The 288358-nt window shown below is 40.0% G+C and overlaps 1 pseudogene; it reads right to left on the bottom strand.

The window, feature by feature from the left end:
• Positions 1-120308: 120308 nt before the first annotated feature.
• LOC100345315 (centriolar and ciliogenesis-associated protein HYLS1-like) lies at positions 120309-261562 on the bottom strand (annotated as a pseudogene).
• Between the last annotated feature and the right edge of the window lie 26796 nt (positions 261563-288358).

Here is a 288358-nt window from a genome sequence, read left to right as displayed (position 1 = left end):
TGGCTCAGACTCTTGGGAATGCCTGACCAAACTATTAAAGTAGCCTCAGTCCGGTGTTTCTATAGTTAGTTTCTTCCTTCTATAATCCAGCCTCCTGGATTAAAGAATCAAATATATATCATAAACAGGATACATTAATGCTTCAAAATCTTTTAGACTCCCTATCATCCTCAAGTTAACTATTGAGTCAAGCAAAGACCTTCATAATCTCCCCATGACTGGCTTTTCATCGGTCACTTTTTGCCACATCCCTTAGGCAATTTGCACCCTTTAGCAGCAAAAAAAATTGTACATGTGCTATTCTTTCATGCTTGGAGACGTTTGTGCTGTGCCCTTGACCACGAATGTGCTTCCTTTCCATTTCTGTCTAGTGAGAGTGCCCTGACCTTGTATGGCTTGGTTCAAATGTCATCTATTTTCTAGGGCAGCATAAATTAAATTAATCACTTATAGAATATACTCCTTTGTCTTAGAACCTAACATGTTGCATGGTAGTCATAGGCACTGTAATTATTTGTCTATCACTAGGCTGTGGGTTCCTGGGAGCAGGGACTGTGTCTTTTTCCACTTGATATCTTTTGTTTTAGGACCTCACATATAGTGGGAATCCCTCAAATTTAAATTAATATATAAAATACCACTCTTCACTCCTTACAGAAAGATTTAAAGCAAAAGTAAATGTGGAATACCTGATGCTGTTAACTAGTTGAATTAACCAGTTGAATTAATTAGCTTAAAAGAATAGGCAGTGAACTTGCAACAAAATAAAAAAGTTCAAGTCCAGTTGTGTCGTTCTAGCCATCTACAAGATGAAGCCAAGGTATTTTCTTCTGGGACACCTGGTACGTTTTGCTCTCACCACTAGGCAGAGTGAGTATGGAAGTCTTTCAGAGCATTGTATTGGATATAGAGCACCCTGCATTTAATACAGTATTTCACTAGAAAAGGAGCCTGTGTTTTCCTTCTGTGCCCTTATTCTAACTTTTCATGAGAAACAGCCTAAGTGATCCTAAGTTCCGGAAGTGGAATGTGTGGGTGTGAATGCTGTGCTGTCACTTAGAAGCTGTGTAACTGCTGGAAACAGTTTTCTCAAGACCTGCCGTCTCATCTGTGAGATGGGCGCCATAACAGCATTTGGTGCAGAAAGCGATTCTGAGGCTCTAAGAGGTTAATACATCTGGTACTTAGACGGGTGCCCGGCTTGTAATGCGTACTTTACAACTGTGCCTCCTTATTCAGCTGTTGTTTATTAGACAAGTTCTTGGCCTCTTGGTGAACAGGTGAGGGAATCTCCTCATCAGTGGAAAGGAAGGGGGCTTGAGAACTTGTGAGAACTGGCCCATTCACCCGTGCAGGATACCTCGTGGTATCCCTCCAAAGCATAGGCAAGGAAGCACTTCCTGTTGTCAGTTTACATGCGAAGCAGCACCTGGTAGGAAAACCTTGTTTCCACTACACGCTTAGGAAGGTTCCAGAACTGTCTGAGCTTCAGTGCCAGCTCCATTACATGTTGGCTGTGTGACCTTGGGCAAGTGTTTTCGTTTCTGTAAGTCTAAGTTTTGTCATCTGACAAATGAGGAAAAATGGAACAATTTTTGCCTTCTACCTGTTGTGAAAATCAAATGGAAAAAAATTTCCAGGACATTCTTATTATAATGTCTGCCACATACTAAGGGCCCAGTATATGTTGACTACTGACATCATGTTGAAGCTATTATTAAGATATTTTTATTATATGATGTGCTTTCTTCACATACTTTATTGTGACATCCTATAGAAGAGTAGAAGAACATTTATTCAGATTTTCAAAAGCAAAGAGAACACCCACCTGTTCCCATCCCAGGGTGGAAAGGAAATGTTGCTTAGCAGTCCCTATATACTTTTTTTTTTTTTAAGGGAAAGGTTGGTGGGGGAAACCTGACAGACCAGAGGGAAGGGGCCAAGAGGGAAAAAGAGAGAGAAGGAGAGCATAAGAGAGAGCAAGAGAGACACGTGTTCAGGAACAGGTCCTATTAAATTGTGTGTGGGGGGTGGGCAGGAAGGGAAGTAGGCGCAGCGAATCCCATTAGGGTGGGCTTGGAGCTGACACCTGTGGTTGCCTATATGCTTTCCTGAGCACAATATTTCCACTCCCCTTAGAAGACTTCTGTCTCTCCTTTGGGTCAGCACAGACTTTTACTTCGTAGTTTTAGTTCTTCTAAATGTACCACTAAACAATATGCTATTTGATTTCATCTTTCATGAATACTGTGTTAATGGGAGTTGTTGCAAGTATATGTGTGTAGATAGACATTTATTCTGTGCCTTGCTGTCTGCTCTCAACAGATACAACCAGAGGGATGTGGGTATTCCAGTTCAGTCAGTGTCTCCTGTATAGCATTTTATGATATCAACACCACAAAACTTGTTTTATTATTTTGTTCCTATTGATGGGCACCTGGAGTGTTATTTACTTTTCTAATTTATTGCTTGCTGTAATGCATTCTGCTTCCTAGAACATTCTTTTTTTTTTAAAGTTTATTTATTTATTTGAAAGAGTTACACAGAGAGGAGAGGCAGAGAGAGAGAGGTCTTCCATCAGATGGTTCACTCTCCAAATGGCTGCAACGGCCAGAGCTGGGAGCCGGGAGCCAGTAACCAGGAGCTTCCTCTGGGTCTCCCACATGGGTGTGGGGGCCCAAGGACTTGGGCCATCTTCTACTGCTTTCCCAGGCCACAGCAGAGAGCTGGATCGGAAGTGGAGCATCCAGGTCTCGAACCGGTGCCCATATGGGATGCAGGCACTTCAGGCCAGGGTGTCAACCTGCTGCACCACGGCACTGCTCCCCTAGAACATTCTTGTACATGTGCCCTGGTATACATAGGAAAAGACTGAGAGTCTTTCCTTAGGCAGTTAGGCCTGGGCGTGGCATTGCTCTGTAGGATATGTGAGTTTTCAAGTTTATTAGGTAACAGCAAACTCTTCTCTGAGTAGCAGCACATAAAGGCGTTTTGACAGGTCATTACATATGTATTTTGGGTCCTCATAAAAATTTCTATATGTGGTAGTCAGTCTTCAAGACCTTAGAGTTTCAATGTAAGATCCACACAATCCCCTCCTCCTGGTATTGACACTCTTGTGTAGTCGCCTAGCAACCTGTATCCCAGCTTGTCTGTGTGACAAATAGGATATGGTGAAAGTTCTGGCATGGTTAAGTTCCAAAGGACTGTGGCTTCTGTTCTGGGCATTCCTCTGCTTCTGTCTCCTTTGCGTCACTCATACTGAGGGGAGGAGCTGCCATGGTGTGCAGTTCTGCAGAGAGGCCCACACAGTAGGCGACAATGGCCTTCGTTCCATAGGCATGGGGGAACTGTGCCTGTCCACAGCCAGGTGACTGAGCTCAGAAGCTAGTTGTCTGGCCCCTGGGGTCTTGAGATATCTGCTGGTAGGGAGCTTTCCTACAGCCTCATGAGGGGCCCCTCCCCAGAACTGGCATGGCTGTGCCTGGACTCCTCACCTACTGAAACAGTATGAGATTATTGAGGTAAGTTTTGGGGTAACTGGTTATGCAGCAAAGACACTAATACAAATTTTATTAAGCAGGGGTAAACATTTCCAAGTCCCCTTAAAGAATTTGCACAATAAAGCAGGATATTGAGATGAATAGATTTGAAAATAAATAATATGAAATGCTGATGTACCAATAAATCGAGGTGTTAGTAAGTTAGTTGGCCATGTAAAAAAGGCACCATGCAAATGAGAAAGCAAGAATAATTTGTGATTCATAACCTGTAGAATCATGTCAAGTGTCTTCCAACTTTTTAGTTGATTAGGATTTACAATTATTAGACTCCTTTTGAAATCTTTGTTATTCTCAATGTAAAATTATAATAGCAAAAGATTGAGACTAAATATGTAGAAATAAGAGAACCATTAAATAAATCACATATCCACTCAGTAGAGTTCATAAAGCCATGAAAACTTTTTTTCCAAAAACAAAATGACGTGTTCCCAACATGTTCAGTGAAAAGAGCAGGATATAATGTGCAAACAGTGGAAAGCTAACCTCGCAATGCTGAGCAGGTGAAAATGGGATGTGGGATGATGTGGGAATTTGTTTCCCTCATTAAGCTTTTCCTGGGCTTGTAAATTCTAATAAACATGTGTTGTTACTTTTATTATCAAGAGAAAATATTTAACATTTGAAGAAATTGTTTTTGATTTATTTTTAGTTCTACAAAGAAATGAGGACCACAAACTCCTTTCTTTTTTTAAAGATGTTTTAATTTATTTGAAAGGCAGTAAATGAGAAAGAGAGAGAGAAGGAGGAGAGGTTGAGAGAAATAGAGATTGAGAAAAAGATATATCTTCCATGTGCTGGTTTGGGCAAATGTTGACAGTCGCCGGGGCTGGGCAGAACTGAAGCCAGGAGTCAGGAACTCCATTCGGGTCTCCCACTTGGGTGGCAGGGGCCCAAGCAATTGGACCATCTTCTATTGCTGCATTAGCAGGGAGCTGGATTGGAAGTGGAGCAGCCAGTATGCTAACTGGTGCCCACATGGAAGGCCAGTTGTCGTAGGCAGAGGCTTAACTCACTATGCCACAACATCATCCCCCAAATTCTCTTTATAAAAATACTTCTGCCCATGAGATTAAACTTGAAAAAGACCTTGAAATGGGGTGTTCGATTTGGAAGAATTACCCAAAGCCCCACCACTGGAGGAGAGCTGCTTCAGTATGTTGGGGTATTTCCTCTGATAAGTGCTTTGTGCAATTGCATTGCATCTTGTGGTTTCTCTCTCTTATTGTCACTATAGCTGTCCTCCGAGCCTGTCAATTCTGGGAGAACAGCATCTGTATCTTTCTGGCTTACCATCCTTTTCTCAGCCCTCTTAGAGCATAGTATGTGTTTAATAAACACATTTTGAGCAACTAAATTGTTAGGCAATACAAGGAAAAGGGAAATCCCAAGAGCAGAAAGTTAAGGCAAAGCTCTATGCCAACTGAGGCTACTGGCAATCTGGAGGGTCAGTGTTCTGCTGCACTGGGTACCAGGCGCCCAAGAAGACAGGTGGCACCAAGGGTGGGCACCAGGTGCCATCCAAGTGCCCTGGGGTCTGTGCTGGGTGGAAGTGTGGAAGCTTTCTCAGTCAGTGCCAAGCAAAGAGACTGGGGTTGGTTTTCTGAACTCCCAAAAAGCAAACAAGAAGAGGGAGCTCATCATCGATGCTTTGGGGTAAGCAGGAAAACACCAGGGCTTCTAGATGCATTTGAACCATCTAATTCTGAATCATATTTGGTTCTCAAAAGGAGGAACTAGTTGGCTTATCATGTATAAAATATCGTGGTCACAAATATTTCTGGCAATAGGAAAAATATATTACTAGCTATGGCAAATACTGGAATTTATAATTTGGAGACTTTGAAAAGATCTAATCATCCCAACATCACATCTCCAAGCTTTATTTCATTAAGCACTGCATTGATAGGGAGCCTCATAGCCAGAATTTATTGTTTGTTTAGATTTTTCCAATGCCCTCGTCACTGAGGTCTCTGATTGCATGTGTAGAAGATTAAGAGATATAATAAACTCAGAAGAATAGACCAAGCAACACACTCTAGACCCAGGCCAAATTAAATAAATACGTCTATTTCGAAGTCCTGGAGTTCAACAAGAACAGAAACAAATTCTTACAGACAAAATAAGTGAAATGCTTTTAAGAAAGAAACTTCAGCCTTAATCTGAGTCTTGATCTGAGTTTCCCTAAGTTAAGCGTTCATTTATATGAAAGCCAGTATTCATATTATGTTTTCCAGTCATATTTTTGAAAATATTATGCACCTTAAATAAATACAACCAAGCAAAAGTGAAATCCCTCAAGGTGTGAATTACAGACAAAATATGTATTTCCAACTCAATAAATGATTGAAATCCTAATTGAATCTGCTATGCATAAAATTGACAAGAAGAAAATACAGCTTAAGTGCCTTTCTTCCTAGTGTCTGGTTAAAAGCCAAATTCTCCAGTTTCAATATTGTGTTGTATCATGGTACACAAATTACTTACCTATTTGTGTCTCAGTTTTCTTACCTGTGAAATGGAGAGAATAATCTATCTCACAGGCTTGCCTGGAGAATTCCATGAGTTAATGTAAGTTAAGTTCTAAGAAAAATGACTGACACACAACAAATGATTTATCAATAGCTGTAATTGTTAGGAAACAAGGGAACAAACACTTGCCTATGACATATCATCTCATCTTTTTCTTTTTTCTTGACAAGGGAACACATTGGTCTGACTTACAGCTGTAGTCTTTCACATTATTGTTTTTTATCATCATTATTATTATTACTTGAAAAGTAGAGAGAGAGAGAGCTCTCCCATCTGATGATTCATTCCTCAAATGTTCTCAGCAGTCAGGGCTGGGCCATCAGGCTGTAGCCAGGAGCCAGGAGCTGAACCTGGTTCTCCCTGTGGATGGCAGGAACCGAGTATTGGAGCCATCCCCAGCTGCCTCTCTTGGTGTGTTTATTGACAGGAATGCTGGAATCAGAAGCAAGGTGGAACTCGAATCCAGACCTTCCAGTATGCACTGCAGGCATCTTAACTGCTGTGCCAAATGCCCACTCATTCTTATCCAGTTTCCTTCTTTCCTCCTTTTGTGCAAGAAGCTTTCTTGGTTCTCCTGTTGTCAAGTCTAATCTCTTCTGATTTACCACTTATAAAGTAGGATACTGTGATGTGCTGGAGCAGGAAATGGACCAAAGGTGGTTCCTTGGCAGATGAGTGTTTGTATTTCCTGACATTCCAGAATCATCTATTGTACTAGGCAAGACCTGACACAACTTAGAAATCTGCAAGAACGTAAGAGCATGCTCTTAAAATGCATCTGCTCTAAAACAAACCCCTGGAAAAATGTTTGTCCTGGGGTGAAGGTGATTGAGCACCTCATTTTGCTATTTAAAAATGGAGAATAAAAGAGCAGATTTCCATGTGAGGGTCATTGTTGACATGTATGTGCAAAAGACACTGAATATGAATTTTCTTTCCTTGCAGATTTGAAAGGAGAAACCAGTTGTCTGTTTCATTGGCTTGTTACTTTGCAGTCTCTTCCAGAATGAACCAGGAAGTGATCAGAGGGCTTGGGCATAGAAGGAATGTGTGCCCTGAAGTTCTATCCACAATTTCAGTCCATCTCAGGCAGCAGTGACTTGGCTAAACACTTAGTGGTCCATATCTTCACATTTCATATCCTGGGATTCAACTAACTTTGGGGCACAAACAGTTAAAAGAACTGTCTGTACTGAACAGGTACAGATTTCTTTCTTGTTGTTATTTCCTGAACAATACAATGTAATGACTATTTACATAGATTGTACTCAATATTATAGGTAATTTAGAGATGATTTAAAGTATACAGGAAGATGAGTGTACCCCACAGGCAAATATCCTACCAAGTTCAACACTTCCTCTTATTTGCTATCTTTGTTCTTTCCCATGCCTTGCCTTTGGGAAGATTGTTTTTCTTGTGATGTTAAGATACTTCTTAGCTTTCTTTCCTTCGATGAAATTTTCTCTTCCTACATATTAAATCCAAGTTGTCTTGCCCTTTGGGAAATTTACCCTGAACTAAACTGGTCCACTCATGGTTTCCCATTGCAGTGTTAGCCGTGCTGTGTTGTACCTGCCTTTTCAACATGATCCCAGGTTGTGCTAGAAGCTGCCTAAAATTGTATTATGTTCATGTTGTCCAGTGGTCTACAAGCTTCTGAGGACAGTGGTTGACTCATCCATTTCAACAACTCCTGCACCTGGTGCCTAATATATCATAACAAAGTCAACAAATGCTGATGGAATAAATACATGAATGAAGCCTGATTTGACAAGATCTCAAGGACATCATTAACCTAGAGGGCCTTGTAATTTGAAGTAGATACAAAATTTGGTTAGTGAAAATCTTTTCTGAAAGAACTGAGAGGAGGCAGATCTAAATCAGACCATAAGTGTCTGATGATTTATGAGAACCAGAAGGGGTGTGAGGAAAGAATCGGGCTACAGAACCTAGGAAGGAGTTTTCAACAGGTATCACACCTGAACGATTCCGTTTAGAAACTGATGAGATGTATGATTCTGCCTGTAGGGCTCCAAAGCTCGTGAAATGAACACAAGCTGTGGGAAGAGGACTTGTCAGAAAGTGACTAAAAATAAGCTGAGACTGTAATAGGTGCCTAAAGTTGCATCGGTGTTATTATTAACTGTTTATCGAACACCTAGCATCCGTTGGGCATTTTCATTACATGCTCTATGTTCATAACCTCATGTAATTAAACTCTTACAACATCTCTGTGAAGTGAGCAGTAGTAGCCCTCTTTTGTGATCAACTAGGCTGGGGAGGAAGGGAGATTAAGCAACATACCCAAGGTCCCACAGCTTGGATGAGATGGCACTGAATGTATGACTCAATGGTTAGGGAAGGAAGGAGAGGTAACCTTGATCCTGCACTGTCATTCATGTGTGAAAGATTATTTGCATTTTGAGCGCCCATTTTAGGATGACCCTAGACAAACTAGAGTAACTTCTGTGGAGAGAAGCTGGTGAGGATTCACAGATTCTTATCGCTTCCTCAGATTTCTGAATCAATTGAGAAATACATAAAGAAATTGCACAGATGGAAATGCACATGTGAACTTTTACAAAGGAAATTTGTGGCTAAACACATGTGCTAATCCTGTACCCCCATCCCCAGCAGTCAAATGTAGCCCTTGGGACCACAAGTCTATCTGGAAGGGGCAGATCTCCCGGGGAGGTCCTGCAGGCGTGGGAAGTCAGAGTCCACAGACGGTTCTGAAGCATGGACTTGGCTGCCCTTGCTCAGTGACATTTCCCATACTCAATAATTAGGTAAGTCATAACCCCTTGTGGGCAGTGATGAGTCAGGGAGAGGCCAGAAGGGTGACTTTCCATCTCCTCGGAGGTGCATCTGGCCAGGGAATGAAGTCCTTATCACTAGCCATGGCTGGAATCTGCTCATTGACATGTCACTGGGGACAAGGGGTGGAAGGATGGATGCAATGGCTAAACTTAGGTGTCCAGCTGACCAGGCTGTGATGCCCAAATGTTTAGTCAAGCACCAAATGAGGTGTTGCTGGGAATGTTTTTCAGATTTCATTATAACTTGATCAGTAGACTAAGTGGAGCAGATTAACCTCCACATCTGGATGGCGCACTCCCAATCCATTGACGGCCTTAGGAGAAACGACTGAGGTTTCCTGGAGAAGAAATACATCTTAAGATGCAGCATCCGCTCTCACATAGATTTCTAGGCTGCTTGCCTGCCCCCTAGATTTCAGACTAGTTCCTAAAACAGTGTGAGCCAATTCCTTAAAATCAATCTCTCTCTCTTTCTTTCTCTACACATGCATACACATACACACACATATAAACATAAATGCACATAGAAGGGTGCTTAAAAAATCCCTGGAAAAATAGATTTAAAAGATGTTTCTTTTGGTGCAAGACCAATCAAAACCAATGTTTTTTTCATAATGTATATTTCATGAACTTTTTGAAGACTTGTCAGAAGCACGGCTTTCACAGAATTTTGTGTACCAAAATAATCTTTTAATGCCATTTTTCCAGGAATCTGTTGAAATCCCTTTGTCTGTATCCTTCCCATTGGTTTGTTTCTCTGGAGAACCCTGAACAATGTGGCTGAAAATGTTAAATCTGCAGCTGAGGAGTCAAGGTAGCAGTCATGGGAGCTGTGTCCGTATTTCTGATGGGTTCATATAGGACAAGCTATTGGGCTTGTTCCCCAAGGTGGACTATCTTGCAATACTTTTAGCATCTGAAATGGCTTATATGGAGTTCAACTCCCCTGTCATTGGTTTAGAAGAACTGTTCATATTAAAAGAAGGCTGACTCAGATTGCTATCAGTAACACTATCTTATGCTTCTGCTCAATAATTATAATGCCATTTTTCACATTTTAATATTTGTGAAGTTCTTTCATGTCTGTTAGTTTACTGGTTTTCCCATAGTGCCCAGTACACAACTGGCAATTATGGAATTGAATTGCGAGTGCAATAATGGCAAATTAGGAACCGAATTTCAGCTTGAAATGGACATGTATGTCTCCTTATTCATATTCCTTTGTCCCTATATACTCTACTTTTAAAGTATTCATTTTTTATGACCAGCATGTTAGTAATGTTCTATTATTACTTGGTTATTTAATTATAAATTAAAATACATAGCTCACAGGATTTTTGACCAGAACTAAGCAAGAAATTAAAATACAAACAAGAAAATAACCTAATTTGTAAATAACATTTCTCTGAAATCAATTATCTTATTTTCATAGGAAACACAATTAGAAGGAGAAATCTGTCTGCTAAATTCATCCAAAAGAATAAAAGAGTTAGTGGAATCTATAAAAAACTACTGCCTCTTTAAATGCTAATGAACACCAGCTTTATCATTTCTAAAGAAGAGGATTTTGCTCTTATTTTTGCTCTTCTACCGAAAAATTTTTCTGCCTCCTATTTGGCAAAGGGACGTGGGCTTGAGCCTGAGCTTTGAGACCAGAAAAAGAGCTGATGAGAACGTTTCAAGCCAGTTCCTTCCTCTTTCCATCCAGCACGGTTACACACCCTCCCCCTTTCTCCTTGAATTCTCCTGTCAACAGTCTTGGTCTTGCCAGTGCGGGGACAGCCATCATGTCAAGCCCAGATGCTTACCTTTGCACCTTACAAGGGAGAGGGGGATCTTTTTGGAGCCCCGACACCATTCACCTGTTCAGATCATCTTTCAGGGCAGAGAACAAGAACCGAGGCAGGAGGAGTCCCAGGAAAGCAGAGGCTGGGGGTATGAACAAGCCTTGTTCTTAGCACTTCGTATGGGAGACAAGTCAGGCAAACTCTGGCATAGCACTGAGATGACAAACACCATCTCTGTAGTGGCAGCAAAGCCCAAGGTTCTGTCAGATGGGCTTTTTTTTATGCCATAAGCTGTCAACGTGTGGTTCTGGGATGGGCAGTATCAGCACCCCTGGGGGCCATGTCAGAAACACAGCTTCTCAGGCTCCACCCCACATCTGCTAAATCCTAATCTGGAGGCAGGGCCCTGCAGTCCAGTCTCCAGGGTATTCTGATGTGCATCCAAATCTGAGAATTGCTGATTTATAGCACAGCTCCTCACAAAACCAGATGTGTGGACATTTGGGGTCCTCAAATACGATGGAAATCACATTTGCATCAATAAAGAAGGTTCTGTGTACACTGAAACTGTGTGTGTGTGTGTGTGTGTGTGTGTTTGGGGTAGATAGGAGGATCAGGAGTTTCCAAGAACTGTCCCCGTCAACCTGTGGATCTGTATTCTTGGACAGTCTTCACTCTGCATCCCCTGGGCTTTGCAGAGCAAAAATGGCCTCCCCTGCGCCTAGCCCCAGTGGAGCCTCAGGGTGCCCAAGACCAAGGGCTTTGCTGAGATGAGGTGCACTGATATACTCGTGGCTCCTGCCTGTCAGACAGTACTGGACTGCGTCTAGTGGCCTCAGTGCAAACCTGGCCTAGACTGTGGGACCAGATGTTTGTGGTGAGTCAACCATCAGAGCAGACATCCTGGGGAGGTGGGGAGTGATGGTGCTGAATACCCAGGCCTCCCTCATGCCTTGTATCTCCTGTTGTACAACGAGTTCAGTAGAAGATATATGAGGATACTTCAGCAAGTTCAGAAAAATCAAATGCAGGCAATGATGTACATTTTCTACAAACTTTTTAAGTACCCTTCCATGAAGAATCTCTAATACTGGAAAGAAAACCATTGTAAAGCAAGTGTTCCTTTCTAGGTTCATTTCTAGCCCCAAAGCTCAACAGGCAGGCCTTGGCTGGGTGTCCTATCTTGGCAGCCCTGCGCTGATGGCTTTATCCAGGCTTTCAAAGAGCTGGGGCCCCTCTCTGATTTGTTTTCTGGTGGTGGGCTTAGCAACTCTATTTTTTTTTCTTAATCTATTTTCTTGTACAAAGAACAAATGCCCCCAAGTACAATTGCACCCAGATTACTAGAGTCTCAACTTAAACATTACCAAAAGCTATAATTTTGAATTTCTTTTATCTATCCCAAGCTAATAGCAGTTTTGCATGTATTCATATTGTTTTCATCTGGTTCCTTAGCCCCCCTTTCCTTTGGTTATTGTCTCTGGAATATGTGCGGGCTTGTTTAATTTTACTGCTGAATTTGGGATATGGAAAAGATTACTCTTAATTCTTTTACTTATTTATTGAAACCTAATACATTTAAATGGGCCTTCTGTGCTACAGAAGCAGTGTGCTCTTCTGTGGAGATGTCACCGGGACGTTGCTGGGGACCTGAATGAAACAGGATCTGCGTCTGAAGCTATCCAGGAATGAGCCACCCTGCAGCACCTTCAGGCCAGCCTCTCAAATGCTTCCTTCCACGTGAAACATGCGTGCTGGCCCTGCAGCCAACCAGTTCAGTGCTGGTGCGCTACACTTCCATCAACCTGCTAGCTAGGCCCCTTGTGGAATGCTCACCCCAGCAGGACCTGGGTCTCAGATTTCCGTCCTAGAGAAATTAACACAAAATGAATTGGGATGAGTTGATGAATCTTGATTTATCTCTTTGGCAGGGTGACTACAACCCTGAGACTTAAACTATATCAGGTCAAACTACAGCCCAAATGACTTTTCCAAAATGATATAATGCAAGTAAAGAATAAAAAATAATCTTTAGTCAAGTCATTGCCAAGTAGAAAAAAAATCCAATCTCATTGAATTTATCACTTTGTCAATAAAAGTAGGAACCTCAACTTCCTGCATATTTCTTTGTGCCTGTTGGTAAGACAGGAGCACTGCAGTGTCGGATGTTGCCGTAGGACCCTGACCCCATATGCTGCTCTGCATGAGGGCAGGACCAGCCACATGATTTTTGGGTCCAATGCCAAATGAAAATGGGAGGCTCCATACTCAAAAAATTATTTAGGATTTCAGGATGGTGGTGGCAGAGCATTGAAACAAGCACTGCGCTCTTCTGAACTGGGTGCCTGGACAGTCGCACAAGTCACATGCTCATGAAAGCCTGCCCTGGCTCAAGGAGAGACCTGGGTAGGAGGGGCAGTGCTCATTTCCTTCTCTCCTGTTCTTGAGCCCAAGGCTTTTAGGTTTCTCTGTGAAGTCTGCATGCAATTCTTCCAGCTCAATTAACTGCCTCCCTGCTTACCACATTCGCCCCACTATTGAGACTATCTCCAAGGGTCATGTCCACTGTAGTGCCAAGTAAGCCATGTTGCCATGAGTCCTCAAAGGGCTGATGAAGGCCGTGGGGAGGGGCGGGGGCTGCTCTGCCCAACCTGAGTTAGTAGCTTTGCACATCTCAGACATGTCCCCAGCTGTGCAGCTTCCTCTCCCTTCGAGTCCGACAGAATCCTGTATCATTCTCTTTCAGTGTTCCAGGGCTTTATTTGCCTTTTCAAATAATTGTTACCAATGCCTGTAGAATGCCTTGGATCTTCCCCTCCTTGTCTTTACTGTAAAGCCATTCCTTTTTTTTTTTTTTAAAGATTTATTTATTTGTCTATTTGAGAGGTAGAGTTTACAGATAGAGAGAGGGAGAGACAGAAAGAGAGGTCTTCCCCAGATGGCCTCAACAACCAGAGCTGCACAGATCCAAAATCAGGAGCCAGGAGCTTCCTCTGGGTCTCTTATGTGGGTGCAGGGGCCCAAGCACTTGGGCCATCTTCTACTGCTTTCCCAGGCCATAGCATGGAGCTGGATCAGAAGAGGAGTAGCAGGACTTGAACTGTCGCCCACATGGGATGCCAGCACCGCAGGCAGAGGATTAACCTACTGTGCCACCTCATCAGCAAGGTCATGGCTGTGCACAGGAGCAAGAACTCTACAGAGATCTGGTTTTCTTTGTCCCTGTGTTTATTTAATTGTTCTAATAAGATTTTTTTTTTGTCCCCCCCTGAAGGAATCCCACTGTCTTTTCACAGTCCCTTCTATAAAAGTCTGCAAATGGAGGGAGGGATTTAGTATTGTGTTTGAGAAATTGCTTAGGATTCCTGCATCCCAGGTCAAAGTGCCTGGGTTCAAGTCTTTGTTGAGCTCTGATTCCAATGCTCTGCTAATGTGTACCCTGGGAAGTGGCAGGCCTTTGAGCCCCTGCCATCCATATGGGAAACCTACATTGGCTCCTGGCTGTTGTAAACATCTGGGGAGTAAATCATCAGATGAAACATCTCTGTCCATCTTCTATGTCTCTCTGCCTTTCAAATAAATAAATAAAAATAAAATTCTCCCTACTATTCCCCTTCTAATTATTTTACTGATTTCTGATCACATAAAAAACTAAGTCTGTGTTGTTCTAAATTGGAACCCACAGTTGACTCAGGGATAACTTTGCCAACAATGGGAGTATTTGGAAATTGTTGCTTCAAAACCAAAGTCCTGGAGGCCCCCCATGGAGAACATTGAGGGGGTCTTTTAGAGAATATTCTTGCTGATGGTGATTGCCATTGGGCAATAAAGTTCTTAGACATTAGCAAATGAGTAGCTTAATTTAAAAAGCTCATTAATCAACTTTGGGACTTCTGAATTACCCCACCACAAAAAAAGTTGACAGAAGCATTGAAAATGAGACTATAATGCTAGGGCCGTACCGGCCTCATCTCCATCTTTTGCTCAGTGCTACTCCTTGTCTGTGGGGTGCACTTAAAATTTGCCATCTCTCTCTTGGCTGAGTATGGCAGTGGCTGCAATCCCAGGCAGAGAAACTAGAAGATGTAGGGGCGACTTGTCTGCACGTTCTTTGCTTGTTAAATCTTATATGACTTTAGCCAGACCACTGGATCCTGTGATTTCCACATTGAAAAATGATAAATGATCTGTAATTATGGACTGTTGCTTTTCTTTGCAGGGAGGTGAGTGGTGTGGATGGAGGAAGTACCTGTGAGAGCAGTTAGAGATTCTGGAAAGAAAGTGGTCTTCCTTCAACGGGATTTTTTCTTTTGTACCTTCTCATGGGAGTCCTCCACCTCCCACACACTCATTTCTTTGGTATTTTGAAGGACTAGATAGAAGGATTCAGCACTCTGAATATTTTCTTTGTGTTGGGGTAAGTTTGGATGCAGATGTTAGATCCATGGCTTCTAGACCTGCTGAGGCCCAGGTCTCAGTCCTTTAGGCCTCCCTTCCCTTCAGTGCTGTAGAGCTTGCACCAGATGTCTAGCTAGCACCCTGATTTACTTTTCTAGTTGAGTGTGGTTCTTTTCTTTCTTGAGGCATTCTAAGAGGGAAGGTATGCATACCTAATTAAAAAGTAAACAGCTGGAATCAAGTCCATTGGGTTCCTCTGTAGATTATTTCCTCATCCCTAATAATTGTTATGTGCTTTCTTTTCTTTTAAAAACATTTAAAATTAATTAATTAATTTGAGAGGGAGGGGGAAAGAGAGAGAGAGCGAGAGAGCATTCCCATTCTCTGGTTCACTCTCCAAATGCCAACACAGTCAGGACTGGGCCAAGCCAAAGCTAGGATTTGGAAAATCAATCCAGATCTCCCATGTGGAGTGGCAGGAGTCCAATTACTTGAGTCATCACTGATTCCTAGTTTCTGCATCGACACACTCATGACAAAAGAGGGGTTAATTGCTTACACGTTTTGTTGATGGAAGCCATTTTGTTGCAGGAGTCAGGAGCTGAAGCCAGACACTGATGTGGGTCGTGGGCTGCTGAAGCAGCATCTTAGCTGCTGGGTCCAACGTCCTCCTTGACACTTCTTTGCTGAGAACAACCTTGCTATTTTTCCTCTTAATGAAATGATATCAGAAGGGAAAATAAAATCCCTTCTGCATTGCTGTGTCAGGCATCCCGTACACTGTGCTCACTTGGCGTTTCCAGGACTTTGGGGCTCCTCAGAATCCTGGGAAGCAGATTTCATTCTGTCCGACTCTTTCCTTCATTCCATGATGCCAGGAATATTTTTTGCTAATGTGGAACAGTTTCAGTTGTTGCACCAGAAAATAAATGTTTTAAGGCTTCGTAACTTTTTGTCCTTCCGTGGTACTCTAAACACATGAGCAGTGGGTTTCCATTGGCTCACCAAATAATTTCCTACAGACTCTTTCCACTTTGTTTGTCTTCCGTGACATGTCTTTCTCATGCTGTTTTCCAACTTATCAACATCCCCTGTCCAGGGAGGAAGAGTTAGGAAAAGAGCATGCATGTCCCTCAGAGTTTTTAGATTCTGGCATTACCTATTTTGGCATCTTATTAATTGTGAAAATTTTAGTAGTCTCTGAGTCTCAATTCCCTGCTTTGCAAATGGGGATAATAAATGGTTCTTCCTTGCAGAGGTACTGTGAGGATTACTTGAGATAGAACATGTCAAAAGCTATTTTTGGATGTTTAAAAATGTGTGTTTATTATTATTTCAGTAGACTGATTTTTTTCTAATTGTCATTTTGAGTTTTCCAATTCACGCAAGTAAGTCTGTTTGTAGATTAAATTTAATTATTGATTCACAAAACATGGATTTACTTTTTTCTGATGTTAAACTTGGTGTCAAGCCAGGTTTTGAACCCTTTGTTTTACCCAACAAATTTAAAGTTAGAAATAAATGCCAAAATTATGAGGAAGAAACTTAAGTACAGTTCAAGTCATAAAGCATGCTAATTAACACATTTGTTTGCCTTTGGAACATCTGGAAAAGCAACTACATACTAATTCTCTTAAAAATGATTTATTTAAGCTTTTGTGGTAGATTCAGGTATGTGATTTTAATTACACAATTAATTAATTATTGGTGAAGTTCTTTTATTTCTTCCTAGTAATCAACATAGTAAAACATTATGGTGTAAATTATGATAGAAAAGAAAATTAATAAATATAATTATAGTTTTCATTTTCATTCTGAAATTATTTTCAATTTATTTTTGATGTTAAGTAGATTTTATCCTACCTCCCACCCTCCCTCCTATCCTCGCTTCCTCCCTCCCTCCTTCCTTCCTTCCATCCTTCCTTCCTTCCTTCCTTCTGCTGATATAAGCAACACACAATGATGAGAACTATCCTTATGGAAGGAGTTGACCTAAAAGTATTTAAGCTGTGAAAAGATGAAAACAAGAATAAAGAGCAATGGCTAACCTGAGTTTTCTCTATGAATTAATCATATTAACAGGAGGAAAAGGTTGCTGACATTGTATGTATGTGATATACACACATGTTTGTATGTAAACAATTTGGCACATTCACAGCCAAAGAAGAGTTAATTGCTTCTGACATTTTGTTGATAGAAATGCGATTCTCTGACTAATTATTTCTTATCTCTTTAGATTAGCTATTTTCTTCCTGATTTGTACCAGACTTTAGATGAATTTACCAATTTCCAGTGGTTGGCAGATGGCCATGCACACTTCCCAGATCCACGTGTGCCCCTACCCTGTTCCAGGAGGCCTCTGCAGAGTGGGAATCTCCTCTCCCAGAAGCTCCCTGTGTCTTGGTCTATGTGCCCATCCCTGACCCAAAAGCTAAGAACGGGGAAGGGATTATAGTGATGGATTCAGAACTTAGTCGTAAGTTCCAAACAGATGTCAGCTTCTCCCAGAACTAGAGGCCGCAAAAGAGAATGTGGATATTCAAGAAAAGAGGCACGGGTGATGAGAAGGCCACCCTGAAGCCAATGATAGCAAATCTAATGACTGTAGTAGGTTGTTATTCCCGCTGAGGACTAATTCTGGGAGAAGTAGGGGGCCTGAGAGGTCACCCAGACGTTGAGAGGCTGCCTCCCATCTTGTATCTCAGATCTTGAGGCTGGTATGCTTACACCAGAATCCAGGTGTCCTGATGCTGCACTGGATCTCTTTCCATCACACAGCATAGCTCTGCCTCTTGAGATCTTCCTGCACTTTTGAATTTTACATCTGGAAAAGTAGAGGGTGAGAGTTTAAAGGATTCCCTCCCTGTTATGTAGCCTGTGAGTGAGTGAAGGTCCTGGGCCTGTAACTACTCCCTCTGCCCAGTACATCATTCCAGGTACCAGTGGACAGCCAAGCTGTTAGGAATTTTGTAAGTAAATGAATAGCTGTTGTCATGTACATGGATATCCATGTCAGCATTGTTGACAATGACAGATTCCTCAAAGCTATTTAAATACCTGGCAGTGAATAAAATGTAACATATATTAAACTTACATCTGCAAAATTAGACATAAGAATGTAGCTCTATATGTGGTGGGGATCTTTATAAAGTGCCCATCAAGTTACAGGTTCTACGAAGAAAGCTACACTTAGAAGAACATGCATGGTATTATGGCTCCTGTTTCCTGTGTGGTGTGTGTGCTTGTATATACACTTAAATTTCCTTAGGAACACTAAAGAAGCTGTAGCTTCTATTTACCTTGGGCAAGGAAATTGGAGTTTGATTGAGACAAGGATATTTCTAATGATTAATTTTTTAAATTATTTCTACAACTATTATTTATATTACACTTTCACTTAAGAGTACTACTTTGAAAAAGGATCTAGCCCTCTTGAGTGTCAGTCCAGGGTCTATAATGTCATGATTTTAGACAAGACATATCATTTCTTGGAGTCTCAGTTTTATCCTTTGTAAAGTGAAGATGATAATGGTTATCATACAAGAGTCTAATGTGGATTCGCTGAAAAAGTCCTGCGAATATGCTTTCAGTTACTCATGGCTATACTTGATGGTATTTTTCTTGAAGACTACCCCACATCTTCCCCATCCCATGATGTCAAAGAAGCAGCTGTGGAAATTAAGGGAAAAATCATCTCCTTAGAGGGAGGCTGAGGGGTTCAGGGAAGGTCCAAGTTGGAGTCTATGAGCCTTCTTCCACACGTTGATGGACTCAGTGTTCCTAATGCCTGAATCCTGACACAGTTGTGGAATTGGGCTTCAAAAACCCTCAATGCATTCTTACATGCCCCGAAAAGATGGAAATGTCTAATTGCACTTCAGTTTTTATTTGTTCAATCAGTACTTACTGTATACCAACTGTATGCGAGGCACTGACTGCTAAGAGCAATTCAGCAACCCTGGAGCTTACAGTAGAGCAGACTCAGAAAATATTCATTAACTATTGTGCAGGGTAACCAGCATTCATTTTAAATAAAGGATGTTGGTGGGCAGAATGCATACCCACTAACTCTTAAGAGTGCAGTTACAACACTATGAGGACACTTCAAAAAGATCATGGAAAAATGGAATTTAAAGTTAAACTTATTTTGGTGCAAAATAATTTTGAAATCCATGCATATGCATAGTTTTTTCATAATATGCATTTTCCTTGGACTTTCTGAATATACCTTGAGTGCCAGTTTGTAGTTCTCCATTGTTTATATAAAAGCAAAGTGCCTGGGGTGGGCATTTGGACTAGTGGTTAAGACTTCCACATCCCCTGTTAGAGTACTTGGGTTTGAGTCCAAGCACTTCTCCTAATTCCAGTTTCTAGATGCTGCACTCCCTGGGAGGCAGTAGGTGATAGCTCAAGTAACTGGGTCCTTGCTACCCATGTGGATTGACATCTTTGTTCCTGGCTTTGGTCTGGCTCAGCCCTAACTGTTGCAGGCAATGAGGAATGGACCAGCAGGTGGGAAATTTCTCTGTTTGCCTGTCTGTCTCTTTCCTTGTCTTTGCCTCTCTGTCTCTCTACCTCTCAAAGTTTAAAAGAAAAATTAAAAAATAAAAACAAGATGCCTGTCTGCCTGCTCAGAGTTTGTATACATCCTGTACATATTTTCCAAAATGCAACCATTGACGGTCAAGGGGCCAGTAGGAGCCAGACATGATTTTCCAAGGGTTTCATCAAGCCGTCAATTCTGGGTCTATGAATTTGATCCTTGGCTGTACCAGGCATCTGCTGAGAGCTATGGAAGCTAATGGAAGAAACAGAGTAAATAGAAATCCCTGTAGACAAGAAGGACATCGTCTTAGGACTCAGCATAATGGATGAGAACTTGGGAGGAGCGATAGATCACAATCCAGCTTTGGAGCTTCTTTGACAAGGAGGCTCTGATTCACCTAGGTGGCAGCTTTCTTCCCTTACCCGCCCTCCACTCACACACTTCTGAAAACTTTCCTGCTTGCAATGGAACATCCCCATGAGGAAGCTTGAATCCAAATAATTCAGGTCTGGAAAAGAAACCTCTTGTTAGAACACAGACATCATTGACAATTAGCCAGGATTCCAGGGAGAAAAAAGGGAGGCGCCGGCAAGGTAAGCACACTTGTGTTTATATAGCATGTGATGTGTTTTGAAGTCCCCCAAGAAGAAAGGGCCTCTCTCCTACTTCAAAAGCCATTTTCATGTTTTTGAAATTACTGGAAATTATGGGCTAAACCCCCTTCACACGTAATTTATTTCACCCAGTATCTCATACTTTGTGATAACATGCAAATACCATATGTTGTACTTTCTCTTTATGGATGAAGGAGGGAAGGGAGGAGAACTGGCAGAATTATCACTAGGCACTGCAAAACCTTCCATTGAAATCCACATTTACCATGGTGACATTTACTAGTTGTGGCAGAGCTGATCAACTGCAGATTTTCCTGCTGCTGAGGCTAAATTGCAAGCTGCTCATAACGCCATCAGATGCTGCTGGGCTTCCAGCCAATGAGAACTTTGGAAATGCTCCCCCCCTTCCCTAGTGCAGTAGAGACCCCATGCCACCATGCGTGCAAAGTCGGCACATACTCTACCCTTGTTTGAACTCGATTGACCTTATGCAGCATTTTCCAGGAATTAAAGGCATCTCCCAATCTCTTGTGGGTTCCGAATACTCAAATAAGAGATCCCAGTGTATTCCCAGAGCCTTCATTTTTGTTTTCCCTAGGAGGTATTTATTTTTCTAGGTGAAATAGTCAATATCTAGGAGTATATATTATTCATAAGATGGAAAGTCAGAAAAAAAGAAACATGTCTTGTATTCTGCTATTCTATTTCATCCCAGGCAAATGTTTTATGCCAAGCCAAGTGAGTAAAAAACACAAAGCTATTATTCAACCCATAGCTGCTTCAATCATTTCTCTACCAACAATGGTGAAAAGATGTGATTTTACAAGCAAACAGGAAGAAAAGGCTTGGACACGCCCTGAGAAGGTGTTTAAGAAGTTGATTTATGTTTCATGCTGAGTCTTACACCTGCAGTTCAAGCAAAACCCAACTTGGCTGCCCCACAGAGTCTGGTTTATTAGGTATCAAGGAGTCGCAAGAAGCCATGTAATTAAAACTGTAATTAACTGGAAAAGGAAAGTGCCACCTGAGTTTTGAGAGGCTGTCAATTTTATTTCCATTACAGCCCTCCTCCTGGCTTTCCTCTTGGACTTTTTATTTTCCTTTGCCTGATTAAAAAAAAACCCTACATATATATATATATATATATATATGTGCACTACATGCATATATGCTTTTTAATGTATTAAAACATGTATGAATGGGCCCTTCTTTAATGCTGGAGGTCACCAGAGTTGTTGTGTGCCTCAGGTTTTCTAGATCAGTTTGTCCATGGGAGAAATATTCTAGAAGTGCATTTTCCAATGCAGCAGTCACCAGTCACATGTGACTATTGAGCACCAGAACTGTGACTAGTCTGCATTAACATATGCTGTGAGTGGAAAATCCACGCAAGCTTTGAAAGCTATATTACAAAACAAAGAGTATAAAATATCTCAGTGATGCTTTTTGTATGATTGTTGAGTGATATTATTTTGGATATATTGGGTTGTGTAAAAGCACATTACATTTAATTTTACCTGTTTTTAGAGCGCCTTCCAGAAAATTTTGAATTGCATAAGTGAATCACATCAGATTTCTACTGGGCAGTGTTGGCAGAGTGGGAGGCATAGTGTGTTTTCCTACTGAATTGTGAAATGATGCACTCAACGTATCTATTTCTGTTCTTTCTGCCATCTGGAGAGCCATGAGGGCTGGCCAGCATGGAGAAATAGGAGCACTTGGTGGCAGTGGGGAAGGGTGCTGGAACGAGTTATTAAGGCACATGTTTGCGATTGCTGGATTGTTCAACTCAATTTCTCAATAAAAGGGCTCAAAGGAGATGTCTGGGCAGCACAGTTGGAGCTTCAAGGGTCCTTTCTTCTCTAACTGCCCCTTGGCCAACAGAGGTTCAAACGGATCATGAAATATGTTAGCACCAGAATGAGGAGTGCTAGAAACTTCAGATGAAGGTACTGAAAGAGAGTTCAAAACCAACACGTGTGCCTTAATTTGTGAATTAAAGTGCTGATAAAACAAGCTTTTGAAAAGGTCAATCCATTTACTTTTGATTCTGTAAACATCCATCTCACATTATTATGCCGCCATCTTTCTGAACCACATCCTTTGAGGGTTATCAAGAGGATTTGTAACGAAGACACAATTATAGAATAGCTTTGAAGGTGGTTAGGAACGAAGGCTTTCCGGCACTATAGACTTGAAACAAGCAAAAATTCAAAAACAGCTTTGTTGTTCTCTTTTCCTTTTTTAAGGATTTTGGTGGGGTGGGGGAGGCAGCAGAGATAGATCTTTTGGACACAAATAGATACATAAAATCTTGTTTTCCTATTACCACTACAACAGTGACAGATTCAACAGTTAATACTACCCAAAGGAAGGGACTGAGGGCACCTTTTTGGGAGGCAGAGGAGAAAAAAAAATCATGTGTTTTCCTAGCCTACATTTTTTCCCACCTCTGTGCACTTGTGCATTTTAAAGCTGCCTACATTAAAAAGTAAGGGTCTCTGGAATCTTCCAGTTCACAACAGAATTATGTCGGTGTGTAATTTTGGGAAGTGAGCCTGAGGTACCCAGAGCAGATGACACACAGGGCTTAGGTCCTGATTCAGCTACAAGTCAGCGGGGCACCCCAAGACCATCTGCGTTCTATAAATTACAGTAACGCTGGCACATGCAGCTTGTAAATCACCGATGAACAGGCTTCACCTTGTGACACACGACATGAACTCTGTTGTATATTCCAATAAACTCCCATAAACCATCTGATATAAACTCTGGATTATGTTTCTTTAGGGGTTGGAATTCAGATTTTCTTTGCTACACATGTGAAATAAATGCACACGATATATTCCCTTCCTTTTCCCGTACACTGAGAATTTTGCTATTTTCAAGTGCAGAGTTTTACGTTGTGGCTGACATGTGCAATTTGGTGAACTTTAAAGGACTGATCTTTTATTCCTTTGCCTTCTTTAATAAACTTGTTTCTTTCAACACTACTGTGAATGTCAAAGTCTTGTGGTTACTACACATGGAAAATACAATTTATAAACAGCAAATTAATGGCGAAATTGTCAGTAACCTACTCCACTGAATATAAATAAACGCCTATCATAAAAGGTCCTATCATTAACATGGTTTTGCTGGCTTTCTGGCAACCCACACAGCTGCCTTCTACATTTTTTTTTTTTTTTAGTGTACAGGAGTATGAGGAGGAAAAATAGCTGGAGAGGAGATAGCGTTCAATTCCATTTATGAAGCACCCATAAATCGTTCCAAGCAACTGTTTTTTGTTGGGACACAGTGTTACCCTATTCTTGGAGACTGATCCTTCCTCCATCTTTAGGGAATTTTCTTCTGAAGAATTCCTTCTTAAGGAGTAACACAGCTGACTTACTGGTTCATATGCCAGAGAAAATGGAAATAACCCCCAAAACAACAACAACAACAACAACAAAACCCAAATTTGAGTCCTTTGTAAAATCGAAGCTTTATTTCTCGTAGAAAGATGGTAGGCTTTTCCCCTAACCTCTTCTTCTAATTTTTAAAAGTAGTAATGTCAAAAATACCATTTGTGCTTTTCTTTTCTTCATGATTAAATACTTCATAGTTTTAGAAAGTTCTTCTTGGCCGGCACCGCGGCTCACTAGGCTAATCCTCCGCCTAGCGGCGCCGGCACACCGGGTTCTAGTCCCGGTCGGGGTGCCGGATTCTGTCTCGGTTGCTCCTCTTCCAGGCCAGCTCTCTGCTGTGGCCCAGGAAGGCAGTGGAGGATGGCCCAAGTGCTTGGGCCCTGCACCCCATGGGAGACCAGGAGAAGCACCTGGCTCCTGCCATCGGATCAGCGCGGTGCACAGGCCGCAGCGCGCTGGCCGTGGCGGCCACTGGAGGGTGAACCAATGGCAAAAGGAAGACCTTTCTCTCTGTCTCTCTCTCTCACTATCCACTCTGCCTGTCAAAAAAAAAAAAAAAAAAAAAAGTAAAAAAAAAAAAAAAAAGAAAGTTCTTCTTGTCAGTTTGGATGAGTACTTCAAAAAGGTTCATGGAAAATGAAATTAAGTGATATCTTTATTTTGGTGAAAAGAGTTTTGAAATCCATAAGTTTTAATGCAATTTGCATTTTCCATAAACTTTTTGAAGACTCCTTGTATCTTGATGTAACATTGAATTACTCTATGTCACTTTTATGTACCCAAAGACGAGATCATTATTGCTTTGTGTAGAATTTAAAATGAACATAACATCATTCTGAGACAAAATTCAAAGCTAAAGTGAGATAATTCCAAATTTAGTTTTATTTGGCTGACTTAGCCTACTCATATTTAGCTGAAAGTTGTGTTGAATTTCCACATGCATTGTCTGAAAAACACATTGACGATTATTTTCCCTAGTAGCTATGAAAAACACAATACTATTTTTATTATTGATTCAAGATTTGTAAAGGGTGATTACTTAATAAAAATCAGATAATTTTTTCCGAAGTCGTGGTACTTCTCGAGATATAAACATTCCGAGTGTATATAAAGTGTAAATTTCCAGGCTGTACTGAGAAATTAGCTGGATGGAATCATTTTAGTGGAAAAGAGGTACAAACTGAATTTTGCTCAGACACAGCAGCACTTCTATGAATTCAAAAATACAACTTTCAGAAACACCTAAATATATAGTATCATTCTTTAATTGATACAATTTATCCTGTAATTTTAGGGATTTATTAATACTGGCAGAACAAATAATGTAGAAAATTTCATGACATATTATATATCTCAAAGGATTTCATTCAGTTTTTTTTCTTTTCAACTGCAATCAATAATTTCTTTCAAAATATGCTGAGGTAGAGTACAGTTAAGAGATTGTTGGAAATTCTCAAAAGAGGGATTTAAGAAAACAAATATGAACAAAGATGAACTTTATAACATTATGTTATTTCCTTTCATTCACATAATTTTTGAACAAGTTCTGTCTCTGTTTTCTATTACACCTAAATAGTTCTCATTTTTATTCAACTTCAAGAGATATTAATGTGGGTGCATCAAATCAGAGTTTGAGTTCTTTGAACCTATCAAACTATTTTTTTCCAAATATTTGGGGTTTGATAAAACCCAAAATGCATGCTAGAAGCACTTTTTCCATTAATTATTAAACCCATGTGCATTTTGAGGAAAATTTGATCCATATGGGTTCTGGTTCATTTATGCTTTACTCATCAAAATACTTTTTTCTTAAAGCCCATGTCCAAAAAATCTTTTGAGTCCTGTTAGGTTTTTTGAGTTCTGCCAAGAATAAACAAAGTTGAACACCAAAAGATTCAAGTTAGTTTGTAACTCTATACCTACAGAGCATTAGTGGGTTCTAAACTTGGATTAAACACATGTCCTCATCCCTTCATAGGTAGTGGGATGTACCTCCAGAGGGAAGTTTGAGTCTTAGAATCTAAACGAAAAGTCAGATATATGACAACAAAGATACCAGAAAAATTCTAGAGTGTTATCACTAGTCATTGAAATTTACTTTGATAAGATTCTATTTTGAGTACATATGCACGGAGATAGATAGAAGCATCCCAGGTAAGTAACCAAAAAAAAAAAAAAAAAAAAAAAAAAAAAAAGAAAAGAAAAGAAAAGAAAGAAAGAAAAATATTAGTATCTAAAATGTGAAATCCCAAACTTTTGTGAATAATTCCTAAATTTGGGACTTGATTAAAAATGAATAACTATGGGAAATATTCAATTCCTTTTTGAGAAAAATGGGAATACTGTCTCTGATGCTGTTTCTTTCATCTTTCTAAGAGTTTTTTGCTTTGTTTTCTGCTTTTCTTATTTTCCCATTTGTTTTTGTGTCTTTTGCCTTTTTCTCCCGTAGAAACAACAGCCCAAGTCAAACAAAAATTATAAGTAAATGCATATTGGATTTTAAGGTGCTGGTCTTTGATTAGATTGGATTCTTAGAAACTTCAGGAGGAGAAGATAATAAAAAATTTGTTATGAATAAAATAACACATTATTTCTAGAGGCTAGAGAAAATAAAATCTTCTAAGGCCGCTACAATTGAGATGTGCTAAAAATCGTGTTTATCTTTTTAGACATCCCTACTAAAATGCATGTAGAAGAAATGGCAGATCTGTGGGATCTATTTCTGAACACAATAGGAGTTAAGGATATGAGCAGAGGATGCGATCGCAAGGTAAGAGTCACTGCTGTTCCTATAGGCATTGAACACCTCTTATGACCACCACTCGTGTTTTGGACCACTCCAGCCAATAGTGTAGAGATGGCTGGAGCAGCGCCTGACTGCAGCTGTGCTCTGGAGACTTCTGTAGGAGCCTCACAGGTCATTTATGTAACTTCTGAACATAGACAGTCCCGGCACAAACCTTTGTCTCAGGGTAAGGCTATTTATATTTGGAATTTTTCATAATAAAATATTTTTCTTTTCTTAAAATTTATTTGAAAGAGCTACAGAGAGAGGTAGAGACACAGAGAGAGGTCTTCCATCCGCTGGTTCACTTCCCAGATGGCCGCAACGGCCAGAGCTGAGCCGATCCAAAGCCAGGAGCCAGGAGCTTCTTCCGGGTCTCCTATGCGGGTGCAGGGGCCCAAGCACTTGGGCCATCCTCTACTGCTTTCCCAGGCCACTGCAGAGAGCTGGATCAGAGGAGGAATATCTGGGACTAGAACTGGCACCCATATGGGATGCCAGTGCTTCAGGCCAGGGCTTTAACCCCTCTGAGCCACAGCGCCGGCTCTAATAAAATGTTTTTCTAGGAGTGAGTGCTAAAGGCACATGAGAGAGCCTGGGTTTTAGTTCTGGCTCTGCTCCTGACTTCCGGTTCCTGCTGATGCAGAGCATGGAGGTAGCAGTGATGGCTCAAGTGATTGGGTTCCTGCCACCCATAAGGAGGACCTGAATTTTATTCCGGCTCCTGGCTTCAGCCTGGTTCTTATAGGCATCTGAGGAGTGAACCAGTGAATGGGAGCTCTATGTCCCTTTTGTTCTTTCTCTCTGCCTCTCAAATAACTAAAAAAATAATTTAAAAGCATTCATGTTTTAATATACTTGTATGTGTATATGTATAAAATATACATTTTATTTAAAAATACATGAACGAGATTTTCCCTAGCAGTTGGGCAGTTGGAATTCTATATTGTCACTGTTCTCTTTGAACTCATATTTATATTTTATTTCCTCTACAGGATTTTTCTAATCTAATACATTGTATGATTTAAAGTCTTTCATTGGTGATTCAATCACAATTCTCTGTCAAAAACATGCATCCAACTTTAAGTTTTTGAATTTTTTAAATTTCCTGTAACCATAAGCTTTGATGCATTAAAATAGTTATTCTGAATTGAATTAATGTTACAAATATCTGTTGCACTCAATTGACTGAAACAACAAAAATATATTTCAAAGTTTAAAAAATTATTATTAAACAAAGAGTAGAATTTATAGCAAAACATATCTCTTAATGAAATGGATAGATCTTTTTAAAACATATTTATTTATTTGGAGGGAGGGAGGGAGAGAGAGAGAGATGAATCTCTCATCCTCTGGTTCACCCCCCAAAAACCACAACAACAAGGCTGGATCAGGCTGAAGCCAGGAACTCCACCTTAATCTCCCACACGGGTAGCAACAGCCCAAGTACTTGAACTGTCATCTGTTTTGTTCCCATGTGCATTAGCAGGAAGCTGCGTTGGCAGTGGAGTGGACAGGACTTGAACTGGCACTTCAATATAGGATGCTGGCATCACAAGCAGCAGTTTAATCTGCTGCAACACCAGCTCTGACTTTTTTTAAATTAGTTACTAGAATAAAGATTTCAGAAACAATTTTATACCCACTTTTCTTGTTGTAAATGTAAATTTTGACAAAGTTTCTTTATATAAATAAGTAGGTGAGACTAGAAGAAATTTTATAATGCACTATACCTCAGTTAATATGAAATGATTTTGAATTATTCTAAATATTACATTGTGATTTATGATCAGAATTATTTTAATTGATGTGACATATGACAACTTGATTAATTTGTCCTACAATTTCAATTTTTTTTTAAAGTTTATTTAATTACTTGAAAGGCAGAGTTACAGAGAGGCAGAGGCAGAGGCAGAAAGAGAGAGAAAGAGAGAGAGAGAGAGAGAGAGAGGTCTTTCATGCACTGGTTCACTCTCCAGATGGCTGCAATGGCCAGAACTGTGCCAATCTGAAGGCAGGAGCCTGGAGCTTCTTCTAGGTCTCCCATGTAGGTTCAGGGGCCCAAGGACTTGGGCCATCTTCTATTCTTTCCCAGGCTATAACAGAGAGCTGGATGGGAACTGGAGCAGCTGGGACTTGAACCGATATCCATATGGGATGCCAGCTTTACTCCCTGTGCCACAGTGCTGGCCCCAATTTCAATGTTAGTTAAAAGTTGGACACCATCTTCTTTATCAAAGATTGTGTTCAGACCACTTCACTTTTCAAGCCATCATTCCTCTGTTTGGTAGTACATCCAGGAAACACATCATAAAAGAGTAGGACAGATGAGAGAGATATCACTCTTTTATAAAACAGGAAAGGAACATTTGTGAAGAGGAGTTTTTTTAAACACTATTTTTTATAAATTGAAATTTAATTCACATACCATAAAAATCACACGCTAAAAGTGTACAGTTTGGTGAGTTTTAGTGGTTTCACAAAGTTGTTCAACCTTTTTCACTATATAATTCTGGGGTATTTTTATCACCCAAAAAGAAACTCTGTAGTCATTAGTAGTCACATACATCTGTTCTCTACCAAGTCCATGGAAACCACTAATCCACTTAATGTTTATATGAGTTGCTTATTGTAGGCATTTCCTATAAGCAGAGTCATACAATGTGATCTTTTGTGTCTTGTTTTGGTTCTTTCACTAGCTCAATGATTTCAAGATTTATATCCATTGTGGCATGTATCAGTATTTTATTCATGTTTATGGCTGAATTATATTCCACTGTATCTTTATCATCAGTTGTTGAGTGTTTAGGTTGTTTCCAATTTGGCTGTTATGAATAATTGCTATTGTGAGCATTCATAAACAAAGTAGACACACTTTCAATTCTCTTTTTGCATCATTTGTTGAAAAGACTATTTGGCTTCATTGAATTGACTTGGCACCCTTGTCAAGACTCAGTTAACTGTGAATGTTTTGCATTATTTTTGTATGCCTAATTTTATTTCATTCTTCTATATGTTTAAACTTATTCTATTTTTAAAAAAATTATTTATTTGAAAGTCAGAGTTACACACAGAGAGAAGGAAAGATAGAGAGAGAGAGAGGTCTTCCATCTGCTGGTTCACTCCCAAAATGATTGTGACAGTCAGAGCTGGGCCAAACTGAAGCCAGGATCCAGGATCCAGGAGCTTCTTCTGGGTCTCCCATGCAGGTACAGGGGCCCAAGCACTTGGGCCATCTTCCACTGCTTTCCCAGGCCATCAACAGTGAGCTGGAATGGAAATGGAGCAGCTGGGCTTTGAACTGGCACTCATACAGGATGCCAGTGTCGCAGGCAGAGTCTTAACCCCTACACTGCAGCACCATCCCTTAAACTTATTATAGTACTGTATAACCTTGGTTGCTTGAGTTTATTTTTCTTTCTTTTTTTTTTTTTAAATAGGATTTACTTATCTGAAAGTCAGAATTACAGGGCAGGGGGAGGGGAGATGTAGATCTTCTATCCCCTAGCCTACTCCCAAAATGGTAACATTCGCCAGGGCTGGGCAAGAGAGGCCAAAGCCAGGAGGCAGGAGCTCCATACCAGTTTCCCATGTCGGGGCAGGGGCCCAAGCACTTGGATCATCTTCTGCTGCTTTTCCAAGCACATCAACAGGGAGCTGAATTGTAAGTGGAGCAGGTGGGACATGAACTGGCATCCCTGTGGGATATTGGCACTGCAGACATTGGCTTAACCTGCTGAGCCACAGCATTGGCCACTATTACTTGAGTGTTATGGTAAGTTTTGAAGTCTGAGTCTTTCCACTTTGTTCTTCATCAAGATTGCCTTGGCTATTCTGAGTTTCTTGCATTTTTGCATGAATTTTTGGTTCAGTTTGTTAATTTCTATGAAAATGGCAGAGGAGATCCAGGATGGCTGAATAGGGTACAGCCACACTAACTTAAGCTACTCTGGGATATGAAAAGAACAATGGAAGGACTATGTTTCCCGGAGTCTGACTGACAAAAATTTTCAGTGAAGAAGTGAAAAAAAATGCTTGGAAATTAATCAATGTGCTACTGAATGATCAATTGGCCACTGAAGAAATGAAAAGGAAATCAAAACATTTTGTGAAATAAATGAAAATGAAAACACAACATAGCAAAACATGAGGAATACAGCAGAAGTATTAATAGAGAAGTTTACAGTATTAAGTGCTTATATTAAAATCAGAGAAATGTCTCAAATTAAACATCTAATCATACATCTTGAAGACTTAGAAAAACAATAATAAAACAAACCCCAAATCAGCAGAAGGCAAGAAATAGTAAAGATTAGAGCAGAAATAAATGAAATTGAAACTAAAAAAAACTATGAAAGATCAACAAAACAAAAAGCTTGCTTTTTAAGAAGATAAACAAAATAGATAAACCTCTAGCCAGTCTAACAAAAAAGAGAAAAAATTCACATAAAATTAGAGATGAAAAAAAAGACATTACAACTGATACCACTGAAATACAATGGATCATAAGAAACTACTATGGATGGCTGGCACCGCGGCTCAATAGGCTAATCCTCCGCCTGCGGTGCTGGCACACCGGGTTCTAGTCCTGGTCGGAGCACCAGATTCTGTCCCGGTTGCCCCTCTTCCAGGCCAGCTCTCTGCTGTGACCCAGGAGTGCAGTGGAGGATGGCCCAAGTCCTTGGGCCCTGCACCCCATGGAAGACCAGGAGAAGTACCTAGCTACTGGCTTCGGATCAGCGCAGTGCGCTGGCCGCAGCACACCGGCCGCTGCGGCCATTGTGGGGTGAACCAACGGTGAAGGAAAACCTTTTTCTCTGTCTCTCTCTCTCACTGTCCACTCTGCCTATCAGAAAAAAAAAGAAAGAAAGAAAAGAAAAAACAAAGAAACTACTATGGAGAACTATTTGCTAATAAGGTGGAAAACCTCAAAGAAATGGAAAAATTCCTGGATACATATATCCTACCAAGATTAAAGCAAAAAGATACAGACAGTCTAAATAGACCCACAATAAGCAATGAGATTGAACCAATAATCAATAGTCTTCCCTCAAGGAAAAGTCCAGGACCTGATGGCTTTACTGCTGAATTCTACAAGACATTCTAAGAGGAAGTAACTCCAGTACTCTTCAAACTTTTCCAACATATTGAATAGGATTGAACTCTGCCCAACTCTTTTTATGAGGCCATAATTACTTTGATACAAAAAGCAAACAAAGACACAACACCAAAAGAAAACTATAGACCTATATCCTTAATGAACACAGATGCAAAGATTCCCAACAAAATACTAACAAACCAAATCTAGAACCACATTAAAAAGATCATATATCATGATCAAGTGGGATTTATTCCAGGAATACAAGGGTGGTTCAGCATTCACAAATCAAGAAAAGTCATAAATCACATCAATAGAATGAAGAGCAAAAATTGTATGGTCATCTCAATAGATGCAAAGAAAGCATTTGATAAGATTCAATGCCCTTCATAATAAAAAACCCTCCACAAATTAGGAATAGAAGGAACACGTCTCAAAATTATAAAGGTTATACATCACAATCCCACAGCCAATATCATACTGCATGGGGAAAAGCAGAAAGCATTTCCCTTCAGATCTGGAACATCACAGGATGTCCACTTTCACCACTCTTATTCAATATAGTACTGGAAGTTTTAGCAAGAGCAATTAGGCAGGAGAAAGAAAAAAAGGGCATTAAAAGTGGAAAAGAGGAAGTCAAATTTTCCACGTTTGCAGATGACATGATGTTCTACATGGAAAAACCTAAACACTTCACCAAAAAGCTGTTAGAATTGATAAACCAATTCAGTAAAGTTGCAGGTTACAAAATAAACATACAAGAAACAGTAGCCTTTTTGTATGCTAATGATGAACTCACAGAAAGAGAAATCAAGAAAGAAATCACATTCACAACAACCATAAAAAAATAAAATATTTAGGAATAATTTTAGCCAAAGAAGTGAAAGATCTCTACAATGAAAATTATCCAACATTGAGGAAAGAAATCATCAAGGACACAAAAAATGGAGAGATATTCCTTGCTCATGGATTGGAATAATCGATGCCATCAGAATTTCTGTCTACCTAAAGGAATGAACAGATTCAATGCAACCCCTATCAAAATACCGATGGCATTCTTTACAGAGTTAGAGAAAACAATCCTAAAATTCATATGGAATCACAAAAGACCATGAATGGTCAAAGAGATCCTGAGCAAAACCAAGCTGTAGGCTTCACAATACCTTATTTCAAAACATACTGAAAAACTGTACTAATTAAAACAGTTTGGAGGCAGGCGCTGTGGTGTGGGTAAAGCCGCTGCCTGCAGTGCCAGCATCCCATGTGGGTGCTGGTTCATGTCCCGGCTGCTCCACTCCCAATCCAGCTCTCTGCTATGGGCTGGGAAAGCAGTAGAAGAAGGCCCAAGTCCTTGGGCCCCTGCACCCATGTAGGATACCCAGAAGAAGCTCTTGGCTCCTGGCTTCAGACCAGTGCAGCTCCAGCAATTGCAGTCAATTAGGGAGTGAACCAGTGGATGGAAGATCTCTCTCTCTCTCTCTCTGCCTCTCCTCTCTGTATAACTCTGACTTTCAAATCAAATAAATAAATCTTTAAAAAATTTGCTTGGTGTTTGCATAAAAACTTATACATAAATCAACGGAACATAATAGAGAGCCCCAAAATTAATCCATGTACATACAGAAAACTGATTTTTGACAAAAATGCTCAGACCATTCAGTGGAGTAAGGATAATCTCTTCAACAAGCGGGGTTGACAAAACTGGAGGTATATATGTAGAAGAATGAAATTATATCCATATCTCTTACCATATACAAACATCAACTCTCAAAGACCCGATTTAAGACCTTAGACTATGCAGTTGCTGCAAGAAAACGTAGGGCAAACACTCTAAGACATTGGTGTAGAGGACAATTTCTTGGACAAGGCCACCAAGGCACAGTTTAGTCCAAGTCCCTGGGCCCCTGCACCCGCGTGGGAGACTCAGAAGAAGCTCCTGGCTTCTGGCTTCGGATCAATGCAGCTCCAGCTGTTGTGACCAATTAGGGAGTGAACCAGCAGGTGGAAGAACTTTCTCTCTGTGCCTCTCCTCTCTTTGTGTAACTCTAACTGTCAAATAAATGAATCATAAAAAAAAGAGAAATGACCAAAGTTGGTGGAAAACTATCATTCCTGTTCTTTTTTCTACTCTTGGGCCTGTCCCAAGAAAAACCTAAATGACTTTGGGGAGAACAAATAAAAAACTACAGTGAAGAACAAATAGAAAACTACATGTGAAATACTGTAAAGTTACTGGGCTAACAGTTTCAAGTTCGATTTCTTTGCCAATTTTCCATCAAATTGCAGAAATTAGTTGGTTAAAAAAAAAGGCTTGGTAAGCCCTGAGCAACACCATATCCCACTTTTGTCATAGGCACCCTGCTTTCTCCACTCAGCCTCACAGCACCTGTCAGAAGTTATTTTCTGGGTGCTAAGCATTACGTTGCCTGGGCATGCTGTGGAGGCTGGTCTGCTCACGGAGCCCAGCAATGAAGCCCAGCTGTGCACTGGAGCAGCGAGGTGTCCACACCCACACAGACCTGGAAGCCAGCCCAGGGTCATTAGTGTCAGTGAGAACCAACAGCATGGTCTCAAAGAAAGGACAGGGCTGCATATGGGCTCAGACACTTGGCCCCACAGAGGGGCCTTGTGTCCATGGAGAGGACACGAGAGAGAAGAGACAGAGTGGGAACCTCTAAAGCCTGGGTCCGGGGACAGAGTCTGTGCTGCCCTGGGTTAAGAGAGGTTTTCTGATCCCCAACCTCCTGAACACGTATTCTCTAGGAAGTCCCATAGACTTCACAGATAGAAGTGAAGAACTTCTCTCTCTCCCTCTCCCTCTCCCTCTCCCTCTCCCTCTCCCTCTCCCTCTCCCTCTCCCTCTCCCTCTCCCTCTCCCTCTCCCTCTCCCTCTCCCTCTCCCTCTCCCTCTCCCTCTCTCCTTTCTTCAGGATAAATAACACTGTACAATGTTAGAAAATGCTCCACAGTGTAAGTAGGAATATTCTTACCACACCTCGCTTGTAGTTCCCTTGAGTGTAGAAACAATGTCCTATACCTTTTGGCATTTGTAATATTATCTAGTAGAGTCCCAAATATACAAAATAAGAATGGGAATAGAAGAGGAAGGAGGAAGAAGGGTGGGAGTGTATGTGGGAGGGAGAGTAGGGAGGGAAGAATAACAAAGTTCCTAAATTTGTATATATGAAATGCATGAAGTTTGTATACCTTAAATAAAAGGTCTCTAGGTTAAACAAAAGAAAAACATGTTAATAGAGGTTGATCTCAGAAATCTGTTCCAAAATCATCTAACATATTTTTGCCTCTGAGGTGTAAAAAATGTGTCATAGACATGGATACATAGAAGACCATAGCCTAGAGTGAATATTTTTCATCCCAATGGCACTGGTCTGGTTTATATGCATACTCTTGTTTCCCTTGAATCAACTCCTGCTGGAGCCATGCCCAACACACTGTGCAGTTCTGGTTCCCTATTTCTCCTCATCAAGATTCACAGACTTATCTAGCACTATAAGAGCATTTGCAATTGGGTGATTTCAGGTTTGCAACAGTCTCAAATACACAAGTTTATGAACCAATAAGATGGCTTACAATTTCTATATTTTCTGGTTTCACAGCATAGGACATTGGCTTCAGTGAATAATTTTTGGATTTTACCAAATTGATCTTTTACTTAAACCTCCTTTATATATATAAAACTCCAGAGAACTGTTCGTGGGAACAGAAATGTACCCAAAAATGCAACTGCATAAATGAAAGAAAAAAAGGCCATCATGCTGATAGGAAAAGCACATATTTCTAGACTGAATATCTGACTAGAAAGCAGAAATAACATAAAATTCTTCAAGGTAAATCTCTGCACCGTGGACACCAGTGAGCCAATTCCCCATCGCCAATGTTTTATGCTTTTCCCCCAATAGGTACAGAATCTCAAAGCACTGAGGCAATTTTCCTTTTACGAAGTAGAATTAGCTATCTATCCTCCCCTCCTCCTCCCATTAACCATCTCCCCAGCGGCTACACACAAGAACCATTTATATTTACATTAAAAATGATTTGGCCTATGTACACTGCATTGTTTGACAGGAAAGATGGATGTTCGCTTATAATTAAGTTTCAGCATAAATGACATCATTCAGGAGGATAAGCGTTCCCTTATTCCCTCTCTGCTGGTTTTCTCATATGGTCCTATGGGTTACATGCAGACTCCGAGGATTTTTTTTCTAGACCTTCTCATCAATGGACAGCTCTGCAACAAATCAGTTACCTCTGAAAATCTGAAGGGAATTTTTCCTGTCCAACTCATCAGCTATCTCTGTTCTTTGCTTCCAGATAAGGGGGAGGGGTCAGAAAGCTTCATCATTCAAAATAAAGTCTGTGGACTGGCAGCATGGGCTTTGTCGGGAGGTTTATTGAAAACACAGGACCTGTGAGATCAAAACCTGCATTAAGAGGGTCCCATGGTGATTACTCTGCAGATGACAGTCTGAGAGACACTGGTGTAAGAGTCATGATCTGTACAATGGTCAGCAGTGTAGATAAGAAGCGTTTTTCCTGCCTTATATACCAGGCTCTGAGGGTTGTGTTTTCCACATTTCTTTTTTTTTTTCTGATAGGCAGAGTGGACAGTGAGAGAGAGAGAGAGAGAGAGAGAGAGAGAGAGGAAGGTCTTCCTTTACTGTTGGTTCACCCCCCAATGGCCACTGAGGCCAACGCACTGCAGCCAGCGCACTGCGCTGATCCGAAGCCAGGAGCCAGGTGCTTCCTCCTGGTCTCCCATGCAGGTGCAGGGCCCAAGGACTTGGGCCATCCTACACTGCACTCCCGGGCCACAGCAGAGAGCTGGACTGGAAGAGGGCAACCGGGACAGAATCCGGTGCCCCGACCGGGACTAGAACCTGGGGTGCTGGCGCCGCAGGTGGAGGATTAGCCTATTGAGCCGTGGCGCCTGCCTCCACATTTTTATATGCCTTTTCCCTACATTCCCCTCTGTAGCAGAAGAGCAAAAACATTTTTTCATCTCATATAATTCTCTCATGCTCCCAGCAAGCAATCTAACCTTCCCAGCCAAGTTATAGGGCAGCAACCATATCAAAATAAACTATTTCTCCTTTATCATATGTTGAATACATTAATACATTTCAAACATGATATCAAATATTAGGGATATATTGTTAGAGGTATGTATAGGTATTATTCCTGACAAAAATAAGTGCTTGTTCTTGTCTTGTCATCATGAGACTGTAAACTTCTACAGAATATGTTGGTCACTGTTGGACCTGTAGCTCTTAGCACAGTGCTAGGACAAAGTAGACACTCAATAAATATTTTAATGTCATTAAAGATATCTAAAGGTGGGGCATATGTAGTTAGTGTCAGCACCCATATTGCTGCCACTTGCCTCCACTTCTACAAAACTGATCTGCCCAAGAAAGAATGGAATCCTTCATAGACTCTTCCAGAAAATTACTGTTTATTTGACAGGAATAGTGACAGAGAGGGAGTGAGAGCAAGAGCAAGAGTGAGCAAGAGAGAAATCTTCCATCTACTGGTTCACTCCCCAAATGGCCACAATGGTGGGGACTGGGCCAGGCCAAAGCCAAGAGCCAGGAACTATATCCAGATCTCCCACATGGGTTACAGGGAACCAAGCATTTGGGCCACCTTCCAACTGCTTTCCTAGGTGCATTAGCAAAGAGCTACATCAGAAATAGAGCAGCCAGGACTTGAATCCACACTCCCATATGGGATATCAGAATGGCAATCAGTGAATGGCAAGCAGTGGCTTAACACACTGTATCACAACACTGGCTCCAGAAACAATTCTTATTTCATTCCATGAGGTCAGTATCATCCTGATGCCCAAACCAGACAAAACATAACCAAAAAAGGGCATACCAGTAGACCTGATGAAAATAGACACAAAAACCCTCAGCACAATTTGAGCACACCAAATCTAGTAACATGGAAAATAGGTGATGGAGTGTGATCAAATGGAAAAATCAATCAATCTAGAATGACATATAGCAAAATCAGGAACACAAATAATAGATTATCTCAATAATGCAGAAAAACATCTGATAAACCCCAACCAACAATACTCTTTAGTAATAAACACACACAAAAATAGCAACAATAGGGGCCAACGTTGTGGCTTAGCAGGTAAAGCTACCGCCTGGGATGCCAGCATCCCATATGTGCACTGGTTCAAGTCCAGACTTCTCTTCTTCCAATCTAGCTCCCTGCTAATTCTCCTGGGAAAGCAGTGGAAGATGGAACAAGTGCTTGGGCCCTTGTACCCATGTGGGAGAACCTAAGGAAGCTCTGACTCCTAACTTCAGTCTGGCCCAGCCCTGGCCATTGCAGCCATTGAGGGAGTGAACCAGCATATGAATGATCTCTCTCTCCCTCTCGCTTTCTTTCACTCTCTCTCGCCTCTAACTCTGAATTTTTTTAAACAAATAGCAATAATAACAATATCAAATGGAAGAGAACTTGCTTGCCTTGATGAAGGGCATCTACATAAAACCTCCAGCTAACATCATAATTGTAAAGGAAGACCAAAAATAAAAGATGTCTCTGCTTACTAGTTTTATGTATCAGTTGAATCTAGAGATTCAATCCAAGGCAAGGAGGCAAGAAGGCAAGAAAAATAAATAAAAGGTATCCACATTGGAAAAGAAGAAATAAAATTATTTGTATTTACAAAGACAAAATCTTGTATATTTAAAAGACTAAAGAATTTACAAAACCACTATTGGAACTAATGAACAAGTTCAGCAAGTCATCAGGTTTCAGATCAATGTACATAAATCAGTTGTGTACCTATACAGTAGCCATAAACAATCTGAAAATTAAAAAGTCATTACAGGCTGGTGCCGCGGCTAAATAGGCTAATCCTCCACTTAGTGGTGCCAGCACACCGGGTTCTAGTCCCACTCGGGGTGCCAGATTCTTTCCCAGTTGCCCCTCTTCCAGGCCAGCTCTCTACTGTGGCCCGGGAAGGCAGTGGAGGATGGCCCAAGTGCTTGGGCCCTGCACCCCATGAGAGACCAGGAGAAGCACCTGGCTTCTGCCTTCAGATCAGCACGGTGTACTGGCCGCAGCGTGCCAGCCGCAGCGTACCAGCTGTGGCGGCCTTTGGAGGGTGAACCAACGGCAAAAAGGAAGACCTTTCTCTCTGTCTCTCTCTCTCACTATCCACTCTGCCTGTCAAAAAATAAAATAAAATAAATAAATAAATAAATGAAAAGTAAAAAATAAAAAAAAAAGTCATTACAATCACATAGCATCAAAAAATAATAGATTTAGGAAAAAAAATTAGCAGCAAAAGGTCCAAGACTTAATGAAAACTACAAACATGTTGAAGGAAGTTAAACAAGACCTAATCCATTGTGGGGAGCAACTTGGACTAGACTGTTACTGGAATTAAGACTTATTCTATGCATCTGCTCTCCCACAATATGGCACTGGGAGAGGAGGAAACAGCTTCTACACAGCTGCCTCCAGTTCAACCAATAAGCAGCAGGACCTGCTCCTGATTGGAGGAGAGCAGCGTACTCGGCATGTGGGTAGCAGAGTTGGGATTGGTGGAAGAGGACTATAAAGGAGGAGAGAGACAACATGCACCAGGAACATCTATCTGAAGGAACACCTAAGCAGCCCCCGAGAGAGCCGGCCGGCGGTGTGCCGCTCCCCTGCGGAAGTGGGGAAAGTGGCCAGGGGGAACTGCCCTTCCACGGAGGTGGAAGGGACGGTAGCCAACCCGGGAAGAACCAGCAGCAAACCCGGGGAGGGCCGAGCAGACGAAAGAACAACGCAGGGTCCTGTGTCGTTCCTCCGCGAAGAGGGGGAGCGACATAATGGTGCCGTGACTCGGATAGGAAGCCTAGGCAGGGTTTAGTGTCATTCCTCCATGAAGAGGGGGAGCGACAATCCATGGAAAAAGACATCCTGCACTCACACAATGGAATATTTAATATTGTTAAGATGGTAGTAGTCGCCAATAGATATATAGATTCAATACAATCCCTATTAAATTCCAGCTATCATTTTTAAATTTTTTTATTTTTAGTTTTTTTTTTTTAGTTTTTAACAGATTCAATGTGATTTGTGATACAATTCTAAGATCATAATTATATTAACTTCCTCCCTTCCCTTCCTTCCCCTCCACCCTCTTCTGCTTCTCCTTTTCTTTTTTCTTCCTTTTTTTTTTTTTTTTAGTTTTTGAGATAACATGTTTTAAAATTACATTACAGCATGTTTTGGAGTGAAATAGACATTTTGAGATTCTAGAATTATTTACAGCCTTTGTCTTTTCCCCTGAGGAACGGTGTTTTTTTTTTTTTTTTTCCTCTTCATATTATTTGTTGAACTCTTCTACTTAGTGTAGGGTTAACTATATGATCATTAAGTAAACTGAAAATAGATCTTTGTAAAAATTAAGAGTGGGAATGTTAGAGGGAGGAGGAGAAAGGGTTGGAGCATGGGCAGGAAGGAGAGTAGGGGGGAAGTGTCACTATGTTCCTAAATCTGTATATATAAAATACATGAAACTTGTGTAACTTAAATAAATTTTTTTTAAAAATTGCATTACAATAAAAGGGCTTACTACTTCACTGAATAAAAAATTTAATGACTAAAGAGCAAAAAAAAAAAAGGCCCTAGTTTTGTGGAAATATAGACAATGATTGCAACCAATAATTGAACAGAAAAATGACCATTTAACCCATATACAGTGTTTTAAAGTAATAACAGATAAATAAAACTATAGTAGTATAACATTCTTAACCATTGGCTTAACAAAGTTATAAAACAAAGTTTACAAAACTATATTTGTAGCAATATTGATACACACAGACATTTCTTTCTTTTTCCCTTTTTTCTTTTTTTTTTTTTTTTAATTTTACCTACCACATATAAGAAAGAACATGCAGTATTTGTCTTTCTGTGTCTGGCTTATTTCATTCAATATGATGTCTTCCAGTTTCATCTATTTTGCTGCAAATGATAGAATTTTATTCTTTTTATCGCTGAATAATATTCCATTGTGGATACATATCACATTTTCTTTATCCATTCATCTAATGATGGGCACATTAGTTGGTTCCAAATTTTGGCTATTGTGAACAGCGTTGCCTTAAACATGTTAGTGCAGGTATCCCTTTGATATGTTGTATTCAAGTCTTTTAGATATCCAGTAGTGGGATTGCTGATCATATGGCAAGTCTATTTCTAGTTTCTTTTTAAAGATTTATTTATTTATTTGAAAGCCAGAGTTACAGAGAAAGAAGGAAAGGCAGAGAGAGCGAGAGGTCTTCCATCCCCTGGTTCACTCCCCAATTGGCTGCAACAGGCGGAGCTGTGCCGATCAGAAGCCAGGAGCCAGGAGTTTCTTCCAGGTCTCCCACGCAGGTGCAGGGGCCCAAGGACTTGGGCCATCTTCTACTGCTTTTCCAGCTCATAGCAGAGAGCAGGATGGGAAGTGGAGCAGCCTGGACTGAACTGGCACCCATATGGGATGCCGGCATTGCAGATGGCGACTTTACTCGCTTTGCCATAGTGCCGGCCCCCTGGTCATTTCTTTCTGAAACCATCAACACCATTTTTTCTTTCTTCCCTTGAGTTTGGAGAAAATCAGACAGGGAAGAAGTGAGATAAGGAAGAAGAAAGATGGAAAAGAAGAAGGGAGACAGAGGGACAAAGAGAAAAGATTGCTCTGGTGCTCCCTGTGTTCTGGAGACATTTGCCAAGAAGTAGAATTTGAACTGCTGATGAGGGAGAGGAACGGAGGGAGATGGGGAAGGGAGGGGGGAACGGGTGAGATACCATCAACGCTGTTTCTTCCAACTACCAGAGCTGACCTGGAATTAAGACAATCTTTATCCAGTGCCTGGAGCTGAAATTGGTGGCAATAGTCCGCACTTCAGGCAAGGGAGGTGTTGTCTGATTTGTTTTTGTGGTTTGGGGAAAACTTCTTCAATAACTTTCAGGTTGTGACTTTCTGAAAGAAAAGCTTCAATTGTTTCCATGGGGCCCTGTTCCTGGCATCACGGCCTGCACATTGCCAGCAGCTAATGAGCTTGTTGAGTAGGTGTGGAGGTGGTGGGGGCTGGCTTTCATCGCGCTCTGTTTGTTCATTTTGACAACTAGGCTGTGCGTCAGAAGCTACTGTTTTGGTTTTACAACACTATTTTTGTATCTGTTGAGCCCCTATTTGAAAATGTCTCTTTATTTCACTATAAATCCTGAAAACTTGAACTTCATATCCTCACTATAAGGAAGTGTTTTCTCCAACACCATCAAGAGGACAGGAGAATTGTTTTGGACCAAATGACCAAGGCATTGTTAAAATGCTGTTTAGCTGAGAAGTCTTAGAACCCACAGTGAATCTAAAACAAGGAAGACAGTATCCGCCCACAATTTCAATGCACATTTTATTTTTTTTAAAGATTTATTTATTTATTTGAAAGGCAGAGTTACAGAGAGGCAAAGGCAGAGAGAGAGAGCTTCCATCTGCTGGTTCACTCCCCAGATGGCCGCAACAGCCAGAGCTATGCCAATCTGAAGCCAGGAGCCAGGAGTTTCCTCCCGGTTTCCCACACAGGTGCAGGGGCTCAAGTATCACAGTACCCACCTTAATTGTCACAATTTTTTAAAAATTTCTGTTTTTCCTTGTGTTCTGTCATTTAATTTCTGGGTTTTCGTTTTGGCTTAAGTTTGTCTTTGATGTCTTGTATCATTTCTTTAAATCTTTTAGCTCTTATTGGAATAGTGTACATTAAATTTGATTTATTATCCAAACATGCTCTTTCAGGGAGCAATTTTATTTTTTGCAGAAATAGCATTTGGCTCCTTTTTGGTTTCCTGTGTTAACTTTATATGGAAATTAACAGAAGTACTTTTCTGCAGATCATTTTATTGTGAAATTAGTTTTCTTGGACATCCAGAAGGAGACTTAATTCAGATAGCTTTCCTAACTTCACAGACTCTTTTGATGTAGTAATGGGTTGTTTTTGGAGATTTTTAGTGCTGTTTCTGTCCTCCACTCTAATCTGTACCTACCTTTCTGCACCTGTCACCAATGACATGTTTAAATTTGATTCAACTTCTATTTTTTTTTCAGGGGGAGGGACATTGTTTGGGAGGGAATCCCTGCTGGGTTAGTTTTGAGACTTCATAGCGGACAGCCCATAACCCCCTGGTATTCATCTGCTATTTCAGTGAGCAAGAGCTGCCCCAGGTTTGAGTGGTGTTTTCACATTGGTCTTCTGAGTTTTCCTGTGAATACTTATTAACTATTTTGGATCACTCCTCACTTCATTGATTCATTGTGCATTTATCTGCACAGGTGTGAAAGCATGCCAATTTTGAGGTTATTGGTTGTTTATATCTACCTGTTTCTATTGAGAGATGCATGGTAATATTTTGTTATCTAGTTTTGTTCCAAATGTTGTCCATGAATTTTGCTGTCTCTTTGCTGTCAATTTTTACATGAGGATCCTGGAAAACTGAACAGCTATGCTGTTACTATTACTGCAGTGTTTCTTGGAATACCTTTTCAAATGGCATCAGTATTAAAATTTTATAGAGCAGTGATTTGCAGAGCTCTAGTTTGAGAAATGCTATCCTGATCTATTAGGAGCATTAATACCAGCTTAGGCATATTCTCCCTGGTGCTTGAAAGAAAATCATTAGCTTCTAGTTTGGTTAAATACTGTAATGTCAATCATCATAGTAATTATGAGCTCTTAAATTGTGAACGACTTTTCCATTTATGAACACACATGAGCACTATCTTAGATAATTGTATGGTCATTTCTGTATAATGGGTAGGGCACGTAATATTCATTTTAGAGAGGAGGATTTGGAAACTCTGAAAGCCTGAGTAGCTCTCAAACTTGTATATCAGGCAGTAAGTCAGGGACCCCTCCCTACCCTTTCAGAGTCAAAGCCATGCTGCCAGTGAGGAGTAGCCAGGGGTGGGATGGTAAAGATGATAAATGCGCCCCCATGAGAGATAGACATCTTCCCCAGTCACACTGGAAGTCTCTTAACCTCATCCCCACCTACTCTCCAGTTATTGCTTGGTTCTGGGTCCCAGTAGTGTTATTGATTTGGATCCACATCATAGTTTCTCCTCTGTGGAACTGGGATTTAATAGGGGAGACAAATAAGGAGTTGGGGATGAATTCAATGGAAGGAAGCTTAAGCTTCACCTTGGCCAATTATCAATAGTCAGATTAACTGGAAAATATTTCAGCTTATGGAAGGAGCACCCCCTCTCTCCGAAATCCTGGCTTCCTTCTCCATAGAAATCCTCCCTCCAGGCTCCACATCAGCCTGCCAGTCTTTGGTCTTTCCTGTGCTCTAAATTCTAAGCATTGTGGATTAACTTGTTAACTCTGAACCTCTGTTTGTCCATTGTCTACTTTTACTGATGATTATACTCATATTCCTGTCAAAGAAATGTCAAGTGACTTCTTTGCATGATCCTTCCATAGAAATTCTTAGCTGCTTGAGGCTGATGCTAATAGCTTCTTTCTCTTTGCTTGTTCTTGGGATCTACTATGAAGCATTCCACACATTACCAGCTATTAAGTGATGATGACTGGTAAGATTTACAGGTAAATATGTATCCATTTATGGACAAAGAAAAAAAAACACTTTTCTTCCATGAAATTTTACCTGCAGGACACAATAAGAAAGGAGAGGAGCTGGCATTGTGATGCAGCTAATTAAGACACCATTTGCTATGCCTACATCCTATATGGGTGCTGGTTCGAGTGTTGGTGGCTCCACGTCTGACCCAGCTCCATGCTAACGTGCCTGGGAAAGCAGTGGAAGATGGCCATGTGTTTAGGCCCCTGCCACTCATGTGGGAGACCCAGATGGAGTTCCAGGCTCCTGGATTCAGCTTGGCTTAGCCCCTGCTGTTGCCATTTAAGTGAACCAGCAGAGGGAATATTCTCTCTCTGTCTCTCCCTCTCTCTATAACTCTGCCTTTCAAATAAATAATAGATCTTTAAAAAAGAAAAAACAGGAAAAGAGAGAAATATTCTGGGAAAATAAGGTACATGTTTAATTAAAAAAAAAAAAAAACCAAAGGAGTATCATGAAATAAAAGAACATGAGAGAGGTAGACATTGTAGCACAGTGGCTTAAATGACTAGGATGCCTGCATTCCAAATCACAGTACTTCCTCAAGTCCTGACTACTCTGCTTCCAATGGTCCAGCTTCCTGCTATGTGTCTGGGAAGGCAGCAAATGATAGCCCAAGGCTTTGTGTACCTGCTGCCCATGGAGAGGATTCCAATGGAGTTCCAGCCCTGGCTCTTGTAGGCATTTGGGGGAGTAAAGCAGCAGATGGACAATTTCTCTCCCTCTCTCTCTCTATTTCTCTCTCTATAAATCTGTTTCTTCCTCTCTCTATATATCATTCTTTCAAATAAACAAATCTTAAAAAAACGAGAAGCCAGGAAGAGGGATGGCCACACCTAAGATTCAAGCAATAGGTTGTGATTCTTAGAGTGAGAATCAGCAAACTATAGCTCGTAGACCATATATGGCCTAGCTCCAGTCTTCATAAATAAATAAAGTTTCATTGAAACACGACCATGTCTATTTGTTTAAATCAAATTCATTGTGTCTTTCATGTTACAGTGGTAGAACCAACCAGTTGCAAGAGACCTCTTGGCATGCAAAGCCAAAATGTAACCACCAGGCTCTTTTCAGAAAAAGCTTTCTGGTCCTTTCCCTAGAGCAAGGGACATTTGCATAGCACTGGGGACTGGAGGGAGTTCTCACTGGAGTAAGAGACCTTCCCTCTCCCTACTTTCTGCTTTCAGTCCCAAGGGAAGGTTATAATGACACTGTAATGGTCCCAGTGTTCTCACTTCTCGGAGAAGAGAAAGAAGGAGGAAAGGGCGAAGTTCATGAGTCAGCCACCAACAATGAGAGCTCACATAGGCTACTGGCCTTGTTTCCCTGCAGAGTGGAATATGAAGGTGAGATAGAAAAATGTGTTAAATACATCTTCCTTTTCTGGGGAAATAGCTTTTTAGGTATATCACTGCTCATACCCCTGTACATATATCTCATTAAAGCTTATATTGCTCTGAAATGAGCTTCTGGTTGAGATAATAGTATTGGATCAAGATTTAGTTTATATTGAAGTGCTTTGATTGGAGTATCATGGTATATGGAAGCAAGGAAAAGGCCAAATGTGCTTACATTAGATGTAATTTAGTAAAAATGGAAAGTTCAGGCATTTCTGGGATATAGAGAACATTTATAGAATTTTGGCTTTTCACATTCATCTTTTAAAGTTCCCAGTTACAACATTTTCTTTTCTTGGCTCCTTAAAAATAATGAATAATCTTTCTCTGTACTCATAGACTGAGATATTTTGGTATATGTTAATTCAGAAGATAAAATTTCTTTTGAAAATGCTCACTTCAGTCTGCATACAAGAAATGAAGTCTACTAGCTAGAATTCAAACACTACCAGTGTCATGAGTTCACATCATTAAACTATTTTGAGAACTTACTAAGGATCTGGAAGTAGTAACCATCCATGTAGAATATCAACTCCAGAGTTAGGTTCTGATTTAATGACTCCATCTGCTCCATACGTTTTTGTCAATATTAAGCATATGCTTTAGCAAGCATTAAAAGTCAACCTGTTTGGAAAGCCATGTCCACCTCCATCTTAGAAAGAAGGATTACATCTTTGGAAATCTTGTGACAGTCTATTTTGGTGTCTATTGTCCACCAATGTTTGTCTTTTTCTACTTCTAGGTATTTAATAGGACATTTCATTGCTTCCTTCATGTGAAGGATGGTCATTGCTCTGACCAGTGACCTGTCAGGAAGTTTTGAGCATCATTTCTGGTTGTCAGAGCTCAAGCTTGTATCCCCACAATCATTCCCCCTTTTTCCATCCTTAACAATCAGAGATATTTTATATAAATCTGGATTCCACAGTACGGTAGGTAATGTGGAGGAGAGCCCCCAGCCAACCTCCATAAGATATATAGTGAGAGTAAGGGAAGCATCTTTGCATATTAAGCCACTGGGACATGTGGTTTCTTTTGTTACTGCAGCATAACCTGGCCATCCCTCACTGATTCAGTGTCTCTGGGATTTCTTAATTTTTTAAAATGCTAATTCTCTATAGTGAAAGGAGGCTCTATGAAGGGATGGGCAATTTTTTTTTTTTTTTCCAAAGGGAATCATGTGAATCTGTGGCTTGGCATTTTAGTCAATGATTTTATATTGCTAAGCCTCTGGGATATAATGCATGCTCTGAACTGTCTGCTCACTTTATGTTGCTGTTGTTTCCTATTTATTTTATTCCCAAGAAAGAAGGCATTTGAGAGGATACTTTGGAAATTGAATGTGTTAAAGGCAGTCCGGCTCTCAATCAGCATTCCTTGGAGAAAGCAACCCTAAGAAGGAATTGAGTGGTATTAGGCCTGGGGGAAATGCAGCCAGAGAGTAACAAGCTATTAGCAAATTGGGTTGCTTTCAGCATAACATAACATAACAGGATAATATAAATACGGATTAGTGCTACAGTCCAAGTTTTTACTGCAAGAGGTACAGCTGATGTGAGTGGAAGAGTAGCTGAGACAAAGATTTAGCCAGAAAAACACATTTTTGTGTTTGTCAGACCACTTAATCCATCCCTAGACTCATTTTTAAGCCTGGGCATTATAATTGTTAACAGTTTGTCACCTTTTTAAACTTGGAGAGACTCGGGCTCTTCCCACACTCTTGAAAATCATGTACTTGGAACAGTTTTCATTGCAGTAGCCTTAGACAAAGGGCTAAATTAGTTAGGCTTGCTAGTGTTCTGATCTTTCCTTTCTTTTCTGTTGAGAGAGGACAGGGATCTCTTGCAAAGATTTTCTGTTAGGACTAGGAACTTGCAGATCTTTCAGGAGACAGATACTGAAGGAAAGAAGCTATTTAAACTGGCCAGTGTAGGTTTGTGCTTGCACAGAAAAAAGCCATGTTCTGTGCCTATTGTTCCAATCATAGCCACATGCACATATTAGCAGCAATAATAAAATATTGCTGCATTATCCCCAAAGCATAAGTCTCTGATAAGATAAAAGCTTTTTTCCCAGAGGGCTTTGTTAGTGTATGGGGGTAGGAGATTGGAGAGGAAGGAAATACATTAACCCCATGTTTCTGCTAGAGGTGGCCTCTTCCGTTAGGAAGAAAATGCACGTGTTAAATGTGTGAACAGAAAAATTGTAACATCTTGGTTATCTTCTCGTTTTACTTATCTTAGTTTATAGGACTAATAACTTATTAGAATGCTGTGATTTGCTCCAACAGTAAGTGATTCATGGAAAACACACACTGAATTCCATACAACAACAACAACAACAACAACAACAACAAAAGAATCAGAGAGGTTATTGGGTTATTGGGTGAGGGGAAACTCAAAATGCACTCAAATATCTGCCGTGTCTGCCACGTTCCCTATGAGGTCTGTATGACAACCTCTCCTTCTCATGGCTTGGGATGAAGCTGGTTTCTTTTTCTCATGACATCTCTGCAATGTGAGGATAAATGTAGCATACATGTAAGCAATGAAGCAGAACAATAAAGCGAACTGCTGTGAATTCAACACCCAATTTTAGAAACACAAACATCATTTCATTTGCTTCTATAATTCTCCTATAACCCTTGTTCCTGGATCCTCCCACAATGCTGATGAACTTTGGCTTTACAATTGCTTTACTAAGAATTATTTAAACGCACACATACACGCACACACACACACAACTCTCCACATGGTGTGCTTTCAGGTTTTGCCTTTATCTTTTGAATAAAAAAAAATCATATATACCTTGTGTCACCTCTAAGGATTTTAGATTTTTACTGAATATTCAAATTTTTAAGATTCACCATATTGTTTGTGAAGTTCTAATGTATTTATTTTTCCTGCACTATAATTTTTCCTTATGTGACCATATTACAATTTGTTCATCTATTCTCCTGTGATTGGCAGTTTAGCTGTTTCCTGGTTTTTACTGCCACAAATGAAGCCACTGTGAATATTCTTATTTGTGCCTTCAGGAGTACATGAGCAAAAGTTTCTCTGGAGTATTACCTTTGGTGGTAGTATGCATGAATATTCAACTTTCCACCACATTTTTTCCCCAAAGTAATTGCCTTTTTTTTGTAATTGCTTTTCTACCACTTGTATACAGGACTTAAATTCCCAAAGATTCACATCTTTCAGTCATTGATACTACAGAATGATTTTTTTGCCTTATAAGATGTAATCATTTTTGCCAGTCTAGTGTAAAATGATTATTGTAGTTCTAATTTGCATCACCATGATTTCTAATGAGTTTGAGCATCTTGGCAAATATTATTAGCAATTTGTGTCATCTGCCTTTTTGTTTGGAAACTTGTGAACTTTCAATGTTAAACTATTTATCTTTCATTAGAAGAGAAAGAGAAGTCAGTCAATTAAAGTCCTTTGTAATTACATTCGCAACTGGTAGGCAATAGATGACCCAAAACTTAGATGAGTGCCATAGGTTCTCCTTGTGAAGTAGAACAGCCAAGTACCCTTGGGGATTCTGTAAAATCCTCTACTGTTATGATAGTGCTAGCTAATAAGGAACAACGAGTTCTATCTGTAAATAAGGACACCTTATAAGTGGGGATTTTCTATATTCCCATCTAGATGAGTCAGTATTTTGTGGTTGTAAGCAAAAGAAACCTGCTTTGGCTGACTTAAGCCCCAAAAGATCACAGATAGCAAGTCTGCTCACAAAAGCAAAAAACTAGAAAGATAAAAATATCCATTAACAGGAGAATGGGTGAGTCAAGTTTTGGAGGGCAGGGCATCTGGAAAGATGGTTCCACCACACTGCACATGGTCTCAAGAAAGGTGGATGAGCAAACTGGGTAGGAAAACAGCAGAGCTAAACACTTGGACTCACAAAGTTCTTTCTTAGGGAGAAAGACTGAAAGAGTCACCAATTTCTTAGGAAGACAGACAGGAGCTTAAATGAAAAATTTGTTAACATAATCCATTATGAGAGAATAATGTTGGATTATTATTTTTTAATTATACCAGCATTCCTGTTGGCAGGGGGTTTTCTAGGCCAAGCTAACAGTCAGTGAATATGTTAATTCATGCTAGGATGTGAGAATGGTAATGACTTGGTTCAGGGAATGAGTATGCTCCAACTCCAGGGACAGATTTGACCCCTGAGCACATTCATGCATTCATTCTAGGTAATTGTGAATCATTAAGAGAGAAACTAGATCTCCATTCATAAGAAGTTTGGGGCCTGCTCTTATAACCTAAGGGAATGGCTTTTTTTTTTTTTTTTTTTTTTTTTTTTTTTTTTTTTTTTTTACAGGCAGAGTGGACAGTGAGAGAGAGAGACAGAGAGAGAAAGGTCTTCCTTTGCCGCTGGTTCACCCTCCAATGGCCGCCGCTGCAGCCGGCGCACCGCGCTGATCCTGGCAGGAGCCAGGAGCCAGGTGCTTTTCCTGGTCTCCCATGGGGTGCAGGGCCCAAGCACCTGGGCCGTCCTCCACTGCACTCCCTGGCCATAGCAGAGAGCTGGCCTGGAAGAGGGGCAACCGGGACAGAATCCGGCGCCCCAACCGGGACTAGAACCCGGTGTGCCGGCGCCGCAAGGTGGAGGATTAGCCTATTGAGCCACGGCGCCGGCTCAGCTTTTGTTAAGATTTCTTTGGTCTCTCTGGCTGGCAGGAGTCATCTTTAAATCTTATCTTTCCAACAGTTTGAAATTGGTATTACGTGTAAGTAGACAGTAAAGACAGTGCCTGGGTTCTAACAAGGCACCCCAAAACCCTAGAGGTAGAATGGGCAGAGACTGTGAAGGTTAGTTACTTTCACATAGCAGTGGAGATAGGGCAACATCACCTTAAAACCCTACAAAGGTTTGACTCACAACAAGGCACTATCTAGTTAGGGTCATTTTACTCTGATTTTTATGTTTAGGCATAGACATTAAAACATAGGGTAAAAATAACTAAGTTATAGAAGCAATACAGAATTTTAAAGATGAGCTGTGTCTATGATAATAATGACAATAGCTCCCATTTGTTGATTTTTTTCCTTGTGTGTTTTGTGTTGGATTTTTGACCCTCGCAAGAAATCTTTCCATAGGTTTCTTATTCCTATTTATAATCAAAAAAGCTGAAGATCACCTTGTTTCAATAAGTTATATAAGGTAGCAAGTGATATTGCTGGGATTTTGTCACATTTGGATTTAGAATTGTGCACAAAATGAATTTTTGTACATTTTACTTTTTCCATACACAGGATTTGATAACTGTGCCTTGGATTTATGTGCAGGGTTATATCAGTATAGTCAGGTGGGAATAGTTCATGAAACAATTAAGAGTGGAACAGTTTCTTTTTAATTGGTGAAGGAACATGGTGGCATACTGGATGCCTCTCTATGGTAAACACCTCTTGACATTTAGCATCCTACTTTTGAAGTGGTTCTAACAAACTTTCTTTTTCTTCCTCCTTAAATGATGTGGAGAAGTAGAAGGCTGCTCAGATATGCCCAATGGCTGGGAAATGTCAACTTGTTTGGTGGAAGAGAGTTCCATGTTTGGATCTGTTGAATTGTTAAAGTCTTGGGGGATTTGAAAATTTGGCCCATTTGGATTGTAGCATCATAATAGCACTGTATTACAATTCTGGTTTTTGCTTCAGCCAATTACCTAGATTTAATAACAATCTAATTCTTTAATGTAAGTCTTATGATGCTGATCAGCACTGTGGTTCTTTCCCTCTCCTTAATTTATTGCTTGCTGGACAACAATGCTCCCATCTGAGCCACCAGGCGGGGTATGCTCCCCTGGCTCCTGCAAGATGGACTGGAGCTCAGCGTTTTGTGTAGTTGTTATCTTTCAGCTCGCACTCTAATCAGCAGTCTTGCACAGCTTGATCTCCCCTTTAATTTAGGATTTGTCTTTTTTCTTGGCTGCTGGCTGCCTTCAGAAAGGAATGAGCATTCTCAGTGAGTAAATGTAACTAACTCCCCAACCCTCACTCTTCCCACCCCAGCAATCATTAGTCAGAACATCTGTTCACCCTGTGTTTAGAACTTGATAGCGTTCACACTGGGATTTTTGGTTGGGATCTTTTCAACATCAATTATTTACTAGGCTGAAAGCTCCTAAAAAGAGGGAACTGTGTCTTATAGTCAACTGTGATTCTGAGTCTGAGCATAAAGCCTAATTATGTTAGGGCCAAAGAAATATTTGTTTAATTGCATTGGATATTTACATTTGAGACATTAACTCAAGATGGTCAGTAGACGAGGGAAACCAAAAGAGCCACTTTTTGTCAGAGAGATTTATGATATAACTTATCCTTCCCTGGAAAAAAAGCATGATAATGACTTTATTCTTACAGTTTAATTCTTTTTATACATTTGCCTTTTTAACTCTGTGAGGCAGTAGTGAGATTTCAGCTCTTGAGGCAGACGTATGTGGGACAGATCCCAGTTTTGTTGTCTCCTAATTTGGTATCCTTGAGCAAGTAACTTAAATATTCCAAGACTTAGTGTTCTCAGCTCTAAAATGAGCACGGACAATTGCAACTATCTTAGTTTAGCACAGTAGTATGCTATATATATATATATATACATATATATATAGTTTAGCATAGTAGTATGCTATATATAGTGTGTATATATATATTATATATATATATAATATAGTATAGGGTTTTGAGATAGTACCAGTAAATTATAAACAGTAAGTGTTCAGTGATTGAAAGCAATAATGATTCTTATTTTACAACAAAAAATGTAGATGTGTTACTATACTAAACATGTAGCCAGCTTTTCTATTCAGTTTCAAAGATTTGTACCATCTAAGATAGTGATTCATATATAAATTGATTTACTTTCATGTACCCCTAATAGACATACAATGATGGCTGAAACAGCATGATTCTTTAAAAAGATTTATTTATTTATCTCTTTGAAACTCAGAGTTACAGAGAGGGAAAGAGAGGACAAGACAGAGAGTGACATGTTCCGTTTGCTGTTTCACACCCAAGATGGCCGCAATCCAGGGCGGGACCAGGTCAAAGCCAGGAACCAGGAGCTTCATCATTTGGGACTCTCACATGGGTGGCAGGGGCCCAGGCACTTGGGCCATCTTCTGCTTTTTTTCCGCAGACCATTGGCAGGGAGCAGGATTGGAAGTGGAATAGCTGGGACTCAAACTGGATATGTTAAGTCAACAACAGGAGTCACTGTGCACTTACTCCTCATGTAGGATCTTTGTCCTTAGTGTGCTGTACATTGAGATTTAATGCTATAACTAGTACTCAAACTGGAACCTATTTGGTATGCTGGCATTGCAGCTGGCAGCTTTACTTGCTACACCACAACACCAGCCCCAGCATGATTATTTTGTAACATAAAATGAATCCTTCACCCTAGAAACTCACTTAAAATTTTTTTAATTTCTTAAAATTTATTTTTTTAAAATTAAAATTTTGAGATAACATTTTAAATTTACATAATAGTCAAAGGTTTAATGCTCCATTGAATAAAGAGTTCAACAAATAAAAAAACCATAGTTCAGCAGAAATATAGGCAATAATGCACACAGATCAGATAAACAATAATCAAATAAGAAGTAGATCTTCAAATCAGCTTTTCTCTATGGGTTTTTGTGTATTCAGTATGAAGTCTTGCCATGTGTATCAGTTTGCTATTGCTGTATAACAAACCATTCCAAGCACATAATAGCTTCAAATAACAGGCACTTATTCTCACTCACACAACTTTAGGATGTGTGGGTAGACTGGGCTTGGCTGGGTGGTTCTACTTCAAGTTGCATGTCTGGTTAAGCAAATGTACTAACTGCATATTGAGTTCATGTCTGCTTTATAAATGCTCATTCATCCTGTGCCAGAGTTCTCATACTGATTCCAGAGGTACAAGAGGGTAAGCACATCTGTACAAGTTTACCTATGCCTTTGTTTGCATCTTTTCTGCTAATATCCCATTGGCAAAGCAAGTCACACGGCTTAGTTCAGAGTCAGGAAAGTGTGTTTATCCTGTGGAGATGAGTGGTCAGGAGTAAATATGAGTTTTTTTGACCAATAATCAATCTTTCCCTAAGTATAGCAACTCATGAAATTCTAAATCGAGACCAGTGGATTTCTAAATGTTTTATTTCCCACAGACTCACATAACAATTGTGACTGATAAAAGAATGAATTTTTCTAGGGATACATATTCAGCCAACCTTGTACCACTACCTGGTCAGTTCAGTATTACTGAGGAGGTATATAACAGACCTTAAAATATGCAGCACTTCAAACTGTTGAAATATTTACTTAATATATGCTAAATTGATCTTCTGTATATAAAGATAATTGAAAATTTATCTTGATGTGAATGGAAGGGGAGAGGGAGCGGGAAAGGGGAGGGTTGCGGGTGGGAGGGAAGTTATGGGGGGGGGAAGCTATTGTAATCCATAAGCTGTACTTTGGAAATTTATGTTCATTAAATAAAATAAAATATAAATATAAAAAAATATGCAGCACTTGAGAAAGGAGATTGAGGTGATACCTGGGCAGGCAGGGGGGATATTGCTAAGGAGATTACTATCACTTATAGCAATCAGTTTATGCTTCCTGCCAGAATACAGTTTTGGATGTCTTTGTTTTAGAGAGAAAAACTAAACTGTGCTTGGGTTAGTTTTGATAATTTGGCTTCTGAAATACAACATTAAACTTCGTATATTTGGCTTTATAGAAACTTTTATTTTGTCGGACTTTTTCAGTGGAAAAATAACATCAATACATTCCACATTCTAGATTTCCAGATGGGTGTGTTCGTTTGGAGGCACTGGGGGCAGGCAATGCTCGTGCTCACACTCCTGTTTGCTTTCAGGGAAGACTTATAAGGAATAACTGTCTTGAGGTTCACTGTTTGCCTAGCATGGAGACCTTTATTCAACCGAACGTGGTGACTGAACATAGGCTGGCTAGATATTTACCACCTTTGTAGGGAAGAAATGTATTTGAACTAGGAATTTTTTAGTTGTTCAGAATGCAATTGCATTAAACTAAGCACTTTCGGAGCAATTTCCTCTTTCCTCTTCGTTCTCACTGTCATCCTCCAGGTTAGCAAACTGAAGGCTGCCGAGCTTCTGTATTTGGGTCCTGAGTCAGAGAATTTGATTTGACTGGTCCCCTGAGTATCAGATTATTGAATGCTACCCTGACTAATTAATTTTGTAGCTAGAATTGTGGACCTCTAATCAAAGCTCTTGCTGTCTTCGTCTTTGTCATCACAGAAATTCACCGCCTCTAGATTCATCCACATTCAGTGCTACGCAGAATGAGAGGGTGGACACAATGGGCTGTCTTCAGTGTTCCTGGAGCTTGTCATTGCATAATTTAGTCTTTGCCAGAATTTTGTGAGGTGGGTATTGTCTTTATTCTTTTGAGGAACAACCAGCGCCTCAGAGAAGGAGCTAGCTTGCCCTCAAACACAGAACAGTTAATCACAAAGTTAGGATTCCAATCCTGGCTATCAAGCCCTTTCTTACTCTGAAATGAAACTGAGGAGGCACTCTATTTGCTACCCTCTATCATCCCTTCTCAGATGGAGAGAAGGTTTTCACAGATGAGTGTGTTGAGAGACTCATAAGCAGAAGAATGTATATTAAGTAAAGACAGCAACAGGCAGCTGTAGCTGGACTCAGATGAAACATTGAAGGTAAGTGTGGTAAATAAAGGACAGGGAAGAGTTTATGGAAAGTTGGATTGTAGGGGTAGGCTTTAGCTTGTATCTTATACATGTAGTGGCTTCTGAAGTCTTCCTAATGTAGAAAGGTGGATGGGAAAAATGGGAACTTCTAAAAATGCTTAAAAATTGGGAGACAGGCTTTAGAAATTCTGATGTTGAGAAGCAAATATTGGCAATTCCAGAGGAACTATGGTGCTAGAGAAAGCTTGGAGATGGATGAGGGGTGAAGAGAAGAGGAATCAAGAAGGTTCTTGAGATCAAGAAAAGTTGGGTGTTGGATTGCAGAAGTCAAGGGCAGGAGAGCAAGCAGGGCTTGCAGACAGGACAAACGTCCTGCACCTCCAAGGTAGGAGGAGAAGTGCATCATGGCTGCTCTTAGGGTCAGAGCCCCTCGCAGCTGCTCTGCCTATTACAGAAGCCCTCTCTCTGGGTCCTGGGTGACAGTTTGATGGTGTTGATGTGGGGGCAAGTCCTCTGGGGATTGCCTGGACATTTAACAGAAGATGTTCTGTTCAGAAGGACAGCTGGGGATGATCCAGGTCTGTTTCAATGCTTCTTTGTTTCAAGATCTTAACATGATATAGAAGCAAAAAGAGTAAGTGCATGTGTATGGAACAGAGAGACAACACAGATAGAACTCATAGGTGAAGAGAGGTAATCATGAGATGTGCTTTTCTCTAAAGTTTTGTTAGATCCTGGCAATATGAACTTTTGAAGCTGTAGGATTTATCTGGATGTTTTGGTATAAATGTGGGCAGATCCCTCCAAGAGAAAGTACTTTCAGACTCTGAGCTTTACGGTGTTTTGCTTCCTGTTCATGTTTCAGCTGGGTCTCGAGTCACATGCTCATCAGTCAGGGAACATGAAAATTCCTCTTCTGACCTCTCACAGCTGCAGACAGACTTCTAATTTCACCTCATGAATTAATGAATCAGAAAGCTTCATTTATATTCTCGATTCACTAATAATAAAGCCTGGTAGTTGCATATTAAAACATGTTCTTTATTGATTACACAACATTTCTTTATGTGTGCTCCCCTTTGATTCTTACAAAACCTATCTGACATAGTCACCATTGGTATGGGTTGTGTGATTTGATGTGGGTCCTGATTCGTAAGTTACTGATCCGATGTATTAATTGAGTTCTGTGAAGGAAACCACAGTATGTTTTCTGTGCAGTGCCTTATGCTCTGCTGAGTGTGTTGGCCTAGAGACACACTTGGCCTCCCAGGAACCCTGGTAAGATGAGGCAGATATTGCCACTTGTTTTATGGATGAGGAAGCTGAGATCTTGAGTGAAGAGGTCATTTTCTCAAGTTGTACAAATTTGCTTTCATATTTGGATCTCCGTCTCTCAAGGTAATTAAACAATACAAGCTTGAAAACACTGCCTGAGAGACAAGAAATAAAGCAGAGGAACGAGACCTGATGCCCTGGGGGCTAAGGTTTTCCTGTTTATTCTTCCCTGATTCTAATAGAATGGGTAGAATGTGTTGACTCTTTTAAAATAACATTCCCATGTCCAATTAAATGGTGGGTTATTTTAATTATGATGAAGTTAAACTTAGAATCTGCATTTAACCGCAAACTCTTTAATTTTGTTCCAGACCAGACATTCAAGTTCAGTCATCTTGCTTTCCCTCACCCCTCGCCCTGTCTCATGGAGTCAGATTCCTCTCACTCACAGTTATACGAGCAGTGTTCTTCAGAAAAGTGGAGGATAAGAAGATGCACTGCCGATGAGGGAGTTCAGTATTGTCATTTTTATTTATTTCATTTTTATTCTAGTTTTTCTGTTGGCTTTACATGACATAAAAGGTTAGTCTGTTACATATATGCAACACACTTGTAGCTCACAGAAGTGCGATAGACATATCAAAGTGTGTACACAAGGTATTTTAATTACTGGGTATCTATGGGGTATATCTGTTCCTGTTCCTTAGAGTTTGGGGACACCTAATGCTATGTCCTCCCAAAGAAGAAATGTTAAAGTGCTAGCCCCCAGTACCTCAGGATGTGATGTTATTTTGGTAATAATGTCACTGCAAATGTCATTAGTTAATATGAGGCCACACTGTAGTAGGGTGGCACCCTAAAACTAGTATCCTCACAAGATGATAGCCATGCAATGACATAGAGACACAGGGAAAAGAAAACATCATGTGGAGATGGAGGAAGAGGTTGGAATTATGCGTGTACAAGCCAAGGAATGTGGAGATTGCCAGCCTCCCCAAAGGCAGAAAAGAGGCCTGGAATGGATTAACTTTGAGAGCCTCAGAAGGAACCAACCCTGCTGCCATCTTGGTCTCAGACTTCTAGTCTCCAGGACTTGGAGACAATGAGTTTCCCTTGTTTTAAGCCACAAGTTTGTGGTGCTTTGTTAAGGCAGCACTCAATAATAATGACCTAGTCTTTCATGACAAAAAATTACCTGGACTATTTTAAGAAAATGTCACAAGTTGAATTATTTTTCAAGTAGTGCAATCTATTAATATGATCCTTTTGTTACGAAACCTAAGCAGACAGATTTGAAGTCTGAGGCAGGCACAGGGACTCAGGGAGAGAAAACACATCAAGTGCTGTAGGAAGCCATCTCGTTACTGGGGGAAAACCAGGAGTGTCTCTGCGGAGGAAATGAATCAAAAAAAGTGCCTGGGAGACTGGGAAATGCCACTGGGCTTTCAGAGCAAAACTTGAATGGCTGAAGAAAGACATTGGAAGCTAAGAAAAGAAACCAGAGAGGCCTGGGGCTAATTTTGGCTGGTTTATTTTTTTCCCATTTGTTTATTCACTACAAGTCAGATTTTGGAGCAATTAGCAAAATATCATGCAAATATTCCCAGTGTGACTACACATGAATAACTTTAATTCTGCTGAACATTTGTCTTGTTGCTACAAAATACATCTGCTATTTGCATTAACTTAATCTGTTAAGATATTGTGAACTAAACTGCAGACTTCCAGAGACATTTAGGAAGCAGCTTCCCATTTTTGTTGGACACTTTTGACTAGCAAAATCTGCTTTGTGATCACATGACCCCACCCCAGGAGCGCCTCTTTTCCCAGTGCCATTTCAGGCAATATAAGAAGAAGCACAGGGGAGCATCATATAGGGAAAATGTTGATAAAGCAGGAGGGGTGATGACTGGTAACAGAGGCAAGCAGTGGAATAAATAATTAAAAGATGGTAACCCGTGGATATTCATTCTGCAGATTTCAGAGAGGAGAAGAAAGTAATTGAACTCTTGACATGTGCAACTGAAAGTACGTTGTATGCACTTCACATACCTCATATCCAGTCCACCTTGTGACCACTTTATAGGATGGATTTAGAGAGTCAAATCATTTGCCTGTGTTATACACAGAATAGGAACAGTATGAGTTTTCCTCTCATTTATTCAACAGACTTTCTTTTTTCTTTTTTTAAAGATTTATTTTATTTATTTAAAAGTCAGATAGATAGATAGATAGATGATATAGATAGATAGATTTTCCATCTGCTAGTTCACTCCTTGAATATCTGTAATAGCCAGGCTGAGCCAGTCTGAAGCCAAGAACTGGGAACTCAGTGTGAGTCTCCCACTTGTGTTGCAGGGACTCAAGGACTTGGGCCATCACTTGCCACTTCCCAGGGTGCACATTAGCAGGAAGCTGGAATAGGAAGCAGAATTTGTGCTTAAAATCAGGCACATCCAACATCTCAAGAGCTGTCTTGACCCCGTGATAAAAGTCTACCCCAGAAAACCACTATTCTTTTTTTTAAATATTTATTTATTTTATTAATTTGAAAGGCAGAGTCACAGAGAGGCAGAGGCAGAGAGAGAGAGACAGAGAGGGAGAGAGAGAGAGAGAGAGAGAGAGAGAGAGAGAGAGAGAGAGGTCCTCCATTTGCTGGTTCACTCCCCCGATGGCTGCAATGGCTGGAGCTGAGCTGTTCTGAAGCAAGGAGCCAGGAGCTTCTTCTGGGTCTCCCACATGCATGCAGGGGCCCAAGGACCTGGGCCATCATCCACAGCTTTCCCAGGCCATAGCAAAGAGCTAGATAGGAAGTGGAGCAACTAGGACTCGAACTGTCACCCATATAGGATGCCGGCACTGCAGGGTGGGGCTTTACCCGCTATGCCACAGCTCCGGCCCGGAAACCACTATTCTTAGAGAATTTAGTTATAGATGGAAGATCTGGAAATATAAAAATAAGCAAAGAAGAAACTTCCAGGAAGAGATGGAAGTCATCAATGACCCTGTGAAATGCGATGCGTTGGCAAATGCCTGACAGGTAGACTTCTTTAGTCAAGATGGTCATGGAAAGCACCTCAAAGGAGGTGATCATAACTGACAAGGAGGAACATTCCGGGGAGTGAGAAGACCAAATGCCACTGGTCAGGATTAACAAGAGGAAGAGAAGCCATTGGTGAGTTTCCACCAGCAGAGATGTGACTTACTGCAATTCTTAGGTATTGCTTTGATTGCTATGTCAGGAATGGCTTGCCAGGGTAAGAAGTAGGATAGTGATTTGGAGGTGGTTGATGGTGTCCAGGGAGAGCAGGTAAGGTGTCAGGTCAGGGTAGAGGCAATGGTAGTGCACATGAGTGGGCAGATTGAGACTATATCTTGGAGGGAGGACTGACAGGGTTTGTTGGTAGTTAAGTAGGAGAGTGATGATATCAGTAAAAGAATGAATGAATCTAATGTTTGCTTGTTTCATCAATTGGTAAGTTGTACTATTTACTGAGATGGTATAGGCCAGGCAGGAGTGAATTTAAGGTGATGAGGGATAAACTGAAAATTCCCTTTTGAGAATATTGAGTTTGAGGTGTGTGTGAGGTAGCCCAGTGGGAGTACAATGTGATGTTGGAGATTTCTGGCTCTAGAGGGAGGTTGCTGGGGAATAAGTCCAGCCCTCATTTGCCACCTGAGTGGCTGTGGCCAGTCACTTAAACTCTCTATAGAATACAGATAATTATTAACAGTGGGTGATGCTGTGGCACAGTGGATTAGGCTGCTCTGCCTGGGACCCCCACATCCCATGATGGGTTGCTGATTCCAGCCCTGGCTACTCTGCTTCCAGCCAGCTTCTTGCTGATGCATCCTGTGTTATCAGATGATGGTTTAAGTACTTGAATCCCTTCCACTCATGTAGGAGACGCAGATGGAGCCTCAGGCTCGTTGATTTGGCCCAGTCCAACCCTGGTTGTTGCGAATGCAAGTGAACAAGTGGGTTGCAAATCTCTTTCTCACTCTCTCATTCTCTGTATCTCTCTCTGTCACTTTGCTTTTCAAATAAAGAGGACCACTTTCATAGTGTTGTGGAGATCTGAGGATAATACATATAACAATAGTGTATAGCTTTTATCAAATTCTGTATCTCTTATCTCTATTGTCATCTTGATCTTTCTGTATCATCTTATCTCTATATAATTTTAAGAATATTGATGTCCAGGGGCTGGCGTTATGATGCACTAGGTTAATCCTCTGCCTGCGGGCCCCGACATCCCATATGGGCGCTGGTTCTAGAACTGGTTGCTCCTCTTCCAGTCCAGCTCTCTGCTGTGGCCCAGGAGTGCAGCGGAGGATGTCCCAAGTGCTTGGGAGACCAGGAGGAAGCACCTGGCTCCTGGCTTCAAAATAGCGTAGCTCTGGCCATTGTGGCCATTTGGGGAGTGAACCAATGGAAGGAAGACCTCTCTCTCTGTCTCTCTCTCTCGCTGTCTGTAACTCTACTTGTCAAATAAATAAATAAAATCTTAAAAAAAAATTATGTCCAGTATTTTAACCTAGAACTGAGTAACATCAAGCCTATGCTCATTATGTGAAACTCAAGAAAAAGGTAAAACCAATTACATTTTAGCACTCAGGACACTTTAACTGAACCTTATCAGTAAGCTCTGCTGTTTTTCTTCTTCCCAATTGTTCAGTGTCTAAGGTCCATCTAAATTCACAAGACCCTGAAAAGCATGCCATTTCCTGAGCCTAGTGTCTACATAGTTTCCCCATTGCTCACAACATGAATGACTTGTTTTATAGTTTGAATATGTCTCCCAAAGTTTGTGTGTTGGAAATGTAATTCTCTAATGCAACAATGTTGAGAAGTGGAACTTTTAAGAGCCAATTAAGTCAGGAGAGCTTGGCCCTTAGGAATGAATGACTACTGTTAGCATATGAGTGGGTTAGTTATGGTGGGTGTGTGTTCCTGATGAAAGCAACTTTGGTTCTCTCTCTCTCTCTCTCTCTCTCTCTCTCTATATATATATATATATATATATACACACACACACCGTGGGCGGTGAAGCATGAAGGCCCTCACCAAATGATAGCACCATACTCTTAGGCTTCTGTGTATCCAGAACCATGACCAAATACATTTCCGTTCATTAGAAATTGCTCTATCTCAGATATTCTGTTCCAAAAGCATAAAATTAACTAAGACAACCTCATGATCTAACTCTAGATGCTATGATTGTTTGCACAAATTAGTCTTTTTCTTTATAACGTGAATGTAGGTTTCGCCTGTGACATTCACATAGTTGTTTATTAATAAATTTATTTTATAGATGCCCGTTATATGCTAGTACAATGGTAGGAGCAATTCAATAAGATTAATCCATATATTGGTCTGCCTCTGAGATATTCTTGATCAAATGGCAAAGACATAAAGTACACTTTACAATATAGCACCTTGCAACAGAATGCCTATGTTCGCAGAAGGAGAGGGGGCCGGCACTGTGACATAGTGGGTAAAGCCACATCCTGCAGTGCCGGCATCCCATATGGGCACCAGTTTGAGTCTCGGCTGCTTCACTTCTGATCCAGCTCTCTGCTGTGGCCTGGGAAATCACTAGAAGATGTTCCAAGTCCTTGGGCCCTTGCACCAAGGTGGGAGGCTTGGAAGAAGCTCCTGGTTCCTGACTCCTGGCTTTGGATTGGTACAGCTCCAGCCATTGTGGCCAACTGGGGAGTGAACCAGCAGATGGAAGACCTGCCCCTCCCCCCAGCCTCTGCCTCTCCTTTTCTCTCTGTGTAACTCTTTCAAGTAAATAAATAAATCTTAAAAAAAAAGAAGAAAGGGAATATCCATAGCAGAGAGTTTCATTGGCTTAAGGGCAGTGGGTTGCCCACTTGCAAGGTGAAGGTGGAAGTTTTAGAGAAGGCAAAGAGGCAGGGCTTTCCAGTGGAGGAATCAGCCTGCACTGTCAACTGCATAATGGTTACTGTGTACTTGAGGACTTATGGATTCACTCTCTCCTGTTCATTCCAACCTTTCATCTACTCTGTGACTACTCCAGTCCCACTGTGATCCAAGCTCTCAAAAATTGAGTGTGTTGTGAGTGAAAGCTTGGATTTTGGAGTTGGACTAAAATGTACGTTGGTCTTGGCTGCACCAATGAATATCACCTAATCTTGGGTGAGCTTAATACCTCCTTGAGTCTTGGTTTCCTCATCTGTATAACAGGGATAGTGAAAGAACATACAGTATAATGGTGGGGGGAGAATTAAATGCAGGAAGGCATACATGCCTCTTAGCATACTATCTTTGATATGGACAAGGAACTTATTAAATTCTAAACCAGGCTCTTGTTTCCCACAAAGTTGGAAATACAAAGTTGGAAATACTAAGTGGATACCAGTAGGGTGTGCAAATAGGAACAGAGTTTATTTGGCGGGGGGGGGGGGGGGCGGGAATAAACATACATTTAGGGGAGAATGTAGACCACCCTACACAGGGAAAGCAAGTTGAACAGGACAAGCTGTCCACAAACCAGGGAGGAAAGAGAAAAACTAAAAACAGTACCTCAGTGGGAGAAGTCCATTCTAGGCCCATATGCAACAGAAAGGAGCCCAGACTAGAGCCATAAGTCCAAGTGCTTTCTACAGTGGAAAGACTAAAAATGAGAATGCTACTTCTAAGCTGGGTCCATGGAGGAAAAAGAAACTCTTGAAAAGCTCCCTTGGAGTTTGGACACAGTACCTCTAACGGAGGACTAAAGCTGAAAAGAGAGTGCTCTCCCACTTTCCATCCCCTTTTATCTCCCATGTGCTCAGGTCCCTGGTGTAGCAGGTGCTTTATGGGAAGTCAGATGCCTTGACTAACTAGTAGGAGGGTACATGGTTGGGGGAGGGCGGTTTGTGACTCTGAGTCCCACAGACCTAACTAGATATCTACTATTTATCCCACCTCATCTTTTTTGTGTAACTGGTCCTTTGTATATTTGTATTTCTCACTCTACAAATGCAATCCATGACCTAGATACTAGAAACAGCATGTACCCATTGCTCACTGAATTCATACATGGGTATATATGTCTGGCATTCTAAGTTTCCTGACTCCTCTCCTCCATCTATGGTTAAGGTTTTAATTCTGTTTTAGTATGTGACAAATTATAGAGATATGTTTTCCTCCTGGATCAAGTCTTTTTAAACATTTTTAATTTAATTCATTTGTATTATTTTTAAACATCTAAATTATTACTCGTGGGGAATGTCCACTTTGAAGTTCACTTCTTTCCCCAGAAGAGAGCAATTTATCAGCTTTCAGATGGTTATGATTCAGCAGGGAGCCTGCTCAAGTCCATTTTGAGACACGAGTTCCTCAGAGGCTTCAACACAAGGAAGCACATTCAGGCCTTGTTAACAGAAGTATTAATATTCATCACGCAGCCCTCCATCTCTTTGGTGTCTTAGACTCATCCTTCTTCTAGAACTCTGTGATCTGTATCACTTTACCAGCTGTAACTCAAGCAATTTTGCTGATAATTCACAAAACAAATAAATCTGCTCCTTAGCCTCTCTTCCCCCATGGGCCTCCCAATCTCTACTGGATCACTTTCTTCTTTTCCTTCAATTCCGATTCCCCAATACAATGGGATGTGCCTGGTATCATCCACAGAGAATGCCACCTGGGAAGCTTCAGGCAGGCCCTGCAAGGGGCAGCCCAGACGTGGACACCTCTCTGCTGGCTTCCTCGACACTAGGAAGTGTCTTGGTAAAGTATCAATTATTAAAATAAGCATTTGGGTTTATTTCTTATGACACAGCATGTCAGGGTCAGTAGATTGTACTGAGCTGAAGTGGTTGGGATTTAATGGCAACAAATACCAAATAAGTGTATACAATGCACAAAGGTACAACAGAGATGTTGGCTGTATTTCATACCTAGAAATACAAACTGACAATTTAGAAACAATGTTTAATTTTACTACTTGCTGTATTTTCTGGTTGCTTTTTGTTTGGAGGTGGGGGTGGGACAGAGAGGGGTCAAATAAAACGAGTTTATAGTTATGTGAATATATACAACACATACACATGTACATACACATTAACTTGGCTCTGTGTGCACTTTCTTTATGATTGGCTTTTGCCTTCAAATTATTTATTTGTGAGTATTGATATAGCCTTTATTTATTTCTTAATCAAGCCAATTGTAAGTGCAGGACTTTGGAGTTGACACACTCAGTGGGTACTGCAGATGCCCACTTTGCATTCCTTGGTCACTCTCCAAGTACTAGAGAAATATTGAGCCATCTCAACCAGATCAGTCTCTCACAATCTGAGTTCCAGCCCATTCGCATACAATTTTTGGCTTCCACTTCAAAATCCCTTTTAATCTCCCTCCCCAGGAATTTTTGTTTAGACTCCGTATCTGAGGTGAGTAATGAGAGAAGACACAATGCAGCATTGACTTTCAAATCTGGAGATTGTCTGCTTGAGCAGCCAAATAATTCCACATGGAGTTTTAGGAACTGTACTGCCTGTAGGAACTGTACTGCCTCCTTACTGGAAGACCCAAGACGAGTGTTTACATATGTGTGTGTCTCTCTCTGTGTGTGTCTGTGTATGTTTGTGTCTCTGTGTGTATATGTCTGTGTGTGTGTATGTGTGTATCTCTGTGTGTGTCTCTGTGTGTGTATCTGTGTCTGTGTGTCTCTGTGTGTGTGTCTCTCTGCCTCTCTGTAGCTCTGCCTTTTTAAAAAAAGAACATAGTACTGGAATGAGAAACACTTATGGGACAGAATTCTAAAAGCAATTCCAATTCATGCCTACCTCTCCCTTTAACCTGTGCAAAAACAAAAGTTTTTCCCTACTACTGGCTAAACACTCAGAATCTTGCAGCTTTTTTTTTCTTACTTTCAGGTGACAATAGTCCAATGGCCATTTTAAGGAAAAGAAGCAAAACACAGTCTCCATTTGGATGTGAGGAGACCCAGTCCTTCTGGTCCAAGGATGTATCACTTTTAACCAGTCTTTGAAGAGACGCTGGGTCTGCTTACCAGCTACCCCAGCTTCCTCAGGTGTGGGCTTTGCTCAGGCTACCATGTTTCTAGCTGTAGAAGTTCATATTGACAGTTCTAGACTTTTCTCTGACGTCCGTTCGTAAGTTTGGGGTTAATAACAACATCCTTCCCTCATCTCCAGGATGGGAGATTTGAGGTTGCTGAGCAGTGAATACCAAAACACTCTTCCACAGTTACAGTTCCCTCACATTTTCTGTGTTCTCCTTGTGGGAAAGAAATGTTTTGACTCAGGAAGCTCCATTCTCATTTATTTCTCTTGAAAATGTGCATCTGGCATGTTGGAGTTTCATAGGCACAGACTTTTGGGTACATGGCTTTTAACTTTTACAAGTCTTGATCATTCTGTTAGACGTGTCGTAGAGATAGTTGAGGCCATAATAGTTTATTTCCTGTTATATGTGTGTTACATGGTGCCTGGGACTATAAAAGTAGAGAAACCTTGAGGGTTCTGAGCATTCTCTGCCTGCGGATGGCAGTTCTAGGGGAGGCCTTAGTGAGGAAGGGACTCTTTAAGGGCTAAAGGATGAAAAAAAAAAACTATAGACTATCACTCTTACAAAATTCAGAAAGACTTTGAGGCTTTATCAATAAAGCCTCAAGAGGAGCTGGAGCTGGTGTATGGACATGAGAAAGCAAGGTAGCTTCCTATAGCAGGCAGGCTTCCAGTATGACCCACAGAGATGTTCAGCCTTGTATAATTCTCCCATGAGTGTGGTCAGACCTGTGGTATGATGGGGCATCACTCCTGTGATTAGCTTATGTTATATACAAAGGTGAAGGGAGTTCTGCAGGTCTAATTAGGTCTGTAATCAGCTGACTTGAAGTTAATCAAAAGGCAAGTTGTTCTAGGTGGGTCTGACAGAAATAGCTGACTTTAGAAGAGAGACTCTTCTACCAGCTTGAAAGGAATTTCACAATCATTTTGTGAACTGCCTAGGGAGAAGAGTGGGCTTTAGTAACTGACAGCTCCATTCTTATAGCCACATACAAAAACCTCCCTGAATTCTATCCACATGGAAGGAGTGTGAAAGTGGACTCAGTTCTCAGATAAATCCACAGTCTTGGCTGACATCCTAATTGAAGACTTTGGAGTCCTTGAGCTCAGGACTCAGCTAGGGCATGCCTGGACTTCTGACCCATGGAGAGTAAGATGATACATGGTGATGTTGTAAGCTGCTAAATTCACGGTAGTTTTTTATACAGCAATAGAAAATGAGTATACTTCTGTTCGTTGGACTGCTTCATGTTGGAGCATGTTGGGAGACGAGGATACAAAAACTATAAAAGGGATTCAGGGTGGGAGATCTTATAGCAGTGTACTATTCAGTAGAGAGCTTATATGTGATATTAAACAATAGTAATAATAATTTTGTTCATGTTCCCTATTCTTTACAGATTTGCTGAAGGTATAATGGTGCCCAGTCTCACCCCAGGACCCACGCTGATAACGACTGTCTGTAATGCTACCAATGGCTGTGATAGAAGACAAATAGGAGAATATAATGAATTGTGTAGAACCAATTATATCTTTTGTCCAGAAGTGTCACATTTTAATTTTACTCACATTCCGTGGGCCAAAGGATGTCACATGGATATACCTCACAGCCTAACATCAAAGGTGAAGAGAATGAACCAAACACATTTGTTGAACTTTGTCAGTGTGACATAGTTATTTAAGATTCATGAACAAGATGGTGATGTGATGACGGTTCACCTTCCTAGTTTATACCCAAGCTCCTTCTTCCTTATCTCAAACCCTAGGAGGTATGCAAAGGTACATTGCAAACATACAACTTGTTTGATAGTGGATATTTGACCCTAGAGTGAATAGTGAGCCAACACTAGGGAATGAGTGTCTTTTCTTATGTTAATGTTTCCTACTATAGTATTTCTGTTGCATATAAAAATGCATTTTAAGCCATATGTATGTTAAGAATGTCAATTTTCCTGACTCTTCAATGCCTTTATATGCTCCTCCTCTTCTCTTCTGACCGTCAATTTATGAGCAAATTCAGTACCAGGCATGGAAGTTTCAATGAGAGAGGACTGGGAAAATTTAGAAAGGTATTCTAATAAAAATGGTTGCATTAGGCCTTAAAGGAGAATTTAAAGAAAAAGATGAATAAAACCTTATCCAGGGTTAAAAACCAGTTGTACACATGCCAGTTTGTAATAATATTATAACAACCTACAAATTCTCAGGGCACTTTCTTCTCTCTGCTGGCTGGCATAGAGAAGAACAATGGTTACTATCTGACTTGTGACAAATGAAAAGCTGAGAGATAGAGAACATATGACTTGCTTCTCTTCCATATCTTCTCCCATAAAAATATTCCCTTAGGAAAGAATTTTCTGGCATTTTAGTTCTTCAAGGATTATCTGCATTCTAAAATCTAAAATGAAGGGGACGGTGCTGTGGCATAGTAGGTTAGGCTTCCACCTATGGCACCAGCATCCCATGTGGATGCAGGTTCGAGTCCTGGTCTGATCCACTTTTGGTTCAGCTCTCTGCTATGGCCTGGGAAAGCAATAGAAGATGACCCAAGTGCTTGTGCCCCTGAAACCACATGGGAGACCTGGAAGAAGCTCCTGACTCCTGGCTTTGGATCAGCTCAGCTCTGGCTATTGCAGTCATCTGGGGAGTGAACCAATGGATGGAAGACCTTTCTCTGTGTCTCTCCCTCTGTCTGCAACTCCACCTCTCAAAGAAATAAATAAAAACATTTAAAAAACTAAAATGAAATGAAACCTATGTTCTTTGTGAAAATTATTTGAGGCATAAACAAAGATATGATAGAGATTGAAGTGGGAAGGTAACGTTATAGAGAGGGAATCACTATCGTATTGACAGGGTGGGAGCCAGGTATGGAGGAGGGAGCCACAAAGGACACTCAGAGTAAGCAGATGAATGAGCATGTAAAGCATGAAAACCCTATGAGTGTCCTGGGTGGAACAAAAGATGGAAGAAAGGAACTGAGGAGGTGCCTAGAGAGATACTTACAGAAGGAGGAGTTGGGAAGAAGGCTTTAAAGAATCCAAAGATGGGAGCCTTTCCAAAAGAAGGGAAGGGTAAAGTGTCAGATCTTAGGAGGCAGGTGAGAAGTGGCAGTGAAGAATTTTGTGGATGTAGTAAGACAAGGTAATTACTGACCCGGGGCAAAATCCTGCTGGTAGAGAGGGAATGGAAATGAGACTAGTGAGGGATATAGATTTATTTACGGGAAGCTATGAAAAGAATTGATGGGTAGGGTGATAGATATGGTAAGAAACACAACCTCAAGGGTATGGTTTGAAGTTGTCACTGGAGGAGAGATGTGTTTGTTTCTATGACACAGGGGACAGTGTTCATAGAGAGGAAAAGATTCATCATGCAAGTGAGAGATGGTGCTGTTGCTCAAGACTGGTGCCTGCTGAGGTGGAACTTCAGTTGGAAACATTAGTCTCTTACGGGGGAGTGTTCCTCTGTGAAGCCCAGGGGAAGGAGGGAAAAATGGTCTCCCATGAAAGTGAGGTGGGATGGGGCTGGAAGGTGAGGCCATTCTTGTTGGAAAGCTCGGTTTTCTTTAAAGTCATATAGGAAGCTCATCTGCACGACAAGGAGGCTGAAGAAGACCCAAGCCGCTAGAGTTTTGCAAAATGAGCCATTGAATCCGTTTTCAGGAAGTTGGGTAGCAGGGGAGAGCTTCACAGAGCATGCTTCTACTTTTGGATGGGGCAGGAGAGAACATGATGGTTCCTCTGAGCCAGCTCTCTCTTCACATTCCTTATCACAGCCTTACCAGTCCAGACATACATGATGGAGTAGTGGACAGGGTGGAAGGTGAATACCTTTAGTCAGGCCTGAATGAAGCATAGCTTTGAATAGCAACCTGTACCTGCGAATTTAGTGAGTGTTTTTGGAAAATGAATGCATAACTTGTGATTAATAATTGATCTTGTAACATCTAAGTCACAAGGAAGATGACTTTGACACCTCTTTTTTAATAATATATTTTTATTAATGTAACAAGAACAGAATTCATGTAGTTCATAGGTATAATTCTAAGAATGTAATGATACTGCCTTCCCTCCTAACTCCTATTCTTTCTTTTTTAGCTTTTGTGATAATATACTTTTCATTTACTTTATAGTCACAGGTTTAATGCTCCACTGAGTAGAGTTCAACAAGTAACAAGTAGAAAGAGCGCTGTTCAACGGGAACACAGACAAGGGCTATATACACAAATCAAGTCCCAGGATGACTTTGATATCTCCTTATATTTGCATCTGTAAGAAAGACACTTTGCCTCAGTGAATCAAAGAGTTATCTTCTTTTTCCAATCTTGTGAGGATTTTATGGGCCAAGTGCAGTCCCTCTTCTTTCTGAGAAATGGGTTTTAGGTTTGGGGTGAGCTTGTCGTCTGTTCTGTCAAAGAGCATCTCATGAAAGACACTGAGAGCAGCTGTTATCTGTAGAACTGGAGGAGGGGTTTTCATCCCCGTGGGTTAGGTTGATGTACCAATCTCTTTCTTCTCTGGGGTTTTTATAAGGAATCTTCCATGATTGGCTGAGCATGAGGAATCTCCCTGTGACAGCTCTATAAAGAAAGAAAGACAATAAAGACAATCTAATAGGCAGTCAGTCGATGAACATTTTGTCTGGAATAAATTTAGCGCGTCTCATAAAGTTTTTATAGATGCTACCTTTCAAATGCTTAGAATATTATTATCTAGCCCAACATTTCTCTGTTCCTGATTTTTCTTATCTTGCCTGAAAAAAAAAAAAAAAGAAAAACCCATGCTTTTAGGGTGTTCTGCATCTATTTTAAGCCCTTAGCAGACTTGTTTAAGTGACTGATTTCTCTTTTCCACTACTCAATGTTCTTTTCCTATGGGATTTAATTAGAGCCTTCCAGAAAAATCTGACAATTAGTGGGTGTTGCAATGGAGTTTGTGATTTGTATTTTTACTTGGGTTCAATGTGTAAGCCTCAACAGGTCCTCCATAAACATAAGGTTTTGGAAGCTTCCATTTTGGACCAAAATGGATGACAAATGAAGTTATAAAAGAGAGAAAATGTTGGATCATTCCCAACTACCAGAACAGAAAGTGACCATGAATCTAGCTTGAAGTAACTAGCATGAAGTTACTTAAAAACTCACCCTACATATGAAAACAAAACAAAGCAAACAAACAAAAATAGTTAGGAGCTATATTATTCAGAATCCTATTCCCTCTTTGCAGGGCTCCTTGAGTCTCCTTTTCTCTGGCGATCAGTAAAACCTTCTCCTACCCTAATCCTGTTCCTCTTCCTCCTGTTGTCTTGTTTTTGGAAGGAATTGAGTGAGAGTCCATACAGAAACAAGGACTCCGAGGCAGCTACAGGGGAAAGATGTGTGTGCCAGGTAAAAATATATTCCCATCTTTCCACATGGATGGTGCTCAGTGAGCTCAGCTTCATGTCCCCTGGGTCTGAGGAGTTGTGAGGCTCCACAGCATATTTTATCATTTAATGGGAAAGAGAGTGTGTCCTTGCAGTGGGGCCCCTAGGATGTCCACAACCCTGCCACATAGATACTCCTTTTATGAAAATATTTTTTCCTTCGTTTCCTGAAAAAAAATATTGAGAGGGGGGAGAGGAATTTGAATCAAGAATTATTTCTTGAAAATCTTCCTCTTCCCTAAATCTTTGTAAGTTGAATGCTCTGATTTCTGCTGGCAAAGCTCCCCTTTTATGGTAAGGAAAGAGCAGTGAAAAGATAATGTGCTTTAATGTTTTCCCTTCTAGGGAGAAAAGCATATTGAGGTCATGAAATCATACTCTTTTTATGGTGTTTCCATCACTCTGTACCTCCACAAAGAGAAAGCAGGCACTCAAAGAGTTGGATTTAGAATCTGGTTTTTTTTTTTTTTTTCAGAAAATATTCAAGGAGGAAATACAAATCTTAAGCCTATGGCTTTGAGTCCTTCGTGTCCCAGCTCAGGGGATGGAGAGGCGGCACTGTAGAGAGAGGCAAGATCAGTGCAGAGCCAGGAACAGAAGTCCCCGAGGCAGTGGTTGTGTGGTGCTGGGCATCCACGCAGGGCCCAGGTGGGGAGGACTCACCTCAGACACTCAGGGTGCTCCCTGATCTGCAGATGTGTGGGGAACACCATGGGACCTCTGGACTTTTATTCTAGGAGTTGAGAGAGCTAACAGAGAAAAGAAAAGCATTGTTTTGGGAGTCAGAAATTGTGGGCTTTTCCAACAGCAGCACTGTTTGCTCATGGCATTATCTTGGGCAAGTGAAGTCACTTAATCTGGCTGCCTCTATGTGGTGGCTTTGGCATAGACTGAAAAGCACTTTGTCAGCTGGAGAAACCTTGCTCTGAGCACTTTGTGCTTGGACTTGTGCTAGGCTCTCTGGTGGAAGGCCCAAGACTTTCAGACTACAGTTCTGGGTCTTAGAAGCAGTCTGAAAATTTTCAAAGCAGAAAGAAGCAGTGATGGCCTTACGTCTTTCAACAGGGTTGTTCAGATAAGCAGTGGGCAGGTGCATGATTTACCATAGTAGTCCCCAAACTCTCTCACGGGTACATGGACCATGTGGATGGCAATGAAGGATCAGAAGTTGTTGTACTTTGTTTCTGAACACTCCCCTCACCCCTGACATTAAAATATGTTTATACATTTTTATCTTATTTGAAAGGTGGAGAGAAAGACCTTTCATCTGCTGATTTGCTCCCCAAATGCCTGATACAGCCAGGGCTGAGCCAGGCTAAATCCAGGAACCAGGAAATCAATCTGGGCCTCCCACATGGCTAACAAGGACCCAAGTCTCACAACACATTCTAGCATTTTTTTTTTTTATTTGACAGGTAGAGTTATAGACAGTGAAAGAGAGAGAGAGAGAGAGACAGAAAGATCTTCCTTCCGTTGGTTCACCCCCAAAATGGCCACTACTGCTGGCGCTGTGCCCATCCGAAGCCAGGAGCCAGGTGCTTCTTCCTGGTCTCCCATGCGGGTGCAGGAGCCCAAGCACTTGGGCCATCCTCCACTACCCTCCCAGGCCACAGCAGAGAGCTGGACTGGAAGAGGAGCAACCAGGACTAGAACCCGGTGCCCATATGGGATGCTGGCGCCGCAGGTGGAAGATTAACCAAGTGAGCCACGGTGCTGGCCCTCTAGCATTTCTTAAACCAGATCAGATGTCTCTTACAATTAATGACTGACTATAGTTTAAATAGAATTTTTTTGGGTTAGTGGTACACAAGCAATGCATCTTACAATCTATGAAGTCTTAGATCCAATAAAATATCATAGAAAAAGAAAAATGCTGTGTCTACTAAGTACAGTATTGGAAGAAGAACTTTACGCAAGTGCTACTAGAGTCTCCCAACATCAAGATCACTTTATCTGTCATCCAAATAGTTTTACAAAATAGGAAAGAGCAGATATTTCACATGGATGTCTCCATCCAAACTATTTGATTTTGACTTTTAGAGCATCCAAATGCTATCTATAAATTAAAAAAAAAAATTAGAACCATGATCTTATGTGGCAAGAAAAACTGAGACAGGAAATTTAGACACTAAGGAAACCATTGGGTCTGTAACCTTGAACTTTTATCTTGAACATTGCTTTCAATTCTCAGCAGTGGATTCTTTTTTTTTAAATTTTTATTTAATGAATATAAATTTCCAAAGTACAGCTTATGGATTACAGTGGCTTTTTCCCCCATAACTTCCCTCCCATCCACAACCCTCCTCTCTCCTGCTTCCTCTCCCCCTTCCATCCACATCAGTTCATTTTCAATTATCTTTATATATAAAAGATCAACTTAGTATATATTAAGTAAAGCTTTCAATAGTTTGCACCCACACAGAAACACAAAGTGTAAAATACTGTTTGAGTACTAGTTATAGCATTAATTCACATTGGACAACACATTAAGGACAGAGATCCTACATGAGGAGTAAGTGCACAGTGACTCCTGTTGTTGACTTAACAAATTGACACTCTTGTTTATGGTGTCAGTAATCACCCTAGACTCTTGTCATGAGTTGCCAAGGCTATGGAGGCCTTTTGAGTTCACTGACTCCAATCATATTTAGACAAGGTCATAATCAAAGTGGAAGTTCTCTCCTCCCTTCAGAGAAATGTACCTCCTTCTTTGATGGCTGTGGGGAGCAACTCGGACTAGACTGTTACTGGAATTAAGACTTATTCTATGCATCTGCTCTCCCACAATATGGCGCTGAGAAGGGAGTAACAACTTCTACGCAGCTGCCTCCAGTTCAACCAGTAACCTGCAGGAGCTGATCCCGCTCCTGATTGGAGGAGAGCAGCGTACTCGGCGTGTGGGTAGCAGAGTTGGGATTGGTGGAAGAGGACTATAAAGGAGGAGAGAGACAGCATGCACCAGGAACATCTATCTGAAGGAACACCTGAGCAGCCCCGAGAGAGCCGGCCGGCGGTGTGCCACTCCCCCACGGAAGTGGGGAAAGTGGCAGGGGGAACCGCCCTTCCACGGAGGTGGAAGGGTTGATAGCCAACCCGGGAAGAACCAGCAGCTAACCCGGGAAGGGCCGAGCAGACAAAAGAACAGTGCAGGGTCCTGTGTCGTTCCTCCACGAAGAGGGGGAGCGACATAATGGTGCCGTGACTCGGATAGGAAACCTAGGCAGGGTTATTGTCATTCCTCCACGAAGAGGGGGAGCGACAGATGGCCCCGTTCTTTCCACTGGGATCTCACTCGCAGAGATCTTTCATTTAGGTCTTCTTTTTTTTTTTTTTTTTTTTTTTCCCAGAGTGTCTTGGCCTTCCATGCCTAAATACTCTGATGGGCTCTTCAGCCATACCCGAATGCCTTAAGGGCTGATTCTGAGGCCAGAGTGCTATTTAGGACATCTGCCATTGTATGAGTCTGCTGTGTATCCCGCTTCCCATGATGGATGGACACTATGAGAAACAGCGACTTGATCAGCTCTTGTCCTGACTGTTGATGTACAATGTAATACTTTATCCATTTCAGTATTTTTTTTTTGTTCTAGTACTATTGGTTGAACTCTGTAATTAACACACAATTATTCTTAGGTGTTTAAATTTTAACTGAAAAGTGATCCCTGTTAAATATAAGAGTGGGAATAAGAGAGGGAGGAGATGTACAATTTGGGACATGCTCAATCGGACTTGCCCCAAATGGTGGAGTTAGAAACGTGCCAGGGGATTCCAATACAATCCCATCAAAGTGGCATGTACCAATACCATCTCACTAGTCCAAGTGATCAATTTCAGTTCACAGTTGATCACACTGATAGGTCTAAGAGTCAAAGGGATCACATAAACAAGACTAGTGTCTGCTAATACTAACTGATAGAATCAAAATGGGGGTGTCATGTCTTTATCACCATCATTTGTTCACATTTGTACTTTCGTTGAAGGTAAAAATTCTCCTTTGATTTTCACTTGGGCTGTTTCCCTAAAGCCTTGAAATACAGTAGTCTCCTCACTATACCTCAGTGCCTGATCTGAATCCCATTGATTTCTGGCTCTGAGTTCCCAGGTTTCCCTGCTATATTTCTTGTGCCCTAAACTTTTAGTTTGTATCATTAAGCAACTTGACTTCCTCACTCCGCCTGCTTATTACAGCAGGTGGTTGAAGGCCCTCAGTTCCATCAGCTCCTAACTTCTACTATTCCTTAACATTTTCCTCAGGAGATAAATTTCTTCTGCATTTTGGAGGTTAAGAATCAGAGAGGTTCTGGGTTCAAATTTGGTCTTTGCCAGTTAACTTCTCTAACTATCGTATTAGTTGTGCTGTTGATCTTAGAAGATAAGGGGAGCCAGTACTGTGGCACACTAGGTTAACCCTCTGCCTGCGGGCCCCCGCATCCCATATGGGCACTGGTTCTAGAACCGGTTGCTCCTCTTCCAGTCCATCTCTCTGCTGTGGCCTGGGAGGGTAGTGGAGGATGGCTCAGGTGCTTGGGGGAGACCGGGAAGAAACACGTGGTTCCTGGCTTTGGATCGGTGCAGCTCCGTTTGTTGCGGCCATTTGGGGAGTGAACCAAAGGAAGGAAGACCTTTCTCTCTGTCTCTCTCTCACTGTCTGTAACTCTACCTGTCAAATAAATAAATAACATCTTAAAAAAAAAAGAAATTAGAAGATAGATTTTGGGGCCAGTGCTGTGGCGCAGCAGGTTAATGCCCTGCCTAAAGCACCGGCATCCCATATAGGTGCTGGTTTGAGTCCCAGCTACTCTTTTTCTGATCCAGCTCACTGCCCCCCCCCCCCCCCGGCCTCTCCTCTGTGTAACTCTGACTTTGAAATAAATAAATAAATAAATAAATAAATATATTTTTTTTACAAGATAGGTGTTAAGTGCTCAGCACAGTGACTGGCACATAGTGAGCACCAGGCACATTTGAAACTATCTTTGTCTCCTTCTCCCTAGTAGTGCTAGTCATACTAGTAATATTTGGGGACAAAGAGGGCCTTGCAACATTTCTCAAATGGGTTTATAAAGACATGTTTATGCTCTTTGAAACACCCAGCAACCCTCCTCAAGATTAAGTCCTAGAACTTTAAACTACACATTTCATGTAATGAATTAACTTATTCTGTCTGTATCTAGAACAGAAAGCACCTTCCATGGGAGAATTGAGAAAACAGTCATTCAAATCATTTTCTATGAGGCTTAATTCTCTCAAGGAACCTTGGTTGGGAAAAGCTGATGAAGAATAGATTTCCATAATTCACGAAGTTGATTTTGTGTTTGAAAGCTATTTGATTTAGAAGAATGAGTGTGACTCAAAGGGGAACAAAGCTAATACATGAATTCCAAATATAGAGTACTTGTAAGGTATTCTGAAGACTCCATCTCCAAAAGGAATGTTTCTGTTGTTTATGGTTATCCTCTATGGGCCTGGTCCTGAAACCTATTTCCTAACTAATAATTTCCATTTTTACATTATTGAGCCTGAGTGCTGACCACAGGCTTTTCTTGCAGGTGGTGCTAAATAAGAATGTTGATGCATTTATTTTGAAAGCCGTTGGGGAATGTTGTCCAGCCACACTTCTGCTACACTCCTCTTATTAAAAAATGAAAATACCTTTTTGGTTGACACTTAAAAAAGAAGACAAGGAAAGGGCATATGTCTGCAATAAAACAATAATACTGCAACATAAAGTCTTCCTTCTCATTTACCTCTCCATGACAAGCAAAGTACTGGTTGGAGATGTAGAGGAATTTCCCAAATTCATTAGAATTGTGAAGACGCAAACTCTGATGTATTATAGGTATTTCTGGTGTTTGAATCAGAATTACTGCTCAGACTGGGGAAACAAGGTGGCTGGGACACTCTCTCTTTGACCACATCCGGACTATAAACAAACCAAATGATGGAATCAAGAAAAAGGTGAATTGATCAATTTTCTCCAAACAGATCAGGTGGTTAGGGGAGGAAGAGAACTGACTAGAACTCTGAAGGGGCTTCTTTGCTAGAGGACATTTGTGTTTGGAAATAAAAAGTTGTTCCCAGGCATCTTCCAGGTTTTTGAAATATCCTGTGATTGTTTTATCATGGACATGCTTTGATTCAAGGCAGGTATAAGAAGGGTACAAGAAGAGTCAACATTAAGGGGATCTGACAGTAGGAAAATACAGCATGAACACATCTTCAGTAAGCCCCATGTTCTGACCACATCCCCATCACAAGGTAGACTAATTTAACATCGTGACTCTGACATACTGAAATTTTAACAACAACCAAAAATTGGCAGTCATTCCCCTTGCTGCAATCTTGCATTTAGTCTTTTCCGATGAGCATTAGTATTTAAGCTATTTAGTTAAATGAAAAAATTATTGTCTATGAAAGGTTAAGCAATTTATACACTTGTATTAAAGGGATATTTTCCTTTTCCTGTAGAGATTTACATTTACTTTAAAGATTAAACGTAAAATAAGCCATGAGAAGAAAAAGAAAAAGTGGAATCATAGATCAGAAGAATTCCACTTGCAACACATCTTCTTCTAATGAGCCTGCAATTAGACAGAGATTGTCAACATTGCCTTTGCCAAAGCCCAGACAATTGTTTTTACCAGATTTGGCGGAGTTAAGAGATAGAAAGGGAGGAAATTCTATGTTAGGAACCTAACTGTTTCTGCATGTTGATGAGCAAACTCAAGAAGATTTGTAGTCCACTGAGCATCCAGGTGAGCTCATCTGTGGAGAATCCCAGGCTGTCCTCTTGCTGTGTATTCAAATAGCTCAACTCATTGAAACAGGGTTGATGAGGCAATTTTTAACACTCCTGGTAAATTTGTGAAACAGGCTGTAAAAGAAAGCATCTTCTAACTCCTTTCAATTGTTTATTGCTTTGTATCATATATCCAACTGCTTCTCCACCTGCCTCCACTCCCATCTACATAACAGCAACTTCATAGGCTGGGAAAAACAACAACAAATAACATGCAGATATTATGGGATACTTTGTGATCCATCAGCATGAAAACAGCTTTTTGACAATATCTGGAAATGGGGAACTCAGTGCCTACAATAAATAAAGTTGTTCTCCTGTTACCTAAGGGCAGAGTTAAGAAGGGAAGGGTAGTGTACCACCACAGGATGCAAAAACTCAGAGAACAACAATACTGATGGTTTCGATCAAAGTCAGTAGTGCTGGACTTGGGGCTTAAACATCACTTGACCTTGCCTTGCACAGGCGGCATGAGCTGTTTTGTGCATCCCAACCTGAGTTCATGATCAAAGGGATGCCCTGGTGGTTGCTTAGGTTTAAAAATACTTGAGTAGTTACTTCCTCTTAGATTATATACATCCTAGTTAAAACTGATCAACTATCAGCCTCATCCTGAGGATATGGCTAGAAATTGAACCTCACAGTGATTCCTGAAAACTGCACTGGTAGCTTTTTAGGGCTACTAATGAGAATCATAGAATAACACTAAAGAAAGATCTGAACATGCCAGTGACTGCCTTTGTTCGCATGGAATTGGATTTAAGACTTATGAACTGAGTTCAAAGCTGCCTTAGCATGTGGCTTTGCCTAAAATTTGACTGTGGTGTCTACTTAAATAAAAGTGGTTTTAAGAGTGTGATGAAATTGTTTTGTTATCGAAATACTAATTTAGATGTGACAATTGCCTAAGAGGTGACCCCGCCAGGGAGACACATCTTGCACATTTGAACACATGCCCAACAAAAGCCCCTTTCTTGTGTGTGTGTGTGTGTGTGTGCGTGCATGCGTGCACATACATGTCATGATTTGACAAGCCCTTCTGTGTCAATATTGGAATGTTTCCACCCAGGGGATTGCCTGTGGTCGCATTAGAACACATTTTAAATTATTATTGGTTGGGCACACAAGTTCTCCTTTTCAAATATCATCGAATGCTTGACAAGATTTGGAAGCTTCCAGAAAAATATCCAAGGCTTAGTGACTCTGATAATGAGCTAGTAAGTAATTTTCTTGAACAGAGCATCCAAGCACCCACACAAGGCAAAGGGAAGAATGTGGAGCGTGGTCCACTCCTGACCAGTCTAGAGAAGCAGCCTTTTATGTAGACCATTGAAATGAACCCCCTCAAGTGAAATGGCTTCTTCCTGTCCCTCCAGTTAGCCTTAGCTCTGGGGAACCAAGCAGTCCTGAGGCACTGTTGTCACTGTGGATAAACACACCGATGCTATCTGAACCACAGGGCCTCCCTGCAGCCATGCAAATCGAAAAGTTAATGCATTTTGGGCCAAAACAAAGCCGTAGGTTTTGAAAGCTCAGCATGGCGATAAAATGTACAGCAAATCTGCCATTTGTGGGGGGCATCTGAGGCAGAATGCATTAGGGCTTGAACTTGCTTGTACAGGAGGTAAGCATGAAGAACTGTCAATATAACACTAATTGTGGGGGATATTTGTTCTGTTCAAGTAGCTTTTTCAATTAGCACAATCCCTAAAATGCATGGTTAAGACTGCAGTATTTACCTGTTCCTTCTCCTCATTGTAAGTGTGGAGGCTCTGAAATGTAATATGTGGGAGGGAAAAAGGATGCAGAGAGAGATGGAAAAAACCCAAGACAGAGATGAAAAGTACCATGTTGGAGCTCGCAACCTCTGGCTCAGCAAGGCTTTCCAGGTCATTCATCTTACCTTTGATTTGTCTGCCTTTTCACTTCAAATAGGTTTACAGGTTTTTAGCTGAAACCAATTAAAGAGAGCCAATTGGCAGGGTTAGCACTTGTGGTGTTTATGGTGCGCATTGTATTGATTTACGCTGCTTGGTAGCTACAGTGAAAGGCAAACTCTATGAAGAGGAAGGGAAACCTCATACTGGGGCAGGCATTACAGTGCATACAATTATTTTGAGGACAGTAATGAACAACTTTATAAAGAAAACTGATGACTCCACAAGATCAGGCAATAAGGAAGCTTTTTTTTTTTTGAAGGATGAACCAACAGCTATGGTTTAATGACAAGTAATTACACAAGATGCTGAGTATCAGTTGACAATGCAGAGTCCCTTGACTTGAAGTTACAGAAAAGGATGCAGAAAAAGGAAAAGGGAATATGTTTTCTGGTTATATGGCAGCTCCTTTAGGGTTAGCCTGCTGGGCAAAGAACTAATTTGGCTGGCCCGAGGAAATGAGTTCCAGGAGAATGTTCTATGATGTTATTGATTGGTGAGACAGAGGTAACTTCTTTTTTCCTTTTTAGGTAGTGCAATATTGAAAATAGTTGACTGATTAGCAGATAATGGTTCAAATAATTGGGTCCCTGCCACACCCATGTGGGAGACCTGTATGGAGTTCCTGTTTGCTGGCTTTGGCTTGTCCCAGCCCTGCCTGTTGCAGGCATTTGGAGAGTCAACCGGTGGATGTAAGATTTCTCTGGCTCACTCGCTCTTGCTATCTCTTTGCTTTTTCAGATACATAAAACTTTTTTTAAAGATTGATTTATTTATTTGAGTTACAGAGAGAAAAGGACAGGCAGAGAGAGAGAGAGAGAGAGAGAGGTCTTCTATCTGCTGGTTCACTCCCCATTTGGCTGCAACAGCCAGAGCTGTGCTCATCCAAAGCCAGGAGCCAGGAGTTTCTTCAGGTCTCCCATGCCGCTGCAGGGGCCCAAGGACTTGGGTCATCTTCTACTGCTTTTCCAGGCCGTAGCAGAGACCGGGATTGGAAGTGGAGCAGCTGGGACATGAACTGGGGCCCATATGGGATGCTGGCACTGCAGGCAGTGGCTTTACCCACTACGCCACAGTGCTGGCCCCTCAAATACATAAACTTTTATAAAAACATTGAGTGAGATATTCTGGAAAATGATAAGTCTTGGGGGAAACACCCACAAGATGAGGGTAGTGAACACAACCATTGACTAACTTCTATGATTTTTTTTCTCCTGCCTTCAAGCTGTACAGGGCACAGAATGCTTGCTATGGTACCCTCAGTCTTAAGGAGTTATTGAGGCTTTATATGTTTTTTTTTTAACTTTTATTTAATGAATGTAAATTTCCAAAGTACAGAATATGGATTACAATGGCTTCCCCCCCATAACGTCCCTCCCACCCGCAACCCTCCCCTTTCCCACTCCCTCTCCCCTTCCATTCACATCAAGATTCATTTTCGTTTCTCTTTATATACAGAAGATCAGGTTAGCATACATTAAGTAAAGATTTCAACAGTTTGCTCCCACACAGAAACATAAAGTGTAAAATACTGTTTGAGTACTAGTTATAGCATTAAATCTCAATGTACAGCACACTAAGGACAAAGATCCTACATGAGGAGTAAGTGCACAGTGACTCCTGTTGTTGACTTAACAAATTGACACTCTTGTTTATGGCCTCAGTAATCACCCTAGGCTCTTGTCAGAGCCGCCAAGGCTATGGAAGCCCCCTGAGTTCACTGACTCTGATCATTTTTAGACAAGGCCATGGTCAAAGTGGAAGTTCTCTCCTCCCTTCAGAGAAAGGTACCTCCTTCTTTGATGACCCATTCTTTCCACTGGGATCTCACTCGTGGAGATCTTTCATTTAGGTTTTTTTTTTTTTTTTTCCCCAGAGTGTCTTGGCTTTCCATGCCTGAAATACTCTCATGGGCATTTCAGCCAGATCCGAATGCCTTAAGGGCTGATTATGAGGCCAGAGTGCTGTTAGGACATTTGCCATTCTATGGGTCTGCTGTGTATCTCACTTCCCATGTTGGATCATTCTCTCCCTTTTTTATTCTATCAGCTAGTATTTGCAGACACTATTCTTGTTTATATGATCCCTTTGGTTCTTAGTCCTATCATTATGATCAATTGTGAACAGAAATTGATCACTGGGACTAGTGAGATGGCATTGGTACATGCCACTTCGATGGGATTGAATTCGAATCCCCTGGTATGTTTCTAACTCTACTGTTTGAGGTAAGTCAGCTTGAGCATGTCCCAAATTGCACATCTCTTCCCTCTCTTATTCCCACTCTTATATTTAACAGCGATCATTTTTCAGTTAAGTTTCAGCACTTAAGAAGAATTGTGTATTGATTACAGTATTCAACCAAAAGTATTAAGTAGAACAAACATATATATGTTTAATCACACGAAGTCATGCAAACAGGCAGAGTAATGTACTCAGGTTTGTGAACGTAAGTATACTTGGCTGGATCTTGAGGTGTGAGGGTGGGGAATGCCCAAAGCCTTTTTGTTTGTAGCCCCCTAAGGCACAGGCTTATAAAATGCAGGAGGAGTAACAAAAAACAAAACAAACAAACAAAAAACCCTCTTTTGATAAATCTCATAGATTCATGGAGGCAAAAAGCTTTGATTGTTGAAGACAAAATTACAAAAGCAAGTAAATGGTCAGTTAGGTTTGGAAATTACTCATGCTTTATTGTCATGCAAGACTTTTTAGAAATTTTTATTTATGCTATACAAGTTTCATATATTTCATATGTACAGATTTAGCAACATAGTGACACTTTCCCCCACCCTCCCTCCCACCCACATTCCAACCCTTCCTCCCCCTCCCTCTTGCATTCCCACCTTTAATTTTTATGAAGATCTATTTTCAGCATACTTAATGATCATATAGTTAACCCTACTTTAAGTAAAAGAGCTCAACAAATAGTATGAAGAGAGAGAGAGAAAAAAAAAAACACCATTCTTCAATGGAAGAGACAAGAATCTCAAGATGTCTATTGTGCTCCAATACATCTGTGCAAAGTTTTTATGACTTGATGTTAAACTTCATAAAGACAGGTGAGTCAGGTGCAGCTTTGAATATTTGCAGCAATAATAATAATTATTATGATGGTGTTAATAGCATTGCCTTGCTTTTGTTTAAGAACAAGTTTTTTTAATTTTTTTTTAATTTTTTAAATGCCATAACATGCACTGACTCTTTGGTTATCAAGGCAGTCCTGTGAGGTTGTAAGGTTAGGCAACATTAACCTCATCTGAAAGATGAAGGAATAACCTCAGGAAGATTAAGTGATTTGTTGTGGAAACTGATCAGGGGAAGTGGAAAGGAATTAATTATTGGAGACTTATGGTTCACAAGACCCTGGACTTCTATGTGTTGGGGTTCAAAACTCAGGTATCAATATTCACTTTTGACAGATGAGGAAACTGAGCACAAACAAATAAAATAGATTTCTCCTAGGTCAGTAACAAGTGGGAGAGGGCCTGGGGTTTGAACTCAGGTATCAAGGATACCTGTATCTGGATACTCAGACTTTCCCATTCCCTCAACCATCTTGGCTACTGTGTTAAAGAGGAAGTTCCTTTGTCTACCATGTAAGGATCTTAGACGTCATCACTCCATTTTTTTTTTAATGATTTAGTACTTGAACATAAGCAATGCAATCTTTCCATATATCATGTATCTTTTTAAAAAAGATTTATTTATTTATTTATTTATTTGAACGTCAAAGTTACACACAGAGAAAAGGAGAGGCAGAGAGAGGGAGAGAGAGAGACATCTTCCATCCACTGGTTCACTCACCAGTTGGCTGCAATAGCTGAAGCTGCACTGATCCAAAGCCAGGAGCCAGTAGCTTCCTCCAGGTCTCTTCTACACAGGTGCAGGGGCCCAAGGACCTGGGCCATCTTCTACTGCTTTCTTAGGCCATAGCAGAGAGCTGGATTGGAAATGGAGCAGCTGGGACTCGAACCAGCACCCATATGGGAGGCTGGCACTGCAGGCGGAGGCTGTACCCGCTATGCCACAGCGCTGTACCCATCATCACTCCATATTACCGCTAAGCAAATAGTTAAACAAATGAAAAATCAACAACTCTTCTAAGATCCATCGAAGTGAGATCATAGGGAAACCTCCTTCCATAACTGGAGAGGAAGATGAACATGGAGACACATAACTCACAAGAACAGAAATCTCTGTGGAAACAAGTCCTGTGTAGTAAATCCTGCACCGCAACTGAGGAATTGCTGAGGCTGCAGTGTGGGCTAGTCTGAGAAACGAAATTCCAGGGGATCCAGTCGTGGGGAGTGCTCTCACACTTCCGTGAATGTTATCCCCAGGATATCTGCCAGGCTCTCAAGTGAAGACCACAGAGAAAAGATCCCCTTGGGGTTCCTGGAGGAGGAGGGAAAGTAGCAATATTAAAATACTCAGTGTACCACTCTCTCCTGACAAGAGCTGCCCTTCAGAGAAAATATTTCAGTAGATCCTAACCTAACTGGGGAAAGTCCATTTTAGCCTTCCACATGGATGAACAGGCAGAACACAGAGGATTTGTAACGCAGCTTCATAATACTAAATGCTGGATACACGTCCTTTTTCATTCATCCAACCCACAGAATGCAAACACAAGAATGGACCCTGATGTAAACCATGGTCTTTGGATGATTAGAATGACCCCATGTAGGGTCATCAGTTGTAGCAAAGGTACCACTCTCCTGGGGGATGTTGATAGCAGAAGACGTTGTGCATATGTAGGGGAAGAGGGTGTATGAGAACTCCCTGTACTTCCTGCTACATTTTTCTGTGAGCTTAAAACTGCTTTAAAAATGAAGTTTATTTGAATTTTAAAAAGGATATGTCACAAAGGCCTCAGGATTCACTCAGGTCAAGCTGAATGAAGACCTCTGATCAGTTTATGTTTTTTAAAAAATATTTATTTATTTTTGTTTGAAAGTCAGGGAGAGAGAGAGAGAGAGAGAGAGAGAGAGAGAGAGACTCTTCCATCAGTTGGTTCACTCCCCAGATGGCTGCAATGGCCAGGGCTGGTCAGGCTGAAGCCAGGAGCTAGGAGCTTCATCTGGGTCTCCCACGTGGGTAGTAGGGGCCCAAAAACTTGGCCATCTTCCTTTGATTTTCACAGGCCATTAGCAGGTAGCTGGATTGGAAATGGAACAACCAGGAATCCATCCACTGCCCATGTGGGATGCTGGTGTTGAAGGCATTGGCTTTACCTAGTATGTCACAATGCAGGCCCCACAGTGGTGAGTTTATAGTTCTGTTTTTAGCTCCCTTTCAGTTCACATGTGCTGTTTTCTGATACCCATTCTTTATCTTACTTAACATATGGAGGTCATAGACTTCTTGGCCCCCAAGAAATATGGAAATTTTCTTTGTTATGGAACATGGAAATAAGAGGCCATCTAATTTATTGTTCATGTAAGAGAAGTTTTAATGCAAAGGAAGACATTATGAATCATTATATCAGGAAAACAGGCATAAGCTAGGACTATGCAGTGCAAAACAGGAAGAGTGGTCACTCTACTTATGGCATCAAGGGGTTTAAGGAAAACTGAGCCTGTGTGTGTGTGTGTGTGTGTGTAGTGGATTAAATCCAGGCAACTCTAAATACTCTCCCATGAAGCCATGAGTTCCTCAGGGGTAATGTTTGCTTTGTTCTTCTGTGTATCTGAGTTACATTTGCTGGCCTGCCAGGACTTAGCTATTTAGCCAGTATTCAATGAATGAATGAATAGGCTGAGAGAGAGGCACAGATGTAAATTCATAGAGCTATGTCATACTTGAACTTTTTTATTTTGCTAAAATCTTTGCTTCTTGATATTGTTCACAGCTACTTTTCTCTTTGTTTCTTCCATATCAACTCCTTTGTATTTGGATTTCCAATTCTGTCTATGAGCTCCCTCTTCAGCGTCCAGAACTCCCTCCCAGTGATATCATTCCTTTTGGACATGAAGGAGTCTAGCTATTTATCTCTTATGTTCTTATTTTTTCAGGTGTTTTTCTTTGTAAGGCCACACTAACTTAGTAATTGTAGCAAATTTGTGTCTTGGGATCTGGAGGTTGAGTTAATGATAATAGCTTGGTGAAGTTTAGCAGAGAAAAACTTGCAAAATGGTATATTCTGAGGCAAAGACAAAAGCAGCCCTACCCAGCAAGCAAGAATGGCAGAGGAGGAAGCCTGTCACAATTTAGAGATTACTGCGGTCATCATATCTTCTATGCATATCACAAGGAAAAAATAAGAGATTGAGTTGATTTAGGAACCTACTACAAAGTTGATAGAAGAAAAAACATGACAATATCTTAATAACACAATTTTTTAACTAACCAATCAAACGAATGACATAGAGCAGATTTTTATTATAAGGGCTTGATAGAGATCATTTTAAGCCTGGATAAGGCTAAATATTGGCACGATGTGATATGAGTAATGGAGAATTTGAATTATAAGCTAGCAAACCTAAGTTCTATCCTGATTTGGAGGAGTGCCTGTGTCATTGAACCTCCATGGGTCTAATTTTCTTCATCTGAGATGTCAGCGAATTAGGACCCCATACTCTTAATCTTCTTAGATGATTTTTTGAAGGCACTTAGGCTAGAGCACCCTGGAAGCAGAAGATGCCTGAGTCCTAGGAAATACTGCTTCTCCAGGCATGTGCAACTCTATTCTCACAGAATAGCAGCCCAGGACCTTCTGTGTCCTGTTCGGTTAGTTACTGAAGGGACTAGTTAGTAACCTTTAGACACCAGGCTCAGAATTCCCCAGTGTGGAGAAATTTAGGCCAACCCCATAATTCCACAAGAGAGAAGCCAATGCTCATGGAAAGGCATATCTAAATTCACAGAGCCATGTTATACCAGAATTTTTACTAATATATCTCCTAATATTGCTTAGGTCTTGTAACATTTAATTCATTTATTCATGCATTCAATATTCTCTGAGTATCTACTATCAAGTGAATACCCTTTTTTACCTGTTAGGACTCAAAAGGATATAGAAGTTATGACTTCTGTTTAGCAAAAAGGTCTTTATATCTTGATAAAATCTCATTGTTGGCATTGGTTTTGTGTTTTTTCTTTCAATAGCTGCCTGCCTTCGCATCATCACTGAAAAATGTTTTATACTGCCTCTGTGGGCTGAAACAATCAGATGACCACATATGTATGAAAGGTAGATGAAGAAGTGCAGTTAGCTCAGTGCTCAGACAGAAGATAAATTTCTGTGAAATTCCTGCAGTATTTGCCACACTGCTTTGTGTTCCACTACTTGAAGTGCATTCCCAAAACTCACTTTTTATTAAACCATTCTGTACATTCCTACTTAGATCAAGTTTATTTAGTTTGGTTCATTGGTATTTGGAGTTAGAGCAAGTATAATGTTAAATGTCTGTGTTCACCTGACTTGAAAGTCAATTTACTTGCTCTTTTCCAGATGCCTTTAATATTCTGTAAATAGGGGCCAGCATGGTGGCGTGGTGGGTTCAAGTCCCAGCTGCTCTACTTCCAGTCCAGCTTCCTGCTAATGTGCATGGGAAAGCAATGAAGAAGGCCTGAGTGCTTGGGCCCCTGTACCTACATGGGAGACCTGGAATAAGCTCCTGGCTCTTGGCTTTGTCCTGGCTCTGGGCATTGTGGCCCTCTGGGGAGTGAACCAGCAGATGCAAGACCTCTCTCTCTGTCTCTCCTCCTCTTTTCTCTGTAACTCTGCCTTTCAAGTAAATAAAAATAAAAATTTTTAAAAATAATGCAAATAAAAAATTAATATTGCTGTTTAATAATAGAAAACAGATTTGAACTGTGAAGTTCTGTTTCTACATCTCATTTGATTTGGTTTTCAATACATCTATAAAATATCTTAAGATATTTGCATATACTCTTTATTAAAGCAAGCAAACACAGAAATAATAGAAACAACAATAAAATAGACATCCATTGCCTTAGAGAAAGTTCTGAGGGGTTAAAGGAAGAGAGAGTTAGTAAAGCATATTTTTAAAATTTGAGTAAGAGATAACAGTGGAAATAACTTCTATTTCATGTGAGAAATACATTTGTAAAATTATGAAAATATTTTTTTACCTATCATTAACAAGTCAATAGTAGAAAATCCTTCAACCTACCAATAATCTTTTATATCAACTTATGATTAGCCATTACGTTGAAAATGCAAAAATTTGATAATGACATAGGGTTGAGCACTAGATGAGATTACTAAACCTCTTCAAAGAGACACAAAGGAAATCCTGAAGGGGATCACTCAAAGATAATTTTTATTAATTAATTGATTTAAGAATATTTATTTATTTGAAAGGCAAAGTGACACACACACACATACACAGAGACAAAGGGAGGGAGGAAGTGAGCGAAAGAGACCTTTCTTCACTGGTTCACTCCCCAGATGGCCAAAACAATCAAGACGGGGCCAAGTTGAAGGCAGGAGCCAGGAATTCCATCTGGTTCTCTCATGTGGGTGGCAGGAACTCAAGTATTTGAGCCATCATCTGCTCCAACTGGCACTTCGATATGGGATGTGTGTGCCCCAAGTAGTGGCTTAACCTGCTGTGCCACAATGCTCTACCTGATAATTGTAATCTAAAAATCCCCATCCAACAGTAAGTACTATTTCTCTGGATTTCCACATGGCTAACTCTTGTACTTTATTTCTGTTCAATATCTCTTTTTCAGCAAGGCCTTCTCTAGCTACCCTATCAAATATACCTTCTCCTTTCCTAGCTTTATTTTTATAGCTTGTTTGACTATTTCACATAATATTAAATCATATTATATTATTACTATTTGTTTATTGGCATCTCTACACACCAACAGAATATAAGCTCAAGGAAGGCAGAAACTTGATCTGCCTTGTTCAACATTGCATTCCTAATACCTTGAACAAAAAGCACCTGAATTATTCTGAGTGCTCAATACATTTTGTCTGAATAAATGACTTGCTTGTTTCAATAGAAACCAGGTTGCTCAATGGTCACATGACTAGAGTGTGGGTCATTGGCTATGACCCACAAGTGCCATTTTGGGTGATTGCATCCTTCAAGTCATCATCGGCCTGTGCCAGTTAGCTTCAACTGATGAAATAACTGTCCACAATTTAGTGGCTTAGAACAACAATTATTTATTTAGCTTATGATTTTGTGGGTCTGCAGTTTGGGCTGGGTTTTCAGCTGGGTGGTTCTTTTGGTCTTGGCTGGGCTCACTCAAGCATCTGTGGTCAGGTTTGAGTCAGCCAGGAGGCTCTGCCATGGGGATTGGCTGCCTGTCACCTGTGTTCATGGGGGTGACTGAGCCATGTGTCTCTCATCATCTAGCAGGCCAGACCAGACTATTTACATGGCAGATTCCCAGGGTTTCAAGAGTAAGAGCAAAAGGTGGAAAGCCTTCTGAGCCACATGTTCAAAAGCTATGTTGCAATCTATTGGTGAATGTATGTTACAATGGCAGCCCAGATTCAAGGGAAGTACAGATAAACTTCACCTCCAAAAAGACGGCATGGCCAAGACTGACTTCAAGAACATGGATCTAGACAAGGGAAGAGTTTGTGGCCAGCTTTGGAATCTATCACAAAACCTTTATTGCTTAGTATAGAGGACCTCCTGATCCTGGACAAGCACCTTTTCCTAAACACCATCAAATCAAGACAACCAGCTACAGAAAGTTCAAATGCATATCTAGCAGCAACATCCTTATCTGCATAAAAAGCTTCTCCTGTGAGGGAGGACTGATTGTCCCCACCCAACAGCCATCACCTTTTCTTTCTCCCCCACAATATTAATTACGGTCTACTCTGCATGCATCTCTGCTCAGTCTACCTTACCTCTCAATAAAAAGAGATGCTGTTTCAAAATAAATAGTCTGAGGCACTGTAAAGAAGCTGCAGATACTTAGAAACAATATTTTCTAAATATTTATAAGCTATATTTCAAAATCTGCTACATTCAGTGAATTATGTAAATAAATATCAGACCTGCAAGTCGGCATCCCACGGCTCCAGTGCAGCAGGACCAATTACTCATCTGTAAACAGACAAGTCATCATTTAAAACTCTGTCCTCTGTCTTACAGCTCTGTCTTTGGATTTTATCCAGCTAAACAAACCTAAAGTGTGAAACTTGTTTTTTTCCTACTGGAAGAAAAAAGAAGAGTGTCTTTATTATGCAGGGGAATGACAGTGTTTGTTTTATTTATTTTTTAATTGCTAGAAGACAGTGGGGAAATCAACCAGTGACACTGATCCAAGACTCAATTGGAACAGAGTAGAAGGACATGGCAAGGGAATAGGAGATGGGAAAAGGAGAGAAGAACCAGAGAGCCTTTTTGCAGAGAGTCTGAACTTCACTTCCTTGAAAAGCTCCAGGCGTGCGGAGTTGCAGTCTAAAAGGACAGGTCAGCCAGATGGGAGGGTTTAGGTCACACTTTTGGAACAATGTTCTGCAGGATGTGAGGATGAGAGGGAAGCGGGAAGCGGGAAGGCCCCTCCTCCCAAGCTATTCATATAGTGAAGCCTCATAGAACATCCACATGCTTTGTTCTCTCTTTGGCTGACCACGTTCATCTCCCTAGAGACTGGATCCAGATCTAGACAGAAAGATGAGAAGTCTGCCCTGAAGGTCTGAGTGTACTGAACTTCATAGATGGAGTTTAACCACCAGGCTACAAAGGTTTTGCAGGAGGGATTTCTTCACTGTAATGTGGATTTGGAGATCTTTAATGGACTCTTTAAGGATAGATAACAGCAATCTAGAAAAAGTACCTCTGGTAAGATGAGTGCAGTTGAAAAGCTAGAAATGGGGTCTGTGGCATAGTAGTTAAAGCCACAGTCTGAGGAGCCAGCATCCCATATAGGCACTGGTTCGAGTCCCAGCTGTTCCAGTTCCCATTTAGCTCCCTGCTAATGGCCTCGGAAAGCAGGGGAGATGGCCCAGGTCCTTGAGTCCCTGCACCCACACAGAAGACCTAGATGAAGCTCCTGCTTCCTGGGTTTAGATTGGCTCAGTTCTGACCATTGTGGCTATTTACAGAGTGAACCAGTGGATGGAAGACCCCTCTCTCACCCTTTCTCTATAACTCTGCTTTTCAAATAAATAAATAAATATTTAAAAAAAGAAAACTTAGAAATGTATGTAGGGTATTTGGAGACCTTGATGGGGTGGTACTGAGTGCAGAGAAAAAGATGGTTTGAATGCAGAAGGATTTATCTTGGGCAGAGGTGAGGTGTGGGAAGGTAGGGAAAGGGTCGAGATCTTGGGATTAATTCTAGTGGTAATGGGAAACCACTGAGGATTTTAAACTCATATTTAAAGAAGAATGTGTGAGAGATGTGGACAGTTGTATGGCATCTCCTTGAAAAATTTTGAGTCCAGGTACCAGGCTCCCTTTTCTTAGTGATGAATTTTAGCAAAGGAAGATGGAACAAAACCTGACCTACTGCAACCAACAGAGTGATGGGGAGTTTCTGTGCCAATGGTCAATGCCAACTGACAAAGGAAGGGGACTGAGTTATAGTAATCACAGCTACTTCTGCAAATTAGATTTATCTGTGATTTTATCTTTCACTTTCTTGTGATTTAAATTGTTTTTCTGTGACAAACAATTGTGATTCTTATAATATGGAGAGTTATTGAAAAGTTGGTTATAACTTTCAAATTTCTGAAACAAATTCAAGGGAGCTTTTAAATATATTTGCTGAAAAGAAAATATTACCTTTCATTTAGAAATGGTGTCTGCATTGGAAACAGTGGAAATACTTAAGTTGAATTACTAATAGCAAAAAGTACAGAAAAAAAAATCAGCAGGGTTTGTACCAGGCAGCAATCTGTTTCAGAAAACTTGGGAAAAGGAAAACTAGTACAAATATTCAGAAAAGCATTCATCTAAAGAAACAGAATACATATGAGAGAAGAGACAGTATTTCATTAGTTCAGAAAGCTTGTTTGTTCATTTATGTATTTGTTTGAAGAACTTGTCTGTAGAGAATTACAGTGCAATACCTGTGGCAATTGCCAAGGGAAGTGAAAAGATTAGAAAGATTATTTCAAATTTCCAAGCACTCTGAGCTTCCACAAAGATCATTCTCTGCAGTAATGGACAAAAATCTTTACAATTAACACTTACTCATACTGAACACAGTCTATATGAATAATCTGATTGTGTGTGTGTGTGTGAGAGAGACAGAGAATGAGAGAGCAGTATGGTGTTAATTTTTTGAAGTATTTTGAGGTCACTTTTGATGAAGATGGGAGAAAATATATGATATTGATGCTTTTTTATATAGAGCTATCATGAGTAACTTAAAATATCGATATTTTCTTGGTTTATTAAATCTTTGCAAAACTTAAAATTTCTTTACCAAAGTTAGTAATAAGTTATTATAGAAAAGATCAAGGATAAGTATTACTACTGGTAATTATTGAGGAGCCAGCTACTGGTAAGGATTAGGGGTCTTTTAATAAGTCTTAGCATTTTGAATCACTGTGTCCCCCCACAGAGATCTGAGGTTTTACATTCGCCACATAAATATTTTTAAGGATCCAAATTAGTTCTTCAAGGTGTGAATGACAGAGCTAGTTTCCTTTACTTAAAAAAAGATTTGCATGATTTAGAAGCAGCCAGATGCCCTAGCCTTAAAGACACGGTTTATCCAAAGTCTGTCATCAATGCAGCATATAATCTTGCTGATAGCAGTCTCTTTTGCTAGAACAGAGGAGTTATTAAAAGCACTGATCCAGAAAACAAAACTACTTAAAATGCCTTAAATGTATGTCTTATTTCACTAAACATTTATTCTAATAAAAGAGACCACTTTCGAAATTAATACAAAGCGAAAAAAGCTGGCAGCTGTAATTATTCTACACTCCCCCAAAAAGTAGAGCAAAATATCAACATGGGGGTGGGACATCTTTTTTGTCTGAACTTAGTTCTGATTCAGTAAAAGTTTTTTTCTGCCCAAAACTCACAACAATGTAACTTAAAAAAGTTTCTGGAAATATTTATTGTATACAGCCTAGAAGATGAAAAGAATGTAACTATTATTCTTGGTTTGTTTTGAGGTTATTTACTTAGGGCTAAGCACCTCATTTTTCTTGTGTACAAAAAGTAATTATGCAGTCAAAAGAAATATAGCTCGTATACTTCAAAACATATGAAAAATGTAAAACTTTATTACACACATTAATTTCTAACAAAGGACATCTCTAGCATCAGTGTAACTGGGACAAGCCAGATAACTGATGTATATATACGGATGTTTCTCCCAAATGGGTTTTATAAAGGCAAACAAACAAATAAACAATTTCTCCTTTTATGTCTGCCTCTCTTTTATAAATTTCCACTCCTCAATATGGGCAATAGTTTTGAGGATTTTTGCATTTGTGTGTACATTGATATATTCTGTTCAAGTAAGTCTTGCTAGCCCTTCATTTCTCATTTTATTGATTCAAGCTACTCAAGTTGAATCTATTTCTACATGTAGCAAAGCAAAGATATGAAAACCTACAAATTATGAACTAAATACATTCGTGGATTTTTCATCTCAGATCTTGCCCATTCTGCCTTCTGGAAATGTCAGTACACTGGAAAACCATGTTCAGTGTGGCCAGGTCTGCTCCATGTGCCCTCATTCTTTCATTCCCTGAGCAGCTCCTGGGTAACGAGGTCTGGACTCTTGCCACTCCAGCAGGGAGATTTGTGGCTTGACTTTGGTTGTCTTCAGGGCCATGGCTGATTCACTGTGGGCATCATGCTGCACACTGTAGCATGGGGCTAATGTGAAGGACTAGGTGTTCTTTTGTACACACACACACACATACTAATAAATATGCACATATCCATATACACACATATGCACATGTAAACACACACACATACATACCCACCTCTGCACACAAACACACACACATATATATATTTGTTACTACAGAAACCATCTTATCAATGAAAGAGAAATAAATAGACTAAAAGCCAAATAACAAATCTATTCTCAGATGAAGTAATAGAACTTAACATTTTAAACTTTCAAGCTATAAACTGTCAATAGGTGACCTAAGTTGCTGTGTCAAATGCCTGCCCTGATGAAATATACTTTTATGGAAAATATCTGAGTGTCTATGTGTATATTTTTGTGTGTGAGTATGTATGTTTTACTGTATAATTGTTTCTGGAACATATATCCCTCAAGGTTAGCACTTGTCTAAGTCCCCCAGCACAGTACTATGCACATATTGGACAGTGAATGCTCAACAAAATAAGCATTTTGAATTAACCCTGAAGTATTTGGTAATGAACAACAAGAAGATTATTAAGAATGGAGAGCTACAATTTCTGAAATTCAATGTGAAACAATATACAATCAAGACCACATTTACCAAAAAGTAAAAGGATTGACGTAACAAATTAAGAGTAGGAATAGGAGAGGGAGGAAGAATTGTTGGAGCGTGAAGGAGAGGGAAGCTAGGGTGGGCAGTATCACTGTGTTCCTAAATCTGTGTATGTAAAATACATGTAACTTGCATAACTTAAATAAAATTTTTAAAAAGGATTTACATATATATTTTAGCAGCATATGTATTATGTAAAACAAGGCACAATATCACCAAGCTCAAACATGCTAATAATTAAATTCCATGACATTCCTTGAAAGTTCTTAAGGAAATCGGTGGCAGAAAATATGGATTATCAAGCTAGAAAATGATGGAGATTGCATTTCCCCTGATCTGAGAGACTTCACAAGTAGGCCCATGTCGTTATTGTCCTGATGTAACATATGGGAAATTTCTTCAGCGGTAGACAAACTCCTTAATTTACTCTCGCAGCCATCAGGACTGAAAGCAGAATAGATTCGAGGAGAAGAAAACATGAAATTATTTTTAGACTGGTTTGACTACATCACTTTAGGAAACGAGCTAAGAAAATGATGCCTTCTCCCATGTTGGAGGTCATCATTTATTTGAATTAAATGGAACATGAAACTACAGGATTGCTGGTTTTAGGAGGGCTGGGAAGCAAGATGGATGCAATTCTCTTCTATCTTGGAGCCATCCTGGAAGTTCTTTGCAGTGTGATTCTGGCAGCTTGTTGCCAGATACGATAGGAAGATTGTTACCTTCTTAAAAAGTTAAAGCTCAACTTGTTGTTTTTTTATTTTATTATTTTTTTTTTTTATTTTAAAATGAGTTTGGGGGCAGCCAGCACTGTGGTCCAGCGAGTTAGGCTGCTGCTTGCAATGGTGACATCCCTTGTTGGACTGCCAGCTCAAGTTCCAACTGCTCTGGTTCCAATCCAGCTCCCTGCACTCACGTGCGAGACCTGGATGGAATTATAGTCTCCTGGGTTCAGCCCAGCCCCAGCCTTTACAGCATCTGGGGAGTGAATCAGCAGATACAATCTCGTTCTTTCTCTCCCTCTCCCTCTCTCTCTGTAACTCTGCTTTTCAAATAAATCAAATCACCTTCAAAAAAAAGTTGGAGAACTTAACAGGGGGCAAAATAGAGATCAAAAGTGACAAAAGATTTTTATCTCTGAATGACAAATTCCTGCACGGCCTTTAGCTGAGAGACTTTGTGATCCCATCCTCTCTCTCTTTTTTAAACTTTTATTTAATGAATATAAATTTCCAAAGTACAGCTTATGGATTACAATGGCTGCCCCCCCAAAACTTCCCTCCCACCTGCACCCCTCCCATCTCCCGCTCCCTCTCCTATTCCATTCACATCAAGATTCATTTTCAATTATCTTTATATACAGAAGATCAATTTAGTATATACTAAGTAAAGATTTCATCAGTTTGCACCCACACAGAACATAAAGTGTAAAATACTGAGTACTAGTTAGAGCATTAATTCACATTGGACAACACATTAAGGACAGAGATTCCACATGAGGAGTAAGTACACAGTGACTCCTGTTGTTGACTTAACAATTTGACACTCTTGTTTATGGCATCAGTAATCTCCCTAGGCTCTAGTCATGAGTTGCCAAGGCTATGGAAGCCTTTTGAGCTTGCTGACTTCGATCTTATTTAGACAAGGTCATAGTCAAAGTGGAAGTTCGCTCCTCCCTTCAGAGAAAGGTACCTCCTTCTTTGATGGCCCGTTCTTTCCACTTGGATCTCACTTGCAGAGATCTTTCATATAGGGTTTTTTTTTTTTTTTTCCAGAGTGTCTTGGCTTTCCATGCCTAAAATACTCTCATGGGCTCTTCAGCCATACCCGAATGCCTTAAGGGCTGACTCCGAAGCCAGAGTGCTGTTTAGGACACCTGCCATTCTATGAGTCTGCTGTGTATCCCACTTCCCATGTTGGATCGTTCTCTCCCTTTTTGATTCTATCAGTTAGTATTAGCAGACACTAGTCTTGTTTGTGTGATCCCTTTGACTCTTAGACCTATCAGTGTGATCAACTGTGAACTGAAATTGATCACTTGGACTAGTGAGATGTCATTGGAACATGCAACCTTGATGGGATTGTATTGGAATCCCCTGGCACATTTCTAACTCCACCATCTGAGTCAAGTCCGATTGAGCATGTCCCAAATTGTATATCTCCTGCCTCTCTTATTCCCACTCTTATATTTAACAGGGATCATTTTTCAGTTAAATTTCAACACCTAAGAATAAATGTGTGTTGATTACAGAGTTCAACCAATAGTATTAACTAGAACAAAAAAATACTAAAAGGGATAAAGCATTAAATTGTACATTAACAGTCAGGACAAGGGCTGATCAAGTCACTGTTCCTCATAGTGTCCCTTTCACTTCAACAGGTTTCCTTTTTGGTGCTCGGTTATTTGTCACCAATCAGGGAAAACATATTATATTTGTACCTTTGGGACTGGCTTAATTCACTCAACATGATGTTTTCCAGATTCCTCCATTTTGTTGTAAATGACCGAACTTCATTGTTTTTGACTGCTGTATAGTATTCTATAGAGTGCATGTCACATAATTTCTTTATCCAGTCTACTGTTGATGGGCATTTGGGTTGATTCCAGGTTTTAGCTATTGTAAATTGAACTGCAATAAACATTAATGTGCAGACAGCTTTTTTGTTTGCCAATTTAATTTCCTTTGGGTAAGTTCCAAGGAGTGGGATGGCTAGGTTGTATGGTAAGGTTATATTCAGGTTTCTGAGACCCCGGAAGCACAGGCAGTCAAAGACAAAATTAACATTTGGGATTGCATCAAATTGAGAAGTTTCTGTACTTCAAAAGAAACAGTCAGGAAAGTGAGGAGGTAACCGACAGAACGGGAAAAAGTATTTGCAAACTATGCAACAGATAAAGGGTTAATAACCACAATCTACAAAGAGATCAAGAAACTCCACAACAACAAAACAAACAATCCACTTGAGAGATGGGCCAAGGACCTCAACAGACATTTTTCAAAAGAGGAAATCCAAATGGCCAACAGACACATGAAAAAATGTTCAAGATCACTAGCAATCAGGGAAATGCAAATCAAAACCACAATGAGGTTTCACCTCACCCTGGTTAGAATGGCTCACATACAGAAATCTACCAACAATAGATGCTGGCGAGGATGTGGGGGAAAAGGGACACTAACCCACTGTTGGTGGAAATGCAAACTGGTTAAGCCACTATGGAAGTCAGTCTGGAGATTCCTCAGAAACCTGAATATAACCCTACCATCCTCTCTTAAAGACAGGAACTATGGCAGAGAAAGGGTTTCAGACCTCAGCAACAAAAACAAGTTCTAATGCCTTTGGTTCATGTTGCAAGAGAAACTGCTGCTTTTTCACAGTAGGGGAGAGACAGAGAGAGAGAGAGAGAGAGAGAAATATGTACAGATGTACAGAGAGAGGTCCCTGATGTCTGCATATCTCCCCACTCCAAATGAAGAAAAAAATCAACTCCCTCAAACACCTCACTCCAAGAATAAGACTTCAAATCAGAACAGCTTTGGAATCCTAATGATTTCCCCAACTGACTTCAGAGCAGAGCTCTGCTTTGCTCCCTGCCATTTTGATTTCCTAGCAGAAAGCACATCCTTAAAAATTATTTTTATCCAGTCGGCACCGTAGCTCAACAGGCTAATCCTCCACCTTGCGGCGCCGGCACACCAGGTTCTAGTCCTGGTCTGGGCGCCGGATTCTGTCCCGGTTGCCCCTCTTCCAGGCCAGCTCTCTGCTGTGGCCAGGGAGTGCAGTGGAGGATGGCCCAAGTGCTTGGGCCCTGCACCCCATGGGAGACCAGGAGAAGCACCTGGCTCCTGCCATCGGATCAGCGCGGTGCGCCGGCCGCAGCACAATGGTGAAAATTTAAGTTCATATTGTCCCAAGAAGTGGATTAAAAACCACTGGACAGTGGAAAAGGATGGCTTTTTTTGTAGACATATCACATGTTTTCTCACTGATTATCAGTGTTCAACCTCATGGGTTAAGCATCTTAGTGTTATTGAACTCAATACAATCATACAAGCAAACAAAGATTGTGTGCCTTGAAATCTGTTAAGTAGAGCAGATTTCAACTATTTCACATACTGCTTTTTTCACAGAAATAAATTCAGACATCAGAAAGCTATACTTTGACCCTGCATAAACTCTCTTCTGAACTTTTTATGAATTGGAATTGTGTTTGAGGGGCTTGTTTTCAAGAAATTTGTAACCTTGTTTTTATTCATTTATATTAAAACTTGTTTGAAAGGCAGAGAGAGAAAGAGAAAGACACACACACACACACACACACACACGGAGAGAGAAAAAGAGAGAGAGAGCGCAGCAGCTCCCATGCACTGATTAAATCCTCTCCTCAAATGCCTGCAATGCCTGGGGCTGGACCAGCCAAAGATGAGAGCTGTGAACTCAACGCAGGTCTTCCCTGTGAGTGGCAGAGATCTAGGTACTTGTGCTCCCACCTGTTGCCTCCCACAGTACACCTCAGCAGGAAGCTGGAATCAGGAGTGGAGGTGGGACTTGAACTCAGGCTCTTTGACATGGGACATGAGTGTCCCTAGCAGCATCTGAATTGGCAGGCCAAACATCTATTCCTTGCAATCTGTTTTTTCACTTTTAATGGTTACGTACGGTATGTAACAACTTCCAGTCAAGTTACATGCAAAGAGCTAAGAAAGTCTTGAGCAGGCTAGGAGGCATAGGCACTGTTGCCAAGGAGAACAGCAGAAATGATCTACAAAGCTGTATAGAATGGCAGGATGCCAGAATATGCCATTTGCATTTATACCAGTGAGCCCAAGAGATGAGAAGAGCCCAAGGCTGGTATGACTAAAGGCAGACACACACAGGAAGGTGACATTCCCAGGCATTTTGGAGTTCAGGAAAGACCCCATGGAACCTCTTCCCCAGAAACATTCTTGTTAGCAAAGGGGAAAGATGAATGTTCAGTTTCTGGCATAGAGTCTAGAGCTTCATTCCTTGCATTTACACTCCCAGTTCTCCCTTTTGGCCAATCTTCAAACACGACTAAAGATGAAGGGGTTGAGGTCTTTCTTAAATGCAGCCTTGCAGAAGTTGATTTTTATGTTTGTTTTTCTTATAGAACTTTGGACACTAGTGGAACATCCAAAAACTTGTGTTTTCAAATGCCAGCTAATCAGTGCTCTCTACTAATTCTGACTTAGGATCTTCTTGACTTTCTTGGGTTTATACTGGTTTGTTTTGAAGACTGAGAAAAATACTTGCTTGATGACTGGGCAGAGGAGAGTTTTTCTTTCCTTTTGTTTAATAAAGTCTTTGGATTTAGAACAGTGAGATGGGTAAAAAGAAGGACCATGATTAACACACAGTTGTTAAGTCACAAAATCAATGAAAAGGGAGTTTGAGATAAAAAAAAAAAAAACACCTCTCCCTGTGCGTCACTACATACGCAGGAGGCAGGTCTTACACCTGCAGGTGTTGCGGGGATTGGTTCACCATCAGGAACTTGTACTGCTTGCTAATTTTATAACACATCCCAGCCAATGCTGTGAACCCAAGTATGCCACTCCCTTAGAAGTCCCGTTCAGTTTTGCTGTTACCTCGACAAGCGGGAATTTCTTGTTTTCTACTCCTGATACTTTGTGGACCGAATGTTGCGCACATGCAAAGTTCATTTGACGACATTCCATCCAGTTTTCAGAGTCATCTTTGTCCTCTCATTCCTGAATTTAGAGCGAGGCTGAGCAAGGTCAGATGTTGATCCAGTCTAGGACCTTCAACATTTGTAAAATGCCTTCAAATGAAACAGGAGCATACTGGCTAACATGTTACACCCTGTCTATAATTTGCAGCCTTACAAGGAGACAAAGACCCTCAGGCATCCCTTAATATAGTTGCAATCAGGATAGGATGATGGCCCTCAAAGAGAACATAAAATAATTGTATGTAGAGGCTTATGCAAAAAAGCTTTGTTTCTAAATACTAGAAAGGCAGTCACCCCGAAACAATGGGGCAAATTAGCATGCATCCAGCCCAGGCTCTCAGTTGCACACACACACACACACACACACACACTCGAGCTCACAGTGACGGATGCCTGGTGCTTGCTGGGAGGGCAACACTAAGAATCTTTCTTGGGAAGGCAGCATGTCAGGTTTCAGACACTTTCCCTACAAATGGGCTTTCCCTGCTCAAAGGGAGGGCTTTCTGATCCAGATAATACAGTCCATTTACATGAAAAGATGCCGCCTTCAATGACATGATTAATTTCGGAAATACCTGGCATCTGAATGAAGCTGAGACTTCAAGAAATGACTGATGATGAGAAAAGATAATTAGGCAAATGTCAAGAGTCGGGGTTTTGCTTGGTGACTGGGGGGCTGGCCTGTCTAGGTTATCGTATCCTCCTTCCAAATGAGAGTGAAAGGCCTTTGTGGGAAGTTGGAGATGATCAACCTATGGTTACATAGAAACTCTCTTTAGCTCATGTTGCTCTGGGTTTTACCCCGTCAGGACCAGCAGGCACCCAGGGCTTACCTTCAATGACTTCTCAGCGAATCCCACACAAAGCTGGCCTTGTTTTTCATGAGGCCTGAAAAATGGAAATTTATCTTGCCTTCCATGTCGTTTGTTCAAAAGTGACCTCTCTGTCCTAAGGCCTTTCAAAAATCTCATTGACTTCTCCTCCCCTCCAAAAAAGAAAAACAAAAAAGGAAAAAAAGCCAAACACATTTAATACTCTGCAGAAAGGACTCGAAGACAAAGGCTGAGGCGGGAGGTGGTGCAAATCCACTTCCCCACATTGGTGTTGAGACCTTTCTTTTTTTAAAAATGTTTTTCTGTAAATGATGATTTTCTCATTGGGGAATGTGAGAATGTCAATGACCATAGAAATTAGTGATCGCCACAGGAGAGAACTGATAGAGGACAGGGGCACTCCCACTGGACTAAGAGAGTAGTTCTTTACCCAAAAGAACGTTTTAGAAAAAAAGAGATCATAACAGCGTCAAAAAAGAAGGGGTTCTTTCTTTACTTTTCTGTCTGTCATTACTCCTTAATTCACCCAAATAGTTATTCATTAAAGCCTGTGTGTTCATAGATAAGCAGTGGCCCATGAACGAATCTTAGCAATCTTAACTTTTCCGCTTTATTCCCTTGGTGTCCAAAAGAGAAAGGTGACTCTATGAGGCCATCTCCAGCCATGGGCCACCTTCAGGGAGAGAAGAGGTGATTCACAGAATGGTTTTCCTAGCAATACGGCATGTGCATGCCAAGTTCGGGTTACATCTGGTAATTGTTGCTATGGGGTGAATTATGTCCCCCCAAAAAGATCTGCTGATATCATAACCCCCAGTTCCCCAGAATGTGACATTAGGAAATAGGGTCATTGCAGTTGCAATTAGTTAAGATGAGGTCATCCCGAGGTAGGACTGGCTTTTTAGTCCATGTGCCCATTTTCCTCATGAGATGACAATGTGGAGGCATGCAGAGAACAGCCTGCAACTACAGAAGCAGGGACTGAGTGATGTGGCTGCAGGCCAAGGAATGTCAGCCATTGACAGCCACCAGCAGAAGCTAGGAAGAGGCAAGGGTGACTTTTGCCCTGCACTTTTCAGAGGAAACAAACCCCCACGCACACCCTGATTTGGGCCATCTGTCTTCTGGAGCTGTGATACAACAGACGTCTGTGTTAAGCCCCCCAGTTTGTGATGCTTTGTAAGGCAGTGGTCATGACACCCACATAGCAGGCTTATGAACTGGACGTGTTGTCTTTGTCCTTGACTTGAACCCTTATGGTAGAACCCCAATTTCTTCCTAGCAGAAAAATATATCTTTTTTTTTTTTTGGACAGGCAGAGTTAGACAGTGAGAGAGAGAGAGAGAGAGAGAAAGGTATTCCTTCCATTGGTTCACCCCCCCAAAATGGCCACCATGGAGGGAACTACGCTGATCCAAAGCCAGGAGCCAGGTGCTTCCTCCTGGTCTCTCATGTGGGTGCAGGGGCCCAAGCACTTGGGCCATCCTCCACTGCCCTCCTGGGCCACAGCAGAGAGCTGGACTAGAAAAGGAGCCACTGGAACTAGAACCAGTGCCCATATGGGATGCTGGTGCTGCAGGTGGAGGATTAACCAAGTGAGCCACAGCGTCAGCCCCGACAAATATCTCTTACTAAGAGACAGTGTTACCTGTTAAAAACGGTGGCAGGAAATTCCAAATTCCCTGGAAACCGAGAATCTACCTCTATAGGACTTGACGAGTGTAGACATATGCCCAGTCTAGATAAAAGGGCTAATCAAGAGCCGTGGCAGGCCTCGGAATGAATGAGTGAAATGCTCTATGTATTGAATGAGATGCTATATTATATGCACACAAAGTGCAGTGTGATACTTATTAGTCTGTAACATAAAACGCCTTTGAAAGCAAGAATGAGAGGAGAAACAAGCCCAAGCGCAACCTATTTTATTCCTTTGGAGAAATACATTAAAATATATTCACAGTGCATATGTGAGGTCCTTCATTGAATCTGTTTCTAATAGCGAAGCAAAGCTGGAAAGAATTGAAATTACCTATTGTGTAAAAATTTCTGCTTAAAAGGGGACAATTTCATCCTTCCAGTGTAATTTTTAAAAGCTATGATCCCAAATAGTAAAGTACGAGTGGTACTACATCAGAAAATAACGTGAATAACTTGCCATGAGTTAATTCCCTTCAAGTTTTCAGAACTTGCTTAGGAAATTACATTGCTAAGTGGCAGGTTGTGCAAATGATAAAGTGCTAACAGTAAAAACAAAAAGGATTGCCCTACTGTTTATAATTCATTTATATGACATTGTGTAAACGTATTTACTGAAATATTTCATTTCTGTTCAAACCATTATCAGCACACTAAACAATTTTAAAATAAAAAGATATTTTTCGGTTTGCAGTCTAGAAAACTTCATGGATGGGAAAGGCTCCCACAATCCAAATACAACACAATTGTGTTTTCCTATTTGCTTTTAATCATTTGTAACTCCTGAGATACTTAACATTTTATGGTTAAATATTATCTCCAAATGAAGCTTTTCCTCTGCTCATGCATAATTTCATCTAGAAATTAATATCTCCCACTTACAATGCATCAAAAACTAGAAACATTTTCCTTCCTTAATGGTGTAGGAATTAGTGTAATTTTAAAGCACTCAAGGATATAATTATTTACACGTACTAGAAATATTAAGTAGAACTATTTGATAAAGGTATGTGGAAAGTTGGAGAAAAGGAAAACATTCCCTGAAGTTATAAATAGCAAACTATGTTAAATGTTTCTTAAAAAGAAATAATTAGGTTATGTGGACATTCCAGCTTATAGAAGAATGTGTGCCTGGAATCCTTTGAACATTAAATATGTTTCTGTAGTTTCAGAATTGCAAAGTACTTGATCTTTTACTTTATTTTCTGTTAAAGCTAATATATATGTATATATGATTTTGGTATTGTTGGAAGTGATAGAAATAAATGAAGTGTTAATTTAATAAATGTGTTGCCAGTTGTGCTAAAATTGAATGCTAGGCACATATGTCAATTCGATGTATATACAGTTGTAATATTTTTATCGTTATTATGAAATGTGCTTAGTTTTATAAATGCATCTGCTCATTGTGATGATTCCCATGTTCAGCTTAAATGAGATTTATCATTTTTCTTCTTTTGTTTATGGAGGTACCGTTTATATTTCTTCTGTGATTGATTATATTCCTGGAAGGTCTTGTGATTAACAATATAGTACAATTTTTTTATTGAGTTATTTTACACACAAATGGTAGGGCCCAAAGGGTATTCTGAGTTTACTGGATTTTTCTCATACATGTGTTCCTTTCTGTATTGAAGCTGCTAATTAGTGCTTTTAAACAGCTCAACATTGAATTGTTGGAAGGCACCATATTAGGGCTAATATAAAACTGTTTATGTGGAAGGATATATAAAATATATAGTAGCAGGGGGCTACTACCAGTGCTAATTTTATGTTTGCTTTGTCTCATTTAAAGTTAAGATGTCTGTGTGAGAACTGTGATGTGGAACATGCTGTACCTACAGATGGACTGAAGTGTGTCCATGTATGAGCTGCATTTGTTTGCAAAGAAGTCGATGGCTAGCTTTATCAGAGAATAGCTGGAAGGACATATGAAGACTTGCATACGTGTGCATGCACACACACACACATTACATGAGGCAGCATTTGTCAGGTTTTTACATTTACTCACTAATGCTTCTCCTTCTTTATAGAATTCTTTGGAAATCGCCATGGACAGTGCATACTGAAAGAGTGGAAATTGATACTCGCTTTTGCTGAGGACTGGTTTCTAAATAAACTATTTTTAACTCTTCTGCATGAGAGATTTGTCTCTTCTTCCAGTTCATATATCCAATCATTTATTGGTATCAGCATAGACTTATGGATATTTATTTTACATTTAAGAACTACTCTATGTTATTTCGTTGCTCAAATTACCCTGGCTTTGAGTGTTGGAAACTCTATCACTTGGCTCCCATGTTCCTTTGACATACTCTCATACTTTTCAGCCACTTCCTTTCTTTCTTATGCTTAAAGATATTCTGAGCTCCTATTGTACAAGGATGCTTCCAAAAGTTTGTGGGAAAATGGAATTAAAAGATAAATTTATTTTAGGAAAAAATTTGAAGTCTATGTACAGTTTTTTCACTATACACATTTCCATGAATTTTTGGAAAAGCCCTTATATTACTTGTTCCAGTCTTAGAATTAGGCATTTCTCCAGGATCTCTGGTTTCTTTCACTGCATTTTTGTATGCTACTATCCATTAAAAATAACATTTCAATTGAGTAAAAAAGTTCCAAATGTTTAGAGAAATTATACCAAAAAGAGGTTCAAGATTTCTGCACCGAAAACTTCACATTATTGGGAGGAAATAAAGAGACCAAAATAAATAATCATAAATGAAAAATTCAATATAGTAAAGATGTTAATTTCCCACAAATTGATTTACAGATACAACTCAATTCCAAACAAAATATCAGGGTAAATGTGAAAATTCATAAGCTAATCCTAACGATTACAGAAAGCCCCAGGGTCAAAAGTAGTCAAGATAACCTAGAAGAAGAAAAACTCAATATGTAGCTAGAACACCTAAAGAAGTGTGATATTGGGTAAAGGCAGACAAATAAAGGAATAAAGAAATGTCCTAGCAGAACAAATAGTCTCGAAGACTATATGGTCACTTGGATCCCCAACATTTGAATATGAAACACTTCAACCATAAAGCAAACTTTGAAATACACTTCCTTTCCATGCTACCTGGCAAGAGGTCCATATGAGGTTGTTCTTAATTCCCATCATTGGGAGCCCATGCCGTCCTGCAAATGAAGGAGGAGGATGTCTTCAAATTCCTTACAGCAAGAATCCACCTAAGTGGTACCCACCTTGACTTCCAAATGGAATGGTACATCTACAAGAGGTAAAGTGATGGCATCTGCATCTCAAACCTGAAGAGGACCCAGGAGGGCCTTCTGTTGATAGCTCACACCTTTTGTGTCCATTGAAAACCCTGCTGATGTCACCGTGATATCCTCCAGAAAAACTGGCCAGAGGGGTGTGCTGAGGTTTACTGCTGCCACTGGAGCTCCTCCTATTGCTGGCTGCTTCACGCCTGGAACCTTCACTGACTAGATCCAGACAGCCTTCAGGGAGCCACGGCTTCTGGTGGTTACTGATCTCAGGGCTGCCCACCATCCTCTTACAGAGGTATCTTAAGTGAACCTGTCTACTATTGCTCTGTGTAACACAGACTCCCCTCTGCACCTGTGGATACTGCCATCCCATGCAACAACAAGGGAGTCTACTCAGTGGGTCCATGTGGTGGATGCTGGCCCAGGAGGTTCTGCACGTGTGTGGTACCAACTCCCAAGCACACCCATGGGAGGTCATGCCTGCTCTCTACTTCCGCAGAGATCCTGAAGCGATGGAAAAAGAAGAGCAGGCCACCACTTAAAGGGCAAGGACCGAGGAGGAGTTTCAGAGTGAATGGGCTGCCTCAGCTCCTGAGTTCACTGTTAGTCAACCTGAGGTTGCAGACAGGTCTGAAGCTATGCAGGCGCCTTCTGTGCCTACTCAGCAGTTCCCCACTGAAGACTGCAGTGCTCAGCCCCCATAGAATGGCCCACGGCTCCCACTGCTCAGGCCACTGAAGGGGTGAAGAATAACCACGGAGTAGTCTTAAGCTGCTCTTCACGTTCTCTGAAGCAAAAATGGAAATGAGTTTGGTGGAAATAAACACAGGTTTTTAAAAAAGAAAGAAAGAAAGAAAGACTCTTGCAGGGTCTACCTATATGTTCATCACCTACATTCTCCCATTATCATTTTCATAGGGCTTGCAAACTGTATATTTCCTTATTCATTCATCTACCATATTTTTTGGATGTCAAAAAATTACAGGCATTACTATACTTTTCCCAAATATTTCGGTATGAATAATATTAAGTGTAATTCAATATTTCTTTATTTCTGGTATAAAAGGTGCATTCAATGAAATGAATAATTAAAGCTATAATTATTGAAATTTAAGAAATATTTACACTTGTAAACACAATCTCCTATCAAATTATAGAATATTTCTATCATACCAGAAAGAGTCATTGTTTTCATTTCTAGTCAATGCCTGTTCCATTTCTTTGAGACAATAATAATTCTGTTTTTTTTTCAATTTAGAGTGTTTTGTGTTTTCTATAATTTTATATGCATGGAATCATTCACTGTATTCTATTTTTGTGTGCCACTTCTTGTATTCGGTATATCTTAAATATTTTTACATGTTGTTACATGCATTGAAAAGCTATACATTTTTATTGAATGATATTCCTGTGTATGAACATACCAGTTTGTTTATCACTCCTTCTATTGATGGACAGACAGACAGTTTCAAGTTTTTGTTTATCATGAATAAAACTGCCATGAACATTATTTTATAAGTTCTTTGTGGACAAAATATATAATTTCTGTTGCATAAATACATCAAAGTGAAACTGATGTGTCATAGGGTGGGCATCTGTAAAGTTTGAGTTTTGCAAAATCTCTATTCCGCATTATTGCCATCTCAAGTATTCAGTCCAGGAAATAAAGCAAGCAAAAAGACATTGCTTCCTGTTCTTGAGTCCTGAGTTCTCTAGCTAGCTTGCCTTTGTTTCTCTACCTTTCAGAATTTTCTTACAGTTATTTTACTTCTAATATCTAAGGATTTTAGCTCTACTTTGTCATCTTGTTTGAAATCGTATTTGTATTTTTTTTATCTTTTTGAATATGCCGATAGTAGATACGGGCAGGATCTTTGAGGCAGCATCTTTGATGGTCTCGACTTTCTGCGGGTGGAAGTGGGACAGAGCTTGCCATGTGCCTGGAAATAGGAGACAGAGTGGCTAGAGTTTAAGAGGAAAGAGACAGGAGTCAGTTTATTACCAAGCAGCATTTCTGATTTCTGTTTCATGGGAAGCTCTTTGAAAGAACAAAGCTCGGATCACTCTTGAGGGATGTCAGATGAAGGGAAGAGGCATATGCTTGGGTGGAAGTGTAAGAAGCTCAGAGCAACAGCAGAGGAAATAAGCTGAATGGGTATCTGCAAGTAGTTCCTGAAGTCTTTGAGGCATAGCTAAGTGGTGTTTTCCAAAAACCGCGAGAAGGATTAGGCAAGAAAACAAGGGCAATAACAAAATATTTGCCTTTAGTTGTAGAGAAGTGATGTAGGAAAGCTAGAGGAGAACCCCTCGGTCCCCAACTCCACTGGGCTTCTTTTGTCTTCAGTAGTCACAACTGTAGCTGGAGGGAAGTCAGACAGATGTAATCTGGGAAAGAGTGTTGCTTGAAGAGAAATCCGACATGAGCTTAAGTTAGCTTTGAGCAAAGCAGTGAAGAGTTGGGAGGAAGCATAAAGTACAAAGGAGCAAAAAGCAATCTACCTTTGCAATTAATAACCAGACAACTTTTACAATGGGGTGGTTCTAGAGAAGCTGATTTTGTTGTTGCTTGTGAGAGAATAGCAAGATGAGAATGCCAAGGAAATAAGAGACAAATAGTAATAAAAATTACCAGGATTACAGTGCAGGAAAACAAAATCGTCAGTATAGAAAATGCCCTCTTTTAACCATTTTTTAGTTAGTTCACGTCTATTTACTCACAGATTACCTGCCATTTTACTTCTCATGTAGCACATTATGTGAAGTTACATTGATGTTCCTATTCTGACACTTTATGCCCTGGTTTCAGGGCAATGCATACCCAATAAGACAGTCACTTATAGGGGGCTGGCACTATGGTGCAGCGGGTTAATGCCCTGGCCTGAAGCGCCGGCATCCCATATGGGCACCGGTTCCAGATGCAGCCAACTGGGGAGTGAACCACTGGATGGAAGACCTCTCTTTCTCTCTCTGCCTCTCCTCTCTCTGTGTAACTCTGACTTTCAAATAAATAAATAAATAAAAATAGAACTGCAACTCTTAAAAAAAAGAAAGTCACTTATAAATTTGCCAAAATACATACATAACCTACTGAATAAATATGAGTATATATGTGTGTGTATGTGTGTATCTATATATATATACACACATACACACACATATATAATGCATTCCTTAGCCAAGGAAGATTTTTTGACACCAGGAGATTTTTTGACACAAGGAAGATTTTTTTCACTCACACATGCACACACACACACACACGTGTGAATCTTTTTGTGTTCTGGTGTCAAAAAAATCTTTCTTGCCTAAGGAATGCATTACAAATATATCTGAAATAATGTATGCTTCAAGCAGTGAGTGTCTTTTTTGAGTTACTTTTATTTCTGTCTCACTTTGAAAGCCAAATATCTTCATAAGATACTGCACAGAAATTTGTTTGCTGATTAAGAAATTTACTGATGACTCCCTAAGGCATCTTGGCGACATGGTTGATCATGACATCAGACAGCTGTTGCCACGTATGGTACATTCCTTTGCTTCTGAGGTTGACCCAAGTGCCTCTGGAGATTAGGGGTATGCTCAGTGGGCAGGGCTGGGTGCCATGTAATGCTACAGGATAAGCATGGAGATGTGCCTGAATGCATTAATCTTATTTGAGGATTTGAGAGAAAATTTGGGGGGAAAAGTAGTTTTGTATACACAGCAAGATGAAAAGAATAATATTTTCCATGCCAGACAATTTTAAATTCTTCACAAAAACAAAGAAAGCAGATGAAGGAGTAACTGCAAAACGTAGAACTGTGGCGTTGTCCCCTAATTGTGATTAGTGCTGCAAACTCATCAAAGAGAAGTGAAGGTGCCTGTGGGGATATAGGGTACTAATGACATAGCCCAGTGGCTTGTTCTTTCTCCTGCAATAACCAGCTGGAAGATAGGATTTCTTGGTGAGTCTCAGGAGATTTACATGGCTAGAATTTTGGAAAAATGAATTTATCCCCTGAGATCTGGGGTTTTTAACATTTGACAGTATACACACAAAAATGTTTCCCACAACTACTCTTTCTGCTCTAATTATACTCAAATGTTCTGTTTACAAACATACTCCTATTCTTAGTTCTATTTTCCTTCCCTGTGAAATCCTTGGTAATACAAAAGCACTGACAATTCTAGAATTTGACATTTATGTGTTAATCTTCATTTGCTTTTCCAATGTTAGATAATATAAATGTATGAACTTCCCCATGACAGCTGAATACAGTTCCTCAACAAACAGAACAGTGAGAAGAGTTCAAGACTGCTGGAAACCACTGAGACTGTGGCAGGTGGGACATTCCTGCTGGATGATCCCACTAATAAACTTGAAGAGCTTGATAAGAGCTTAGTGCATAACAACTTGAGAAACCGTAGTCAAGCTAAACAGCAGTAAACCTAACAAGTATGGAATGTACTTAGATGCTTTTCCAGATTTTTACTGTTGTAAAGAGGTGGATGTCTCCATGTTTTGATATTGCCTGGGGAACCCGTGAGCAAAATCTACAAAGTGTTGTTGCTCTACATCAATTTTGGGAGAACTGATGCCTTAACACTATCGAATCTTCCAATCCACTAATGTATCTTTAAATTTTTTAGGTCTTCTTTCATTTATTTTCATCAGTGCTTTTTTAAATTTCAGGATACATATTCTGAATGTATTTTGTTAGGATTACACTAAGAATTTAGTTTTTTGGTTCTGTTGTAGTAGGTACTGTCATAGTTAATTTTATGGTATCAACTTGATTGGATTAAGGACTACATAGAAACCAAGGAAAGTGTTATTGTGTATCTGTGAGGGTGTTTCCAAATGGGACTAGCAGGTGGATCTGAGTGGGCCAGGTGGGAAGGTTCTGCCTCACTGTGGGTGGGCATCACGCACTGGCTGGAGGACTAGAAGAACAAATGCAGGTGAATCAGTCTTTTGCTTGGAGAGCTTGGATGAACTTGATTTCTCCTTGGACATCAGGTGCTGGTTGTTGGACCCCAGGACTTCGACAAGTGGTCCCCTTACAGGAACTCAGGCTTTTGACTTTGAACTGAGAGTTGCACCCAGCTTCTCTGTTCCTGAAGCTCTTAGAATTTAGGCCGAGCCATGTTACAGGCATCCCAGGGCCTCCAGTCTGCAGATGACTTGTCATGGGACTTCTCAGCTTTCATCATCAAGTGATCAAATTATCCTAATAAACCCACTTCAGATATCAACATACATGTCCTATTGATTCTATCCCTCTAGAGAGCTCAGACTAATACAGGTACTTTTTCTGAAATTTATAGTCCAATTGTTCATTTCTAGGACATAGAGATAGTTTTTGGTGCACAATGGCCTAGTGTTTTACAGCTTTACAGAACTCATTTGGTATTATGAGGAGACTTTTTTTCAAAAGAAGCCTTTTATTTAATGAGTACAAATTTCATAATTACAACTTTAGGAATATAGTGGTTCTTCCCCCCATACTTGCCCTCCCATCCCCTCCCATCCCACCTCCTCCTCCCTCTCCCATCCCATTCTCCACTAAGATTTTTTTTTTTTTTGACAGGCAGAGTGGACAGTGAGAGAGAGAGAGAGACAGAGAGAAAGGTCTTCCTTTTGCTGTTGGTTCACCCTCCAATGGCCGCTGTGGCCGGCACACCACGCTGATCCGAAGCCAGGAGCCAGGTGCTTCTTCCTGGTCTCCCATGCGGGTGCAGGGCCCAAGGACTTGGGCCATCCTCCACTGTACTCCCAGGCCATAGCAGAGAGCTGGCCTGGAAGAGGGGCAACTGGGACAGAATCCGGCACTCCGACCGAGACTAGAACCCAGTGTGCCGGCGCCACAGGCAGAGGATTAGCCTATTGAGCCATGGCGCCGGCCAAGATTTGTTTTTAATTAACTTTCTACACAGAAGACCAACCCTCTACTAAGTAAAGATTTTAACAATTTGGACACACACACACACACAAAATATAAAAAACTTTTTGATAACAAGTTAATTTTCATAGTAGAACTCATCAAGGACAGAGGTCCTGCATGGGGAGTAAGTGCACAGTGACTCCTGTTATTGATTTAACAATTGACAGTCTTATTTATGACATCAGTGATCACCCAAGGCTCTTGACATGAGCTGCCAAGGCTATGGAAGCCTTCTGAGTCCTCAATATCAGGAGATTTTTAGTAGACACTGTGGGATTTTCCACAGATATTTTTATTCCTTTATTTCTAATCTAAGTTTTAAATTCATTTTCTTGTCTTAGGACATGGGCTAGAACTTCCAGGATCATGTTGAACCTGGTGTTAAGAGGATATCCTTTTCTCTTCCTTAATCCCAAATGGAAACATTCAGTCTTTCACTATTCCAAGATTCCAATTCTATGTGTGTTAGACTGTATTATATTGCCCCATAGCTCTTGGATATTTTACTCTTAAAATTCATTTCTTTTCTTTCTTTCTTTTTTTTTTTAAGATTTATTTATTTACCTAAAGGGCAGAGCTACAGAGAGGCAGAGGCAGATGCAGAGAGAGAGAGAGAGAGAGAGAGAGAGAGAGAGATCTCCCATCCACTGACTCACTCCCCAAATGGCCGCAAAGCTGGAGCTGGGCTGATCCTCTGGGAGCCTCCTCTGGATCTTTCAGAGGGTAAAGGGGCCCAAGGGCTTGGGCCATCCTCCACTGCTCTCCCAGGCCATAGCAGAGAGCTGGATTAGAAGTGGAGCAGCTGGAACTCAAATTGGCACCCACAAGAGATCCCAGCACTGCAGGCAGAGGCCTCATCTGCCACGCCACAGCGCTGGCCTTTAATTCATTTCTTATCTTTTTTTTATATATTTTATTTTTTTACAGGCAGAGTTAGACAGTGAGAGAGAGAGACGCAGAGAAAGGTCTTCCTTCTGTTGGTTCACCCACCAAATGGCCACTACGGCGGCATGCTGTGCTGATCCGAAGCCAGGAGCCAAGTGCCCCTCCTGGTCTCCCATGCGGGTGCAGGGCCCAATCACTTGGGCCATCCTCCACTGCACACCCGGGCCACAGCAAAGAGCTGGACTGGAAGAGGAGCATCTGGGACAGAATCCGGTGCCCCAGCCGGGACTAGAACCTGGGGTGCCAGCGCTGCAGGCAGAGGATTAGCCAAGTGAGCCACAGCACCGGCCTATCTTTGTGTTTTAGTTTGGGCAACTTCTATTGACCTAACTTCAATGTCACTGATTCTTTCTTTAGCCATATCAAACCTACTTGAAGACTTTGCTGAAGGCATTTGTATCACTGTGTTCTTATTTATAACATTTCCATTATGTTATTTTTTATGCTTTAATTCTCTTCAAATTACCCATCTGATCTTTCAAGTTGCTCATATTTTTATTGGAGCCTTTTATTTTAATAGATTTAAGACATATAAAATTATGTGGATTTATAGGGTATATGGTATTTCATTATGTGTATCTACTGTGTAATGTTCAAAGTAAGTATATATTTTTTTAACTTTTATTTAGTAAATATAAATTTCCAAAGTACAGCTTATGGATTACAATGGCTTCCCCCCCCAATAACTTCCCTCCCACCCGCACCCCTCCCATCTCCTGCTCCCTCTCCCCTTCCATTCACATCAAGATTCATTTTCAATTATCTTTATATACAGAAGATCAATTTAGTATATATTAAGTAAAGATTTCAACAGTTTGCACCCACACAGAACATAAAGTGTAAAATACTGTTTGAGTACTAATTATAGCATTAATTCACATTGAACAACACATTAAGGACAGAGATCCTAATGTTTGCAAACATTTAACATTTCTTCATAATCTTTAATATAGTAATTATGGTTATTTAAATATTATTTTTAAAATTTGAGATAGGGAGATAGAGTCAGACACACAGAGACAGAGCTCCCATTCTTTGGTTCACCCCCTAAATATCTAAGATAGCTGGGGCAGGGCCAGGGTTAAGCCAGGAGCCAGGAACTCAATCTGAGTCTCCCACTCTGGTGACAGGGACCCAACTGCTTGAGCCATCATCCTTGTCTCCCAGAGTGCTCATTAGAAGGAAGCTGTAACCAGGAGCCAGAGCTGGGTGTTGAACACTGGCACTCCCGTATAGGATAGAGGTATCCTAAATGGTAGCTTCAATACTAGACAAAATGCCCTCCCCTCTTTTAAAATTTATTTTGGACATTTCCAACATCCTTTCCATATCCAAGTACCATTCTATTGATTGCACTGTCTATTGTCAGTTGGTTGTTTTTTGTTTTTTTCTTCCAAGTTTCATTTCTTGGTTATTATTGCTGTTGTAAGCTGGACATCATGTGTACAACACTGGAGGCTGAAGGAAACAGTTTTTGTGGCTTGAAATGGGCATACTTATGCTGCTACTAGACCCCAAATGGCTCTACACTCTCTGGGCAACCTACACACATTCTCCACAAATTTGTCACTAATTCCAGCTGACTCTTTCCTACTCACGTCTGGCGGTGTTCGACCAAGCAAAGTAGTTGCTTACATTTTCACTCCCTCCAGCTACTTGTTTCTCCACATATTTCAGGCTACTCATGACTGTGACCGTAGCTCTATGATGACTTCAAGAAAAGTTGTGAACTTGCAGTTTGTCTGGATTTTTGTTTGTGGTTGTAATAGTAGAACTGGTGCTCTTTTGAGGTCTCTGAACCCCTAGCAGTTTAAAATAGCAAAATTAAATGAATAAGAAATATGTCCTACTACTACCAGATTTGAACAATCAGGAAGTATTTAAAATTGCAAACTCACTTTCATTTACTCTTCTGTCCTATTCTGCTTCCGTTTTTTTCTTCTAGCTTAAAAAATTTAAATAAATGTATCAGAAAAATATGTGGAGGCACTAAATATCTCTCTCCCTTTCTTACACCAAAATTGTTGCCTCTTGCCTTTTTCTCTGAAGATCTTTCTTAGTAGATTCATAGAGACGTTCTTTTTTTCCCACAGCTGTGTACTATGCCTTAGTTTATTTGATAGTTCCCTATGTTAGCCATTTAGGTTGTTTCTAATATTTTGCTATTATAAATAATATAATGGACAATTTTGGAGATATGTTAAGTTCTTACATATGCAGACTTATCTTTAATAGAAAATCTGAGAGTTGGGATTGCTAGAATTCATTCATAAGTTTACATGTTTGGCTGATTCCCCACATTTTATTTTCAACAATTTTTTTTCATTATTCTAGTGGAGTTTCTAGTGAGAACTAAGTTAGACATTAGTGATTAGTCTACTGTCTTTGCCCAGTTCCTCGCATTTATTCTTCAATCCTCGTTTCTCTTCCCACTACTCCATCTAAGCTGCTCTTTTAGCTCCTTATAGCTAAATCCAATGGGCATCTTTTTTATAAATCACCTTGTGTGACCTCTCAGTTGTAGTGGGCAATTATATCTCTTCTTGGATCTCATGACTCCACTTGATTTTGGTGTGGTTTCTACTTTTTTACTGTTCCTTTTCATTTGCGTTTGCCAGCTGCTCCTAGTCAATCCAATCTCTTAGCTTTAGGAGTTCTCATTTCTACCTACTCACTTGCTAATTTCAGATGGTATATGCAGAGGGGAAAGACACGTGAAATAAATGCCTTTCACCTTTGTAGACTCCAAGATCAGGAGAGACATGCCTGCCACTTCCCAAGCAGTGACAAACTCCCCACAGACCCCTATTCCCACACAGCACAGAAGCAAAAGAGATAGAGTGAGGTTCTGATCAAGTACCTGAAACCAACTCCCAGAGTCCTCACATGTTCAGTACTGTGCGAGAAGCAGTCCAGTGTTTTTCATGCTGCCAGGAGGGGTTCAGATAACTGAGATCAAAACAAAACAAAAAACAAAACCCCAAACACTACATAAATAAATAATTTGCCAAAATGAAGGATGTGGGGTTGTTTTCAGATGTAAAGGAATACAAACATCAGAGAGGTTGTATTCGATGTGGGCAATGTTCTCATGATTCTTGCAAAAATTTTACTTCTTTCACTTTAATATACCATCATCTCCAGTGGAAGAGTAGAGTTTGTGACCATCTCCCGAAGTGAAATTTTGTAGAAGTCTGTTTAAACTAAAACATATGTGTGGAATTTTAATTCTACATCATGCATGATTCATGTTATTTTTGTATTAAATCATGCTTCTGTTTTTAAGGAATATGTAGTCTAAATTGCATGACACTGGATTAAGTATGCTTTTCTATTTGTAATAGTTATGTGTTTTTTCCCCTTCTAATATTTGCTTATTCAAGTAATTTACTCATATTTTTATACACAATTTTCTGTGACCATTTTTCCCATTTTTTAAAAAAGATTAATTTATTTATGTGAAGTTAAAGTTACACAGAGAGAAGGAGAGGCAGAGGTAGAGAGGTCTTCCATCCTGTGGTTCACTCCCCAGATGGTTTAATGGCCGGAGCTGGGCTGATCCGAAGCCAAGAGCCAGAAGCTTCTTTCCGGTCTCCGGAAGAAGGGGCCCAAGGATGTGGGCCATCTTGTACTGCTTTTCCAGGCCACAGCAGAGAGCTGGATCGGAAGTAGAGCAGCCGGGACTCAAACTGGCACCCACATGGGATGACGGCTCTGCAGGCCACAGGGGTGGCCCCCTCCTATTGTTTGGTAAGAGCTTTTCTCTTCGTGTTGAGGACAAATCTCATTTACAAACATGATTTCTCAAGTTCACATACACTCTGAACTTAATTTGTATTATAATCTTTATTTCTGTGGGTACTGGAAACTAAATCTTAAACAACTCATGGTTTTCCATCATTTTCTCCCCAGACAGGGAAAATAAGCTTTATTGAACACTAGAGATCATAAGATTTGACTAACTAAACTGCAGTTAATTGACTTCTACACTTTAAAAACCACTGGGTCCAATATTTAAAGACGAACAGATTTCACAGCAGGAGAAATTCAGATCTGTAGTTGCTGTAGAGGTGTCAGAATTACCTGTCTACACTGGGCTTACGGTTTTGCATGGAAGCAGCTACCTGGAGCTCTGGAGCAGCTGCTCTTTTCGAAGGGTACCTGTGTGTTCTCCAGTTTAATAGAGCCCCACCGTATTTGTTTTAAAAAATATGGGACACATTGGTATGTGCATGTGGGTATGCATTTAATGACCATATGTTTACATAGAAACCTACCTGCAAATATGTAAGCACACATTTTGAAGTGCTTGTAGAAAATAATTCTGTTTGGATTTAAGTCATAGCAAACTACTGCTACTATCTACTGCTCCCTGTTGTGCATCTGCATTCTCTGCTCGTTTATGTTAACTGTGTGGTCCCTGTAATCATTTGAGTTTTCAATACTTCTTCTAGACATTATGAAAACTATGCTAATGATAAACAACTTCATTAAAAATTGATACTTATACACTTGATCAGCTGGGAATTGTTAATATAAAGTAATCTTCATATTTTATGTAAACTATATCATCAGGCATTTTTTTCCTGTTTCTTGAGATAGTTTCTAATCTGCTGTTTTATTTTGTACCTCTCAGTAGCTGAATTTTATACTAGGAGCTTTGTGCTATCCCATCTGATAAACTTGTGAAATGATGTAATATATAGGATATATTTTAATCCATATTTATGTTTTATTATCTATATTAACTTGCTATTTGATAGATGAAAATGATCTGAAGCTCAGTGTTTTCCTTTGGCATACATGTAATATTTATTCCCTAGAAATCTCTTTTGTTACATAAGTAGAGAAATCACAAAGAGAAAGTGGCACCGGACAGGATGATAGGTGTTGTATGATCAGATACTGGGCCGGAGGGGAAAAATAACCATAAATAAATTATATACATATATTAAGTTATGAAGAATGGTAGTGGTTTAGAAGGCACAATAAGTTACTCCTCTATACCTATGGGTTCTGACCTATTAAGGAATAAAGAGTTGGTGTGCAAATAGGATAATAATTATGAAAAACCAAATCAAAATTGAATAGAAAACCTATTAATTCTTATGGCCAGAAGACCAAATTACTAAAGCAGAGGTTGATACAGGATTTTGACCAATTTTAATTCACATTTAAGTAATAGTATTATAATTACTATGAAGATCTGTTTCTGTGGATCCAACGCTAGATAAACAAATCCTTACTATATATAGGCAGTACCTCTCTTTTTCCTTCCCCTGATTTGTAGTTATTACTTGAAATAGTATATAATATTATTATGAATGATAGCATGGGACAATATGTATTTAACATTCTTGGATTGCTCTGATTTATTCTTGTGATTTTGAGTTTGCACTGTTTCTTATCTTGGTATGTACATATGGTGTGGCATACAGAGAATGTTTTCTTAGGAAAGGAAAAGTTAACCCACCTCTGGTTTATAAAGAGTCTGCAACCATATATGTTTACAAATTGCCAACTTTGAGATGGACAGGTGAAAGGCACTATATAAGTGCCAAGTATTTTTATCTATCTACATCTTGCTGAGTGAACAAATCTTTTTAATGCCCATTGTAATGACACAGTTGCTCCATATGGTGGACTTCAGATGCATAAAAAAAGCCAGAGTTAGTACATTCCCTGGAGAGAACCAGATTGTCCAGGTGTGCCATATTTTAAACTCAGGGTACAACTATGAGACACAGCTTTTCAAAATTCAGCCTCAAACAGCAACTCAGATGAAGTAAGTTTTTCGGTTTACAACCCTCTCTTTGATTAGTGAAACAAAACAAACCATGCCAGCACCTACTAAACAGGAGATCCCAATAATTTTATGGTATTTTCTTCATATATGGTTATGACTCTTTATAAGCCAGAGGTAAGCTTACTTTTGCTAAGAGGAAGTTCCTGGGAGCTAAGTTACTGAGATTATGTTATTTGCATATTTTTTCTGGAATTTGATAAAGACTCAGACTGGGCTTGTTTCTGGTGATTCCAAGAAGGTGGTGTTCCTCAGAGATCTCTGGTGGCACCTTTTAAGACTTTATGGATTATGTTCAGAGTTCCTCATGCCATTGGCAGACAGAACAACTAGACACATTCAACAAAGCGGTACATTTAGAAATCTGATGTTAGGGGGCCAATGAGTGGCACAGTGAGTTCAGCCACTGCCCGCGATGCTGGTATCCCATATGAGCACTGATCTGAGTTGATTCCTGGCTGCTCCACTTCCAATCCAGGTCCCTGCTAATGCACCTGGGAAATCAGAGAAAGATCACTCAAATACTTGGACCCTCCACTTAGGAGACTGGATGAAACTCCTGGCTCCTGGCTTCTGCCTGGTACAACCCTGTCTTGTGACCATTTAGGGAGTGAACTAGTGGATGGAATATTCTCTCTCTCTCTCTCTCTCTGTGTGTGTCCTCTCTCCTCTCTCTCTCTCTCTCTCCCTCCCTCCCTCAATCCCTCCCTCTGTAATTCTGCCTTTCAAATAAATACAATGAATCTTAAAAAATTTAAAAAAAGGAAAATAACTTGATGTCAGGGCAGGTGTTTGGCATAGTGGTTAGAAACCACCAGGGATACACACATCCCATATTGGAGTGCCTGGGTTCAAGTCTTGGCTCCACTCCTGATTTCAACTAATGTTCTCCCTGGGAAACAGAGGTGATGACTCAAGTAGCTTGTCCCTGCCACCCAGGAAGATGGGGATTGGGTTCTCAGCAACTGGCATTTTCCTGGCCCAGCCCTAGAGATTGTAAGTATTTTGTGGAATGAAACAGTTAATGGAAGATCTCTGTCTGCATCTCTCTTCGTCTCTAGGATAAATAAATAAAAGTTTTATAAAAATAGATTTTGTTGGAAAACTAGATTCTTACTGAGTCAGATTCCTTTTCTCATTTTACTGAGTATTTCCTGTTGAAGTAGATCTTCTTTCTCCTAAATGATCAAGTATTTCTCTTGTAAAATAACTCATGCATGTGGCATCTTCAAGAAGTCTGCTAGTTGTGGTACGTAGGACTGGAAGACAGAAGTCTCAGCAAGAGGGTGAAACAAAAATGCTTGCTTCCTGGTGTGCTGGTGGAAGTGTCTGCCTGGCCTGGTGAGTTTTCTCACCAAGTCTGCTCCACTAGATAAGGTAGTCATAACGAGGCCCTCGTGGATCCTACTGACCCCAGAGCACATGCAGTCAATATTCTCTACCTAGACTTCCGTCCGCGTCTTCCATGCAGAAAAGACCTGTGGAAAGAGGTCAGGCTTTGAAATATCATTCAGTGCACCTAATTTCTTATCCTGGTTCTCAGCTGGAAGAAAAAAAAGATCAATAAGTTCCTTTTTAAAAAATTTCCAGAATTCTTTAAGAGATAAACTTAATGCCCAGCAACTTTAAAAACATTTAAACTCAGGTAGCACACATTGGCCAAAGGTAAAAAGGCTTTAGAATAGAAATGATGCTTATTAATTTTATAAAATAGAAAGGCCAGACCTATTTTTCTTTCTCTAGCCTGATTTCTCTTGCAATTTCTGTATTTAAGAGCAGTGATTTGGAAGTTAAGTTTTATCTGTTACCAATGTGATATATAGCTTGGAAGGACGAGTGATGGGTGAAGTCTTTACTCTAGGTAATGTTCCGTGGGTTTTTCAAGTCACTTGTTTTTATTTAAGAGGAGAGATATGAAAGTTATTGCAAACTGTGAAGGGAGAGACAGTCAAAAACAGGTTAAGACAAAGGGAAGGGAAGCTTCCTGGCAATACACCATTTGCAAAGTCACAATGAACACCCCAACAAAGGTATAGTGCAGCCAGACTTTCTTCTCAGTGGGCACAGGTAATTGTTCGGAACACACATGTGCTGAGGCTTGGATTGTGGTTCTGCTTGACATATCATCTGCTCTTGGACACCCCAGCATAATTTCTTCCTATGATCTTTACCAGTTCGCTGTGTGAGTTCCAGTATCACTTCTTCTCAAAATACTGGGCTACCTGCTTTATCTTGCATCAGTTTCAGCTTCATTGGTCCACCTTTGGGAGAATAAAGCACTGGGTCTACTGGCAACAATCAGGTCTTGTTCATATGCCTGAGGTCCCATCTCTTCTCTTTGTAGATAGCAAGTGAGCTGACCTTGAGAAATTCCTTGGTATTTAGGTGGTAGATTAAATTCTTGTGAAAGATCAACTGGAGGTTCCCTCTCCTCCTAAAACTGCAGGTTCATCAGCCTTTGTCTTAATTTTCAGAGACTCAGATCACTTTCTGTACTGGGCTCTGAGTCACTGATAATTGATTCATCTGTCACTAACACCTCCCCGTCCGGCGCTCTATGCAGCACTTTCCATTACCGGATTCTGTAGTCCTTGGGAGGCCTCTGAGACCGTTTCTGAAGTGCCATTGCCTTCTCCATGTGGGTACTGCCACTTCACAGGAAGAGCGTGTTGCTTCCTTGGGGTTACTGACACTTCTCAACAGGGATCATATTTGATAGATCAGGCTTCTCTCCTGACGTCTCTCTCACTCTGCCCTGCCTGTGGCAGCTGCTAACATTTGTTTTCTGGATCCACATTGGCTTCTTTTTCGGGTCCCATGTGTTTCTTCGTGGCTTCACCTATACTATAGAACCATCTTTTTTTCTGCCAGCAAAATTGATTCTAGTGAGAAAATCTTTGTCTCCAGGTTCTATTTCCAATGTGAAATGTAATCATTGATACTTTTCATCAATTAGGCTAACTTCTATTGGATCATCTTATTGCAATGTATTTTGATTGGTATTAGTATTAGAGTTAAAATGAGAAAACAGGTCCCACTTCTCCATGTCCTGTGGCCCAGCCAGCAAAGATTTTCCAGTTTCCTGAGTTCCTTTATTTAGGTACTTAACTGTGTACAATTTATAGGTATTTTTTTTTAATTTTTTGACAGGCAGAGTGGACAGTGAGAGAGAGAGAGACAGAGAGAAAGGTCTTCCTTTGCTGTTGGTTCACCCTTCAATGGCCGCCGCGGCCTGCGCACCGCACTGATCCGAAGCCAGGAGCCAGGTGCTTCTCCTGGTCTCCCATGGGGTGCAGGGCCCAAGGACTTGGGCCATCCTCCACTGCAATTTTATAGGTATCTTATACTTCATCTAAAGCTTCATTCAGATCGCATGTTGTGAGTCTTAAGAGGTATGAAATGTTTTAACACAAATTCAGGAACTGTGAGGGTTAAGTGAATGAATACAACTGCTGACAGCCAAGAGAAAGAGCAGAGTAAATTTAATGATCGTGGGTCCCTACCCTGAGCCTCAGCTTTGGAATTGCAGCCCAGGGAATAGGCTGATGAACTCTGGGAGTCTGTGACTGGGACCATGGAGCCAACACTGACAAGTGTTCCAATTTAAGAAGAGAAGCCAGAAGTCTGAATCTATATGCAAAATATCATGATTTTTAAATTGTGGAAACTAATTGCCTCTCCATATCTCTACTCCCCACTTACTGCTTCCTTCACATTAGAAACAGGTGAAAGTCTCATACAATTCTAGAAACTGTAATCTCTCTGGAACTACCATGAAATAATTCTTGTATCCCAGGTTCTGATGACGCTTTCCCTGTCAGAGTTTCTATTCTAAATTATTCTTTATGTGTTTACTACCTGGATATATTAAAAGTCTCAGATATTTAGTCTTGGACATTTATAATGAATGTACAAATGTGGTAACTTTTCCACAGTCATCCTTTTTTTCAAAAAAATTTTAATTTTATTTAATTTATATGTTTCATATCTTTCATATATACAGATTTAGGAACATAGTGACACTGCCCACCCTACCCTACCTTACCTCCTGTCCATGCTCCAACACTTCCTCTCCCTCCCTCTCGCATTCCCATTATTAATTTTTGCAAAGATCTATTTTCAGTATACTTAATGATCAGATAGTTAACCCTACTCTAAGTAAAAGAGCTAAACAAATAGTATGAAGAGCAAAATAACAACAACAACAACGACAACAACAACAAAAAACCACCATTCTTCAATGGAAGAGACAAGGGTTATAAACAATCATTGAATCCCCAAGTGTCTATTTAACCTCAATATATTACATTTTAGATACTCTATTAGCTGTCTTGTATCAGAGAAAACATGATAGCTGTCATTTTGGGACTGGCTTATTTCACTAAACATAATCGTTTCCAGTTATGTCCATCTTGTTTCAAAAGACAGGATTTCATTTTTTTTTTTTACAGCTGAGTAGTACTCCATAGTGTATATACACACCATAATTTCTTTATCTAGTCAACAGTTGATGGACATCTGGGTTGATTCCATATCTTAGCTATTGTGAATTGTGCTGCAATGGACATGGAGGTACAGATAACTCTTTCATATACTGATTTCTTTTGGTTTGAGTAAATTCCTAGGAATGGGTAGCTGGGTCATGTGGTATGTCTGTATTTGGATTTCTGAGGTATCTCCACACTGTCTTTCACAGTGGCTACACCAGCTTTCATTCCCACCGACAGTAAAATCCCAATTTCTTACCCACTAAAAAATTAACGTTTTGTTTTCAGTGGCTACCAAGTCTGTCGTCACTGCCAAAACCCATCACTGCTCTTCCCTGATATGCAGAATGTGTATTATTGCTCTTCATTGTGATGTTTCATCCCTCTCATCTGTAGTCTGCTGTCCAGGATTGGCCCTGGATTCTACCTTTACCTACATGAGTATTAGCTTCTCTCGCCTTTCTGTGCCTCACTTCTAAATGGATATGCTCCCATAAAGTTTCATTCCTGAGTTTTTAACTTCTTCTTAGACATCCCCATTTAGACAGGTCAGCAGCACCATAGAGTCACTACAAAAATATATCTAGATTTGAACTAATCCCTTCCCTGCCCTTTTGCCTCTAGGGTACAGTTAGCAAAAGAGAATCACATTAATTTTATTAAAAAAGATAACTTAAGCTAAGCCGGTGCCGCGGCTCACTAGGCTAATCCTCTGCCTTGCAGCGCCGGCACACCGGGTTCTAGTCCTGGTCGGAGCGCCGGATTCTGTCCTGGTCGCCCCTCTTCCAGGCCAGCTCACTGCTGTGGCCAGGGAGTGCAGTGGAGGATGGCCCAAGTGTTTGGGCCCTGCACCCCATGGGAGACCAGGAGAAGCACCTGGCTCCTGCCTTTGGATCAGCGCAGTGCGCCGGCCGCAGCGGCCATTGGAGGGTGAACCAACAGTAAAGGAAGACCTTTTCTCTCTGTCTCTCTCTCTCTCACTGTCCACTCTGCCTTGTCAAAAAAAAAAAAAAAAAAAAAAAAGATATCTTAAGCTAAAAAAACCAGGTATTAGGGGCATTGAAAATGGGCTGGAAGGACACTGAGGTAACAAAGAGACATAACCACAGGAAGCAGCTGCCCTGGGGCTGAGACGCAAGAGGAAGAGGTTGTGATTGTTAGAACCTAGAGACTCAGAGACAAGCCTTTCCAAAGCCAGGTTATGGAGCCTTGGGAAGACCTCCCTCTGGCATCTTGAAGGACATGCTATCTGAGACTGGTTTTAGGAGTGTGGGTAATATCTAGAATCTGGAAATACCTGCTACTTCCAACGTGAAGGGTTCTTGCTGAGGGTATACGGCAAGTGAACAGTAGGAAGCATCACCATTCTGCCTCTTCAGGTTTTCCATCTCTCTCTCTTTTTTTAAGATTTATTTATTTTATTTGTAAGTCAGAGTTACACAGAGGGAGGAGAGGCAGAGAGAGAGAGAGAGGTCTTCCATCTGATGGTTCACTCCCCAGCTGGCCACAACAGCCGGAGCTGCACCAATCTGAAGCCAGGATCCAGGAGCTTCTTCCGGGTCTCCCACGTGGGCACAGGGGCCCAAGCACTTGGGCCATCTTCCATTGGTTTCCCAGGCCGTAGCAGAGAGCTGGATCAGAAGAGGAGCAGCTGGGTCTCAAACTGGCCCCCATATGGGATGCTGATGCTTCAGGCCAGGGTATTAATCCACTGTGCCACAGTGCCGGCCCCTCCATCTCTTTCTATCACTACCACTAGGAGAACACGGCACGAAGCGGTCAGCAAAGAGGGGATGTTTATATAGTCTGGTCTCTATCACGCCCACAATGAATATAGAAAAGTGGATTTGGAGCTGAAAGCTATGTTTCATCTTCCTTACCTTTGTTGAAGGCTCCACCATCATCCACACCTTGGTGACTTCTGCATTCACCTCTAAGAGATGCCTTTCTCTTTCAGTGACACTATCCTTGTTTTGACATTTATTGCTCTTATTTAATCTATTTCTGAAAGTTACTAATGATTTCCTCTCTCCTCCTGTCTTATTTCTTGTCAATCTAGATTAATCTCTACAACCACCACCCTTTTTGCGACTCTGCTGATACTAAGATTAAGTCAAAATTTCTTGGCATGGCTTTCAAGGCTTTTACATTCTCATGCATCTTTTCAGACTCACCTAGAAGATGTGAGATGATGGACATGTTAATTTACTTGGCTATCCTAACCACTGTGTACAAATGTATATAGTTTCTATATATCAAAACATCATGTTTTACACCTTAAAAAATAGATTACCTAAAAGTGCCTTGTTTCTATAATCTTTGTATACCTGGTTCTACCCATGATTTCCAACTCACCAAAGGCATCTGGAACTTTCTTGTCTCTGTGCTTCTGGTCATCTAGCCTCTAACCTGAATGCTTTTCTTGTGTTCACTTGATGCCTCCAAACCTACCTTCAACACCCTCCGCCTCTGTAAAGAAACATTTGGACATGTCATAGGCTGAGTACAGTTCATCGAAACACTGCCTGGAACCCAGTAAGCACCTTGCTAGTCTGCAAGTTGCCAGTATATTTTCTGCAGTGCAGAAATTTTAAATTATAACAAAATTTTTAAATTAAATGAGTCTTTGGAAGCAAAAAGAAAATGTAATTTTACTTTTTCACATTTCTTCAGGAAAAGAAAAAGATAAAGGTGGAAAATATAAAACATATCACTAAAAGGATCATTGTCATCAATTTTTCTCTGGCAGGAAATCAGTGAATGCACACACACATGCAGTGTGTATATATATATATATATATATATTTAATGTATATTAATATATATTTAAATGTAAAGAGAGCACCTAACTTAGAAAAAGGGGAAATTTACAGAAATCTGAGCCACAGACTTTATAGCTTGAAGTGAGAATATATTTAAAGGAAATATTGCTGGGAGGAAGAGTAGATGCAGAAGAATGGACATATTAAACAGAAGTTAAATAATACAGACATAAACATGATTATTTAAAAAGAGGTAGTGATGGGTATTTGGCATAGTGGTTAAGAACCTGTTTGGGATACCCACACCCCATGTTGGAGTGCTTGGTTTTGAGTCTCAGCTCTGATTCTAATTCCAGTCTCCTGCTAATGAACACCCTGGGAAAAACAGGTGATAGCTAAAGTAACTGCATCCCTGCCCTTCGCCCCCCAATGTGGGAGACCTGGGTTGAGTTCCTGGTTTATGGCTTTGGCCTTGTTCAGCACCAAGGCATTTAGGGAGTGAATCAGCAGATGGGAGATCTCTCTCTCTCTCTTTCTGCCTTTAAAATAAAATAAAATGAATGAATGAACAATTTTTAAAAGTGCTAAAGCATTGTGAGAAGAAAAAAATCATTGGGCATGAAATAGCTTTTACAATACAGCTTGTAAAAAGATAATCCAAAAATATACTGGAAGGAAGAGAAAGAGATTGAACATATTTTGAATGGCAAGACTGAGCAAGGGAAAATAAGTTTAAAAACCTCACAAATAGCCATGTTTTACCCAAGATGTCTTCAAAATCATAGAATTCAGGAAATAAAATAGAACATGTCTTAAAATGGCTTGTGAGATTGGAGTTAGGGGTTTTATATGCAAAGTCTACCTCTTAGAAGAGTGATAATGAAGATGATGAAAATGCTAAATTTTATTGCACACTTAGTATGTGCAAAGCATTCAATTGATTAAACTACTCTTTTGTGAACTCATTTGATTTATAAACCTCTTCCCCATGAAAGCTGCACTTCACTATTCCCCTTTTACCTCCGAGGAACCTGAGGACAGAAAGTTTTAGTCATATTGCCCAGCTGATGTGTGTTGGGTCTAGAATTTAAATCACTTAATCTGAATCCAGCATCCATGCTATTGGGCCCCAAACAGGATCGTATAATGGAGATTCAAAGAGAGGACTGATCCTAAAATCAGTGAATTTATTCACAGAGGAAGTAAGCCTTTTCTAGAGGTTTCTAACATAACTTTGAAATAGAATAAGGGTCATGGGGCAGGGGGAATAGATGAAGGTGATGACATAAGCCCTATTAACTGGTTTGTTACAGAAAGGGGAGGAGAAGACTCGCTGGTCCTGAGAGTTCCACCTGAACAATGCTGCCTTCAGTTCAAATCATTGCTGAATGAAGGGGAGGGGTCCTGTGATCAAAGACTCTTCAGAGAGAGACATAGAGTGGCAGCCACAGGCTCTTCCCTGCCCCCTGAAGTTCACTGCACTGCGTTTAATAATTGCCTCCCATTATTGCCTGACTGTCCTTTCCAAATGCATCCACCTGATTGGGATGGATTTGGTCTGGGAATATCTGTTCCACCCTATTAGCCAGCACCTTTCCTGAGATTTCTCTGTCTACATTTATTAAGAAGATTGGGTGATAATTCAGACCTGGTTCTGGTTCTCCTCTCAGTTTAAGAATTACAATGATTAGTGCTGATCTTAGGCCCCGAAGTCAGTGTTTCATTTTGAGTTCATCCTTGCCTCTTAGTAGCAGAGGCAAGGCTACCTAGTTTTGGGGTGTGAAACCACATTGTCAAACACCAGGGGTCTTGGTGCAGGTCAGAGAGTGGGGAATTCTAGGGGCATATTTTCTTCTTTTCATTTTGATCTTGTCCTCTGAAAGAATGTATTGCAGGCTAAGCTTGAAGCCTCTGTCACTCCTAAGCAGGCCTTTAGAGTCAAGCCCATAGAGCCTGAAGACAGGGTATCAATGACTTTTCTGGACACAACTTGTTGTTTTAGGAGAGCCTTTCTCCTTCATTAAATTAATGATAAAACAAAAGATCAGAGGGGCTCGGCAGTTGATGCCAGTTGAAAGACCCACATCACTTATTACAGTACCTGGCTAGAATTATCCCAGCTCCACTTTCAATCCATCTTTTTGCTAATGTGCATTGTAGGAAGCAGCAGGTGATGGCCTAAATACTTGGTCCCTATCTCCTACATGGGAGACCTGGGAGGAACTTCAGGCTTTTGTCTGGCCTGGGCCAGCTCCGACTGTTTCAGGCATAAGGGGAGTAAGTCAGTGCCTTTCAAGTAAAAATACAAATAAACAAATTAAATTTTTTTAAGTGGACAGGGATTTGGAAGCTTCCATTGTGCCATTCTCTGCCTCACTGTGGGAGCAGAGGAATATAGAAAAAGTCCTCTATCATTCTAGGAAAGGAATCTTCACAGCGCTTGGTGCTCTCCTAGTTGTAGACATGTTTCAGAGTCTACCTAAGTCCTGAACTCACCACCAATGCATGATCCAACCCCTTAAAGAGGAGTGCTTTTTTCACTCTCTCCTTTGTATTGATAGTATTGTTATTAAGCTCTTCATAAAGACCAGACACTCTTCTTAGCACTTTATCTGCAACAATCATTTAGTAGTCACAACAACTCAGTAAGTCACTTTTATTTTTGGTCATCCTCTTAGGTAGGGGTAGAAAACAAACTGGAAGATTAAGAATGTATAGCCATGCAGCTGGTGAGCAGGGTTCCAAAGACAGATCTGTTGGACTCCAGTATTAGTACTCTAATAACTCTCCTCTTCCACCATTTAGTCCTGAGTGGTTTTTGGATAGCTTAGTTGTCAGTAAAGTGCCACCAGCACAGAAGACACAGCTAGCAGAAAACAGCAACAAGGTGAGCCCAGGGAGGACTTCTGAGATGCAGAAAATGATTCACCACCTAAGCCATGTGATAATGACTGAAGAACAGAAGTAGTAAATCATGACATCTTCAGAGGCAGCAGCAAAGGCATCCAGCTCTGAGGGTCACAGTTAAAGACTGGACTGTCTCTGCCCCTATTGCTTAGTCCTTACAAGCCCTCTGCCCTCACCACGTCCTTTTAACAGATGGAGAAACTGGGCTGAAAAAGTTATTTGCTAGAGACAACAACATTAGGAAGTGTCAAGACAATTATATTGGCCCAGTTCCACATGGGAGAGCCAGAAGGAAAAAAGGAGAGTTTGACCAGCCCATTCATCCAGATCATATTTTGGGAAACTTTTCTCTATGAATGGAGATAATACAAAGAATCAGCATAGGATCTTTTTCTTTCATTTACACTTTCTCTATTTCTGACTCTACCCATTCCCTTCCCTCTTCCCTAACCATACACACACACACACACACACACACACATACACACACCACGAACATGCAAAGCCATCCTTACGAGCAGTTCAGAAGAAAAATGCTCACACAATGGGACTTCTTTAAGAAGGAATGTAGAGCAGTGTTACTGTATTACTCTCCAACTTGTGTAATTCCTGAGAGACTTACTAGAAAAGTAAGCCTGGTGAGAGAAGTTGGTGTGCTTGATCTAGAAATACCTTTGGCAGTTTAATTGTAACTTTGATAGTAGGATTCTACTTCTTGATTTCTTAAATATGTTAGAATTATCAGTGGGATGTATGTAATCCTACATAATGTAAAAGTCATATTTAATTAAATTAATGTAACTGAAATAGTTCAGTTGGCTTAACGTGTTCATTTTCTCTAACTGAATATCAGCTTACACTAAAAATTTTATTAATCACAGTAATGAGAATTTTTATATTAAATATATATATTACATTTAGTTTAAACGTTAATAGTCTACATTATTTTAATAAATTGCGCTAAGGGAGTATATATGGAATAAGTCTCTCATGCAGATTTTATTGGTTGCTGCATAGTTAATAGACACTAATGTGATCAGAGCCTGGATGTGATCATAAGATCAGTACTTAAAATGATTGAAATATAAATTAGGAGCTGGAATAATTGTTTGTTAGAAGCTCAGATAATAACTGTTTGGTAATGCACTGAGGGTCGAAGATATAAAACATTCAAATGTGCACCAGTAGCAGGCAAAAGAAACACTTTGAGGCAGACAAAGGCAATGGATATTTTCTACGGAATGCTCTCGCTCTTTCTCTCCACTGAGACTCAACATGCACCTCTGCCTCCCTTCACTTGCTCCCTCTGGGTTTCTCAGTGAGCCTTCTACCCACCAGCTAGACCTAGTTCTTTCTCCTTAGCTTCTTTTTTTAAAGATTTATTTTTTATTTATTTGAAAGGCAGAGTTCCAGAGAGAGGGATGGATAGAGAGAAAGGAGAGAGAAAGAGAGAGAGAGAGAGAGAGAGAGAGAGATCTTCCATCTAGTGCTTCACTCCCCCAAAAGGCTGCAACAACCAGGGCTGGGCCAAGCCAAAGCCAGGAGCCCAGAACTTCATCTGGGTCCCTTACATGGGCTCAGAGACCCAAGCACTTGGGCCATCTTCCACTGCTTTCTCAGGTGCATTAGCAGGGAGGTGGATCAGAAGTAGAGCAGCTTATTCTCAAACTGGCGCCCATGTGGGATGTTGGTGCTGCAGCAGCAGCTTGTTCCACTATGCCACAATGAAAGATCCTCTGCTTTGCTTCTTTACTCATAATCTGTAAATTTTTCCTGTTGATGACAAGCACTGTGCCACTATCTTTCCATTAGCATATTTGATTCTTTGAAGACTCATAGCAAAGTTATCCTTGCTTCCTGTGGGATAATTGTTCCTTCTTCTATGCCAAGGGTTGCCAACTGCTTTGGTAAAATGGTATAATCAGTGCTAAGTATTTTAAGATAAGTGAACAATGCAAACCTCATTTAAATAACTCAACTCTGCCCTTATAGGCACAACAAGCAAATATAACACAATAATAGTTCACTACTGGGTATGGCTGTGTTCCACTAAAACTTTACAAAAACAAACATCAAGCCACATCTGCTTTACTTGCCAGTTTGCCACTTCCTGTGTCAAATGTCTTTCTGACCTAAAGATGTGTTTAGCCTTTTCTCTTAAAGGAAATTCTCCATTGAAATGTCTTTCTCAGCAATGGGGCTGAAATGGATTTCTTAAACCTGTTTGCTTCTGTGCTGCCTGACAAAGTAAAATTGGTGATTGCTAATAAAATAGAAGCAATCTAGACTCCATTTCCCAATAGACCAGGAGGCTAATTAAAAAAGAATGCATTGTGTTTAAGAGATGTAATAAATTTTTCTGTCTTATGCAGCTATTAAGACTTCTTCGAGATAGGATTTGATGATGATCAAATTTAGTTCTTCAGAAAAAATTTTTGGATAATCTCTATAGAGAATTTTTTTTATTTTGACTTTTGATTTTCCTCAAAATTCTTGGTAGAACAATTGGAAATCCATTTACTTTTGTTTGGAGCCCTTGCTGGCTTTCTAACCTTTCCACTCCAATTAATTCACCTGCCTCCTTCCTCTTTTAGGATGTTTTCTTTAGTTATTTATCTTGGTGATTTGACTGGGAGAGTTCAAGCATGTTTTCCAAGGAGGGTTTCTGGTGCATATGAGCAATGTTTCCTCTCAATCTCTTTAATAAATTCCTTAAGGAAGTTGAAGATTTCTGACAGCGATTTTTGAATAAAGGCCTCTGATTCCCTTTTCATCCATTGCTCTGGAAACCATATAATTTTAACATTGTTTCCTCTTCCTCTCTTAACCAGGTCAACTATTTCAACTTTTGACTTCAATTATTCATTTTTAATGCATGGATATGTTAAATTTATTAATTTCTACTAAATTCCCTTAATTTACTCACTATTGGCTAAACACTTGTCAAAGATAATGTGATGGAGATAAAGATTTAAAATAGCCTTTGCCCTCAAGTTGCTAATCATTGCCCTAAAATACAAGTTTGCATGTGATATACACCTAAAAAACAGCACAAAAGAAGTTAATAAAGGAGGCAAAGGCCTTTGTTCTCTGGGGTTAGTGTGTAATATTGCACATTGGTTGATTTTGCTGTACAGCAGCAGCACTATTTTGTGTAATGATAGTACCCTATAGAGCTATAACCTGTTTTACCATACTTCTTCACCTTCAGTCCATGTACCGACTATCATACTACTGACTTTATTCCCAAACCGGTCAAATGTTCCAAGTCTACCCACCCAACCAGCAAGCATAAAATCCTAACTTGGGTCCCATATGTTCTTTTATGTGCCATCCCAAAGGCAGTTTCTCACTTCTGGTGACTGAGTATTTGTAACAAAGTGAGGTTAAAACTGTTATGCACCACCTCGCAGATGCTCAAATGTAGCAAACCGGAAGGAGAAAGTTAGATTCCACTGACCTCATTTGAGGTCTATATCAATGTGAAACTGAGGTTCAGCTAGATTTTTAAGCTACCTGAACTATAGATTTCTTTTTAGCTTAAGATAGTTTAAGAAGGTATTTTTGTCAATTGCAACATATGGTAGGGGGGCTTGGAAAATATGATAGTATTTTTATAGGTAAAGATGAGGTTGTAGTTTCCAAACATTTTCCATTTACATATTTCTGCATTTGACAGTGTTGAACATAGTTTGCAAGTTGGGATAAAACACTGATTCATCTCCCTCTGCCCCTCCTTCTCTGTGTAACCCTGACTTTCTAATAAACAAATAAATCTCTAAAAGGGGGGGGGGCTGGCATAGTGGGTAAAGCCTCCACCTGCAGTGCTGGTATCCCATATGGGTGCCGGTTTGAGTCCCAGCTGCTCCACTTCTGATCCAGCTGTGCTATGGCCTTGGAGAGCAGAAGATGGCCCAAGTCCTTGGGCCCCTACATCTGCATGGGAGACACAGAGGAAACTCCTGGCTCCCGGCTTCAGATCGGCTCAACTCCGGCTGGTGTGGCCAACTGGGGAGTGAACCATCGGATGGAAGACCTCTCTCTCTGTCTCTACTTCTCCTTTCTCTCTGTGTAACTCTGACTTTCAAATAAATAAATAAATCTTAAAAAAAAAAAACACTGAATCAAAGGATGAGCTGTTGAAGTACTCACTGTGATCATCTAATCTACCACATTGCCCACATGTGCTGGAATCATTCTAGGAATCTCAAATGACTAAAACTAAAGGGCACCTCTGAGCACTTTACCACATTTCCCTGTGTAGCTTACTTTCCCTGGTGACATCGCCACGGGCAAACTACATTGTACCCCAAGGTCTCTATAGATAGTTTACTTTTCCACCAGGCATTTCTATGCTTCCAGAAAATCACTATTTTCACCCCCCCACCATAAATGTATGGGAGGTGGGAAGGAGTTTAACATTTTGGAAATGGACTGTCTGTCTTGATTTATAAATTAATTAATTTGATTTTGCTGTAAAGCTAGAAGGAAATTACCATTATTTTCTTTTTTTAAAAAAAGATCTATTTATTTTTTACTTGAGAGTCAGAGGTACACAGAGAGAGGAGAAGCAGAGAGAGAGAGAGAGAGAGAGAGGTCTTCCATCCGATGGTTTACTCCCCAATTGGCCGCAAAGGTTGGAACTGCGTTGATCCGAAGCCAGGAGCCAGGAGCTTCTTCCAGGTCTCCCATGTGAGTGCAGGGGACCAAGGATTTGGGTCATCTTCTACTGCTTTCCCAGGCCACAGCAGAGAGCTGGATTGGAAGTGGAGCAGCCAGGACTGAAACCAGTACCCATATGGGATGCCGGCGCTTCAGGCCAGGGTGTTAACTGGCTGCGCAACAGTGCCGGCCCCGACCATTATTTTCTTAAGGAAAAAAAATGGGGGAGGACTAGTGGATATCTCCAGCATTTTTACCTCTTCAAGCACTTCCTGGGCTCCACAGAGCTGGATCCCAGATTCTGCCAACATTCCTCAGAGTGCAGTTCACAGCTGGATTCTTGGTCAGCTCTGACACCATACAGGTTTTTCTACTAACAGCACTTTCAAAGAACATATTCAAAGTCAGCACTTCTATTCTCCCCTCATTGATGTATTGAAGCATTGTCCTTTAATGGGACAACTCAAGGGACCTGGTGCATCTGCCCAGTAAAACCCAAATAGAGGTACCCAGACAAGCCATCAGGTGCCCCTCATTCTTCCAACTTCGTAATCATATACACCAAACTCCTAAATCAGTTCTCAATGTCTTGTGATTTGCCAGGAGAGTCACATAAAGTGAACTTGGGTGGTTAACAGCTTGGACTTGGAATAGGAAGGAACTGGATTTGAACCCAGGTTCTGACATTTAACAACTATTATTACTAGAAATTTCTGAAGCCTAATATCCTCATGCACAAAAGAGGGACAAGTAATATTCTATGGATTTTTTGATGACCAAGTGAAAAATAGAAATAAAGGACCTTATCATGTAGCATGTTCTTGGCATATAGTGACTATTGTTTCTGTGTGTCCTTGCTTCTGCTATTATCTTTCTGTATCCCATTGAGGTTTGCTTCAGTTAATGAAAATATGAATTATCTTTTTTTAAAAAGATTTTATTTATTTATTTGAGGCAGAGTTGCAGACAGAGACAGAGGTCTTCTATCAGCTAGTTCACACCCCCAATTGACTGCAATGGCCAGAACTGGGCCAATCTGAAGCCAGGAGCCAGGAGCTTCTTCTGGGTCTCCCATGTGGGTGCAGGGGCCAAAGCACCTGGGCCACTGTCCACTCTTTCCCATGCCATAAGCAGAGAGCTGGATGGGAACAGGAGCAGCTGGGACATGAACCATGCTGCTGGTGGAGGCTTAGCAAAGTATGCCACAGCACAGGCCCCGATTCAAATGATCTTATGATTTCTGCGATGGATTTCAATATTTTTTATCCCAGTTTTTCAGAGGTGTATAGGGGAATGTGCAGCACCTAACATGTATCCTGAAGATATTCCTGAATTCAGTTGTTGGAATCAAGCAACTACATCTCAAACAACTCAACTCTGTGTTGTTATATTGCTGTAAGCTCCTGGACGGGATGGTGCACAACACCTTGTGCAGTAGAACCTACAAAGATGGATGGATTTCATGGCCAATGCTAGTGCGGTGAAATGTCTGTGGGACCCCAAGGATGAGGATACACAGGGGTTTTTGTCCCAACAGTGACTCTTTCCTGAAAATGGCAGCATACTGTTGCGGCTTGTGCTCTGAGAGTTGAGAGGGACACAAGGTGAGTTATTTCTCGAAGCAAAGCTACCATGAGTACTCCAAGTAGTTTCCCTTGCTGGACTCTAAGCTGTGACGGCTGTGGATCCCTCCTGCAGCTAAAATTGCCAGCATAAGGTGTCCACGCAGATGGACTCTGCTGAAGCTCTCCTCTATACCTTTTCCCCCGCAGCGGAGATTGCTTCTGGCCATAGGACTGGATTAGCAGTTGCTGATTGGATTTATTCCTCTCTCTATGCAGCCATTCCAGGTCTTCATGTCCTCCAGGGTTCCTAAATCTCCTTTGCTGGGTTCTGGTATTTCCTCTGGGGTGCTCATCTTGAAATGAAACTATTCATTTGGTTGTTTTTGCTATTGTTTGTAGAGGAGAAATCAAACATGAGATTTCTCTATTTGATCATCTTGAAAAAATCCAGCCAATTATTAAGACTTTTTGCTATTGTTCCACAATGGCCACAAGCCATCAAAGGGACATCAAGACCATTTTCTTAAGCCTCATCTGTTCTATAGGCAGAGAGTTGCTTTTTTTTTTTTTTTTTTTGACAGGCAGAGTTAGACAATGAGAGAGAGACACAGAGAAAGGTCTTCCTTCTGTTGGTTCACTCCCCAAATGGCTGCTACGGCTGGCGCGCTGCACCTATCCGAAGCCAGGAGCCAGGTGCTTCCTCCCAGTCTCCCACGTGGGTGCAGGGGCCCAAGCACTTGGACCATCCTCCACTGCCTTCCCGGGCCACAGCAGAGAGCTGGACTGGAAGAGGAGCAACCGGGACAGAATCTGGCGCCCCAACTGGGACTAGAACCTGGGGTGCCGGTGCCGCAGGTGGAGGATTAGCCAAGTGAGTCATGGTGCCGGCCGAGAGTTGCTTTTAGAATCATACATTTAAAATAGCTGGCTCTATAATCTTGACTTTTCTGAAAGATTTTCTGCTGTGCAAGATTGCTCAAACCAGAACTAAGGCAGTCATGTCATCTATACTTCTCAATAAGGAGGACCACTAATTCAGCACTCTCAGCTCTGATAGCAATAGGGTAGGGATGGGTATGTCTAGAGGGAATGAGCTGTCCGGGTTCCCTGGAACCTTAGAGCTCTTATCAGCCTGCCTTTCTTGGTCTTGGTTTTAAACTTGCTCTGAGCTGACTGGGAACCATCATTCACCAAAAGAACTCTGCTAGAATCAAACCCCTGCTGGAAGGCAGGCAGCATCTCTGCTCACTTTATCTCACTATCATGTTATCTTTGGCAGTCAAATGGCAGCCTCAAAAGCATGATGTGTTTCTGCAGATCCTTCTGGTGGTTTCCAGTTGAGCAACAGTTGAACTGTGGGGGTGATCACACCTTCAAGAAGTGGATTTGAGGCACAGAAAGAGCACATAGATGGGTCCTCTGCTGAGAATGTGCTGAAGAGGTTGAACGAAAGGGAGGGTCGCTTAATAAGTCCAACTCTGTGGTAGATATTGTAGGACTGGAGGGAAATATTAAGCTCCATTTCTGTCCTTAAGGAACTTGTGTTTGTGTTGGCAAGGGAAGACTAAGGCACATGAAACAACAGGCTAGCTGAGGGAGTATGTGATTAAGTGACAAACGAATAGTCGAGACAGAAAGTGCTCTGGGGGCCTGGCCCTGGGAGAGATGGTGGAGACGGCCAAGTGTTGACAGGTTTGCAGTGATCTGATGCTTTTGTGAGATGCTTGCCCAGGGTTAGACACACAGTTGTGACTGTGAACATGGAAATTCCAAAAATCTCAATGATCATTTCATTTTCTCAAGTCCCAGGATGTTGTTAATTGAGGAAATCCCATTGGAAACTTTTCAGGGTCACAGAATAGCATTTTTTTCTTTCTAAGAAACCATTTAGTAAGAGTTTCAACAGCTCCCAAGCTCTAGTAGACTTGTAAATTTCTAAATGTATGAGATCAGGGTTTGCCTTTCTGCAACTTACTGACCACCTGACCTTGGGCTTATGAAACCTGCTACATTTCACTTTCTCTGCCAAATGACAGTAATGGTACTATCCTTACAAGGTTATTATGAGGATCACAGGAAAGTAACATATCCAAAGTGGTTGGTTCACAGAAGGGGAGTTGGTACAAGACAGTTTTCCCATGATCACTGGTGGATTGGGAAGAAACATTTTTGAAATGAATATAAAACCACAGAATGTGGGACCTACAAGGGATCAGTGTGGTCACTTGACCCAACTCCTTATTTTAGGTGGGTCTGGAAATAGAGGCTGAGATAAACAATTATTTGCTTGACAGCACACAGATAGCCAGCAATGGAGGTGGGCAAACATCTGTTTCTTAACTTCATTCCAAAGCATTTCTGTGGGATATGGCTTCCTAGATTGGATTGACATAAGATGTTGAGTTCAGCAGTTCTTTCTTTCTGCCTCTTTCTTCTGCTATCTTCCTCCGACATTTTCAATACCTACTCTGTGTTAGGTACTTTGTCAGACTGAAAAAATAAGCAGGATGGAGTCCTTGCTGTCAAAGAACTGGTGTCACAGATGACCAATACCCATTATGGTTCTCAGATTCACCTGTGGTGAATGAGGAGGTGGTCAGAAATGGGGGTGGAGGGTCATCAGGTAGGTACAAAGACGGAAGCAAGCCAGTGCAGTGATTCAAGTTGGGGTAGGAAGATTGAGTTTGGAACTTTGGCTTAACCTTGAGTAAGTTACCGGAACTATTTATCCATAAATGGGGATGATAATAATATTTCCTTTCTATTGTTGTGCAGATGAATGAGAATTTAGTACATTAGCTGTATTTATCCAGGAAAGACAACAGTGGTTTTATGTATAGGGGAGAAGAAAATAGCAAAAATAGAATCACAAAATCATAAAACAAAAATCTGATGCTAATTAGTGATTCCATTGCAGTCCTTGGAGGACAGTCATGCACAACAGTGATTTCTTTGCTTCTCAGGAACGAATCCCAAGACATCGAATTACTCAGAAGATTCAAAGTTACTAAAGCTTTGTCTAAAGAATGAACTTGTTCCCTCACTCCTCTTAGCTTTGTACCCCAGAAGGTGATATAGCTCAACAAATGTGAGGACATTTGGATTTTTGTGGGGAAATAAAAAGTGGTGAATCTGGACTCTTTTTTTTAAATTAAAAAAAGCTTTTTAATTTTTGCCACACTGTTATTTTTCAAGCCAGTTTCTGATTAGCAGCTTCAACTGAGTATATGAGGTCCCTTGTTCCTTATAGTTCTATTTCAGATCCGTTTTTCACCAGCTCTGTTATTGCACATTCTTTTCAGACTTGCTCTCAATGTAATAATAATACCTACCATTTCCTTTACAGTGATTTATGACTTTATTAAGACTTTTAGATTTCTGTTCAGATTTCTAATCTGTTGACTTGGGTCACTTTGTAAGATTTAATTATCGGCAGAGTTTTGCTAAAGGTAGGACACCTGAATTTAATTAATGCACTGTTTGCATATTTCACATCATAAATAATGATGCTCAATAAATTACATCTTATACTAATCCCATAGTACCCCTTATAGGAATGCCCTGCATTTAAATATGTACCATTGATCAAATCCTCATCATCAACACTTATCTAAATTTTCTCCCAGGACCTTTCTGAACACTATACTACTTCTTTTCTTTTCCCCACTTAGAAAATAGGTATATCCAGAGCTTTTGAATGATTGAGAGCAATGCAAGTTGATTTTCTTCTGTGAGATTTCTTTCCCTGGTCATACAAATGTTAAGAATCCAGGGGCTTAGTGGCAAGGTCATATTTGTCTAGTTTCTTAATTGCAGATCTCCACAAAGATCACTGTGGATTATAGTGAAGTTGATAGGCAACTGTCCAGAATACGGTTCCTTCAGACACCACAAGTCAATGTCACCACTTTAGAAGAGTATTTCAATTTTACTTTCATCAAAGAGTTAAAAAGCCAGAGCCTTTTAGCATCTCATTTCACCTACACACATAGCCCATTATAACCGCATAAACAAGGATGACAAGTTGAGATTAATGAGAGTCCCCAAGTGACAGAACAATTTAATTGTCAGAAATCATAGGAACTGAACTTTACCAGTGTATTTATACAAGACAGCCACAGTCTAAAAAGTTCGCTAATTGATTAAGACCAATAAGTAAGAACTTGGAAAGCAGTTTTCCAGTATACAAATAACAAATATCTCATAATAGTTAATTGAGGTATTAAGATGCATAAGGGAAGAATATTAGATTGACTAGATATTTGATTCATAATACAAGGCAAATAATTGGCAAGTTCATATTCCTAAGTAGAATATAGCTCAAAGCAACACTGAAAGTACATCAAATAAAGGGAATTGTGTTTGCTAAATGAACTCCCAGCTAATCCAGTATTACAGCTATGTTGCCTCCAGGCTCCATTGGATCTTTGCTTTCAGGCAAAGTAGCTCTCTTACAGGTCCATCAAAGCCAGAATTCTCATCATGGATCCTGCAGTCCTTGTAACTTCAGGGTGTGAGGTCGGAGTGTGATGGTGGTAGGCCAACCAACCAGACATGCCAAAAGTGAGCTTCATGGCTGGTACTGTGGTGTAGCGGATAAAGCCACCACCTGGAATGCTGGCATCCCATATGGGTACCAGTTCAAGTCCTGGCTGCTCCACTTCTGATCCAGCTCTCTACTATGGCCTGGGAAAGCAGTAGAAGATGGCCCAAGTGCTTGGGCTGCTACACCTGCGTGGGAGACCAGCAAGAAGCTCCTGGTTCCTGGCTTCATACTGGCTCAGCTCCGGCCATTGAGGTCACTTGGGGAGTGAACAAGTGGATGGAAGGCCTTTCTCCCTGTGTCTCTCCCTTTCATTGTCTGTAACTCTGCCTCTCAAATAAATAAATAAATCTCTAAAAAATAAGTAAGCTTCATTATGGCTGAACCAATAATATAATGCCTGATCCTGCATTTGAAAGCTAGGTCTCTGGCAGGCCATGAGGCCAGCTTTGAGGGTCCAGGGTAACTGGTGTAATGCAACCTCTACGCTCTGGCTGACCTTACTAGAAGATTAAAGGAGTCCTTTTTATGTGTTACATGGCTGGGAATCCTCTATACATACATATCTCTGCTTCAATCTGTACTAGATTGTTCTCTATTTATTTTTTAAGATTAATTTACTTATTTGAAAGAGACACAGAGAGAGAATGTCTTCCATCCTCTGGTTCACTCCCCAAATGGTTACAATGGCCAGGGCTGAGACAAGCTGAAACCAGGAACCAGGAGCCAGGAGCTTCATCTGGGTCTCTCAGGTAGGTGCCAGGGTCCCAAGCACTTGGAACATCTGCTGCTGCTTTTCCCAGCCATTAGCAGGGAACTAGATGGGAAGTGGAGCAACCTGGATTTGAACTGGTGCCCATATGGGATGCTGACATTACAGGCAGTGGCTTTACTTACTACTCTGAATTGCCAGCCCTGTTCTCCATTTCAAACTGAACCTGTTTAATTCCTCAGCTCCTGAGAGTATCATAGATAGGCATCACTAACAGGTTGCAAAGATGAGAGAAAGTCTATACTGATAGTAGGTATAGGAAAGAAGCTTGGTGGGGATGCATGGGGAGCCAGGTAAGAAAGCGAGATAGCCAGAGGGAAAAATCTCAGTTTAAATTTTGCTGGTTTTTACCTCAGGCCATAGTTTCTAGTCCTTAAATTTCCATGTCTTTAATATCTATTTCATGATTTTACTCAATTACAAAGGAAGAGGAGGAGGGAAATAAAAGAGGAAAAAGAACAAAGTGGGGGGAGGAGAGGTGGGATAGAGAGGGAGAAGAAAGGAAAAAGTGAGGAAGGAGAGAAGTCATTAAGTGATTTATTGAATAAATTAGTAATTGAGAGAATAAGTTCTAGAACTACCACGGCTCTGGGATTGTCAGCAAATCACTTTATCTTTCAGTGCCTCAGCTTGTTCATCCATAAAGTGGGGAGGTAGTAGATTCTTCCTATTAGGAATGTTGGAGAGTAAAGGAACTCATACAAATTACAGTTTGTAGAGGAGCTCCTGGCACAAAGCAGTCAGTAAGCAGTCGGTATTATCACTCGTAAGCATTTCTCAAAACGTGTTGGGCACTGTTGTTTAACCTTCAGCTGCTTAAATAACTTGATCAAAGTTATAGCGAAACAAAGTAGCTGAACCCAACTTTTCTAATATCACATTGTATTTTCTGCCTAATATAGTAGAGAATTTTTTCTCATAGATTATTAAAATAGTTGTAAAAGAGCAGAGCTCTTTTTATGCCATTGTCTGTTTTGTCCTTCTTTGCCATATGTGGATTTTAGTGAGTGTGTACAGTATGTACATGTTAACAGGTGCACTAGGATTTCTTGTGGGGAATCTCACCCGAAACCCTGCACTCTCAGTGCACTTTGGTTGGCTTCAAGGTGTGGCTGTGCAGAGGTTCCAAATTCTAAAGAAATTTTTAAATTCTTTCTGCACAGCTTTTAAAATCTTATCCACATATATTACAAGAATGGGGCTTAATTTATTCATTAGCAAGCTGGGTATACCTCCTTGGCCTCATCTTCATTCAATTTTGAAATAGTAACTTCTCTCGTTCACTTGGATAACAGATAAAAAGTAATTTCTAAGTGACTAAAACATGCATGCCTAAAACTATTCTTGGTATATGATGCATTACTCAATTAATCCCCACGCAAACTTTGAGAAATAGAAAATATTCTTTTTTTTTTTGCTTCCCAAGCGAGAAGCTTGGAGTTGGTCAGAGTTAAATGACCAAACTGTGGGTTTCATACCCTTCACTCACTCCCATTATTCCTTCATTCCCAGATGTGCCAAACACATTTTCTGGCACAGAATTAGGTACTTAATAAATTCCAATAGAATTTAATTCTGCAAATGTTTCAGCGTGGCATTTGGGTTAAAAGCTGAAACATATTTAGAACAACATACAGCAATATAGAGCAACACTTTTCCATTCTCCAAATTCGAAATCCCACACTCAGTCTCTGATGGTGGTTTGGTACCAATAATAATAATGAGTTCATGCTTACAAACATATTTATCATAACTGTCCAAGGAAACCTTAGTTGATTTTAGTATTCTTTCCGAATTGACAAACATAGGTCATACTTTCCTCTGGGCAAATTCTTGGAATGATTTCTCATGCTTTTTGGAGCAGGGTGTCACAGTTCTTACAGTTATCTGCTGTTCCTTTAACACCAGGCCTGCTTTTCCCAGATACCTGCATAGCTCATTCCATTATTCCAAGAAGTCTTTGCTCAAATGTCATCTTCTTAAAGAAGTTTACTCTGGCGACTGGCACTGTGCTTTAGCTGGTAAAGCCCGGGCCTGCAGTGCCAGCATCCCATATTGGTGCCGGTTCGAGTCCTGGCTGCTCCACTTCCAATCCAGCTCTCCGCTGTGGCCTGGGAAAGCAGTAGAAGATTGACCAAGTCTTTGGGCCCTGCACACACATGGGAGATCCAGGAGAACCTCCAGGCTCCTGGCTTCAGATCAGCACAGCTCTAGTCACTGCAGCCATTTGGGAAGTGGACCAGCAGATGGAAAATTCTCTCTCTGCCTCTGCCTCTCTGTAACTCTGCCTTTCAAATAAATAAGTAAATCTATAAAGAAAAAAAAGTCTACTGTGGGTACTTTGTTCAAGAGAGCAACTCACCATGTGCCCCAGCTCTGGCTTCCAAATCCCTGAATCCACAGCCTATTACGTTTTAACTTAGAGAATTTTCTTATTTATTGAATTTATTGTTGAGTACTTCCTCCATGAGAATGTAAGCTCCAGGACTTGAATCCACCTTTTTTATTCACTGATGCATTCCAAGTACTTAGAAGTGTGTCTGTTCAAAAAAGCTGAAAGAATTAATCTGTAACAGTAAGAATTCATTGAATGACTAAATGATAGTCTTTTTTTCCTTTGGATAATTCAATATCTGTAAAGAGTTTTGAAACACTTTTGATTAAACTGGTTTCATTATTTTAGAATTAGTAGCAATTAAGGGCCAATGCTGTAGTGTAGAGTGTTAAGCTGCTGCCTTTAGCACTGGCATCCCACGGGGCACTGGTTGGAGTCCCAGCTGTTCCACATCTGATTCAGTGCCCTGCTAATATGCCTGGTAGGGAAGTGGAGGAAGGTCCAGTTCCCTGGGCTCCTGTACCCATGTGGGAGACTTAGAATAAACTCTTAGCTCCTGGCTTTGGATTGGCCCAGCTCTGGCCATTATAGCCATTTGGTGCTGCGCGCTCTCTCTCTCTCTCTCTCTCTCTTTTTTACTCTCTCTCCCTCTCTCTCTCTCTGCCTTTCAAAAAAACCAATAAATCTTTTTTAAACTTTTATTTAATGAATATAAATTTCCAAAGTACAGCTTATGGATTACAATGGTTTCCCCCCCATAACTTCCCTCCCACCTGCAACCCTCCCCTTTCCTGCTCCCTCTCCCCTTCCATTCACATCAAGATTCATTTTCAATTCTCTTTATATACAGAAGATCAGTTTAGCATATATTAAGTAAAGATTTCAACAGTTTGCACCCACATAGAAACACAAAGTGAAAAATACTGTTTGAGTACTATTTATAGCATTAAATCACAATGTACAGCACATTAAGGACAGAGATCCTACATGAGGAGTAAATGCACAGTGACTCCTGTTGTTGACTTAACAAATTGACACTCTTGTTTATGGCATCAGTAATCACCCTAGGCTCTTGTCATGAGCTGCCAAGGCTATGGAAGCCCCCTGAGTTCACTGACTCTGATCATATTTAGACAAGGTCATGGTCCAAGTGGAAGTTCTCTCCTCCCTTCAGAGAAAGGTACCTCCTTCTTTGATGACCTGTTCTCTCCACTGGCACTGGGATCTCACTTGTGGAGATCTTTCATTTAGTTTTTTTTTTTTTTTTTTTTTTTTTTTCCCCAGAGTGTCTTGGCCTTCCATGCCTGAAATACTCTCATGGGCTTTTCAGCCGGATCCACATGCCTTAAGGGCTGATTCTGAGGCCAGAGTGCTGTTTAGGACATCTGCCATTCTATGAGTCTGCTGTGTATCTTGCTTCCCATGTTGGATTGTTCTCTCCCTTTTATTAGTAAATCTTTTTTAAAAAAAGAATTAATAGCAATTAGTCTTTGATCACATTTTAAATTCTCCTCATTTCACTATGAGTTGCACCTTTCAAATTTTCACCCAAAGGTGTAAAACTAAGTATACTATTTGCTTAATTTGTGAGTATAAAGAAATAAATATAAAATGTTGACTTCTAATTTTTAGGAGCTGTCAGATCCAAAGAGATCTGTTGCCATCTTGGTCTCTCCAACTCATTTTTTGGCCAAGGCAATCAACACACTAAGTGGTGTTTCCAAGGCCGCTCTGCTGGTGGGTGGTTGGGATTTGGAGGAGACCCTGAGTGCTGGAGGCTGGCCTCTCAGCACATTCTTGCTGGGCTCTATCACACTCCCTACCAACCTGGTTTGTGCGTTAGGCATGCCATTCTCCTGGTGACCACAGAGAAGTTTGTCCTTTGAATCTCATGAATGTCTTTCCCTCCTCCTTTCTTCTTACATCATCTCCAAAACAAACGCTGCAGTTCAAGCGCTCACACAGTTGTGAGACCTCATGCTGTGGCTGTCCAGCTCTCGCCTGCCACTCTGCTTCATAAGTCCAGAGCAGTTCTTTTTGATTGCCTCTTCTAGGCATGCTTGAAAAATAACTCAGCTAGCATTCTCCTGGCCTCCATCTATGATCTCATTGGGAAAGTATGCATAAGATACTTTGGAAATAAATATACACAAGAAATTACAACTCTGTTTGAATGACCCTCTACCTTGGAATGTCTAGAACTGTGAGAATTATAAGGCCAAGAAATACGTCCAGGCCTGCTGGCTTGAAAAGCTCCTATTCCTTATATGGAATCTGTACAGACAGGAAAGCTGAAGTTGGATAAACTAAATGGAGATGTTTTTTTCCCAGCCACTTATGTGCCTCATCCTTGACCTATTTCATTTATAGGTTTCTTTAAGATAGTATGCCTTCAAAGTTTGTTGCCTTCTTGTCGGTTTACTAACAATGATTTTCAGTGTAGCCAGTGCTTGACGTGGGGTTTGTATTGGAAAGATGGAAGAATAGGCCCAGAAAGACTGCAAGTGAAGTGGTGTAATTATATCAATGGAGTATTAGTCCTATTCATGATGTGGGAATCTGATTGGGGCACAACAGGTATAGTTTATTCATTATGATTAAAAAATTTCAAAATGTAGACATTCCAAAATATTTAGTCTGGTTTTCAGTAAGGAAAATGGGGCAGTGGGTTCAGGCAAGAACCTGAACACAGCAGAGTGAATGCTTCCTTTACTTTCCTTGATAATGGAGAAAATGGAACAAAAGCTGAGAACCTAAAGCTAAAAAGAGTAACTACTTTCACTTTCACAATGTAGAGGGGGGAAGCTTTTAGCAATCTTGATTTACACAGAATATTTTAAGAAATTTTAAGAAATTCACAACACTGACAGGATATTTGAAAGGGCTTTGCTTATACTAATCCTTGCCAGAAATTTTCAAGTCTTTCTGGGTTCAAATCTTAGCTATATCATTAATCAGGGTAAGTTTAAAATCCTCACTAAACTTCAGTTTTCCCATCTAAAAACAGGATTCTAAATAGCACCTACAGTATATAATATTTGTAAGAATTTAACTAGTTAAAGCAATATAAGCACAAATCTAATAAGTATATTGTTTGGGGAAAAGAAAACAATTATTTCTCTTTCTAGCCATACTTACTAGTTGAATAGACCTTTAGAAAGTGGAAGGTAAATCATAAAAAGGTTTTGTACATAACTGGAATGCGGTCCCCAGAGTCTGAATTCATAGCCTCGTTATTCACGATTCCTTCTCTTTTCCTAGACGAAGTACTACATTTTCATTACCAGTGGGGAAAGAGTGACAGTAACCTAAACAATCCGAAGGCAGTGCTGATTTTGGCCTTTGTTACTGGAATTCTTCAGATGAAAGCTGTGTTTCCTAAATGCATAAATTAAGGTACAATCTTACACTGGAACTTCACTAGGTTGCATTGGTATGTAGATGGATCTGCGGATTGACCTGGAGACAAAAAAAAAAATGGCAAATGAATTATTTCTGTTTCTTCTTAAAGTTTAGATGCTGATATAACCTTATTGCTTGATTTCAAAGCAGTTTCTTTCATAGTACCCAATGACCCAACAGCCGGCTTTGCCTAACTCCTGGTTCAAATGAGGAAAATTCACCTTTGGACAAAATGTATTCAAATTTTGAGGTGAGCTAATCTAGAAAGAAGACACTTTAATTGTAACATACAGACCAGTTTTGTGCCTAAGGCTAGCTTTTGTATTTTAAAGGCGTGGTAGGGGAGGTAGTGTCCTAAGCTTTTCTATGCTTAGCGCCTCTACAGGTCTGATCTAGCCCTGTAGAGCTGGATGACTGGGTCACGTAAATTACTGGAATGCTTTTATAGCCATTTGTTTTTCTCACCAAAAGAAATACATATTTTGCATATAGAGAAGGCCAAAGGAGGGAACCTCAGATTGGTTTACTTGTTCCCTGATGGAAATACAATGAGTACTAAATATTTCCATTTTGCTTAAAAACATTCATTGTAGAGGCTTTAATATAATACAAGCTCTGGGTGATTTTGAATTTAGTGAACGTGATTTTCTAGTTTTTGTTTAATCTCTATTCACTAAGCGCCTGGTTTTTGCTCTTTAAAGACTCTAATACTCTCAGGATACTTAATATTTTCCATTTTCAGCAAAGCCAGCTTTAAATATTTCCTCATGCTAATGCGTGATTTGTCTAAGCATTTTAGCTAAATCTAATCTTTCATTACTGCTGATGCTCATCTCTATTTTCAGATAGTTAATTTGCTGACTTTCTGCACAGTTCAGGTTTTGTTACATGTCTGATCAAGCTCCACAATAATTTCCTATATTATATTAGCCAAAGTAATGTTTGTTTATGAGCTTAGAGTCATATTTATTAACATCCATGATTAACTGAAAATTGCCCCATGTGGTATTTCAATCCACAAATGTGTTTTGATTAGAGGAGGGACAATTATTCCATTTGCATTTGATTCTAACACAAATGGTATAATTTTCAGCTCTCTTAGTCAAACAGATAGTAAGGGAGAAAAGAAGAAAGAAGGCCTTGGGAAGACTGCCCAGGTAGTTGATGCCTTCTGGTCATTTAGACCCTAATGTGATTTCTTTTATTTTGTGGTACATTTCTATAAAATAGTTTCTGTATGGATAATTACCTTAATTGTTCATATACTCTCTAAAGTATTGCTAGGGCATTATCTATTACACTGCATGACATTGATCATTGTGTACTTTCTAACATATTTCATTCCCTTTAGGACTGGATGTCTATTTAGATTTAATGCGTGACATGTGTTATGCATGTAAAAATCCAATAAGTAAGAAAAAAAGTGTTTTGAAAAGATGAGTTATGTTCTCTTTAATTCTGACTATTTTCTCTGAAGCTTTCCTGATCTGATATAAATCTCTGAGTTGAAGTGGAGTTTGCTGCAGCAGCTTAAGTTACTGTTTGGGATATCTGCATCCCATATGGTAATGTGTGGTTTGAGTCCCAGCTCCTCCACTTCTGATCCAGCTTCCTGCTAGTGTTCATCCTCTGGGAGGCTGCAGATGCTGATTAAAATGCTTGGGTCCCTGCCACCAACATGGAAGACCTGAATGGAGTTCTGGGCTCCTGACTTCATCCTGACCTAGCCCTGGCTGTGTAGCGTATGTGGGGAGTGAGCCAGTAATTAGAAAATCTCTCTGTGACACTCTCATTCCCTCCTTGTTTCTCTGACTTTCAAATATAATGAAAATAAATAAAAACATATTTAAAACTCTCTCCTATTCCACTTTTTTATCCAGTGGAACAGAATTTTGCTTTTCACAGATGCTTGCACACATGATGAGAGATTGTATCTTAGTGTCTGGTGCCCCTGGAATCTGGTTTTCTGAAGCCCTGCCTGAACAGGTAGGGGTTTGGGGTAGTCTTTGGAAGCATGGCAACTCCAGCATAGGATCCAAAGAGCTCCCAAAGTCCATGAACGTCTCCAGGACTGCCGATACAGGAGTCACCTCCTAGGAGCTCCTTGTAGACTTCTCACTTTCACTGGAGGTAACAATGACTCTTTAGAGTCTCAAGTCTTGGCCTTTACTGTCAAACTGTGAGATCATGCCTTTATTTCCAATTCACAGTAAAAATTGATATAACATGACCTGACTTTTGGTTTTGTGTTCCCTGAATTGAAAGCAGATACTTAAGTTTTGGTTCTATAATCTTCCAAGGCTGTTCCAAACAGAATGACAGAAAGGCACTGGAATCTAGCACAATTCCCAACATGCTTTATCATGTAGGTCAAAGAAATGAATGAGCCATGAGAACTCTCGTGTGACCCTAGACCTAGAGCTCCCTTTAAGGCTTCTGTACTTCTCTCGTCTCCATGTCCCGTTGGCTCAACTGTATCCCAAAGTTTGTTCTAACTCCTGAAACTCTTCCTATGAACCAGGAACACCTCTTAACTTTTTCTTTTGATCAGTTTTAATCTGCATAGAACCCCCTTTTCATGCCGGAATGCTAGCTTTAATAAATCAGCCAGCTCAAATTGAATAAATCTATTTAAATACTTATAAAATATTAAGGATGCATTTGGGAAAAGCCTCTAAGGTTATTGTGGCACCCATGTACCTCACAGTAACTAATTTATTAAGCAGTTTGCAAACCTGGGAAGAAAGGAAAAAGAAAAATGGTTTCATAAACCAAGAGCAGAAGCCAATTTTTCAGCTCAGATGATGAAAGGAAGCATGCATTTCTAATCAAAAAGACAGATAAGCCTTCTCTCTCCCACCATTCCCTCTCCGGCAAAGTGCCTTTTCATCATCAACAACACTCCATTCCTAATGGCTGGCTGGGCCTTTCTGCACCTTCTCCATACACTGGTAATGTACACACTGCATCCCTTTGAAACAAGAGCCCATTAGCTGTGGCAGACTACCTTTTCACATGACGTTCTTCTGTTGCAAGTCATCAGTGCAGTGTTAAATCATTCCTACTGGGCATGCTCAGAACCCTGTCAGAGGGATAAACTGATATTTAGAGCCATGGCATGAAAATTGCTTTTCAGCCCCCTTGAAGGACAGTTAAAAAAAAAAAAAGGAAAAGGAAAGGGAAAAGGTCATAAACCAGACAGGTAACACCAAGCTCATTCTTTTACCTTAGAGCTTTGGATTTCTTTGGCTGATCATTTGCGGCCCTCATTCTGACGCATCTTGTGGCTGTCCCTTTGTGCGAACAGCAGGCTCAGGATCCTCATATTGCTGTTGCCCAGCCTGCCCCTCCCACACTAGTGCAACTATCTGCCCTAGCATTTCCGAAGTGATTGCATTAATGACAGCTATTATTTTACATGGGTTTGGCCTGCTTTGTAAGGTTCAGAAATATTACCTTTCTACTGTTCTCCATGCTCTTATGCACGGTGGTACACAAATTAGCAGTTGTGTGGGGCTGCAGTGAACCCCACTGCGTAGGTCCTTGGTCTTAATGCCTTAATGGTGCCATCATTCCCCACACACCACCCTCAGAGAAAGCCGACTTACTCCTCCTGCCTCTCTCCACGTGGATTATGGAGCATGTATTGAAATATATTATGTGTACAACAACATCTGTAAAGCATATGCGAATGGTTGGGGACAGGGATGATAGAGCTCATAGGAATCACTTTGTTATTTACTTCTTAAGGCCTGATACCAACAAACTTCACTCAAAACTTAGCTATGGTTTATATTAGAATCACTGACACAGGGTATGCCGAGAGTAGTAAACCTGGTGCCCAAAGAGGTCTCATGGTTCAGTGAGGATTTTCAAGGGCTCACTAAGGGTCATCTATACTTCCTTTCACCAAGGGCAAAGGGGAGCAGAGGACCAGCTTTCTGACAACCCACACATTCCAAATGATTTGGAGTCAAATCATTTGTTATTTTAGGCCTGGATTCCGAAGCGCATTTTCTGAAGGTGCTCACATGCAGTATCTGAGCCGTTTCTTTCTCCAGGAAGCTGGTTGGGACATGCTCAGAAATGGGGCTTGGGTGAGTAGCTCTCCTGACAGTGAGTGCGGTGGAGGGAACCAGCGACTGTCATCTTAGCAGCAGGAGGGCAGAGTGCCATTTCCCAATAGATCTGAGTCATGCAATGGACGGGAAGACTGAGTTGAGGACTGCCATTTCAGGGCATAATTCATTTCCTTACCACCTTCAGTGCCCTCTGACCTTTCTTACCACATGTGGGACTCTGTGGGGACAGAGCCCTGTGGGGCTACAGATGCTCTGATCTGGCCCGGTTAAGTGAGCATGTGACATCTGCATGTGGGAGTTTCTGGAGAGCTGTGATTTTGCTTTTGCAGGGGTTGGTCCCATTACTGGGTGACCACCTGAATCATAGTTGGCTGAAGTACTCAGCCTACTTAAGGGCAGAGCATAACAATCCAAGGATGCACAGGGACTTTCACCACCCTGTGCAGCAAATACCTGCCAGGGAGGTGGCAGGAGAAGGCTCAGCAGTTCCCTGGGTGCCTCTGATGATAAGATTCTCCTGGGCTCTCTGGGTTTTACCCTCTGCTGGAGAAGTCCGGATTCAGTGAGTCTCTTGGCGGCCTGTGAATCTGTTTCTAATAGGAGCCCCAAGTGATTCCCATCAATAGGAAAGGTTCTTTGTAATGATTTCGGGGAAAGTTCTTATTGCTAAATACATACCGAAAATTCCTGCCTTGACAGCAAGCTGATGAGCTTTTTGGCACGTTGAATAAATTCTTTTATTCTGAGTCCAACAACAGAGTCCACTAGCTAAAATGGTCCCAAGGAACAAGCTCACGTATCAGGAAAGGGTATAACAGAACGTGCCTGGATAAAAAAAAAAACATATATTAAAACTCTGGAAAACTCTGGAAAGCTCAAAGCAGTGGCAGGGGTGCAGAGGTAGGATTGGGGGGAGGACTCTAGCCCCAGGATAGTCATTTCTGCCTTCGCAAGGGCTGGTTTTAATCACTTTCTTGTACCTTTTGCTGGCATCATTTGTCAAACCTTCGCATAAAAGTTGCAAAGTGAGGTTATTCAGCGGGTACCTTCATCCATCTCCAATTATTGACCGGAGGCGGGGTGGGGAGGATTGGGGGAGGTTGGGGGTGGCTTGCCATTCTCCTGTTTCCAGTCTGCTGCCTGCTTTTGTTCGGTCCTACATGACAGCCCTGAGCTGGGAGAGTGCACAATGCCCCCAAGGCCTTTCAAACAAAGTCCTATGCAGCCTGTTTGCCTGCATCTTCTGGGTGTGGTCGCCTACAGTCTGCTTTAGAAACTTCCGCTTCTGGGGGTTTACCAATCTGAAACAAATCCCTTGGCTTTGGCCCTGAATCCAGTCATTTTAAACTGTGCCATGATCAGAGAGGTTCATCAGCTCAAAGCACTGGGTAGCAGGGGCAGCTTTCCTTTTGCTGCTGTGCCCTCTGCCTGCTTGCTGCTAAGTTCCTGGCCCTGCTGTCTGCTCTCTGCCACCGTGCCTCTGTCAGCCGTGGAGCCCGTCAGTGGTGGAATGAAAGGAAGCACACAGCGTGGGTCGAACGGGAACAGGAATGTCTTCATGCATATGACTTGGCTCCTTTTTCAATCCACAGACAACTGAAATTGCTGGTGGCTAGAGTGTATGAAGCCCTGAGCACATTCCAGGCAGGATCTCAAGGGTTGTACATAGCCCTAGTATTAATGCTCACAACTCTATGGGGTGGGTGACAGCATCAAGCCCACTTTGCAGATTCATGAGAACACTGGCAAGAGGTGAAGAAATAGGGTTACATCTACGCAGTCCAACAGCGTGGGGCCTAGTGAGCTTGACCTTGGAGAGGAAGAAGGAATTTGATGGAAGTTGGTATCTCCAGACAAGGGAGGAGGCACCAGGGAACTTGTGGGTTGGACAAGCAGCAGGAAAGCATTCTGGATGCTCAAGAGGCATTCTGGATGACAAGTCTGCATGAGGTTTGGAAAATCCAAGTGGGGCTTTCATGAAAGGCCAGTGACAGGACCTGCAAGATGACTGGCCGTTATCCTTTGCCTGGACTAGCTGGAATGCACGGAGACAAGGTGTGGATAGTGAGGAAGGCTAGAGGAAAGACTGAGAAGGAGAAAATGATGGCATGTGGAAGCCTGCACAACAGCAGGTCCATCTGCAGCTAAAGTCTGGGACCAATAAGCACGACTTGATGCCAGCGAAGAGCATAATTGGGCTAATATGTGAATTTGAATATAAATGCTTTGAAACCCCATTTTGTACACATTCGCCCCTTTATCAACTTTATAGATAATTTAATTTTCAAAAATACTTCTCTGATTTTACTTGTACTGATTTTCACTTTGATAACAGAAGGTGACAGTACTGGTTCACTTGCTACCAGTATCTTTTTTCTGGCCCACAACTATCATTTTCCTTCTCAGCCTTTCTTAGAAGCTAGGCAAGGGGAGACAGTGTCATGTAGCACAGCCCCATTGAACAGAATTTAATGCAAACCACATATGCATTTTTGAACTTTCTAGTAGCCATGTTAAAATGAAAATAGGTAAAGTTAATTTGAAACAGATAGTCTATTTAATCCGATATACCCCAAATATTATTTTAATACATACACAACCTAAAATATTGTTAATGAAGATTTTTATGTTTTTTTTTTTTTTTTTCCTGAACAGTCTGGAAACCTGGAGTGTATTTTATACTTACAGAACAACTCAGTTCAGACTCATCACAGTCCAAGTACTCAAGGCTACCTGTGGCTCACGGCTGTCCTACTGGGCACTGAAGTTCCATCAGCTGACTCAACCAACTGGTTGTATCCTGGCTGCCTCGCTTTTTAGTTAAACATCTTTAGCAGAGTTAGTTAACCTCTGTAAGCCTCACTTTTCTCACCATAAAATAGTGATAATAATAAGGACCAAATGAGTTCATTCATACAACTGTGTTAAACCTGGGCACAGGGCTGGGCACCCAGGAAGCAAGCAATAAATTCCCACAATACCAGGACTATTACAGCAATGCTCCCGGCCTGACTTCCTTCATTCGGAACTTGCTCAGAATTAATTTAATGCTCAGCTTTTAAGAAATGTGATTCCTTAATGCTCTCTGTAATTTTTATTATACATACACACACACATGCATGCATACATATATATATATATATATATCATATATCTTTATTTTAATCTAGTAATTCTCAATCAGGGGCAATTTTGTGTTGCTTCCCTCGCTCCTGCCTCAGGAACATTTGACAATGTCTGGAGACATTTTGATCGTTATAACCGGGATAGGAGATTCCCAGGCATCTAGCAGGTAGAAGCCACGGGTGTTGCTAAACATCTTAAAATGCACAGCCCTCCTCCTGTGACAGAGCTATGTGGCTCCAAATTTTCAGTAGTGCTGAGACTGAGAAACCATGTTTTAAGCAGACTCACCTGAATATGTGTGTACATGCCTTTATTATTCTTTGGTTTTTTTTGAATTAATAGAATATGAATAATGAATAATAGGTAAATAATAATGGAAAGACATCAGTTCATAATCGTTGGGATGTTTCTCACACAGAGGGAATTTGCTTGAGAAATTCCATCTACAAGTTTCCTCAGGTTTCCTGGCGGAGAGGCCATACGACTCGGGGAGTCAGACGTGGGAGACAGACAAGTCCCACACTCCTGTGACCCGCCACCAGTCAGCGGAGGTTTCACCATTGTGGGGCTGATGGGATCATGACAAGGGTTTGGCTGCCGCAGGACTTGCTCCCTTGCCAGGAGCGAGTGCCATGTGAAAGCTGACAGCTGCCTTCCTGGCCCCTGCTGTCTGCTGGGTCCACAGGAGCCAAGGAAAGGAGTAGGCACCCCACAGTGCCAGCTCTGCAGCAGGTGACCCCACGAAGGGGCCCCTTCTCACCCCATTCTCCCATTTGTAAGGGAGTGATTTACTCAGTTCACTCCAGGCTCTTGGAGAGGACTTGAGGGAAATGGTTCCACCAGCCCCCTCAAGGGTCTTTTTAGAGTGCTCAGTTCATTGGCAGGGGACCCCGGGATTGGTCAGCTCCAGGCTGCACTGCATTTTCTCTTTGGTGCTCTCTTGGGACATCCTTCCCAGGGATTCTTTTGGTTTTAATTAATCTCCACATTGGTGTGTTTTATTTTTCTCTTATCATTGTGCTGTTTTCCAGTTAAAGACTTTTGGGTTTCTCAGGTTCGTCTTTATTAAATAGCACTGTACACTAAGCAGTCCCTGGAGTGCATTTGGTGAAAACCTCAGATAGGCAGAGGGTGTCTGTCTCCTTTGCTCTGGACAGTGCTGGAGCCTCACTTGTGGATCTTCTTGTCAAATAAGCTGCCTTGAGGCATTCTTGGTTTCTGCCTTCCAAGGAACCAAGCAGCAGCTCTTCGGTTCGTTTTTGTCTTTGTTTATGATTTCCTGGGTAGCTGTTGATGACATCTGTCCTTTCCAGGGACCGGAAAGAATCCTCGGCCTGTCAAGATGGATGCATGGCTGAGGAGCAATGCAGCACGGTACTGCAACTTCAGCTTCTCCTGCTGCACCTGGAAGCTGGGCTGTTGCAGCAGAGATACTCTGACTGCAAGCTCCAGTGGCCACTGGTTTGGTGGTCTAGTTAACTCCTCAGACCAGAAGATTGTTCTCAGCAAAAGACGATGAGCTGGGAGTGGGGTCCCTTTGTTGTTCATTAAAATTCAAAGTAAGTATGAAGCCCCAAAAGGAAACATTTTGGCTTTAAGACCATGTCTGGTGAACAGATGGATGACAGCCAAGTGGCTGGCTACTCGCTCTTGCCAATGCTAGGGAGCTGTTCCTCTCCCACATGGCTTCTACTCTCATGGAATAATCAGGTTCCTTCTGGCCACCTGGAAAATGCAGAGTCAAACACCTGTTTAAGTGGATGTGGTGAGCTCTGGGCCTGCCACCACCAATCCATCTACAGCACATGACATAACATTCACCAGCTGCTTTACTTAGCATGAGGTGGGAGTGTGATGCTTTGATGAAAGCATCAACAACACACTTAAACCACCGCGGAGCCCAATGATTTCCACATCAGTGGGGAGGTGCAGGCCCCACCTGGGGCCTGCCAAGATCTTCCCAGGCTGGGGGGAGGGAAGGAGGCTGCAAAAGCACAACACAAGCCGCACCGCACTGAGTGTGGAACCGCTGCTGGGCTCCTGAGCACTAGGGCTGAGGATCCTTTTCTGGGAGCAGACAGTGGCTTGGCTAAGCCAGCACTCTGATTCTAGAAAAATGAGTGCATTCTGTTGGAAGCAGTCATGGAAACCATCACTTTAGTTTTTTCCTTTGTCTGGTAAAATGTAGCTTACGTCTGAGGGAGGAGAAAAGAGGGAAAGTTTTTGCCTTTGCATTTGGGTGTATCTGTGTGCATGTGTGTGTGTGCCTGTGTGTATGTGATTTGCACTTTTCTGTTTGGCTAAATGATATTGAGTTTGCTCTATTAACTTCATCTTCACCACTCTTGTAAAAAAAGTGATCATTAAACACAATCCATCATGGGGAGCAAGGTGCGTAGCATAATCTATCTTAATGCACAGGCCCCTATTCTGAGAAGTGGGTGCAATTCTAGAGTATCTCAGGTTATTCCAGAGGGTGGGTCCATAGGAAATACCAGCACCTGGTTTTTCAGTGCTATTTATGAATAATTTAAAATAAAGAAGAAATCATCGGCATATTTGTGTCTGGTCTTCCATCAGGGCAGAATCACAAATGGAACTGAACATTTTACTGTGCACTTAATACATGCCAGGCACGGTTCTAAGTATTTTATACTAATTTAATCCTCACAATCCTAAAAGGGAGATATGACTGTTTTACTGCTAAAGAATCTGATGTGCAGAGAGGTGAAGCAACTTTCCAGAGGTCGCATGGCTAGCAGGCTGGAGGCAGGAAATGAATCGGACTGGGTCAAGAGCCGGCAAACCAGGCTGCATCTGAGGCTGCTGCAATCTCACAGTTGTGGCTTGAAATCAGTTACGAATTATATCCATCTTCTTCTTAGACTTTTAGAAACAAATTCATTTCTGAATACTTCATGACAAGGCAATTGTAAAATGCATGTATTTAGCATTTAAAAATTCCTGTTTCAGGCCACTCTCAGGTGGCCTATGTACTTTCTCCCAAAAGTCTTATTCAGGCCTGGAGGAGAAGAGGTGAGGGGCTCTAGCTTCGGTAGAGTCCTCCTAGACAGTCTACCCTGGCGCTTGGACAGTTGCCAGTCCTATCTACTTGGAGCTGCTCAGAATTCTGTGATCAAAATCAGTTGATGATTTATGACGTGAAGGAAGTATGGGCATGGCACAGAATGGAAAAGCAAGGGCACATGCACAGCCCCCTGCATCAGCTGTGCTCCCCTCCCATCTGCCAACTCCTCCACTCCACCCCCTGAAGCTGGCTGTTCTCCTGATGCATCCCAGGTACCTATTTGTCCCACTAGCATCAGGGAGCAATTGTCTTCAGCTTGTGAAGTTTGAGGGTTTGACCCAGGACTCAAATCAAAGTCTTTAGTCACCACACTTGACAAAGGAATTTATCACCAATGAAAAGACCACTCAATCCACTGAGCCTTAACTTTGGATTTCTCCGGGAGTCATACCAAGGCTCGGAAGGTCACTCTACAGCATTAAAAGACCAAGGTCTTCCAAGACCAGTGCTATCCATTAAAACCTCCCCATTGCCAAGAAATATCCCTTATGGACTAATAACATGAGAGGTGGAAGAATGAGGGTGATGAGGGAAGCAGTCTCTGCAGGGCATTAATCTTTCCCACGTGTTGGCTGACTCTCAGGCCAGCTGACTGGAGGCTAGGATGGGCAGAGCCCTGGTAGGGCTACCCGTGTGCTCCATGTGTGCTAGAAAAAGCTCTGATTTGCACTAGATGATAAAGATAGGCTATTTCCCGTATTTTATTTAATTCAATTCCAATGGGAGAAAGGAGGGAAAAGCAGAGACAATGCAGAGTCTAACCTCAGCTCTTCACTGATTAATTTGTGGGATCTTGAAAAAGTCATTTAAGGGGCTCTCAGCTCAGTTTCCTTGCTCACCACACAAGGAGACTGAGCCAGATAATCCATTGTCTCTTGCTCAGAAACAATAGTAATAATTATAATTTCAACATGTGTGAATGAGGTTGTTTCCATTTTACTTTGGGATTGATTCGAAGGAAAGTTAAAGACTCCTTAAACCATGAAAAATTTAATGGACAAGCAAGTTTATTATTTTCACTGTTATCTGTTTATATCTATCAATCAAACACAGAGAGAGTGCAGCAACAGCTAGAACATAGTATGTTTTTTTTGAGTAATTTCAAAACACATGCCATGTGCTGAATGGAGATTTTTAGGACTTCTACAATTGCTAACTTCAACACTCACCTCTAATATATTCCGACTTAAAGTGTGCAACCTTGTTTAAAATGCACTGCTAAAGCATATATTTTCGTGTATTGCTATGTCTGAATGCATGATAACCAGGTTGAAAATCAAATTATCTGTGTTAGGGTGAATATTATAGTGTGAATACTGCCTGCTGTGCTGTGAATGAATCTTGTAAACACAATCAAATGCATCTTTCCCTTTCTCACGCATTCAGCCCCCGCCCTGCCCGGAGAGGCAATTCTTCACCTTCCGCTTCCCATTGTCACAGCAGTTCATGTTTATCGTGGGTGACATCTTCAGCTACAACGCGGTGTGAGCTCGGCCATGTTGGAACTGAGCATTCGCCTTCCGATTGAAGCCGTTTCATGAATAATGAAAACAGATAAACAAATAGCATCCTGATTTCAGAGGTTTGCGAAATGCTTTGTTTAACTACAAGTGTCTGCTGAGCAATTTCACGTCTCTGAGACTGTTTTACCGAGGGCGTAGAGCTGACGTTTAAAAGGAGCTGCATTTGTTTCATTGCTGGTGAACCGAATCATCGGAACAGGAGGGGCGGGGATGCTGTGTGACATTCAGAGGGCCAGCTTCAGGAACTGGGAAGACAAGAGCTTTCAGGCAAGAGAGTGTGTGGCTTTGGGTCAGTACTGCTGCTTCAATGCTTTGGGGAGCAGCTTTGATAGGCATTTATGGAGTGCATGGCTGAGATACTGAACAGGCGTCAAGGGAGGACTTCATCAGATGCGAGGAGCTCCACCGTTCCAATTCCATACAAGGCAAGGTTGCTGTGCAATCCGCACAAATGATGGCCCATGCAGGGTTGTCCTAGAGCTTTCCTCCTGCTGGCAGCATTCTCACCTAGCCCTGCCAAATCCCCAAAGTTCACAGTTGCAACTTTCAGAAAGAGAAAATAAACTCCATGAATTATGGGGTTACCATGACCAGTTCTTTATGTTACAAGACAGTTCATTGCTCCCTTCCCAAAACAGTGAAGATGATGGTATTAAAGATGAACTTTTCCTTCCCAGGGCCTCGGCTTTCTTCTTTCCATACCTTCCCTTCCTGGCCCCCGGCATCCACTGCGCCATGAAGGACTCATAGTGCTCCAGCAGCACTCCGTGATGTGCATCCGCTGTGAAGCCACACGTTTGGGCAGCACTCCATGCTTTCCTGTGCCCCTTCACCTGGCTCTCACCTGTCTCCCTGCCTGTGGATTTCTGATATGTAAATTATAAGGTGTGAATACCCATTGGGGGTTCATGACTTTCCAGTCTCAGGCAGGGTTCTCATCTTGTCTGAGATCTTCAATTTCATGATCCAAAGAGGAATTTGGAAAACATTATGTTGAGTGAAATAGGCCAATCCCAAAGGGACAAATACCACTTGTTCTCCTTAATAGGTGACAACTAACTGAGCAGCAAAAAGGAAATCTGTTAAAGTGAAATGAACACTATGAGAAACGGTGACTTGATCAGCCCTCACCCTGACTGTTGATGAGCAGCTTAATATGTTATCCCTCTTAGTATTTTTTTTGTTTGTTCTACTTAATACTTTTGGTTGAATACTGTAATCAATACACAATTCTCCTTAAGTGCTGAAACTTAACTGAAAAGTGATCGCTGTTAAATATAAGAGTGGGAATAAGAGAGGGAAGAGATGTGCAATTCGGGACATGCTCAAGCTGACTTGCCCCAAACAGTAGAGTTAGAAACATACCAGGGGATTCGAATTCAATCCCATCGAGGTGGCATGTACCATTGCCATCTCACTAGTCCCAGTGATCAATTTCTGTTCACAATTGATCATAATGATAGGACTAAGAACCAAAGGGATCACATAAACAAGAATAGTGTCTGCAAATACTAGCTGATAGAATAAAAAAGGGAGAGAATGATCCAACATGGGAAGTGAGATACACAGCAGACCCATAGAATGGCAAATGTCCTAACAGCACTCTGGCCTCAGAATCAGCCCTTAAGGCATGCGGATCTGGCTGAAATGCCCATGAGAGTATTTCAGGCATGGAAAGCCAAGACACTCTGGGGGGAAAAAAAACCTAAATGAAAGATCTCCACAAGTGAGATTCCAGTGGAAAGAATGGGTCATCAAAGAAGGAGGTACCTTTCTCTGAAGGGAGGAGAGAACTTCCACTTGGACCATGACCTTGTCTAAATATGATCAGAGTCAGTGAACTCAGGGGGCTTCCATAGCCTTGGCAGCTCATGACAAGAGCCTAGGGAGATTACTGATGCCATAAACAAGAGTGTCAATTTGTTAAGTCAACAACAGGAGTCACTGTGCACTTACTCCTCATGTAGGATCTTTGTCCTTAGTGTGCTGTACATTGAGATTTAATGCTATAACTAGTACTCAAACAGTATTTTTCACTTTATGTTTCTGTGTGGGAGCAAACTGTTGAAATCTTTACTTAATGTATGCTAAACTGATCTTCTGTACATAAAGAGAAACGAAAATGAATCTTGATGTGAATGGAAGGGGAGAGGGAGTGGATAAGGGGAGGGTTGCGGGTTGGAGGGACGTTATGGGGGGGAAGCCATTGTAATCCGTAAGCTGTACTTTGGAAATTTATATTCATTAAATAAAAGTTAAAAGAAAACAAAGAGGAAGCAGTGATGACATTGCAGGCTGGGGTGAGCCAGCGGGTAGACAGCCTGGAACCCCTCTAAGATCTGGAACCATCACTGACAGGCAGCTACCTAGCCCCACGGTTAGCCTGGCTGTTCCTAGGACTCAGCCTTGTTGAGTTGGTATGATTTCGAGTGTTGGATACTTTCAAGCCCTTCCAAGGGTACCAGGAGCCATCTTTCAGGGGCATGTGCCCTCTGCTGATCATAATTCTTTTACATTCAGTGTAAACACGATGCCAAAAATACATTTCAAGTTGGGTCTTGAGGAAACACCACAGAATGAGATCTTTAAGCCAAGAGTGGAGAAAGAAGGGTCCTCATGGTTAGTGATGGTGCTGTGTCATCAAGCAGCGCACAGCAAGAGAAGGACAATTCCAAGCATCCAGCAAAACCACCTGCATCCTCTGCCTAGATTGCCCTCTCAGATGCCGAATGACATCGCTGAGCAGCAGCCTAGGAACGTTCTGAAGAAATGCAGGGGTCTGCTCTGAACACGGTGCCCAGGCGAAGCTGCTGCTGCCGCATTTCCCTGTGTCCTCTCCTCCATCACAACCGCAGCCCACCCACGCCTTCACGTGTGCAGGCTGTTTCTACCCATTTCTCCGCCTGCCCCCCCTCTCTTTAGAGTCCTTTTCTGAAGCAGAATAAATCAGAACTCATTCACTTAAAAGCAATCCCCGAAACTCAGGGCTTGACCCTTCTGAAGATTCCCTCTAGGGGATTTCAAGATGAAGAGGAGTTCGAATTCCCAGAGAAGCCTGAAAATCAGGAAACAGGATCCCCCCTGGCCTCAGTGGTTGTTTCACACACAGCACACATAGCTCGGTGAAGTTGTAAAGCAAAGGTGAGTGAACTCCCCTACTCGAGGAAAGCAGGTGGCTGTTCTACGCTCTAATAATAAAAAGCAACAAAAGCTGCAATGGTTTGACTGCTTACTGAGTGTCAGGTACTGTGCTAAGTGCTCCAGACCATTTTTATTTAATTCTCAGAGTCTCCTATTATCATCCCCCTTTATAGCTAAGCTAACAGAGGCTTACAGAAGTGAAGTTGGCATTCAGATTGAGGCAGCCTGACTGTAGAGAAAAGAAGGAGGGAGGGGAGAGAAAATCTGATCAAAAAGTAAACTCCTTCGGGTGTGGGCATTATTTTTCTCTCTGCTATAATCTGCAGCCAGTAACAGTCCATGGCACATACTATGCTCCTTATAAGTGTTGGTTGAGTACGTGATGAGAGATTAGATCTAACCTAGAACTTAAATGATTTCAAGACTTATAAAATAAAAACTAACATGGGTCCATTTTTTTTTTTTTTTTGCCAGGCAGAGTGGATAGTGAGGGAGAGAGACAGAGAGAAAGGTCTTCCTTTGCCGTTGGTTCACCCTCCAATGGCCACCACGGCTGGCGCGCTGTGGCTGGCGCACCGCACTGATCCGAAGGCAGGAGCCAGGTGCTTCTCCTGGTCTCCCATGGGGTGCAGGGCCCAAGTACTTGGGCCATCCTCCACTGCACTCCCTGGCCATAGCAGAGAGCTGGCCTGGAAGAGGGGCAACCGGAAAAGAATCCGGCGCCCCGGCGCCCAGAACCGGGACTAGAACCTGGGGTGCCGGCGCCGCTAGGTGGAGGATTAGCCTATTGAGCTGCAGTGCCGGCCACATGGGTCCATTTTTAAAAGCACTTCAAATCCTGAGTGCCATCTCCTTTTATTCTCACAAAATCCTTATGCAGTGGAGACACTAGAACAGAGAGAGTTAAAGAGTCTTCGACCATTCTCATGGCTAGTTAGTGATGATCATAAATACGGCTGACACCTTATCATTGCTGGACATCTAGCACTGTTATTCCTTGCTATTTATTCAATTATTTAATCCTGATAATAACCCTTAGATGTCATTTCTCTTTTTTTTTTTTTTTTTTGTGACAGGCAGAGTGGACAGTGAGAGAGAGAGACAGAGAGAAAGGTCTTCCTTTGCCGTTGGTTCACCCTCCAATGGCCGCTGCGGCCGGCGCACTGCGCTGGTTCGATGGCAGGAGCCAGGTACTTATCTTGGTCTCCCATGGGGTGCAGGGCCCAAGTACTTGGGCCATCCTCCACTGCACTCCCTGGCCACAGCAGAGAGCTGGCCTGGAAGAGGGGCAACTGGGACAGAATTCGGCACCCCGACCAGGACTAGAACCCGGAGTGCTGGCGCCGCAAGGTGGAGGATTAGCCTCGTGAGCCGCGGCGCTGGCCAAACCCACACAACATTTTACTTGAAGATAGGACTGGACAGATTATTTAATCCCTTTCTAATTTAAAACATTAGTTCCTCAAGTAGTACTATACCCATGCCATGTGTTCAGTTGTTACATGTATTTAATTGCTACTATACTGAGCAGCACAAATGATAGATTTCACATAATCTGGTTTGCTCTCCTAATATGTGAGGACTCTTGAAAAAAATTCATGGAAAATGCATATGAAAAAAAAATCTGCATGGATTTAAAATATTTTTTGTACCAAAATAGACTTATCTTTTAATTCAATTTCCCATGAACTTTAAAACAATGAGGTATTTTTTTTTTCTTTAAAGGCAGAGTTACAGAGAGATAGACAGTGAGAGAGATCTTCCAACTGCTGGCTCATTTCAAGAGTGGCTGCAATGGCCAGGTCTGGGCCAGGACAAAGCCTGGAACTAGGAGCCAGGAACTCCATTCTGGTCTCCAACAAGGGTGGCAGGAGCCTAAGCACTTGGGCTGCTTTCCTAGGTGTACCAGCAGGGAGCTGGATTGGAGGTGTAACAGCCAGAACTCAAACTAGCACTCACATGGGATGCTGGTGTCACAGGCATTGCCTCAACCTGCTGCACCACAATGCCAGCCCTACCATGAACTTTGTAGGGGTCCTCATGCTCATGTTTTTGGAAGCATTGTGTGCACAAGATTCTCCATTTTCTATGTCTGCATGCGATGGAAACAATGCTCTGGCCTTAACCATACGCCCTTGTCTCCCTTGTATTGCAGGGACTGCCTGTGTTACAACTTTGCCTTGGGAAGTATGGAGTCCTGTCTCTGAAGAACTTTGGCCTGAATGTCAAGAGTGAAATCTTGCACTTTGAAAATAATAAAACATCATAATTCACAGTAATTACAATATCTCTGTATACTTTTGTTGTCCCCAAGAGTTTACAAAACATATTCATATGCTTTTCTCTCATTTGAGCTTCAGAAAAACCACTAAATTTGAGAACAGATGTAATTATACCCTCCTAGAGATAAGAAAGGTAAAGTCCTACAAGTTTAAATAACCAACTTGAATTCACATGTCAAAGTCTGAATGAAACATGTATGTATGAGCATACTGGAGGAATTCAAAACAAAAGATATCACCAAGGAAGGAAATTATAAATTACCATTGTCAATGTCTATAGTTGGAGCTATTTCTAACCCAATTCCAACCAGTACAAGTCCAAGAAAGGCATAGATGGATAGGCATGGAGAAAGCATGTTGCTCTCAGAGCTTCTAATTCATTGGGAAAAGTAAGTCTTAACGTCATCAATAAACCATGAGTTAGCAAGTAGCAAATGCCATAGTAATGTGCAATTTGGCGTCTTACACAGCACAGTGTCTAACACATAGTCAGCACTCAATAAACATTTGCTGAATACATTTTTGTGTGTATGTATTCAATGTTTAAGTCCAGATAAGAGAACAAAGTTTTGTTTATAGCAATTCAAGAACCTAAAACATGACCCCACCTCCATCTATTTATGTAGTTATCAGGTGAAATGTACACTGAATTCTGTAACTGCTTGAATTGTTTTTCTGATAGCAGTTTTTACACAAACACAGCTTTACCTCCGGAAATCAGCTAGGGCATTAGTTATTAAGAAAGGCTAAAGTTATGGTGGTAAATGGCAAATAGAGTTTTCACAAAAATGAAAATAGGAGTAAGGGAATGCTACAGGAAAACTGATTATAGACAGCTAGCTGTTGGACCCAAAATGGGAGAGCCTTTTGAAAAATAGCTGGAAAGATTTAAAATGTATTGAGGAATGCACTTTTTGTCCAGTGGTTAGGACACTTGTATCCCACATCAGAATACCTGGGTTCTATTCTCAGCTCTGACTCCTGACTTCAGGTTCCTGCCAACACAGATCATGGAAGGTAACAGTTAGGGCTCAAGAAATTGGATTCCTGACAATCACGCAGGCTATGTGGATTGTGTTCTAGCTCTCTGATTTGACCCTGGTACAGCCCAGCCATTGCTGAGTATTTGGGGAGTAAACAAATGGATGAGAAATTCTCTCTGTCTCTCCCCACCAGCCTGCTTGTGTGTGTGTGAGTGTGTGTGTCTCCCTTCCTTCCTGTCTGTCTTTCTGTATCTCAATACATAAATATGTATATTTAAAAATGTGTTGAAAATATTACTGAAACATGCCCAATATCCTGGGAAAATGCTGAATCAGGTATAAACAAACTGTTTCATTGAGATCAATTTTTTTTTTAAGTTTTGAAGAAAGCTTAAGAATTTAGTAGAGCTATGTTTTATTCATCTTATTAGTGAATAAGAAAATATGTAAATTATATTTGGGGATATTTCTGTTTCTATAAGTTTATAGGTTTATTTTTAAGGATTTATTTATTTGAAAGGCAGAGTTATGGGGGATGAGAAGAGATCCTCCATCTGCTGATTCACTCCCCAAATGGGCACAATGGCTGGGACTGGGCCAGGCTGAATCCAGGATCCTGGAACTCCATCTGGGTGGTAGAGGCCCAAGTACTTGGGTCGTCTTCCTCTGGGAGCTGGATCAGAAATGGAACATCTGGGACTCAAAATGGTGCCCACATGGGATGCCAGCATTTCATAGTTGGAGCTATTTCTAACCCAATTCCAACCAGAAGTAAAGATGCAATTGTAAGTGGTTTGGTACTCTTTCTATTACAAATCTTTTAGTCTTTTCAAACCAAGTTATTCATGGTTAGTGGAGGTTGGAAGAGGATGCCTAGAAGAGGAAACTGTAGGCAGCTCCCCCAGGACCCACCAATGCTCTTAGTCCCTTGAAGGAAGCCCTCTCCGAAGATGAAACGGTCTGAAGCTCTGAAGTAAATGACGCCCTGGGACTCCACTTTCCCTTGCCCAAGTCCTGTCTTAGAAAGTGACTTAGGACTGATAACTTCACAGGAGAATCCACAATTTAAATTAGGACAGGAGAAAACTCCTAGGGAGTGATTCTCTAGTGGCTTAACTGTGGATTTTTCTATCCCCTCACCTGTGAATTTCTGTAGCAGCCTCCTACCAAGTCTCCTGTCTCCAGGCTTGCCCTCTGCAACCAATCTCTTGCCTGTCTACTAACTCCTCATTGCTTATAAAAGAAAGTACAAACTCTTTAACCAAGCATTCGAGGTTGAATCTGACATCAATCTGCTTCTAAAGTCTACTTTCTCTAATTTTCACTCCAAATAATCCTCTCTGCTCATTCCTTTATAATTATATTCATATTTAAGGTTCTTCAAAACTTTGACCACATCTTTAACCTTCCTGAAATTAATTCCTAGATCCATGATTTCCCTGTCATATAGTAAAATGTAATACTTACTGAGTAAATGGGTTGGTGGATTTCACTGCTGCTTTTCTTACACTTCTGTTATATTGAAGCTACTTTAAAAAGTTCTTGCAGGGGCAAGGATGTGGCAATGCCGTTAAGTGCCTGCTTTGGATACCCACATCCCATATTGAAGTATCTAGCTAGAGACCTGGCTACTCTACTTTCAACCCAGTTTCCCGCTGATGCTCACTCTGATGGTGCAAGCACTTGATTTCTTGCCATCTACATGGGAGATCCAGATTGAATTCTGAGTTCCTGGCTTTAGCATGACCTAACTATGGCTGTTGCAGGCATTTAGAGTGTACCAGCAGATGGAAGATTCTCTCTTGCTCTGCCTTTCAAATAAAATGAAAATAAATTATTTTTTCCAAAATTTTATGGAAACTTGGAATTATACATTTATTTTGGTGCAAAGATTTTCCAAATCCATGCATAGTTTTTCATAAAGTGCATTTTCCATGAACATTTTGAAAACCCCTAGTATAAAACTTTTACTTCCTAATGCATTTTGCATTTACCTTGCCTTGCTTTAAATACTAGGCCACTTGTCTTTATTTGGCATATGCTGATGTATATGTTAATTATTCATTAGCTAATCAATTAAATCAATGAGCATTGGTTGTGTGGCTTTTATGAATCATATACTAGACCTACCACCAGGGCTAGAAACAAACAAGTTTTCTCTTTACTGTAAAGAGCTTTTTTTTTTAGCATAGATGAAATGAGGAAATTGTCAGTCATTGCTATAAGAAACCCACAGGGAATGCTGTGCAAGCTCATTGAGGAAATCTATAGGAAGGGGACTTATTAAAGTCCTAGCGGAGGGCTCAGAAAATGACAGAGAGAGGGGAAGAAACAAAAACAGAGATCTCCCATCCTCTGGTTCACTCCCCAAATGATTGAATGTCCAGGCTTGGGCCAGGCAGAAACCAGGAGCCTAGAACTCCATCCTGGTCTTCTATATGGGTTTCAGGGGCCCAGCTACTTTGGCCATCTTCTGCTGCCTTCCCAGGCACCTGAGCATGGAACTGGATTGGAAGTGGAGCAGCCAGGACCCAAACCCAGCACTTCAATATGGGATGCAGAGTTGTAGGTGGCAGCTTAACTCACAGTACCACAACTCCCCACTGGTCTGACTTTAAAGGCTCAGAGTTGAGTTGGCTCTACCGCCTTTTACAAGTGAGCAAGTCGTTTTTGGAGGAATGAAAACCAGTCATCACAGGTAAACAGAAACAACACTTGGAGAATCCAACTTTAAGGGGCACCTGGAGTGTGGGGGTGGACAAATGGGGCCAGTGAGAGGGGCATTCTTTTTTCAAATGTATTCTAAGGAAGTCACAAGATGGCCAATCTCAGCTGTGGTAAAGATTTGAGATCTTCCTAGTGGGGTGAAAGAGTGGAGACATTTGTGCTGACAGAGGCTAGCATCAAAGACTCAAAGTGAAACAATGAAGTTAAATGATGATTTTTTTGGGGAGAGCTCTCCTGCCTGCCAAGGGATTGTTTCCTTCTCCATGTCATGTAACTCCTGACACACTTCTGCTGGTAGAGTTTTTCTTGTCTTCAGGAGAATGTTCTATAAATATGGAAGAAATATGTTCCTGGGTTGTAAGAGAAAGAAAAAGGCAGTTTCAACTTGCAACATAGTGAAAGTTCGTAATCCTAGCACTTTTCTCCAGTTCCCAGTATCTAATCCTTGAAGCCACTTGGTGAAACTCAAAAGATTACATGGCAACTTGGCTAATAATTTAAGAGCTGTCAAAGAAAAAATATAGTTCACCATTCTTCTAAGGAAAGATCCATGAGCCATAGGCCTAAAAGCTCCAGTCTGTAGGCTGCATATGTGGAAGCACTGAGCAGAAAATACTCACACTCCTTTGAAACTAAAACCTCATCTGTTGAAAGCACGAAGATTTGTAGCCATCACTCACATGTGTAAGGTCCTACCATACACTTAAATCTGGGATGATCTACGCCAGGGTTTTCAATTTGAAGTGACACAACTTTCTTGGCTAGAGGGCCACAAAAATGTTGGTTCTCCAAGTCATGCTGCTGTGATTTGTTTTTGTATGAGAAACCATTAAAAACATAAAACTTTTGACTCAAAATATGAAAACTATTCTAGTAGCTTGGGTTCCTTGCATAATGGGTTTTGGTCTTTGGTTGCAAAGTAATGAAATCACCTGCCAAAATATGTGCATGCATATTAAGATCAATGCGTTAGCTAATTCATTGTAGTTTGTTACTGTGACATAAAATGTACTGTTGTATCCCTATATTGACAAGGGCAGGCTAAGGCATATTGTGGATTAAGAATGTGGGTTTTGAGGTTAGGCAGATTTGGATTTGATTCCTGGCCAATCTGATCAGCGGCTCCAAGACCTTAGGCAATTTTTTTTTTCAAAACCTATCTAAGAATTGGTTTCTTCATCTGTAAAATGAGGCTAACACAACCTACTTATAAGATTGCAAGGGGAATTAAATGAGACATTGTACATATATAAAGCCCTAAGCAGGGTCTGGCAATAAATAGTAGATGTTGTTTTTGCTACTACTGCTATTTCTACCATTGTCTAAACACTATGAAGTCCTGTTGAATCCACTCTCTGATCTAAAACACCATACTCTTTTTATGCTTCTAGTGATATTTTATCCATGCTTATCAGTGCTCTGAGCACATGTGGTGCATTGATCATTGGAACCAGAAATTACAGGAATATGCCTTTCTAGTTAAAGGAATTAATAAGAGAGACAGATACACTAATGCGTGTCCAGCAGATCACCATAGGATGGTGAAACTGAGTCATATACAGAACAAAGAGAAACCCGAGGGTATTTAGCAGAAAGACGACTTAGAAGGAATAGCATAGCCTCTTTCAAAAATGTGAAGGGTGATAATATCAAGTAGAAATTGGACTGGATCAGGGTATCCCAGTCTTATTGGGCTTCAGAGTTCCTTCTTGTGAAAGGCTGTCTTGTACATTACTTGATGTTGAACAGGGTCCCTGGATTATATGCCTAGTACAACAACCAAAAATGTCTACAGACATTGCCAAATATCTGCTGGGGACCAAAACAGCCCATTTGAAAACCAATGCACTGGATTAACCTTAGAGAACAGAGAAGAATTATGACCAGTCTGTTCATCTCTTGGAAGACCTTTTTGCTATCCAGTAGGTTCCCACAAGAGAACAGACACATGGTGAGTAGTGAGTTGTTGGCCACTGAAGGCATCCAAGCAAAGCCTGAAAGACTGGGTTTTCTAGAGTGTCTATTTTGAATAGATTATTACTATTCATCATTTATGTCTTTCTAATTCCCCCTCAATGCTATATTCTTTATTGAACAAGTTTCTATAATCTCAAATGAGATCACTTAACTAGGTCTGGCTTGTTCTCAGCATGCAGGTAAGAGAAGAGGACTAACATTTGGGAAAAGGCAAAGCTGTGCTCTTAGATCTGCCTCTCTCTCTGACTTGCTTATCCTTTCTGGTCCTCAGTGTCCCAGATGACATCTCAGATTCAAATCCAAAATTCCATAGCTCTGAAATGGTGCTTCCTAATTATGGCACCAAATCATAAACTTCCACGTCACTCTATCTCTTTATGATTACTGATGTAATTGATAATAAGGAGGAACTTTTACTCACTCAGACCTAGATATTCTATTTGCTGAGCTTCTCAGGTCTTAAAATCTGAACCAGAAGAATAAGATCAAGAGTCTTGAGTTTTAAATGTGATGTAGGTGGATATTGCCTCTCACTAATAAAAAAGGGAAGATGATTGAGCCACAAAACTGCTTCATGCAAAAATACATGGTGGTGTGCACATAAAAGGTAACCAATGTATAGTAATTGAACTAAATAAAAGTGTCCTTTGTGGTAGATTTTAAGCCTGGAAATTCATCATTTACCTGGCTCTTGGAACGGTATCTTCATTTCCAATTATTTTAAGTTTAGCACACCTTCTTTCTCTCTATATATTATGTTACCATATTTTCTGTTTGCCAAATTATTCTTTGACCACATGTTCCAAGTAATAGGAGATATGCATTCATATAAGACTAGATAAATGTGTTCGTTGCAAAAGCAATACATTGGTTTTGAAAGAGGATAGTATATTCTATAATTGTCAGATTTTTGTTAGCCTCTTCCTACCGAATTGGCTACATTATCATCTGCCTATTATATATGTATTCCTTGGCCTAGAGATCTGTCCTTTCTGATACCTCACTTCAGAAAGATCAGACTAATAAACAAAAGAAAAACCCAAGCCAAACACAAAATTGGACAGCATGACAAGAGGAACAAAGTACTTGAACTTCTGAAACCAGGGTATCATGCACTCTTAAGTTTTTTATAGATGACCCATTAGCTTTCTGGTCATAGTGACTGTATCAGGTAGAGTTGGCTAAGTTATGAAGCAGTAACAATTCCTAAATAAAGGTTACTTCTTGCTTGTATATATCTTGGGTCTACTTAGCACTACTCCATGTTTTCTTCACTACTGGGTTCAGGTTGACAAAGAACAATTCTTCTTTGAGACACTGTCAATTACTAATCAGTGAGAAAAACAGAGCTTGAGGACCACACATTGGCTTTTAAAGCTTTGCAAGTTGGTGACACACATCACTTCTACATGTTTCACTGGCCACAGCAGATCACACGGCCACGTCACATCAATATGCGAAAGAAATATAATTCTTCTCCAGGGAGGTGGCCAAGACTATTTATGAGCAATAATGAAAGTTCACATGGCCCTTTTCCTGAAGAATTAATCACTTTGCAATAACAATCTGAGTGATACAAGCTTGAACAATTGAAGCACACCTGTGTGTGTCCAGCGTAGACAGAGAATTTGGACTGTCAGTCTTTATCTGACAATCCCCCTTTCCACCTGCTGAGTTGGATGGAGAAGCTGAAGCCCTGTCATCCTTTCCACAGCTGCCTGCTAACTTTGGGAGAGAAGGCACCAGCTGTGTCCTCTGATGGAGTAGGGATGGCAGCTGCAAACTGCAACACCGTGTTTTCTCATGTAGTTTCCCTGTCAGGGCATGGATGGGTGTGTGACCACTTTTCTAACTAACCACTTGTAGAGGCATTTAAAAATCCATGTGTCTGGCCTTATTATGGGAAAACCATCCCACAGGAACTGAGCAGGAGCGCATGGCACTGATGAGCTGCTGTTTGTCTAGTTAGTTTGCTTTTGTGGGCTTCTCTCTCTGCTTAGACCCCATTGCTTATGACATGTGTGTTGTTGAAACTGTGTCAGAGTGAAGAATCTCTCATTGACTGTAAAAGGAGGAAAGCCAGATAAAATAAAGGTATGTAACTTGTCTGCATAAATCACTGTTGCCTTAACCCCTTGTGGCACAGTAAAACAGCTCATCTGGTTCTCTTCATTGCACATCAGAATCAAATGCATTGTTTTCTTTTATAGTATCATAAAGCAGCATGCCCTCTAAGCATCTGATAAGCTGCTGCTCTGCAATAGCTTGCAAGCATCCCTAAAGAACAAACCACGACTATGTGGTATCAAACGCTAAATGGCCCCTTGTTTGGGCAGCCAGAGGATATATCTAGATTAGAAGTCATCCTCTGTAATCTACTAAATTCATGATTTTTGTCATATGATTAGGCATGCTTTTCTCTGCTGTGGTCTAAAAATAAGGTAATGCAATGGAAACAGAATTTATTGGATACATAAACAGCCCTCGCTGTGAGATGGTACTTTCTCTAGGTCAGATTTCTTGTGATTGGCAGGAAGCTGTGACAGTTCATATTGTATGCTCCTAAGAGGAACATGGGTAGAAATGGTCAATTAGAACTGCCACTCATCCTTGCCTCACGTTGGCTGCTGGTGGACTGCCACTTGAGCTCTGAACCAGTTGTTAAGCTGGGGGAAATCCTGTTCTCCAATGTCACTGGGTTAAGTGGGGGGCGAATCCAGGAAAGTCTTAATTGTGTGACCTCATTGCTGAAGTTACAACCCTGCAAAAATAAAGCAACTTATACTTGTGAGTTAGAATTAGCCATCTTCCGGTGTTGGTATAGGACAATTCTTTTGAGAGGAATATTTCTTCCCAATTTTCTTCATAACCAGAACTCTCCTCTATGCACAAAATTGTTCCCTTAAGCCTAGTGCACAGTCACCTGGCCTCCAGAAGCATGCAGTGACACAACCATGTCTGGTTTTCTTCATTTCTTTGTCCTGTGTACTGATTTCAAGGCTAATCAGGTTAGTTGAAAGAGCATCTAGTAGAAGCTGGTCTTTAGCTGATTTCTTCGTGAGTTATGAGGGCTGCTGCCAAGTCATTCATCTTGTCCTGCATGTCTGTTCCAATGTTTCAAAAGAAAGCAGAAGGTGAGTGCAGTCCAGTGTGGAGAAACTCAACAAATAGACAAAATAGACACATGAAAGTTTCAGCAATTGAGCCTGAACAAAGCATCTTGGTTTTGAAGTTGAGCTAGAGAAGATGTTGGATTTGAATCCAGAATGTAAGATTTCCTTGAAGGTTCTTTGAGATAAGTATCACTATGTTCCTAAATCTGTATATATGAAATACAAGAATTTTGTATACCTTAAATAAAATTTTAAAAAGAGATTAAACAGGTTGTTCAATCTAGAAGAGGAACAGCAGAAGAGATAGGAATAAAGGAGAGAAAAGGGGGAGAGAATAGAAAAGAAAGAAGAGAGGAGAGGAGACGTGAGGAGAGACAAGGCAAGGAGAAAGCATTCTAATCATAAGGGACAGAGGAAATGAAGGAGAGAGACTCTAAGCAGCGTCAAATGTCCAAGAGCCTTTCCTACTGTACATAGTTGAGATGAACAAGAAAACACATGGATTATGCAAAGGATGAGTTTGAGCAAGGGAAGTGGATAAACATCTTAAAGGGAAGTGTTAGGACACTTTTTCCAGGCGTTCCCTTTCTTTCTGTAGTAAACATCAACTCTACAACCTTGTGGAAGCCAGAAAAAAACAGATAGAGGGGAGATGCTAAGCAATCTCCCTATCAGTGCTGTTGGTTGGCACCTGCCTAATGCCTGTCTTTCAAAATGCTGTTGAACCATATGCTGGTCCAAGAAACAATGTGCAGGAGGCTCTTGCCTCCAGCTGATTGTGGAAGGAAATCTTGCAGCAAGTCGACTGAACCTACTCCCTTTCATCCAGCCTGGGCCTCTCATGTGTAACAGCACCTGTGGAACAGGACATCATTTGAATCAGTTCTATCAGAACATAAATACTTTGTCTTCTTACATAGAAAAAGCTGTACTGAAGATTTTGGCAATTTGTTTCTGGAAGTAGTATTCACTGTGTTATTTTGGGCTACAAGCTGCAAAAGAAGTCCAAGGCTGAATTGCTTATAAGGTACAAGTTGGAAAGGAACACTGTGCTCATTTAAACAGCAAACCGTGGTTGAAGCCTACCCCACTCGTTCAGGCTGGAATTTAGAGCTCTTGGAGATCAGAAAGTGGGATGCTCAGAGATGGCCTTTGGAAGAGGAAAGATCTGTGTTGGGCCTTGAAGTGTGAAGAGGAGGCTCTAGAGGAGGACAAAAGCCAGGAGCGCTTCCTCCATCAGGTCAAGGCAAGGTTGCTCAAAAATTTACAACTTCTCTTTTTCTTCTTTTCTGTCTGACTCTCCAGCAAATCAGCATTTTCTTACCATTTGATCAATTTCTGAAACATCTGTTAAGATAGAAGAAGCTTCTTTGGCCTGTCAAGTTCCTGAAGAGAAACCCCACGGTGATTCTTTAGTCGTTTGCACCACAGTTGGCTTAGTATATAGTATGTCTGGAGGCCCTGAAGTGGAACTAAGAATGTTCTAAAGACTGGACATTGAGCAGGGGTTCATGCACTCATTTATGCTTACCAAGTAGCTGCTGCTGAAGGCCCTGGGGATACAGTGCTGAACCCAGTCCTGCCTCATGGGGCTTACATTTCAATGGGCATGGCAGATGACAGAGAAATGCACACCAGTGATAGGCAGTATAATGACAGACACTGTTTAGTACTAAGAATAGGAAGAAGCATAAAACCCTTTGCTAGTGGCTGTGATTTTACATTCCTATTTTATATAGGTGGACAGGGAAGGCTTCTCTGATGGGCTGGCATTTGAATAGAGGTCTGAATGAAGTGAAGGGAACATTCCAGTAGACTCCTGGGGGAAGAGGCTTTCAGGCAAAGGGAATGGTCAACACGAAGATTTTGAGTCAGCTAATCCTTGACCTATTCAAGTAAGAGCTATGGAGTCCATGGCTGAATCTGGGGAAGCCAGGATAGGGAAGGTAGATGTGAGGTCAGAGAGAGATGGTCAGAGCATATAGTCTTTTAAACTATGTTGTAGCTTTCTGATTCTCTTCTAAATATGAAAAGGAATTATTGGATGGTTTTGGGTAGAGGAACAATAGGAACTGATATATGGCAGGGCTAATGGCATGGGGCAGGATGGATGGCAGCAGGAAGGATGGAAACCAGTGAAGCATACCACTTGGTAGAAGCCACAGTCTAATGGGGAGACAGGCATGCCAACAGGTGCTTAGAGTACAGTGTCATGAGGACCAAGATAGGGAACTGTTGTAGTGTGATGGGTACATAGAGTGGGGGAGATGAGCTTGGTCAGGGGATCCAAGAATGGTCTGCCAGACACTGTGTTTTTCAGATGCAACAGGAAGACTGAGGGACAATTCTCCTGATGGAAGAAAAGACAACAATGTTGATGGAATCAATGGTGAGATAAAGGAATAGGTGGGCAGACAAGAATGTCTCCTGTTTTAATTACATCAAGCAATTAAAGGTGACTAAAGCAAATAGGAGCATAGTGGTAACCCAGGCACCTGGTTAATAAAGCTACATAATGACTACTCTGGAAAGCCTCACTTGGGCAAGACTTTATTATAGAAGCAATGGATGAGGAGGATCAGCATTGTAGTAGTGAAATGAATGGCAACGTTTGTTATGTGGAAAAGACTCCACCACTAGTGTGAGAAGGGATAGATGTTTCTACCTCCTTTCGAATAAGGACTTTGGAGTCATGCAGAACTGCGTTCAAATCCTGACTAGACTAGGCATTAGTTGAGTGATCACTTGTAAGTTTCTTTAGAGTCCTTAGCCTTGGTTTCTTTGTTTACAAAGTGGGGAAGTCATTGTGAACATTAAATTTTGAAAAGTACTTAGTAACATAATGCTTAGCCCATCCTAAGGGTCACAGAGTTATCATGACAAAGAGTTGGAATGGAAAGACAGAGAAGGGAAGTATGCCTGTTCTGGTGAGGAGGAAGGGATGCATGTCAAGGACCCCAACTGCAATTGTAGGGGGAATGAGATAAAAAGAGACTCAAGAAATGTTTATGAACCAATGTAAGCTGAACCTGATGAATTCTTGACATGGTGGTTCCTGAGAATGGCAAAAAAGTCTTAGCAAATATGCAAGAAGATTAGAGTGTGATAGTGTCTGTTATCAGAGTCTAAGAGAATAAAAGAAAGAAGGTTACCCAAGAACTCCCACAAATCTCTAGTGGGATGTTGCTTTACTATCTCACCAGCACTACTCACAACAGCAAGGAGTTAAGACCCTTGAAGGAACTCAAGACCTAACAAGAAGAAAGGGAACCAAGGTAAAAATAACAACTACAAATACAATATCTTAGATTGTGCTCTTCTAATGTATAAGGGGGATGTGTCATATGTTTAATTTATTTATATTTTAATTAAAAAGCCTATCCTGATACTACTGACAATTAGGAGTTGTGTGAATGCTAGGGGTAAAAATTGTGACGGTGGTGATGATGTTGATGGTGAGCTCATGATAGACAACTGTGTGCACTAGGGGAAGCCCTCTCAGGAGGCACTGATGGACTTGGATAAAACTCCGAAAGCCTCCCCACTGCCATGATTCTTGATGTAGCTCTGAGGACTGACACTACAGTGCTGCAAGATGAGTCATCATGGCTGGTACCTCATTCAGCATCAGCACTGCCACCTGGAACTCACCTCAGTCCCAGAGCTGGTGTAATTCATCATCTCCAAATGACAGTTTCCTTTGCTCAGGGACGGCTAGGTACATGGTAGCATCCCAGATGACAGTTTCAAGTTCTCTGAGTGGGCTTTAGGAAGGGTGCCCAAAGAGGGTAACTGGCAGAACAGCGGCAGAAAGGCTTCCACTCCACCCATTTCCCGAGGCGAACGCAAGCTGAAAGCTTGCCCTGTGGAGTAGCACTGAACACACACGCTTGCCCTGGATGGTTTCTTTGATATCAAAGAACCAAGTTTATACAGGCCTAAGCCACATTACAAACAATGATACTTCCTGTACATACCATGAGTAATTAGCTGTGAGAGTCATGACCGTTGGGCCCCCAACTTTAAGACACACAGTATAGAAATGCACATAGTTTTCATGCCATAAAAGGTTAGGCTTTTAATGAACCTCTTATCTGGGAACCTCAGCTATGCTATATTTCCAGAACCTCATAATGATCACATTGACTTTATATTTTGGTGCTCTTCAGCTATGAAGGAAAAAAAGTGAGTGGAGAAAAAGGTTCTGTGGTATGACTAAGGCAAAGCAAGAACTACTCCAGTACTGTTACATGTGAGTGAACTGCAAAGAAAATATGCTCAATTATTCCCCATAAATATTTGGCAAAGTTTCTGCATTTTCCTTGAAGTGGCAGCAAGTCCATGACTGGGAGGTCGTGTTCCAAAACTGCTTATGAACATTGTTATAGCTGGATATAAATTATAGAAGCCAGGATTTCAGCCATGGTAGAAAAAGACTATAAAGATTTCTGCCCCTCATTAACTACTGTGAGACCACTAGGTTTATGAATGGAGTAAAAATTTCCAAATAGGAAGGAAAACATGGTAAATGCCCTTGAAGGCACTGTGAAGAAATTTCCTCACAGTGCTGGTGGCCAGGCACAGACAGAGGCAAGAAGGCATTTAAAGCACTTGTGCATAATAACTGATACTATGAGAAAAGGAGTGAGAACTGCTAGTCTTCCAGGAGCTGGCAGGGGCCATGCGCCAGGCACAGCAAACAGGGGTACACTTTCAATGTTAAGTAAATAAACTTAATTGTAAGTTTGTAAGACCACAGAAAGTATAAACTAGAATTTGGTTCCATGGTGTGAAACATCTCCATTGAAAGCTCATTGAAACAAGGGCTGTCTCTTTAAAATCAAGACCAAACTGGCTGAAGCATATAACTGCCCAGAACAGAGCCCCAGGGGCAAGTAGTGAAAAACATGATTTCTGTAAACAAACCTGACATTGCAAACTTAATGCGAAACCCTATGCATATAGCATCACTTTTGTGTGCAACTTGTTTAAATCAGAGCTGCAGGAAAAAGGAAATGAAATTGGCATATTAACTTTTTGTTTAACAATACTCAGCTGTGCTTTGAAGTAGCTGGTGGTGTTCCGCCACCCTTCCAAGAGTTAAGAATCTCTCAGCATTCATTTTGAAAATTTTACACGTTTTTAGAAAATTCAGCTCTACGTATATACTCTATACATAAAATAGCCTGGGAGCAAAATCTTACTTTGCTACAGAATTCCCTGGGGGTGTCACCAAATTCATTACACTGAATTAGATTTAGAAAAACATTATAAACAATACGTAACTAGGGCCCTTTCTCCTCTGTTCCTGGACTTAAAAACTGCAAATAGAGGTGGTTTATTTTTTCCTCTGTAAATTTATTAGCCAGTCTTCCCTCACTCCAATTCAATCTTTTGGTATTTGAAGACAAACCACAAAACACTGGTTGTTAATATTGTTGTAAGCCTCACCCTCTTGCTTCATTTGTATCTTTGGTTAGATCTGCTTTTAATATGACACTTTGCAAATTTAATTAAAATTGTAACAGCTCAATCCTATGAGTTTGGACAACACTGGGTATCAACACAGATTTCAAAATTCCGGAGGAAATGTAAAATGTTAAAAATGGAACAGTTGGATTACCAACAACTTAGCCTGAAAAGTCTGTTTCTTAAACACATAAATATTTAGCATGATTAAAATGCATTTACTCTCACTACAATTACTTGAAGAGACCATGTGTCACTCTTGAGTGTTGTTTCAAATATACTTCTGACTTGAGTTTGCGTCTCCTTCCTTATCCATGAGGTCACTTTGGGCCAGTTCAGTGTATGACCCAAAACACCATGGCCTCAGCGCATCCTCCTTGAGAATGCACACCCTTTGCCCTCGCCGGAGTTTACAAACATTGTTGAGCATTTCAGATGTGTGAAAGGATTTTGCTGTTGTTGCTTGCTGTTCATTTGCCTATGGTCCTCATTGCTGAAGCAGTCGGACTAAAGCCATATATATATATATATATATATAGACAGGCAGAGTTAGACAGTGAGAGAGAGAGAGAGACAGAGAGAAAGGTCTTCCTTCCGTTGGTTCACCCCCCCCCCCCCCCAATGGCTGCTACGGCCGGCGCGCTGCACCGATCCGAAGCCAGGAGCCAGGCACTTCCTCCTGGTCTCCCATGGGGTGCAGGGCCCAAGCACTTGGGCCATCCTCCACTGCACTCCCAGGCCACAGCAGAGAGCTGGCCTGGAAGAGGGGCAACTGGGACAGAACTGGCGCCCCAACCAAGACTAGAACCCAGTGTGCCGGCGCCGCAGGCCGAGGATTAGCCTATTGAGCCACGGCGCCAGCCAAGCCATATTAACTTCGTGTCCTGGAAGGTGGCGGATGGTCAAGAATGGCTTGGTACAATTTGAGCTTTGGGAAAGATTTACCAGATGGGAAGATTTTGAAGAGGTTTGGTCATTATCTGGGATGTGGTACAAGCAGTCCTTTCTGCATGATTTCTCTGCAGTGATTAACTATTGTATTGCTTATTTCCACAGTGCGTTCTGTGAGCCTGGCAGCATGTGTGGTATGCTTAGTTCTACTCTATTAATTATATGGAGTATCCTCAAATCTTTCCTCTATTGTTTTGCTATTAAGAATTAATGAAACATTTTCTTTGTAAGACTGTGTCCTTCGCCTGTTCAGAGCCACTTCTTCATCCCTGGAGAGGAATATTTTGTAATATATAAGTTTGCGCCTCTAGACATTTAAGAAGAAAGGCTCTAACCAAAAATACAGTATGCTTTCAACCAATCGAAGACATTAAATTCCATTTTAACATCGTGAGTTTTACTTACCCTGCGGGAGCCTGATATTAGGAGGTGAGCTAAGGACAGGGCATCCATGTATTGGGGTTTTTAAAAATATTATTACTAAATAGTACTGGGTTTTGTGGGATTCAACCAAGTCCTAAATGCTAGAAGAACATCTTTTCAGGTTTAAATTGCAATGCACAAATATTCAAGTCTGGTTTGATTTACACTCAAGCTGTTTTGTTTCCTTGCTGGCAAGATCCTGAAACGTTACAGAGACACTATGCTGACAGAGGGAGGAAGGCTCTGTGTGGATGATATCCTATTCAGAAACTTTCCTGAATGATCACTGCCAAGGTCTTTGTTGTCTGAAATATTTAGGGCCTGTGTTTTGGTGAAAGTTGGGACAAAAATTAGTAACTTCTCAGCTGTATATCCGTGGCTAGTAATTTACTTGCATTAGGAAACCACATTGAGAACTTGTATGTACACAGGATCTTCTCATTGGATTGTTTAGTACACCTATATGCTGACTTTGATAAGTTCAAAAAGGCACAGGAGAAGAAAATATCATCACCTGGGTGTTGCCCAGCTGACCTTGAATGTAAAATGTGCAGAGCCAGAATTTTGGGGCGCCTTGTTTGTGCCACATAATGGGGAGTCAGGATTTATTTTCAGAGGCCTTTCAAAAGTACAATTTAGAATCACACTACAGGCCAGCACTGTGGAGTGGCGGTAAAGCTGCCGCCTGCAGTGCCGGCATTCCATATGAGCGCTGGTTCAAGACCCGGTTGCTCCACTTCCGATCCCACTCTCTGCTGTGGCCTGGGAAGGCAGTAGAAGATGGCCCAAGTCCTTACCCTCATGGGAGACCTGGAGGAAGCTCCTGGCTCCTGGCTTCGGATTTGCGCAGCTCCAGCTGTTGCAGCCAATTGGAGAGTGAACCAGCAGATGGAAGACCTCTCTCTCCCTTTCTGCCTCTCCTTCTCTCTGTGTAACTCTGACTTTCAAATAAATAAATAAATCTTTAAAAAAACATCAAATTATTTCCTATTTTCTGTACTTACCACCTTCCAAACCCCAGAGAATATTTTTCTACTCAGTGCCAACACAAAACTGGATCTAGCACATGTATCTGTGTTGCTAGCTCGTGTTGGATCCAGGGTTGAATGTTTTCAAAACATTAGTGGTCATGTTACATCACCGCGCCTTATGTTAACGTGCACTGACTCATACCAGCTGATGATACTCAGCTTAATGAAGTAGGATCTGCCTTGTATGGCCATAGTTGCTTATGTTCCAGGGAGACACCTCTCTGTTTTCTTCATTTCTGTCATAGAGTGGCCCCAGCAGGAATTAAGTTTGAAAACTTACTGTCATTCTGACTCTTTATTAAGAACTCACAAAATTCTAAAATTAAAAAAAAAATTTGTGCCAGAGCTTAGGCTAGGATTACTTTTACTTTTTCTTCCAGCTTTTTAAAAACAGAATATCAGGGTTTGCAAACATGTCTGTCCCTTTGCTCAGCTGAAGAATAATAAAGATATTTACTTCTATTGATGAGCATTCGTATCTGTTATTGTTAGCTTTAAAGATTATGGCACACATTGAAGTCATTTGTTTATGTGTTTTTTCTAATTGCAAAAGAAATATTTCTCTCTAAGGTAGACAAAATTGGATGGCATAGACAATCACAAAACTAAAATATTATTCATTCCTAGTTTTATTACTCAGAGAAAGCCATGTTTTTAATATTTTGGTATAGATCCTCTAGCTTTAAAAATGCATATTTTTTTGCAAAAAATTATGTAAAAGTACACAAGCTATTAGGCATCCTATTGCATTTGCTAAACAGTGATTATCTGTATCTTCCCCTGGTATTTTCTTTGACAACATGATTGCAGTGTTTCATGACACATTTGTATCATGATTTTTTTAGCCAATTAGCTGTTTTTGTTCTGTTAGGCCATTTTCAGTGTCTCACTACTATAGATTCTGAATTGACTTTCTATTGAATGTGATATTTTTGTATATTGTTAAGAGCACCTCACAGCTCATAGATATTAATCTTTTGTCATATATATTTATGATATAAATTCTGAATATATTTACTATTTGAATTAACCTTTAATTTTGTTTGTCACTTAAAGAAGTTGTTAATTTTTAATAATCAAAAGTATAAATCTTTATTAATATTGAAATATTTTACCTGTATACTACTATTCTGCATGTTTTTTTTAAAGATTTATTTATTTATTTGAAAGTCAGAGTCACACAGAGAGAGGAGAGGCAGAGAGAGAGAGGTCTTCCATTCGATGGTTCACTCCCCAGTTGGCCACAATGGCCGGAGCTGCGCCAATCTGAAGCCAGGAGCCAGGAGTTTCCTCTGGGTCTCCCACGCGGGTGCAAGGGCCCAAGGACTTGGGCCATCTTTTACTGCTTTCCTAGGCCATAACAGATAGCTGGGTTGGAAGTGGAGCAGCTGGGTCTCGAACCGCCAACCATAGGGGATGCTGGAGCTTCAGGCCAGGGTGTTAACCCACTGTGCCACAGCACCTGCCCCAAAGTAATTAAATTATTATTAAATAAGAAGGATATTCTATTCTCTCCAACTTACTATTTTCCATGGAATTTAGAATTATTTTGTGATGTTCCATGAAAAACATCGAGAGAGATGATTGGAATTTCATTATAGGCATACCTTAGTTTTTTTATAATTGACATTTTGATGTGGTCTTTCAATCTGGCAGCATATCACAGCTTTTCATTTTGAAATTTTATTAATGGCTCATATCTTTGAACTTTGTTTCTAAAGTTTGAATCTTTTTCTAATTTACATGTAATTTTCTAACTGGTTATTGACATTATATATAAAACACATTTTATTTTTCCTATTCCTTATCTTAAAGTAATTTATTAGTATTTTTAACTTTAGAAAATCTAAGCCGGCGCCGTGGCTCACTAGGCTAATCCTCCACCTTGCGGCGCCGGCACACAGGGTTCTAGTCCCGGTCGGGGCACCGGATTCTGTCCTGGTTGCCCCTCTTCCAGGCCAGCTCTCTGCTGTGGCCAGGGAGTGCAGTGGAGGATGGCCTAAGTGCTTGGGCCCTGCACCCCATGGGAGACCAGGATAAGTACCTGGCTCCTGCCATCGGATCGGCGCGGTGAGCTGGTTGCAGCGCACCGGCCGCGGCGGCCATTGGAGGGTGAACCAACGGCAAAAAGGAAGACCTTTTTCTCTGTCTCTCTCTCTCTCACTGTCCACTCCTGCCTGTCAAAAAAAAAAAAAAAAAAAAATCTAAAGTATAAAATGTGATTATAAATGTTTTTAAATGTAAAAATTGATAAAATTCATATTACATGTAATTAAACACATCATTCACATATACTTTCTTTGTATTGTTACCTACATTAGCAATCTTCTTTTCTCTCTAATAAAGATATTTATGTATGTGCATTTCAAAGAATTAGCATCATATTCTTTATTCCTTATATAAATCACATTTTCTATCAAACTATGAATGTTTAGAAAATTTATCTCCCTTCATTTTTTTTTTTACATCTGACAAGTTTCTGTGCTGTAAAGTTGTTCATTTTCTGATTGTAAGATATAAAATATCTTGGTAGAGATAATTTTTTTAAAAAAATTATGTTTAGAGACAGAAACAGAGAACTTCTGCCCCTGGATCACCTCCCAAATGCTGGCAACAGCCAGGACCTGCACAGGCCAGAACCAGGGGTCCAGAACTCAGTCCAAGTGTCCCATCTGGGTGGTGGGGATCTACATACGCAAGCCATGCCCTGCCAGAGTATGCATTAACAGGAAGCTGGAATTACAAGCAGGGCAGGGATCCGAACCCTGTGGAATGCAGGCATCCCAAGCACCATCTTTACAGCTCTGCCAAATGCCTACCTCTCTTTGAAATTTATCTCACTTCATTTTATGGGCTGTACAATATTATCTAATCAATTTCATATTGTTGGACATTTTATGGATTCTTATTTTTTCATATTAAGTACTACATTACATAACTTGTACACAAATGTCTGAAGATATCAATAATGATTTCTTGAGAATGAAATTCTACAAGTGAAGTCATTGTATTTATATATGCACTCCAATTTTCAAGCTCCTAGTACACATTGCTCAATCTTCCAAAATTTTTCCAATTTATTCTCCTATGAGCAGTGCTTAGTTTTCTTAATAGATATTGTCATTTTTATTTTATGTGCTGTCAATTTGATTTGAATAGTGAAAACTGTAATTCACTAATTTAATTTACAGGCAACAAATCTTAGCTATTTTTGCTTTTCATTTTGCAACTTTGTCACTCATGAGTTCTGTTCATCTTTTGGTAGTGGCAGATTTGTCTTTTGTTTGTAATTTTCCACAGTTTTAATACAATAGGGATATAAAATGGTGAAAATTTTGAATGTTTTAAAGATTTCTTATTTGTACTAAATTTTGTTTATTTTCTTTCAAGGTCTTTGCTATGAATTTGAGTTTTTAATGTTGTTTGCCACCATGAAATTATATATTTTTTAACTTACAATTATTCTTAGTGGCTTTATGCTTGTGTGGTTGTAATTTAAAATTAAATTATTTTAATTTACTCAGAGTATTCTGTAAAATTTATTTTTTCTTAATAATAGGAAATTTTTGTGCCAATCCGCTTATTGAGTAATCTAACCAGATTATATTTATATGAAACTTAATGGTTGGTTCACTTTCAAATTTTTCAGTGTTTATGCTGTGTGTTGTTCCATGTATAATACATCAGAACCCGAAGGAAAGAAATAATTATTGAGGGATTAGACTTGTTCTGTTTAAAAATTTAATGAAAATTATTTTGGTATTTAATATTAATTATGATTTTTAGTATGGTATTGTGATGAATATTTTTATTTTTTTGAATTTTTTTAAACTTTTATTTAATAAATATAATTTTCCAAAGTAGAGTTTATGGATTACAATAGCTTCCCCCCCATAAATTCCCTCCCACCCACACCCCTCCCATCTTCCACTCCCTCTCCTATTCCATTCACACCAAGATTCATCTTCAATTATCTTTATATACAGAAGATCAATTTAGTATATACTAAGTAAAGATTTCATCAGTTTGCACTCACACAGAACATAAAGTGTAAAATACTGTTTGAGTACTAGTTATAGCATTAATTCACATTGGACAACACATTAAGGACAGAGATCCCACATGAGGAGTAAGTACACAGTGACTCCTGTTGTTGACATAACAATTTGACACTCTTGTTTATGGCATCAGTAATCTCCCTAGGCTCTAGTTATGAGTTGCCAAGGCTCTGGAAGCCTCTTGAGTTTGCTGTCTTTGATCTTATTTAGACAAGGTCATAGTCAAAGTGGAAGTTCTCTCCTCCCTTCAGAGAAAGGTACCTCCTTCTTTGATGGCCTGTTCTTTCTACTGGGATCTCACTCACAGAGACCTTTCATTTAGGTTTTTTTTTTTTTTTTTTTTTCCAGAGTGTCTTGGCTTTCCAAGCCTAAAATACTCTCATGGGCTCTTCAGCCAGATCTGAGTGCCTTAAGGGCTGATTCTGAGGCCAGAGTGCTGTTTAGGACATCTGCCATTCTATGAGTCTGCTGTGTACCCCACTTCCCATGTTGGATCATTCTCTCCCTTTTTTATTCTATCAGTTAGTATTAGCAGACACTAGTCTTGTTTGTGTGATCCCTTTGACTCTTAGATCTATCAGTGTGATCAATTATCCCTTTTAGTATTTTTTTTTTGTTCTAGTTAATACTATTGGTTGAACTCTATAATCAACACACATTTATTCTTAGGTGTTGAAATTTAACTGAAAAGTGATCCCTGTTAAATATAAGAGTGGGAATAAGAGAGGGAGGAGATGTACAATTTGGGACATGCTCAATTGGACTTGCCATAAATGATGGAGTTAGAAATGTGCCAGGGGATTCCAATACAATCCCATCAAGGTTGCATGTACCAATGCCATCTCACTTGTCCAAATGATCAATTTCAAGTCACAAGTGATGAATATTTTTAACATTTAAAAAATTGCTTAACTATTCCTGCCTAGCTATTTTTTTTAAAATAATTATTTTTTTATTTGAAAGTGGAATTACAGAGAGAAGTAGAGCAAGAGAGAGAGAGGTCTTCCATTCTGTTGGTTCACTCCCCAAATGACTGCAATGGCTAGAGCTGAGCTGAGCAGAAGCCAGGAGCCAGGAGCTTCTTCTGGGTCTCCCATGTGGGTGCAGGGGCCCAAGGAGTTGGGCCATCCTTCACTGCTTTCCCAGGCCACAGCAGAGAGCTGGATTGGAAGTGGAGCAGCTAGGTCTCGAACTGTCACCCATATGGGATGTTGGCACTGCAGACAGTGGTTTCACCCATTACACCACAGTGCTGACCCTAGATTTATTTTTAAGATTTATTTATTTGAAAGAGTTACAGAGTAACTAAGAGAGATTTTCCATATGCTGGTTCACTCCCCAAATGCCCATAACAGCCCAGGAACTAAATCTGGGTCTCTCATGTGAGTGGCAGGGTCCAAGCATTTGAGCCATCTTCTGCTGCTTTCTCAGGCACATTAACAAGGAGCTGGACCCATAACAGAGCCAACAGAATTGGAACCATGCTCATATGGGATGCCTGTGTCCCTAGCTATGGCTTAACCTGGTATATCACAGCACGGACCACAAATGGTAGTGTTTTTTAATGTTTTTATTTTAATGGGATAAATTATATAATTTACTTGACAGAAATAAAGATGATTTGCTCATTTGTTATTGTCATTTTAGTAAATTATTAGATTCAATTTGCTAGGATTTTGTTTTCTTCGCATTATTTGCATTCTATCTCTTTCTACTTAGACCCTATTATTACTAGCTTTCGTTAGCAAGGAAATGAGAATTTTTAGGGATAAACTGGAGAGATTTCCATATTTTTTCCATGCTTTGAAATGGCTTGAACAACATAGAAATTAACTCTTTGAAGTTTTAAAAACACTATCTGTTTTTAAAAATTGAAGCATTGGGGCTAGCATTGTGGCATAGCAGCTAAAGCTACCTCCTGCAAAGCTGGCATCCCATATGGCTGCTGGTTCAAGTCCCAGCTGCTCAATGCCAATTCATCTGCGTGTGATGGCCTGGGAAAGCAGCAGCAGGTGACCCAAGTGCTTGGGCCCCTGCACCCATGTGGGAGACCCGGAAGAATCTCCTGGCCATCTGCTACACACCCTGATGATGGCAGTGCCCTGATCTTGGACTTTCAGCCTCAGGGACTTCAAGAAATACATTTCTGTGTTTAAAGTATCCTATTTATAATATTTGTCTTGAAAGTTTGAACTAAGGTAATTTATTGTATTAATTTTCTTTTATTTATGTTTTGCTAGTTGAGTCATCAAAGAACACTGTCTTAATTTTATTTCTATTGACTTAAAAGTTTATTCTTGAATACAAGGACACACTTAAAAAGTTCATGGAAAATTGAGTCAAAAGATGTGATGAAAAAATGTTTGAAATCCATGCAAACAAAGGATCTCAAAAAGTTGATGGAAAATGCACATTAGGGAAAAACACATGTATATTGACATTTTTGCACCAGAATAAAATTATCTTTTAATTCCATTTTCCTTCCACTAACTTTTTGTTATTGGTATGTTACATTATGTATTTAATATATTTTATATTACATATTATATTGTATATACTAACATAACAATATAAAATTTATTATGTTATATGTCTTTTACATTATACAAAATACAAAATTTATATTATATTATGTACAGAATTTTGGTAAGATACATTCTGTTTCAGAATGAATTAACTTTTTCCCTGTGTTTTTGCCTTTATTTTTAAAATCTGCTATCAATGTTATGGTCTTCTCATCTCCATTTATTGTTAAAATTTCATTTTACTATTAACATATTTTTATATAGATATTTCTATGTTAAATAAAATAATTCTATATTTTAACTCAATCTGACTGATATTAAAAACGTTTATTTAGTACTTTTATATTTATTGATTCGTTTGGACTTTTCCCACTTTCTATAATTTTTAAGCAATTCTTATTATTTTCCTATTTTCTGAAATTTAAAAGTAAAATATGGTTTATTAGTTATATACTTTTGTAGTGTATTAAGATTAATATATTTTTGGAGGTTAGCATTTGGCACAGTAGTTAAGATACCACTTGGGATAACCACATCCCATATCAGAGTGCCTGGTTTCCAGGCCCAACTCAGCTTCTAATCCAGCTTCCTGCTAATGTGCACCCTGGGAGGCAGCAGGTGATGGCTCAGATACTTGGGTCCTTGTCATACACATGGGACCTGAATGAAGCTTTGAATTGATGGTTCCAGTTTGAACCACATTTGGCCATTGCAGGAATCTGGGCGTGAACCAGTAAATGAAAGATCTTTGTCTCTCTTCTATCGCTCTGCATTTCAAATAAAAATAAAGATAAATACTTTAAAATTAAGAATAATATATTTTTCTTCAATTCAGCTATTGATTATCTTCCAATTTTTCAAAGGCCTTATTTAATCCATTTTGTTTTCATTTTAGTGTAAAAATTATATTTTTATCTTCCCTGATATGAGAAGGCAATTTTTTTAATGCTTTTATTTCTCCCAAGGTATCTCCAGCTTGTGGACTTAGATTCTATTAATATAATCTGGAATTTCCAGCCAAGAATTTTATTGAAATTTTACTCTATATTATGTATTTCCTCTTAAAATAAATTCTTAAATTTTTTTCTCCATTTCATGTTCTGTTCTTTTTCTTTTTCTTTCTTTCTTTTTTTTTTTTTTTTTTTGACAGGCAGAGTGGACAGTGAGAGAGAGAGACAGAGAGAAAGGTCTTCCTTTTCGCCATTGGTTCACCCCCCAATGGCCACCGCGGCCGGCACGCTGCGGCCATGCACCACGCTGATCCGATGGCAGCAGCCAGGTGCTTCTCCTGGTCTCCCATGTGGGTGCAGGGCCCATCCTCCACTGCACTCCCTGGCCACAGCAGAGAGCTGGCCTGGAAGAGGGGCAACCGGGACAGAATCCAGCACCCCAACCGGGACTAGAACCCGGTGTGCCGGCGCCGCAAGGCGGAGGAATAGCCTAGTGAGCCGCGGCGCCGGCCCTGTTCCTATTTTCAATCCTGTTGTGAATCTCTAAAATATTTTTAATCTCACCATAGCATATTTAATTTCTTTGATGTTGTCTTTGTTCCATCCATCTCCTTTTCTTTTCTTTGTGTTGCCTTTTGATATTTGTCTACTTTATTCTTAAAGGTTATCATTTTTTATTCCATAGAATTTATGAACTTTTGCATTTAAATCAACACATTATAATTTACTGAAATAGCTTGTGGGTTTTTTTCCTAATTTTCAAAGTCAAGTGATTTGTTACTAATTGTTTGGGTCCTGCCATTATATTTCACGCATCTCAGAGGTTCAATAATTTTGATTCTTTGAATTATAATCTCAAATTAGGACTCTAAGAATAAACTCTTACATTGTTCCCTCAGCTCTAACTTTTGTATTCTTAAATACATCTTGAACCTCATATCTTGAATAAATATATAATGTATACACATTATACTAATAGTTATTAATGCATGTTATATTTCATATTGTTATATACTAGTATATAAAATAATGTAATTAATTAACATAATTATTAATGTATGTTATATAGAATATATAGTCACACATGATCTATTTTAATTTTTTTTTAAGTTTTTTTTTTTAACTTTTATTTAATGAATATAAATTTCCAAAGTACGATTTATGGGTTACAATGGCTTCCCCCCCATACCGTCCCTCCCACCCACAGCCCTCCCCTTTCCCACTCCCTCTCCCCTTCCATTCACATCAAGATTCATTTTCGATTATCTTAATATACAGAATATCAGCTTAGTATACATTAAGTAAGGATTTCAACAGTTTGCTCCCACACAGAAACATAAAGTGAGGAATAATAGATGATTTTTTTTAAATGATGATGAAATCAGATCAGACCTATTGTCATGTTTAATCCCAGTGAGAGTCAAGTTGGGAGTTGATAATTTTTTTTTTTTTTACAGAGGATCAGTTTAGTATGCATTAAGTAAAGATTTCAACAGTTTGCACCCCCATAGAAACACAAAGTGAAATATATTGTTTGAGTACTCGTTATAGCATTAAAAGTGTTCACAGTTTTAATGCCTACAAAATCTAGATTACTTAATCTGGCATTGAAAATTCTTAAATTGCTTCTTCCTTATTTACTATAATCACCATGTTATGAAATAGATCACTACAACTTATTTCCATAGAACTGGAATTCTGTGTCTTTTACCATCATCTCCCTTTTTCCTATCTTGTCCCTTAGCTTCTGGTGAACACCATTCTACTCTATTTCTATGAGCTTGACTTCTTTATATTCCATATATACTTAAGATCATTTGTCTTTCTGTAACAAGCTTATCTAACTCAGAATAACATCTTCCAGATTCATTCATGTTGTTGTATATAACAGGATTTCTTCCATCTGTAAGGCTGAATAACATTCCATTTTTATATGTATATGTATAAAAATCAGAATGCAGATATCACTTCAGAAAACTAATTCCAATTTCCTTGGCTCTATATCCAGAAGTGGGACTGCTGTATTATAGAATAATTCTATTTTGACTTTTCTTAGAGAGTGTCAATACTGTTTTCATAATGGCTATACTAATTTACAGAGTCACCAACGGTAAAAGGGTCCGTTTTCTCCATATGCTCACTAACACACATCTTTTGTCTATTGGTAGCAGCCATTCTAACAGTTGTGTGGTGGTATTTCAATATGGTTTTAATTTGCATTTCTATGATGATTAGTGATGTTGAGCATATTTTTTCATATCTGTTGGTTACTTGTATGCCTTCTTTTGAGAAATGTGTATTCAGATCCTTGGCTCATTTGTTATTAAGTTGTTTGAGTCCTTTATATATTTTGGATATTAGCCTACCAGATGTATGCTCTGCAAATATTTTCTCTGAGTCTATGGGTTATCTTTTAACAGTACTAATAGTGGATATGCTTTTAATTTTGATGTAATTCCATTTTTCTGTTTTTGTCTTTCATTGTTTGTGCTTTTGGGATCACATCCAAAAAAATATCATTATCCAGACCAATGAGATGGAGCTTTCCCTATATGCTTTATTTTAGTAATTTTAAGCTTTGGGTCTCACTTTTAAGCTTTTAATCCATTTTGAGTTGCCTTTTTTGAATAGTGTGATATACCCCAATTTGCTCTTCTGTGTGTGGAGACTTATTTTTTCCAACACCATTTATTTATTGTCCTTCCTCCATTGTGTGTCCTTAACATCATTCAAAAAATCAATAGATTCTAAGTGCGTGGCTTTATTTCTGGACTCTATCGTGTTCCATTGGTCAATGTATCTGTTTTCATTCAGGTAGGGTTATTTTGATTACTGCAGCCTCACATTTTATTTTCCAGTCATTTTGTAGTATGGTATGTTCAGATATGCTATTTTTACTCAAGACTTCTTTGGTTATTCATGGTCTATTATGGTTCCACAAGAAAGTTGCAATTATATTTTCCTTTTAAAAATGGAAAATGTCATTTAAATTTTGATAGGGATTGATTGAATCTGCAGTTTGTTTCAGGCAGTACAGCAATTTTGATAATAGTAAGTCTTCTAATCCATGAACATGGAATATCTTTCTATTTATTTGTTTTGTCTTCAGTTTCTTTCATTAGTGTGTACAGTTTACAACATGCAAATTTCACATCTCCTTGGTTAACTTTATTCTGAGCATTATATTTTTGATGCTATTGTAAATGGGGTTGTTTTCTTAATTTTTTCCATATAGTTCATTGTTATTGTTAGTTATTTTGCATTGTTATTGCAATTGTTGGTTATTTTGGGACAGGCAGATACCTAATCTTCCTGAGTTACAGGATGGACTCTGAAAGCAGGGATCCCATCTCTATAGTTTTTGCTGTTATTGTTCTTATGTGATTTAGAAATCTCATCTTAAGCAGAGAGTCTTGTCCTTACTGATTCTATGATGAATACTAGTTTATTAATGCATACACAAGAAACTCACCTATACTATGATCTTTGGGCACATCTATTGTTCTATTGAGGCAGAAAAAACTAGGAAAACCTATTGAAATGAACATAAACAAAACACATCATATATGAGGAATTTGCTTCCAGTGTGCAGTGAAGCTAAAATCCTTTAAAAAAAATCAGGGCCAGCATTATGGTGTAGCAGAATAAGCCTCTACCTGTAGCATCTGCATCTTATATGCGTGCTCCACTTCTAATCTGACTCCCTGCTAATGTACCCGGGAACATAGCAGAAGATGGCTCAAGTGTTTGGGCTCCTGTGTCCACATGGGAGATGTGGAAGAATCTCCTGGCTCCTAACTTCAGCGTGGTCCAGCCCTGGCAGTTGCAGCCATTTGCAAAGTGAACCAGTAGATGGAAACCCTCTCTCTCTCTCTCTCTCTCTCTCTCCGTACTCTGCCTTTCAAACAAATGAAATAAATCTTAAAAAAAAAAAAGTTATTCTTTGGATTGGCATAGCTCCAGCCATTGCGGCCATCTGAGGAGTGGACCAAAGGAAGGAAGACCTGTCTCTCCATCTCGCTGTCTGTAATTCTACCTCTCAAATAAAATAAGCAAAAATCTTTTTTAAAAAAAAGTTATTCGTTTTCTGTTTTAAGCTGTAGCTTTTCAAGAAAGCATTGGCATGTTCCCTCTTCTGACTCTAATCTCTTTTGCTGTTTCATTGTTCCTTTGGCAGAGATTGTTTGAATTCGTCATAGTCCCTTAACTCAACTTCAAGGACCTAAGTTCAGCCTGTGGTTCCCACACCTTAATCACTTGTTAGGTCCAGAAGCTTTTAAGGCTAAGTCAGGCATAGTAATGGTTTACAAGACTAGATTTCTTGGCAAGGCAAATGACACTTGCAGAAAGATGGGAATTCTTTTTTAATCTTTTTGTTTAAAATGAGTTAATGCAGATGGGGCTGGTGATTTTCCTTGGCATTGGATTTTTATGTCATACAAAGATCTGTGCTCTTCTAAAAACATTGCCACAATTTGTTGACTCTTTGTCAAAAATTTTGACAGTTTGTTGGCATATGGTATATTCTTGCACCTGTCTGGATGAACTTAAAAATTTGTATATTTAAAAGAAATATTTATAAATACTTCAGCATTTAACATGGATTCAAGAGTACTTAGTGGTTATTTAAAGCACCTACATTTTGAAATCTAATCCCAAGTCTTTCTGGAGGTGGTTAACTCAGTTTCCTTGGCAATCATAATACAGAATGATAGGGGAAAGAACCACTATATTCCTATGTAAAAATGCGTTCATTAAATAAAAATTAAAAAAAAATACAGAATGAGAGGACACTTTGAAATCTCTAGATGATTTTTCCAGTGAGTTTTTAGTCTTATTAACATTTTTTTTAATAATGAGAATTTAAAATACTCTGAGTTGTCCACCACTTTTAAAATTATGTGTTTGAGGCTGGTGCCGTGGCTCACTAGGCTAATCCTCCGCCTGTGGCGCTGGCACCCTGGGTTCTAGTACTGGTTGGGGTGCTGGATTCTGTCCTGGTTGCTCCTCTTCCAGTCCAGCTCTCTGCTGTGGCCCGGAAGGCAGTGGCGGATGGTCCAAGTTCTTGGGCCCTGCACCTGCCTTGGAGACCAGGAGGAAGCACCTGGCTTTGGATCGGTGTAGCTCCAGCCTTGGCGGCCATTTTGGGGGGTGATCTAATGCAAGGAAGACCTTTCTCTCTCTCTCTCTAATTCTGCCTGTCAAAAAAAGAAAAAAATATATATGTTTGATACGCCCTTTAAAAGTCCAAGCCTTAGGCTGGCGCCACGGCTCACTAGGCTAATCCTCCGCCTTGTGGTGCCAGCACACCAGGTTCTAGTCCCGGTCAGGGCGCCGGATTCTGTCCCGGTTGCCCCTCTTCCAGGCCAGCTCTCTGCTGTGGCCCGGGAAGGCAGTGGAGGATGGCCCAAGTGCTTGGGCCCTGCACCCCATGGGAGACCAGGATAAGTACCTGGCTCCTGCCATTGGATCAGCGTGGTGCGCCGGCCATAGCGCGCTGGCCGCGGCGGCCATTGGAGGGTGAACCAACAGCAAAAGGAAGACCTTTCTCTCTGTCTCTCTCTCTCACTGTCCACTCTGCCTGTCAAAAAAAAAAAAAAAAAAGTCCAAGTCTTGGGGCTGGCATTATGGCATAGTGGGCGGGGCTGCTGTCTGCAGTGCCAGTGTCCTGTCTGAGTGCCAGTTCAAGTCCCAGCTGTTCCACTTCCGATCTACTCTATGCTATGGACTGGGAAAGACAGTGGAGGATGGCCCAAGTCTTTGGGCCCCTGAACCCATGTGGGAGACCTGGGGGTGGCTCCTAGCTCCTGGCTTTGGATTGGTGCAGCTCTGGCTGTTGTAGCCATTTGGGAAGTGAACCAGAGGATAGAAGACCTCTCTCTCTCTGTAACTCTGCCTTTCAAATAAATGAATAAATCTTAAAAAAAAGTTCAAGTCTTGAATCCCCCTTTTTTTAAAAAAAAAAAATTATTACTTTAAAGTGTACAATTACAACACTAAATACTTTCTTCCATCCTATTCATTTACATGAGGTTAGATGAGAAATATTTTGTTGTTATTTTAATCAATATACAAAGTCACTGAATAATGCAGAACATTTGAACATACTATGATATTTCATCAGAAACAGTCATCTATAACTTTGTATTAGGTGGGGATTAAGGACAGCCGTGTTGAAGGGACATGCTGGGCGAAAATTTCATACTTGAATCACTATTAACCATCTTACTATGCCTGTTTATATGATGCCACCATGTGATCATATTTCTGATATTAAAAATAGTTTGACTATTGAAGAAAACAGAAGTTACTATTATCTATTAGTCTTCGCTCAATGATGATGGGATTTCCTAAGAGGCAATCTGGCATAATGAAGTCAGACTGGGTTCTAATTCTGACTACTGCTCACTGATTGTATCTCTTTAGATAAGTCTGTTGCCTTCTCTGAATCATCTGTCATGAACTTCTCCAGAACAGGCATAAGGATCAGGTGAAATTATGCATGTGTAAGTAACAGATTGCTGTTCTAGTTGGCTAGGAAGAAAGGTTATACGGAAACTACTCACTATTTCAGAATAAAGTTGAATAAAATCTCATGGTGCAAAAAAATACCTGAAGCATGGAAAGGGGGACAGCTATAGAAAATTAGGACGAGAATTGGGTTCAGTGATAAATAAATCTTCTGCCTCAATCTTCTCATCATTATTCCTATTACTTGTCTTCTGCCATAATTAAAATGAAAATCATATGCAAGGAAGAGTAAGCGGAAATGGTGGTCCCTGCTTTCCTCCAGGCGACTGCATTTGCGACAGAATGCTGAAAGCTGCTTCATAACTAGACACAGACTGTTAGGAAGACTACATTTTCTGAAATTGATCTCCAAGAGGATTTCCTATGGTCAGAAATGTCCATTGACTAGAGCTGTGAGAGAAGATGTGAATGAATACAGCACACATTTTGATCTGAAGCACAGACGTTAGGCATTAATAAGAAATGAGTGCCGAGTCTCAGTTAAAGATTTTAGAATTGAAAGGACCACATGGGTTTTCTTATCATACGTGCAGTTTTATAGACGATGAAACTGAGCTTTCGGTGGGGAAATGGGCATGTCTAGACTTAGAGGGTAAGCTAGCATCCTGGTTTGTTTGGTTTGCGTATGTTACTATTGTTTGAGTTTCCTTACCACCTTTTTCACACTCAACAGTGTGGGGTTTGTACAATAAATTGCATGGCCATCATTAGTAGTATCATCTACAGCTGCAGGGCCAAGTCTGATGTCTAGATATTGACTCCTCCACTGCCTCTCCCACTACTCCACTATCATCTTTTATTGAGTTAGCAGAAACTTATTCTGTTTTTAAAGTAGGAATTTGAAATTATTTTAAAACAATTTTGGGTTTATTTTGCTCATGTAGATACTGAGAGAGAGATTTCTGTTAACACTCTTAGAGAAACATGACAGATATGATAAACAAGAAGATATTTAGAAATTCACTAGAAGAGAATTTATGGCAAACTTGGTCAAATACCACACTTGTACTACTTTGTTTAGGAAACATGTAAGCACCTATGTGTGCCATAAAGTATATGAACTATCATCAGTCAATGTCTTATTGCATTATTTTTATATTTCCTTTCAACAACTAAGCACATAATTATTGAACACTTACTTTCTAAATATAAGACATTGTGAAAGAATCAAAGAAACGAAAATGGATGATTTTCTAAGGAGTTCCAACAACTTTCAAAGGAATAGTCTCCATTTTCTTAAGCTGTGCATCTTCATTCAGTCAGGTAGCACTACAAAAATTTCTTATTTGTGAGGCAAGAGTAATAGAGAGGGCTCCCATTTGCTGGTTCACCCCCAAAGTGTCCCCAACAGCTAGGGTTGGGTCAGGCCAAAATCAGGAACTTGGAACTCAGTCCAGGTCTCCCACGTGGGTGGCAGAGACCCAGCCACTTTAGCCATCATCTACTGCTTCCCAGGTGCACATTTACAGGAAGCTAGAAGTGGGCACAGAGCTGAGACTTGAACCTGGACACTCCAATATGGTATGTGGCTCTCCAACCCATGAGCCTAATGCTTGCCACTTTGTTACATTAATTTAATGGTAAACATCCCCAGCTTGGATTTTATTTGCACCTGCCACATTTAAGACCACTTAGTATTAGACGTCAGCTACCTGGGAGTTTGGGGAATGTTTGTTTAAGGTAGTGGTTTACTGGTAGGGAAAAGGACAAGAGAATTTCTCAGTACCCTTCAAACCATACCTTCTAACATGTTTCCTCCACAAGCCTAGACTATAGGGTCAGGCAAGCCCTGCCCATGTAAGGAACAAAGAGCCTTGTGTCCTCACTATACAGGGTTGAGGTGCTATGTGACCTTATCCCTGAGAGGTCAGAGGTGTGTCAGAAAGCCTCCCAGCTGGAAAAGTGGAGCTGGGGCTACCCAAGTCTAAGGAGTTTCCAGAAGGACAACTCTAGGCACCAGACTTCTAAAATGAAATAAAATTGACATGAAACAATCTCATTCATGGGTTAAAATAAAGTTTTCGCTTTTACATCTTAGCAACTAGAAACTCATTTTGGGTTTCTGACTGGGTCCATTGCATTCCCCAGGTTTGGCAGAGGGTGTTTGTCTTAGTCTCAGCCAGCACTCAGGCTGCATTTCCTCTCCTCTCTACCAGTCCTCATCTCCCAGATTCATCATGATCCTCACACAGTTTGAAGGTTGCTGGATCTCGCAAGTAAAAATTTAGAAACACAGTTAATGCTAAATTTCAGATAAAAAGATAAACAATCTCTTTTTTTAGCATTTGTTTTGTCCAATATTTGGAGCATATTTATACTAATATTATTTCTAATTTTTAGTGGCTGTCTTGTACTTCACCTGGCAATCTCACCATCATGCATACCCTTTACAAAGTGCCAACATTAGCAGCATTTTAAGCTGGAACTGTCAAATTGGGATCATTAAGGAAAATGTATGATAACACAAAACTTCAAATACTGGCAACATTTGAAATTATTTTTAAAATGTTAAGATGTGCATATGTGTGTATAGATTCTCTCTTTTAGCCCTAAGATGCCTGGGGCATCTGGAAGCCAGTAAATATCTTGAATTAAATGGGAATCCTTTAAAAATAAATTCTGTGTCCCAGTACTCATGTAATACATTTAAGTTTCAACTTGGCATTCCTCCATACTTACAAATAAAAATATTTTTCTTTGATCATGCATATAATTGAAAGGGTGAACATCAAGAACTCCTTTTTCCTTATCTATATGCAATTAACTTTGGATACAGTAGTATAAGTTATGGGAAAACAAACAATAGCAGAATAGTTTACCATCTTAGAAATCTGGGAGACAGATTAGGCTCTAGACTAAGCAAAAACATGCATGCAAGTAGCCATGTGTTTTTCTATCAGAGTTGTTGGTCAAAATTAGCATATACCGGTTGCTCCTCTTCCAGCCCAGCTCTCTGCTGTGGCTCAGGAAGGCAGTGGAGGATGATGCTTGGGCCCTGCACCCGCTTGGGAGACCAGGAGGAAGCACCTGGCTCCTGGCTTTGGATCGGCGCAGCTCCAGCCGTTGCGGCCATTTAGGGGGTGAACCAATGGAAGGAAGATCTTTCTGTCTCTCTCTCTCACTGTCTAACTCTGCCTGTCAAAAAAATAGCATATATATTTATAAAAAACTAAAAAAACCTGATCTCTAGAGAAGGAAAGAGAAATAACTGTTGCCTGAAGGTGGGAGATGAGGAGGATGGAAAGGAGGTTTTATGGAGACATAAGGGAACTTTTAGGAATAGTGACTATATTTACTATCTTCACTGTGTTTGGTTTCATGGGTGGATGCACATTTGAAACCTCATAAAATTATAGTATGAAAATGTGTGGTTTATTATGTCAACTGTATCTAAAAAACTGTAAAAAATTTGAATTGTTAAAAAATAAAAGCACATGATAAGCTCTAGTAGAATTTTAAAGCATTTTCTAGGGTAGTTTTATAAGCTCCATTAAGAAAGGCACATTATTCATTAAACTGACTCAAATTAAGGAGATTTTTTCATGCAAGAAAAAGCTATGTCTTATTTATCTTGGTTGAAAAAAAATTTCAAGTGCTGGCACAAGCCCTGGTACCTAGGAGAAATTCATAGTATATTTTGCATGAATAGTACAATAGATGCAATATAATCTCAAAGTATACCAGAAAGAAGGATAAACTGGATGGAATAGGAAAATGTGTATCAATGTTGTTCAGCTGCCAGTAACAGAATCCCAGCCATAGTGGATACATTTCACAGTTGTTCAATCTTCTGTGCAACTGTAGTTCAGAGATAGACAATCCAAGGCTCTTTCGTGGTTCTCCTAAAGCTTTGGGAATTCAAGATTCTTCTATTTCCCTGCTTCACAATACATGGCTTCTATCCTCCAGGACAATTAATTTTCCCAAAGAACCGTAGAAGGCATAGCTGTTACAACTGACTTCAAGGCCACAGGATGGAGGAGGGCAGCTCTTTTCTGCCAGGACTGTTCCTTGTAAGTGGACTTCTCTGAAGACTCACGTGACATTTTCCCTTTCATTGGCCACATTTCATAGCAAAGGTGGCTGGGAATGTGGATCATATTTCAGATGCAAATGCATGTAATTAAAATCAGGTTTTGGATTACAAAGAATGAGCTTTATGTAGCAACTAGCTGTTCCTACCATAGAAAGCATCAATATGACTTGTGACTACTGTTATTCTTCTTGAAAACATAAAGAGTAATCATTTAGAGTTTATGGAACGTATTTCCACATGCTTCTTTTACCAACTCAGGTCTTTTATTTCACTATAAATATGAGGTCGACAAGAAGCAGATTGAAAAGGAAGTGACTATACTAGAGAAAGTAGCAGCACTGAAGTCCAACTTAAAGATTCATTCTTCTTCTGAGCAAGGAATACAGGTCAAAGGCCATTGCAATAAAAAGATTGCTTGAATTCTTTTTATTTTATTGTATTGCATATTTCTTATGACAAATGGGTTATTGCCTAGGGCTCAGAAATCTTTTGCTATATAGAGATTTTTGTCACAATAGTATTTGTTGTGATGAAATTTGACCTATATTATATTTCTTTATGTCGGCTTCCTAATTTCCCTTAGGGCAGAGGTTTTCAAATTTTTTGATGGGGAAATCCTTTGTTGGAACAAAATCTTGTGGAAGCATACAAATAAAACACAAAATTGATGTGGCTCTAGAAAAAGGATTGTGAGTAGAAGTAACTCTCAAGCTCCATCAGCTCATTCCTTCACTCTCCCGTTCCTACCTACCATTTAAAAAATTATTTATTTCAGAGGCAGACAGACAAAGCTTAAATCTGCTGGTTCAGACCTTACATGCTTACAATGGCCCCTGGCTGGAAGCCAGGGTTGGGTTTGGGAACTGAATGCAGGTCTCTCCTATGGATCTCAGGGACCCAAACACCAAAGTCTCTGAGCCACTCCATCCCAGGGTCTGATTAGCAAGCAGCTCTAGTCAGAAGCTGGTGCGGGGACTCAAACCCAGGCACTCCAATTTGGGATGTGGACATCCTAACTCGCTAGGTCAAACACCCATTTCCCAAACCAGTACTTTTTTTTTTTTTCTCAAGGATTTATTTATTTATTTATTTGAAAAGCAGAGTTACAGAAGGAGAGGTGAGGTGAGACAGGGAGAGAGAGAGAGAGAGAAGAGAGAGAGAATCTTCCATCTACTGGTTTACTTCCTAGATGGCAGCAACATCTAAGACTGGGCCAGGCAGAAGCCAGGGGACAGGAGCTTCATTTGTGTTCCCATGTAGGTGGCGGGGGCCCAAAAACTTCCCAGGCCATTAGAAGGGAGCGGGTCAAAAGTGGAGCAGCTGAGACATAAACCAACACCATAGGAGATGCCTGCTATGCCACAATGCCAGCTTCCCTACCCACTACTTTTGATCATGCATACGGTGTATATGTGGGCCATGGTTTAAGTTCTTGTAACTGATTTATTTTTAGTAAGATTTGCATCCTGTATATTAAAGAATAAGGGACATTTTTTGAAAATATTTTCCCTCATTGGTTCATTTCTTAGCATAGCTAACATCTTTCAGTTTATTCATCAGTTAAGAATTTGAAAATCAACAATAATTTAGTGTGCTTAAGTGGTGGCTTAGCTAGAAAAATACCAGTTAGCCAACTGCTGAGGTTATATTGTTGTAAAATCGTATTAGAACATGGAAATACAGCTCTTCCCTGTACAATAGAAAACACACACATCCATTCTCGGAGAAGAGAAATTACTATGGTCTTCACTCATTTGAGAGACAAGTTTTCAGAACCTGTTGATGGATTATTTTAGTCATTATTTTTGTTTTGCTTTTCTTTGCTTGTCATATTCATAAATACGCTTTGGGAAATTAATAAAAATGATATCTGAAGTTCTTTCATTTAAAAATAAAAGAAATCCTTAATGGAAAAATCCCTGGAAATAGGGTTTTAGGAGAAAGTGCATTTTTCAAATTTCAGTATCGTAAAATAGATACATGCATGTGGTTTTTTTAAAGAAAAAATAAATGATACAGGCATGGATAGTTTTAGAAGTCAATTTGGTATTTTGCTAAAAATAATATATAGGGGCCCACCACCAAAGAAATTCTCATGTTAGCGGAAAGGAATACATAATAATTTTTATTTTTATTGAACAGAAATAACTGTGAAAAGCTGCTGCATATTCAATTAAATCACTCAATTTTTTTGTGTTGTAAAAATACGTAATTCACCATCTAAGAGAGTGGCACTCCAAGGCCCAGGATTGTCCTCCCAGAAGGTCTTTTATTTTGTTATTTTAAAGACAGAGTTACAGAGAAAAATATATATATAGAGAGAGGTCTTCCATTCCACTTCCATTCCCAAATGACTGTAACAGCCAGAACTGAGCTGATCAGAAGCCAGAATCCAGGAGCTTCTTCTGGGTCTCCCACGTGGGTGCAAGGATCCAAGGAGTTGGGCCATCTTCTACTGCTTTTCCAGGCCATAGCAGAGAGTTGGATCGGAAATGGCACAGCCAGGACTGGAATCGGTGCCCATATGGGATGCTGGCATTGCAGGCTGGGGCTTTAATCCACTGCACCATAGCACTGGCCCTTTTATTTAAAGATTTATTCACTTATCTGACTGGCAGAGGGATTAGAGAAAGAGAGAGAGAGAGAGAGATCTTTCATATACTGTTTCATTCCCCAAATATGTTCAACAGTCAGGTCTCGGCCAGGCCTGGGTCAGGAACCCTGAACTCCATCTGGGTTTCCCACATTGATGATAAGGGCCCAAGTGTTTGAACCATTCTTTGTTGCTTTCCCAGGCATGTTAGCTGGGAGCTAAATCAGAAGTGGAACTAATGATCCGATATTGAACGCTGGCATTACAAGTGGTGGCTTAACTGGCTGTACAACATTGGCCCACAGATGTTTTAGAAGCGTGGAGTTAGACTGACTTGGTATTTGGAAGGTGCCGTTGACATTTAATGATGACTGAGTTCTTCAGAATGAGTCATTGCTGATGACTGCAAGACTTGTGGATGCCCCAGTAGATATGCAGTCTGGTGCTCAAATAAACAGAAAGTGGTTTTTGCATGGTTTTAATGTATACTGACTCTAAAAATTAAAGTGAGATTTGGTTTGATTTTGCTCAAAGTTTTATTGAGATTTGCTCGCTGAGTTAAGCAGTGATGTCAGGGAGACAGAGCCATTTGTGCTGCTTCCTGCTCTACAAGGCCTCTCTGTGATGCTCTGAGTGAAGAATCAGAGAACAGGCACAAGCACTCTCTAGGGTAGTCATCTCTGAGTGTCACCAATTGAACTAGAGATTATTTTCTTATGACCTATTTTATCTTTATTTCCCCTTATGTATGATGTTAGTAGTTTATAATTACTATACTGTGGATGTTAGTAGTTTATAATTTCCATGATTTTATTTCAGGATGGTAAAGAGAGTTATAGGAAGTAGACACTGGTTCTGATAAAGTTGAGAACTACCAGCACATGGTTTCTCAACCTTGGCAATATTTTAGGCCATGGCATTCTTTGCTGTGGAGTTCTATCCTGTGCACTGCACGATCTTTCGCAGCATTGCTGGTATCTACTTTCTGGATACCAGTAGCAGCCCCTCACACTCCCATGCTAAGTTTTGATGACCAAAGATGTCTTAGGATATTACAAAAATGAGCCCTGCAGGATGAAAAACCCCTGGTTGAGAACTATTTCAAAAATATAAGATACAATAAAAAATCTAGAATGGTCAGATGTACTCCTTTGCCCAGTCCACCATTGCTTATTGATGAAAAATTTGGTCAAATTCTTTGAACTGTTACCAGTGGGTATTTGAGGAATCTCAACTTCTAAATTTCCTGCAGTAGCCAATCATGACTGTGTTAGCTATTGCTTCTTTCAAACCTTTTGAATATCAGTTTCTGTTTTAGGAGGAAAGGCACTGACTGTGTAAGAACTGAATTCTAGCCCAGTTTTGCCATAACCTGCTTGTGTGATCTTGGGCTCTGGGTCACACTTCATTCGTAAAATGAAAGGTGAGGCTACATAATCCAAGTTTCCCTCAGCTCTGAAAGTCTTCAATTCATTTCTCTCTGACTCACCTTTTTAAAAACCTGTTCCATTGTTGGAAATTCGGTGTGTAATTTGGCAAGAGACAACTCTAAAAAAAATGTATCAGGTGAATTGACACAGGATTTTGAAATAGCCCAACTAATTTAACAAACCAAATTAATTGCTGCTTCATGGAATCCAAATTTGTTTAAAATTTTCTTATTTTAAGAACTCTGCTCAGAAACAGAACAGAAAGTCTCAATGGGATAATGACAAAGGGGTACACCTGAATCTTCCTAGGGACCACAGTGAGCCAATAATTTGGCCATGACCTGGATTGATGAGGGACAGAAAACGTGAAGGCTTAAAATGACAACTGTTACCAATATTGATGATCCTATCTCTAAAAGGCCAAGCCACATGATGACAAATGAAGAAGTCAACAAATCATATAGTGTTTCTTCCACACAACTAAATACTAGGATATTCAGAGATACAGAGAACTTAGAGCCAATTGGCTGAATTTTCACATTTATCTTCCAGTTGTTTTGGCATCAGAAAGATAGAGTTAATTTCATATTGTTAGCAACAGGCACCTCTCTATCTAAGAGGTTTCAACTGTGGATATACCCTATTTTCTTCCTCCTCATGTACACATGGGTTCTGAGAGCACAGTGATTTCAACTGTAAACTAAATACTAAACTGAAAAAGGATTGCAATGCCATTGAAGGGGAAGGAAACTTTAAGCACCCATTATATGTCAGGCATATATTACCTCTTGCAAGTTAAGTACTGTATATCCATTTTATTTTAAGATTTTATTTATTTATTTGAAAGAGTTACAGAGAGCAGGAGAGAGAGAGAGAGAGAGAGAGAGAGAGAGAGAGAGTGTCTTCCATCTGCTGTTTCACTATCCAGATGGTTGCAACAGCCAGCACTGGGCCAGGGAGCTAGGAGCTTTCTCCAGGTCTCTAACATGGGTGGAAGGGGCTCAAACACTTGGGCCATCTTCCTCTGCTTTCCCAGATGCATTAGCTTGGAGCTGGATCAGAAGTGGAGTAGCCAGGATGTGTGCTGGTGCCCATATAGGATGCCGGCCTCTCAGGCAGCAGCTTCACCCATTACTCCACAACTCTGGCCCCTTTAACTCATTTTAAAAATGAAGAAACTGGGTCTATGAGATGACTAGGGAACCCCTATTCTTTTTTCAGGATCCATATTCTTTCTACTGAGTTACCATGACAACCTTAGGTTAACTGAGGGTAGTTCCAGGATTAGAATAGATGTATTTCCCAAATATCACTTCTGAATAAGACTTAGGTGAAGGGAAAGTGGGTAGCTTGAGACTGGTTCTCATTTCCCCTCCCTCTTCTATATTTTCTACCTCCCTGAAGGTTCAACTCTTTTCTACACATCAGTATCCCACACTGCTCTCTAGGTGCTCCTGGACTTCCATAGCACCATGCTCATTCAGAACAATTTTCAGAAAACTCTTAGTCTGTCAAATCTTACCCATCACTAATTCCATCTTTTCTCTTTTGGGTGGTGATGTGTGGTCACAGCTTTGTAGAACCAACTGCCTGATACTGGGTAGTTGATTAGCTATCTAGAGGATCAGATATCTTTTTTTTAAGTTTTATTTTATTTATTTGAAAGGCAGAGTTATAGAGAGAGAGGGAGGGAGGCAGAGGGACACACACACACACACAAAGAGAGAGAAAGAGAGAGAGAGAGAGAGAGAGCCATCTAATACTTATTGAAAGCTTTCTGTGTCCATGACATTGAGCTAAGGTGGAGACAGAGTGTCTTGCTAGTATTTGAAAGGCTTAAGATAACATATTAACAAACCTATGGAACTAAACGTATAGTTTACAGAAGAACACAAAATCAATATATGTCTTAAATACCTATTTGTATTTTTTTTAAAGCCGAGAATTGTTTATATGAGGGATGAGTATTCCAGGTACTAGAGAGTAAGACACATACTTGAAAAGAAAACAGCTTGAACCCCCATGGCCAGTTGTCTGGACAAGGACACTAATACTATATGATGGTTCCAGTAAAATGTGACTATGACTATTGAAGATCAGTCATCTGGGCAAGTTCTACCTTGCCAGTACACAAGTAGGGCAGGTAGTCCTGTTCTGTGGTGATGAGAGAAACATGCTGGGGGAGATGGTACCCAAGTTGAGACTTGGAGGTCGAGGAGAAAGCAAGGCAAAATATGGGGAAGGTGGGGTAACAAAGAAGAAGGGAACTGTACATATAAGGCTCAGGAATAAGAGAGAAGCTGGATGAATGGGGGAGACTGCAGAGTTTGGTATGGTAAGGATTTAGAGTTTAAGGCATGGAAATAGTGGGAGATATGGGTGGAGAGGAAAAGAAATGGTAATTTATGAAAATAGCTGAATTCATGCCAGAGAGCTTAGATGTTGTTTGGGGAGTGGGGCCCCAGTGATGGCTTTTGATTGTAGAGGCAAGTTCAGTGATTATAGTGTAGTAGATATGGTAAAACAAAATAATGTTGCTTTTTCTGGAAAACATTGCAGGCTAACAGAAAGGCCTGGAGCTAATAGGGAGATTATCCTGCAGGTTTTTGACTCAGCTGTGGTAGTGGCTGTGGCATCATGTTCAAATGTGTTCTCTCTCTTTATGAAGCTCTCTGTGGTGAGATTCCTTAGGAAATCGATAAAAAATTTTTGAATAAGAAGTTAGTAAAAGTCATAAAAGACATGAGCTAGAGTAGATATTTTGCAGCTGTTGCTGACTGAAGCCAGAAAGTGAAAATTCTGCAGCTGACACATATCTCCTTATAACTTTTATTGAGCAGACAACCTCCCTTCACCCTAACCACCCCTGTCCAACTCCACGTACTTTTTTTTAATGTGAAAAGAATAAAAGTTTTAAAGTTAAGAAAACATACAAGTTGACCTGGTTATTCTTAACCAGTTTGCAAACTCCCTTTCTATTTGGATGAAAAAATAAAACTTCAGATTAATAAGCTCTTGCCAAATTCCCTGCCTCTCATGTTAGCGAATTCTTTACTAGTTACATTTCCGGCTACCCAGCCATGAGGATAAATTAATACTGGAAGAACTAGGCCTGGCTGTAATTACATTAAGCATTTTTTTGCAGTAAGAAATAAAGTGTGTCATAGTGTACAGATATCCTGAAGGTTATATTAGCTCTGGCCTGCCAAGTTTGGGGCTTGGATCCAACAATAAGAACCATTTGGCCAAAGACACATTCTACTTTTTTGATCATTGCAGATTTAGTCATTAATGTAAGTGATAATGCTGCTGGCTAAGTAAGTGAAGAGTAGAGGTGAGTTGTACAGAGAAGGTTGGAAGAACCTGATTTGACCCTCTTTGCAGACTCCAAGTTTAATATTGTCTCAGGTCTTAAGAAACTAGGCTCCTGCGACCAAGTGAGGATACATTCTCCTGAATAGAACTGTCATCCTGGAGTTTGGAAACAGTCAGATGTCACTCTTCTCCCTAACATCTTTCCAACTTTGTCCCAAGATTCAACTGTTCTACTTTCATCTCAATCATTTCTATGGGGTTATTGTAATTGAAATGACACAGTATTACTTTGACCTGTTTTCATATAATACTTTTGCCTTTTTTTCCTTTTTTACAATGGTTTCACATATTAGGCCTTTCTCTTGACACTGTCCTCAATGCTTTTGTTGCAGTGTGTGCTTAATACTTTGCTAAGGGTATGATGAAAGAAAGTAATGCTCAGAAAGAGAGAATGTGTAGTGCTGGCACAGAGCTACCTTGCAAGCAAATTTTCCCTTCATAATCACATTTATTGCTCTCATAAAATATAACACTATTCTTATTACTTTTGGCAGTCAAAGAAAGCCTCTAATGTACACCTTTCCTACCATACCTCACATACTTAACTATTAAGGGAGTTCTACAGAGAGGGGCGGAAAGACATGGAAAAGGCCAGATTCTTCCATTGGGAGCCAAATGTCTTGGAGTGTGGAAGTTGAGTCTGCACTTAAAGTGGTGTGGGAAAACATAAACCTTTATATCTGAAATGTGACCCAGTGGCCCAGCCAATGTTTTGAAATGGAGTCCACCTTTCAAAACCTTTCCCTAGTTCTTCTTTGAGGAAAAGTAGTTTGAAGCTTACTTTCAAAGCCCCTTAAGTGTAAAAATAAACAAGTGTTCAGTCAATGAGGTCCCTGATGCCTTGCTATATACCACAACACATTTTTGAGTCATAAATCATGGCTCCGACAGGCCTATGATGATGCATTGTGTTAATACATCATAATGACAATACCGATGATGTATTAGTACAATATATCCTGAAAGCCTATCACTTTAGAATTCTGTTTATGGACAGCAAAGGAAGGATTTGAGGGTGGCAAAACTGTGAAAGAGACAGTCATGTGGGAAGGTTCAGGATGACAATTATCTTTTTTTTTTTTAACAAAGTATTAAAAAGGAAAATTAAAAGCTTCCACCTCCCAAGAACTAACACATTCTCTCTCGTGGTAGTCGGGTTATGGATGCAGCTCCTGGAGATGTATACTCTACTAAACTTAGGAACATAAAACTAGAGCTCTGTTCTAGGTGAACTCATTGACCAAAATGTTTTGCTTAAAAATTTGCAACACTTAAGAGTTTGATGAACAGTATAGGAACTGAGGTGCAACTATTTCATTTACTGCAGCAGCAAACTGTATCAAGTGTTAACTCCACTTGGTTGCTAGATCAGAACAGGCAAAGTGCTGTCAGCCTCCTGTTCAAACCAACTCAGCAGGGCTGTTTCCCTTTTCCAAGGGAACATTTGTAGTGACTTGACAACAATGAAAAAAGTTCTTGGGTTTAGCTATGGCCCTGCTCACAAAGTAAATGAATTCTATGGAAGTTATGCCGCCTTCATATTGGGAACAAGTGGGAAAAAAATGCACGCTTTCCCCACTCATATTCATATATCATATCTATCAAATATTCAGTTTGTCTATCAAAGTTGGCCTTGAAAGTCTTCATTTAACTCACCAAAGTTCAGTTTTAAGACGTTCCTCAAGGAGTCCACACTGTGGTACTGCGAGTTAAGCTGCGACCTGCAGTGCCAGCATCCCATTTGGGCATCAGTTTGAGTCCTGGCTGTTACATGTCTAAGCCAGCTCCTGGCTAATGTGCCTGGGAAAGCAGCAGAAGAGGGCCCAAATCCCCTGGAGCCTTGCTACCCACGTGGGATACCTGGATGAAGTTCCTGGCTTTGGCTTGGCACAGCGCTGGCCATTGTGGCCATTTGGAAAATGAATGAGCTGGTGGAAGATCTCTGTCTCTGTATTTTCTTCACTCTCTCTGTAAGTCTACCTTTCAAATAAATTAATTAATTAAAAAAAAGATAATTCTCCAAAAATCAGTCTAAAAGAAAGAAAAAAGGAGGTAAGTAGAGCTATGAAAAGTCATTAAAATTGCAATGAAAATATTGAAGGAGAGTAGAAAACTCAGTTACATTGCTATGTCTTTGATTAGAAGATAGATTGAGACTTTTTTTTTTCTTAAATTTACAGAGAGATGAAGAGAAAGAATATCAATGTCAGTGTCCTGGTTCACTTCTCAAATATTACAATGGCCCATGCCAAAGCTGGGAGCCAAGAACTCAGGTTTCCCATGTACGCAGCAAGAACTCAATAACTCGAGCCATCACCACTGGGTCCCAGGTTCTGCATTAGTGGACACTGGAGTCAGAACTGGGCTGGAGCTGGATATCAAACCCAGGCGCCAGGATTTGGGACATGAGTGTCTTAACTGCTAGGCCAAATGTCCACCCTTGAGATCTATTTTTTGTATTACTGAAAAAAGTGAATAAAAATTCAAATTAGATTACAAAGTGGCTGGTTATTATATATACATACAAATTCAAATAAATCCGTATTTAAGGATAAACAGCATGCTTTTAAAATCACAAATGAATTTACTAAAATACGCAGATTAACATGTTCTTGAAATCAACGAAAGAGCATTTCTTTTCCAAAATATTATGGAATTTAGATTTCTTTAATTAAAATTAAGTATTTGTGTAGCAAAGGTGAGGATTTGACACATATGAAAGTCAGGGCCAGCGTCACGCCTCACTAGGCTAATCCTCTGCCTTGTAGTGCTGGCACACTGGGTTCTAGTCCCGGTCGGGGCACTGGATTCTGTCCCGGTTGCCCCTCTTCCAGGCCAGCTCTCTGCTGTGGCCAGGGAGTGCAGTGGAGGATGGCCCAAGTACTTGGGCCCTGCACCCCATGGGAGACCAGGATAAGTACCTGGCTCCTGCCATCAGATCAGCGTGGTGCACTGGCCGCAGCGCGCCGGCTGTGGCAGCCATTGGAGGGTGAACCAACGGCAAAGGAAGACCTTTCTCTCTGTCTCTCTCTCTCACTGTCCACTCTGCCTGTCAAAAAAAAAAAAAAAAGTCAGGCAGGAGATATGACAAATATTGTTTGTTGGCATTTTTTGTTGTCAAGTATTTTGCCTTACTTGTCATATTTTGTGAGTGCATTCATTGCTGCACATATAATCTACCTCTATAGACTTACATGTAGTTTTTACACATAGTCTATTTACCCATTGACTTGCTATATGGACATGGACAGGCCCTGCCAACACCTTCCATACTATTTCTATAATTCCAATGTGTGGATTCTTGTTGTATGTCTTTTGCTTACGTTGATGTCAGCTGATATAATACCTTTCTGATATCTTGACTTCCTCATTCTCTCCACCTGAAAACTCGAGATTTACAACTATGCTTTTGAAAACATTAATTCAATAAAAATTATTAATAGATGGCATTATAGAGAAAGCCAGTTTTCAGTCTGATAATAAACTTACAAGTACAGCCAGATATTTTGTATCCAGCCAGTTTCTGCCAGTAAGTATGGCAGCCTGAGGCAGGAGGAGCAATTATTACCACCCACTGAGTGCTAGGGGACCACTAGGTAACTGACCAACTCTGCCACTAACTGGCTGTCTTACAGCCTGACAGAGAGAGTGTCTGGAGTGAAGCATTAACTACCAGAGCTCACCAACTGTGGCTCACTCTCGCCTGGGAACGCCCCACTGACCATCACCTTTGGAGGATAGTGCTGTCCAGAAAATGTTAAGGTTGTTATAGAGAATGATGACAAAACCCCAAGGGTCCTGTGGCAAGACTCCAGAACTTTGAAGATCCTCAGTTCTCTGACCAATGGGTTTATGGTAATGTTTGTTGTTCTTGGCCTTGAAGCCCATCTGTCCCACACCCAAAGTGAGCATCTGGAGAAAGTATGATTTCCAAGAACTGCTCCCAGAGGCCATATCTCTCTCTCCATTACCAGGATAAAAATATCTCCAGCTCCTCCAGTGTACCTAGCTAATGAAAAGCTGTCTGATTTACCCCGGCTGGATTATACCAGTGATCTCTAGGTCAGCCTTCCCTTGCCTCTGATTTCTCCCATCAAATCAAGGGCTTAGAATACTTAAACATGTGTATAAAAAGTTCTCCTTGTTGTCATTCCTTCATATTCATAAATCATTTTTATTCTTATAAATCTACAAGGCAGTAATGCATGAGACCCAGGGGAGGGTAGCATGGAAAAACATGGAGAAAAGCTCTCTTGTCCTGCCCAAGGGCCACTAACATCTTAGGACTTGTTTTTTATCACTACAATGAGGATTTGAATTTTATATTTAAAGGATACATTGCTATAACATTAAGTAGGAAAGTGAAAAACTATACTGTCACAGTTATACTTCTAGAAAATAACTCAGAGGGCTACAGATTCTCTAGCAGCTGGTGATATTAACCCTACACTACACAGGGAGATAACAACTCCCACACCCATCAGAAACACAGTCCAAGGTGCTTAGACCCTAAGCAAGGTCCCTATTGCTTTCTCACATCCAGTTTCCCCAAACTATCCAAACCAAAAGTTTGAGTCATAAATTTAGAACATTGTTCATTAGAACATTTCATTGCTACTAACATGGCTACAGCCATTTCCTACTCTCAATATTACATGTTGTAATTCATCACCAAGGTGACAAAATTCTAGTTACATCTTCTGTTTGAGGATATTCAATCTGAAAATTTTGTATGTGAACTCTAAAACAAACTCATGTTTCTATTTTGTCTCCTAAGAAATAGACTCAACCATGAAGTTCCTTTTCTTGGACTATTGTTGAAATATTTCTTTGGTACATTATATAGTGGGGAATGAAAAGAATATTTGTTAAAGCCAGACCACCTTCTCTAGAGGGTCGATACTTGACCTGGAGGCTCTTTTGCCTTGCTGAGGGACTCAGGGTGTTGGCCTCAGACTCTAGGACGTGGAAACTGGAAGGAATATAAGAATGTGAAATCTTTGGAGTAATCTTGAGGGTCAACAGGAAAAGAGGAATGAGAGAAGAAAGAGCCAGGTAGACCATAACAGGCTAGGGGCACAGAATTGAAGGACCAGGTAACTAAAATATCCTCAGGATTGGGGATACTGAGATTTTTATGAACAAGGGCTGCCCCCTTCGGCGGTCTGTGTTGCTGTCATACAAATATCCTCCTGCCCTCTACAGGCCACACCCCAGCTGCTTCAAGGTCTCTTGGGATAACATAATGGTTGAGAGCAGAAGGAAGCAGCTGAGTTTTTCATTTAGGTCCTCTTGTACATGGCAGGCTGAGAATGATGAGATAATCCATAAACTGAACTGATTCAGGAAAAGTAGGAATTTCCATGCAGTTAATCACGAAACTACAATGTCTGAGAATTTGTAGGATTCTCAGTGACATTTTTAGACTTCTACAAAGTATGGAATGTAAAGTTTGAGACAATCTTATCTCAATTTTAAACATCAGGGAGACCCCAGCAGACATATAGGTTCCATTACTGGTGAGGAGTTTTGTTTCACTGGCATTAGAAATCAAGCTAATCTCTTTAGAGCAGACTTTATCTATTTGTGGCAATATTATGTGGAGTGATAAGCCTTGGGATATATTAAAGTGAGTAGTAAATGATTTCATAACTCAGTTTTGTTCAATGTGTCCTAACCTCAAAATCTTGATGCCTAATGAAAGTGTACCCACTCTAAATACACAATAACAGCAAACCCCCTAATCACTACTTTTATTTTCACATCAATTCTAAATTCAGGTGAAACCATGAACTTTGTCTATGTGCATTGAAGAGTGATTTTTTTTTCCTTCAGCATATCTCTGCATTTTGAGTCATTTCCTCTATCCCAACTTCCGTGTAGCAGTTTCTGTTGTCTGCCTTCAGTCCTTGACTATTCTCATGGCCAGCCCTCCTCTCCAAAGAGGAGACTTCGCTTCCTCTTACATCTTCTGTGATCCACAGTGACCTTTGAGGCTGATGCAGGGGCTTTGGGGAACCAGTTCATCAAGGGATGAAGACAGCAAGGGCTGCGGTGAGCTAACAGCTCCTCAAAACTATGGTCCGCCACTGCCTTGGACCAGATTAGTAATGGTGACCTGAAGGTGAAAGGCTCTGTATTCCATTACCAGTCTCCTGAGTAATCTACCTAATTCAGTATCCTTTCATTTAATTGAAACATTATTTTCTCTCTGTTAGCCAGGGCACTCAAGCTGGTGTAGCAGTGTTAATCTTTCAGCTGATTTCCATCTTTGCAGAATTACCTTTCTAGCAATTAGACCCACTGGTATAAATTCGCTTTTCTTCTTCCTAGGGTTCAGCATTAAAATGGAAATCTCCAAGCTCAACGTGTTTTCCTCCAGGCTGACCTAGGGCAGATATTAATTAACAAGGGTGTTGTGAAAAGGTTGAGCTGGAAAAGCCAAGCAGGAGAATTCTTCTCTTGGGATATCTTTGCGGCCGGTAGTTGGACTAAACAGGGCGAGACTTGGTTGAAGAAGAATCACATTTAAAGTCAAGTAAAAGACTGCACTATTAGTGAACTGGGGAGCAAAACAATGGTTATTCTAAATGTATGTTAGTAGTTTCAGGTACTGAAATTTTCTGTATCATTTGTTGAAGTCTAGATGTAGCTCATTTGTGAATGTTCCCGGACAGTCAGGACCACAAAAATGAGTCCTCTCAGCTTGCATGAGACTGAGGGATTCCTGGGACCAGTGAGTTTCTGAGACCAAATCAGGAAAATCCTTGGCAAACCACAGCATATAGATATCCTCTTATGTATAATTTCTGAGGAAAAGGCAGAAGCCACTTGATTTATCACATTTCCTACCTAATGTTAGCAATGAGTAATTTATTTTCACCACTTTATTTTCTTATGTTTTCTGAAACTTAGCATCTAACTTCTATAATAGCTAAGAAATGAACAAGGTCAAGGTCAAGAAGACTGCTAATTGTAAAATGTCATGGCCTTCTCTTAGATCTTGTTGTCTATCTAGCATTGGGCATCACGGAATACCTCTTCTTTCTGAATTTTCTCTTTGTTTGATTTCTGGGGTCATGATTGTTTCTGATTATCCTTCCTTCTAACAACTTCTCTTTCTCCATTGCTTCAATATTCATTGACAAGCCTATTTTCTCTCTGCAGTTACTCCTGAGGGCACTGTTGATTACTTACCTATTGCCTCTCAGTCCTGCACTTTTATGTTGTGCTCTATGCTGCAAACTTTTATTCCATTGAACTCACTTGCCAGCTTGCCTGTTGTTAGGCTCTATCCATACAGACATCAGGTGGCGGTCAGAAAGCACAGAACAATAGAAGCCTAATTCTCCTGACTCCATCAGTACAGTAATCATTCACAATTGCTTGTGGTTTCCATGGCAGCAGAAAGATGGGATAAATTCTACTGTCCAGAAACCTTTGGAGGGTAACACCATTCCAGAAGTTTCAGCCATAGTCAAGGATGGGTCCAGAATTGAACTCTAATAGTTGTTCCAACTGCACAGAAGCCAATGTAGAAACATGTTCCAGTCCAGAGGCATTAAACACTTTCATTCTCTGGCTGTTGGCAATCCTCTCAACTATGACAATTTTCTGTTTAAGCCCTTTTCATATGGTCATAACAAACTCTCTTCACTTAAATTTGAAATACCCAGAGTGGCTGGTGGTTTCCAGCTGGCCTCTGACTAATGTATTCTCAAAAGTCCACTCCTTGGAATTTACCCAAAGGAATTTAAATTGGCAAACAAAATAGCGGTCTGCACCCTAATGTTTATTGCAGTTCAATTCACAATAGCTAAGACCTGGAACCAACCTAAATGCCCATCAACGGTAGACTGGATAAAGAAATTATGGGATATGTACTCTTTAGAATACTATACCGCAGTAAGAAACAACGAAATCCAGTCATTTGCAACAAAATGGAGGAATCTGGAACACATCATGCTGAGTGAAATAAGCCAGTCCCAAAGGGACAAATACCATATGTTCTCCCTGATCGGTGACAACTGACTGAACACCAAAAAGGAAACCTGTTGAAGTGAAATGGACACTATGGGAAACGGTGACTTGATCAGCATAGCCCTGACTGTTAATGAACAACTTAATACATTATCCCTCTTAGTAGTTTTTTTGTCTGTTCTACTTAATATGACTGGTTTAATTCTGTAATTAATACACAGTTATTCTTAAGTGTTAAAAATTAACTGAAATGTGATCCCTGTTAAACATAAGAGTGGGAATAAGAGAGGGAAGAGATGTATAATTTGGGACATGCTCAAGCTGACTTGCCCCAAATGGTAGAGTTAAAAACATACCAGGGGATTCCAATTCAATCCCATCAGGGTGGCATGTACCAATGCCATCTCACTATTCCAAGTGATCAATTTCAGTTCACAATTGATCATAATGAAAGGACTAAGAGTCAAAGGGAGCACATAAACAAGTCTAGTACCTGCTAACACTAACCGATGGAATAAATAAAGGGGAGAGTGATCCAACATGGGAAGTGAGATACTCAGCAGACTCATAGAATGGCAGATGTCCTAAATAGCACTCTGGCCTCAGAATCAGCCCTAAAGGCATTCAGATCTGGCTGAAAAGACCATGAGAGTATTTCAGGCATGGAAAGCCAAGACACTCTGGCAAAAGATCTCTGTGAGTGAGATCCCAGTGGAAAGAACAGGTCTTCAAAGAAGGAGGTACCTTTCTCTGAAGGGAGGAGAGAACCTCCACTTTGACTATGACCTTGTCTAAACAAGATAAGAGTCGGAGAACTCAGAGGGCTTCCATAGCCTTGGAAACTCATGACTGGAGCATAGGGAGATTACTGATGCCATAGACAGGAGTGTCAATTGGTAAAGTCAACAACAGGAGTCACTGTGCACTTACTCCTCATGTAGGATCTCTGTCCTTAATGTGCTGTGCATTGAGATTTAATGCTATAACAAGTACTCAAACAATATCTTTCACTTTGTGTTTCTATGGGGGTGCAAACTGTTGAAATCTTTACTTAATGCATACTAAACTGATCCTCTGTAAAAAAAAAAAAAGAAAAGAAATTATCAACTCCCAACTTGACTCTCACTGGGATTAAACATGACAATAGGTCTGCTCTGATTTCATCATCATTTAAAAAAATCATCTATTATTTTTCACTTTATGTTTCTGTGTGGGAGCAAACTGTTGAAATCCTTACTTAATGTATACTAAGCTGATCTTCTGTATATTAAGATAATCGAAAATGAATCTTGATGTGAATGGAAGGGGAGAGGGAGTGGGAAAGGGGAGGGTTGTGGGTGGGAGGGACGGTATGGGGGGGAAGCCATTGTAATCCATAAATCGTACTTTGGAAATTTATATTCATTAAATAAAAGTTAAAAAAAAATCCCCCCCCCTAAAAAAAAGTTCAAGTCTTAACAATATATATGAGATTCAACCTCAGACCTCCATTAAAAATTATTTAGAACCTACCTTCACAGATACAACACTATCTGTCCTACACTAGTTGCCTCCTATAGATCTTGATCTTCTGTCCTGATAATTAGGAAAGAATTCTAGTGGTGTAGCCATTATTTGTCTAGTTATCACTGATATTTGCTTTTCCCTTGTCCCCAAAGCATGATCACCAAATTTTGTCCTGTTTTTAACTAAATAAAAATAAAATCCAAGATGTTTCATTTGTGTTCCTAGTTTTGACCCCCATTACCTCATGTCTGAACAACAGCAATATCTTTCACACACTATTTTTTTTTAACTTTTATTTAATGAATATAAATTTCCAAAGTACAGTTTATGGATTACAATGGCTTTTTTCCCCCCATAACTTCCCTCCCACCTGCAACCCTCCCCTCTCCCGCTCCCTCTCCCATTCCATTCACATAAAGATTCATTTTCAATTATCTTTATAACAGAAGATCAATTTAGCATATATTAAGTAAAGATTTCATTAGTTTGCGCCCACACAGAAACACAAAGTGTAAAATACTGTTTGAGTACTAGTTATAGCATTAAATCACAATGTACAAAACATTAAGGACAGAGATCTTACATGAAGAATAAGTGCACAGTGACTCCTGTTGTTGACTTAAAAAATTGACACTCTTGTTTATGGCATCAGTAATCTCCCTAGGCTCTAGTCATGAGTTTCCAAGGCTATGGAAGCCTTTTCAGTTCGCCGACTCTGATCTTATTTAGACAAGGTCATAGTCAAAGTGGAAGTTCTCTCCTCCCTTCAGAGAAAGGTACCTCCTTCTTTGATGGCCTGTTCTTTCCACTTGGATCTCACTTGAAGAGATCTTCCATTTAGGTTTTTTTTTTTTCTGCCAGAGTGTCTTGGCTTTCCATGCCTGAAATACTCTCATGGGCTCTTCAGCCAGATCTGAATGCCTTAAGGGCTGATTCTGAGGCCAGAGTGCTGTTTAGGACATCTGCCATTCTACGAGTCTGCTGTGTATCCCGCTTCCCATGTTGGATCGTTCTCTCCCTTTTTTATTCTATCAGTTAGTATTTGCAGACACTAGTCTTGTTTATGTGATCCCTTTGACTCTTAGTCCTATAACTATGATCAATTGTGAACAGAAATTGATTGCTTGGACTGGTGAGATGGCATTGGTACATGCCACCTTGATGGGATTGAATTGGAATCCCCTGGCACGTTTCTAACTCTACCATTTGGGGCAAGTCTGATTAAGCATGTCCCAAAGCACATTATTAATACATACTAATACATGTTATCTTGTAAGGAGTGGCTACTTAGTATGAATTGTTTTATGTATGTGATTTCTCAATAAATTGTCACAACCTAGAATGCTGTCTCCTCTTCTAGATGAAGTCATTGAAATGCATTAAAGCTAACATTCTGAAGGTCCACATGGGTGCTATGTGAAAGAGCCCAGGTCTGAGTGTAGGTCCTTCCAACCCTAAGCCCATGATTTCTCCTTCAGTTATTCCCTTTTTAGTCTCTTTAAATTCAAATTCACTAGTGCATAACCAGTCTGGTTAATATTTGTAAATCTCACTTCTATATAAACCAGTTGATCAACAGTTATGATCCAATCAAATCACTTCAGCATCACTTGTTGAAAATATTATCCTTTCTCTATCGAACTGTCTTTGTATGTTTGTTGAAAGTCAGATGAATCTACTTCTGATCTCTCAATCCTGTTTCAATGATCCATTTGTCTTTGTTGATGTTACTATCACAATCATTGTATTTTTTAATAGATCTTTATGTAAGGCACCAGAAGTCATTCAACTTTTCTTATCTTTTTAAATGTTGTCTAGACTATACATTATGTCATGTGTATTCCTATATGAATTTTAGAATCAGCTTGCCATTTCCCACAACACCCTATTATGATTTAATTTGGATTGTTTTGGTTCTATAGATAAACTTGGATAGAATTAGTCCCTGATAATATTGAATCTTCCAACCTATATACATGTCATAGCTTTCCATTTATTTGAGTCTTTAATTTCTCTCAGCAATTTCCTATAAATGTTAGTGTTTAAATTTTATATATCTTTTGTCATATTTTTCTTAAGTGTTTCATATTTTGATGCTAATATAAATGAAATTGACTTTTTAAAAGAAATTTTGGTTTCTTATTATTCACAGTAAATCCTTAGAAACACAATTAAATTTTGTTTCATAACCTACAACTTCGCTCAACTCATTATTTGTAGTTTCTTTTCAGGAGCTTTCACGGGATTTTGCACACAGAATATGTGTCATCACCTATAAAAAGAATTTTGTCTCTTCCTTTCCAGTCTGGACACCTTTTCTTTCTTTTCCTTGCCTTACTGAATGGGCTAGAATCCCTAATATAATGTTGAGTAGAAGTGGTGAGAGTTGGCATTCTTGTCTTCTTCCTGATCTTATAGGGAAAAGATTCCAGTATGCTATTTCCTGTAGTTTTTCTGTAGGTCCTCTTTCACAGGTTGAAGAGGTTCCCTTCTATTTCTAATTTATGGAGAAATATCCTTCATGTTTGTTTTCCTATAAATTCCTATAAATATTTGTTAAATACTTTTTTCTGTTTCCACTCCTGGGTTTTGAACTCCAAAAAATCTAGATCTCATGGTCATGATAAGAATTCACATACCTATAAAATAGATTTTGCAAAGTGCTCACTGTTTCCTGACCAATCCTGGCCTTCCTTGAGGAGCTGAAGAGGAGAAAAGATGGTTATGGGAAGAAAAGGGAACTAGATCTGCAAGGAATTTCCAAACAGGGGCCACTTCTCCTTTCAGTCTCTACTCAAAGTCTAAGAGCTTCCTGGACCCATGAGCTGGCCAATCTTCTATCTTAATTACTTGTCTATCATTTTATGCCTCTGCTCTTTTGTTGGCTGATCTTGTTTTTACAAATTGTTATTCATATTATCATTTTATTGATGAAGTAGATCTTTTTTTTTTCCTGTGTTTATTTAATGCCATTTAGTTCTTCATTATTTACTTTAGAGTTAAAAAATTTCTTGATTTAAGGTAATTTTTACCTTGTCTGTTCAATCTTAATCTAATGATTGCATTATTGGTTTACTTTAAAAGTGCAAGCAAGAATCATTGACTTGAGGGGAACGTCTGTGAGAATTATCTGTAGATTAAGCCAGAACGCCTGGATGATTTTCCCCTGGCAGTCCTTTATAGTTGACTCTTCAAACCTGCCCCAATATTGCCAGTGCTGTGGCACTTCAAGGAGTACTGCTCAAAATTGAGTTCTATGTCAATGTCAGGAAGAAACTGCTCTAGGAATTCCATCCACGTTCACATACAGTGCAATGTAGATACATTCTTCCAGGTTTTACAACACAATACTGGTCATCCAGGAAAGAGTACACCCAGTGTTAAAGTTTTTAAAGTAAATAAAGCAATAGCTTCATGGGCTGGTCTCCCTTTCAAAAGATCACATTAATCCTGCTTTCAGTCACAGCACAGCGAAATCATTGAACAATGTTGTCTTTTCATATCACAAATCATCCATACCCTTTATAAGGATATGAATTATTTAAATTTATGATCTCTATTCAGTACAACCACTGAGCACCCAGGTAAATATATGGTTGTATAATCAAAGAAAAAATGTGTAAAAAGGTTACAGACAGAGGGGCTTTCAAAAAACTCTTTTGTTTATTTCATTTTGGCTTATAATTTCTAAAACTTCTGATGTTGCTTTTACTTTATTTTAAAATGTGAATAAAATATAGAGCAGCAATATAAAAATAGAGAACTAAAAGTGAAGAATGGAAATTAAATAACACATGTCACCTAAATTTAATTTTGATAAACTTCACTCAGATTAACTTAAAGATAAGCATTTGTCAATATATGCCTCTTTCAGAAAGAACTTTAGGAAAATTCTTTAAGTGTATAGATAGTAGTACAAAGACAAATTATCTAGAGATGGAATTATGGTTGAAAGTGTTACAAACATGAAGCCAGCTCTACTAGTGATGAAGAATCAGTAGAAAATGAAATCTCAAAGAAATCACCATTTTACTGAATATTTGTCCAGCTTCATTCTATAACCATAAACTGCTGTCTCCTATCGAGTACTTATGAGTTTACGTGAACTGTGGGCAGGCCCCTGTAGCCTCGCCCAGTTCCCTAAATTCTAAGACAAATGTGGAGGGCTTAACTCTCCACAATGTAATTTGATTGATGCTCACTCCTTCCTCCATAGAGTTTATGACCTCCCATGCAATGAGATTTTTATTAAGTAAACTTCTCAAACCCCCTATCTGAGACCCACTGCTGTGAAAATGCTATCCCTTCTGTGAGACCTATCTAATTGACACCCTCATTAAATGCTTACACATTCCATTTTCCCTGCAATTTCATCCCTTTCCAGATGGATATAGCTTTGTGCTAGGGGCTGAGTAAGATACTCTACACATGGGTGATGAGGTTCTTGTGTTTTAAAAATGCAGTTTGTAGAAACAAAGATCTGCATAAATGAAAGATTTCATGTAGGGAAATAACAGAATCAAATGGGCAACATTCCATAGCCCATGGAATCTGTCTCCTCTCCCCACAAAAAGAGAGAAAAATGTGTACTAGGGTAATCAAGGGAGATTGCCCAGAAATGCTGATATTTGGTGTATCCTGGATGGCTGGTAGAATTCAGAAGTCCAACAACCCTGAATGCTGACACCTTACCACTTGCTCAATCTGAAAATCATGCAATGTATCCAATATATCCAGAAATACAACATTCATTTCTGTTTTCCCTCAGTTTTTTCCTTAGAGTGTTATTAGTAGTAATAGGAAATAATTGGTAGAGAGAAACTGGTCACAATTTGTTGCTGTGGATTAGTTCTGAGAGGAGGAGCGTGGTGGGGGCCAGAGGCGCGGAGTCACCACACAGACCCCGGGAGACAGGTGAAAGCAGGCCAGAGGCCAGCAGCCTGCAGACTCATTTATTTCAGTTGCTATGGCAGCTTATACAGCCAAGGTAGCCAATCCAGTCAAGGGGCAGTCTATGGGCTACCCAACCACAGCCTGTTGCCAGGCAGTTTCTGTTGCCAGTGTCCATCTTGGCATGACCTTCTCATTCCACCACATTAATGTGGTGATTGTCAACAGGCTGTGATTGGATGGTTTCAGAAACCACATGACAACGGAGCCTGACTGACAACAGGCTGTAATTGGATGGCTTTGGAAACTGCCTGGCAACAGGGTGTGATTGGTTAGGGCATAGACCACCCCTTGACCGGATTGGCTGCTTTGGCTATATAAGCTGCTGTAGCAACTGAAATAAACGAGTCTGCAGGCTGCTGGCCTCTGACCTGCTTTCATTCGACTCCCTCCTGGCGTCTGTGTGGTGACTCTGAGCCTCTTGCCCCCACCACGCTCCTCCTCAGAACTAATCCACAGCAACAAAAATTTAGAGTTTGTATATGAGGAAAGATAGTTAATGGCTCCCACCCTACCCTACTAAATTGCAGGTTCTGTGGCAATTTTGTCATTTCACTGTATTTAATAGATTCCTATTAAATTTTTGTATTCAACAAATGTTTATTGTGTGCCATTTATGTTCAAGCCAAGGTTATGTCAAGGGGAAGGCAGCAGAGGATTAAAACAAAGTCCCTGTCATCTTGCAATGAACTCTATAAGGGGAGGAGACCATACAGAATTAAATGATATATTTATTAATATTTAAAGAGTAGAATCAACACAATGTATGTTATATGAATACATGTTTAATATTTATGTATATATGTTTCTAAATGCTTATTTACATATCTATGCTAATAAGTGCAATGGAGAAAACTAAGAAGGAAAGGAGGAAAGAAATTTTTCATCAGATGATCAGGAAAGACTTTGCTGAGAAGACAACACTTCGGTGATGATTTAAAGGAGGTAAAGAGGCAGGCCATATGGACTTCTGAGGCAGGAGCATCGCAGGAAGCAGGATCAGCAGGTGCAAAGGCCCTGAATTAGAAGTACGCTTGTTGTTTTCAAGGAAATTGAATCCCCATTGTGAGAAAAGAATCACATGGCCTGCTGTGTGGAGAACAGATTAAAGAGGGGCAACTAAAGAAGCAAAAGCAGGGCATTGCAAGGAGCAGGCAGGCAAGAGATGATGGTGACTTGGACCAGGGGATACTGGTAGACAAACACATATTTTGATCCTAAGCGCCCCCTTTTTTCTTTTAACACTTTAACATCTCTAAAGTTGGAATGGCTTTTGTAATTGAGAACTTCAATCTATCACTACAGAACAGGAGGCGTGGAGACGTAGTGACTATTTTCCTACTTGAGTACACACTTGGTTTTGCCCTGCTGGGAGTTTGGCAGTGTCTGTTCAAATCTGTAGGAGGGAGGGCATTGCATCATTAATACTTTCAATGGCACCATGGATGATATTTGGAGAAAAACATGCATGTATTTGATTCTAAGAAGATGGATTGTTTTTTTATTATTCAATTTACTTATTTTCATTTTTAAAAATTTGAAAGCTGGGGGCAGGGGAAGAGGAGAGCATAAAAACTCCATCCACTGGTTCACTCCTCCAAATGCCTACAAGAGCCAGGGCTGAGCAAGGCCAAAGCCAGGGATTGGGAACTCAATCCAGGTTTCCCACATGAGCTTCAGGGACCCTTATACTTGAGTCATCATCTGCTGCTGCCCAAAGTGCACATTAGTGAAAAATTGGTGGAGCTGAGGCTTGAATTAGGACTCTGATATGGGATGTAGATGTCACAAGCAGCATCTTATCCACTGCACCAAGCACTCAGCCCCAGAAAATGCACTGCAAGTTTTAACCAACATATTTAACACACATTTCCCTGCTGCTACATGAACAAGAACATTCTGTAAGGTATTCAAATATGTATAAAATGAATATTTTAAGTAATATCATTGGGTTATAGATTGCCATATTTTTTTTTCTTTCATAGGGGTAAATATGATAATCCTGTGTTACATAATCAATAGTTCTATAAAGACTCTATTTTGAGGGTAGATTTAAACATAGGAGTGAGAGGACAAAAGAATTCAGGGATGACATCAAAGTGTTTTGTCTGAGAAACCGATATATTGAGTTCCCATCAACAGAGACAGGAGAAAGTAGCTGGAGCAGGCATGCAGCCCCCTTCTTGGGGCATGTTAGTTTTGAGATACTTCTCAGGTGTCTGTTAATTTTCCAGGGCAGCTGTATTGAAGTTCCAAAATTAAGTAGCTTAACAGAACCAACTTTCTTATTGCACAGTTCTGGAAACTAGGAGTCCAAAGGGCAGATGTCAGTGTGCTATGTCTGATGCCTCTGGGAAGCAAGCCTCCTGGCCTCCTCCAGTTGCTGGCATTTCTCAACCATCTGGTGTGCTGTGCTAGACTTATCACTCCAGTCACTCCAGTCACATGGCCATCTTTTCTTTGTGTGTGTGGGTCTCTGTCACTAAATTCCCCCTTTTACGAGGACACCAATCATATTGGAATGGGGTCTACTCTAATGACCTGGTTTTGATTTGATTACCTTTGTAAAAAAAAAAAAAATTTCCAAATAAGTTTACATTTAGAAGGTCCGGGAGTTGGGACATCAGTGTATCATTGAGAGGCGCACCATTCAACTCATACCAGTAACCAAGGAAAGAGATTAAATGAACAGTTGTCAACAATTCCATCTAAAGTCAGGAGAGAAGTTTGGTCTGGAGACAAAAATGTGGGAGTCATCAGCATTATAAATGATATAAATGAGACTGGATGAGATCACCCGAAAGTGAGAGTAAACAAAATGAAATCTGAAGTCCTTTAGAAGTTGGGAGCAGTGTAAGGACTGTCAACATATCATTTTGCGACAATGTGTTTAAGTACCTCATCTAGGTAGGGCTTACAAACATTACCTCTCTGCCAACTTCAGAAGAGCCTGAGATTTAGTGTCTTCTAAAAATGGCTGCTGCTTAAGAGAATCAAGGGGAGTGATTTTTTATTTAGATAATGTTAATATGGAAAATAAAATAAATAAATATATACCACTTTGAAAAACAAAGCCAGATAGCTGTGCTCACTTTAGTGAAACATCCCATTAGAGCTCGTTAACAAATCAAAAATAATATGCGTGGGCTCTGCATGATACAAAATAGTCTAACCTTAAGCGGGTAGGTTTTCAATCATAACTAACAAAAATATTTTTGGATTATAGAGCCACATAAATAAATATTCCCAAAGTAAAATTTTCTAGTGGTGATGGAATTCAGCTGAATGTGGTTTCTAGATCATCCTGCTGACAGATGAGGAAAGGGAGGCCACAGCCAACAAGGCACTGACCCAGCTCCGATGGCTGTCTCAAAGGACAGCAATCAGTGCCAGCAGAGCAATTTTGTGTCCTTGCCTCCAGTTCAGTGTGCTTTGTACTGCTCTACACCATTATACAAGTGGAATAAAAAGGCCAGAGACATTTGGGAGAGGAATCAAAACTTAATTTTTTTAAAGATTTATTTATTTATTTGAAAGAATGACAAATAGAGAGAAGGGGAGACCCAGAGAGAAACAGAGAGAGAGAGAGAGAAAGAGAGAGAGAAAATCCTCCATCCAATGGCTTATTCCACTAATGTTCGCAACAGTGGTAGGCCAGGCTGAAACCAGGAGCCAGGAATGTCATCTTGGTCTCCCACGTGGCATTTGGGCCATCATATGCTGATGATCAGTTCAGATAAAAAATACTTCCAAAAAATTGCAACTTACTGTGATTCCTCACACATTTTAAAATTACTTGATTATCTTTAAGTCTCTTTAAAGGATTATTTTGTATTTTGCCTTTATACAACAACCACCTTGCCTATGACCAACTTATCATTGAGGCTTAGAAACACCTTATAAATTTTGTCAGAAACATAAATAAGGTGAAATAAAACTGCGTTTCCATTTGATGCTTTGTTTAAAAAAGCAAAGAAGAAATTGGAAGAACTTCCCCAAATGTCCAATTTTCAAACTTGAGTTTCCAACTTGCATTCAAGCTTGAGTCCCCTTTGCCTAACAGTCAGTTTTAAAGGGAACCAGCTGTGGGTGGATCGGGAGCCAGGAGACTAACATCTTTAGCACGAAGGCTTGAGGACTGTTCTGAACGGGGGCTTTGCTGTCGTTTGCACATCTGATGGCTCTGGGAGCTTGTCTAGGGAACACTTTGTCACCAAGGAAACACTTCTATCACATCAAGTCTAGCACCTTCGCACGTACAACGCGCTTGACAAGCACCAGCTGTAAATAAATATGTCTGTACCCAGGAGCAGGGATATCGAGAGTCCCTCCCTAATGCCTTCCCTAAGTATTACAAATTGCCCAATTTTGGGACTTTTAACAAAAGTTCAGGACAACGGTAGATCTGGCACCAAATCTATTGCATGCTAATTGTTTCACTGAGATAATTTTGAGGTAATTATACCTCACCAGCCCACCAGTAACCTCCCTCACGCTGTACTTAATCCAGTGTAGCTTGCTATTTCCAAAAGGTCAGGAAATCTCTTTCCTCACCTCTAACTGCTCACCTTTCTCGTGAGCACTATGGGGATGCATAATTCCAACCAAGTGGAAATTCAGTCAGTAAATGAAGTCTAGGCATAAATATTCATGGCAAAAACTTTTGAAAAAAAAGTCAAGAAAAGAGGCTAAGTAAATCATACCCCCTCTAGAGGCAACTAGACAATTTGCACAGATTACTTTAAAATTTTACTGTAATTTAGAACTCTTTTCATGGTGACTGACATATCCTGCATGTTCATATTTGGATACCTCCTTTATGTTTTGTCCACTGAAGAAAGAAAGAGCGCTCACAGCCTTTCAAAGTGTTCTTAATCCTGTGACCCTTCATTCCCTGTCTAGAATTATGGTCTTTAAAGAAAAATTCAAAGGTTTATTCAAGTTCCAATGCAGCCAAATATGCTTCAACTTAATTACAATTACCTGGAAACTCGGAATTTTTTATAAACCGTGAAGTCTGCTGTTGCATTCATTGATAGCAGAACTAGCTAAACAACACTCAAGCACTGATGCAGTTGAACTGTATATAGACGATGAATTTTGCAAAGTCAATAACTTTGTTCTTCCCTATTGAAAATGTGTGTGTGGTGGGGGGAGGGGTGTTTGCGCGTTTCATGAAAAATGCAAACCAGCCTTTAGTAATAGCAGTGGCTTTTTTCCATGTTACAAATACCAGACTTAATCCTCATACTTTTTAGTTCAAAGATGCGGCAGGGACACAGGTACTTGAACCATCTTTTGCTGCTTTCCCAGGTACATTAGCATAGAGCTGAAGTGAAGTAGCCTGGACTTGGACTGGTGCTCATCCCATACACAGGCATTGCAGGCTGTGGCTTACCCTGTTGAACTATACATTAGTCCTTATACTTTATCTTCTTAAGCCCTGGAAAACTAGTAAAAATTTCCCTTGTTGGGGTGAGCTATCCACTAGGAACCATCCCAGATTTGGTACTTCTTAGTGTTCAGTCATCAGGCAATAGAAATAGCCTTGTGTCATGGATCTTTGTCAAGTGGTAGCTAAGGTCTGAAGTTGCCTGTCATAGTTAATCAAATTAAGATCATGCTGAATATGTTAATTATGTGAAATTACAGTATTTAAATACAAATAAATACTTTTTTGTTTTACATTGATTTCTGCTCACTTGTTCCTTTTTTTTCTATTGACTGATGTGTGAAACTCCATTAATGCAAGACATTGCAAGGCTGGACTGAAGGACTAAATACCCATTGATCAGAAGAATGATGAGATTTGGATATAAGCCTTCTGTTGGCACTCCTTCTGGTAGCTCTTCTTTTTTTATCAGAGGGAAAGAGAGAGGTCTTCCAACCACTGGTTCACTCCCCAAATGGTCACAACGACTGGGGCTGGGCCAGGCTGATGCCAGGAGCCAGGAGTTTCTTCCAGGTCTCCCATGTGGGTGCAGGGGCCCAAGGACTTGGGCCGTTTTCCACTGCTTTCCCAGGCACATTAGCAGGGAGCTGAATCAGAAGTGGAGCAACTGGGACTCGAACTGGCATCCAGGCTCTTTCACCTGCTGAGCTGGACTCTCTTTTTTAATCTTAAATATAGTATAGGTTGTTATAAAAGGATACTTGTTACCCTAGCATGTCTCAAGCCAAATGCCAGTGGCAGTCAAGAATGTCTCATCTTTTAAAAACAGCTTTTCTTGCTATGCTAAAGGGTATAGAAAGAAAAATAATGAAATAATATCTTCTCACAATTTCTTGTGATGTTCATATACATAGTAACATAAATACTTTTGAAGGTATGTACTTGATATTTTTCTTTAAAATTATGGATTAAGAAGGTACTGAAAAGTCATCCTTATTCCCTTACTATTAAATGATAAAGAAAGGAGAAGGCAACAATTATCTTAGTAGCTCACATAAATAAGTTCCTATGCCTGGCCTTTTTCATGCTTGATCATGGCAAGACCACAGGACTGCTGGTAAGGACTATCCATTATGCTTGCTTTGGTGTGTGACCCCAGGCGTATCACTTCCCTACTTCATGGACTCAGTTGCATTACTTGTGTAGCTACTGGCCTAGCAAAGGCTTAATAAACCTTTTGGAAAATGATTCCTTTGGCCCTTAAAATTTAGTGTTTCAGATGGACAAGAAGGAATGTTTTTTTCTTTGGGATATAGTCCTCCCTCATAAAAGATCTATTTCCCATTACATTTTCTATAGCATGTACTTATGAGCCTCAGGTGAAAAATAAGTAGTTAACTTTAGAAGCCATACAGGTAAAATGCAACCTTCCTGACATATAAGTTGTTTTAAAATGAGTTTGGTGAGATATAAATATACTATTCAAAATTCAAACCCAAACTCCAAGTTTTTCTTTCCTCTTTCCTATTTTCCAGGGATTTCCAGGAATAGCCATTTCACAGTTCAGATGTGACATCAAATCCTTGTATCACCAACCAGGGATGGTGAACCATAAGGGAAACTAGAAATTGTAAAATTTGCTTTTTTCGCTTTCACTATAGTTTTATGTGGTTTATTATTAGTATTTTTAATAATCATTGTGGCAACCGAATGGAGCACAAAAATTCTAAAAGCATGACTCAATGAAGAAATGTTAGTTTTCATTAGTAATGTCTTCTCAATCTTTTTTCCTCAATCTTTTGCCTTCATAAAAGAGGTGATGTCATAATTTATGATGTTGAGTTGACTGGTTAAATGTCACTACACAGTGATGATTTAATTGATGATGTTAGGCTGGTTAGCAAGAAAGTGTCAAATGTCACTTTTGTGACATAAACTGGCAGTTATGATTATATAATATCAATTATTCTTTGGAGAATTGCATTAGATCAGTTAGAGCTGAACCAATTTATTTTGAGCAGGTTCATATTTTTTTTCTAGCTGTTCATCCTGTTCTAATTATTAGGAGTAAAGCACACTTTGGATGTAGTTTAGATTTCATAATGTCCTCCCTGGAAGCATAATAGGTGTCTTACATGGCCTTTGTGTTGCAAAAGGAGGAAAAAGAAAAATCTGTATTGACCTTCCAGAAAAGAGGCTGCACCATGAATTGTTTCACCCCATCCTCTTGCTCCATAATTGAAACTCTTGGAATTATTTTCCTTGTTAATTGTGATTTAAGTGAAATATGACACTTAATTTTTATGTTTTTTTTAACCCAAAGTTATAAAAGTATGTTTTTTTAGAATCTTAGTTTAATTTCCTTTGCATATTTGTTACTAAGATAATTTACATTTAATCCAAAAAGTCTAAACATACTTGCTTCTGTTGTTTCATTTTCTTTACAAATAAAGAAAAAAACCCAACGGAGTTGCAACAACATTTCCTCATATTCTCTCTCCTTTATTATCAATGACATTTTGAAAATGTATGAGTTGACTAGAAGGATTTGTGGACTTAAAACTCAAAAACCAAATGATAAAATAATAATAAATACCATGATAACAATAACTGCCACTTCTTTTTTTAATTTTTATTTATTTATTTTTATTATTTTTTTGACAGTGAGAGAGAGAGACAGAGAGAAAGGTCTTCCTTTTTCCGTTGGTTCACCCCCCAAGTGGCCGCTACAGCCAGCGCACTGCAGCCAACGCACTGTGCTGATCCAAAGCCAGGAGCCAGGTGCTTCCTCCTGGTCTCCCATGCGGGTACAGGGCCCAAGGACCTGGGCCATCCTCCAGTTCACTCTTGGGCCACAGCAGAGAGCTGAACTGGAAGAGGAGCAACTGGGACAGAACCTGGCCCCCCAACCGGGACTGGAACCCGGGATGCCGGCACCACAGGCGGAGGATTAGCCTATTGAGCTGTGGTGCCGGCAATAACTGCCACTTCTTAAAATTACTATGTCCATGCACAAAGCTAATCCTTCACAAGCATTATCTGATTTATTTCTAAGACAAATCTGAGAGCTACCTCTGAGTAGTTACCAGTGAGGGCTAAGTGCTAACAGAAGGATGAGCAGGAGGAAAATATATAGCTGGCACAAAGTGAATGTAGCTGTGTGTACATATGTGTATGTGTATCTGTGTATAGGTGTGCAGGTTTGTGCTTGGGCATGCATGTGCATGTCCATGTGTATGCATGTATGTATGCAAATACTTGTGCAAGTGTAGACTTCTGTGTACTAGAGCAGGGCTAAGGAGTTACCATGTTGACTTGGGCATTAACCATTTAATTACTGGACTGCGGAGCAGTACAGCAAAGTCAACTCCTGGAGGAGAGGTCAAGTGATTGGAGTAAGAGGTAGATCTCCAGGTGGTAGGCTCTACTTTCCAAATGTTGAAATTATAAGAAGAGCAGAGAGAGTCCTACCATTCACAGATGAGAGTCTTTGAAGGGCATAGACTTATAGGAGATTGCTAACATTTTCCTGTATCTCCCCTGTATCTCATTCTCATTTCTTTACCCACTTACTCCAAACTAAGGTGTCTTGTTTTGTTGCTAGTCAAAGAATTTGCTCCAAGACACCAAGCCGATAACTCTCTTCAATTATACAGAACAAGGAGGAGGAAGAAGGGTTAGAGCGTGGGCAGGAGGGATGGTAGGGTAGGAAGTAGTACTATATTCCTAAATCTGTATATATGAAATACATGAAGTTTATATAACTTAAAGGAAATTCAAAAAAATATACAGGACTCCTTTCCTTCATGCAGATATGATTTTTTTAACAAGAAAAAAATTCAAACATGAAGCTGAATCAGGTGGAATCAGAAAACTGCTAAGTCCTAAGCCAATATCAGATATTGTAGAACTTGAGTGAAAGGTTCCTGCATTTCCCTCAGGATCCATCAAACCACACTACAAAAATAAATTAATCAATAAATGTGTCAAATGAGAAAACACTGTATTCTTGTCCTTGGCAGCATTTTGAATCTTCATGATAATTCTTCATGGCAAGTTATTATATTTGCCTCTGTCCAAGGCTCTACCTTTTGTTCTCTTTTCCCTTTCCATCTTGCATTAACCTTGATTTAAGAGCAAAACCAAATTATTTTATTTTGAATATGAAGAAAATACAGAAATTGTGTCTGAGACATTGAATTTTTCCCCATTGCTCCAACTCAAAAAAAATAAAAATAAAAAAAGGTGACTCCAGAGAAGGCAGGACAACTGTAACACACATTTGTCCAGTGCTCTGTGAGTCCCAAAAGTACGTTTATGGATAAAATCATTGTTTTTGCTATAATTTTCTGAGGTCATGCTTATTATCACCTCCTTTGACAGAAAACAAAACAAGGTTCAAAGAAATTGTTACAATGATGGCAACAGTTTGAGTCCATGTATTTATGGGGTTGGTTCCCAAAGTCTTATGTTACTAGTTAATCGATTAATGTTAACAGAATGCTCAATGGATTAAGAGTGGAGACTAAATAAAATTATGGCATCTGGGAGCTCTCTAGCTCATTGGGATGTGTCCTTAGAAGGTCTTCTTGAGAGAGGGTTGATAATTTAAGCTGATTTCAGCCCAGCTTCTCTCTCTGATTCCTGGCATTCCTTGTGATTGTTTTATTATCATCTGGCTTCACCAGATATCTAAAACAAAGAAGCCACTTGATCTTGGATTGTGAACCTCCAAACTAAATTCAAAACAAACCTCTTTCCTTCCTAAGTAGCTTCTCTCAGATATTTTAAAGTAATGTAAAGCTGACTAAATAGAAGTTACACAATATAGGTAACAGATTTTCTGAGTATATGCTCCATGATCATTATAAAGTAACATTGAACTTCATAACAGTCTTCACTCTGGTTATTTGAAGAAATCCTAAGTTCTCATGCCTTGACTCCAAAATCACTTAGACTTCATCTTTTCTTGATTTAATTTCTGACCATGACTCACTCACTTGTGTTCATTCATCAAATGTTGATTGAACATCTACCATGTCAAACACTGATATATGTTTGGTGATATGAATGTTAGCCCACTTGTGCCTTTCTTCAGGTTTCATTCCCATTGGGCGAGGCCTAAAATATCTGTAAATGAAATAATTTTGGCCTTCAGTGTTCTATGGTTTTTCTTTTTCCTTAGAATCAAATCACCAGGTTTAGTTCACAAACATGAACACCAGGACATGGGGGTCTTTGGTAGCAAAATACCATGTTTTCCCTAGTAGGTTGTAACTAATATTGTACCAAAAATGTAATGTATAGGGGTGAAATTGACACTCAGAGATTCAATGGTTGTTTAAAGCCCTTGTTTCGACTGTTGAGGAACAGTGTTGTTTTTTTTTTTTTCCTTCTTACTATTTTTTGAATTCTACTTAGGGTAGGGTAAGTCTTATGAGTATACAGTAAACTGAAAGTAGATCATTTTGAAAATTAACAGAGGTAATAAGAGAAGGGGGAGGAAAGATGGGCACATGGGCAGGAGAGAAGGTAGGATGGGGAAGTATCACTGTGTTCCTAAATCTGTTTATATGAAATACATGATCTTTTGTATACATTAAGTAAAATAGGAAAATAAAAAAATAAAAGGCTTTCTAGCAAAGCAACTAAGATCTCTCAGGGCCAAAAATATCTCTCCCCTACAATGGCACGCTTATCTTAGCACGTAGTGGAAACTGCCAGCTACACTTTCCCCTCGTAAGATGTTTTTCTGTATTGATGGCTTTAGCATCTATCTCTTAATACTTATTAAGAACTAAGCTACTAAGGACTTGAAGTGTTACCCTTTTTAGGATTAAAGCCTTCTCCAGAAGGATTTTCATCGGAAAGTCTTTATTATTATTTATTTAAGACACAGAAGCAGAGAGACAGAAAGGAGACATGGAAGATGGAGAGAACTCCCATGCACTGGTTCACTTTTTAGAGTCTTACAATGGCAAAGCTGAACCATGACCAGAGTCATGAGCCAGAAACTCAATTTCAGGTCCCTCACATGGGTAGTAGAAACCCAGTCTGTATTGGTGAGAAGCTGGAGTTGGGAGCATGAACCAGGAATTGAACCCAGGCATACAAATGTGGTACATGGGTGTCTTAACAACTAGGCTAAACATTTGTTCCCTCAAAATCTTTGTATTAGAGAACACTAAACAGCATTTCTGATCTCCAAAGCCACATCACTATCTTCCTATTCCAGTCACTGTTGGAATCAAAAACAGGCTCTGATCAGTGTCCAGTAGATTGAAACTTGCTGCAAGTCAACACTATTTTCCTCTTGTCTCAGACAAGCATAGGGTTGCTTTACTAGTACCATTGCATTGAATGTTTCAGTAACTTACTTGGTGTCCAAGAAATCTAAGCTTAAGACCAAAACTTTTAAGGCTATTATGAGGAAATATAGATGCCCAGCATCTAGACATATTAGGGTTTATGGTTACTTAGGAGGTGATTTGATTGCACTCCCTCAAGCACCCATGGAAAGTTGCAGCTCAACCCTCTCCCAAGGAATGAAACCATTAATCCTAGCTAGGTCATTACCAGGAAGCCACAGTCATCATCAGAGAGCTACAAGATGATTCACCCAGAAATCCTACCCTTCCCTTTATGAGATATAACAGATGCACAGTGACTTGAATGGAAATTTTCCATTTCCTTTGCACTTAGGATTAGTGATAACCTTTGACCAGTACTGCCAAGGGAATATTACTGAACTGGTCCTGATTCTCCTTTATTTGCCAAATATGTCTCCTCTACACTGCCATTTGTGTTGCGTGATTGGGCAATGTGTACTTCTGGTTTTGATGACTTCATTGTTAAGCATTAGCCTTGCTTATGACCTTCACAACAGCAGAGTCATCAAGTAAGGGTTCTCATCAAGTGATTTTCACTGAGGTCTTTCCTCCTATCCGTTATTCTCTGTGAACTGCTGGCTGTGACTGGTTCTAGGTTGCTGTAGCTCCCTAGCTCTTGAAGTTTCCTTGCCACCATTACCTTCTCTATGTAGAACAAAGGTTCTTCTCAGGGCTTTGGAACAGGCTTTGTGGGTGATACAATCATAAAGGAAAGGGGATGATAAACATACTTTTCCAGAAAAAATATGGTTTTCTTTTTGCATTTGGAATTAAAAGTAAGTTTCCTTTTTGTTCTGTGCCAATATGCCCTATATGAATAACACCACTAAATTTCCTGCTAGTAATCCTGACACAAGAAGAGATCCAAGATGCTGTCATTCATCTTGTTGGCTTGCAGGTTTCCTTAACTAACCCGATAGCATGTTATGATAAGGATATTTTGGATCCTGGAAAGACTTGGATTTCCTTTGGTAGAAAACCTTCTACAGTGGCTTCCAGTGACCTCTGCCTGTTGGCATTCACACTCTCTGCAGTCTCATTCCCTTACGTGTGGTTTGAACCTAGTGACTTGGTTCTAATGCAAATATGATGGGATCCCTTCTGAGGTTATCAAAATCCCTGTCTTCCATCTTGTAGGCATCCTTTTTCTTCCCATCTGGCCTTACTCAATTTGATGAAGCAAGCTGCCCTATTAGATCACAAGGAATATGGCAAGGAATTCAGGGAAGCTGCTAGACAACAAGGAGCCAGAACCCCCAGTCCAACAACCAGCAAATACTCAATCTTGCCTACAACCAGGGAGGGAGCAAGGGGACAGCTCTTGGTGTGACCTTAGGCTGGCGACACTCAGATTCCAGCAACGACAACTTGAAGAGGAAAACCCAGCCAAGCCTGACCAGATACTTGACCCACAGATACATCAATAGTTGCAGGTAGCTAATTACATAGCAATAGAGAGTGAATATAATCCCCTTAGAATGCAATCCCCATTCAATTAGGAGGCTGCCGCTCATTTTTTTTTTTTTTTTTTTTTTTTTTTTTTGTGAGCCATTTTAACAGCATCCTCTGGTTGCACTACTTAAGAAGCTCCTGTAATATACTATCTGTTTGAATGCAGGCAGTCTTTTCTATCCCTGGATCACTAAGCAACATTCAACCTGTCAGATACAATGGCATCCAAATTTCATTAGAGTCACCATATTTAACACAGGTACCTGGGTAATAAGGTCAGAAATGTATTTTACAGCCTCAACCTGGCATTGCATCTTCTCTGGACTGAGGGCACTTTCTACGGTTCTGATTGAGAATAGCAGTTATTTTTCCTCTCCCTCGATCAGTGATCAGTTATCTTTACTGGAAATGTACATTGCTGTCGCTTCTGACAAGGAGGACTTGTATTAGACACCATGGGCTTGCACCTGAATACCCAAGTGATGCATTACATGAATATAATTTACATAATGAACCAGGCAAAAAGCGTGTGTTAGAGTGTACATGCTTGTCAACATTTAAAAAGGCTGCAGTCTTGACAGAAAGCTGCCTCTTCCAGTGAAGAAAAGAATGATACTTATTCCTACCCCCCTTCAGACTCTTATCTGGTTCCCTACCCCAAATATTAGTCATGGAGGGAATTCACACCGTTCACACAGAAAGCGTAAAACATTTGCTGTACATCCAAATGTTAATAAAACTAGCACATTTGACTTACCTGATTGCATTGAAGGAGATTTTTTTTCTAGGCTTTCAATGACTATGAAAGATTAAATTCACACACCAAGTTGATTTTATGGTTAAGCCACAATTTATAAGTGGGCATTAATTAATGTCAGATAAAAATGAGATTCCCAAGGAATTATATTTTACCTTCTCATTAGTGACTTGTTTATAATTATAAGCCTTGCTGGAATGAATAATTAAGAAATTGTAATAAATAACTATAGGAAGGCCCTGGGATAATGAAAACAGCAGTTCGGCACAAGTTTTAGTAAGTAACTGGTACACCTTGGTTATACACATTACCTTTGGCTACCTTCATAGCCTATGAAAGACAGATTGGACTCTAACAATTGCAATTGAATTTCAGGATAATTTGATATTTTTATGAGTTCCGAAATTCCTGAAATCAGGTATAAAGAACTCTGGAAATCAAAGCAGAGTTTTTAGATTACTGGTAGTTTCCAATAAACTTGATAATGGATTTGAGTTGAATACATATTCTATATCAACTATAATGTAAAAATTTTCCAGTTTGCTTTTTCTGTAATATTTTGAGGTTTAGAGCTGTATTTGCATGACACAAAAAAGTATCTATTTAATAGAAGGGAGAAAAAAAAGCAACAAAATTTTTGTCTAGCTTCTCATAAATTCCCCTCAATCTCATTCTCTACAATGAATTTTATTTTATTAATTCCAGCTTTTAAAAAGATAGTGCACCTTATAAAATAATCAGTGTTTTGTGTCTTAAAATTTTTTATTTCTGTTACTCAATAAAATGGAGCTATCTTTTGATGCCTCAAATTCATGTTATTACCTTGATCCAGTCACTTAGTGTTAATAGGTGCTTGTATGTGCTATGCCAGGTAGGGGGCACACGGTCATTCTCCAGGCTATGCAGTACCTGAAGCAAGATGTCCAGAGGAATGCAAGAGGAATGAGAAACTCTGACATATCGTGGCATTTATTTGCCCTATAACCTTCTGACCTTGGCAAATCTTCTAGGATGGGAAAGCATAAGCTGTGCACTGACCTAAATGGAATCTATCAATCCTGCTCAAATGTTAGCCAGCTCGTAATTACCTTACACACTAACAGTTGAAATGTCAAAAGAATTGAAAGACCTTTCCTTTTAGACTGAAAGGTGGCCACCTGTACTTTCCAGAGGCTGTGGCTCTTACCAGTCTTAGGTGCCAGAATGAAAGTAAGCAATAATGGCTTTGTTCCTAGCCAGCTGGATTTACCACTTTATCTTTATTTCTAGTTCCTTCCAACCTCAGGTCCTTGCATTTGAGGCTACTTCTGCTTAGAATATGCTCAGATGTTCTCGTGGCTGGGCTCTTTCATTTAATAATCCAATTAAACATCATCCTCTGTAATGGTCCAGTCAAACTTTTCAGTTTTGGATGACTTCAAATACCAATTCTGTTATCTACTAGCTTTGTATACTTAGACAATTTATTACACTGCTCTGTGCATTTATGAGTATGGATGGATGTATCCATCTTTACTCTTTATTATTCCAAAAAAGTATTTAAGACAACCAAATATATTTGCATAATTTGAGTGTTTCCCATTGATATGTCCTTAACATTTCTCTTTCATTTTTCTGTCATCTTAATTTGATTCTAGGACCAATCTAACTTCGGTGGATTTTCTCTATGTCTTCTATTATCAGGCCACAATCACTTTTATATATTACTCCTTTTCATAAGATGATATTGATAAATTTTATATTAGCAAAGACTGTGTTTTGGATCAAAACACAAACAATGGAGCAGATAAGAATGGGAGCAGATTTATTTAATGAAAATAAAGAGGAATGTGTGAAAATTTTCCTGTGTCTTCCAAACTAGATGGCCCTTGTTGTTTTATTGTCTAGTAATGGTTCAGCTTTTCATTCATTTCAGCTTTATAATTACCTAACTATTTGTAAGAAAGGAGAGAATTTGATCACTTTACAGTATTTGGAAAATGATACATAACTATCAATAGAAATGAATGAATTCTAAATTGTTTTTCAATAAAAAATTGTTGGTAATTGGTTAGCAGCATTATTAACAATATTTCATGGTGTACATATGCCATAATTTATTTTACCTAGTCTTTAGTTGAAGGACATTTGGGTTGATTCCACATCTTAGCTATTGTGAATTGTGCTGCAATAAACATGGGGGTACAGATAACTCTTCATAAACTGATTTAATTTCACTTGGATAAATTCCTAGGAGTGAGATGCGTATGTCTATATTCAGAGTTCTGAAGTAGTACCATACTGTCTTCCACAGTGTCTTCCACAGTGTCTTCCACATTCCCAGCAAGAGTGGATTAGGCTACCTTTTCCCCCACATTTTGAGCAGCATTGTTGTTTGTTGATTTCTGTATGAAAGCCATTCTAACGGGAGCGAGATGAAACCTCATAGTGGATTTGATTTGCATTTCTCTGAAGGCTAATGGTCCTGAGCATTTTTTTCATGTGTCTCATGGCCATTTGGGTTTCTCCTTTTGAAAAATGCCTGCTCAAGTCCATTGCCCATTTCTTAACTGGATTCTTTGTTTTGCTGTTATTAAGTGTCTTGAGCTCTTTATATATTCTGGTTATTAATCCTTTTTCAGTTGCATAGTTTGCAAATAATTTCTCCCATTCTGTTGGTTGTCTCTTCACTTTGCTGAGTGTTCCTTTGCAGTGCAGAAGCATCTCAATTTGATATAATCTCATTTGTCAATTTTGGCTTTGATTGCCTGTGCCTCTGGGGTCTTTTTCAAGAACTCTTCACCTATGCCAATATCTTGTAGGGTTTCCTCTATGTTCTCTAATAATTTGATGGTATTAGTTCATGGATTCAGGTCTTTAATCCATTTTGAGTGGATTTTGTGTAAGGTTTAAGGTAGAGGTCTTGCTTTATATTTCTGCATTTGGAGATTGTTTTTCCAGCACAATTTGCTGAAGAGATTGTCCCTTCTCCAGAGACTGATTTTACCTCCTTTGTCACAGATAAGTTGGTTGTAGATGCATGAGTTGATTTCCGGCATTTCTATACTGTTACATTGGTCCATCCATCTGTTTTTGTACCTGTGCCAAGCTTTTTAAATGATAATTGCTCTGTAGTATGTCTTCAAATCTGGTACTGTGATGCCTATAGCTTTGTTTTTATTTTTTTATTTTTTTTTTGACAGGCAGAGTGGACAGTGAGAGAGAGAGACAGAAAGAAAGGTCTTCCTTTGCCGTTGGTTCACCCTCCAATGGCCGCCACGGCTGGTGCGCTGCAGCCGGCGCACCACGCTGATCTGATGGCAGGAGCCAGGTGCTTCTCCTGGTCTCCCATGGGGTGCAGGGCCCAAGCACTTGGGCCATCCTCCACTGCACTCCCTGACCACAGCAGAGAGCTGGCCTGGAAGAGGGGCAACCGGGACAGAATCCGGCGCCCCGACCGGGACTAGAACCTGGTGTGCCAGCGACGCAAGGCAGAGGATTAGCCTAGTGAGCCACGGCACCGGCCTTGCTTTGTTTTTATTGTATAAGATTGCTTTAGCTATTCAGGGTCTCCTGTATTTCCATATGAATTTCAGCATCATTTTTTTCTATATCTGAGAAGAATTTCCTTGATATTTTGATTGGTAATGCATTGATTCTGTGAATTCCTTTGGTAGTATGGATATTTTGATGATATTGATTTTTCTAATCCGTAAACATGAAAAAATTATCCCTTTTGTTTGTGTCTTCTTCTATTTCTTTCTTTAATGTTTTGCAACTCTAATCCTAGAGATCTTTGACATCCTTGGTTAAAGATATTCCGAGGTATTTAATTTTTTGTAGTCATTGTGATTGGGATTGATTTTAGAAGTTCTTTCTTACCTGTGGCATTGTCTGTGTATGCAAAAGCTATTGATTTTTGTGTGTTTGACTACAATGTGTCATGGTGAAGATTTTTTCCGGTCATGTCTATTAGGAGCTCTATATGCATCCTGTAGTTGGACTTCCCTTTCTTCCTCCAAATTATGTAAGTTTTATGTTATTATTTCACTAAAAAGGCCTTCTAATCCATTCTCTCTTTCTACACCTTCCGGAACTCCTAAGACCTCTATGTTGGGTTGTTTGATAGTATCCCATAGATTTCTGACATTATTATTTAGTTTTCTAATTTTTTCTCATATTTCTCCTTCTCATTCTTCTTTTTCTCCTCTTTCTTCTTTTTTTGTCTGATGGTAAAATTTCCAGAGACTTATCTTCTAATTTGGATATTTTTCTTCTGCCTCACTGAGTCTGTTGTTAAGGCTTTGTACTGCATTTTTTTTGTTCTATTGAATTCTTCATTTCCAATATTTTGTTTTGATTTCTTTTTAAAATTTCAATTTCATGGCAAAAGTTTTCATTCATGTCATGTATGGATTTCTTTAGTTCACAGATTTGCTTCTGATTACTTTAAGGAAATCTATGATCAAGTTTTTGAATTCTGTTTCTGGTATTTCTTCAATCTCTTCATCTTCACAATCTAGTACTGAAGTGTTATGTTCTTTTGGGGGTGTGTGTGTCATGTTGTTTTCCTTATTCTTGTTTCTTGTAGAGATACTTGTTGGTTTTTTCCCCTATGATGGCTTTTATCTTTGGACTATGCCTCTGTGGCTTACGGGAGTGTCTGCTCTTTCAGTGAATGCCCAGAGGCCTGTGCTGGGTGTGTTCAGGGGGCTCTGTTCACTGCTCCAAGGTGAGGAGAGTTTTTATGGTAACACCTTTAACTTTTCTCCTCTCCTCTCCTCTCCTCTCCTCTCCTCTCCTCTCCTCTCCTCTCCTTTCCTTTCTCTCTCTCTCTCTCTCTCTCTCTCTCTCTCTCTTTTAATCAGAGGGGAGATTGTTCAGCTCTATTGGCATATTCTCATGCTCACCACCTCTCCTCAAAGAAGACCAATGCCAGAGCACTAGCCCCAGTGGGTACAATAATCATCCATGCTGCCACAAGAACCACAGAAAGAATCCATCCAGTTCTCAGTCTGAGCACAGATCCCGCAGCAATGACCCTCACCAGAGAGTCAGGGAGCTCTGAGCTTGTGGAGCCAGGCACAGTGACTGCCCAAAGTCGGAGCCACACCCTGCACCCTCCCACGCAGCCACCGTGTTTTCACAGTCCTGGCACACAAGCCTCCCATAGTCACGGACTCCTAGCCCCTGTCAGTTCTCCCAGCCAGTCTCAGATGTCTCCTTGAGGTTGGTGGCTGGGTATGCGGACGTGAGCTGGCACAGCTGTTACATATGTTCAAAATGGCACCAGCCTCTCTCAGCTAATTACAGGACACCAGTGCTGGGTGGTAGAGGAGAGGGAAACGTACTCCCCTCCTTCCCCCTCTAGATTGGCAGGTACACTGTCTCTACAGGTCTCCAAGCCAGACTATCTCCCCATGCTCTTCTCACAGCTTAATCACCAGTGGCTTGGGCTGCTGCAGTCTGGTTTCACCTCACTCCAAAGCTGGTAGTGAGGCTCTCAGCTGCTGGGGCCCTGAGTTCAGTCAAATTATTTAATTTAATACTTTTAAGATTTTTGCTCTGGAAGAAAAATTTGGCCAGCAATGATCTATAATAGTCTTAACACAGAAAAAGGGTACTCATTAGTGGAGAAGAAAATGAAGACACAGTTTTAGCAGATTAGGTAAAAGTATGCTTTTTAAAATCTGAAATGTTTGGGCGATTTAATTCTGGTTGACCGACCAGTACTTTCTTTAATAAAGTGCAATTAATGAGTAACCAAATTAGCAGAGACTTGGTTCCAAATAATCTATCAAGTTTGTCCTTTCCTATGGTCAGATTACTGACCCCAAAGAATTTATGAAAGCACTTTTAAAAGTTAGTGGGAAGTATAATTAAACAATGTTTATTTTGGAACAAAACAGTTTTTAAAATCCCTGTATAGTTTTTTCAAATATTCATTTTCCATGAACTTTTTGAAGATTACTAGTATGTGTCAGTCCTTGATGTCTGGGCTAATTTTTTGGTGAAATTAGTACTGGATTCAGTGGGCATAAAGGCATTGCTTTTTTATGCTGTTTAAAAGAGTTTAGAGCACCATCAAAAATACTTTACCTTTTAAAGAACCCTTCCAAAGTGTCTAAACTAAATGAATTTTAGAAGCAAAGGAAAATAAATTCAAATCCATTCAAATAGTTAGCATGGGCTAAAGTGCACATGGCAGAGTTTGGTATGGAGGACACTCCATGAACAAGGTAAGCACTCTATTGCCTGAGTTGCACTGGATGGTTCTCTTTTGCTGTTTAATCAGAGCATGTGTAGAAAAACTTTACTCACATCATTTTCATGAATTTTGTCATATCAGAGAACTCCTTCTACTGTGCTTTATTAAATTGGTTTAAAACAAGTCAATATTTTACTTAGACCCATTCCAAGAAATAATTTCCATGAAAGCAAAGATCTGAAATACTATCAGTTACATTTCTTTTACCAGACATTAGAACTGCTAAATACAAAACTAATAAAAAAAATCCAAAGCTTTCATATATCACTGATTGCACATGTAAAATTGGGAAAAGCTGATGGAGTCACGGCTTTTATTCTATCCTTGTATTTTAAAAATATCCATTTGCCTCAAAAGGGTACACCCATCTGTGAATAAAACAGTCTTCCTAATGTATAGAATTCCAGGATAAAAGAACAAAGCCTGGATGCTTGTGGCTAATTAAAGAAATACAGAAACTACTTTAGAACTTGGCTTTTGTTCCAGAAATGCATTCTGATTATAATGTTCAAATTCCTGACTTAAGAAACATGAGGTAGGTTATACTATTATGTTCTTTGCTAGATAAAGAAAACAATAAAAAAACAGCAGAAGGATTTTTATTACTTAGATTTTAAAATTACATTAAAATTGTAGGATTTTGCTTGATAAACACTGCTACATACCCAGCCAGTAGCAACTGTGTATTTTGCATGAGTAGATGTATTTTTCCTTTACTTTTGTCCCCATCCAAGAAACCCCCCTACCCACTGGAATGTTTCTGTGACGTGGTGACCTATTGAACATCAACTCCCTGTAAAAGTATGCATTCCATTGCATGTCATCAACCTTTATCTAGGGCTGTCATTCTCATTGTGGGCTGCACATTAAAATCACAGGGAATCTTTTAAATTATACTTATGCCTGAGTCCTAACCACAGAAATTCATATTTAATTGCTCTGTGGTGGAACCTGGGCATTGGTATTTTAAACACCTCACCAAAGGTTTCCTTTGTGCCACCAGCCTGGTGATGTTATTTCTCTTGCCATCAATCATGGCAATTGTTGAGGACCTTGAAGGGACCAGGAGCTTCAGTCATGCTCAGGTTCAGGCAGGGGGGCTTACGCAACAGAGACCACCTACAACCCTAGGTTCTGCCCATCCCTACGTTTCACTCAGCATGAGGAAAAAAGGAAACAGAAGAGTATTTCCTTTTCACAGGCTTGGCTTCTCTGTACTGGCAAGATGCCCTGGGAGAACTGGCTTTCCAGCGTGCATGCAAAGAAATGCAATATGGACCTTGACATTAATCAGACTATGTCTCTTCTCCTCCCTGCAAAAGCACAGCTTAGCCATAAGGTGAAGAAGACAAGACAAGGCTGTTTCATCTTGGCTGGATTTCTCTCTCTCTCTCTCTCTCTCTCTCTCTCTCTCTCTCTCTCTGTTGTTGGGGAACATGGAAACCTGAACTTTCAACATTTATAATAATGTTTAACAGCAAGTAAAGAGGCCTGGTCAAATTTCTGGAGGGAAAAGCAGTAGGAGGTTGAAAGTCACCATTTTATTCTTGTTTGGGAAATTAAGCTTTTCATTTTTCCCTAGCTATGCTGTATCTGCTGCATTTTCTTTCAGGAAATATGAAGCTGGTAAAAGCCTGTTGCTGAAATGAAGTTCAGGCTTTTCTCCTTTCCTCATCTTTCTGGTTTCCTTCCCTGAAACTTGGGTTCATGACAGCTTGTTGTTGGGCAGGGCATTAGCCTTTTGTAATTTATTGCTTTTAGATTAAATCTGGGGAAACTCAATATTGCAGTTGAATGATTAGAGCAATACCCCTTGGAGTAATAAATTTTCTTTGGTGCTGTGCACCTCCAGATCATGTTTCCCTTCTAATTACATTTACATAAATGATATTCTGTAAAATTAAATTAACATTCAAACGGTTACACTGGCAGGGAGAGACAAAAATTAGTTACCAAGTTGCATCTCTCAAAAAAAAATTGGAGTTCTTTTCATAAAATGAATCACTACCCTCTCTCAAGTGTCAGCAATCAACAAAACCTCGGTTCCAGAACTGCACAGGGATGTTTGTCACCAGCTAATGGAGATGTTTTGTTTCTTTCTTGGAGATTTAGACCGTAAAGCCTCATTAGTCAGTGACTATGGTGACTTTTCAAACTTGGACACTAATGAATTGCTAATCTTCCTTCAAGCTTCTTGCCTTGAAATTCTGCTGTGATCATGGAGAATGTCCAAGCTGGGTATGCACAGAGAACTTGGTTACAGTCTGTGCCTTCCTCACCATCCTCCCCTATTCTTCCAGCCGTGGTCTTCGAGTCTACAAGTTTGCAAAAGGCCTGCCACGGCTCACATCAGGGGCTCCATACTCTTCCATATCTCTTATTCCACTTCAGAACATTTCTATTCTTCCAGAGTTTGTATCTATTCAGCAGTTGCCCTATTTGGAATGTTTGAATCGGAACCATCAGACAATCTCTAGCTTCCTTGTCTTGGCTGAGAATTTTGCTTCCACCATGCTTATGTACATGATCTCAGAAAAACTTGACTCATTTCCGTTACATCTTTCAGTCATTCCAGTCGGTTTCATTTGTGAGCATGATGATTTGATACAAAGGTGATTTCATTTATCTCAGAGAATATACAGACATATCCTTTGAGAATATGTTACTCATTCTTATTTGTGCTGTTTGAAATGCTTACAGTCAATATGTATCATTCTTATTAAAAGCAGTATACTATTGCAGAAGAAGTGTCTCCTCAGGTAGTTAGGTTTAGGTGAAGAGATATTTAAATGGGGTGATAGCAACCTGCACCCCTAATTGCCTTCTCCTCCCTGTCAAGTTCCAGAGTTCATGATTCCTCGGCACCTAGATTCAGTAATACCTTGGATATAATCATATCCATGATCACAATTATTATCTGTTGAAATGTCTTATAAAATGTGAACATCATGAGTCCTCTCTTGAAATAAACTTTCAGGAACTTAGAGCATAATGGGAGTAAAAGAAGACAATCAGTATCTCTTTTAAAAAAAGCCTGTACCCTCAAAAGCTTGCGTAGGTATGTTTGAAATTTTCTTCACCTGATTTCCCCTGTTTTAGTCTTTCTTGGACTTGATGGTGCTTCAACTATTCATGTAACCTGTCTGTATTGAGTTCCTATAGTATGTCAAATCTTGTGATTGTCATTGGTGATAGAATGAAAAGACAAAAAAAAAAAAAAAAACAAAACTAGATATAGCTCTTGTTCTCATAAAGATTACAGTCTTCGTGGGAAGACAAATCAAATGCTAATTAGCTAATCATGTAAATGTTTAATTAAAATCTGAGAAGAAACACAGTCCCAAGGGAATATAAATGTAAATAATCTACCCTAGATTGCTGAGGGATGAAAATAGGGGTCGAGGAAGAATTTCTATGGAAGTGAGACTCAAGATGAAGTGAGACATCAAAGATGGGTTAGGATGACCCAGCAGTCATGAAAAGTCTTCCTAGGAGGGAGGGGGTGATCATGTCAGCTTGAGGGAACAGCATGCACCAATGCCTTGCACTGGAAGGGAGCATGTGTGTTAGATGCCAAGGGAAGGTCACTGTGGTTGCATTAGAGGAAGTCCAGGGAAAAAGACATGTAATGAGACTGGTGAGGTAGGTTAAGTTTGATCAAGCAAGACCTGAGGTCATGCTAATGATTTTGGTTTAGGACTCAGAGCAACATGAAACCATGAAAATGTCATATCCAGAGGAGTCACATTTCCATTATCAAAAGCATCCTGAGAGCTGGGTGGGAAGTGGATTGTGGAGTAGTAAGAGTGGCTGTGGGGAGACTATAGTGATTTAGTGTTCTCAGACCAGAGCAGTGTCCACAGAAGTGCAAAAGAGTAATGGAATCAAAAGATAATTCATAAGAAAATAACATCGATTGGTGATAGTTGGGTCTTGTAGGAAGAGACATAAAGCAGTGACAAAAATGCCTCTTGGGCTGCTCACTCTATAAAAAGGTGAGTAGTGGATGATGGAAGCATTAGGAAGCAAGATATCAGGCCTAGAGGAGTGAACGATGACTATAGTTTGGGGCATCATGACATTGATGTCTAGGGGAGAAGCTGAATAGACAGTTACACAAATGTCCATCTCAGAGCGGAAAGTCCCAATAGACTGTATAAAGAAGTTAACTAAAGCTATGAGCAGGTACCCACAGAGACACAAATGAGCACTAGCATGTATTTAAAGACCATGCCCTAGCTCCTTTTGCCTCAACACTGCCACCTCCCTCTGTAAGCCCAGCTGACAGCCTTGTTCCACAGTTTGCCTCCCACCACCTGTGTGTGTGACAGAGGAGAACTCTACATACTACTTTGACCCTGGTGTTGATAATGAATTGCTGGATTTTGACCCTACTTTTCTAGCTCCTTTTTCCAGTATTAGCTGCCATAGTCCTGTTGTCCTGAATTTTGAGGAGATATAAGAAGTCACTAAAAATACTGCTTAACTTTGAAACTTGGGTCTTAGCTCTCACACCTAATCTTCCTTCCTTTGAACCAATGGTTTCCTGCCTTCTTATGGGATTCGTTCAATATTTCTGCTTGTTTCAAGAACAGATTTATAGTATATCCAAACACATGCACTGAAGTACCATGCCATAATAGAGTTCTACTACACCATGCAAATGTCCATAATTCATTTTATGCCTCTTATGTAGTACTTAAGTTTTCTGTAAATAATAGTTATTTGCATCCTTTTCTTATTCCTCATTCTCCCCTGAGAATTCAAGCTCACTGAAAGCAGGGATAGCAGGGATGTTGCTTTATGTAGTTTTATATCTTGCATGACACCAAGCATGGTGCCTGTCAGCCATGTAAGAACACATCAACATTTACTCATTGATTCCATCCTGAATGACTGGGATCTGCAACTCCTGGGCAAAATCAAATGCAGAATATAGATTTGAGACAATGAGAAATTGGGGGTAGTAAATAAAGGAATGACAATATCTTACATGAAGTAAATATCTAATAAATAGTTGATAACTGGTTGAATTTTAGGAATAATTGATAGAGAAAAGATCAAAGTGAAGGATGGAAATAAACTCATCAAAAATGCTACATTCCTTTGTGTCTTACTCCTTATGTATGCTGTTTCTTTGCCTATGACTCTATATCATACTCCCTTGTGTTCCTGCAATATTTTTTTTAGATTTATTGATTTTTTTATTTGAAAGTCAGAGTTACACAGAGAGAGGAGAGGAGAGGCAGAGAAAGAGAGAGAAAGAGGTCTTCCATCTGATGGTTCACTCTCCAATTGGCCGCAATGGCCGGAGCTGCACCCATCCGAAGCCAGGAGCCAGGAGCTTCCTCTTGGTCTCCCACGTGGGTGCAGGGGCGCAAGGACTTGGGCCATCTTTTACTGCTTTCCCAGGCCATAGCAGAGAGCTGGATCAGAAGTGGAGCAGCCAGGTCTTTAACCGGCGCCCTTATGGGATGTCGGAGCTTTAGTCCAGGGCGTTAACCCACTGCACCACAGTACCGGCCCCTCCTGCAATATTCTATCCAGTGACCAATCATAACTTTCTCCCCATTGATAAGAGACACAGGCATCTTCCCTTATTTAGAGTCTCATTAATTGTAAAGACTATTCTGACATTTAACACATTTCTTCTTATGCATATAACTCTTTGCTCTCTAGCATTAGCCATTCTTTTCAGGGTACTACACAGGGTCAGCTTCCAGTTCAAAAGAGGCACAATACAGGAGTCATGAGTAGTGACTCATGAGTAGAGGGGTGAATGAGGCTCCACATTCAGAATTGAGCATAATTTTAGGGGCACTTAAAATGTCATCCCACATCCAAAATGCATAGCTGTGATTTCTTGTCTGCTTGGATTCCCTTTTATGGGGAAAATAACATTTAAATTTCTAGTATTTCTTTATTCAAGAATTTCATTTTTTTTAAATTTTTCAGATAAATGAATTTTATTATATACTTAAATAAGGAATGATACTTTTTAAATTTTCATTAATATAAATAGAAAAGATTTCATGTATTTCATACATATAATTCTAAGAAGATAACCATACTTCCCTCTTTTCCTCTTTTCCTCCATCAATGCCCTTCATTCTTTCATTTTTTTTAAATTTTTTTCAAAAAATATAATTTCAGCCTACTCTATAATCACAGGTTTAATGCAGCATTAACTCTGATATTCAACAATTAAAAGGTAGAATGACCACTATTCCACAAGAGTTTAAACAAGGGCTAAAAGCAACAATGAAATAAAAAAATGTCCAATTCATTCCTACATATGTTTTGTATTTTATATTCACTGATACATATCAGAGAAAGCAATGGACATTTGTATGAGACTGGCTGACCACTAAGTTTAATTGTTTCCAGCTGCATTCAGTGTTTCCAGTTGCAAAAGACAGGATTTCATTCTTTTTTATGGCTGAATAGTATTCCATATTATATACATGATGATGGCATTTTTGGATGATAGCCATTCTAACTGAGGTAAGGTGAAATCTAGCCATGGTTTTTATTTACATTTCTCTGATGGCTAATGATACTTACAATTTTTTTCATGTGTGCGTTGGTCATTTGTATTTCATACTTTTTCATATTTTGAAAAATGCCTGTTTGTGTCCTTTGCCCATTTCTTAACTTGACTGTTATTACTGAGTTTCTTTTTTAAAAATATTTATTTATTATTTTGAAAGTCTGAGTTACACAGAGAGAAAATGAGAGGCAGAAAGAGAGAGAGAGAGAGAGATAGGTCTTCCATTCACTGGTTCACTCCCCATGGCTGCAATGGCTGGAGCTGCGCCAATCTGAGCCAGGAGCCAGGAGCTTCTTCCGGGTCTCCCACAGAGGTACAGGGGCCCAAGGACTTGGGCCATCTTCTACAGCTTTCCCAGGCTACAGCAGACAGCTGGATTGGAAGTTGAGCGGCTGGAACTTGAACCTGTGCCCATATGGGATGCTAGCACTGCAGGCAGTGGCTTTTGCCTGCTATGCCACAGTGCTGGCCCCTGTTGAGTTTCTTTATACATTTCTTGGGTATTAATCCTTTATCACTTTCAGTGTTTGCAAATATTTTGTCCTTTTCTGTTGGTTGCCTCTTCACTTTGTTGAGTGTTTTCTTTGCTATGAAGAAGTTTCTTAGTTTGTTGCAATCCCATTTGTCTATTTTTGTTTTAATTGCCGGTGCTTTTGGGGTCTTTTCCAAGAAGTTGCTGCTTATGCCAATGTCTTGCAGAGTTTGCCCAGTGTTTTCCCCTGGTAATTTGATGGTATCACATCATAAATTTAGACCCTTGATACATTTGAATTGATTTTTGTACAAGGTGTAAGGTAGGGGTGCTGTTTCATACTTCTGCATTCATAGATCCAATTTCCTCAACACAATTTGTTGAAAAGAATGTATTTTCTCCAGGGATTGATTTTATCTTGTTTGTCAAAGATTAGTTAGTTGTAGCTGTATGGATTAATTCCTGGGGTTTGTTGTTGTTGTTGTTGTTGTTGTTCCACTGGTCTACATGTCTATTTTTGTGCTAGTACCAGGCTGCTTTGGTTATAACTGCTCTGTAGTATGTCTTGAAATCTGGTATTGTGATGCCTCAGTATGCCAGCTTTGTTTTTGTTGTTGAAGATTCCTTTAGCTAGTAAGGGTCTCTGGTGTTTCCATATGAATTTCAGCATTTTTTTTCTGGAACTGAGAAGAATGTCTTTGGTATTTTCACTGGATCACATTGAATCTGTAAGTTGCTCTCTGTAGTATGGACACTTTGATAATACTAATTCTTTCAATCCTTGAACATGGAAAAGTTTTCCATTTTTTTCTCTTCTATTTCTTTATTTAATGTTTTTAAAATTTTCTTTGTAAAGATCTTTTACAGTCTTGGTTAAATTTATTCCAAGGTATTTAAACTTTTTAGTTGCTAATATGAATGGTACTGATCTTACAAATTCTTTCTCAGCCATAGCATATGTTGTGTATACAAAGGCAACTGGTTTTTGTGTGTTTATTTTATATCCTGCCACTTTACCAAACTCTTCTATGAGTTCCAATAGTCTCTTGCTGGAGTCTTTTGGTTCCCCTATTTATAGCATCATGTCATCTGCTAATAGGGATTATTTGACTTCCTCCTTTCCAATTTGTGTCCCTTTGATTTATTTTTCTTGACTAATGGCTCCTGCTAAAACTTCTAGAACTACATTGAATATCCATGGTTTACTTGTCTGCTTCTAGATGTTTGTGGAAATGTTTACTAGTTTTCTCCATGCAACAAAGCTCAGGTTAAATGCAGATGCAACTATGGTAAGAGTCAGAAAACAAGAATTCTATCCTTACTTTTTACATAAAATCTCTATGGCTTTAGAAAAGTCATTAACAAAATTGTCTCAGTGTTTTTTTGTATATAGATTAGAAATATTAATATATTAGATCTGGCAATGCACATTAAAGGAACTGTTATCCAGGACCTTATAGACATATGAAGTGTCACATTAGTATTGGTTTCTGCAGTTGATGTGAGAGAAGTCAGTGGTGACTGCCTTCAGCCTATCATTTAGCCCATACGTGATTAGTGAGTGCATAGTGCCCACCCGATTTGTGTTTAGCTGCTTTGGAAAGGAGGAAAAGTTTGGAAAGATGTGGCTTGTGTTCTCAAATTGTTTGCAATATGAATCAGAAGACAAAACAATGTAAATCAACTAAAAAGACAATATATACCAATGCAAGGTCACCTGCCATCAGGCCATGTGTACCATTGCGGTCCTTGGAAAGAAGAGGGTAGATGAGTAAGTATTCACTTTCATTTTTATGTACAGAGGCTTCTCTTCCTTTCCTCTTCCTAGATCCCTCTGAGTTTTCCATGGCCTAATTTGTAAATCCTCACATCAGGATCTCCAATCAGCACCCCCCTTCTTTGTCATGCACCCACTTTCTTTAAGCACCTCAACTCTGAATAGTCCAAATAGCTCCTGCAATTCAGAGCTTTGATTCAGTCCCCTTAATCACCCCTGCAGCCCCTTGCTTTCCCAGGTGGGAGGCTAGGTGCAGCTCTTAGAGCATGATCGGCCTGCTGGCCTCTCACTGCCTCCATCTGCACCTGCTGTCAGTGGATGGATGCCCACAGCACTGGCTCACCCACCCGAGATGAACAAATGGGACCTGTGCCCCAGAGTTCCTTGGGGAGAGTTATGAAGACTGGTCACTGGAACCCATCACTGCCTGCAACTTATACACCAGGGAAAGGTTAGAGAAATTTATGAGTGGGCACCATATGCCAGCCCAACATCTGCTTTCTCATAGGGGCATGAATATAGGACAGTGCTATGTGCATTAAAGATGAGACTCAGGCACACACACAAATGCAACTGAACTGCTGAAGAAGATAAAGACTCCAAGGCACTGTTATGAGTTTTCATCATCATTTTTCAAAGGCAATTTTATGGAGAACACCAAATATAAATGCAGGTGAAGTTGCTTTCTTTAGGGGAGCTAGCAGGTCCTGAGTCCTTCCCCTAAGCATTCCCTTGGATATTTCTGGGCTTGTTCCATCAGTGCTGGGAAACTGAAAGATGTAATTGGGAAGTGAACTAGGGAGTGGAATTAACCTCTCTCTCTCTCTCTCTCTCTCTCTCTCTCTCTCTCTCTCCCCCTCTCCTTCTCTCTCTGTGTAGCTCTGACTTTCAAGTAAATAAATTAATTTTAAAAAAAGAAAGCCAGTGTACTCATTCTTTTTTTTGCGACATACTTATATATCCTGTTTCTTCTAAGTCTGAGCTCCCAGGAACCAAGGGCAAACCAGCATCCTCCTGTAAGATGGTTTCACACTTCTTAAATTCAAATCAATAAGTGAATGAATAATTGCTAAGAAAATCATCACCTCACCTCAAATATTTACATCAAGTCTTAAGGATTATAGGTAAAAACTAAAGATAGATTTTTTAGTACTTATCTTAAGTGGGAGATTTATTTGGATATATGATAGCCTTGAATCCTAGACTTGAGATGAATTATTTTAGTGGTTATTCTGTGTGCACCACAGGAAGTCATGTCTCTTTTCCCCCAACACCCAGGGAGAAAGGAAAGTGGTAAATAAATGCCAGTCTGAATTTCTGGTGATACCGACATTTTACCTATGCTTGCTCCTAAGCGGAACTTCTCCTGGCAATGGTGAAGAAGAACAAGAAGCTAATAAGATCTGACTCTAATCTGATGGTATTAGAGTGCTCTGGACATTAGTGCCAAAGAACAGGGCCAGAGTTTCACATGTAGCACTCACCATGTTCTATGCAAATTTGTCTACAGCCTGCATGATTGCACCTGTTGCAATCATTTTCTTCTCAACGTCTGCCACCAGAGTATGAATACTTCACAGCACACCCTGGCTGAGTCCTTGACCCTGAATTCCCAGATTCTAACCTAGTCATCAACACACAAAAGTTCCCCAGAAACATTTGCCAAATAAATTACGAGCAAAATGGTTAAAATATTTGTCTGAACTTTGCCAGAAAGGATTAAACACATTATCATGTTTTAAACAATGAAACCAGTTATTCTAACAATTCACTTTTCTGTGATTTTGACTTGATAATAATTTGGAAATTTTTATTTTGTTCTGAAAGTGAAAGGATGAGATAAGTAGTAAACATTCAGGTTTCCTCACTTGTGTGGTAATAGATAAATCACCCAGACTCTGCGCCTGTTTCTTCACCTCTGAATAATAGCCAACTATAGACACCACAGAAATTAATCCAAGTATCTACAACCAACTAGTCTTTGATGAATGAACTAAAATCACTCCCTGGAGAAAGGACAGTGTCTTCAACAAATGGTATTGAGAAAAGTGGATCTCTGAGGGCAGAAGCATGAAACAAGACCCCCGCCTTACACGGCATACCAAAATGAACTCAAAATTAATCAAGAATTTAAATCTCTAATCTAATACCACCAAGCTACCAGAGAACAACGTGGACTGTCTGTAAGACTTTGGCATAGACAACAACCTCTTGTAAAAGACCTCAGAGGCACATACAATAAAAGCAAAAATAGACAATTGGGATTACACCAAGCTAAGAAATTTCTGCACTGCAAATGAAACACTCAACAAAGTGAAAAGGCAATTGATAGAATGGAAAAAAAATTTCAGAATATGCATCTAAAGGGTTAATATCCAGGATATACAAAGAAACTCAACAAGAACAAAACCAACAACCCAGTTAAGAAATTGGCAAAGGTCATGAACAGGCATTTTCAAAGGATGAAATTCAAATGGCCAACAGACACATGACAAGATGCTCAGGATCACTATCCATCAGGAAAATGCAAATAAAAGCCACAATGAGGTTTCACCTCTCCCCAGTTAGAAAGGCTATCATGCAAAAATAAAAAAGTAGCAAATGCTGGTGAGGATGTTGAGAAAAAAGGTTCCCTAATACACTGTTGATGGGAAAGTAAACATGTACAACTATTAAGGAAGCCAGTTTGGAAATTCCTCAGAAGCCTGAAAACAGATCTACCCATACATATTGGCCATCCCACTCCTGAGGATTCACACAAAGAAAATGAAAGTTATTTGTACCCTAATATATGTTGCAGCTCAAATCACAATAGTTAAGATTTACAGTCAACACAGATGTCCACAACTGATGACTGGATAAAGAAATGTGGTCTATATATATCATGGAATACTACTCAGCCATAAAAATGAATGAAATCCTGTCTTTTGCAACAAAATTAATCCAACTGAAAACTTTTTAGGCTTAATAAATAATCCAGTCCCAAAAAGACAAATATCATATTTTCTTTGATATCCAGTATTTAAAATATAAAATATGAAAAATAAAAACCTCCACAAAGTATAAGAATGAAGCTGACATCTTATGATTTGATTATTGTTTTCAGCCCTTGTTTATACTCCTGTGGAACAATGGTCTTTCTACTTTTTACTTGTTGAACATTATTGCTAGTGGTACATTAAACCTGTGACTATAAAGTATATCAAAATTATGTTATTTCAAATATTAAAGGAAAAAAAGGGGGATGGTGCTGTGGCATAGTGGACTAAGCCTCCGCCTGTGGCACCAGCACTCCTTTTTGGGCACTGTTTTGTGTCCTGGCTGCTCCTTTTCCAATCCAGCTCTCTGCTATGGCCTGGGAAAGCATGGAGGATGGCTCAAGTGCTTAGGCTCCTGCACCCATGTAGGAGAGCCAGAGAGAAGCTCCTATCTCCTGTCTTTGGACTGGCCCAGCTTTGGCTGTTGTGGCCATTTGGGGAGTGAAAAAGCAGATGAAAGACTTTTCTGTCTCTTCCTCTCTCTGCCTGTTACTCTCTCAAATAAACAAACAAAATCTTAAAAAATGGAGAGGAAAAAAAGGGAAATAAGAAGAGAGGATGGAGGGAGTTCTTAAAATTATATCTATGAGCAGGCGCCACGGCTCACTAGGCTAATCCTCCGCCTTGTGGCGCCAGCACACTGGGTTCTAGTCCCTGTTGGGACGCCGGATTCTGTCCCGGTTGCCCCTCTTCCAAGCCAGCTCTCTGCTGTGGCCAGGGAGTGCAGTGGAGGATGGCCCAGGTGCTTGGGTCCTGCACCCCATGGGAGACCAGGATAAGTACCTGGCTCCTGCCATCGGATCAGTGTGGTGCACTGGCCACACCGCACTGGCCGCGGCGGCCATTGGAGGGTGAACCAACGGCAAAGGAAGACCTTTCTCTCTGTCTCTCTCTCTCACTGTCCGCTCTGCCTGTCAAAAAAAAAAAGATACATAAAAAAATTATAGCTATGAAATACATGAAATCTGTTCTCTTTATGTAAATAAAAATTATTTTTAAATTAATGCCCAGGCATTAATATTTTTTTAAAAAATAGCAAAAATAAATGGAATTGAAAAGATTAAATCCAAACTTATAAAGCACATGGAAAAATGCCTGGCTCTTGAAAAATTTTATAATTATGAACATTTTAGTAAGTCACTGTTCAGACAGAATGGCATGGTGAATTAGACGGCCAGTCAGGCATGTGAGTTCTAGTTCCAATTCCTCCCCTGCATGTGCTTGTCAACTGCCTGGGAATTTGGTCCCTTGGGTTGTGAAAAAGTGTTGGAACCACTGACTCTGAAAGTGCTTCTGAATCTCACAGTCTATGGAGTTCTGAACTACTTGGGTCAACGGACACCTGGAAATTTTGACTTTTTTTTAAAAAAAGATTTATTTATTCAAAAGTCAAATGTGTGTGTGTGTGTGTGTGTGTGTGAGAGAGAGAGAGAGAGAGAGAGAGAGAGATTGATCCCATCCACTGGTTACCCTCCAGATATTTGCAGTAACCAGAGCTGAGCCAGGCTGAAGCCAGGACCAGGAGCTTCAACCAGGTCTCCCATATGGGTGGCAGGGATCCAAGCACTCGGGCCATCTTTTCTGGTGCCTTTAGTAGGGAGATGGATTCGAACCGGAGATGCCAGAACACAAACCAGCGCCCATATGGGAAGCCAGTGGCAGCTTTACCTGCTATGACACAATGCCAACTCTGGAATTTTGGCTTTTAGAATGATTCATAATTGATATTCCTTTGAGTCAAATATGGCAAGTTAATAATTTCCATCCTTTCTTATATCTCACTGTATTTTTATTCCTGTTGTCTGTGAATTCTACTACTTAAAGATTAAAAGTTAATTTGAGATATATAAGAGAAATACTGAAATAATCCAACGAGTTTTCCTTTTACTGCTTTTCTGATTCGTCAAAAAGATTTCTACTTTAAATATAACAATTTAATGACAAACATAAAGAAAATGGTCAGTTTCCCAGTCACACCCAAAATTTCACATTATTATTTTATATCTGGTTAAGCAAACTTTTACAATTCCAGGGGTCCTTATAATAAAAATGATATCTCTAAAGCATCTCAGAACAAAATATGTCATGTAAAGTCAGTTTGATAGTTTTTATTTCCTACATGTTTTTCTTTCAATGATTTGCAAATTCAAAAACTAATAGATTTTGAGGCTTGCTCATTGGTTTGAGGTAATATATGACATTCTCATCAATTTAAGGACACTTAACATGTTGATCCCAATCTTAAAGATGACATTGAAATACTTTTAAAATTTAATGCTACTTTTATTACTTTGCATATACCTTATAAGACCAGGATAGGCTGGTGCTGCGGCTCACTAGGCTAATCCTCCGCCTTGCGGCGCCGGCACACCGGGTTCTAGTCCCGGTCAGGGTGCCAGATTCTGTCCCGGTTGCCCTTCTTCCAGGCCAGCTCTCTGCTATGGCCAGGGAGTGCAGTGGAGGATGGCCCAAGTACTTGGGCCCTGCACCCCATGGGAGACCAGGATAAGCACCTGGCTCCTGCCTTCGGATCAGCGCGGTGCGCCGGCTGCAGCGCGCTGGCTGCGGCAGCCATTGGAGGGTGAACCAACGGCAAAGGAAGACCTTTCTCCCTGTCTCTCTCACTGTCCACTCTGCCTGTCAAAAAAAAAAAAAAAAAAAGACCAGGATATATAATGTTCAGTGTTACATACAGTGATGCACACTTGAACTTTATATTGATGGAGGATGTACAGTCAAAAAGGGTTAGAGATCACCTTTTTGGACAAAAATAGTAAATAAGATTGGTCCTAGTGGGCTGCAATTTTGGTCAAACATTTTGAAATGCATAAAATCAGAAATCATTTATTAAATGCCTACTGTTTACCAGGTACTTGTGGCTGTTCATATGATTGTGCCTTCCATACTGGAAGTGATAAGTTTATGTAGTGTACTGCTGGGAAAGAACAGACACGTGGACATGGGATAGAGTTTATCTGTGTCAGATTGGCCTCTTTTTGCTTGAGTAGCTTTATTTTTTTTACCTCCACTATTCATTCATGCATATTTAGCAAATTAATAAGTGTGAGATGATAAAATACAAAGTTCATGTCTGAAAACAAATGACAACAGACACTCTCACGAGACTGAAAGGGGGAAATTTATGCCTGGAATATTTGGTGCTTTGTGGCTGGCTGGCTGTCAGCTCACAGAAGGAAGATTACAGAAGACCTATGGGAGGCTTACTGAAATAAAAAATAATGGGTAAGTTTTAGAGGTAGGTTGATGGAGGCTCAGAGTTCTAGACATTTAGCTACAGTCCAAAGATAGCATTATCTGTCATCATTAAGACTTAGAGATAATAAGAGAAAAATGCTTAGGTTTGGGGTGTCTCACGACCCCAAATTGGTGACACATGTAATGCTTCTATGAAGCAGAGTATGTGTGACATTACCTAAGGCAGCGTCTGAATTCCTAAACTTCAGTGTTGGAGAACTTTGTATCTCATTGGAGGAATGGCTCCTAAAGAGTACAGAGGAATGTTAACAAGCACAGTCATGAATTTGGAGTCTATGTCATCTGAAACACTCAGAATAAAATTATGGAACTTGCAGGAGAGTTTAGAAGAAGGAAAGTTGGGAGGCCAATTGATAACAAGTTCCAGCATATGGTAGGAACTTGGTAAGTTTTAGTTGAGTGAATGTATTGAACTTTGAGTGTTCAATAGATGAGGAATAGCTTACCCAATTCAGAGATGCACAACATACAAAGATATAATGATTTGGTACCAATATTATTTAGAACAGATAACAAACAATATAGTTTTAAAGTATTTTATTATTTTAATTTGCAATACAGGGACAAATGAGTATGGTTTTTGTTGCACTGTTCAGAGAAAGGTACAAGGCCAATCAAAGGCTTTGGTCTGGGGGCTCTCAGTAATGATACAGCTATGGAGCAAATCACTAAAGAACATGAAACAGAGAAGACAAGCCAGTCAAGTCATTTTCTGCTTTCCCCATTGTTCAGTCTAGTATAGCCAGACCCAGGCATCTGTCTATGAGGTGACTTTTGACACCACAATCATCCAGAAATGGCAAATCCATGACTATGAATGTCCGTTCAGAAACCGTCTTTGATTTCTAATTGCAGAAGGTTAACAATGATAGGACAACCCAGGAACCATGGAAATACTCATGGAATTTTGCTTTGCAGGAATGGGATTGAGGCATGCCTTTGAGAATGCAAAACGAACTTTCTGTAGGGCAGAACCTGACTTACACACACACACACAAAACACACACACACACACACACAAAGAGAGAGAGAGAGAAAGTCTTTGGATTTGGAACTGACCAGATGAAGTAGGAAAGAATGCCTAACAGTCTGGTTGAACTTCACTCACCTATCAATTCACTCAGTGTCTCTAAAGGATCACAGAACCTATGAGCCCTTGGCAGAGGGAGATGTCCAGGCAAGCAGCATAATCTAACCAGAGTGAATTAGTGGAAGTTTCTCCCAATTTTCATGCTGTTGGTGTCTCTATATATTCCAGGGAATAACAATCACAGTCACTTTATAACTCCTCTGGTTTCCAAAGTAATAGAGATATAATGTGTAGCTAAATCAATCCTATTTCCAAAAAGGGGCAGCTTGCATGTGCTAGGTGATCAGAAGGAATAGCTCTCAAGTTCAATACATCCATTCAACCAAAACTTGCCAAGTGCTTTCCAAATGCTGACCATTGTTATCAATTCTTGGAATATAGCAGTATATAAAATGATAGAAAAAGAAAAATAATGGGAAGAAATAAAGGAAGGGAGGGAGGAAGGAAGGAAGGAAGAAATTAATAGTTTAAAATACCCCTTTTGTAGGTCATAGCTAGTGTAGCATCAATTAAGTTTACAACATTTATGGCATTTTAGGAAACAGAAAAACATGGCTCACAGAAGACAGTCAGCAATGAGGCCACCCACCCACTCCACATGAACAGCTTCTTGATGATATGGACTGTGTTCAGGTCAGAGAGGAAGATCAGATAATACAGAAATGGAATCAGTCAAATCTGGATTAAAACCTGGCTGTACAATTGATTAAACATGGAGTCTTGGTCAAATAAATACTCTCTTTACTGTGGGTTCTTCATTGGTAAAACGAGGATGAGTGTACTCATCTTACCTATCCAGGATGCAGATTAAATAAAAAAAAAATTCTCCACAAAGCAATGGCTTATAATAAAAGTCCAATAATCTATATTTTTCTTTTATTTCTGAAAAACCCCGTTGTCTATGACAATTATATTCCTTTCTCTCATGATCTCTCTCGGTTCAAAGTTCAAGCTCAAGGAGAGTAAACCTGAGCAACTTCAGAGAGCTGATGGAATTATAGAAGCAAGTAGTATGTGCACAGTGATGAGCATTTAACTTGGCACATAGTAGGTTCTGACTTTTTCCTTCCTTTCTGAAATATCATATAATAAAACCAAGCTAGATTATATGGGTAGGTGAGGCAACTTTGGGTGTGTATTTTTCTCTATGAAGAGAATCAAATTGTGGTAACTATATGAAAAGGAAGAAATTGTGGAACAAAAGAACTACGTTCTTCAGTAACACTGGTACCCTTGCAGCTGGAAAGACATTTTTCTTAAGTGGCTGGAGCTTGTCGCTCTGCTAGATACATCCTATTTATGGTGACTTTCTCTAAAGCTCATGATTAATGTGGGCTTTTAAAAATTGTTTTTCTTTGTGTTATGTAAATAGGGTTTCTTTCCAGTATGGCTGAATGCTGGTTTTAATTAAATTTGGGGAGGAAAAGAAGGGGGTTGGGTAGCCTGACAAAGTTGAAGAGCATCAGTGAAAATCACATTTATGTTTCAAGCATGGCATTTGAAAACAGAATAAATAATAAGAAAGAGAAGACTTCTCTAAATGGGGAAATAATGAATATGCTTAAGCTCTCTTATATTGTTCTCATTTTGCCTGAAGATGGGATTTCTGCTTTGGAAGGGAGACTTTTATTTTATTTTTTAAAATTTAACCCTATGTATTCTATACATACCTTCCCATGAACCACTTGTTTTCTTTTCTTCTAGAAAAAAGTAATTATTCTATGCAAAAGAACTTGACTATTTAATTAATCATATGTGTATTTGTGTTGGTTTGGCTGTAATGTAATTGAAACTTAGACCAAGACTAATCTGCACCTGGCTCAAGTTAATTATGATGCGGTGATGAAACGACATTACTTTTGGCTGAAAATCTACCTTTACTTAGCATACTCTTTTCTTTCAAGAAGTACAAGTTAGTGCCATAAACAAGATTACTTAGGAAAAATTGTTTTCAAACACATGAAGAACTTACCTATATTTATAATAGCTATATGTTAATTAGAAACTAGTCTCATCTATTCTCAAAGCAAGACCATAAGAACCTTCAGTAGGTAATACCATGAATGGGTCAACTCTGACACGAACTTAAATTGTTGTGCTTATTTGGGAGTCATAAAACAATATTTCTCCAAAATATTTCCGTACCCACATTTCTTAATGGTTTCAGCCTGACCTTCCCCTCTACCCGTTCAAATAAGTAAAATTGCCTGTCATTCCTAAATCATTCCTGAATGTTCTGGCTCCTAACATCCAATCAATGGCATCTCCTGAGCGGTTTATGTCCTTGTAGGCTGCTTCTCACCTGAGGCAGTAAGCAAGCACACTGAGAAGGCTGATTAACTCAATCTCTGAAATATGATTAGAATTTAACTTGTGCATTTTTTAAGTGGAAAGAAAAACGCTAAATTTAAGGCAGTCATGCTTCTTGCAAAGAGGTCAAAGAGTGAGTAGATTATGGGGTAAGGGGGACAAAGAAGGAAGGAGCAAGATTTATGTGCTCTGTGGTATTTGAAACCAACTTACAATGGGTCCCTAGAGTCTAGAGATTTACATATTGTGTAGTTTGAGAAAATTGATGGGAAATTTTAGAGAAATCCTCTATAGTACTTCTTGAGAGCTTTTCTGGCCAACAGACTCTCCTGGTTAATTTTAAAAAAAGAAGAAAACCTTAATATTAAAAGTCTTATTTGCTTTAAAGAAATAAACATTTGTCTGGAAGAGTTTAATAGTGGTTAAAGGCTCAAATTAAGGTATTTATGAAGCTTTCTGAATTTGGGCAAGACCCTTAATTTCTTTATGCCTCATTATAAGAAGGACAACAGTAGTGAAGAATCACATCCTACATACCTAGTGTACAAGAATTCAACACCATGCACTTGTTAAAAGAGGAAGGGGAGAGAAAAATAATTTGAATTAAGAAAATGATTCCATCTGCAATTAAACTCAATAAATGTTTTCCCAGGAAAACATGAGATGGGAGATATGAATCTGCTGCTACCACATTTTGTTCTAATTCCCGATATCCTCATGTGATGTGAAAACCACAAGCCCAGTATGCTTCAACTATTTAAAGATAAAGTAGACACTTTTATACAATGAGATCCACAATGTGTGAGCTGCAAGTTCATCTGCAGCTCAGCTGAATAGTGAATAAAGTAAAACTGGGTCATGCTTTCTGGGAGAGAATACATAACTCACTAACACAAAGGATGGGTAAAAAAGTTCATGAAACACAGAATTAAAATATAAGTATATATATATATATATACTATATATATTGTATTTGAACTTTTATTTAGTAAATATAAATTTCAAAGTATAGTTTATGGATTACAATGGCTTCCCCCCCCATAACTTCCCTCCCACCCACAACCTTCCCGTCTCCCACTCCCTCTCCCATTCCATTCACATCAAGATTCATTTTCAATTCTCTTTATATACAGAAGATCGATTTAGTATATATTAAGTAAAGATTTCATCAGTTTGCACCCACACAGAAACACAAAGTGTAAAATACTGTTTGAGTACTAGTTATAGCATTAATTCACATTGGACAACACATTAAGGACAGAGATCCTACATGAGGAGTAAGTACACAGTGACTCCTGTTGTTGACTTAAGAATTTGACACTCTTGTTTATGGTGTCAGTAATCTCCCTAGGCTCTAATCTTGAGTTGCCAAGGCTATGGAATCCTTCTGAGTTCGCCGACTTCGATCTTACTTAGACAAGGTCGTAGTCAAAGTGGAAGTTCTTTCCTCCCTTCTGAGAATGGCACCTCCTTCTTTGATGGCCTGATCTTTCTACTGGGATCTCACTTGCAGAGATCTTTCATTTAGTTTTTTTTTTCTTTTTCAGAGTGTCTTGGCTTTCCATGCCTAAAATACTCTCATGGGCTCTTCAGCCAGATCCGAATGCCTTAAGGGCTGATTCTGAGGCCAGAGTGCTGTTTAGGACATCTGCCATTCTATGAGTCTGCTGTGTATCCCACTTCCCATGTTGGATCATTCTCTCCCTTTTTGATTCTATCAGTTAGTATTAGCCGACACTAGTCTTGTTTATGTGATCCCCTTGACTCTTAGACCTATCAGTGTGATCAATTGTGAACTGAAATTGATCACTTGGACTAGTGAGATGGCATTGGTACATGCAATCTTGATGGGATTGTATATTTTGGTACAAAAATTTTGAAATCTATGCACAGTTTTTTTATCAGATGCATTTTTCCAAAAACTTTTAAAAATATTTAAAGTACCTCATATGGTACTTTTCTTCCTCAGGTATTTTCAGTGAGAATATAAGTGATTTGTGATTGTTGCTTCATATTTTAGAATTGCACTCCAGAGAAGATGTAACTTCACTTTTATGATTACTCTTAAAATGTAGTTGTATCATGGAAACAAAAAGAAGAACAGTTAACCAAATATTGTTAGGGAATAGAGGAAGTTAGAAATGGAGAGCTATTATTTAATGTCTAATTTGGATGGTGACAAAGCTCTGGAAATAGTTTTGATAAGTGCATAGCACTGTGAATGTACTTTATGCCACTGAATTGTACACTTAAAATTGATCAAAATGTTAAATATGATGTTATGTGTGTATTCATATATATATATATAAATTTATTTATTTATTTATACAGCAGAGTAATAGAGAGAAGGAGAGGGAGAGGGAGAGAGAGAGAGAGAGAGAGAGAGAGAGAGAGGAGGATATATATATTTTTCCCATCCACTTGTTCACACCATAAATGGCTGTAATGGTTGAGACTGGGCCAAGTTGAAGTCAGGAGCCTGGAACTCCATTCAGGTGTCTCATATGGATGGTAGGGGACCAAGCTTTTGGACCATCTTTTACTGCATTCCCAAGTGCATTAGCAGGGAACTGGATCAGAAGTGGAGCAGTTGGAACTCACACTCAAACCGGCTCTCCTATGGGAAGTTTGTGCAGGTGGTGACTTACCCCTACTGCACCACAATACTGGCTCCATGTTATGTGTATTTTAACACCATCACAATGAAAAGTTATTTAGGAAGACTCCATGAGAAAACAAGACACAACAAACACTTAGTACAAAGACATGAACAGATGATGCAAATTAACTATGACTATTAGAGGAATTATTTGGTTACTGTTTATAAAAAGACACTACAAATAGGACCCAGAAAAATGGAATTTAAAGCTAGTGTTCATTTTCCTTGAGTGTTTTAAAGATCCCTTGTATGTCAGACCTACCTACCCCTTTGACTCATCACAAGCAGGGATGTGATGTGATGATTTTCCTGGCTCTTGGTACATTTCAGGGCATATAATTCTTCTCTGGATACCATTAAGTTCTTGCTCCTCCTCCTCCTGAATCCTATTTCTCCCACGTTCCTGCATCTATCCATCTCAGGCTTGCTTCCTGGGTTGTTGTTTCCATTTCCATCTCCATGATCACTGTTTGGAATTGTCTGTTTTCTCTTCATATCATACTTTATTCTCAAAGTCATTTTGATTTTTCCTCCCAAATCCTATTCCATTGTTCAGGGTAATTTCTTATGAGACAAGCTTCAGTCCTTAATATTCCACTCACTGGAGACCCAAAAGGATGGTCTACCCTCAGGCTCTGGACTTGGTGTCTCTCAAGGGGATCAGATAAAATCCCCAGAATAAGATCCCAAGAGGATAAAGAGGTCCTTTCCATAACCATTCAAGTCTCATGTTCTAACTTAGGGCACAGCCCCTTTGAAATCTGAGAGAAGTAATAAAACCAGAAATTGAAGCCCCAATATGGACTTCACTTGGACAAGAAAGCCAAGAATTGAAGAAAAATGGGAAGGGAGCCAAGGTGAGAAACAAACAGTGGATTCAGGATGGAACAAAGTGCTATAAACACTTTCTTGATGGTCTCATGTTGAGATCAGGAAAAGAAACAGAATTCAGCATACACACATTGAACTGGAATCCAAAGACTGAGAATGTCTCTGGGCAGAGCTAACTGTTAAGGTTCCAGATCAATTCTCATTTAATATGGCTGCCTCCTAAGCGGGAAGAAGACCTGACACCACACCACAGTGTGACAGGACCTTAGAGATTATGTAACTCTTCAGATGAGGCATGGCTGAGAAAAGGAGAAATCTGTGATCCAGTTCACCCGGCTGTTCAGCGGCGGGGTCTAGATTTGAACCACATCTCACTATTTTCAGGAATGCCCCTGTAATTTGAGCCCCCAATGGGTGAAGACCATGAAGATGGAATTGTGTAGAACCATGCCAAATATAGGACCATATGCAGTGCAAAAAGTTATAAATGCTTTTTGATGGTGGTGGCAATGAAGATGGTGATGATTATGGCCATAGAGAAAACTCCATTTAGATGAAATTAAATGATACCGCCTGGATGAGAGAGGGAAATGCTTTGCTATTTAACGGCTGACATGTAAGATGAATTTGGTAATGAAGCTCGGGGACTTATCAGGCCAGAAAACTGCATCCTTTCATTCTATAGCCCTTAATGACCCACTTATTACTAATATAAAGGGAAAGATATACATATAAACACATGTTCCTGAATGTTTGACTGCAAGAAATGAAACCAGCACACCAGCTTGAGGGGTTAGCAACAGATGCTGTTTCTATACGAATGATCAAATTTGCTGTTTTCCAGCTGGGAAATGACAACTGCAGTAAGAAGGTAAAGGATGATTTGACAATGCTTATAAAACAGGGGAGAGGGGTGAAAGGAAAGCAGGTGGAGCTGGGTAGCTTCAGGCATCACCACAGGGAACCAAGAAGAAGTCATAGACTTATTTGGAAGTATGACTCATGCCTTCTTTTGGAAGGTGTGTCTCTATAAGTATTCCAGTCCTCATTTATATGGCATTCATTTCTCTGGCAAACTCAATCATCTAAGATATAAATGATTGCTGTCAGGGAAGCCAGAGAAGAAACTACATTTATTGAAAAGTCTTATGCACTTCACTCATTAAGAGTCCTTGCTAGAATTTACCTACTCCTATTTGATGTCCAATCTTGGAGACTTATGTGGTTTTCTATCTCAGAGTGAATTATAAGCTGCACAGCATAAGGTATGAAAGAGGTGTTTACTGACACACAGATTCTTTATAACCAGAGCAAGTGACACCTGACAACTTGAAAGTGAGCCAAACGAAAGGAAACCATAAAGTAAACAAATAAAAAAGAGTTAAGATGAAATAGGCCTCAGTGGTAGGCTGCCATTTACTGTAGGGAAGTTCTTATACATCACTACCCCTTGGGGGCATTGTTGATTTATATCACAGCCCAAGGAGTTTTTTTTTTCTGTCATTCATGACATCTCAAGATTTAGAGGGTTAGACTAGATAACCTCCAAGGGCCTGCCAAAAAAAAAAAAAAAGGAATTTTTGTAAAAAAAGATTTTTATGGTATCTTCATAGCAAAGACTACATTCAGAAATGGTGAGGAAAAAAAGTAGATTCCTTCTTTCTCTCCCACCAGCCACTACAGAACTTTGTCACTTGAAGAATTTATCTCAGTTATTTTGAAAAATTTCTCCTTAAGAACAATAATCCTCACTCTTGCCCCACTGATATGCCCATTCTTTGGTGTTGTGAGTAGTAGAGTCCTATTGTACTGTGTGTTAGTAAATGACCTAGGCAAGATATTACCCTTTGATACTCTCAGTTTCTTCATTTGTAAATTGAGAATTATAATATATATTACACTAGGCTGTTATAGATGTTAATAGCTTGAGTTTTATCTAAAACATAGACAATAATAAATATTAATGTTGTCATGTTACTGGCAATATTACCAACAAACCATTTGCCCTTTTATGTTTGAGAGCATATACTGTGCATATGTAAGAGACAGAGCTGTAAGTCAGGGAGACCTGTGATGCTTAAAGGAGTTACTCAACAGTAAGAAAGGTGAAGCAGAGTCCCATCCTCATGCCAAGATGCTGCCACAAACAATGCTGTATTGAGACTCTCTCCTGGATACTTGTCCCTTCACTCAAAGCAGGACATATATTGGAGCAACCTTTTCCAGTTTATAGGAAAATTTTGCCAACTTTGTCTCTTTGGCCTTCACAATAATTTTATGAAATAATACTATCTGCCCCATTTTATGGATGAGGAATGAGTTACCTAGGATTTAAATGGCTTGTCCACATTTAACTAGCTTGCACAGAAAAATAAACCTGAACTCAAAAAATGTAATGTATACCATTGAAAGTCACATCTTGAGATTTGATTTTGCTTTTAGCCCTTGTCTAGACTCCTGCAGAACAGTAGTCTTCCCCCTTTCAACTTGTTGAATTCTTTATTTAGTGGAAGAGTAAGCCTGTGATAACAAACTGAAGGTATTGTTATTGCAAAAAAAAATAAAAATAAAAAGAAAGAAATAATGAAAGGAAGGAAGGTGTGAGTTATCCTTATGTGCTTCAAATTGTATATATGAAATGCATTAAAATCTGTTCTCTTTATTTAATTTAAAGATGAATTTAAAAAAGAATTATGATTCAACACTAGTGGTATTGCTATTTGGTAATTCTATTCCACAAGGCACTTAATGGCTGATAATAGAGTTGCTAATAATTTGACAAAGGACTGCCCATGGGACATGTGAGTTTGTGAAACTGCATTGAAGTGATTCAGAGTTCACAAATCCAGAAAAAATGGGGTCAAAGATTTATTTTCTTCAACTAAGTTATTATCTGTAGATAAGTTGATAGTACAATATATAAAAGAATGTTTTAAATCATTAGAGAGAAAAATGTTTTCATGAATCCTTATGCCAATTTGGAAACATCAGTTTCACATAAAAATCCAACTACCAAATTACAAGTCATTCTTGTCTGGGTTTAAGCAAGTCTATCCACGCTGCTGGAGGGCATTAACATGTGGAATACTTGGTAGGTTGGAATGGAGTTCAATATAACCAAATCACCAATTTCATTAACATAATACGTATTTTTTCTTTCATATATTCTCCTATTAAATACAATAATCTCTTCTAACAATTAAATAGGCAGGAATGAAGAAAGAAAGAGAAGAAATTATTAAATTTGAGCATCTATACAGGAACATATACTTTGCTATGTACTTTCTTACGTGCCAACTTATTTAATCCTGAAAACAGTCTTTTGCATTGGATGTTCATTATTCTCCTCCTTCAAAAGGGTGGGTTTCCAAGAATTAGTACAAAAGATATTCTAGAAAGTATTTGTGATAGTATGTGAAGGGTTAGAATCAGGTCATAAACTTGCCTAAGATATGTTTTGTTTGGCCTGTAACATAGTTTCAAAAATTGTAAACCGATATCCAGCTTAAAGAAAAATCAGAGGTTCTGGCATCTCTGGGCCTACATCCAGAACAGCAAATCCATGGCTAGAGCTGAGAAGCAACTGCCCTATTGGTGGCCTGTGGCATTCATTTTGCCATAGACACCCTCTGACCTGTTTTGCTTGGTCACATTGCAGCCCAGGTCCCTGTTGGCATCTGCGTAGAGATCCCTAAAGGGATAAGAATCATCAGTGTGGACCATTTTCTAAGAGCTCAAGTGTATTTATTATCGAGAGCATTCACTGCATATGACCATATATTCTTTTTCAGATAAAAGCAAAACTCAAATGGGGAGCAGTTGTTTGGAGTGTCTTTGAGGACAGTATTTTTAAATGGAACTCAGCATTCTTCTTTCCTGTTTCTGTTGCACACCAGTGACACTGGAGCAAGTGCTGAAGGCACCTCTTGCCTGCCTCCATTCCTCCCTGCCTGTCTTCAGCAAATATGTCAAAAGCAGAGAGGATGTGTGCAGTACTATGAGGGTAATATAGAGATGATTGATTGGTACCTGCCTCAAGGACCATACAACCTAGCAGAGGATAAAACACAGGGTCACATAACTATAATGTAGGAGAAGGAACCAAGCTCCATAAAGGAAGAATAGGCAAGTGCCCAGTGTATATAGGGAGGACTGATTAATTCCAACTTCAGGGATCAGTGTGGGTCTTTAAAGTTGAAGTATCATCTTTTAAAATGTTAAAATTTCCTTTCTCTGGGAGACAGAAAGGTAGGCAGAGAGAAAGACAGAGCTCCCACCACTGTTTCACTCCCCAAATAATTGTACTGGCTGGGAATATTCCAGGCCAAAGGTGGGAGCCATAACTCACTACAAACACCAGCCCCCAAAGTATCATTTAATTAAGCCAGATGTTTCCATAGACTTTTGTTGTGGTGGTGGTAATGGTGGTGGTAAAATATATACAACATAGAATTCATCTTGTAACCATTTTTAAGAAAAAGATTTATCTATTTATTTGAAAGAGTTAGAGAGAGAGAGAGGGAGAGACCAAAGGAGAAAAGGAAGAGAGAGAGAGAGAGAGAGAGAGAGAGAGAGAGAGAGAGAGAATCTTCCATCCACTGATTCATTCTCCAGATGGCTTCATGGCCACAAAGGCCAAGTTGGGCCAGGCAGAAGGCAGGAGCCAGGAGATTCTTCGAGGTCTCCAACATGGGTGGCAGGGGCTTAAGCACTAGGACCATCTTCTGTAGCAGCTTAGTTATGAACCAGCATCCATATGGGATACCAGCAATGCAGACAGACAGTGGCTTAATCCACTACACCATACCTCTGGCCCCACTGTAGCCATTTTTAAATATGCAGTAAGTGGCATTAAGTACACTCAAAATGTGCAGCAGTGGGCATTTAGCTTAGCTGTTAAGATGTAGATTGAAATGTCAGCATACACGTTGGAGTGCTGGGTTGCATTTCTTGGCTCCAGCTCCCGAGTCTAGTTTCCTGTGAGAAAGTGATGATGGTTCAAGTAGTTGAGTTCCTGCTATCAACTTGGGAGATCTGAATTGAGTTCACGGCTTTTGATTCAAGCTCTGGCTCCAGTTCAGCACTGGCCACTGAAGGCATTTGGGGAGTGAATCAGCAGATGGGAGTTTCTCTCTTTCTCTTTTCTCTCTCTCTCTCTCTCTCTCTCTCTCTCTCTCTCTCCCCTTCTCCAAAAAAATAATAATAATGACAACAATAATAATAATGACATACACCTATTACAACTACCGGCTGCGAAAAATTTTGTGGCATTTTTTCTTCTTTTTTTTAGTTTTTTAAGCTTTTAACAGATTCAATATAGCTCACAGATACAATTCTAAGACTATAATGATATTCTGTTGCTCCCTCCTTTTCTCTGGGAAGAGTTTAATGAATTAAAGAAACCAGTAATAATATCTCTTATATGCGCTTATAGAATTAAACTAGTTAATTTACTTGTCTGCAGCTTCATCCTAAAGAGAATTTGATAAATGAGAACACACAGTATGCAATAAATGACATGACCTGAAAAAGAAAGAATAACTATACTATTTAAGAGTTTCAGTCATAATATAAAATCAGAGGTCCATGGCCAGGGCCTTGAATCACAGGTAGGAGGGGTTAGATTTCAGGAAAGAGGCAGAGTCAGAGAGGGATCTAGCTGGTTCTCAGTTTTTGTCTTGTGTGATTGGGTGCACTGTGGAGTCCTTGCTGAGATAGTAATAACAATGTTTTTTCTATGAAGGACCAAAGAGTGAATATTTCAGGTTTTGCAGGCAACATGGTCTCCACCACAACTACTCAACTGTGTTGTAGAATGAAAGCAGCTACAGACAAATCATAAACAAATGAGTGTGGTTGTACTCCAACAAAGCTCTAGAGAACAATTCATTGGCTTTTGCAAGAAGGAATCAAGGCTGTCCTCAGTGCATTTTCTATGGTTTCCTACAGGCCTCTATAGGTTTATGGAAGTTTACAGTCTTCACAGTATTCTCCAACACATGTCATGTAATTTTCACAGTACCCCAAGGAGTGGATTTCCCCCTGGTTTTATTCATGAGAAACTGATACTTGAGTGCTTAAAGCCCCTTTCACAAGGTTGCAGAGTGACCTGATTTGAAGCCACACATTCTGACTTCATAGCAATGGCTTCTATAAGCTAGGGTTTTCTATCCACTGGGATCTAACAACATGAAAAATGATTATTATTGTTTTGGATGACTTCCTTCACAGTGCCTGTCTACTATGCATACCTTAATAAGTTCTTTATTTACTTATGCATTCAACCAGTATGCATGGAAAGTCTTTTATGCTAGACATGATGTTAGACTGTTCAACCCTACTGACAGAAGAGTAATCAAAAGCTTATATGAGTCCTTTCCTCAGAGGGGTGGTAAAGGATGGATAGCACCCAAATAAGATAATAAATATCACATCAATGCAACTGTAGCGAGAACTTTGAAGGAGAAGTGCATCAGATGTTCAAAGCTTATGCAGGGGTATTTGATCTAGCTGATGAAAGTCCAGAAATACATCCTCTAAATGAATGATGATTAACCAAACAGTGAAAGGATAAAGCCATTTTAACAAAGCAGACAGAAATTAGGGTAGAAGCGTTAGCTTTCCAGAATGAGGGGCTGGTTTGTTCAAAAGTATTGTGGCAGAAGGAGCACCTCATTTTAGGGACTGGAACAAAGCACAAGTGATAAGAGCACAGTGGGTAGCTGTGGGTAGATGACATAGATCCAGGTCTTTTATTAGAGTTTTAATCACCATATTAAAGATTTTCTTTAGAGCGCTTATTTACATTTTAAAAAGTCATTAAAATGTTTAAATAGACAAATAATATGGTCCCACTCTAATTTTTGAAACTATTGCCTTCCCACAGTAGGGAGGAAAGGATTAGATGCAAATAAAATGGATATTAGACACCAAGTGGTGGCAGTGATCATGGCAAAAGATAGAAGTGGATAGATGCAAGAAATAGGAGGTAAAATCAGTAGTATTGGTGGTGGTCTGGAAGAAGGAATTGAACTAGTAGAGATAATAAGGATCTTTCCTGGTTTTCTAACAGTGGGAGGCTGGTGGCTCACTCACTGAACTGGAAGTATGCTTCTGGAGTATTTTGAGCACAAGGATGTGTTGTATCATTAGCTTTTTAAGTTTTGAATTTCACAAGCCTTTGAGACATCAAGAGAAGCCATCAAATAACATTTACAAGTCATGACTGAGCAAGGGAATAACCCAAAATGAAGAGTTGTGAGGAATGCCTTATAGCTGGCATCAATTGAGGTGTATCTATTTTCTCATCACATAGGCTTTGATATTATTTAAGTGGAAATAAAATATTCCCTGTATTTTTTAAAATAAAGTCAATAATTGATTAAATGAAATCAACGAGGTAGAAACAAGGACATTCCATATTGGCGGACTTTCTAATGAATAGAAAGAAAGTATAGACTTTCAGGTTTGGGAACAAAACTGTATGTTTTTAGTTAACTGGACATAAATTTATCCCAGCTCACATCTGATATTCAGGAAAAGCTTTACCATTCACTCAGAGCATGCTGTGAGTCTTTCAGGCTATTGTAGCTGAGAATTGGAGTGAAAGTTTCAAATCTGCATTGTGTGGGAAGGGCTTGTTGCTTGTTTGTTTATTGTGCATCTTTCTCACTTTATGCCGCCTCTTCGCCTGAAGCTACTATCAGGAATGAGACGTTGTGGTTGTTATTTCCCAGTGAAGTATGCAAATATAAACATGAGCTAAATGCAGTTAGGGGATGTTTAGAAGAGAGTTGCTGCCACTCTGCATCTGATTTCCTTATTCCCTTTTCACTTTCTCTCCTCATGGCTTTTATCTGCTGCAACCATATGTAAAGGTGAAAACAGAAAACGAGTCAGCTACAGGGAGGGAGAACCGCTGCTAACTGCAAGCAAAGACATCAGGTCTGGTCTATGCAAAACTGTGACTTCTGACAAAGATACTCCATCATTTAATTTAATCATGAATGACAAAATGAAACTGGCTAGGTATTCCCTAGAATCACCTGTGTCAGGTTGAGACATTTAGACCCATCATCTCCACCAATGTACCTGGAAGTGTGAGGTGCTAGGATAAGAACTACCTGCACTCTTGGGACAGTACCTCCATGACAGCAGGTCCTCTGCAAATGGGGTGAATGCATGAATGACTAACAGGTAATCTTTATGGAAGCTCTCCTGGGTCACCAAACTCATTTCTCATTTTATTAATGTCATTGTATGTTAAGATACCTCTCTTACTACTTTTTCTTTGTATCAAAGTCTACTCATAGTGTGTGCTCAATAAATGCTGAATTATAATTTGGAAGATATCTGAACTGTTTTTCTAGAATTTCTGGAAATCTAATTTCTATAATGAGATTTATTCCATCCCTGGGACCATCTAGAATAACTTTGGTCTTATTCTTATGTCTTAGTCATTTAAATATTGGAAGATGACTGCTGGCTTTCTGGAGTATTCTTTTCCTTTCTTTTAGTCCGCTAAACGTTCCTTATTGCTAGAAGACCAGCAAGTCTAAAGGCAAGATCTGTAAAGGCATTTCAAAAGGAAATGCTCCTGTAGGAATTTTGAGTTTTAAAAAAGTTTACAGGGGCTGGCATTCTGGCACAGCTTGTTGAGCTGCCATCTTTGATGATGGCTTCCCATATGAGCACTAATTAAAGTCCTTGCTGCTCCACTTCTAATCTAGCTCCCTGCTAACGCATTTGAAAAAGCAGCAGAAGATGCCCCAAGTGCTTGAGCCCCTGTCACCCATGTGGTAGACTGTGATGAAGTTCCAGGCTCCTTGCTTTGGCCTGGCCCAGTCCTGGCCACTGTGACTATTTGGGGAGTAAACCAACACATGAAAGATCTCTCTCTGTCCCGCTCTCGTTCTCTGACTCCCTCTCCCTCTCTCACTGTAATTCTGCCTTTCAAATAAATAAATATTTTTAAAAAGCTTACAAAATCCTAAATATCACGAGCAGCCCAGCTCTCACCAATGAGTCTTTTCTCTTCTTTTCTCCTGGATGCATTCTGGCTACAGTCACTGTCCACTTTATCCAAGTCCCTAATGAGGAGAATACATGTAGCAGTTCATTCCTCTTTGTAAGTAAAACACATTTTCTAAGAAACTTACTGAGTTCTCCCTTGGGAAGTCAGTGACTCTTACTGAGATTAGGAATACACAAATAGATTTAAAGAACATTGTTCTCTGTCTAGCAGTGGGAACAGGTTCTGAAATAATCTCAAAGTGATGGGAGACCCCTACTAGAGATACTTGCTAGGTGCTGTGGTTGCTGAGAGAAGGGGGTGCTGACTACCTGGGGAAGCAGGAAAGACAGTCTTATGTTGAGAATGGAAGAATGAGTGGTAATGGGGCAAGAAATGACATGAGGAAGGGCACCTTCAGTTGGGTGAAAATGGTGTGTAGAACTTGTATATTCTGGTAACAGAGAGAAATCCCATGTTGTTGGGATCTGGTGACCCCAGCCTATACTGGAGTGGCATTTAGAAGCAGGTGAAGTGATGCCTTCATGATAAGCTCTGGTTACCCCAGTTTCTGTTCTAATGTTATCATCTGAACCTGACTCTCCTGGCAAGATGCTATAGGCTTCTTCACATTGAGTGTAAAAGGTTTTACCGTGTGTGCCTATGTTCAAGATAAGGTGGACTTACACCTGTGTGCATGAGAAAAGAAAGAATCATTTAGAAAATTCACATCTCATTACTTAAAAATTCTCAAGGGATTTCTGGAGCCAAGTTTGGCCACCAGAATTTCCTGAAGCTCTTCAAGTGTCAAAGAGGAAAATCATATCAAGAATATAAAACAATCATTTGGGAGATGTCTTAACCCCCTTGGGGTGGGAATCAGCTTTTCTGCGGGGATGTTTGGCTATTTAACATCCTTGATGGGCAATACAAAATGATCAACTTCAAAATGAACCTACTATAGATTTACTGAATTTCAAGTACTGCCTATGGTTCTCTTGGCAGGCCCAGACCAAATGATTTTTGTGCTTTACATGGCCCACAGGTTGGATGTTCTCTACCCCTGCAAACCATCAGAAACTTTAGTATGTTTCAAACTATAGTTGGAGATTAGTTTTTAGATTTATTTCATGATATTAGAAGACAAAGACTGTTTTGCTCTTATTTGAATTGTATTTTGTTACTGATGTATGTATATCAATGTTGAAATTTCCACTTTAAATGTGGTGTTAAGAGTATTTACAAATTGTGTCATTTAATATGACTTTTCTTGAGTTCAACTTTATTTTATATTGATATTTCCATCTACAGATCCTTTTAGTTTGCATTAGTTGCATATTATCCACCACTTACTTCAAAAAGGTAATCTTCATTTCTTCTGGGCATGTGTCTTTCATTGACAACTAAGCTTGGGGGACTAACTATTTTTAAATCTTGGTTGTAATACTTTCTGTGTAAACTTGGGCAAATTTCTCAAAATCTCTAAGCAGTATAATGAGTTTAAGCAAGACCTTGGCACATGACATTCAGTAGGTAACAGTTATTATATGATAATGGGAGTAATAGCATTAGTCTTGGAAGATATGTTGCAATAGTAGCAAGTAGTAGTAGTACTTACATTAGTCATTATTTGTTCTTACACTATTTGATTTCCTATCATTTTCTATTTTTTAATATATGCTACTCATCTGTTTTCTTAAATTTTCTCTAGAAATCTGAAATCTCTACATTATCCTTGTACTATTAATGATTAAAGATAGTAACTTAAATTTTGTAAAATTTGACTTAGTCTCATGTTTTTAATCTGTCAAAAAAAAAAAGGTAGACATGGAGCTTTCTCTTTGATATATTTAAAAAATCACTTTTATCTCTTTCATTTTCCTGCTCGTTTTATATGTTTTTAAAGAGTAATTATCTGGCAGCTTAGCTCTAAATGATTATTCATTTTGTATACACACTGTTCCTTATAAAGAATTATTTTGACATTTACCTCACTTTACAACTATATTAGCATTTATTTAATTCAAAAATTATTTAACTTAGATACTCAATATATTTTTTCTTTTTTTTTCTTTTTTTTTTTTTTTATCTTTTATTTAATGAATATAAATTTCCAAAGTACGACTCATGGGTTACAATGGCTTCCCCCCCCCATACCGTCCCTCCCACCCACAACCCTCCCCTTTCCCACTCCCTCTCCCCTTCCATTCACATCAAGATTCATTTTCAATTATCTTTTTAATATACAGAAGATCAGCTTAGTATACCTTAAGTAAGGATTTCAACAGTTTGCTCCCACACAGAAACATAAAGTGAAAAATAATAGATGATTTTTTTAATGATGATGAAATCAGATCAGACCTATTGTCATGTTTAATCCCAGTGAGAGTCAAGTTGGGAATTGATAATTTCTTTCTTTTTTTTTTTTTACAGAAGATCAGTTTAGTGTACATTAAGTAAAGATTTCAATCGTTTGCACCCCCATAGAAACACACTCAATATATTTTTTCTCTCTTTTTTCTTACATTTTCCTTTCCAGACACTTTACTCTTTTATCAGTGAATTTAAATTTTTCCTTAAGCAATGTTTTCACATCTGGATATAGAGTTGGAGTCTCTGTTTTCTCTCATATTTCTTTTTTTTTTAAGAATTATTTTATTCATTTGAAAGATAGTTACAGAGAGAAGTTGAGCAAGAGAGAGAGAGAGAGAGGGAGAAGTCTTCCATTCCACTGGTTCACTCCCCAAATGACCACAATGACCAGAGCTGAGCTGATCTGAAGCCAGGAGCCAGGAGCTTCTTCCAGGTCTCCCACACAGGTGCAGGGGCCCAAGGACTTGGGCCATCTTCTACTGCTTTCCAGGGCGTTGCAGAGAGCTGGATCAGAAGAGGGGCAGCTGGGACTCAAACCAGCGCCCATATGTGATGCCGGCACTGCAGGGTGGGGCTTTAACCCGCTGTGCCACAGCGCCAGTCCCTTCTCTCATATTTCTATTAGGATTGTATATCAGTGATGATTCAGTTGATCCCAAATTCCTGGGTGATAGTCTTTTTTAAAAATAGCTCTAGGCTGGCGCCGCGGCTCACTAGGCTAATCCTCCGCCTTGCGGTGCCGGCACACCAGGTTCTAGTCCTGGTCGGGGCTCCGGATTCTGTCCCGGTTGCCCCTCTTCCAGGCCAACTCTGCTGTGGCCAGGGAGTGCAGTGGAGGATGGCCCAAGTGCTTGGGCCCTGCACCCCATGGGAGACCAGGAGAAGTACCTGGCTCCTGCCATCGGATCAGCGCGGTGCACTGGCCACAGAGCGCCGGCCACGGCGGCCATTGCAGGGTGAACCAATGGCAAAGGAAGACCTTTCTCTCTGTCTCTCTCTCTCACTGTCCACTCCACCTGTAAAAAAAAAAAATAGCTCTAACTCCTTTATCTTTTGGCATTTAGTATTTCAAAGGACAAATCTGATGACAACCTTACATAAGCAATGCATATAATATTTATGTTTATTACATGTTATATATTCATATATAAGTATTGATAAGTCTATCATCTCTAATTTTTTGACAATGATAGGATAATAGTGATATATTTAATCTTCTAGGGATAATTGTTTTTCATATTTACTTTTATACTTTGTTTTACTGTTGTAAGAACACACAACATTAAAGTTTGCAGTTTTGCTGAGAAATTTCTGAGTCACTAATTATTAATTTTATATAATACTTGACATGTCATTTTGAAACAAGTTTTCATCTTTTTCTAGCTCAGAAAGTTTTTATTATTTAAAAAAAAATTTTTTTTCTCCCTTGTCATTCTTTTCCTTATAGGATCCCTTGGAGACCTTGTAATGTGTATCCTCAGTCCCATATCTTTTATTTTTTAAATTTTTTTAATTTTTTTTATTTTTTAACAGGCAGAGTGGACAGTGAGAGAGACAGAGAGAAAGGTCTTCCTTTTTCCGTTGGTTCACCCCCCAATGGCCACTGCAGGCGGCGCACTGCGCTGATCCGAAGCCAGGAGCCAGGTGCTTCTCCTGGTCTCCCATGGGGTGCAGGGCCCAAGCACTTGGGCCATCTCCCACTGCACTCCCGGGCCACAGCAGAGAGCTGGACTGGAAGAGGAGCAGCTGGGACAGAATCTGGCGCCCCGATCAGGACTAGAACCGGGTGTGCCGGCACTGCAAGGCGGAGGATTAGCCTAGTGAGCCGCGGCGCTGGCCCAGTCCCATATCCTTTATTTCATCATGTAGATATGTGCACTCTTTCCCTCTCAGTGTGGGAAGACACCCTTTCCTTTCGAGATTCTCTTATCAAGCTTTGTGTTGATCACCCAGTCCATTGTGCTTTCAGTTTATGAATTACCTTCTCATCTCCAGTGAAACTTTCCAGACAATTTTCCCTTTTATATGAATCTCCTCATCCTTGTCTCCCCAAAGGCTGATAGACTCCTAATCTTGCAAATAAAGACAACGAATTTAAATATCCCTTTCTCTTTAGTCTGAGTTTAATCAGTTGAAGGAGCTCATATGGAAGAGACGAGGAGGGAGCTCTGAGCCCCAGGAGCCTTGGCAGAAGGCTTCTCCAGGGCATTGGATGTTCTTGTTTCCTGGGAAGACCGTAGCAAGACGAATTTAGTCATGAAGTCTGCTCCAAGCAGAAATGTGGTTCTCTGTGGACACCACTACCCAATACAGAACACATCCTGGGGACACTAGAAGGATTAGGATTTCTTCTCCTTTCTCCTCATTTTTGTCATTGCCTTAATAGTACAGAGTGAACCTCTTGTAATGTCAGTAAGTGTCCTGTGCTGTCATCAAGTGGTTGCATCCTCTTTGATTTGACGGATGCATCTAACTTATTTATTAATTTCTCAACTGATGGACATCCAGATTTTTAAAAATTTTCAGTGCTACAAATAAAACATGATAAAGTCTCTCTATGTTCATATGGAAACATTTATCTGTTTATTTATCATATAGTCATAGATGTGGAAATACTGGGGAAATTAATTTGTATAACTTAAATAATTTTAATACATACTGCCAAGTTATCTTTAATACGTTAAAGACACATAGTATGATATGAAAATTGAATCACCTAGTCCTTTATCTTCTAGAATTCAATCTTCTTGTGGATAATTCTAGCCTATTGTGATTTTTCTTCCATTATGGATAGTAGTTGCAATGTTTACTATTTGGTGAGAACTTCCATATTTATTTTGTTATAGATATTATCCTTTAATATTGTCAACAAATCTATAAGCCTATTCCTACTTTTTAAGTGTGGAAACTGAGGTTTAGCAAGGTTAAAAAATTTGATGATTTCAGAGTGCATAAATGACAAAGCTATGTTTTTGACCCAAACTCCTCTCTTAACCCTATGATATTTTAAATTTTCATAACTTAAGTATATAGGATTCTTCCTTTAGTTTTGAAACTAAAAAAAATTAAACAGGGTACAGACATTCACCTCCTTATTAATTTTTACTGGTTAATCTAAACTTTTTAAAAACTGAAAATCATTCCCTTTTCCAGTTTAGAAAAGTGTCTCAATATAGCTTGATTAATACACTTGTGCATTTTTCTTGTTCTTCTTTAAAAATAGCAATAGACTCCTTTGCTCTGAATTCTGTGAGCTCTTCCTTGGTTTACCAGCTATACTGTTTATTAGTTTCTCTGTGGCATGGATCTTGTTGATTGAGGAATCTCATTTTCAAAGAATTAATCACAGAAAATGAGAGTCACCCTACGTCCCGGAAAATGCACTGTGTTGCTTGGACATATATCAGCTTTCTGTGGCTGGTTAGCGGGTGCCAAGGAGGCACCTCATCTCTAATCCTTCATGCTCTCATTGTGAAAAGGCAGAACAGTAATCACAACATCCACTTTCCAAGAGCAGGGTAATAAGGCATGAAAGATGCTGCAGATATCTGAAAGTATATTTTTTTATATTTTTTTAACTTTTATTTAATGAATATAAATTTCCAAAGTACAGCTTATGGATTACAATGGCTTCCCCCCCATAACGTCCCTCCCACCCGCGACCCTCCCCTCTCCCACTCCCTCTCCCCTTCCATTCACATGAGGATTCATTTTCTATTCTTTTTATATACAGAAGATCAGTTTAGCATACATTAAGTAAAGATTTCAACAGTTTGCTCCCACACAGAAACATAAAGTGAAAAATAATAGATGATTTTTTTTTATTTTATTTATTTATTTATTTATTTTTGACAGGCAGAGTGGACAGTGAGAGAGAGAGACAGAGACAGAGAGAAAGATCTGCCTTTGCCGTTGGTTCACCCTCCAATGGCCGCTACGGCCGGCGCGCAGCGGCCGGCGCACCGCGCTGATCCGATGGCAGGAGCCAGGAGCCAGGTGCTTTTCCTGGTCTCCCATGGGGTGCAGGGCCCAAGCACCTGGGCCATCCTCCACTGCACTCCCGGGCCACAGCAGAGAGCTGGACTGGAAGAGGGGCAACCGGGACAGAATCCGGCGCCCCAACTGGGACTAGAATCCGGTGTGCCGGCGCCGCTAGGCGGAGGATTAGCCTAGTGAGCCGCGGCGCCGGCCAATAGATGATTTTTTAAATGATGATGAAATCAGATCAGACCTATTGTCATGTTTAATCCCAGTGAGAGTCAAGTTGGGAATTGATAATTTCTTCTTCTTCTTCTTCTTCTTCTTCTTCTTTTTTTTTTTTTTTACAGAAGATCAGTTTAGTATACATTAAGTAAAGCTTTCAACAGTTTGCACCCCCATAGAAACACAAAGTGAAATACACTGTTTGAGTACTCGTTATAGCATTAAGTCTCAATGTACAGCACGCTAAGGACAGAGATCCTACATGAGGAGTAAGTGCACAGTGACTCCTGTTGTTGACTTTACAAATTGACACTCTTGTTTATGGCCTCAGTAATCTCCCCATGCTCCAGTCATGAGTTTCCAAGGCTATGGAAGCCCCTTGAGTTCTCCGACTCTTATCTTGTTTAGACAAGGTCATAGTCAAAGTGGAGGTTCTCTCCTCCCTTCAGAGAAAGGTACCTCCTTCTTTGAAGACCTGTTCTTTCCACTGGGATCTCACTCGCAGAGATCTTTCATTTAGGTGTTTTGTTTTTTTTTTTTTTTTTTTTGCCAGAGTGTCTTGGCTTTCCATGCCTGAAATACTCTCATGGGCTTTTCAGCCAGATCCGAATGCCTTTAGGGCTGATTCTGAGGCCAGAGTGCTGTTTAGGACATCCACCATTCTATGAGTCTGCTGAGTATCTCACTTCCCATGTTGGATCACTCTCCCCTAAAAGTATATTTTAAACAACTGATATTTTTAAAGCATTTTAGTACTAGATCCAGGACAAATTATCATTGGTGAAAACAAATCAGTCTGAAACAAGTAGTCCAGGACCATCATTCCAAAAATGAGAAAACTGGGGTCCAGAGAATTTAAGTGACTTGCCCACGGTGTCAGGTTAGTAACAGATATGGAGTAAACCTTCAGCAAAGAGATTTGCATTATTTTTATTTGTTCTTGAGACACATTTTCCAGCCAGGAACAATGTGGTAAAAGCCAGATCGTGGGCTGAAAGGCTCTTCAAGGCTTTTTGGAGAGGGTTTTCATGATGTCTCGGGGAGTTAATTTGGGGTGTAGGCAATGAGCCAGCTTGGATGAATCCTACACGCCTCTTCCTTGGTTACTGCATGGTGATTTTAAAAATTGTTCTCCCTGCTGAGTGATAAGAACAGCTTCCCCAGGGAAAGTGCAGTTTGCACAGCTGAGCCTGTTCCCTAACTTTGTCCTGAGATAGTCCCATTTAAGTAAAACTTGAAGTAAGGAAACTGAAAAAGTGAACTCAATTCCATGAAGAGATAATCGAGCAGCATAATTTTACTAGTTCTAGATATCCCAAATATCAAAAATCATATTATGCAAAGAGATTCATATCCAACACAAGGGAAAGACAGTGAACTACAGCAACCCCCTCCCTTCATAAAAAACTCCACTGTTTCTTCTTGTCAAAACCTCCAGATGTGCACCAAGTGATCAGAATTTCCATTAAAAGTTCAAAAGATGGAATCCAGATGTTTCTCTCAGCTCTGTGCCCTTTGACCCTTGATGCATTTACTTGCTTTTGGATTTTTTTCGGCCACATGATGATCTGAACTTTATGCTCTACCTAAATAGCTCTGAAATTTACTCTATGATAATGGAACATAGAATTGTTTGGGTTGGGGATCAATTTCATGTGTATGAAGTGTTGCTGAAACTTTAAAGTTTTCTTTTTTTCTTTCAGTTCTTTCAAAAGAATGTCTGTGTTTAAGTCATGTTATCACTATTCTATCTGGAATTTTAAGTGCTGAGCATTTTAAGTGCCAAATGTTTGACCCACTTTGGCAGCAGAAGTTTGAAACAGATAAAGATGCTAATAGAATATACATTATCTTTCCTCATATTGCAAATAGAGCATTAATAGACACCGCTGTGATCAGATGGACAAAATGTTCTAAGAAAAAATTGCTTTAAAATATATGGTTTGGCTTTCAATAACCAATCATAAAACCATTACGCTCACACAACATAGCAACAAAAATTGCTTTCAGCAAGAATAGCAGTTCTCTGTGTTGGACACAAATGTGTTAGTTCCTAGCCATAGGATGTGAACAGGATCTTCTGGAAGTTGAAAACAAAGGCCTGTGGAAAGTCACATTTGCAGTGGCAAGAATTCAATGTGGAAAGTCAGTTATAACATGTAGTGATAACCAAAGAATGTTAACTTATTTTTTTTTTCCTCCAGTCCTGTGGGCAGATTCCAAATTGATTCAGAGGAATAGCTAGAACTTTAGATTCTTTAAGTGAAAAATAATGACAAAGCCATATTCACTTTTAACATTTTCAAAGGTCCTTAAAATACGGTTTAGCTCACACCATAAGCCCACAGTAGTTAAATGTCGAGTTGCTTTCTCAAAGGAATGTCAAGAGAGGGACTGCAGCTTGCTGTGGTCAAGCTTGGTGGAAAGAAAGTGTTGCTAATGGGAACCCAGAAGAATTCTTATAATTTCTGGTCGATGTTGTTTTTGACAAAACCATATTGATACAATTGAGAAAGATTAATAGAAAAAAGCAGTTATCTGAAACTAAAATGATTCTGCAGCGATTTCATTTGGCAAGTTTCATTCTGCACTTTCATATTTTGTTCTTGCAATTGCCTGTTCTGGAAAAAGAGAAATTCAAGGTTATCTTTGAATGGAGATCCAACCAGGGAAAGTAGATTAGAGTACAGACATTACTCCTTCTCTGAAAATGCAAAATTATCCATGAGGTCTTCTGATACTCAGTTCCACTGTATCTGTGCAATGGCTTCCCTGCTTACCATACCCACTAGTTCAAAGACTAGAAAACCTCACTCCTATGTTTTTCCTGGAGCTAGGAAGATGACTTTGTCACTTATGAATGTGGATCATTTCCCTGCATTTCCTATCATACCAGTTCTAGGTGATGAATATAAATTACAAAATAAAAACTGTTTAGCTATAATTTTATAGCTAAATCACATTTTTTCTTACACAATAATAATTATCTTTTATATACCTCTATTTCATTTGATATGACTCTGTGGTTTGCATTTATTTCAATAACACTGAGTTACAAAGACTGAATAACAATGTCAATAAGTGGTAAATAAATCGATTTCAAGTAAAAGTATTTCTACAGTCAGTGTTCTACTAATCAGGCAGCAAAATGGGGGCAATTCTATGGATAACTTGGCTAAAAGCAAAATTCTATTTGATGGAACACAGGAAACAAAATCATATGCATGGCTAGCTAGATGTTTTATATATTCCTTTATTTAATCATATATTCATTTATACATTCGTTATTAATCATTTATTCATGTCAAGGGTAACTCAATGTTCTTTTGTCATTAAGGGCATATAATGGAAGTAGGATTCCGGAACACACATGTGAACCATCATCTTTAAGTGCTCCTTATCACCTGAATCTGGAAGGTTGACTATTGAGTGGTCCCTCACTAGCACTGATAGAATGGCTAAATTGTTATCGTTTTGGTTTTGTCTATTCTGGCAACATTTGAATGGAATTACACAATTGCCACCTCAGGAAATAAAAGAGAAATTATTTTAAAACTAGCTCAAATATTAAGTAGACCTATCCATCAATTTACTAATAATTAAATTAGACATTTATAACTTAAATATGTTTCTTGGAATCCTAATTTTAACACCAGCTCTACTTATTAAAATAAATTGTTATAGTTTTCAGGAGTCATTTGTGGCTTCCTCAGTGTTTCAATTCTTGTTCTTGCATCTTCTTTTGCTTCTTCAATCAGACCTTGATCTGCTCCCTCAAATCCTGATAGCCTCACTAGGCTAGACCTCTTTGTTCATGGTACTGTCATTGGTAGCATGGGTCATATTTTGAGATGGAGCAACAGTTTTCACTTGATTTTATTTAATTTTTCTCTGCCATGAAAAGTACCTGCAACAATTTTGGTTACTCATTGATAATGAAAAGTCCTGAGTAACTTCAAGCCATTAAATCAGAAAATAAAAGACAGGGTTATATCAAAACGTCAAAGCTTGACTTACCTTTATTTCTATATTTTTTTAATTTCAAAGTCAGAGAGAAAGATATCTTTTATCTACTGATTTATTCCCCAAATGGCCACAAATAGCCAGGGTTGTGCCAGGCTGAAACCAAGAGCATAGAATTCAATTTAGATCTCCCACATGGGTGGCAGGGACCAAAGTATTTGAGCTATCACCTGCTGACTCTCAGGGAAGAGAAGGTTTTTTTTTTTTTTTTTTTTTTTTTTTTTTTACAACAAAATCATTTATTTGCAACACATCCCAGTCCCATTATTTAAATACAGCATAGAGATAGAAAGGAGTCACGCTACAAGCATCATTTGGCCCAAGGGTCCCATGCCTCCCAAAAGACAGCGAGCCTGCCTCCCTCAGAGGCCCAGGCCCAGAGCCAAACTGGCCACAAGAAACAGGCAAGCACAGAATGAACTCACTTCCAGGACTCAGCACATTTCACCCTTCCCCCACAATCCTCTGCTCCCATGCATCCCTAAGTCAGGCCAACTCCTAGCCTCTGAGCCACCAGGGAGCTCTCTGTGGGATATTTAACAAGAATTTAAGTTATATAAAATTTAAAATTGCCTTGTGAAATCTGTTGTTTCATATAGTTTAAAATATCCCTCCATACATAATCCTCATCAGGTGACAGCCCTCATCATATATACCCGAGTTTTGAAATGACTGCCATCTGAGGAAGCTCCATACTCAAGCTTCCTTATGGGTCTCATTAAAGGCTGTCTTTATCCTATGATGGAAGGAATCCCAGGTGCTTTTTCCAGATTCAGGGGCTGAGAGGAAAAGGAAGTTGGAATTGGAAGTGGAGCTGAGACACAGATCTGGACACTTTGATATAGAATGTGGGCAGCCCACACAGTATCCTATCACTGAGACAAATGCCCACTCCAATTTGACTTAAGTTGCCCCTCAACTCTAGCTTGTACCTGTCAAAGGTGAAAGCATGCAGTGGGATTGGGAGTGGAAGTGGTTAGTCTTTCTACTCTCTGCTCTCCCCCACATTTCTCTCCTCCACTGTGGTATTTCTCCCACCCAGGGGTTCAAGATAGAGGTGACAGAGATAGAATAGATGTCACTTAGCTGAGAAGCACTAGGCCCTTGGGAGCTTAAAATTGTTAAACTGATTCTTTCCCTGTGGACACTTCTTTTTGTCTAATTGAGAGATTCCTTGCTGAGCCCCTTTTTCCTGATATTCCCTTGACCTGGATGACACTGTGTTCAGGTAGTCAACGGAACTTCTTCCTGGGGTCTACTAAAGTGTCCTATTTCTGCAGGATACCCCGTTTGGCAAAACCCAACACCTTCCCACCCTGGCCCTCTCGTCTGCACAGCCTTCAGGCAATCCATGGTAAACACTGTCACATCCCTTGTTCTGCTAACTCCAGTGTAGTAGTAGCCAGTCTCTTCCCCCTCACCACTGAAGCAGGCAGCCACAGAGAGAGAGAGAGAGAGAGAGAGAGAGAGAGAAAGCAAAAAATTCTCTCTGCTCCTCTCACAGAAAGGCTTCTTTCTCTATAATCTCTGTTATCTCCCGGTTCTGTATAGCCACGGGGTCCTGGAACAGTTGCTAGGATCATTCCCTCTGCAGGGAGAGTCCCACTGCTTCCTTTTGCCATAGTGTTCAAATCATGGGAAGCAAGTGACTTAATTTTGCTAATATTTATAGAGATTGTTCTTCTTCCTGAATGAAGTTAATCTATTATTGATACAATTCTGTTTTTTGGTCAAGTCTCCCTTGAAGGTCATATTTTACCTAACGTTCAGTTCATTCCATTACCTCAGGTAGGAAGACACAACATATTGAACTCTTGGAATAGCAGAATTTGAGGGCTTCCAGGCAGGCCCTTAAGGACAGTGATGCTCTATTCCTATACAGATTCCTGTCTCCAATATGTCTTGTGGCCCTCAGTGAATTCCTTGGGTTCGACAGATTAATTGCCAGTGAATGGGCTAAAACCCAGCAAATACTGGAATAGAGAAAGAGAACAAACTTCAGGCTGAAGTGGTCCATGGAAGGCTCTGCTCAGATAGCCCACCTTTTTTTTTTTTTTTTTTTTGGCAGGCAGAGTGGACAGTGAGAGAGGGAGACAGACAGAGAGAAAGGCGCCGGCCATGCCCACCTCTTTTCAACTGTGTTTACAGCCCCAGATAATGGGTCTTAACCAACTAACAACTCTCTTCCAAGGTTTAAACTCATGATCAGCCCAGCCCTTGAAACCAAGACATTAATGAAGGACTTTACAGTCTATGCAAGCTTAAGGCTTAAAATTAGTCTAATGCTTAAATTCTTATGTGGAGAAAAGTGTGGCTTGGATTTCAAATTTTATACTGTCCTGGATCAAAGGGTGCCTAAAACCCAGGGTCACAGGTGTTGCCCATGACAATTCACAAACATTTATTCAATGGGGTTGAGTGCTTACTGAAGATCAAATCACTTGTTGACTTCCTAAATCTGAGAAACTATTTTAACATTTCACAATTACTATTTGTTAAGACTACCAAAAAATGCATTAGGCCTTGCTGCTTTTCTCACATGAAGCTGTGTGTGTAAATTAATTGGTCCCAGCTTGCACTGCCGTTGTCGAATCAACATGGTCTGGCTGCCTTCTGTGAAATGCCAACTAACGGATCAAAGCCTCTGGAGAATGACCTCTGTCTTCCCCCAAGTATGTGTGGTTTTCTGGAAATCCATATCTCCTGCCTCTTTTAATGTTTGTGGGTCATTGTGAGAAGACAGTTCCCATTATTTTTATTTGGACACATCTTATTCCTAATTTACAGACCTATAAACCATGAGTATTCCACACCCATGAGATGGTGTTTGAAGTGGGTTGCCCAAGTTTCTGTTCACTTGTGTGCACAGAAAAGTGCACTCTGGCTGTCCTATCTCTATTTCCAGTTCTACCTGGAGCAGGGCTAAGCTGGTACTTGACATCTGCCTTCACATTGCGTTCTATGGCAAACTTGCAGGCAGTCTGCTTCCTAGGAGATGGTAAAAAAGGAAGCATCAGTGACACATATCATGTGTACTCTGCATGAATATGAATGAGTAATATTAGGTAAGTTTGATTGATATTAACCATTCATAAGTGTACAATTCAATGGAATTAAAAGCATTCATGGTGTTGCAGATCCATCTCCTCCATCCATAACCGAATCTTCTTCATTCTTCCTAACAAAAGCTTTGCTTCATGAAACCATAATCCATGTTTGTCTCCTTCCCCAAATAATATTAACATTGATGTCAATGAAAGATAGCTCAATGGGATGGGATATAGGTGACTCATGCTCCTATTAGCACTACTTAGTGGTTGTCCTGTGAAAGACAACTGAGTGAGAGGGGAAAAAGCAGACTAAAAGTTCTAAATACTTTCCCATGTCGTAGTGTAAGGAAAAGCTAGGAGAATGTCCTTTGGGCTGAAAACAGAATTTTTAAGCTTCTCGCATTTTGACTGCATTTTGTTTTTCCTTTTGTGCTCAGGTAAATTTAGTATGAGCAAAGATAGGGGAGGGCCATGGCCCTGACGTGGAGAAAGTTCTCCACTGTGTAACCTGCACCTTGTTTTCAAGGAGAGCCACACGATGAGACACTTGGGCAGACAGGACTTTCCAAAGATCCTGGCAAAGGATAGTGGGATCAGAGGAGCATCAGTGAGGTCCAAGACTGGCCTCCACCTCTCTCTCTCTCTCTGCCTCTCAGAAAGACCCTCCCACCAGCACTGCTGTGCAAAAGGACAATTCATTTTAACAGGCTGAGTTGCTCCAGGGGGACAACAAAAGCAAACAAGTTCCCTGTCCCACAGTAAATCGTCTCTTGCTGAATGATGTCTGATTCCTCTCTGGAAAGAATGTTCTTTGCCGAGGTGCAGTTTGCCAAGGGTCAAATATGACAGAAATGAAGGGCTGTTAATAGTGATTGAAAAGGATTCCTACTGTTTGTGGCTGGTGCTGGGGAGTAGAAAAGCCAAATTTGTGGGCCAGAAAACAGCAGGAGCCAGTAAACTTTCCCCAAGACTCACTAAACTTTGAGTCACCTCTGCTTCCCCCAACCATTCTGTCAGCCCTGTTTGGGGGAAACCGATATTATAATTGCTAATCTCAGCTAGGGCCTAATGTGCAACCTGAAGCGTTTTCAGCCTTTGGAGCAATTAGGGTGGAGGGCAAGGCCAGCAGACACTGGCGGGCTCCGCCCTCTCCTCCCCAGTCACCCTGCTTGGGTTTCATGCACACACCCTTGCATCCTCTGTAGACAGGTAACTGAGCAGTGCCCGGCTCCTAGCCTCAAGTGAGTGGAAATTATTCCTGCCCAAACTGGTGGGAGCTATTAAAGGTTTAAATGTCACCTCAAAAGGACTCTGTGCTAACCTTTAAGTGGTGGCGTCTTGAGGGCTGTTTCAGGCAGGATTTGCCCCCTCCCAGGGAGTCTGGAGAGCTGAGAACATTTGTCTGTACTGTTTCTCCACCCCCTCCTTTTCTATTTCTCCTTTCAGGGAATTATCACTGTACCTTCAAAGGGGAAATTCATAGGACAACCGGCACCTGCCGGACTGAGCTTCCCAATGGAGGCTCTCTTGGCTGAGTGTATAATTTCATTTAATCCTAAATAGCCCCCTTTACCTATTGTCGACAAATTCCCTTTAATCCTAACCACCACTTACAAGAATATTTACTATCAAAAGCAGACAAATCGCTATTTAAATGTGGATTTACTCAAGTCTGAAACTATGACAGTGACATATGGTAAAATGATAATATGTAAATAAAAACTGGAGACAGATTTATCCCCCGAGAAAGCTGGCAGAGCAGTGGATTAAAGTCACATGTGATCTACTTTGAGTGGCCTCAATTCAGGCCCAGCACTCAGCTCTGACCAGCAACACCATTCATTCTGCTTACTTCAATTCATTTGGCCCTAGTTCTGAATGACCCTCTGTTACCAGGCATACACCTCTGATAAGTAGGCCTTGATGTTTACAGCACTTTGGAGCAGAATAAATGCAAACTGCACATTATTTATGGGTGTGCACTCTCAGTTTAAGGGGCATTTCTCAAGAGCATGAATACAGGTAGAAGAAGTAGATGAGTGTTAGCTCAGGCAGCCTGGCTTCCAGAAGCTAACTAGAAAAAAATAAAATACCACCCCAAAGACAACAGCTTTCAATTATTGCCCACAATCCTGAATTCCTCCCAAAGAGTTGAAAGGAAATCTATACCAGATGGCATTTTTCTGAATCAGCCAAGGGCACCAGTTATTCCAGACTCTGAGAGATGGGCAGTGATGCCAAAGAAGAGCAGGCCCTCCAAGTTCTCCCTCTGCTCACCAGTCAACAAAGACAACTTTGCTTTCTAGGACTGTGCTGCCTCATTGCTGAAATGTAATTAGAATAGTGAGAAATGGAAATTTTTTTCCTAAAAAGGCAGAAGTCAAGCAAATTATGTTCTGTATTTTTTGGCAACCATCATCCAATTAACCTAACTCAGAAAGGGGAACATGCTGAATACCTATCTCTCTTGGACATATGGTGATCATCTTTTCCATTGAGAGGCTCTCAAAATATGCAAAATCACTAACAACCCCTACACATATAGAGGGTGGGACATAAAAATCCTTGTGTTATGACATAGTATTAGAATACATTGTACTGAATCTACTCGTGTGTTACAAGGAAGACCTAGCCTATGTTAATCAAATCCTTTCTTAAATTATCTCATCCCAAGACACCAAGTATGAGAATGAGGATAAATTTGCCTTGAAAATTCCAGAATAGGTCTGACATCTCTAACTTGGAAAGGATGGTGGCTGATACTAGTTTTGTTTTTATGTTTGTGTTTTGAGAAAATCGTTCCCTGTACAACACTTGTAGGGTTGGATCCAGTGTGTTCTACATCCACAACTCAATATGGGCAAGTTAGAAGAAGGGTAGCATGCATATACTTCCTTTAGCTCAGGAAAAGATATTTATGATGAAGAGCAAATACCCAGGGCATTTATTCAACAAATTGTTTTCTGAACTTATTTTTCTCACCAAATAGTGTCATTTTATTAGTGGGTAGATAAGGTATAGTTTTAACTTCTATTTATTTAATTTTATTTGAAAGACAGAGAGACCCAGAGAAAGGCAGAGATAAAGGGAGAGAAATCTTTCATCTGATTCACTCACCCAAATGACTGCAATAGCCAGGGCTGGACCAGGCTAAATCCAAGAACCTAGAACTCAATCTAGGCCTCCATGTCAGTGACAGGGACACAGGATGTGAGTCATCACCTGCAGCCTCCCAGGCTGTGCAATAGCAGGAAGCTGGATTAGAAGTGAAGTAGCCAGGGTGTGGCCTTGCACCTCAACATGGGATGCAGGCATCCCAGGTGGTGACTTATCCACTATACCACAATATCCATACCTGGTTAAAGTATCTTATTGTGCCGCTTACTCTCTTGGCAACTAAGAGTAGTTCTGTTTTGACTCTGGATAAATCTGGGGACTCTTGTTGAGAATAATGGGCAGAAAATCGTTTTGCAAGATCAGTCACTTATCTGGAGAAGAGGCAAGAAAAGGTAAGAGTGAAGGGAATAGGACAATCATGATGTGTGAGAGACTGAATGGTAAATAGGTTTTCAGGCTGTGAAGCTGCTCATCAACATGTTACTTAGCCAAGTCCCAAAACACTTTGGTTAGCTGCAAAGTTTAAGCAAATGTGTGGCTGTTTTACAGAAAGTAGAACAAAACACCAATTCAGCTCAAGAAGAAACCTGATTGATAGAGGAAGCCAAATGTCCATGGTTCATTAAAGATATTTGTGTTTAACTAAATATAGGTATCTAGAGGTTGGTGGCTGAGGTTGCCAAAGGTCTTCAGATGGTTATAGTAAAA

This window comes from Oryctolagus cuniculus, chromosome 2 (genome assembly GCF_964237555.1).
Source record: "Oryctolagus cuniculus chromosome 2, mOryCun1.1, whole genome shotgun sequence".
Classification (NCBI taxonomy): Eukaryota; Metazoa; Chordata; class Mammalia; order Lagomorpha; family Leporidae; genus Oryctolagus; species Oryctolagus cuniculus.
This window is presented reverse-complemented; position numbering and strand designations above follow the sequence as displayed.